Source organism: Oncorhynchus tshawytscha, linkage group LG22 (assembly GCF_018296145.1).
Source record: "Oncorhynchus tshawytscha isolate Ot180627B linkage group LG22, Otsh_v2.0, whole genome shotgun sequence".
Lineage (NCBI taxonomy): Eukaryota > Metazoa > Chordata > Actinopteri > Salmoniformes > Salmonidae > Oncorhynchus > Oncorhynchus tshawytscha.
This window is the reverse complement of record NC_056450.1, coordinates 24,405,096-24,693,453: the sequence shown is the minus strand read 5'-3', so window position 1 is coordinate 24,693,453 and position 288,358 is coordinate 24,405,096. Positions and strand designations below refer to the sequence as shown.

Sequence of the window (288,358 nt, the reverse complement as noted above, 5' to 3'; positions counted from 1 at the left end):
TCATGCTCTCTCTCTCTCTCTTGCTCTCCTTTTCTCTCACTCAATTCAATTCAATTCAATTGAAGGGCTTTTTGGCATGGGAAACATATGTTGACATTGCCAAAGCAAGTGAAGTAGATAAGAAAAAAAAGTGAAATAAACAATACAAATTAACAGTAAACATGACACTCACAGAAGTTCCGAAAGAATACAGACATTTCAAATGTCATATTATGTCTATATACAGTGTTGTAACAACGTGCAAAGAGTTAAAGTACAAAAGGGAAAATAAATAAACATAAATATGGGTTGTATTTACAATGGTGTTTGTTCTTCACTGGTTGGCCTTTTCTTGTGGCAACAGGTCACAAATATTGCTGCTGTGATGGCACACTGTGGTATTTCACCCAGTAGATATGGGAGTTTATCAACATTGAGTTTGTTTTCGAATTCTTTGTGGATCTGTGTAATCTGAGGGAAATATGTGTCTTTAATATGGCCATACATTTGGCAGGATGTTAGGAAGTGCAGCTCAGTTTCCACCTGATTTTGTGGGCATTGTGCACTTGGCCTGTCTTCTCTTGAGAGCCAGGTCTGCCTATGGTGGCCTTTCTCAATAGCAAGGCTAAGGTTTACTGAGTCTGTACATAGTCAAAGCTTTCCTTAAGTTTGGGTCAGTCAAAGTGGTCAGGTATTCTGCCACTGTGTACTCTCTGTTTAGGGCCAAATAGCATTGTAGTATGTTATGTTTTGTTAATTCTTTCCAATGTGTCAAGTAATTATCTTTTGTTTTCTCATGATTTGGTTGGGTCTAATTGTGTTGCTGACCTGGGGCTCTGTGGGATCTGTTTGTGCTTGTGAACAGTGCCACAGGACCAGCTTTCTTCGGGGACTCTTCTGCGGGTTCATCTCTCTGTAGGTGATGGCTTTGTTATGGAAGGTTTGGGAATCACTTCCTTTTAGGTGGTTGTAGAATTTAACGTCTCTTTTCTGGATTTTGATCATTAGCGGGTATCGGCCTAATTCTGCTCTGCATGCATTATTTGGTGTTTTACGTTGTACACAGAGGATATTTTTGCAGAATTCTGCATGCAGAGTCTCAATTTGGTATTTGTCCCATTTTGTGAATTCTTGGTTGGTGAGCGGACCCCAGACCTCACAACCATGAAGGGCAACAGGCTCTATAACTGATTCAAGTATTTTTAGCCAGATCCTAATTGGTATGTCAAATTTTATGTTCCTTTTGATAGCAAAGAAGGCCCTTCTTGCTTTGTCTCTCAGCTCGTTTACAGCTTTGTGGAAGTTACCTGTGGCGCTGATGTTTAGGCCGGGGTATGTATCGTTTTTTGTGTTCTCTAGGGCAACGGTGTCTAGATGGAATTTGTATTTGTGGTCCTGGTGACTGGACCTTTTTTGGAACACCATTATTTTTTGTTTTACTGAAATGTACTGTCAGGGCCCAGGTCTGACAGAATCTGTGCAGAAGATCTAGGTGCTGCTATAGGTCCTCCTTGGTTGGTGACAGAAGCACCAGATCATCAGCAAACAGTAGACATTTGACTTCAGATTCTAGTAGGGTGAGGCCGGGTGCTACAGACTGTTCTAGTCCCCTCGCTAATTTGTTGGTATATATGTTGAAGAGGTTGGGGCTTAAGCTGCATCCCTTTCTCACCCCACGGCCCTGTCTGTGGGAAAAAATGTGTGTGTTTGTGTACATGGATTTCATAATGTCGTATGTTTTTGTCGTAATTTGGTAAAAAGCCAATTTTACATTTGCTCAGTACATTGTTTTCACTGAGGAAATGAACTAGTCTGCTGTTAATGATAATGCAGAGGATTTCCCCAAGGTTGCTGTTAATGCATATCCCATGGTAGTTATTGGGGTCAAATTTGGCTCCACTTTTGTGGATTGGGGTGATCAGTCCTTGGTTCCAAATATTGGGGAAGATGCCAGAGCTAAGGATGATGTTAAAGAGTTTAAGTATAGCCAATTGGTATTTGTGGTCGGTATATTTTATAATTTCATTGAGGATACCATCAACACCACAGCACTTTTAGGGTCTCTCTCTCTCTCTCTCTCTCTCTCTCTCTCGCATAGATGTCCTCTCCCTCTTGCACTCTGTCCCCTCTTCTCCACCCCCTTCTGTATTTATATCATTCCTTCTCATGATCTTTGTCCGCCTCTGTATCTCTGTCTGTGTCATGCTGTCCCTCTCTGTGCCATGATGATACAGTATATTCACACAGGAGCAGTTTTAGATTCCTGAGCTTATCAGAGACAGACAACGTAATCCTAAGTGACACACACACACACACACACACACACACACACACACACACACACACACACACACACACACACACACACACACACACACACACACACACAGTAATAATAAAGGGGGCAGAGACACATCTGTCCAGGCTCAGAGAGCATCTGAGCTGGGGTGGTGTCTGTGCCCGTGGGGTTGTCTGAGACACAGGGAAAGTCAGCAGAAAGAAGCCAAGGTGAGAAACACTTTCCTGTTGACAATCTATGACAGATCTCCTCCCCTGCCATATCCTGGCAATGATCCATGGATCAACTGCAAGTTTTGTATTTTTTACAGTACAAATTATCTACAATGCTAATGGCCAGAGTGGTGAAGACAGGGTGTTTGTGGTGATTCACCAAAGATTTGCTGTCTCTGTCTGTCTGTCTGCAGTACATAGGCTTACCACAAATGCATGCACACTTGCCCACATGCACACAAGGACCTGTCATTTGAAATACATTGGAGAAAGGCCCAGATGTCATTACCATAAATATGCAATTTATTATATTCCCCTTGTGGATGGAAGAGAAGGGCCTGGGGTGGAGTGGGGAAATGAGAGGGTAGCCGAGGTTGGGGAATTAGGAGCAACAGAGAGGGTGATTTAGGGGGAGAGTTCAACCCCAGTGGTCTGAAATCCTCTTGGGACCCGATGGGGGTTCAACTATTAGCCTGGGAAAATGGCCGATCTGCAGTGTTGCTCTTTACCAAATAAGTACATCATCTATCAGACATTGCCTCCCACACACACACACACACACACACACCGCCTCTATCAGACATGGCACAGAGACGGCAGGAGAGTGAGAAAGGGGGCAAGGAAGGGAGTCAGAGCTATGCTGCCTGATTACTGATGAGCTGTCTGCACCCAGTGAGACACACACACACACACACACACACACACACACACACACACACACACACACACACACACACACACACACACACACAAAGCCTCCCCTGAGCGAGCGCTACTGCGGCCGCTGTGACAATGCCATAACTCCTGTCTCCTAAATGGGTCTCTATGACACAGGCTCAGTAGAGCGAGGAGGGGGAACTGACGTTTGTGTCTGTACCCTCTGAGCATCTGTCTCACCATGTTTCCATCCTAATGTGTATGTGTGTGTATGCGTGTGAATGTGTATGTGCATGCGTGCATGCACATAGTATGTTTGTGTATGTGTCATTGGGTGTCTGCCTTTTTCTCCCTGCTTCATCTATGTGTGTGTGTGTGTGTGTGTGTGTTTGTCTGCATGTGTCTGTTTGTTTATTTCTACATCTGTATGTCTGTTGATTTGTATCTACTTGTTTGCAGGTCTGCTTGTCTACACCAATTTAATATCCACAGCTAGTAAGATGGAGCGACACACAGAAGCGTAACAAGAAATAAAGAGGGGCGCTTACCTTCTAGAATCACATAGGACTTCATCTAAGTGAACCTCTGTCATGACATCCCATAGATATCTGTTTGATTTCTCTATCCAGAGCTATTTTGATGTAATGAGATCAGGCAGCCCTGTAGCATCAGTCTGTGCATGGCTGTGTGCTCTGGGCTGCCCAATGAAGCACATAGACATCCCCAGACCGCATACACCAAGGCTTTTCTGTAGGCCCCGCACCCGCAGGACAGAGACATTTAAATATGAACTATATTCAACGATATTAGCATACTTAATATTATCACAATCAAACCAAATTTGAACAGCATTTATGGTAAAATGTCATCCACTGACAGTACATCACTTCTATTATTGCCATGCTCTTATTATTCAACCATTCTTCTCTGTCTGGTTTATCTTGTATTGCTCATCGTTAGCTATATTATGGTGATAGTAATTGGAGCAGTGGGATGAGAGTTAGCAATAGTGGTTATTAGAATGTGTGCTATGGCCTGAACCCTGCATCATCGTCTCGTACCCATGTGTTTGTACGTTCAGTCCTACGGGGTTCCTTTAATCTGTTTGCATGTGTGTGTGCATCTCTGTCCTGTGTATACCACTAAGCAGTTTATGCTGTGTACTCCGCATATCTCCCATTCCCATGTGTAGCCGACATAGGTGAGCAGCAGTGGCCCTGTTGACTCACACATGCCTGCACTCTGTTCACGTCTGCTGGATTGATGTCCTCCTATGTGACCCCCAGGCAAACCCTCTCTCTCTGCCCTACTACAGAGACCCCATAAGTTTACCCATCCTGCCCCCGCATCACCTTTCCATCCTCCCCCTTTCCCAGTTTGGCAAGCCCAGCAAGCATGTTCACAGTGAATGCACTTATTTAGCCGTTTAATTAGACAACCAAGCTTGGCATCGGAGTATAAGGGGTGGGGGTTGGAGCACTGGGTGTGTTGGGGGTGGGGTTTTTTGTATGTGGGAAAGGAATGAGGGCAGGAGGTTGATGTTGATCTTGGAGGTTTGAGGTGTATAGATACAGTGCCTTGCGAAAGTATTCGCCCCCTTGAACTTTGCGACCTTTTGCCACATTTCAGGCTTCAAACATAAAGATATAAAACTGTATTTTTTTGTGAAGAATCAACAACAAGTGGGACACAATCATGAAGTGGAACGACATTTATTGGATATTTCAAACTTTTTTAACAAATCAAAAACTGCAAAATTGGGTGTGCAAAATTATTCAGCCCCTTTACTTTCAGTGCAACAAACTCTCTCCAGAAGTTCAGTGAGGATCTCTGAATGATCCAATGTTGACCTAAATGACTAATGATGATAAATACAATCCACCTGTGTGTAATCAAGTCTCCGTATAAATGCACCTGCACTGTGATAGACTCAGAGGTCCGTTAAAAGCGCAGAGAGCATCATGAAGAACAAGGAACACACCAGGCAGGTCCGAGATACTGTTGTGAAGAAGTTTAAAGCCGGATTTGGATACAAAATGATTTCCCAAGCTTTAAACATCCCAAGGAGCACTGTGCAAGTGATAATATTGAAATGGAAGGAGTATCAGACCACTGCAAATCTACCAAGACCTGGCCGTCCCTCTAAACTTTCAGCTCATACAAGGAGAAGACTGATCAGAGATGCAACCAAGAGGCCCATGATCACTCTGGATGAACTGCAGAGATCTACAGCTGAGGTGGGAGACTCTGTCCATAGGACAACAATCAGTCGTATATTGCACAAATCTGGCCTTTATGGAAGAGTGGCAAGAAGAAAGCCATTTCTTAAAGATATCCATAAAAAGTGTCATTTAAAGTTTGCCACAAGCCACCTGGGAGAGACACCAAACATGTGGAAGAAGGTGCTCTGGTTAGATGAAACCAAAATTGAACTTTTTGGCAACAATGCAAAACGTTATGTTTGGCATAAAAGCAACACAGCTCATCACCCTGAACACATCATCCCCACTGTCAAACATGGTGGTGGCAGCATCATGGTTTGGGCCTGCTTTTCTTCAGCAGGGACAGGGAAGATGGTTAAAATTGATGGGAAGATGGATGGAGCCAAATACAGGACCATTCTGGAAGAAAACCTGATACAGTCTGCAAAAGACCTGAGACTGGGACGGAGATTTGTCTTCGAAACAAGACAATGATCCAAAACATAAAGCAAAATCTACAATGGAATGGTTCAAAAATAAACATATCCAGGTGTTAGAATGGCCAAGTCAAAGTCCAGACCTGAATCCAATCGAGAATCTGTGGAAAGAACTGAAAAATGCTGTTCACAAATGCTCTCCATCCAACCTCACTGAGCTCGAGCTGTTTTGCAAGGAGGAATGGGAAAAAATGTCAGTCTCTCGATGTGCAAAACTGATAGAGACATACCCCAAGCGACTTACAGCTGTAATCGTAGCAAAAGGTGGCGCTACAAAGTATTAACTTAAGGGGGCTGAATAATTTTGCTCGCCCAATTTTTCAGTTTTTGATTTGTTAAAAAAGTTTGAAATATCCAATAAATGTCGTTCCACTTCATGATTGTGTCCCACTTGTTGTTGATTCTTCACAAAAAAATACAGTTTTATATCTTTATGTTTGAAGCCTGAAATGTGGCAAAAGGTCGCAAAGTTCAAGGGGGCCGAATACTTTCGCAAGGCACTGTATATGGAGGTCAGGTCAAGTAACTGTGGCTCATCTTCTGATTGCAGGTTTTGTTTTGTCTAGTTTGCATCTTAGTCCTAATTTCCCTTAAACAATAGCATGGCTTATCTTTCCTGCATTCCCTTGAATCAAGACGAAGGTGTGCATAGGTTCAAATGGATAAATCAGCAATCCACCATTTGTGTGCATTTCAAAGTACCCAAAAAATATGAAACTATTGAATGATTTTGGAAGGGCTTCTTCAAAATGTAACACTAATCAACACGACATCGCCCTATACAACCAATCATTGATGTCCTCTGGTTCAAAAGCCTATAGTATTGACGTGCACCGAACTAATGCACCGAACGATCCTGCAAAATGACCAATGATCCCACAAGGCAGACCATGTACCATAACAGAGGTGAATTAAGCTTTCTGGATAAACAGAAGCTAATTAGGTCAGTTAGAATTCCCAATCGCATTCGAATATTCATGGAGAGTCACCTGTGTGCTATCCAGTTCATGCCAGTTCTTGTGTTGGCTACTCACTACAGCATACAATACATACTGTAGAACAGACAACTGCAGCTACCCTGTAGCTATTGGATGCCAACAGTGTACACTGCACAACAAATTGTCCACTCTGCTGTTTGATGATTATATGCCCTTGAAAAAGACAGAGCCCTCTGCCAAGATGTATGACCTCTGGACATTTCTCTGGGAATGAGGCATTCCTTCCTCACACAGGAGAAGCAGGAAGGAACATCCATCCAGTAAGAACACACGGTATCAGTTTGATGATATAGCTTGTGGGAGACTTTATTTAATTTTCACTCCGTACTTATTATGATTTAGTCAGGAGCAAGCAAAGAACATGACATTTTCTCTCAAATCTCTCTTTGTCAGAGAATGTATTTTGTGGCAAGAACTAGGTAGTCATAGCAACAGTAGGATTGCATAAAATGTGTGTGTGTTTGTGAACCGTCTGCTGAGGTTTTTCATACACCAAAAAATGCACAATCATGTCGTTGACCTTGATGGGTCCATACATTTTTTTGTGAGGAAATCCTTCACCTTGAGATGTCTTTTGTCACTACCTACAGAGCCTATATCCCATTACACTTCACATTTCGATACATAGCGTTTGGTAGATGTACATAGCTTTGTTTTACAACAGTGACACTGAAGCTGTGTATGAATGTGGAGATACAGTATTAACCCCATCTACACTTGTGCCTCATTTTCACCTTTTATTACTTCTCCTCTTTTGTCCACAGATGAGAAAAGACTAAACAAAATTCAAAGAGAGAAAGATTCTCATTAACCGCCTTACCCCATATTCATAGTGAACAACCATTGTATAATTCACCCTTTGTATTTGTCAGTTTCACCCCTGGTTAGCATCAACTTTGATCTGCCTCCATGCTGATATAGTTTCCCCACCATAGCTGCTCCACACCTCTCTCTCAACCTCCCCTGGAGCCAAAGACAGGCCCAGAATAAGAATCAGCTCCTCTCTCATCTCAGTGCCTGGCGAGGCTGTCTCCAAACTCTGTGTTTCCCTTGCACAGACTATAGTACATTTTGAGAGGGCTGATAGGAAGAGTGTTACAGTACAGTGACATTGATACTCTGACAAACCCTGCAAAAGCCATCAATTTACTGTCACCTATACTAATTTTGTAGTAGCACTCTACTATGCCTTGCTGTTCGTGCCTGCTTGTGTGTGTGTCCTATGTGGGAGTGGCTGTGGGATTGTGGATCCAAATGGCAGATACAACAAATCATCCCTCAATCAGTTCATCCAGATAAAATTACACTCAATCACAGAGAGAGCCATTCTCTTTTTAAAATCTGCTGACTACAGTGCAGAGACAGTAGGCAGAGGGTGGGGGTGGGGGGGAATGGGGCATGTGGCTTTTAGTGAGATAGGGAGAGGAGGTCCCATGATTCTAGTGGCGGCTGCAATGGACTGTACAGTGAGGGTAAAGTGGGAACAATAACTCCAAGGACAAATGGGGGAGAGGTGAGTGGCAGCCAAGAATGAATTGGTTCTGAGAGAAACCCCTGCCATTCACTGACTGGAACCAGATCTACAGGCTCTACACTAACAGAGGGCTGATTAAATCTCACTTGGCAAAATAGAGCTGGGCTGTCTCTATTTCCCTCACCCTCCATCTGTCTCTACCACCTACCTGTTTCCTGATATTGCAGATGAATGGGGAGCTAGAAGCCCTTCCAATATTAGGCGATACACAGTTAGGTGGCGATTTCCTTTTCTTTCATTGTTACCAAAGGCAGAGAAATATAGAAGGGGAATGCCACAAATTCATTCCAACCAACGTAGGCCTAATTAATTGATATTCCCTTGATAGAATGTTTCCGTTCTGTTCTCCGGAGCATTGTAATAAGACTACTCAAAGGGAGTGTTCCTCTCTCAAAGGAAGGGAAACACAGATTATCAAACCATTGAACATATATCACACCTATTACCTAAAAATAATGAAATCTTCAAGTTAGTTGTGTGAGTGAGGGGCTGTGTTTACATACCAATTTTCTGAAAATTGCTCAAGACTCAGACTCCATGTACTGTTTGTTCCATTTAGATGGCAGACCAGGGATTAACAAAGCAAACTAGGGGCCAAACAGGCTGCATCTCATAATATAAAGATTATTCTCTTGGGGTTCTTCAATTAATACATGTGTAAAACTCTTTATATCTGGCCTACTGTATCCATAGGCTATGTGAGGTTGTTTACATGGGCCACTACATCGTTTACTTGACTGTATATATCAGAGAGCAACAGACTAGAGCAGTTTCTGATGTCTGGTTGAAAACACATTTAAGCAAGTTTGCCACCTTGTGTTTCAAAAGTGCATAACAGCTCAATGAATTACCACGCAGGTCATGATCAAATCAAATCAACGTTTATTTGTCACGTGCGCCAAATACAACAGGTAGACCTTACAGTGAAATTCTTACTTATCTTGTACCAGTGTTTCTGGGGAGGTGTAATGAAAATGGTTTTAACACAATGCTGAAACCACTGACCTGGCAGTGTAGTGCCGGAGGAAAAACCTCTCCCTCAACGTCAGCAAGACCAAGAAACTGATCATGGACTACAGGAAAGGGCACGCCAACCGTCCACATTAACGGGCGGCAGTGGAGCAGGTAGACAGCTTCAATTTCCTTGGTGTCCAAATCACTAAAGACTTAAAATGGTCCAAACACACAAAGCAGTCGTGAAGAAGGAGTGACAGTACCTCTTTCCTCTCATGAGGTTGAAACAGTTTGGCATGGGCCCTGAAATCATGAAAAGGTTATACAGCTGTACCATTGAGAGCATATTGACTGACTGCATCACTGCTTGGTATGGCAATAGCACCGCCCTCGATATTCAGGCATTGTGGAAGAAAGACCCGGAAAAACTTCAAAGACCTAAACCACCCAAGCCAAAGACTATTTTTTCTGTTGCCACATGGCAAGAGGTACCAGTGCATCAAGTATGACACCAACAGGCTTTTGAGCAGCTTTTATTCCCAAGCAATATGAATGAAAAATATCGAACAAAATAGCTACATGGACAGAGTTGACCTTGTATATTTATTGACCTTTTCTTTAAATACTTGCACTATATTTTTGTCCATTAAAATAACATCAAATTGATCAGAAATACAGTGTGGACATTGTTAATGTTGTAAATTACTATTGTAGCTGGGAACGGCTGATTTTTTTATGGAATATCTACATAGACTTACAAAGGCCCATTTTCAGTAACCATCACACCTGTGTTCCAATGGCCGTTGTGTTAGCTAATCCAAGTTTATCATTATAAAAGGCTAATTGATCATTAGAAAACCCTTTTGAAATTATGTTAGCACAACTGAAAAGTGTTGTTCTGATTAAGGAAGCAATAAAACTGGCCCTCTTTAGACTAGTTGATTATCTGGAGCATCAGCATTTGTGAGTTCGATTACAGGCTCAAAATGGCCAGAAACAAATAACTTTCTTCTGAAACTCGTCAGTCTATTCTTGTTCTGAGAAATGAAGGCTATTCCATGTGATAAATTGCCAAGAAACTGAAGATCTCGTACCACACCTTCACAGAACAGACTGGCCCTAACCAGAATAGAAAGAGGAGTGGGAGGCCCCGGTGCACAACTGAGCCAGAGGACAAATACATTAGAGTGTCTAGTTTGAGAGACAGATGCCTCTTCAACTGGCAGCTTCATTAAATACTACCTGCAAAACATCAGTCTCAGCGTTAACAGTGAAGAGGCGACAAAACAAGCACATTTCTAAGTGACTCCAAACTTTTGAACGGTAGTGTATCTAACTCCATCACTTCAGTATCCTTTCCCATGTAAATATGGCATTGGAACTGATTTTTTAAATATTTCCTGTAAATAGTATGCTTACCTACTTACTTTATTGTGTATTTATTATTCTTATTTCTCATGTTTTTTTCTATTAATATTGTTATTGATTGCATTGTTGCAAGAAAGGCATTTCACTGTACTTGTACTTGTGCATGCGACATTGAAATTTGAAACTACTGTATGAGGTATGGATGAACTCCACTGTTCAACAACCCCGGTTATTTTACACCTGTGCGCTAAACTCAGAAACTACAATTCCCAAACTCTGAATCCGCTGTTAATTTCCTGTGGCGTCGTATAAACTGTAACTCAGTAAAAATGTTGAAATTGTTGCATGTTGCGTTGACATTTTTGTTCAGTATAGTTATGGAGAGCCCAATATTGGACTAAAGGAGTCTCTCTAAAATGACTTTAGTCCAAGGACCTTAGCCACATGTTCTGTTTAAAGGGTCAATTAGCTCTGGAAGCCAAAAAATCCCATCTAAACGTGAACCGATTCTCAATTGTTCTACGGTTCTAGAAACAAATCCATCTACTTTCATATCACAAAAATATTTTCACAAATGCAAAATACACACTTACTGTGTACACTGTTTTAAAACCGTTGCAGCCGACAGTATTTTTCAGTCACAACGTGTTTGTGGCGTCTCTTCAGTTTACACACAGGTGTTCGGAGACGCGTATAGCTAATTAACACAGATAGTCCACACGGTCTTACGTCAGTTTTCCCTAAACAAGCGCTGCAATATGTAAATATGGCCGTGTGTGAACCCTAACCCTATAAAGCTGTGTATCAATTTAACCTTTTGTTTTTTTGGAAATAATTTCTAGCCGATATGAAAGATAAGGTCCCTTATGCTTCCAAAACCATATCACAAGCAATACGTGTTACTGTTCAGACCAAGCCTCACGGCTTTAACATAACTCCCAACAGAAGACTCATTTGTCCAATGACTCGTATGTGTAATGTAATGGAACTGAGAGTCATGATCAAGGGCTAGTGGTGGAGTGTGATTTATTCCATCACTAAACACTTAACTAAAATTATCATTGTATTTGATGATTAGCTAGTTGATAGGATGATGGAAACACCATTAGGTGTCAGACATGAAATCGATTAAAGGAAGACAATAAGAAGTTCATGGGGGTTGGTGACCTAATACACTGAGACAATGGCAACATGGACTTGAGGACCTACAACTCAGAACTCCTTCTTTCCTCACAGATGGCTGGTGAATCGACCGACAAGAACCATGCAGCAGAGACCTCAGGAGTCAAGGATAAGGAGCGGAAATGCAAAGGCTCCCCATCCATGGACTGGAAACCACGCCAACGCTCTCGTGAACGCAACCGATCCAAATCGGCAGAAAGGTTTGAATGATGCATTGCTGGTAGTGAGTGCATGCGAACAAGTAGCCAGAATCATCTCGACCTTTTGGTTGAAGTGAGTAGATATTCACCACGATATGGCTTGAAAAACTGTCAACTATTCTGTCTAGCGAACAATATCTGGTATCTGGTATCTTCCCACTGTATGTGAAAGGTGTCCAGTAGGTTTCTAAAAATGTGTATCACAAGTTGGTAATATTTCTATGTATCTGACCTTTCTTTCCCCTCCAGAGATCGCCGTCTGAAGGACAAGGAGAGCTAGAAGGAGCGTGACCGGGACAAGGACAGAGAGAGGGGTCTCAAGGACATTCACCGCAGAGACAAAGACCACAGTAAGAAATCCAGGTGTGTAGGCTTGAGTCAGACTGCTGTTTAAATCACAGGGTGACTATTGGGTGCAGGCCTGAGCAGATTACAAGATCACCCAGAGACGTTAACTTCTGTAGGCGTTATAAAGATCTGATATTCTCAGCAGAATGTGTGTATCTGGAACATGCACGCTTTGTGTCTTAAAACATCCCTCACATAATATGCAGAGCCATTATCAGAGCTTTTTTCTTTACCTTTTCAACTTGAGTGGTTGCGTCTCCTTACAGAAGCGTCTCCCCCAAGTCCAAGGACAGGATAAAGAGGGAGAAGGATTTGAAAAAAGAGGAAGATGATGAGAAAAAGAAGAAAGGAAAGGTTAGACAAGGGAATAGTCTCTCCAAAGCCAAGGTAGCTACCACTTAGTTATGTATATTGAGTTGTGATGGTGACTCTCTCTTAGGTACAGCCACTCTCTCTAGAAGAGCTTCTAGCCAAGAAGAAAGCGGACGAGGAGGCCGAGGCGAAGGTGAGACCATAAGTGTGCCCATTTAGTAGTCTGTGTTTGGTGCTGCAGTGAGGAGCAAGATGGGAGTGTAACAATCAAGAATCTTAAGGTATGTTTCTCCACACAAAATGTGAATGTTTGTAGTTTAAAACCTCTTCCCCTTTATTTCTCTCCCCCTCTTTCTTTTTTTCTCTCAGCCCAAGTTTCTGTCCACGGCAGAGTGTGAGGCGGAGGCTCTGAAAAGGAGGCAGCAGCAGACTGAGGAGAGGAAGAACACTATCCATGAGGACAGGAAAAAGAGGAGGATTTTCCAGGACATCGGGAGGAAGATGATGGGTGAGTAGGAGGGGCTTGGGGTTAGTCAGGAGGAAGATGATGGGTGAGTAGGAGGGGCTTGGGGTTAGTCAGGAGGAAGATGATGGGTGAGTAGGAGGGGCTTGGGGTTAGTCAGGGGGAAGATGATGGGTGAGTAGGAGGGGCTTGGGGTTAGTCAGGAGGAAGATGATGGGTGAGTAGGAGGGGCTTGGGGTTAGTCAGGAGGAAGGTGATGGGTGAGTAGGAGGGGCTTGGGGTTAGTCAGGAGGAAGGTGATGGGTGAGTAGGAGGGGCTTGGGGTTAGTCAGGAGGAAGGTGATGGGTGAGTAGGAGGGGCTTGGGGTTAGTCAGCAGGAAGGTGATGGGTGAGTAGGAGGGGCTTGGGGTTAGTCAGGAGGAAGGTGATGGGTGAGTAGGAGGGGCTTGGGGTTAGTCAGGAGGAAGGTGATGGGTGAGTAGGAGGGGCTTGGGGTTAGTCAGGAGGAAGGTATGGGTGAGTGGGAGGTGGAAAGTCAGGTTGCAACATTCTGAAAGTTGCTGACAGAAATGTCTTCTAAAGAGCTTAAATGATTTTCTATTCTACATGACAGAGAAGCATGTCTATTCTACATCATGTATTTCTATCTGAACGATCAGTAATGTTGCACCCCACTGAACACAGCATAGGTCTCTGGTATCATACTGTTTGACACTTATTGTGAGCCCAGAGGTTTGTCTGTCCGTTTCCCGGAGGACCCCCAGGAAAGGGACAGACGAGAACGGAGAGAGAGGATGGAGCGTGAGAACAACGGGGATCAAACGTACGACGGAAAACAGAAGATCAGAGAGGAGAAGGATAAGGGCAAGGAGCTCCAGGCCATCAAGGTTAGTCTGGAGATTGAGGTTCTACCTTGGGCTGGCTTCAGGAACACAGGCTAAGCCCATTTCTTGGTTGTATTCATTTGTGCACACTAGCAAAACATTTAGCAACAAAACATTAAAACAAAGTTTCTTATTGAACAATGTAACGTAGTCCCACCCTGTTTGTCTTTTTTCATGTGTTGGGTGCCTAGTGAATATGACCCTGGACTAAAAATCATTCTCAGTGGGGATTCTCTGATTTAGTTCAATCACAAGCTTTGATATGGTTGGTTGAACTAAGTGTTTGAGCAGGTGTACTGTGCCTTCTCACATCTGTCTGTCTCTGTCCAACCAGGAGTGGGACTAAGAAGCGCCAGCGGACACGCCACCTGAATGACAGAAAGTTTGTCTTTGAGTGGGACGCCTCTGAAGACACTTCTACCGACTACAACCCCATGTGATTCTGCATATAAACGCTGGGACGATAAAGTCACAGTTTCACAAACATGGTATTATAGATATCCTTTTTTGGTTACGTCCATGGTGGGGTAACACCTGGTTACAACCTTTAATCACTTTGCTCCTTAAATAGATATTTGGCTTTCAACTGCTCTCTTCTCTCTCCCCAACTTCTCTCCCTCTCTGCCTCTGTCTCAGTTATAAGGAGAAGCACCAGGTCCAGCTGTATGGGCGCGGCTTCATAGCTGGTATTGACCTGAAGCAGCAGAAGAGAGATCAGTCACATTTCTACGTGGACATGATGGAGACGAGACGCACACTGGAGGAGGAGCAGGAGGAGTGAGTCACACACACAATAACACACCTGACAAACTACCATGCTCTCTAACACATCAAATCTATGTCTTTAATTTACAGAAACAGCTAAAACCGATTCATTGTCACCCTCTAATCTCTGCCCTCCCCTCCTGCTTCTCAGGGTGCGGCTGAAGAAGGTGCGTAAGAAGGAGGCCAAGCAGCGGTGGGATGACAGACACTGGTCCCAGAAGAAGCTGGAGGAGATGGCGGACAGGGACTGGCGTATCTTCAGGGAGGATTACAGTATCACCACAAAGGGTGGCAAGATCCCCCACCCCATCAGGAATTGGAAGGAGTACAACCTGCCCCCACACATCGTGGAGGTCATTGACAACTGTGGCTACAAGCTCAGCTGTGAAGACTTCATATGCACACACACAGACACACACGTACCCAGTCCTGAACTAGTTACGGCCACTAGCCGGCTACCACCCGGTTACTCAACCCTGCACCTTAGACTGCTGCCCTATGTACGTAGACATGGAACACTGGTCACTTTAATAATGTTCACATACTGTTTTACTCATTTCATACGTGTATATACTGTTTTCTAGTCAAGTCCATCCTATTCAACTATTGCTGTACAATACTATTATATCCATGTATTCTACAGAAAAGTACATATTCTATCCATGTACTGCAATGTCTCTACATCCCATCATATACATATATGTATTTATATTCTGGACTCTGACATTGCTCGTCCTAATATTTCGATATTAATTCCATTATTTTACTTTTTAGATTTGTGTGAATTGTTAGATATTACTGCACTGTTGGAGCTAGGAACACAACATTTTGCTACACCCGCAATAACATCTGCTAAATATGTGTATGTGACCAATAAAACTTGATTTGATGCGTGCGCACATGCCACCTTTGGGTCTTTCCCTGATCAGCACTGAAGCCAGTACTTTCTGTATTAAAATGTTTCCCTTGTTACCCAGGATCCAACGCCTATCCAGAGACAAGCTATACCCATTGGCTTACAGAATCGTGACATCATCGGCGTGGCTGAGACTGGTAGCGGTAAAACAGCTGCTTTCCTCATCCCCCTATTGGTCTGGATCACTACCCTGCCCAAGGATGAAAGGTGAGGCCACCTCCCCAGCCAGAGTGTTATCCCTCACTACTCTGCCAAGAGTTGCATGTCCTTCTATCGAACCACATCTTCTCAACTCATCTTTCCCCTGTTAATGTAGGATGGAGGACTCGGACCAGGGTCCGTATGCAGTGATCCTGGCCCCCACCCGTGAGCTGCCCCAGCAGTTTGAGGAGGAGACCCTTAAGTTTGGTAAACCTCTGGGGATCTGCACCGTGGCCGTCATCGGAGGTATCTCCAGGGAGGACCAGGGCTTCCGCCTCCGGATGGGCTGCGAGGTCAGACACTAGAAAACACGGGTGCACACACACATGCACAATAATAATGCCAATATGAAGATGCATGCATGTGACGTCTGAGTAAGTATGTTTTTGTTTGTGTGTTCCAGATAGTGATAGCCACCCCGGGTCGTCTGATAGACGTAGTGGAGAACAGATACCTGGTCCTGGGCCGCTGTACCTACGTGGTACTGGACGAGGCTGACCCCATGATAGACATGGGCTTCGAGCCTGACGTCCAGAAGATCCTGGAGTACATCCCTGTGACCAATCAGAAACTAGACACGGACGAGGCAGAGGACCCAGAGAAAATGAAGATGAACTTCGAGATGGGAAAACACAAGTACAGACAGGTAACAGATTGTTCCACACATTCAGCTACAGTAGGTGATGTACAGTGCCTTGCGAAAGTATTCGGCCCCCTTGAACTTTGCGACCTTTTGCCACATTTCAGGCTTCAAACATAAAGATATAAAACTGTATTTTTTTGTGAAGAATCAACAACAAGTGGGACACAATCATGAAGTGGAACAACATTTATTGGATATTTCAAACTTTTTTAACAAATCAAAAACTGAAAAATTGGGCGTGCAAAATCATTCAGCCCCTTTACTTTCAGTGCAGCAAACTCTTTCCAGAAGTTCAGTGAGGATCTCTGAATGATCCAATGTTGACCTAAATGACTAATGATGATAAATACAATCCACCTGTGTGTAATCAAGTCTCCGTATAAATGCACCTGCACTGTGATAGTCTCAGAGGTCCGTTAAAAGCTCAGAGAGCATCATGAAGAACAAGGAACACACCAGGCAGGTCCAAGATACTGTTGTGAAGAAGTTTAAAGCCGGATTTGGATACAAAAAGATTTCCCAAGCTTTAAACATCCCAAGGAGCACTGTGCAAGCGATAATATTGAAATGGAAGGAGTACCAGACCACTGCAAATCTACCAAGACCTGGCCGTCCCTCTAAACTTTCAGCTCATACAAGGAGAAGAATGATCAGAGATGCAGCCAAGAGGCCCATGATCACTCTGGATGAACTGCAGAGATCTACAGCTGAGGTGGGAGACTCTGTCCATAGGACAAAAATCAGTCGTATATTGCACAAATCTGGCCTTTATGAAAGTGTGGCAAGAAGAAAGCCATTTCTTAAAGATATCCATAAAATGTGTCGTTTAAAGTTTGCCACAAGCCACCTGGGAGACACACCAAACATGTGGAAGAAGGTGCTCTGGTCAGATGAAACCAAAATTGAACTTTTTGGCAACAATGCAAAACGTTATGTTTGGCGTAAAAGCAACACAGCTCATCACCCTGAACACACCATCCACACTGTCAAACATGGTGGTGGCAGCATCATGGTTTGGGCCTGCTTTTCTTCAGCAGGGACAGGGAAGATGGTTCAAATTGATGGGAAGATGGATGGAGCCAAAACCTGATGGAGTCTGCAAAAGACCTGAGACTGGGACGGAGATTTGTCTTCCAACAAGACAATGATCCAAAACATAAAGCAAAATCTACAATGGAATGGTTCAAAAATAAACATATCCAGGTGTTAGAATGGCCAAGTCAAAGTCCAGACCTGAATCCAATCGAGAATCTGTGGAAAGAACTGAAAACTGCTGTTCACAAATGCTCTCCATCCAACCTCACTGAGCTCGAGCTGTTTTGCAAGGAGGAATGGGGAAAAAATTCAGTCTCTCGATGTGCAAAACTGATAGAGACATACCCCAAGCGACTTACAGCTGTAATTGCAGCAAAAGGTGGCGCTACAAAGTATTAACTTAAGGGGGCTGAATAATTTTGCACGCCCAATTTTTCAGTTTTTGATTTGTTAAAAACGTTTGAAATATCCAATAAATGTTGTTCCACTTCATGATTGTGTCCCACTTGTTGTTGATTCTTCACAAAAAAATACAGTTTTATATCTTTATGTTTGAAGCCTGAAATGTGGCAAAAGGTCGCAAAGTTCAAGGGGGCCGAATACTTTCGCAAGGCACTGTATGTATGACAGAAGCCTAAACAGCAACTCACACACTGAAGAAAATGTCAGCTTAAGATGATTCTCTTTCCCCTGCCCTTCCTTCTATCTCTCTCTCTCTCTCTCTCTCACTCTCTTCCTTCCTCCATCCCCATCTCTTTTTTCAGACAGTCATGTTCACAGCTACCATGCCTGCAGCGGTAGAGCCCGTAATTGGCCCGTAATTACCTGCATCGTCCGGTTGTGGTGTATATTGGCTCAGCCGGAAAACCCCACGAGAGAGTGGAACAAAAGGTCCTGCTCATGGGAGAGAAGAGAACACACACACACGCTATCCCTGAAGCTGTAGCTAATGCTGAGTCTCCCTTGTTTTCTTGTCTTCCAGGAAGAGGCTGCTGGAAGTTACGAGCCGCCCATCATCATCTTCGTCAACCAGAAGAAGGGTGTTGACGTGCTTGCCAAATCTCTGGAGAAGATGGGGGTGAGACCTCCGGCGCTATTATTCTGGGATATGTTTACCAGTCTGACCTGGGTCAAATACGTCTCTACTTTCCCCCTCTCTCCTGTTCTCTCTCAGTACAATGCTTGCACGTTGCACGGAGGCAAGGGCCAGGAGCAGAGAGAGTTTGCTCTGTCCAACCTGAAGGCTGGGGCCAAGGACATCCTGGCGGCCACCGACGTGGCTGGGAGAGGTATCGACATCCACGATGTCTCCATGGTGCTCAACTGTGACATGGCCAAGAACATCGAGGGTAAGACCACCACCAGAACCTTTGATCCTGGGGTCACTCACCTGTCAGGTTTTTGTTACGTCATAGCAACTTTGCACAGGCTGCCATTGCACCCCCACATCATCACACCTTCTCCATGCTTCACGGTGGGAACCACACATGCGGAGATCATCCGTTCACCTACTCTGCGTCTCACAAAGACACGGCGGTTGGTGCCAAAAATCTCAAATTCTGACTTATCAGACCGAAGGACAGATTTCCACCGGTCTAATGTCCATTGCTTGTGTTTCTTGGCCCAAGCAAGTCTGTTCTTCTTGTTGGTGTCCTTTAGTAGTGGTTTCTTTGCAGCAATTCAACCATGAAGGTCGGATTCACACAGTCTCCTCTGAACAATTGATGTTGAGATGTGTCTGTTACTTGAACTGTGTGAAGCATTTATTTGGCCTGCAATCTGAGGTGCAGATAACTCAGTTAACTTATCTGTGATTTTGCAGAAATACTCATAATAAACATTGATAAAAGATACAACTGTTATTCACAGAATTAAAGAGTTAACTTATCCTCTGCAGCAGAGGTAACTCTGGGTCTTCCTTTCCTGTGGCGGTCCTCATGAAAGCCAGTTTCATCATAGCGCTTGATGATTTTTGCGACTGCACTTGAAGAAACTTTCAATGTTCTTGAATTTTCCAGATGATGACCACATGACTGACCTTCATGTCTTAAAGTAATGATGCACTGTCATTTCTCTTTGCTTATTTGAGCTGTTCTTGCCAAAATATGGAATTGGTCTTTTACCAGGGCTATCTTCTGTTTACCACCCTTACCTTGTCACAACACAACTGATTGGCCCAAATGCATTAAGAAGGAAAGAAATTCCACAAATGTACTTTTAACAAGGCACACCTGTTAATTGAATTGCACTACCTCATGAAGCTGGTTGAGAGAATGCCAAGAGTGTGCAGAGCTGTCATCAAGGCAAAGGGTGACTACTTTGAAGAATCTCAAATATAGAATATATTTTGATTTGCAACTTGCAGACTTGTTTACGTGTTGCTGTGCGTTTTGTTGCCAACCTTACTTTGCTACCTGACAACTTTACGTTTTTTTTCTTTTTAATTACTGTTTATATTTAGTTTTTTCCTCGCTCAACTTTTTTTTTCATTCAACTTTTTCACTCCGGACTCTTTATCTGGACATGGTTCGTCAGGACTTCCAACAGCCGAAGCTAAGTAGTAACATTAACATGATGCCTTCTAATTGCAGTCACTGTACTCATAATATACAGGAGAACGATCGCCTTACGGCGAGGATAGCTGTGCTGCAAGCCCAGCTTCAGACGCAATCGTTAGGCAAGGGTAATTTAAGTGTAGGAAAGGATGAAACAGCATCTGTGCCACCACTAAGTACAGATAGTAACGTTAGTATAAATCCCCTCGCACCGTCCCCGCAGCCGGACAACTTTCTCATGGCTTCTGGAGGGAAATACTGTAGGAATGTTCAACCGGTGTCACTCATTCAGCCGACAAACTTTCAACCGGTTTTCCCCTTTAAGCAGCTGTCACGTCCTGACCTTAGTTCCTTTTTTATGTCTCTATTTTAGTTTGGTCAGGGCGTGAGTTGGGGTGGGCATTCTATGTTTTCTATTTCTATGTGTTTGGCCTGGTATGGTTCCCAATCAGAGGCAGCTGGCTATCGTTGTCTCTGATTGAGAACCATACTTAGGTAGCCTGTTCTCCCACTATGGGTTGTGGGTAGTTATTTTCTGTTTAATGTGTTTGTTGCACCTTACTGAACTGTTCATTTGTTGGTTTGTTGTTTTTGTTCAGTATTCATCTTCATTAAAATGATTATGAATACGTACCACGCTGCACTTTGGTCCTCTTCTCCTTCTCCCGACGACAATCATTACAGCAGCGAGTCGGAGTCTGAGGCCGAACCTTCTGTCTCTACTCCTCCCGTTACGGGGTCTGAAACGCTGAAGCTTCCCACCATTAGCTCTAACAAATTGAAAACCCTAGTCATTGGTGACTCCATTACCCGCAGTATTAGACTTAAAACAAATCATCCAGCGATCATACACTGTTTACCAGTGGGCAGGGCTACCGACGTTAAGGCTAATCTGAAGATGGTGCTGGCTAAAGCAAAATCTGGCGAGTGCAGAGAGTATAGAGATATTGTTATCCACGTCGGCACCAACGATGTTAGGATGAAACAGTCAGAGGTCACCAACATAGCTTCAGCGTGTAAATCAGCTAGAAAGATGTGTTGGCATCGAGTAATTGTCTCTGGCCCCTCCCAGTTAGGGGGAGTGATGAGCTCTACAGCAGAGTCTCACAACTCAATCGCTGGTTGAAAACTGTTTTCTGCCCCTCCTAAAAGATAGAATTTATAGATAATTGGCCCTCTTTCTGGGACTGCTGAGGAGTGACGGACTCCATCCTAGCTGGAGGGGTGCTCTCATCTTATCTACCAACATAGGCAGGGCTCTAACTCCTCTAGCTCCACAATGAAATAGGGTGCAGGCCAGGCAGCAGGCTGTTAGCCAGCCTGCCAGCTTAGTGGAGTCTGCCACTAGCACAGTCAGTGTAGTCAGCTCAGCTATCCCCATTGAGACCGTGCCTGTGCCCTGACCTAGGTTGGGCAAAACTAAACATGGCGGTGTACGCCTTAGCAATCTCACTAGGATAAAGACCTCCTCCATTCCTGCCATTATTGAAAGAGATCATGATACCTCACATGTCAAAATAGGGCTACTTAATGTTAGATCCCTTACTTCAAAGGCAGTTATAGTCAATGAACTAATCACTGATCATAATCTTGATGTGATTGGCCTGACTGAAACATGGCTTAAGCCTGATGAATTTACTGTGTTAAATGAGGCCTCACCTCCTGGTTACACTAGTGACCATATCCCCCGTGCATCCCGCAAAGGCGGAGGTGTTGCTAACATTTACGATAGCAAATTTCAATTGACAAAAAACAAATATGGCGTTTTTGTCTTTTGAGCTTCTAGTCATGAAATCTATGCAGCCTACTCAATAAATTTTTATAGCTACTGTTTACAGGCCTCCTGGGCCATATACAGCGTTCCCCATTGAGTTCTCATGTCTCTGGACCTACTCACTGTCACAGTCATACTCTGGACCTAGTTTTGTCCCATGGAATAAATGTTGTGGATCTTAATGTTTTTCCTCATAATCCTGGACTATCGGACCACCATTTTATTACGTTTGCAATTGCAACAAATAGTCTGCTCAGACCCCAACCAAGGAGCATCAAAAGTCGTGCTACAAATTCCCAGACAACACAAAGATTCCTTGATGCCCTTCCAGACTCCCTCTGCCTACCCAAGGACGTCAGAAGACAAAAATCAGTTAACCACCTAACTGAGGAACTCAATTGAACCTTGCACAATACCCTAGATACAGTTGCACCCCTAAAAACATTTGTCATAAGAAACTAGCTCCCTGGTATACCCGAGCTCTGAAGCAAGCTTCCAGAAAATTGGAACGGAAATGGCGCCACACCAAACTGGAAGTCTTCCGACTAGCTTGGAAAGACAGTACTGTGCAGTATCGAAGAGCCCTCACTGCTGCTCGATCATCCTATTTTTCCAACTTAATTGAGGAAAATAAGAACAATCCAAAACTTATTTTTGATACTGTCGCAAAGCTAACTAAAAAAACAGCATTCCCCAAGTGAGGATGGCTTTCACTTCAGCAGTAATAAATTCATGAACTTATTTGAGGAAAAGATCATGATCATTAGAAAGCAAATTACGGACTCCTCTTTAAATCTGTGTATTCCTTCAAAGCTCAGTTGTCCTGAGTCTGCCAAACCTTGACCCTGAAAATATTTTTAAAAACTATCGGCCTATATCGAATCTTCCATTCCTCTCAAAAATGTTAGAAAAAGCGGTTGGCAGCAACTCACTGCCTTCCTGAAGACAAACAATGTATACGAAATGCTTCAGTCTGGTTTTAGATCCCATCATAGCACTGAGACTGCACTTGTGAAGGTGGCAAATGACCTTTTAATGGCATCAGACCGAGGCTCTTCAGCTGTCCTCGTGCTCTTAGACCTTAGTGCTGCTTTTGATACCATTGATCACCACATTATTTTGGAGAGATTGGAAACCCAAATTGGTCTACACGGACAAGTTCTGGCCTGGTTTAGATCTTATCTGTCAGAAAGATATCAGTTTGTCTCTGTGAATGGTTTGTCCTCTGACAAATCAACTCTACATTTCGGTGTTCCTCAAGGTTCCGTTTTAGGACCACTATTGTTTTCACTATATATTTTACCTCTTGGGAATGTCATTCGAAAACACAACGTTAACTTTCACTGTAATGCGGATGACACACAGCTGTACATTTCAATGAACATGGTGAAGCCCCAAAATTGCCCTCGCTAGAAGCCTGTGTCTCAGACATAAGGAAGTGTATGGCTGCAAACATTCTACTTTTAAACTCGGACAAAACAGAGATGCTTGTTCTAGGTCCCAAGAAACAAAGAGATCTTCTGTTGAATCTGACAATTAATCTTGATGGTTGTACAGTCGTCTCAAATAAATCTGTGAAGGACCTCTGTGTTACTCTGGACCCTGATCTCTCTTTTGACAAACATATCAAGACTGTTTCAAGGACAGCTTTTTTCCATCTACGTAACATTGCAAAATTTAGAAACTTTCTGTCCAAAAACGATGCAGAAAAATTAATCCATGCTTTTGTTACTTCTAGGTTAGACTACTGCAATGCTCTACTTTCCGGCTACCCGGATAAAGCACGAAATAAACTTCAGTTAGTGCTAAATACGGCTGCTAGAATCCTGACTAGAACCAAAAAATTGGATCATATTACTCCAGTGCTAGCCTCCCTACACTGGCTTCCTGTCAAAGCAAGGGCTGATTTCAAGGTTTTACTGCTAACCTACAAAGCATTAAATGGGCTTGCTCCTGCCTATCTTTCTGATTTGGTCCTGCCGTACATACCTACACGTACGCTACGGTCACAAGATGCAGGCCTCTCAATTTTCCCTAGAATTTCTAAGCAAACAGCTGGAGGCAGGGCTTTCTCCTATAGAGCTCCATTTTTATGGAATGGTCTGCCTACCCATGTGAGAGACGCAGACTCAGTCTCAACCTTTAAGTCTTTACTGAAGACTCATCTCTTCAGTGGGTCATATGATTGAGTGCAGTCTGGCCCAGGAGTGTGAAGGTAAACGGAAAGACTCTGGAGCAACGAACCGCCCTTGCTGTCTCTGCCTGGCCGGTTCCCCTCTCTCCACTGGGATTCTCTGCCTCTAACTGTAATACAGGGGCTGAGTCACTGGCTTACTGGTGCTCTTTCATGCCGTCCCTAGGAGGGGTGCGTCACTTGAGTGGGTTGAGTCACTGACACGATCTTCCTGTCTGGTTTGGCGCCCCCTCTTGGGTTGTGCCGTGGCGGAGATCTTTGTGGGCTATACTCGGCCTTGTCTCAGGATGGTAGGTTGGTGGTTGAAGATATCCCTCTAGTGGTGTGGGGGCTGTACTTTGGCAAAGTGGGTGGGGTTATATCCTTCCTGTTTGGCCCTGTCCGGGGGTATCATTGGATGGGGCCACAGTGTCTCCTGACCCCTCCTGTCTCAGCCTCCAGTATTCATGCTGCAGTAGTTTATGTGTCGGGGGGCTAGGGTCAGTTTGTTATATCTGGAGTACTTCTCCTGTCTTATCCGGTGTCCTGTGTGAATTTAAGTATGCTCTCTCTAATTCTCTCTTTCTCTCGGAGGAGGACCTGAGCCCTAGGACCATGCCTCAGGACTACCTGGCATGATGACTCCTTGCTGTCTCCAGTCCACCTGGCCGTGCTGCTGCTCCAGTTTCAACTGTTCTGCCTGCGGCTATGGGATCCTGACCTGTTCACCGGACGTGCTACCTGTCCCATACCTGCTGTTTTTCAACTCTCTAGAGACAGCAGGAGTGGTAGAGCTACTCTTAATGATTGGCTATGAAAATCCAACTGACATATACTCCTGAGGTGCTGACTTGCTGCACCCTCGACAACTACTGTGATTATTATTATTTGACCATGCTGGTCATTTATGAACATTTGAACATCTTGGCCATGTTCTGTTATAATCTCCACCCGGCACAGCCAGAAGAGGACAGGCCACCCTTCATAGCCTGGTTCCTGGGGTTTTAGGCTGGGTTTCTGTACAGCACTTTGAGATATCAGCTGATGTACGAAGGGCTATATAAATACATTTGATTTGATTTGTTTAACACTTTTTTGGTTACTACATTAATCCATGTGTCATTTCACAGTTTTGATGTCTTCACTATTATTCTACAATGTAGAAAATAGCAAAAATGAAGAAAAACCCTTGAATGAGTAGGTGTGTCCAAACTAATGACTGATGCATTATATACTGTATAACCATTGTAGAGGTGAGTAGACCTGTTGACGTATAGCCTTTTATCTGATTAACATGACCCCAGCTAATCAGAATTAGTGAAACCAGAATCCTGTAAGTGTGTGATTGTAGAAGGTGGCAATGTGCATAGCAGTAATTGTTTTCAGTAGTTGGAGTGAGGGGTAGTTGGAGTGAGGGGTGAGTGGTGGGAGACATGGAGCACATGTGGGTGTCTTGCGGCCAAAGTTGTGTATATTATTGTATCTTATATAGCCTTGTAGTTTGGGTAAGGCTAGTGGTATTTTGGGCCAGGGGTACATTAGATATGTCAGTAGTTGTCTCTGGGCCAGGGGTACATTAGAGATGTCAGCAGTTGTCTGGGACCAGGGGTACATTAGAGATGTCAGTAGTTGTCTGGGACCAGGGGTACATTAGCTATGTCAGTAGTTGTCTCTGGGCCAGAGGTACATTAGAGATGTCAGTAGTTGCCTGGGACCAGGGGTACATTAGATATGTCAGTAGTTGTCTCTGGGCCAGGGACGGCTGCGTTGGCGATTGTTGCGCTGGTTGTGCCCCTGCTGGGCATCATGCTGGAGCAGCCTGTCCTGTGACTCATGCCCGTTGGCGCTGTGGAAGTCTCCGGGGTGCCCGCGGTGAGGGGGGTACCTGTCCCTGTAAGTTTGGGCATGGCAGGGAGATTCTCTCATTCTTCTTCTCCTCATCTAGCTCCTCTTCTAATTCCTCCACCAGCTCTTCCTCCTCCTCTTCCTCCTTGCCCTCCCAGAGACGTGGGCCCCCCTTAGGCCGCGGGACAGGGAGTCACTCCCGTCTTCAGACAGCATCAGGCTGTCCTGCTCCAGGGGGGTGTGGGCCTCCTCCCTTATCTCCTCCTCCTTACCCTGCACCCCCACACTGCCATGCTGCAATGGGGGCTGGTTTTTATTCTGGGTCTGGGGTTTGTTGTTGGAGAGAGAGGGGGGCGCGATTAAATAAGAGCTCCATCACAGTATCCGAGACAGCTTCCAAAAGTAGCCTACTCGTCTATTACTATCCTCATCATACCAAAGACAAATGGCTGAAGCTACAACTGGTGGGCACACAGCACACATAAGACTAACAGACAGATGACTCTACAGAAAGGAAATACCACAAATGACAGTGGAACAGTTACAATAATTACATAGTATTACAATGTTCATCTTAAATTAGTGGCATGTTTTGCATTGACATGTTTTTATGTTCTCAACCAATCACGGTGAGCACACCTCTTAACAATATACTTTTAACTGGAGCATTCTCAGCAATTCATTTTTTTAATGAGCTGTTTAGTCATACTTCTATTTTTTTTTACGCAAGCCAAAGGTTTCATTCAGGTAGCATTCCGTGCCAGCGTGAGAGGGTGTGCCATTAAAAAAAGCATGAGTCTGGTCATGGAACAGGTCCATTTGTTTACAGCAGATATCTAATACGTCCACTGTGTGCATTATAACGTATATGCCATTTAACAGACGTTATGACATTCTTATTACTACACTTTGTTTGATATAGCATGTGGCTGCTTAAGGGAATTCATCATAGAATCCTTGAAGCTTTTAGCACAGTGTCAATCAAATATGCAGGGGCTTAGAGGTGGCAGGTGGATAAGAGATGAGACGGAGTCTACATACTGTAGGTATTAGTGACTTTTGTGTGTGGAGGGGAGTTTATTGTGTGAAAGGGAAATCAGACACATTGGTTGATCTTATTCCACCAAGTGTGGTTGGTGTGTGGTGAGGTGGTTAAGGGGGGGCAGGGGTTACTTGGGTGGAGAAGTAATGCACATACAGAAAGCCTCCAACTAACCCGTTTGGTAAGCGCTCATTCAATGAATTCCTGTGTTACAGAAAACTGCAAAAAAGTTAAGCAGGGATGGGTGAGAAGACGGGTGGACAGACAGACGTGAGGGAGGGAGGGGAGAGGGGGAATCTGGCATAGTACTGTAAGAGCTGCAACACAACAACCACATAAAGACCTCCCCTCCCATAATAAAGAAACCCTTCCCATAATCTGTCCTCTTTCCATTCTCCCTTCAACTATCTCTGTTCCTCTCCACCTCCCCTCCTCCATCCATATGGAAGCATCTCACCTGTAGGCTAGAGATGGCTGAAGGCGGGATCATGATGTTCTGCTCCAATAGCCCGTTGATAGCGGTGGTGCCGGGAAGATGAGTGGCACGCCAGTAGACTTCTAAGTATTCAGCCAAGTGCTCACATGCATCCTCCAATTGGTTCTCATCCAGAATTACATCAATAATATCCTATGAGGGAACAGTGGGAGGGTAATCAGACAGCTGGTTGGGTTGTAATTGTGAATAGTACTGTATGATGGGGAAGCAGGTAGCCTAGCGGTTAAGAGTGTTGGGCCAGTAACCAAAAATTAAAAACCTGTCGATGTGCCCCTTGAGCAAGGCACTTAACCCTAATTACTTCTGTAACTTGCTCTGGATATGAGCGTCTGATAATTGACTGAAATGTGAAATGTGTCCGTGTACAGGGGGGCATTGAGACAGCTTGTCCCCAGCCATCATCTGCACGTTCAGATGTTTGCTCTGAGACTTCCCCTGGGACTTGATCAGCCTCTGGAGCACCTGGGAGAGAGTGGGGAGGAGAGACTGAGAGATAGAGGGAGAAGGTATCTTTATAAAGAAGGATTCATAAAGGCTGAATAAAGAAGAGAAATTCGAAAGATGAAAAGATATCATCATATATCCTCAATGAGGCCCACTTACACTACATCTGCAAGACATGTATTAGGTGCCTGATTGTGTCTCACCTTTGGTGAGGAAACTTTGACGTAGACCAAGATGGGGGCCAGGGAAGTCTTGGCTAGCTGGGCCGGATGGTTGATGGTGTCTGCATCCAGGACCACCAACTGGAGGGTTTTGGCCAGCTCAAATATCCTCTCTATCTCACTCCGGACCTCGGCTGTAGGGGAGAGAGATACATTACTGTACCTGACCATGAGATCTATCCATGCACTCTGGCCGCTTAACACATTTCGTAATAGTGTCAACATGAGCAAATGTTTGTGAAAGTGAATGTGTGTGTGTGTGTGTGTGTGTGAGTGAGTACTCACCCAGGCTGGAGCGAGTATTGGATCTCTCCATGATGGGACTCTTGTTGCGTGTTCAGGAGATTCTGCAGGTGTCCAAAACAAAACATGATCGACACAAATAACACAATTACGCTGCAAATACACACTACAGATAGAATACCACAGTGGTGAATGTGATGGTGATTCAGGAAGGGACCAAACAGAGAGAAAGCAAACAAAAGAACTTGTGTCATAGATGTGCATACAATAGAGAAGTAAACAATTAACTACATGAATCTGCAACCGTAGGTTAATTATGATGCCTGTCTATACTAACCTTCCATCAAACCTGTGTTTCAGGAAGTCAAACAGAGCTTTCTGCATCATATCTGTCACATGAGAGAGGGTAGAGAAAGATATTGGATGCACACATATAATTATCAAAGAAACTAGCTAAGCATCAGGGTATAAAACATGCAACTTTACTCCAGTATCTCTAAGTCTAAGCATCCAGCTTCACCATGCACATTTGGCAAAATGTGTAGAGTATGTGAGAAATCCTCTTCCCTAAAGAAGTATACTTTGAAATCCATTGAATTTGAACCCCAGATCAAATAAACATCAACAGTTGAAGTTGGAAGTTTACATTCACTTAGGTTGGAGTCATTCAAACTCATTTTTCAACCACTCCACAAATTTCTTGTTAACAAACTATAGTTTTGGCAAGGTGGTTAGCACATCTACTTTGTGCATGACACAAGTAATTTTTCCAACAATTGTTTACATACAGATTATTTCACTTATAATTCACTGTATCACAATTCTAGTGGGTCAGAAGTTTACATACACTAAGTTGACTGTGCCTTTAAACAGCTTGGAAAATTCCAGAAAATTATGTCATGGCTTTAGAAGCTTCTGATAGGCTAATTGACATCATTTGAGTCAATTGGAGGTGTACCTGTGGATGTACAAGTCTGGTTCATCGTTGGGAGCAATTTCCAAATGCCTGAAGGTACCACGTTCATCTGTACAAACACTAGTACGCAAGTATAAACACCATGGGACCACGCAGACATAATACCGCTCAGGAAGGAGACGCATTCTGTCTCCTAGAGATGAACGTACTTTGGTGTGAAAAGTGTAAATCAATCCCAGAACAACAGCAAAGGACCTTGTGAAGATGCTGGAGGAAACAGGTACAAAATATCTATATCCACAGTAAAACGAGTCCTATATCGACATAACCTGAAAGGCCGCTCAGCAAGGAAGAAGCCACTGATCCAAAACCGCCATAAAAAAGCCAGACTACGGTTTACAACTGCACATGGGGACAAAAATCATACTTTTTGGAGAAATGTCCTCTGATCAGATGAAACAAAAATAGAACTGTTTGGCCATAATGACCATTGTCATGTTTGGAGGAAAAGGGGGATGCTTGCAAGCCAAAGAATACCATCTCAACTGTGAAGCACGGGGGTGTTAGCAATATGTTGTGGGAGTGCTTTGCTGCAGGACTGGTGCACTTCACAAAATAAATGGCATCATGAGGAAGTGAAATTATGTGGATATATTGAAGCAACATCTCAAGACATCAGTCAAGAAGTTAAAGCTTGGTCGCAAATGGGTCTTCCAAATGGACAATGTCCCCAAGCATACAGAGAGAAAGAAATGAGAATGTTAATCCGTATCACTAATTGGAGCAGACTAGAGGTTGCGCTTAACTGGTTCTAGGAAAGTGTTTCTCAACCAACCGTTACCTCAGAAGGTTAGCTTAACTGACACCCAGTTTGTCAAATCTCCGGTGTATTTCGGTCCCCCAAGGAAGAAGACACATAGCTTGCCTGCTCCTGGTAGAGAAACTGTTTTAAGCCTTACCGGAAGGGAGACGGAGAGAGAGACGTTTACCTCATAGCCCTTCAGGGACGGTCCTACTAAGACCACTGGCCTCATAGATGGGACGACGTCATATGGAGGAAGGTGCTCTTGTATGACAGAAGAGCGAGATACAAAGAGAAAGAGAGAGTGTTAATCAAAGCTAGAAGTTCCTATAATTGGTGAAAAATGACACCCTGTAAAATAGGTTCATGCTTGTATCAGAGAAAACTACATGATTAAAAACCTACCTGATTTTGCTTCTGTTTGTCTTTTGAAAACAAAATAAGTACAATCAGTCACATTAGACATTATATCAGTGAGTGAGGAGAAAGATCAAGATTGAGGTGAAATACAGTATTAGATTCCTGAGGAAAAGGTCTGATGTTGTAATTCTTATACTTACCACCTGATGGCGACGCGGTCTTCCAGCTCCCTGAGACCATGTCACCCAGGCTAGACAGAGAGTTATGCACTGTTTTCCTGTACAACAGCAGAGGAAGAGGTGAAGCGAGAGGTGTTATTTACTCTGCTCAAAATCTGTCCACGAATATAAGCCCACGAAGTAAGGCATTTTTGTATGGAGATCAATGAGAGTGTTGAAAAATGGTCAACAAAAAATGTAATTGCTTATTTGATTTAATAGAAGTTTGGTCATGTTTGCGTTGTAACGAATGCACTGATATAAGTAGACACTCGTGTCAAAATTGTCATTGGTTCTCTCTCACAAAATTGGTTCTCTCTGCTACCGCATGGCAAGCGGTAATGATGCACCAAGTCTGGAACCAACAAGACCCTGAACAGCTTCTACCCCCAAGCCATAAGACTGCTAAATAGTTAACCAAATACCTACCCAAGATAAGATAAAGATAAAACAAAGCAGTTCGACACATACAACAACACAGAGTTACACAAAGAACAAACAAACAAACATAAAGTCAATAATACAGTAGAAAAAAAGTCTATATACAGTTTGTGCAAATGAGGTAAGATAAGGGAGGTAAGGCAATAAATAGGCCATGGTGGCGAAGTAATTACAATTTAGCAATTAAACACGGGAGTGATCGATGTGCAGAAGATGAATGTGCAAGTAAAGATACTGGGGTGAGTAAGATAAATAAACAAATACAGTATGGGGATGAAGTAGTTGGATGGGCTATGTACAGGTGCAGTGATCTGTGAGCTGCTCTGACAGCTGGTGCTTAAAGCTAGTGAGGGAGACATGAGTCTCCAGCTTCAGTGATTTTTGCAGTTAGTTCCAGTCATTGGCAGCAGAGAACTGGAAGGAAAGGCGGCCAAAGAGGAATTGGCTTTGGGGGTGACTAGTGAGATATACTGTACCTGCTGGAGCGCGTGCTGCGGGTGGGTGCTGCTATGATGACCAGTGAGCTGAGATAAGGCGGGGCTTTACCTAGCAGAGACTTGTTGATGACCTGGAGCCAGTGGGTTTGACGACGAGTATGAAGCGAGGGCCAGCCAATGAGAGCGTACAGGTCCAAATGGTGAGTAGTATATGGGGCTTTGGTGACCAAACGGATGGCACTGTGAAAGACTGCATCCAATTTGTTGAGTAGAGTGTTGGAGGCTATTTTGTAAATGACATCGCCGAAGTCGAGGATCGGTAGGATGGTCAGTTTTATGAGGAAATGTTTGGCAACATGAGTGAAGGATGCTTTGTTGCGAAATAGGAAGCCGATTCTAGATTTAATTTTGGATTGGAGATGCTTAATGTGAGTCTGGAAGGAGAGTTTACAGTCTAACCAGACACCTAGGTATTTGTCCACATATTCTAAGTCAGAACCGTCCAGAGTAGTGATGCTGGATGGGCGAGCAGGTGCGGGCAGCGATCGGTTGAAGAGCATGCATTTAGTTTTACTTGCATTTAAGAGCAGTTGGAGGCAATGGAAGGAGAGTTGTGTGGCATTGAAGCTCGTCTGGAGGTTAGTTAACACAGTGTCCAAAGAAGGGCCAGAAGTATACAGAATGGTGTCGTCTGCGTAGAGGTGGATCAGAGAATAACCTGCAGCATGAGCGACATCATTGATGTATACAGAGAAGAGAGTCAGCACGAGAATTGAACCCTGTGGCACCCCCATAGAGACTGCCAGAGGTCCAGACAACAGGCCCTCCGATTTGACACATTGAACTCTATCAGAGAAGTAGTTGGTGAACCAGGCGAGGCAGTCATTTGAGAAACCAAGGCTGTTTAGTCTGCCGATAAGAATGTGGTGATTGACAGAGTCAAAAACCTTGGCCAGGTCGATGAATACGGCTGCACAGTAATGTCTCTTATCAATTGCGGTTATGATATCGTTTAGGACCTTGAGTGTGGCTGAGGTGCACCCATGACCAGCAATGAAACCAGATTGCATAGCGGAGAAGGTACGGTGGGATTCGAAATGGTCGGTGATCTGTTTGTTAACCTGGTTTTCGAAGACCTTAGAAAGGCAGGGTAGGATAGATATAGGTCTGTAGCAGTTTGGGTCTAGAGTGTCTCCCCTTTGAAGAGGGGGATGATGCGGCAGCTTTCCAATCTTTGGGAATCTCAGACGATACGAAAGAGAGGTTGAACAGGCTAGTAATAGGGGCTGCAACAATATCGGCAGATAATTTTAGAAAGAAAGGGTCCAGATGATCTAGCCCGGCTGATTTGTAGGGGTCCAGATTTTGCAGCTCTTTCAGAACATCAGCTATCTGGATTTGGGTGAAGGAGAAATGGGGGAGGCTTTGGCGAGTTGCTTAGGGGGGTGCCGGGCAGTTGACCAGGGTAGGGGTAGCCAGGTGGAAAGCATGGCCAGCCGTAGAAAAATGCTTATTGAAATTCTCAATTATATTCATCGGTGGTGACAGTGTTTCCTAGCCTCAGTGCAGTGGGCAGTTGGGAGGAGGTGCTCTTATTCTCCATGGACTTTAGTGTCTCAGAACTTTTTTGAGTTTGTCCTACAGGATGCAAATTTCTGTTAGAAAAAGCTAGCCTTAGCTTTCCTAACTGCCTATGTATATTGGTTCCTAACTTCCCTAAAAAGTTGCATATCATGGGGGCTATTCGATGCTAATGCAGTACACCACAGTATGTTTTAGTGCTGTTCAAGGGCAGTCAGGTCTAGAGTGAACCAAGGGCTATATCTGTTCCTGGTTCTAATTTTTTTGAATGGAGCATGCTTATTTAAGATGGTGAGGAAGGCACTTTTAAAGAATAACCAGGCATCCTCTACTGACGGAATGAGGTCAATATCATTCCAGGATACCCCAGCCAGGTTGATTAGAAAGGCCTGCTCGCTGAAGTGTTTTAGGGAGCGTTTGACAGTGATGAGGGGTGGTCGTTTAACCACACAACCATAATCATATCAAATCAAATGTATTTATATATAGCCCTTCGTACATCAGCTGATATCTCAAAGTGCTATACAGACTTATGGATGCAGGCAATGAGGCAGTGATCACTGAGATCTTGGTTGAAAACAGCAGAGGTGTATTTGGAGGGCAGGTTGGTTAGGATGATATCTATGAGGGTGCCCGTGTTTACGGATTTGGGGTTGTACCTGGTAGGTTCATTGATAATTTGTGTAAGATTGAGGGCATCAAGCTTAGATTGTAGGATGGCCGGGGTGTTAAGCATGTCACAGTTTAGGGACATAGACTCTGTACTGGTACCCTGTGTATATAGCCAAGTTATCATTACTCATTGTGTATTTATTCATGTTATTATCTTTCTATTATTTAAAAAAATATCTCTCTGCACTGTTGGGAGGGGCCTGTAAGCACTTCACTGTTATTCTACACCTGTTGTTTATGAAGCATGTGACAAATACGATTTGATTTGAGTTGACCTGATCTCACCTCCTCCTGCCTGCCTTTCATCTTTGAGGACACGTATTTCCATAATTAGAGCAGTCACTTGACTACCATGTCAATATAATAGACAATTTTTGACAACAGACAAATCAGAACAAAGGTCAGGGGTTACAGCCTGGGTCATAGTTGGGGTTTATGGTTACTGTTATGGTTATGGTGTTAAGGCTTAAGTGTAAAGAAGGCCAGTTCAATGTTAGGACACAATACAATATTAAATTGTGACCCCGATATTCCCTTGATGTCACAAATTCTTACAAACATCAGGACATCGTATGAACACAAAATGTGTGGCAAATATTGTGTAAAATGTAACTTCAGTGTTAGTGTTGGTTCACCTTTGTTTCTGCATGTGTTTGTGTCTTATAGCTTCCAGGCGCAGAGGGCTGGGGATGAAGGTGATGTCTGCCCCCTCCTTCACCAAATGACCAATCCACCAGTCATTATTGTACTTCTGTTTCAATACAATACAATACAATACATAATGCAACATTACACCATGAAACACATCACTGCCTGATCCACGTCATTATTGTAGCTACTGTATGGTTACTACTTCTGGAAATACAACAATATGAATATTTCCCTAACTAATCCAGCACAAGTAGTTATAACCACGACATGGATGCTTTCTACAGCTGTGTGGTTCCCTTGGGGAAGAGGGGAGAGAGGAAGAGGAGTGAGAGGAAGAGGAGTGAGAGGAAGAAGGGAGAGAAGAAGTGGAGTGAGAGGACGAGGGGAGAGACGAAGAGGAGTGAGAGGATGAGGGGAGAATGGAAAAGGAGTGAGAGGAAGAGGGTAGAGAGGAAAAGGAGTGAGATGAAGAGGAGCGAGAGGAAAAGGAGTGAGAGGAAGAGGGTAGAGAGGAAGAGGAGTGAGATGAAGGGGGGAGAAAGGAGGGTTCTTCCATCTTGAGGAGTGTTGTTCCTCACCTCCTTAATGTGCAGGAAGTCTTTGGCTTCGTAGTTGATTGCAGCTCCTTCAACAGGACAGTCGCCATCTAGAGCTCCACAGTAACTCACATTGGTCTTCACTGCAAACGCTACAAGTTTAGACTGCAAGCACAGCAAACAACAATGTTTCAATTTGTGTTGCCAATAATGTATGTGTGTGGTCATGAATTAGTATTACAGTTTTTTTTGTTTTCTTAAGCACGATTTTCAAAACAGGGCCCGTGTTTTCAAAACACTACACACAATTAGCACAACCACACACCCAATTAGCAAAACACTACAGATCTTTTGCAAAATTAAACACTCTTGTAAAAACTATACACTTCTTTTAAAAACCACACTTTGTTACCATATGAAACACACACGTTTCACATTACTATACTCTGTTTGCACGAGTTACACTCTGCTGTGATAAACCTAAAACCCTTTTAGCACTTCTACTTCCCTATGATTAGAGTAGGCTACTATCAACAAAGTACAAATATAATGTCAATTCACCAAACACTACACAAGACCAATGTTGCAGACTGAAGAAACTCATTTATTTCTCAACACGCCCAAAATGTTGACATGGAGATTCATAATACTGTAACCAAATGTCACTTTACGTATTGTAAGTTCAAAATTTAAAATAAATAAATAACTAGACATTGTCTCTTTGCCTAGCTGGATCTGGCCAGAGAATTTCATCAACATCACAGGCAATGTTGTCATTAGCAAGACACCTTGGAAAGAAACGTCTTGAATGACGAATCCATACTTGCATTGCTGCTACCTCCATCTGGTCTCCTCCACAGGCCTCCTCCATGGCTTGGATGAGGGGTACCTCAGCCTGGAGACGGAGATCATATACCTTCCACCTCTATGCCAAGAAAAACTCTTCTATAGGGTTGAGGAATGGAGAGTATGGTGGAAGATATAGGACGGTGAAATGTGGATGTTGCTGAAACCAGTTCTGAACCAGAGCAGAGCGGTGGAAAGACACATTGTCCCAGACAACAATGTATTGCATATGATCGATTTGATTTGCTGCTGTTATGTTGTGCAATTGGTCCAAGAATGTAAGTATGAGTGCTGTGTTGTAAGGGCCCATATGGGCATGGCGGTGGAGGACCCCATTCTGTGTAATGGCTGCACAGAGTGTTATATTACCCCCACGTTGCCCTGGGACATTGACTATAGCCCTGTGGCCAATGATGTTTCTTCCCCTCCTTCGTGTTCTCGTCAGGTTGAACCCAGCCTCATCTACGTAAATGAACTCATGCTGGATCTCCTCTCCATCCATTCGTAAAACTCTCTGACAAACAGTGTCAGGCAAAATTGTGTAGTTCAGTGTAGATCTAGTATACATATTACAGTACAGTAAAAGATTACTTCCGGCGCCGACAGAGATGGCCGCCTCGCTTCGCGTTCCTAGGAAACTATGCAGTTTTTTGTTTTTTTACGTGTTATTTCTTACACTAGTACCCCAGGTCATCTTAGGTTTCTTTACATACAGCCGACAAGAACTACTGAATATAAGATCAGCGTCAACTCACCATCAGTACGACCAAGAATATGTTTTTCGCGATGCGGATCCTGAGTTCTGCCTTACAACCAGTGTAACCGAGTGGATCACATGCAGCGACCAAAAAAAAAAAAAAAACGACTCAGAAAAAGAGGGAAACGAAGCGGTCTTCTGGTCAGACTCCGGAGACGGGCACATCGTGCACCACTCCCCAGCATTCTTCTTGCCAATGTCCAGTCTCTTGACAACAAGGTTGATGAAATCCGAGCAAGGGTAGCATTCCAGAGGGACATCAGAGACTGTAACGTTCTCTGCTTCACGGAAACATGGCTCACTGGAGAGACGCAATCCGAAGCGGTGCAGCCAGCAGGTTTCTCCACGCATCGCGCCGACAGAAACAAACATCTTTCTGGTAAGAAGACGGGCGGGGGCGTATGCCTTATGGCCAACGTGACATGGTGTGATGAAGGAAACATACAGGAACTCAAATCCTTCTGTTCACCTGATTTAGAATTCCTCACAATCAAATGTAGACCGCATTATCTACCAAGAGAATTCTCTTCGATTATAATCACAGCCGTATATATCCCCCCCCAAGCAGACACATCGATGGCTCTGAACGAACTTTATTTAACTCTCTGCAAACTGGAAACGATTTATCCGGAGGCTGCATTCATTGTAGCTGGGGATTTTAACAAGGCTAATCTGAAAACAAGACTCCCTAAATTTTATCAGCATATTGATTGCGCAACCAGGGGTGGAAAGACCCTGGATCATTGTTACTCTAACTTCCGCGACGCATATAAGGCCCTGCCCCGCCCCCTTTCGGAAAAGCTGACCACGACTCCATTTTGTTGATCCCTGCCTACAGACAGAAACTAAAACAAGAAGCTCCCACGCTGAGGTCTGTCCAACGCTGGTCCGACCAAGCTGACTCCACACTCCAAGACTGCTTCCATCACGTGGACTGGGAGATGTTTCGTATTGCGTCAGACAACAACATTGACGAATACGCTGATACGGTGTGCGAGTTCATTAGAACGTGCGTTGAAGATGTCGTTCCCATAGCAACGATTAAAACATTCCCTAACCAGAAACCATGGATTGATGGCAGCATTCGTGTGAAACTGAAGGCACGAACCACTGCTTTTAATCAGGGCAAGGTGTCTGGTAACATGACTGAATACAAACAGTGCAGCTATTCCCTCCGCAAGGCTATCAAACAAGCTAAGCGCCAGTACAGAGACAAAGTAGAATCTCAATTCAACGGCTCAGACACAAGAGGTATGTGGCAGGGTCTACAGTCAATCACGGACTACAGGAAGAAACCCAGCCCAGTCACGGACCAGGATGTCTTGCTCCCAGGCAGACTAAATAACTTTTTTGCCCGCTTTGAGGACAATACAGTGCCACTGACACGGCCTGCAACGGAATCATGCGGTCTCTCCTTCACTGCAGCCGAAGTGAGTAAGACATTTAAACGTGTTAACCCTCGCAAGGCTGCAGGCCCAGACGGCATCCCCAGCCGCGCCCTCAGAGCATGCGCAGACCAGCTGGCCGGTGTGTTTACGGACATATTCAACCAATCCCTATACCAGTCTGCTGTTCCCACATGCTTCAAGAGGGCCACCATTGTTCCTGTTCCCAAGAAAGCTAAGGTAACTGAGCTAAACGACTACCGCCCCGTAGCACTCACATCCGTCATCATGAAGTGCTTTGAGAGACTAGTCAAGGACCATATCACCTCCACCCTACCTGACACCCTTGACCCACTCCAATTTGCTTACCGCCCAAATAGGTCCACAGACGATGCAATCTCAACCACACTGCACACTGCCCTAACCCATCTGGACAAGAGGAATACCTATGTGAGAATGCTGTTCATCGACTACAGCTCGGCATTCAACACCATAGTACCCTCCAAGCTCGTCATCAAGCTCGAGACCCTGGGTCTCGACCCCGCCCTGTGCAACTGGGTACTGGACTTCCTGACGGGCCGCCCCCAGGTGGTGAGGGTAGGCAACAACATCTCCTCCCCGCTGATCCTCAACACTGGGGCCCCACAAGGGTGCGTTCTGAGCCCCCTCCTGTACTCCCTGTTCACCCACGACTGCGTGGCCATGCACGCCTCCAACTCAATCATCAAGTTTGCGGACGACACAACAGTGGTAGGCTTGATCACCAACAACGACGAGACGGCCTACAGGGAGGAGGTGAGGGCCCTCGGAGTGTGGTGTCAGGAAAATAACCTCACACTCAACGTCAACAAAACTAAGGAGATGATTGTGGACTTCAGGAAACAGCAGAGGGAACACCCCCATCCACATCGATGGAACAGTAGTGGAGAGGGTAGCAAGTTTTAAGTTCCTCGGCATACACATCACAGACAAACTGAATTGGTCCACTCACACAGACAGCATCGTGAGGAAGGCGCAGCAGCGCCTCTTCAACCTCAGGAGGCTGAAGAAATTCGGCTTGTCACCAAAAGCACTCACAAACTTCTACAGATGCACAATCGAGAGCATCCTGGCGGGCTGTATCACCGCCTGGTATGGCAACTGCACCGCCCTCAACCGTAAGGCTCTCCAGAGGGTAGTGAGGTCTGCACAACGCATCACCGGGGGCAAACTACCTGCCCTCCAGGACACCTACACCACCCGATGCTACAGGAAGGCCATAAAGATCATCAAGGACATCAACCACCCGAGCCACTGCCTGTTCACCCCGCTGTCATCCAGAAGGCGAGGTCAGTACAGGTGCATCAAAGCTGGGACCGAGAGACTGAAAAACAGCTTCTATCTCAAGGCCATCAGACTGTTAAACAGCCACCACTAACATTGAGTGGCTACTGCCAACACACTGTCAATGACACTGACTCTACTCCAGCCACTTTAATCATGGGAATTGATGGGAAATTATGTAAATATATCACTAGCCACTTTAAACAATGCTACCTTATATAATGTTACTTACCCTACATTGTTCATCTCATATGCATACGTTGATACTGTACTCTATATCATCGACTGCATCCTTATGTAATACATGTATCACTAGCCACTTTAACTATGCCACTTGGTTTACATACTTATCTCATATGTATATACTGTACTCGATATCATCTACTGTATCTTGCCTATGCTGCTCTGTACCATCACTCATTCATATATCCTTATGTACATATTCTTTATCCCCTTACACTGTGTATAAGACAGTAGTTTTTTTTTTTTGGAATTGTTAGTTAGATTACTTGATCGTTATTACTGCATTGTCGGAACTAGAAGCACAAGCATTTCGCTACACTCGCATTAACATCTGCTAACCATGTGTATGTGACAAATAAAATTTGATTTGATTTGACAGTATGCAAGATCACACTGCTAAAGTGAATACATACCTCTGCATAATAATGACGCAGTCGTTTCACCCTTTCGGAATTGCGCTCGAAAGGCACTCGATAAATTTGCTTCATTTGAATATGTTTTTTTTTTAGGATGCGTGCCAGTGTTGATGTTGAGACCTGATGGATGTCGTTGAAAAGGGCGTGGTTATTGACCATGTTAGCTTGGAGCTGCTTGAGTGTTATAGCATTGTTGGCCAAAACCATGTTTACTATCTCCCTCTCTTGCTGTTCTGTGAACATAGGAGGCCTTCCCCCTTGTCGTCCCTGACCCTCAAACCTATGTAGAAAAAAAACAGTATACAATAGTACAGTAATTTCACAGGAAAAGGTAACAGAAGTGCTGATAGTGCATAGAATACAGTACTGTAAGCAGTTACTGAAACCGTGCAGATGTTTTTGTTGTGATGATATTTTTACAATACCTATTTTCCAGTCTAAATGTTCTCATCACACTTGCCACTGTATATCGGCTTAGATTTGGCTGTACTCGCAGTCCAGCCTCCCTCAGCGTCAGGCCGTGGTTGACAACGTGGTCAACCAGTGTTGCGCGGATCTCATTTGTCAGATTCGGTCCTCTTTGAGCACCTTCTTGTCTTCCTCTTCCTCCTCCTTCTTGTCCTCCTCCTCGTCCTCCTCGTTCTCCTCGTCCTCCTCCCCATCCTCCTCGTTCTCCTCGTCCTCCTCATTCTCCTCGTCTTCCTCGTTCTCCTCCTCGTCTTACTCTTTCTCTGACTCTTTCCATTGTGCTTGAAGACCGATGAACTCACCTGCTGCTTTTTATAGTGCTTATACACCTAATTGGTGTGTCTACAATTAAGCAAACGAGTGTTTGCACACCTGATGACTGTGTTGAACCGACTGTGTTGAACCAATTGGTTGGACGGTGTGGTAATTTGACAGTCAGTGCTTTGGTATTGCAAGGACGTGACTTCATGATAGATTTTTGTGTGTAATGTATGTTAAGTGTGTTTAGCGTTTTGCAAATCACTGTGTGTAGAGTTTTGCAACAAGTGTGAGGTTGACAATGTGCTTATAGTTGTGCAAATATGGGCTGATGTTTTGCTTCTTGAGTGTAAGGTTTTGCTAATAGTGTACTACTTTTAATTTTAGTGTGTAAGCAATCCAAAAAAACTGTAACAGTGTGTTTGTGTGTATATGCATTCCTGCAGTATGTATATTTGTGTGTGTGTGTGTGTCATAACAAAACTCACCGTAGCTCTGTCGAGCTGGAGCTGGGCCTGGTGCTCGGCTTCACGCCAATACGCCTCGCGGTCCTCCTCCGCTGACAGGTCGGAATCTGACAGTCTACTGGTGTACAAATCAGCCGACCCCTGGAGAGGGAGAGGAGAGGTAGAGAGGAGAGAGAGGGTAAATTCGTTGTGAGACAAATATAGACATGGTTGTGGTTGACTTCAGGACAGGGGTCAGAGGTGAGGTAAAAGCCTGAAGAATAATTTACAAAGGCAACCTTTCTCTTTCACAGACATACAGTACCAGTCAAAAGTTTGGACACACCTACTCATTCAAAGAGAAACAACAGTCCATCATTAATCGGTGTCCCCCCACAGGACGGTTAAGCTAACGTAGGCTAACGTGATTAGCATGAGGGTGTAAGTAACATGAACATTTCCCAGGACATAGACATATCTGATATGGGCAGAAAGCTTAAATTATTTTAAATCTAACTGCACTGTCCAATTTACAGTAGCTATTACAAAGTGAAATAATACAATGCTATTGTTTGAGGAGAGTGCACAATTATGAACTTGAAAATGTATTAATAAAACATTTAGGCACAACAGATATACAATGGGTCATTGGATAACTCTAAAACTTTGCACATACACTGCTGCCACCTAGTGGCCCAAATCTAAATCGCACCTGGGCTGGAATAATGCATTATGGCCTTTCTGTTGCATTTCAAAAATATGCATGTTTTTTCGTTGTATAATCTTTTACCAGATCTAATGTGTTATATTCTCCTACATTAATTTCACATTTCCACAAACTTCAAAGTGTTTCTTTTCAAATGTTATCAAGAATATGCATTTCCTTGCTTCAGATCCTGAGTTAGAGGCAGTTAGATTTGGGTTGGATCCTTAAGATTAAGACATGATGGTCAGTCAATCCTTCAAGTGCAGTCGCAAAAACTATTAAGCGCTATGATTAAACTGGCTCTCATGAGGACCGCCATAGGAAAGGAAGACCCAGAGTTACCTCTGCTGCAGAGGATAAGTTAACTGAGTTAACTGCACCTCAGATTGCAGCCCAAATAAATGCTTCACACAGTTCAAGTAACAGACACATCTCAACATCAACTGTTCAGAGGAGACTGTGTGAATCAGGCCTTCATCATCAAATCAAATCAAATCAATTTATATAGCCCTTCTTACATCAGCTGATATATCAAAGTGCTGTACAGAAACCCAGCCTAAATCCCCAAACAGCAAGCAATGCAGGTGTAGAAGCACGGTGGCTAGGAAAAACTCCCAAGAAAGGCCAAAACCTAGGAAGAAACCTCGAGAGGAACCAGGCTATGAAGGGTGGCCAGTCCTCTTCTGGCTGTGCCGGGTGGAGATTATAACAGAACATGGCCAAGATGTTCAAATGTTCATAAATGACCAGCATGGTCAAATAATAATAATCGAGGGTGCAACAAGTCAGCACCTCAGGAGTAAATGTCAGTTGGCTTTTCATAGCCGATCCTTGAGAATATCTCTACCCCTCCTGCTGTCTCTAGAGAGTTGAAAACAGCAGGTCTGGGACAGGTAGCACGTCCGGTGAACAGGTCAGGGTTCCATAGCCACAGGCAGAACAGTTGAAACTGGAGCAGCAGCACGGCCAGGTGGACTGGGGACAGCAAGGAGTCATCATGCCAGGTAGTCCTGAGGCATGGTCCTAGGGCTCAGGTCCTCCTCTGAGAGAAAGAGAGAATTAGAGAGAGCATACTTAAATTCACACAGGACACCGGATAAGACAGGAGAAGTACTCCAGATATAACAAACTGAGCCTAGCCCCCGAAACATAAACTACTTCAGCATAAATACTGGAGGCTGAGACAGGAGGGGTCAGGAGACACTGTAGCCCCATCCGATGATACCCCTGGACAGGGCCAAACAGGAAGGATATAACCCCACCCACTTTGCCAAAGCACAGCCCCCACACCACTAGAGGGATATCTTCAACCACCAACTTACCATCCTGAGACAAGGCCGAGTATAGCCCACAAAGATCTCCACCACGGCACAACCCAAGGGGGGGCGCCAACCCAGAGGGGGGGCACCAACCCCTCACTATTGTCATTGGTTGCACTAATTGCACTGTATGACTACATAACCTGGTTCAAGCATTCATGACATTACCCTGACTAAGGCACAGGGAGGCCGAAACGTTGGTGTTTTTTACCCAATAAATTACTGGGAGGTTATACATATGGTGCAACTCATTCTGTTTTTTTTATAGCTTACAGTTTATTAACCGTTAGTCACCACCTCTATACTAAATAATTTTCTCCTGGTGTGCGCCAACTCATGCTTTTTATGAGTTAGAGGTATTAAAATGTACCATAATAACAATTCATCTACCAACAATTGGCAGAATTAAGAGTAGGCTAGGCCTAAACTATTAGTCGGGGTTAGTTGTAACCATGGAATGGGTCAGTTGTAGCACATTTTATATACCAAATGTGAGAGTGAATTTAACAAGTTTGTCATCTTACATAAATATATTCATGAATATGCATTATCAAAAATATAAAGTACCTGTTAAAAGTTTGGACACGCCTACTCGTTCAACGGTTTTTCTTTATTTTTACTATTTTTACTTTGTAGAATAGTTGTGAAGACAAAACTATGAAATAACACATATGGAATCATGTAATAACCAAAAAAGTGGTAAACAAATAAAAATACATTTAATATTTGAGATTCTTCAAAGTAGCCCCCCTTTGTCTTGATGACAGTTTGCACACGCTTGGCATTCTCTCAAGCAGATTCATGAGGTAGTCACCTGGAATGCAATTCAATTAACAGGTGTACCTTGTTAAAAGTTCATTTGTGGAATTTCTTTCCTTCTTAATGTGTTTGAGCCAATCGGTTTTGTTGTGACATGGTAGGGGTGGTATACAGAAGATAGTCCTATTTAGTAAAAGATCAAGTCCATATTATGGCAAGAACAGCTCAAAAAAGCGAATAGAAACGACAGTCCATCGCTACTTTCAGACATAAAGGCCAGTCAATCCGAAAAATGTTAAGAACTTTGAAAGTTGAAGCTGTCACTCATGAGAACCGCCACAGGAAAGGAAGACCCAGAGTTACCTCTGCTGCCGAGGATAAGTTCATTAGAGTTACCAGTCTCAGAAATTGCAGCCCAAATAAATGCTTCACAGAGTTCAAGTAACAGACACACCTCAACATCAACTGTTCAGAGGAGACTGCGTGAATCAGGCCTTCATGGTCAAATTGCTGCAAAGAAACCACTACTAAAGGACACCAATAATAATAAGAGACATGCTTCGGCCAAAAAACACGAGTAATGGACATTAGACTAGTGGAAATCTGTCCTTTGGTCTGATGAGTTCAAATTTGAGATTTTTGGTTCCAACCGCCTCGTCTTTGTGAGACGAAGAGTAGGTGAACAAATGATTTCCGCGTGTGTGGTTCCCTCTATGAAGCATGGAGAGGAGGTGTGATGGTGTGGGGATATTTTGCTGGTTACACTGTCAGTGATTTATTTAGAATTCAAGGCACACTTAACCAGCATGGCTACCACAGCATTCTGCAGCGATACACCATCCCATCTGGTTTGCGCTTAGTGGGACTATCATTTGTTTTTTAACAGGACAATGACCCAACACACCAACAGGCTGTGTAAGGGCTATTTGACCAAGAAGGAAAGTGATGGAGTGCCACATCAGATGACCTGGCCTCCACAATCATCCACAGTCAAAACCTTTGACTGGTACTTTATGTCAAAGACTGCAGGTGTAAAAAAGTCATAGACAACTTAGGACATACTAAAGTAGTCAGCGTGAAAATATTGGACCTTCAACTGCCACACAAACATTCAGCATCATGGACAAAATTTGGCTTATTTCAACCAGCGCAATTTGAATATATTTCAGTGGGATATGGAGACGGCTATGACGCTGAGGTGAAATTATGATGACAATGAGAGATATAATGATCAGTGCAAAGAAAATATAGGACTTCAGCACCACAGGCGTTTGGACAGCAACCCTGGACCTATGTTACTGTGCCACACCTATTTTACTGCGCCCAGCTCACCTCACTGGGCTGGATAGGGTAAGATGCAAAGTTTGGTAACAGAATGATGGTACAACCAGCACAAACCGTCATTCTGTTACCAAACTTTTAATCTTCACAGTTCTTCACGTAAATGTGCTTTTGAAAAATGCATAGAGTTGTATGGTTTGTTTAACTTTGCAATCGTTGGTTTGTGTTTGACATACATTTTAAAGTGAAAAAATCTGTGTCTCGGCATCGTTCTGTTTTAGTGGTATTGTCCCGTACCATTTACAGGAATCCTTGAATGCATCTTTGACCAACAGCGACCTCTAGCAGCATTAAGCAGACAGGGTATCTGTGATTCTTCTCTAGCAACATCTAACATTTATAATAACATTTTTGATGTGACATTTGTTTATTAAATTGCCACGTTTTGTACATTCACGTGAAATGCATTGATCGTTGACCCCAATGTTAACTATGAAGGGTTAATGTTTGAAGCCTCTGATTAGTATAGGTCCTCCTGCTGTGCAACAGCGTGGCAGTACCTTGATTAAAGATCGAGAGATTCCTTCACTCAAAGCAACTTGGCTCTCTTCAACAGAATTGAATTGGGAGAGTGAGAGAGTGAGAGTGAGATGGTCAGCAGTTTAATCTCAGTGACGGGTACTTCAGTGTACGGTGACCTATGGACACCCGGGGCCATTTCCTGAGTTTCACGCCTGTCACGCCTGTCACAACCAAACACCCCAGCTTTCAATCACCTGACGATGAGCACTATTGGTGGCCATTCAACACCCTCTGCCATCCAACAGACATACTGACAGACACACACACACACACACACACGCACACACACACACACACACACACACACTCACACACACACACACACACACTCACACACACACACACACACTCACACTCACACACACACACAGATAGGTAGACAGACATAAACATATTTTTGTTTATTCCAAAAAGCTTTTTTACGTCATTGTGAATTGGATGGTTTGAGTATAATTTCTGTCATAAAGTGTATGTACCCTATCGGTAAGTTTGCAGTGTTTAGAACTAGTCAAATAGTAACACAACAAGTGGCAGGCACTGCTCAGTTCTACCTTCAGGCAACAGTGAACCTGCCAAAGGCACCAGGTTGGCTGCAGAGGCAGAGCCATCAGTCAGCTGAGCACAAGGCAAACACAGCTCTATTGACTTTTAGCCTTTTAACATTTCACTTTCCTCCACCTCAGGCATCGGCACAGTTACAAAGCACAAGCACAAGTCTGTAGTACACTTTTAATAGTAAGATATACAGTATATCTTGATTTGGATTCATAGCATGGAAGTGTGGATACCTAATATAACCATTCTCATTTTATATTGACAGGGTAATTTCAGGGCTACGTTGATTCTGTCCATGTACCTGTTGATCACTTTGATGCACTCACACCGTGATTTACTCTCGTATTAACATAGCCACTGTCTGTTCACCATGCTATCATCCAGAAGGCGAGGTCAGTACAGGTGCATCAACGCTGGGACAGAGAGACTGAAAAACAGCTTCCATCTCAAGGCTATCAGACTGCTAAACAGCCATCTCTAGCACATCAGAGGCTGCTGCCTATAGATATAGATTTGGAATCACTGGCCACTTTAAGGAAATGAAACACTAGCCACTTTAATGATGTCATCTCATATGTATAAACTGTACTCTATACTATTCTACAGTATCTTAGTCACTTTAATTGTGTGTAAATATTGCATCACCCATCTCATATGTATATACTGTATTCCGTACTATGCCACTGTATCTTAGTCCAATGCCGCTCTGATATATATGTATATATTCTTAATCCATTCTTTACTGTATTTTGGGTATATGTTGTGAAACTGTTAGATATGACTTGTTATTTCGCTACACCCGCAATAACATCTGCTAAACACGTGTATATGAACAATACATTTGATTTGATTTGATATAGTGCTCCCACCAACTATATGCACTGGCTCTGAACTGATTGATCAAATTTAGCCCAGATAAAAATAAGGTTTTCTTCTCATTAACATTTTTTCTTTCTCTCAAATAATCAGATACCCACACTACTGTGGTTCTCAGGCCCTTGAGTTCTGCAGTCCTTTTGGTTTTCATTTCTCCCTGTACTTAATTGGTTGTTTGGCTGGGGATAGTAAGAAGTGCATACGCCAGGCTACCCAGATAAAAAACAGGCTATGAAAACCGGGAGACACTGTGGCCCCAGAGGACCGGATCTGTGCACCCTGTTGTAGTTTAACCAGGCACTTTGGCACTGACCTGCCAGTAAAAATGGCAACTAGATGCTATTGAAACATTAGTGTGTGGTATGATAGTGTGTGGTATAAACATAGCAATCAAGAGTTTGTGGTTGGTTGCTATTTGTCACGCCCTGGTCAAAGTATTTTGTGTTTATCTTTATGTATTTGGTCAGGCCAGGGTGTGGCATGGGGTTTTTGTAATTGTGGTGTGTTTGTCTTGGGGTTTTGGTGGTGGTATTGGGATTGTAGCTTAGTGGGTTGTCTAGCAAAGTCTATGGCTGTCTGGAGTGGTTCTCAATCAGAGGCAGGTGCTTATCGTTGTCTCTGATTGGGAACCATATTTAGGCAGCCATATTCTTTGAGTTTGTCGTGGGTGATTGTCCTTAGTGTCCTATGTGTACTCTCGGTTAGTTTGCACTAGATAGGCTGTTTCGGTTTCGTTTATTGTTTTGTGTAGTGTTCGTGTTTCTTTGTTTGATTAAACATGAATCTCAATCGACACGCTGCAGTTTGGTCCGACTCTCCTTCATCACCACTAGAAAACCGTTACACTATTACACTGTAGCTATCTAACTGTTGCATTCTATTATCTCTTCATCACGTTATGCTTACACAGCTCAATATCATGACTTGGTTTAATTTAGTCTCCATCTATAAAGCCCTCTCTATCTGTTCTGTGGTTAAGAGTGTGTTCGTATATTCACTCTGGGTATCTACCAGAAAACCGTTACAGAATCACCCACCACCAACGGACCAAGCGGCGTGTCAACAGGCAGGAGCAGCCGAAAGAGGAGAGGCAACAAAGGCAGCAACAGCGGCGCAATGAGGATTGGACATGGGACGATATATTGGATGGCAAGGGTTGCTACACATGGGAGGAGATCCTGGCGGGAAGGGATCGCCTTCCATGGGAACAGGTGGAGGCACTTAGGAGAGCAGAGGCAGCCGGAGAGAGGAGCCGGCGATACGAGGGAACACGGTTGGCAAGAAAGCCCGGGAGTCAGCCCCAAAATTTCTTGGGGGCTTACAGGGAGTATGGCTATGCCAGGTAGGAGACCTGCGCAAACTCCCTGTGCTTACCGGGGGCTGGAGAGACCGGGCAGGCACCGTGTTATGCTGTGGAGCGCACGGTGTCTCCAGTGCGGGTGCACAGCCCGGTTCGGTATATTCCAGCTCCTCGTATCGGCCGGGCTAGAGTGGGCATCGAGCCAGGTAAGGTTGGGCAGGCTCGGTGCTCAAGAGCTCCAGTGCGCCTGCACGGTCCGGTCTATCCAGTACCACCTCCACACCCCAGCCCTCCGGTAGCAGCTCCCCGCACCAGGCTTCCTGTGCGTGTCCTCGGTCCAGTACCACCAGTACCAGCACCACGCATCAGGCCTACAGTGCGCCTCGCTTCTCCAGCGCTGTCTGAGCCTTTCTCCTCTCCTGCGCTGCCGGAGTCTCCCGCCTATCTAGCGCTGTTAGAGCTTTCCTCATCTCCAGCGCTGCCGGAGTCTCCCGCCTGTTCAGCGCAGCCAGAGCCTTCCTCCGACACAGCGCTGCAGGAGTCTCCCGCCTGTTCAGCGCAGCCAGAGCTGCCAGTCTGCATGAAGCAGCCAGAGCTGTCAGTCTGCATGAAGCAGCCAGTCTACATGGAGCAGCCAGAGCTGTCAGTCTGCATGGAGCAGCCAGAGCTGTCAGTCTACATGGAGCAGCCAGAGCTGTCAGTCTGCATGGAGCAGCCAGAGCTGTCAGTCTACATGGAGCAGCCAGAGCTGTCAGTCTGCATGAAGCAGCCAGAGCTGTCAGTCTGCATAGAGCTGTCAGTCTGCTAGGAGCTGCCAGTCTGCAAGGAGCTGCCAGTCTGCAAGGAGCTGCCAGTCTGCACGGAGCTGTCAGTCTGCACGGAGCTGTCAGTCTGCACGGAGCTGTCAGTCTGCACGGAGCTGTCAGTCTGCAAGGAGCTGTCAGTCTGCACGGAGCTGTCAGTCTGTAAGGAGCTGCCAGTCTGCAAGGAGCTGCCAGTCAGCACGGAGCCGCCAGAGCGGTCAGTCTGTAAGACGCCGCCAGAGCTGTCAGCCTATATGGAGCAGCTAGTGCCGCCAGTCTGCCCAGCGTCGCCAGTCTGCCCAGCGCCGTCAGTCTGCCTAGCGTCATCAGTCTGCCCAGCATCGCCAGTCTGCCCAGCGTCGCCAGTCTGCCCAGCGTCGCCAGTCTGCCCAGCGTCGCCAGTCTGCCCAGCGTCGCCAGTCTGCCCAGCACCGCCAGTCTGCCCAGCGCCGCCAGTCTGCCCAGCGCCGCCAGTCTGCCCAGCGCCGCCAGGCTGCCCAGCGCCGTCAGATCTGCCAGTCAGCCAGACTCTTCCAGATCCGCCAGTCAGCCAGACCCTTCCAGATCTGCTAGTCAACCAGACTCTTCCAGATCTGCCAGTCAACCAGACTCTTCCAGATCTGCCAGTCAACCAGACTCTTCCATATCTGCCAGTCAACCAGACTCTTCCAGATCTGCCAGTCAACCAGACTCTTCCAGATCTGCCAGTCAACCAGGATCTTCCAGATCAGCCAGTCAGCCAGGATCTGCCAGTCAGCCAGGATCTGCCAGTCAGCCAGGATCTGCTGAAACCACCAGCCAGCCAGGAGCTGGTAGATCTATCTACCTGCCTGAGCTTCCTCTCACTCCTGAGCTTCCTCTCACTCCTGAGCTTCCTCTCACTCCTGAGCTTCCTCTCACTCCCGAGCTTCCTCTCACTCCCGAGCTTCCTCTCACTCCCGAGCTTCCTCTCACTCCCGAGCTTTCTCTCACTCCCGAGCTTTCTCTCACTCCCGAGCTTTCTCTCACTCCCAAGCTTTCTCTCACTCCCGAGCTTTCTCTCACTCCCGAGCTTTCTCTCACTCCCGAGCTTCCCCTCAGTCCCGAGCTCCCTCAGTCCCGAGCTGTCTCAGTCCCGAGCTGTCCTTCAGTCCCGATCTGCTCCTCAGTCCAGTGGGGTTCTGGGTGAGGACTACTAGGCCATGGTCGGCGGCGAGGGTGGACTATCCAGGGACGAAGGGAGAGGGGACTAAGACATTAAATGAGTGGGGTCCACGTCCCGCGCCGGAGCCGCCACCATGGACAGACGCCCACCCGGACCCTCCCTATTGTTTTGAGGTGCGTTCGGGAGTCCGCACCTTAGGGGGGGGGTTCTGTCACGCCCTGGTCAAAGTATTTTGTGTTTATCTTTATGTATTTGGTCAGGCCAGGGTGTGGCATGGGGTTTTTGTAATTGTGGTGTGTTTGTCTTGGGGTTTTGGTGGTGGTATTGGGATTGTAGCTTAGTGGGTTGTCTAGCAAAGTCTATGGCTGTCTGGAGTGGTTCTCAATCAGAGGCAGGTGCTTATCGTTGTCTCTGATTGGGAACCATATTTAGGCAGCCATATTCTTTGAGTTTGTCGTGGGTGATTGTCCTTAGTGTCCTATGTGTACTCTCGGTTAGTTTGCACTAGATAGGCTGTTTCGATTACGTTTATTGTTTTGTGTAGTGTTCGTGTTTCTTTGTTTGATTAAACATGAATCTCAATCGGCACGCTGCAGTTTGGTCCGACTCTCCTTCATCACCACTAGAAAACCGTTACACTATTACACTGTAGCTATCTAACTGTTGCATTCTATTATCTCTGCATCACGTTATGCTTACACAGCTCAATATCATGACTTGGTTTAATTTAGTCTCCATCTATAAAGCCCTCTCTATCTGTTCTGTGGTTAAGAGTGTGTTCGTATATTCACTCTGGGTATCTACTCCGATTTCAGAGGGGTCTTATCTGTGTTCAAGAGCACACAAAATAACTGATGAAATTACGAAAGCGCAACACCTGTTGAAAATGACCGGTGTCATTAACCATAGGCAATTGCACACGCTTGGCATGTTAACTTGGGTGCTTGACTGCCGTTGTGAGGTCATAAGAACGCTCGGATCAACGCTACTCCTCAGCCAGAGCGTCTAGTGTGTGCTCTGAACGCTCCGAGAGCGAAGCGCTCTGAATTTACTAACACACAATTTGACAACTCTCAGAATTTACAAATGTCCAGAGCGCACTCGGGCACTCAGGAGTGAATGTATGAACAAAACCTAAGTAACCACACTTTGCAATCTGTTGGTAAGAACTTTTAAGTAACAGGTTTACCAGGATGGAAAGTCTATTGTACCACAGTAGGCTATAGGTGGCTTCTGGGTTCCCTCTATTTACTTTTTGCAATAGATCATTTTTTGCCATATACATACAGTGGGGAGAACAAGTATTTGATACACTGCCGATTTTTGCAGGTTTTCCTACTTACAAAGCATGTAGAGGTCTGTAATTTCTATCATAGGTACACTTCAACTGTGAGAGACGGAATCTAAAACAAAAATCCAGAAAATCACATTGTATGATTTTTAAGTAATTAATTAGCATTTTATTGCATGACATAAGTGTTTGATCACCGACCAACCAGTAAGAATTCCGGCTCTCACAGACCTGTTAGTTTTTCTTTAAGAACCCTCCTGTTCTCCACTCATTACCTGTATTAACTGCACCTGTTTGAACTCGTTACCTGTATAAAAGACACCTGTCCACACACTCAATCAAACAGACTCCAACCTCTCCACAATGGCCAAGACCAGAGAGCTGTGTAAGGACATCAGGGGTAAAATTGTAGACCTGCACAAGGCTGGCATGGGCTACAGGACAATAGGCAAGCAGCTTGGTGAGAAGGCAACAACTGTTGGCGCAATTATTAGAAAATGGAAGAAGTTCAAGATGACGGTCAATCACCCTCGGTCTGGGGCTTCATGCAAGATCTCACCTCGTGGGGCATCAATGATCATAAGGAAGGTGAGGGATCAGCCCAGAACTACACGGCAGGACCTGGTCAATGACCTGAAGAGAGCTGGGACCACAGTCTCAAAGAAAAACCACTACGCCGTCATGGATTAAAATCCTGCAGCGCACGTAAGGTCCCCCTGCTCAAGCCAGCGCATGTCCAGGCCCATCTGAAGTTTGCCAATGACCATCTGGATGATCCAGAGGAGGAATGGGAGAAGGTCATGTGGTCTGATGAGACAAAAATAGAGCTTTTTGGTCTAAACTCCACTCGCCGTGTTTGGGGGAAGAAGAAGGATGAGTACAACCCCAAGAACACAATCCCAACCATGAAGGTGGAAACATCATTCTTTGGGGATGCTTTTCTGCAAAGGGGACAGGACGACTGCACCGTATTGAGGGGAGGATGGATGGGGCCATGTATCGCGAGATCTTGGCCAACAACCTCCTTCCCTCAGTAAGAGCATTGAAGATGGGTCGTGGCTGGGTCTTCCAGCATAACAACGATCCGAAACACACAGCCAGGGCAACTAAGGAGTGGCTCCGTAAGAAGCATCTCAAGGTCCTGGAGTGGCCTAGCCAGTATCCAGACCTGAACCCAATAGAAAATCTTTGGAGGGAGCTGAAAGTCTGTATTGCTCAGCGACAGCCCCGAAACCTGAAGGATCTGGAGAAGGTCTGTATGGGGGAGTGGGCCAAAATCCCTGCTGCAGTGTGTGCAAACCTGGTCAAGAACTACAGGAAACGTATGATCTCTGTAATTGCAAACAAAGTTTTCTGTACCAAATATCAAGTTCTGCTTTTCTGATGTATCAAATACACTTAATTGTAAGTAAAGAATGGATTAAGAATATATACATATATATCAGAGCGGCATTGGACTAAGATACAGTGGCATAGTACGGAATACAGTATATACATATGAGATGGGTGATGCAATATTTACACACAATTAAAGTGACTAAGATACTGTAGAATAGTATAGAGTACAGTTTATACATATTTACCCAAGACGACTCGAGGCTGTAATCGCTGCCAAAGGTGATTCAACAAGGTACTTAGTAAAGGGTCTGAATACTTAAGTAAATGTGATATTTAATTTTTTTTATGTTCTAAAAAACTGTTTTTGCTATGTTATTGTGGGTAATTGTGTGTAGATTGATGAGGGGGAAAAACGATTTAATCAACTTTAGAATAAGGCTGTAACGTATCCAAATGTGGAAAAAATCAAAGGGTCTGAATACTTTCCGAATGCACTGTAGATGTGGGACATCTGGCATCTGGTTTGGAACTAAGTGGGTAACAGGTACATGGGGACGTATCCCCATCACAACGTTTCCCCATAACACAGTAGCAGGTGACAAAAATATTGAGTTCATAGACTGTGTTATGGTTCATACAGAGCATAGACCAGAGGTGTATTCTGCTAAATTGTCTAAATATTCTGATATAACTGCTTTACTTTTTAGAATGATAAGCTTGAAATGGACATGGTTTAATTCAGGGATCATCAACTAGGTTCAGTTGTGGGCCGATTTTTTTCCTGAGTGGATGGTCAGGGGGCCGGAAGACAATGACAAATAATTTGACACTGCAAATTGACACAAGAAACCCTAACATATATAATATTTGACTTAAACATAATAATATCAAACTTTGCTTACATGTGTATACGATCACATATGTTTCTCTATTATGTGTGGGAATACTTTGGAACAGATTTCCTAAATTAAAATCACTTGGAGCTGATATGCTGGTGTTTTTGAAGTGTGTTAGGTCCAACAATAACGTATTTTTTTGCTCCGAAAACTTGGTGGGCCAAATAAAATCGCCGAAATTCGCCAGTTGGGGAAACCTGGTCTAGTTGATTCAACAAACAAAAACACATATCTATGTTTAGCTTTCTTAATTAACGAGAAAATCTGACAAACTCATGGATCATGCTTTGTGGTATACCTCTCAGCAGCGTCTCATACAGAGTTGCACCTCTAGAGGGAGTGCAGAGATGCTGAGAGGGAGACCGAATTGGAGCGTGTGAGCGGTGGCGCGTCGGAGCTGAGGAGAGAGGGGGAGAAGCAAGGGAGTGGAGAGAGAGAGAAAACGACAGGAGGATATTGTGTGTTTATGTCTGTTTGTCACCACTGGTCCCCCTCTCTGACTATTCAAACCGTCAACAGTACCGGGGACTTCAATTCGTCCTATCCTTCCCAGTATAGGCTTGGCTCGTGCGGGCTAGTTTGGAGGGAAAGAAGCGAGAAGGATGATCATGGTGAGTTATTCCTCGTTCCAGTGTGTTCCGTCCTAGTGTGCATGTTTGATGTAGGCTTCTTTAGTCGTATGCTATCTAGGGCAGGCCAAGCCTTATTCTATTTGACACCCATCTAATTTGAGAAAACGACATTATTGCTATTCTATCAGTGCGTAATTAAAAGCAGTTGGCGGAATGTTATTATATTATTATAAGGGTTGTGCGCCTGAGTCCTCTGTGTTTATCATAGCAGTGTCTCAGTAATCGATCCGTGTTTCTTATGGCTCAATTATGTAATTAGCCCTATATAAGCACGGATATAAAAAAAAAACAGGCATTTAACGCTATAGGCTCTAATATCCTTGAGTTTCACATAAATTAGTTTGCAGGTTAGAGAAGGACACTAAAATGACTGCTGCCATCTAGGCATTGCAGTCATAGCTGCTATCTCAAAGGTCGCAGCTGCAGGGATCTTCGTCTAAAATGAATTTCCAACCGCAACGCTTCTGTTTTTTTTTCCATGTTTGAGTTATTTTAAATTAAATATAGGCTAGGTCATCATAACGGGAAGTTTAAAAAAAACTGCTGATGAGCCAGCCCTACAAAAAGTAAATAAGGCGAAGTGATGCGTTGGAATGTGGAATAGTCCACCGCTCGTTTGTAATGTCTGTCGTGTGTTTATTAACTCGTGGCGTTTGTTAGTCAGGGCCTGAGCCATGCTAGAATGTATTCTCCCCTCGCTGGTTTAGGAAGAAGACACATAGGCTACTTAGCGGGCAGGTGTGACATGCAACATTGTAGACTACAAGTTGCCGCACACCGTAACACAGCATCAAAATGGTAATAGCTGTGATCTCCGCTATGGTTGTCACATAGGTTACACTGAACATAGTTATGTAACGAGTGTGTGAACTGTGAATGCGGCTGATGATAGCCCCACGGCCTTCGCATGGAATGTTACGTTAGCCTCTCGTAGACCTTGGATACATTCTTACTATTAGCCTATGTTATTAGGCTACACTCTTGTTAGGCCTACATTACATTAACAAAACCGTATGCCTATGCTGACATTAATTACACCAGACTACAATAATAAATAGCCTATAACAGGCAATATGTCTGATGATGCGATTATCAAATGTGTTTTTACTTTGATGCGCTCCCCACACAACACGGTATACTATAGGGTAATAGAAATAGGAGCTGTCCTCTAAAAACGAAAATAAGGATCTGATTATTAACAATTACGAACGGATGCCAGTCTCTACCCAGCTAGCACATAACGTTCAGAAAACCATATGTTTCTTAGAGCTTGGTGAGAGCGTGGTTGTCCTATGGTTATTTTGCATACTACGTTCCCACAACTTTCTGGTAATGGTGCAGGATAGTTGCTTGGCTTTGGAACATTCTAAGCACATTTATGGAACTTGACAAAAAAATGATAGTTTCTTGGCATTTCATTAATTTCACAGAATGTTTGCTAAAAATTCAAACATGGTTCTAAGAACGTTCTCCAACTGGTTTGAGATTGGGAATGTTCTCAAATAGTTCAGAGAATGTTAAGAAACAACAGTTTTCTCTGGGAATTTCAGCATAACGTTTCCTACAGATTTCCTCATGGTTCTATTTAAAGTCATGATCTCACATTGTTACGAGAATGTTAAGAAACAACGTTCTTCTGGGGGAATTTCAGTACTTCAGCATAATGTTTCCTACAAGTTTCCTCATGGTTCTATTTAAAGTCATGTTCTCACATTGTTCCGAGAATGTTAAGAAAACTTTCCATAAAACCACAAGAAAAATGTTGTAATGGTCTAAGAATTAGGGGTGTGCCGAGTAGTCGGACAAAATTGGTATCGTAACGGATATGGGATATTTTCTGGATACGATTATGATCCGAGTATTTTTTTAAACTATCCGTGATCAGAAAAAAAAGTTATTTTCGGGTGCCAGCAAGCATCATTCTCATGTCAGTCAGTCACATAGTTTCTAAACCATACTGAACTGTCTTTGAGTCAGTCATGTGTGTGGTCGAAATAACTCAACTGGATAGTTTGCCTGTCTGTAAAGAGAAGATCAGGCTGTACGTTGATCCTGCTGCTTTGATTGGATCATGTGAAGCTGTAATTCTCCGGCCATTCGCTTCATAATTTCATCCGATCACTTTCCATTGCATGTTTTCAGTCTGATCATTTAGATTGCTGCTGCCTGCTACTATGATAAATCACATAGTGAGGGCATTCCCTATCAAGCGGGGTGGTAGGGTAGCCTAGTGGTTAGAGCGTTGGACTAGTAACCGGAAGGTTGCAAGTTCAAACCCCCGAGCTGACAAGGTACACATCTGTCATTCTGCCCCTGAACAGGCAGTTAACCCACTGTTCCTAGGCCGTCATTGAAAATAAGAATTTGTTCTTAACTGACTTGCCTGTTTAATAAAGGTAAAATAAAAAAGCTATCAATGTGAATAATATCTAACAAGTGGAGCAATGGTATGGAAAAAAGATGAAATGCTAATGTGCATTCTGACTGAGTGACAGCAAACTTGACTGCCCGCTGCAAGTTGAGTACACAGACACACCCAACCCTCCGAGGCACTGCTCCTAATCTGCATAATGTTTTGTAGTGAGAATGTGCAGAGAGATATTTTGCCAAAATCTATTTAGGCATATTAAAACACTTCCATTTTTTCCGATCACGTGTATCAACTGATCCGATCCGACTCTCAACTGTACATTTATGGATACGATTACAAATACGAGTATGGCCATGTCGGCACACCCCTGCTAAGAATGTTATTTAAAAACATATACATTCCATTCTCAGCATCAACAAAACTCTCTCTATTATCTATCTTGTTAAGTGTGTTCAGGTGTGTTGGCCGTGCCCACTATTTGGCCACACCTGATGTTAATGACTTTTCCCTTTGAAATGTTTGAATAGACTAAAATGAACAGCTTTGCATGAGTTTAAAAAAAACATGGCATGCTAGCTCCATCCAGGTGGTGCAGTACACTCATTTCATGGATATAGAACAGAAGATCATAGGTTTAAATCTCACTGACGTTGTGCCACAATAAAATATAAATGTGTTCGGGGGCCTCCCGAGTGGCACAGCGGTCTAAGGCACTAGCTGTGTCATTACAGATCCTGGTTCGATCCCAGGCTGTGTCGCAGCCAGCCGCGACCGCCAGACCCACGAGGCGGCGCACAATTGTCCCAGCGGAATGCACGCTGACATGGTCGCTAGGTGTACCGTGTTTTCTCCGACACATTGGTCCGGGTTAGTGTTACAAAGGGTTGGAAACTTTACGTGAAATTTCCATACTTTTTCCAGAAATGTTCCATGGCAAGTTAAGCCCTGGAATTTGAGGTATTTTGCTTAAATTCATCAAAAAAAGTTAGCTTATAACAGTGAACCTTTTTTGTGAGATACACATAAGGCAATTCTAGGCCTTGTGGCATATTTTGGTTAAACTATCCCCAATTCAATAGAATTGCAACCCTCTGCATGCACAGTGCATTCTTCCATCACATGTACAGTGCACTCTTCCATCACATGTACAGCTGATTCTCAAGATCTTGCACACTAATGAGATGCTATTGAGTCCACATTACTACACTGTCTGAGCCAATGAGCCAAGGACTACATGCTTTCTGGTAAGTTTTGATTACAAAACTGGGTGGGGTGAATACAGTTGAATTTGGAAATTTACATACACCTTAGCCAAATAGATTTAAACTCAGTTTTTCACAATTCCTGACATTTAATCCTAGTAAAAATTCCTTGTTTTAGGCCAGTTAGGATCACCACTTTATTTTAAGAATGTGAATTCAGCTATTTCAGCTTTTATTTCTTTCATCACATTCCCAGTGGGTCAGAAGTTGACATACACTCAATTAGTATTTGGTAGCATTGCCTTTAAATTGTTTAACTTGGGTCAAACGTTTTGGGTAGCCTTCCACGAGCTTCCAACAATAAGTTGGGTCAATTTCGGCCCATTCCTCCTGACAGAGCTGGTGTAACTGAGTCAGGTTTGTAGGCCTCCTTGCTCGCACACGCTTTTTCAGTTCTGCCCACAAATGTTCTATAGGATTGAGATCAGGGCTTTGTGATGGTATGCTTGGGGTCATTGTCCATTTGGAAGACCCATTTGCGACCAAGCTTTAACTTCCTGACTGATGTCTTGAGATGTTGTTTCAATATATCCACATAACTTTACTTCCTCATGATGCCATCTATTTTGTGAAGTGCACCAGTCCCTCCTGCAGCAAAGCACCCCCACAACATGATGCTGCCACCCCCGTGCTTCACGGTTGGGATGGTGTTCTTCCGCTTGCAAGCCCCCCCCTTTTCCTCCAAACATAATGATGGTCTTTATGGCCAAACAGTTCTATTTTTGTTTCATCAGACCAGAGGATATTTCTCCAAAAAGTACCATCTTTGTCCACATGTGCAGTTGCAAACCGTAATCTGGCTTTTTTTATGGAGGTTTTGGAGCAGTGGTTTCTTCCTTGCTGAGCGGCCTTTCAGGTTATGTCGATATAGAACTCGTTTTACTGTGGATATAGATACTTTTGTACCTGTTTCCTCCAGCATCTTCACAAGGTCCTTTGCTGTTGTTCTGGGATTGATTTGCACTTTTCGCACCAAAGTACGTTCATCTCTAGGAGACAGAACGTGTCTACTTCCTGAGTGGTATGACGGCTGCGTGGTCCCTTGGTGTTTACACTTGCGTACTATTGTTTGCACAGATGAACGTGGTACCCTCAGGCGTTTGGAAATTGCTGCCAAGGATGAACCAGACATGACCTTGTGGAGGTCTACACATTTTTTTCTGAGGTCTTGGCTGATTTCTTTTGATTTCCCCATGATGTCAAGCAAAGAGGCACTGAGTTTGAAGGTAGGCCTTGAAATACATCCACAGGCACACCTCCAATTGACTCAAATGATGTCAATTAGCCTATCAGAAGCTTCTAAAGCGATGACATACTTTTCTGGACTTTTCCAAGCTGTTCCAAGCAGGCAACTTAGTGTATGTAAACTTCTGACCCACTGAAATTGTGATTCAGTGAATTATAAGTGAAATAATCTGTAAACAATTGTTGGAAAAATGAGTTGTGTCATGCACAAAGAAGATGTCCTAACCGACTTGCCAAAACTATAGTTTGTTAACAAGAAATTTGTGGAGTGGTTGAAAAACAAGTTTTAATGACTCCAACCTAAGTGTATGTAAACTTCCGACTTCAACTGTATATGTTATATGACATACATGATTTTTAAAATTAAGTAGTAAATAGTAGCCTACAGCAAAGTGTGCTTAAATCATTTCTAACTGGTTAACAATTTCTGCTAGCTAGTTTTTGTTACTATGTGTGTTTTCACCTGTTTCCATACATGTTTCATTTTATAACATGTATTCTACAAAGGAGTTGTTTAATCTAACTGCTTAACTATTTATCTCTACATGGAATTGTATTTGTTTTTTAAAACTATTTTTTCCCCTAATCTTTACAGGAAAATGCCACGGGCACTATCTGATGTGTGGAGACATTTCACTTCAGCTAATGTAGAAGGAAAAGCTGTGTACATTTGCAACTACTGTGCCAAATCATATGTGAAGAATGCAACAACAATGCAGAATCATCTGGCTAAATGCATGAAGTTCCTTCAGTGCTTACAACAAGCAACCTCTGACACAAGTCACTCTACTTCTATTCGATATGAAAATGATGAATCAGACACCTTATCGATAACAACAGCTCATGGTCCTCCTGGAATCAGAAGTTTTTTTTAACTCAATGGAGGAACGTAGTCAGGGAAATGCTGATAAATGTCTTGCTCGAGCTGTGTATGCAACTGGTTCACCTCTGATGCTCACAGATAATGTGTATTGTAAGAAATTTCTGAATGTTCTTCACCCAGCATATACCCCTCCAACCAGACATGCTTTATCTACTCATTTGCTGGATGCAGAGTTCAACAGAGTTCAAGTGAAGGTCAAGCAAATCATAGAGAAAGCAGACTGTATTGCAATCATCTCTGATGGGTGGTCAAATGTTTGTGGGCAAGGAATAATTAACTACATCATCTCCACCCCTCAAACAGTATTCTACAAGAGCATAGACACAAGGGACAACAGACACACCGGTTTCTATATTGGTGATGAGGTGAAGGCAGTCATCAATGACCTTGGGCCACAGACGGTATTTGCACTGGTGACAGACAATGCTGCGAACATGAAGGCTGCTTCATGGTGTGATGTGAGGAGTCCTACCCTCACATCACACCCTTTGGCTGTGCTGCTCATGCACTGAATCTGCTCCTCAAGGACAGTCTCCTGGAGGGGAAGGAGTCTCTCCAAGAAATGGCCATATCACAGTCTGCCGATATGGACAGCCCCTTCAAGAGGATCCTCCCGGATTATCTATTTTGGGAGAGAGTGGTAAGCAGCCTGAAACCTATAGCAGTAGTCATTGCACGGATTGAGGGAGACACTGCCATCCTGTCTGATGTTCAGACTCCGCTTGCAGATGTAAGAGAAGAAATCATTACTGCCCTGCCCACTCCACTGTTGCTCCAAGCAGAGGAAACTGCAGTTCTGAAATACATCAAAAAGCGTGAAGACTTCTGCCTGAAGCCCATACACGCCACAGCGTACATGATGGACCCCAAGTATGCTGGCAAGAGCATCCTGTCTTGTGCAGAGATCAACAATGCCTATGGTGTCATCACTACTGTGTCTCGTCACCTTGGCCTGTATGAGGGCAAGGTTCTTGGCAGTCTGGCGAAGTACACTTCCAAGCAAGGGTTTTGCGATGGAGATGCAATATGGCAGTTGTGCCAACATATCTCATGAGCCACCTGGTGGAAGGGGCTTTGTGGATCTGAGGCTCTTTCCCCTGTTGCCTCCATCATCCTCCAAATCCAACCAACATCAGCCACCTCAGAGCGCAACTGGTCTTTGTTTGGGAACACACACACACCAAAGCACACAACAGGCTGACCAATACAAGGGTTGAAAAATGGGTGGCAAATGTGAGGCTTGTCACGGTTGTCGTAAGAACGGGACCAAGGCGCAGCGGATGTTGAGTTCCACATATTTATTTCCACGTGAAACTTCAGCAAAACAAAAATATACCAATAAACGAACCACTAAACGTGACTACGTGGTGCACATGCACAAACACAAAACAATATCCCACAAACACAGTTGGGAGAAATATCTACTTAAATATGATCCCCAATTAGAGACAATGATTACCAGCTGCCTCTAATTGGGAATCATACAAAACACGAACATAGAAAATATAAACTAGAACACAACATAGAAATTATAAACTAGAATACCCCCTAGTCACGCTCTGACCTACTACACCATGGAGAAACAAGTGCTCTCTATGGTCAGGGAGTGACAGGCTTTTTGAGCCTGACAACGAACCATCCTAAACAAGGTTGGAAAGTAACAGTGAAGATGAGGCCTCAGAGTCTGATGTTCAAGAGGTGGACATTGAGGAGGTCCAGGGAGAAGACATGGAAGCCCGAGAGGAAGACAACCAAAGCTTTAGTTTCTAGACTATCATTTTATAGATGTATGTTGGAAATGTTTTTGGGAGATGAGATGGATCATTGGGGATCATTCAATATTCCCTTTCTTTTTTTGTTCAGTGAAATTATACCATGTGAAGAATCAATTTATTTAATTAAAGTTCAATCCGTAACTAAATCGTTTTTTAGAATTTCTATTAGAAGGAATTAATCATTTGCAATTATGTCTACTTATGATAAGGTAAAACGTTTATGTTTCTGTCTCCATATGATATGGTAAATATATCAAATGCAAAAAAAGATCTACATTTAAATGGTATTAATATAAATTAGCATATTTACATGAATTCCCATATATTCTCGTTAATTTCCATATATTCCCGTTAATTCCCACCTCTGAATATTCCCCAAAATGCGCAACCCTAGTCCGGGTTAAGCAGGCATTGTGTCAAGAAGAAGTGCGGCTTGGTGAGGTCGTGTTTTGGATGATGCACAGCTCTCGACTTTCGCCTCTCCCGAGTCTATACGGGAGTTGCAGCGATGGGACAAGACTGTAACTACCAATTGGTGAGAAAAAAGGGTAAAAAAATAATAATAATTAAATGTGTTTGCATGATTAATGCCTAAGCAAATACATTTATGTGTGTCCTATCTGTGCTCGGAGTTCAAAACAGTTAACCCAAACTAAACTAGCAGTATTATAAAAAGTTTTCTTGAAAAATGTTCTCAGAACGTTATTTAATTACCTTCAAATAACCTAGAATTTCCATTCTCAGAACGTTAATAAAACATCCCAGAATTTTTTTACAGGAACCATAGTAAAACGTTCTTAGAACCTCACTGCAACCTATAAATTAACATCCCCAGAACAGGCGAAATGTTCAGTTTTACCTGTCAGGAAACGGATGGCTTCGTTCACAGAACCAATGGGGAACTAAAAACGTTCGTTCCCACAACTTCCAAGGAACCACATGTGCTAGCTGGGTATGCACACACTGTTTGCATTATGTAACGCCAGCATGCTGCTGTCCGGTCGAAATGTCGTGCAAACGTCCCGGAGGAATAGTCCCCCGCATTCTATTCTACAAGCGATAGCGAGGTAGGAAGGAAAGGATCCAGGCAGGATGTCTACAGCCACAGCCATACAAATCCAGAGATAATTGTAGCTGTTGAACGCCGTAACGATTGGCAACATCACGACATTTGTAATAGGGGCACCGCACTGGTCGACCTTGTGCACGGGAGAGAAGGGACTGTTCGGAGCCGGAGGGTGTAGCGTCCACTTTGACTGAAGGCTATTCTCCTTTGAACCTCTCTTGATCATCCAGAAGCCACGACCAGCAGCCTGGACGGATACGTGCCAGAGAAGGCATACGATAGCCATAGCGAGGAAAATCTATTTTTGCTTCAACAACACAGCATGCCTACCGACATGAGCGGCCTCTCGTGTTCCCAATGAAAAAAAAAATGGAACGAGAGGCGACAGCACATCTGCGTTGTGTTGATATAAGCCGTTCTGCACATTCAAGAGCTCAGGTCGTTTGGAGGCCTGTCCCTGGTACACTCAGTTGATGAGCCTATAGGTTTAGGGAATACTGGGATTTATGAGGCTGCATCAGCTTTGATACTGTAATGTCGTGACGGTGATCATTATACTTATTCTTTAGATTTTTATGATAAGGCAATGTTTTCCTAGCTATTATAGTTATTACATGGTTATACATTGGGCTCCCGAGTGGCACAGCGGTCTTAGGCACTGCATCTCATTGCTAGAGGTGTCACTACAGACCCTGGTTCGATTCCAGGCTGTATCACAACCAGCCGTGATTGGGAGTCCCATAGGGCGGTGCACAATTGGCCCAGTGTCGTCTGGGTTAGGGTTTGGCAGGGGTAGGCCGTCATTGTAAATAAGAATTTGTTCTTAACTGACTTTCCTAGTTAAATAAAGGTTAAATATAATTATTACTATATGTCTAGTTCTTCCTAAATCAGCAGAACTAGACATATAGTAAAAATAGTATATAACCATATAATAATAAATAATTGTGTCATTCATGAGCATTTAAATATGCCTAAACTACTATAGACTACAGAATATGTTGCACTAGCCTTATTATTATCATGGATGGGTAGCCTATAGCTCTGCACAGATGATAAATCAGTTCCACTAGTCATTGGTAAAATAATGCACAAGACCTTGAATGCATTATAAAAGCTTAGAATGTGGAATTTCTTTCAATGTACAACTTATATACGTGCCAGGATTTGTTGCGCTTGTACCCGAATATAGCCTACCTTAATTTACAGAAATTAGGAGAAATCCCTCCTTTCTCTAATTGATTCAGGAAATGTACGTTTGAAGGGTCATTTGCGTTGATGGAGGTGTTTTAGCTGCTTGGAATCAAAGTTGCCACTAAACCACAGATCTAGGTCCAGCTTATCCTTCCCCAATGCCCAACTCTAACACCATGAGGTAAAGAGTCAAACTGACCCTTAATCTGTATGCAGATGTAGGAGGGTAGTGATACAGGCATCATGCCCATGATGGTTGCCCAATCTGATTTTTTTTCCAGTGGTCTTGTCTTCATCAGTGAGCGATTGAGTCAGTGATAATTTTCATGTCATCCTTGTTTCCTTCCAGTGATGACAGGCTCTGACACCCACCACCTGTTATCACACCTTCCTCTTTACATCTTTAATTAGTTAAGCCATCAAGAAAATAATAGCCTAAAGCTTGACAAATGTTTAATTTCTGATAAGGGGCAGCATACACACAACATTTTTTGAGGGGGCAAAAAGTATGTGAGGATGGCTAGGGGATGACCTGGAGGGGGGCTAGACCCTTTCCTAGAAGTTGAAGAATTTAGCATTTTTCAAATACCTGAAACAGCTTTTTCCTATAATCTATAGCCATAATCATTATTCTTAACTCTATGTCAAAAATATGTTTATTTTTCTTCATATCAAGCCATAAGACTGCTGAACAATTAATCAAATGGCCACCGGACTATTTACATTGACACCCCGACGCTGCTACTATTTGCTGTTTATCATCTATGCATAGTCACTTCACCCGTAGCCCCGCACATTGAATCGGTACCGGTACCCCCTGTATATAGCCTCGTTATTGTTATTTTACTGTGTTACTTTTTATAAATATTTACTTTAGTTTATTTGGTAAAAATGTTCTTAACTCTTCATGAACTGTACTGATGGTTAAGGGCTTGTAAGTAAGCATTTCACGTTAAAGTCTATACTTGTTGTATTCGGCGCATGTGACAAATAAAGATTGATTTGATTTTGCTTTGATTTGACCTCTTGAGCTGTCTGTATCCTCCTGACTAGTGGTTATTGTTTTAAAGAAACTGAATATGTTTCTCTGCATCTCTGCAAAAATCTGGGTAGAAGATTGAAAAGAATGTGAGTCTTTAATCAGTGCATTTAGAAATCGCTTGCTTTATCTAAAGTCTACCTCCCTTGCCAGCAGGTATGCCAGCTAAGATAGTTAAACTAGCTAGCTACTTTCATTTGATTGATAGCCTGAAATGGCTTCTTGGTGGCTAATTATGAGGTTGGGAGATTGGGAACCTATCTTGGTTAGCTAAAGCCAGCCTCATAAAATGCTAGTAGTATTACAGAGAAACAACAACAAAAAATGAAAGACTTTTATTTCTATATATTCTATTTTTTTACAGGACATATCTGAGGGTGCACGTGCCCCTGTGCCCCCTATGGGCATGACGCTTCTGTTTGTGATGATGATGGTATTGTTGTCTGACTATTCTTAGAATGCACGTATTGAGAGTTACTCTTCATCACCGAATGATGATTGTACAACTTTCATGTATGACTTTGTTTTTGGGTGCTGTCACTGACCCATGACATAAATGTATGGTTAAGTGGTTTTCTGAGGTTTTTGCTAACACAATTCTTACTTCTTAATTCCCTTCTAATTTCACCTGTATTTGTCTGTGTTTTGTGTCTCTCCTCCAAGACTCAGAAGCCCTGGAGATAGGCCGGATCATAGAGTGATTCCCTAAACCCTGCCTTTCACATCACCTGCTCAGTCCGAAACGCTGGTTTGACACGCCTCTGGACCTTCCCCGATCACGTTCACCCACCTACCCACACCCCTGCAGAACTGCGTCTGAAACCCCTCACTTCTTCAAACCTCTGCCTGCTGGGATAAATGAGTGGAAGGGCTGGAGAGGATAGGGCTGGGATATGTACCAGAACCCACACAGGTACTATGTCCATAGTCATACAGGTGACCTTAAAATAACAGGTGAACAGTTTTTATTTTGGACATTAGGTTAAGAAAATACATGTGAAGGTTGTTCTTTTATTTCTTAAATAATTTTCAGAAAGGCTATGTTGCATGTCTAATTTAAGTTGGTGGATCTATGAATGTTTCCAAGTTTATTGAAACTCGAACTGCCCCCACCCCCCTATGCTGTGCGTGTCCCCCATTCCTCCTACACAGAATGTCCTGGTTTAGTGGCTTCCTAGTGGCCAGAGTGGATGACCGAAAGACCTCGTGGGGGGAGCGAAATGGAAAGAAGTCCAAGCAGAAGGGAGGCTCATCCCTTTGCAACCCGCGTTACATGAGCTGCTTGCGGGATCCGGACGCCATGGAGCCCCCTTCTGGAGCCCCCCTCCACCCCCACCACCGCGGAGGGCCGGCTGGGGCGGCGGGCGGGGGGGGCAACTTTGGCGTGCGCTGCATCTGGCAAGAGGACCACTACGGCAAACGGGGCGGCGCCGCCGGGGAAGTGGTGGGGCTCAAATCTGTCGACATGGGCTTTGAGGATGGGGACCTGAAAGGGAGGAAGGTGGGGTGTAGAGGGGGTGGTGGGAAGGGAGGGGATGAGGGTCCCAATGGGGAAGGTGAGGTGACGGTGGCGGACTGCTGGCTGCGGGTGATGCAAGTGTTCCAGTCCAAGAAGTTCCAGTCTCATAAACTGGAGCGTCTGTACCAGCGCTACTTCTTCAGGCTCAACCAAAGCTCCCTCACCATGCTGATGGGGGTGCTGGTGATTGTGTGCGGCGTGATGCTTACCTTCCATTGTGTCCACGCAACCCCGGACGTGGCCTACTCCTCGGCCCTCTCTGTGGCCATGGCCCTGTTCATGGCTCTCATGGTTGTGTGTAACCGGAACGGCTTCCACCAGGACTACATGTGGATGGTGAGCTACCTGGTCATCGGTGTGCTGTTGCTGGTGCAGGTGTTCGGGGTGCTGATGGTGGCGCCTCGCAGCGCATCTGAGGGCATCTGGTGGTCTGTCTTCTTCATCTACATCATCTACACGCTTCTGCCTGTCAGGATGAGAGCAGCCGTGCTGAGCGGAGGGGTGCTCTCCACCATTCATCTGGTCACCACCTGGCAGTTCAACCAGGAAGACGTGTTCCTCTGGAAACAGGTAGGAACTCTTCCTGCTCCTGTCCATCATAAAGATATAGTATATGTTCTATTTAATTATGTGGGTGCCATAGTGTACACAACTGAAGGGAACTCTTCTATTGTTGTCAAGCGACGTCTTTGGCATGACAATGAACAAACACAGACACGACTTTCTAAATAATTTGTGACCGGTACTATTCCTTTGGTTGTCCGGCTATGTTAATTAACTGAGTTTTCTGCTTTGGCTTGAGTGTAGACCTACCATTCCACTCACGGTTGACGAGACATTTGGGTGATGACCCATATAGGCAGTAGCTTACTAGCCCACTTTTTGGGGTTAGATGTGCCTCTTGGCCTGCAGTGTGTTGTATTCATTTGTTTAAAGGTTTCTATGGCTGCAGTGAGTGTGTCTTTGCAAGCTGAGACTTTGTGGTATCTGGGCCTTGCTCTTGGACCTACAGCACGGGCTAGAATATTATTTGTTGTATCAGTGCAGCCAACCATGTGGTTCAAGTCTGACAAGACTTTGTTTTCAGGGGCATGTTTGTGGATTTGGCAGCATGTGCAGTCCCTAGGGAAAGTCTACACACCCCTTGCACAGTCTTCACATTTTGATGCCTTAAAATTCAACTTAAAAAAAGTTCCTACCAATCTACACAACCTACTCCACATTTTCAAGGTAAAATACAAATTAGAGAGAATGTTCAGAATTAATAAAAATACATAAAAATGAAGTTGTATTGATTGTGTGTCTGTCTTCACACACCAGAGGTAATACTTGGTGGAAGCACCGTTGGAAATCATTATAGCTGTGAATCATTTTGAATAAGGTTTTACTAACCTTGCACAACTCTTCAGGCAACATAAATCCATTGTTTTTGTCAAAATTGCTCAAGCTCAGAACATTTGGTTGGTAATCATTGCTGTACAACAATATTCAAACCTTGTCCTTGATTTCAAGCAGATTTAAGTCATGACTGAGACTGGACCATTCAGGCACACTCAACACCTCTTGGAAAGTCATTCTGGTGTTCTTTGACATTCAAATTGGTGTTATTGTCCCACTGTAAAATAAGACTCTCTCCCAGGGTTAGGCTTTCAGAAGACTGAGGAGGTTTATCCGATAACTTTTTACATAGTCTTTGCTCCTGCTGTTGACAAGCATACAAATAACAAGATGCTGCTACCACAATACTTGAAAGTGTTACTTGAATTTCCGTTCACTTTGAGTAGGTTATGTAGATCCGAAAGAAGGAAAAAAAGATTTAAAAAAAAGATAGAATTTTAATTCAGAAAAATGTAAAGACGTTTTGGTTACTGGATGGAACAGTGTTTGTCACTGTGTTGTCACTATATTTCTGAATGTTATGTAATAGTGTGTTTGTCATTGTGTTGAGGCAGTGAGTGTGTGTGTGTGTGTGGGTGCAGGTGTGTGTGTGCGAGTGCGAGTGTGTATCTGTGTGTTTGTGTATGTACGTGTGTGTGTATGTGTGTGTGGCCTACTGTAGGTTGTTTGTGCGTCATGCCAAGGACCCAGGGGCTAGCTGAAGGTCAGTGGGCTAAATTAACCGCCTCGACCGGCCGGCTGTGTGTGTATTTGTGTCTGCGTGAGTGTTTGTGTGTGTACGTGCGTGTGTGTGTGTGTATGTGTTTGCACGTGCTTACATGAATACTCGTGTATGTGCACATGCTCATGGCACGTGCAGGTGTGTGTGATTGTTTGCCAGAAAGAGAATATCATGGCCCATGATAATATAAAGCAGTATCACTCAGGTCTCTGTGCTCCCACACAAGAGACACTTTGTACTTTTTCCAAGGGTAGGGGGGTCTGTATGAAGGCTGAGGCTAGGTGCATTCAGTACTACTGTAACCGTTGTGTAACAGTTTATGACCGTTGGGAGGAAATATGGGATAGGAATAATGTGGTGATCATTCCAGGAAAAACAACAAGGGGACACAGAAGAATGTTTGGCTTCATGGTAGAACATTAGTGGTTATATGTTGATTGAAGGGAACAGGATTTGATAACTGCCCACTGAGAGAGTGCTCCGCCTTGGTCCAGGTTCACATTTTCACAAGGCAATTGTGAAATGACTTCATGTCAGGATTACAGGCTTTATACACTGAGTGTACAAAACATTGCTCTTTCCATGACAGACTGACCAGGTGAAATCTATGATCCCTTATTGATGTAACTTGTTAAATCAATTTCAATCAGTGTAGATGAAGGTGTAGATTGTGTATGTGTGCTATTCAGAGGGTCAATGGGCAAGACAAAAGATTTAAAAGCCTTTGAACGGTGTGGTGGTAGGTGCCAGGCACATAGTTTGTGTCAAGAATTGCAACACTGCTGGGTTTTTCACACTCAACAGTTTCCCGTGTGTATCAAGAATGGTCCAACACCCAAAGGACATCCAGCCAACTTCACAACTGTGGGAAGCATTGGAGTCAACATGGGCCAACTTCCCTGTGGAACACTTTAGACACCTTGTAGAGTCCATGCCCTGAAGAATTGAGGGGGGGGGGGGCACTAAATATTAGGAAGGTGTTCTTAATCTTTTGTACACAGTGTAAATATACACTCTATATACTCTATACACATATTTTTGTAAAAAACAGAATTGTTTACCAAAGGATGTTACTTAGGAAGAGGAAAAGAGAACCCATTTGGTTTCTGTGAAAGAGAGATAAGAGATAGTTTACAACGTGTTGTTTTTCATTCATTGAGACAGAACTATACTGGACTGTCACTCATGACTAGACTAGTGTCTATTATTCATCAAGCCACTGTAGGAAAGGTAACTGCTGAAATATGGTAGCCTACCAACATCTGTGTAACAACTCTATGGTGCTATATGGTGAGAACTGGGCTACTGGGCATGTGCATAATGTAAAGGTGTTCTCAATGACCCCCACATCATGCATATCCCTCAATGCACACAGTGTTTTCCTTGCTGTGGTAAAATTAATGAGGGTCCTATTGAATGAGCAGAGCTGAGCGATGGTGAGATCCTTCCTGTGATCGTCCATGTGTGTACAGGGCTGTACAGTAATAAAGTGCCATCCATCACTTCTTTACGATTGTGTGCAAGTATTTCCCCTTTCTCCGATAACTCATTAACCTCGCTGGGTTTCTGTTGGCATCGTTAGCCACAGATAATGATGAACAAACACATACAGTGTAATGACATTGTGGTCTAATTAGGATGCAGGGTATGTTGTCTGCCTGTCACTTGTATGTATCGCTGGCCTCTCTCCACCTGTCACTGATCCAAACCCCCCTGCTGAGAGCATGTGTCCCTGGGCTGGATTACAAATCTAGAACCAGGATGTGTTTGGGCCTTTAATCTGTCATGGTCTGTGTGGAAATAAGACCTCTTCTTCACTCACTAGCGCTGTAGCCTTTTTAATGTGTGTGTGTGTGTATGTGACAGTGTGTGTGTGTGTGTGTGTGCATATGAGTGTGTGTTTCTGTGTGGGTTGAGGGGACTGTACACATATTGTTTCCATTTACAATAATGGAAGGCTGTGTTCTCTGAAAGGCCTTGGTGGGTAGATGCTGTGTGTGCGCGCACATGTGTGTACACTTTATGTGTGTTTGCATGACGCATGTGTGAAATTGCAATCCCAATGCAACTCTTAAAAGTCTTAATAAATAATAATTGCAAAGCTTTAGAAAAATCCTGGAATAGCTTCACTGCTCGCTGGGAGGTCAAGGGCAATTCAAGGAGTCTCCAGGTCAAACCCTTCACAGACTGTAGATCCTGCTCACACTGTAGGGCTCCTCAGATGCACATCATTATTATTTGTTTGTTTGTATTTCCTTTAGCAGAACAAAGGGGATTGCAGATCTAACACCCAGATCAGATGGTTTTTCAGGTAAAGGTGCTCCGTGGAGAGACTATGCTACACCAATACCTTTAGCTGCATCATAGCTGCTAACCTCAAGGCTAATTGTCCAGAATGATCCTGCATTTAGAACCAAATATTTCTTTTGAATAACATTTCAGTACATGCCACTTATTTTGTCACTTGGATAGCCATTATAGTGTATTGTGTGTGTAGTGTAGCCTAAAACTGCAGTTTTTCATGTTTGAGTATTTTTGTGTCATAGCCAGCGAAACAGACCTAAACTTCTTCCTACTCTCTCAGTTTTTTATTGTAAACAACCAAATTAAACATTTTGGAAGAAAGCCTCACTCAATTAGAAAATGCTCTCTCTCTTTCCCCCCCTCCCCTCTGCTCTTTCCCTCACTCTCTCTTTGTAATCATCAATGTCTTCTCTTTTCCCAGCTGGAATCAATTAACCACACAAACACACATACACGCACACACACACACACACACACACACACACACACACACACACACACACACACACACACACACACACACACACACACACACACACACACACACACACACACACACACACACACACACACACACACACACACACACACACACACACAGACACACAACCCCTGGTTTCTGTTGGCTCAGGGCTCTCCATTAAAGGGTTTGTGAGAAATGCTGCACTTTGTTCTTCTTTAGGAACGTGAAGGCCAACACATTGTCCTCTCTGTGTGTGTGACTGTCTGTACATATATGTGTGTGTGTAACAATCTCACAGAAAAATGGTCATAATAGTTGTGTAATTCCGATCTAAACATTGGAAAGGTTGGCATGGTTCTTCTCAGTGTCCGGCCACAACAGACAAATGAAACAATGGAGACAAAGACGACACAGGAAGACACCACAAAGTGGAACTGTAAATGACTAAGGACATTTTTGTTTCCTTATGTGGTACAAGCTCATTTGTTGGTCTGCGTATTTAGCATTTCTGCTAAGCATTGTGTTGCTTCACATGGAACAGTCTTATCAGAGTCTGCATCATAGCAGCCACTCAACCTAATCTGTGTGGGTACCATGTTGCACACACTAACCTGCACTCTCCATCATCCATTATATTACATCTACCAGGTAACATACCAGGTAACATCCATTATATTACATATACCAGGTAACATATATTATATTACATCTACCAGGTAACATACCAGGTAACATACATTATATTACATATACCAGGTAACATATATTATATTACATCAACCAGGTAACAAACCAGGTAACATACATTATATTACATCTACCAGGTAACATACCAGGTAACATACATTATATTACATCTACCAGGTAACATACCAGGTAACATACATTATATTACATCAACCAGGTAACATACCAGGTAACATACATTATATTACATCTACCAGGTAACATACCAGGTAACATACATTATATTACATCTACCAGGTAACATACCAGGTAACATACATTATTTTACATATACCAGGTAACATACCAGGTAACATACATTATATTACATCAACCAGGTAACATACCAGGTAACATACATTATATTACATCTACCAGGTAACATACCAGGTAACATACATTATATTACATCTACCAGGTAACATACCAGGTAACATACATTATATTACATCTACCAGGTAACATACCAGGTAACATACATTAAATTACATATACCAGGTAACATACCAGGTAACATACATTATATTACATCTACCAGGTAACATACCAGGTAACATCCATTATATTACATCTACCAGGTAACATACCAGGTAACATACATTATATTACATCTACCAGGTAACATACCAGGTAACATACCAGGTAACATCCATTATATTACATCTACCAGGTAACATCCATTATATTACATCTACCAGGTAACATACCATGTAACATCCATTATATTACATCTACCAGGTAACATACCAGGTAACATACATTATATTACATATACCAGGTAACATATATTATATTACATCAACCAGGTAACAAACCAGGTAACATACATTATATTACATCTACCAGGTAACATACCAGGTAACATACATTATATTACATCTACCAGGTAACATACCAGGTAACATACATTATATTACATCAACCAGGTAACATACCAGGTAACATACATTATATTACATCTACCAGGTAACATACCAGGTAACATACATTATATTACATCTACCAGGTAACATACCAGGTAACATACATTATTTTACATATACCAGGTAACATACCAGGTAACATACATTATATTACATCAACCAGGTAACATACCAGGTAACATACATTATATTACATCTACCAGGTAACATACCAGGTAACATACATTATATTACATCTACCAGGTAACATACCAGGTAACATACATTAAATTACATATACCAGGTAACATACCAGGTAACATACATTATATTACATCTACCAGGTAACATACCAGGTAACATCCATTATATTACATCTACCAGGTAACATACCAGGTAACATACATTATATTACATCTACCAGGTAACATACCAGGTAACATACCAGGTAACATCCATTATATTACATCTACCAGGTAACATCCATTATATTACATCTACCAGGCAACATACCATGTAACATCCATTATATTACATCTACCAGGTAACATACATTATATTACATCTACTAGGTAACATACATTAAATTACATCTACCAGGTAACATCCATTATATTACATCTACCAGGTAACATACCAGGTAACATCCATTATATTACATCTACCAGGTAACATCCATTATGTTACATCTACCAGGTAACATCCATTATATTACATCTACCAGGTAACATACCAGGTAACATCCATTATATTACATCTACCAGGTAACATCCATTATATTACATCTACCAGGTAACATACCAGGTAACATACATTATATTACATCTACCAGGTAACATACCAGGTAACATACCAGGTAACATCCATTATATTACATCTACCAGGTAACATCCATTATATTACATCTACCAGGTAACATACAAGGTAACATACATTATATTACATCTACCAGGTAACATACATTAAATTACATCTACCAGGTAACATCCATTATATTACATCTACCAGGTAACATCCATTATGTTACATCTACCAGGTAACATCCATTATATTACATCTACCAGGTAACATCCATTATATTACATCTACCAGGTAACATACCAGGTAACATCCATTATATTACATCTACCAGGTAACATCCATTATATTACATCTACCAGGTAACATACCAGGTAACATCCATTATATTACTTCTACCAGGTAACATACATTATATTACATCTACCAGGTAACATCCATTATATTACATCTACCAGGTAACATCCATTATATTACATCTACCAGGTAACATACCAGGTAACATACCAGGTAACACAAGCACACACATGCGCACGCTAGCAGACAGGATGACACGTACCCACACACTGATATGCACACACATACACACACACACACACACACAACGTTGGTCATTTTTTTGGTGACACTTATTAGGGCTGGGAATTTCCAGGGACCTCACGATACAATATTAGCATGATACTTATGTGCCAAAAAGATGTGTATTGCGTGTCTCATGATTCTCACGCTTCTATATGTATTACGATTCAATACTGTGGTTTGTATTGCGATTCAATGCTCTGAACATATTACACACCATATTTCTGCTGTAGAGTGACAAGAGAGAGCATGAGAAAATTTGTTTTGATCAGTCGTGGAAATAAAAGCGCTGGGAAATAATAGGCTTCCAATTTAAAAAGAAGATGGAGAACAAGCTATGAAGGAAAAATACTGGCGTTTTGGTGCAGGTACAGCCAGCTAGCGCAAATATAATACTGCGATATTGTCAATACGATACAATATATCGTCAAAGATTTCTTCCCCCATCACTAGCGCTTATGCACACACACACACATGCGCACATGCACGCACACAACACACACGCACACAACACACACACACACACACACACACACACACACACACACACACACACACACACACACACACACACACACACACACACACACACACACACACACACACAAAGTCAAACACGTTGGTAATTTTTTCCGTGGTACTTCATGACACCCAACCTAATGCATTTGAGGGATAGTTCTTTGATCCCCTTTGATCCCCAACCACCACAGAGTTCCTGAAAGCCCATTAGACGGACAGATGAACGGACAGACAGAACATTGAGCCATGCTGTCGTACTCTGAGTCAGGGGATAGTCAATACGTTTCAATGGCCTGTTTGTCTCCTTCTCATGACATGGTTAAAAAAATCCTTCTTTAATTCCTTCCTACAAGAGATATTACACACTGACCTATACAGTACATTCGGAAAGTGACTTTTTGACTTTTCCCACATTTTTTGAAAAATGCTCATCTTTACAAACTACGAACAGAAATACCTTATTTACATAGTTATTAAGAACCTTTGCTATGAGACTTGAAATTGAGCTCAGGTGCAGATCTGGGGAAGGGTATAAAAAATGTCTGCAGCATTGAAGGTTCCCAAGAACACAGTAGTCTCCATCATTCCTCAATGGAAGAAGTTTGGAACCATCAAGACACTTCCTAGAGCTGGCCGCCAGGCCAAACTGAGCAATTGAGGGAGAAGGGCCTTGGTCAGGGAGGTTATCAAGAACCAGATGGTCACTCTGTGACAGATCTCTAGTGTTCCTCTGTGAAGAGGGGAGAACATTCCAGAAGGACAACCATCTCTGCAGCACTCTACCAATCAGCCCTTTATAGTAGAGTGGCCAGACTGTAGTCACTCCTCAGTAAAAGGCACATGACAGCCCACTTTGAGTTTGCCATAAGGCACCTTCAGGACCTCAGAGTGGGGTGAAGGTTCACCTTCCAACAGGACAACGACCCTACACACACAGCCAAGACAACGCCGGAATGGCTTCGGGACAAGTCTCTGAATGTTCATCATTGGCCCAGCCAGAGCCTGGACTTGAACCCAATCGAACATCTCTGGAGAGACCTTAAAATAGCTGTGCAGCAACGTTCTCCATCCAACCTGACAGAGCTTGAGATGATCTGCAGAGAAGAATGGGAGAAATTGCCCAAATACAGGTGTGCTAAGTTTGTAGCGTCATTCCCAAGAAGACTCGAGGCTGTAATCGTTGCCAAAGGTGGTTCAACAAAGTATTGAGGAAAGGGTTTTAATACTTACAGTTGAAGTCGGAAGTTTACATACACTTAGGTTAGAGTCATTAAAACTGTTTTTTCAACCACTCCACAAATTTCTTGTTAACAAACTATAGTTTTGGCAAGTCGGTTAGAATATCTACTTTGTGCATGACACAAGCCATATTTCCAACAATTGTTTACAAAGATTATTTCACTTATAATTCACTGTATCACAATTCCAGTGGGTCAGAAGTTTACATACACTAAGTTGACTGTGCCTTTAAACAGCTTGGAAAATTCCAGAAAATGATGTCCTGGCTTTAGAAGCTTCTGATAGGCTGATTGACATAATTTGAGTCAATTGGAGGTGTACCTGTGGATGTATTTCAAGGCCTACCTTCAAACTCAGTGCCTCTTTGCTTGACATCATGGGAAAATCAAAAGAAATCAGCCAAGACCTCAGGAAAAAATTGTAGACCTCCACAAGTCTGGTTCATCCTTGGGAGCAATTTCCAAACGCCTGAAGGTACCATGTTCATCTGTACAAACAATAGTACGCAATAATACGCAAGTACAAACACCATGGAACCACGCAGCCATCATACCACTCAGGAAGGAGACGTGTCTCCTAGAGATGAACGTACTTTGGTGCAAAAAGTGCAAATCAATCCCAGAACAACAGCAAAGGACTTTGTGAAGATGCTGGAGGAAACAGGTACAAAAGTATCTAGATCCACAGTAAACGAGTCCAAAAAACAACATAACCTGAAAGGCTGCTCAGCAAGGAAGAATCCACTGCTCCAAACTGTACATGGGGACAAAGATCGTACTTTTTGGAGAACTGTCCTCTAGTCTGATGAAACAAAAATAGAACTGTTTTGCCATAATGACCATCATTATGTTTGGAGGAAAAAGGAGGATGCTTGCAAGCCGAAGAACATCATCCCAACTGTGAAGCCTGGGGTGGCAGCATCATGTTGTGGGGGTGCTTTGCTGCAGGAGGGACTGGTGCACTTCACAAATAGATGGCATCATGAGGAAGTAAAGTTATGTGGATATTGTGAAGCAACATCTCAAGACATCAGTCAGGAAGTTAAAGCTTGGTCGCAAATGGGTCTTCCAAATGGACAATGACCCCAAGCATACTTCCAAAGTTGTGGCAAAATGGCTTAAGGACAACAAAGTCAAGGTATTGGAGTGGCCATCACAAAGCCCTGACCTCAATCCTGTAGAACATTTGTGGGCAGAACTGAAAAGGCGTGTGTGAGCAAGGAAGCCTACAAACCTGACTCAGTTACACCAGCTCTGTCAGGAGGAATGGGCCAGACTTCACCCAACTTATTGTGGGAAGCTTGTGGAAGGCTACCTGCAACGTTTGACCCAAGTTAAACCATTTATAGGCAATGCTACCAAATACTAATTGAGTGTATGTAAACTTCTGACCCACTGGGAATGTGATGAAAGAAATAAAAGCTGAAATAAATAATTCTCTCTACTATTATTCCTACATTTCACATTCCTAAAATAAAGTGGTGATCCTAACAGACCTAAAACAGGGAATTTTTACTGGGATTAAATGTCAGGAATTGTGAAAAACTGAGTTTAAATGTATTTGGCTAAGGTGTATGTAAACTTCTGACTTCAGCTGTATGTAAATGTGATATTTTGTAAAAAAAAAAGTTTTTTTGCTTTGATCTGAATTCTCTTCGAATGCACTGTACGTAAATGCAGACATACAGGGTTTTTGCTGGTGAGAATACGCCTAATGTCTCTGCAGTCTGCATGTTCACACATGATGCAGTTCACAAATTTGATATTCAGTATTTGCTGTTCATGAACATTGTTCTTTTGTCCCTTGTGAAGCAGCAACGTTTTCTAGGATCTTTGCAACAGTCCCCCTAGAGAAGCAAGGACCAATGAGCAACATAGGAAAGGAATCATCATTTTACCATCACTTCTGAGAATGACTAGAACAACAAAAGCAGCACCACTGCTAAGCAATCATGTCTCCCTCAGTGTTTGTGTTCAGTTCAGTCCAGCGGTTGCCACGGAAACAACTACGACTCACGTAGTCAAGACCCAGTAGGCTGTGTTGGTTTATAGAGTTGAGTTGCTTTTGCATTTTAGCACATTTTTAAGCAGATCTATACTTTTTCTCCCCTATCGATTAGATTGTGTAAAAGGATACACGTATTCTGAGCCTGTACCATGATTCTAAACCTGTACCATGACTCTGAGCCTGTACAATGATTCTGAGCCTGTACCATGATTCTGATGAGCCTGTACAATGATTATGAGCCTGTACCATAGTTCTGAGGAGCCTGTACAAGGATTCTGATGAACCTGCACCATGATTTTGAGGAGCCTGTACAATGATTCTGAGCCTGTACCATGATTCTGAGGAGCCTGTACCATGATTCTGAGCCTGTACCATAATTCTGAGGAGCCTGTACCATGATTCTGAAGAGCCTGTACCATGATTCTGAGCCTGTACCATGATTCTGAGCCTGTACCATCATTCTGAGGAGCCTGTACCATGATTCTGAGGAGCCTGTACCATGGTTATGAGCCTGTACCATGATTCTGAGGAGCCTGTACAATGATTCTGAGCCTGTACCATGATTCTGATGAGCCTGTACAATTATTCTGAGCCTGTACCATGATTCTGAGGAGCCTGTACAATGATTATGAGCCTGTACCATGGATATGAGGAGTCTGTACAATGATTTGGAGCCTTTACCATGATTTCGATGAGCCTGTACAATGATTCTGAGCCTGTACTATGATTCTGATGAGCCTGTACCATGATTCTGAGCCTGTACCATGATTCTGAGCCTGTACCATGATTCTAAACATGTACCATGATTCTGAGCCTGTGCCATGATTCTAAACATGTACCATGATTCTGAGCCTGTGCCATGATTCTAAACATGTACCATGAATCTGAGCCTGTACCATTCATGTTGGGGGACCTCTTAGTATTGTGACAATGTTTTTTACATCCGGACAGCAGAATTAGAAGTTGGGGTTAAGGTCAAGGTAATGGTTTATGTTAGTTGTTGGGTTGTTCTAAGGTCCGTGCTATCCAGAGTCCTTATGACATCCCTACTCCATTGAAGTTGCAATTTAAAATGGTTAAGGTAAGGGTTAAGGATAGGGTTAGGCAAGGGTGATGGTTATGGTTAGGGTATAGGGTAGTGTATAGTACTGACCGTCAACCAAAACCAGGGGTTGTGTTCTGTGTGTGTGTGTGTGTGTGTGTGTGTGTGTGTGTGTGTATATAGCCTGACTGTTGTTTTAGGACTCAGCTTTGATCTCTAACACGAATTACAAAATGGCGTCTAGATTTCGCTGCCATCCATGACCATAGGGATAGTACATTGTGCTGTATACAAGCTGTGCTCTGTTGCTGACTTAGCGCTGAGCAGTTGGGCTGCGTACACACCTTTGTTCTCTCCTCTGGTGTGGATACGGCACAGTCCAAATGTAGAATGGACTATGGCTGGGAGAGAAGGCACTTGAGCGGAGATTGGGGGCAATATGTGGGAGGGAGAAGGACATACAGGGTGTTTTTTTTGCCATTGTCTGTCTGGTTCAGAGAAGCTTATCTGTGGTCATCTAGCTGAGGGGTCTGTGACGTCGGAGGGGATGGCTGCCGTTTTACGGGCTCCTCACCAACTGTGCTATTTTGTTTTGTTTTTTCACATTGTTTGTAACTTATTTTGTACATAATGTTGCTGCTACCGTCTCTTATGACCGAAAAGAGCGTCTGGATATCATAACAGCGATTACTCACCTCGAACGGGACGAAGATATTTTCTTTAATGAGTCCGACGCGAAGGATATACTGCTTCTCTGAGACCAGGCCCAAATCCCTGTCCTTCGCGTGAAGAAAAGAAGGAAATACAGGGGCGGAGATCGGGGTGCCATGAATTCGTCAGCGAGTGGGGAACCAGAGGGAAAAAACTCTTAGACCACCTTTACTCCACACACAGAGACGCATACACAGCTCTCCCTTGCCCTCCATTTGGCAAATATGACCATAATTCTATCCTCCTGATACCTGCTTACAAGCTAAAACTAAAGCAGGAAGTACCAGCCACTCGCTGGTACTTCCTGCTTTACGGTCAGATGACTTGGATGCTACGCTACAGGACTGTTTTGCTAGCACAGACTGGAATATGTTCCGGGATTCATCCAATGGCATTGAGGAGTATACCACCTCAGTCACTGGCTTCATCAATAAGTGCATCGACGTCGTCGTCCCCACAGTGACCGTACTTACATATCCCAACCAGAAGCCATGGATTACAGGCAACATCCTCACCATGCTAGAGGCTAGAGCTGATGCTTTCCGCTATGCCCTCAGATGAACCATCAAACAGGCAAAGCGTCAATACAGGACTAAGATTGAATCCTACTACACCGGCTCTGACGCTCGTCAGATGTAGCAGGACTTGCAAACTATTACAAATTACAAAGGGAAACTACCCAGAGCTGCCCAGAAACACGAGCCACCAGACGAGCTAAATCACTTCTATCCTCGCTTCGAGGCAAGCAACACTGAAGCATGTATGAGAGCACCAGCTGTTCCAGACGACTGTGTGATTGCGCTCTCTGTAGCCTATATGAGCAAGATTTTTAAACAGGTCAACATTCACAAGTCCGTGGGGCCAGATGGTTTACCAGGACGTGTACTCAGAGTATGCACGGACCAACTGGCAAGTGTCTTCACTGACATTTTCAACCTCTCCCTGACTGAATCTGTAATACCTACATGTTTCAAACAGACCACCATAGTCCCTGTGGCCAAGAAAGCGAAGGTTATCTGCCTAAATGACTTCCGCCCCATAGCACTCACGTCGGTAGCCATGAAGTGCTTTGAAAGGCTGGTCATGGCTCACATCAACACCATCATCCCAGAAAACCTAGACCCACTCCAATTCAAAAACCGCCCCAACAGATCCACAGATGACGCAATCTCAATCGCACTCCACACTGCCTTTTCCCACCTGGACAAAAGGAACACTTCCTGATTGGCCGCACTTAGGTGGTAAGGGTAGGCAGCAACACATTTGCCACGCTGATCCACAACACGGGGGCCCCTCAGGGGTGTGTATTTAGTTCCCTACTGTACTCCCTGTTCACCCATGACTGCATGGCCAAGCACGACTTCAACACCATCATTAAGTTTGCTGATGACACAACAGCCTGATCACCGATGACACAACAGCCTGATCACCGACAACGATGAGACAGCCTATATGGAGGAGGACCGAGACCTGGCAGTGTGGTGCCAGAACAACAACCTCTCCCTTAACTTGGGCAAGACAAAGGAGCTGATCATGGACTACTGGAAAAATACTTCACTGGGGCCAAGCTCCCTGCCATCCAGGACCTATATACTAGGTGGTGTCAGAGGAAGGCCCAGAAAATTGTCAAAGACTCCAGTCACCCAAGTCATAGACTTTTCTCCCTGTTACCGCACGGTAAGCGGTAACGGAGCACCAAGTCTAGGTCCAAAAGTCTCCTTAACAGCTTCTACTGCTGAACAATTAATGAAATGGCCACCTGGACTATTTACATTGACCTTCCCCCTTCCTTTGTCTTTATACTGCTGCTACTAGCTGTTTAATATCTATGCATAGTCACTTTACCCCTACCTACATGTACAAATTACCTTGACTAACCTGTACCCCCGCACATACAGTGGCAAGAAAAAGTATGTGAACCCTTTGGAATTACCTGGATTTCTGCATGAATTGGTCACAAAATTTGATCTGATCTTCATCTAACACAACAATAGACAAACACAGTCTGCTTAAACTAATAACACACAAACAATTATACATTTTCATGTCTTTATTGAACACACCATGTACATATTCATAGTGTAGAGTGGGAAAAGTATGTGAACCCTTGCATTTAATAACTGGTTGACCCTCCTTTTGGCAGCAATAAACTCAACCAAATGTTTTCTGTAGTTCCGGATCAGAGGTTTTGATCTTGGTGTGCTGTGCCTTTTTTTCTCCCCACATAATGTTGTGTGTTCCTTCCAAACAACTCAACACTAGTTTAATCTTTCCACAGAATATTTTGCCAGAAGAGCTGTGGAACATCCAGGTGCTCTTTTGCAAACTTCAGACGTGCAGCAATGTTTTTTTTGGACAGCAGTGGCTTCTTCCGTGGTGTCCTCCCATGAACGCCATTCTTGTTTACTGTTTAACGTATCGTAGACTCATCAACAGAGATGTTAGCATGTTCCAGAGATTTCTGAAAGTCTTTAGCTGACAATCTAGGATTCTTCTTAAACTGATTGAGCATTCTGCACTGTGCTCTTGTAGTCATCTATGCAGGACGGCCACTCCTAGGGAGAGTAGCAACAGTGCTGAACTTTCTCCATTTATAGACAATTTCTCTTACTGTGGACTGATGAACATCAAGGCTTTTAGAGATACTTTTGTAACCCTTTCAATCTTAATGCAAGTCAACGATTCTTAATCTTAGGTCTTCTGAGATCTCTTTTGTTCGAGGCATGGTTCACATCAGGCAATGCTTCTTGTGAATAGCAAACTCAAATTTTGTGAGTGTTTTTTATAGGGCAAGGCAGCTTTAACGAACATCTCCAATCTTGTCTCATTGACTGGACTCCAGGTTAGCTGACTCCTGACTCCAATTAGCTTTTGGAAAAGTAGCCTAGGGGTTCACACACTTTTTCTAACCTACACTGGGAATGTTTAAATTATGTATTCAATATAGACAAGAAAAAGACAATAATTTGTGTGTTATTAGTTTAAGTACAATGTGTTTGTCTATTGTTGTGACGAAGATGAAGATCAGATCAAATTTTCTGACTAATTTATGCAGAAATCCAGGTAATTCCAAAGGGTTCACATACTTTTTCTTGCCACCTTATTGTTATTTTATATTGTTACTTTTTAGTTTATTTTTTACTTTAGTTTATTTAGTAAATCTTATCTTAACTCAATTTCTTGAACTGCATTGTTGGTTAAGGGCTTGTAAGTAAGCATTTCATGGTAAGGTCTACTACACCTGTTGTATTTGGCGCATGTGACAAATAAAATTTGATTTGATTTGATTTTGATATGATGCTGCATGCTTTGGATTCTTCTGGGGCATTGTAAAAGCTCACTGTGTTTTCAGGCCTAGTGTGGGGGAGGGAAGAGGGGGCTGTTAAAACGCTTGACTCTTTACTCATATTACAGTTTACTCAATTTACTCATGACGCTGCCTACTCCAGCTGTTGTTGTCCTACGAGCAAAAAATATTGCACTTTATTTGGAACACTAAGCCAGACAATATTAAACGTTCCTATTTATATCATTATTATGAGTTTGGGGAACTGAACGTATTAAATAATAAAGCGTTAAATGTCTCATTAAAATCTTCACTAATACATAAGTTATACTAAGATTAATAAGAAAGGCTCATCCATTGTTCATCCTTTGTTGCCTTTATACTGATTACAACTTCTCTTTTATGGTTAGTTGAAAATCCAACCTTTTTCAGGTTTGGCTATTGATTTTATGAATGGGAATGGTGGAGTTATGTCACACATGCAGCTATCGAAAATATATGGGAATGTTTGTTCAATCCAAAGTTATAACTAACTCATTGCAGCATTACCACAAAAATGGAGGCCACAAATGAAAGGGGGAGAAGGTAGGGAACTTATATTAAAAAACAAAATTGGCTGAAAAAATACACTACTTTCATATGAGGACTATTACTTTGACAGCTGCCTCGTGTAGGTTGCAAAATAGCTCTGAAAGATTTTTGATGTACTGATTCCATGGCACATGGTTTATGAACTGATACACAAAACAACGCTTGATTCAGCATTGAGTTTTCCATTTAAATTATTATGTTATATACTGTATATATATACACTGTATGGGGCATACAACAATTTCAGCTCTGCAGATTTTGCGGCAAAGAAACAGAATTATTAGATCATTTATTCTGGTATTGTCCCCATGTAACTTGATTCTGGTCACAGGTTCAGGAATGGATGAAAAATCACAACATTCATTTAAAATTGACCCTACAAATAGCAGTGTTGGGTGATTTGGAAAGCCATAGTCAATCAATAAACTATATAATAATACTATAGGAAAAATATGAATCTTTAACTTACAATCTGGATAATATAAGACTGGTGATCTTATGCATTTTGGAATTTGGTCGTGAGTGTTGCAACGGAGGACAGACAATTTTTATGCACTAGCCGCTTCAGCACTCGGTGGTCCCGTCCTGTGAGCTTGTGTGGCCCATCACTTCGCGGCTGAGCCATTGTTGCTCCTAGACGTTTTTGACTTCACAATAACAGCACTTACAGTTGACCGGTGCTGTTCTAGCATGGCAGAAATTTGACAAACTGACTTGTTGGAAAGGTGGCATCCTATGACGGTGCCACGTTGAAAGTCACTGAGCTCTTCAGTACGGGCCATTCTACTGCACATGTTTGTCTGTGGAGATTGCATGGCGGTGTGCTCGATTTTATACACCTGTCAGCAACGGGTTTGGCTGAAATAGCCAAATCGACTAACTTGAAGAGATGTCCATATACTTTTGGCCATGTAGTGTAGGTGGGATGGGCTGAGAGTAGCAGAGGGGTGGGATTAAAAATCTATGATCGGTAATAGTTATTACTGAAAACACTATAAAGATGTCTGACTACTATGTATCCAAAATGTAATGTGTATAATCAAAAACTATATTTTTATGTAACTACTGTGTATAAAAGTAATATGTATGTAACATGTGTGTAAAATGTATACAGTACCAGTCAGAAGTTTGGACACACCTACTCATTGAAGGGTTTTTTCTTTATTTTTACAATTTGTAGAATAACAGTGAAGACATTAAACTATGAAATAACATATATGGAATCATGTTGTAACCAAAAAGGTGTTATTTTATATCTTATATTCTTCAAAGTAGCCACCCTTTGCCTTGATGACAGCTTTGCACACTCTTGGCATTCTCTCAACCAGCTTCATGAGGAATGCTTTTCCTCATGTGGGAAGGAGTTCCCACATATACTGAGCACTTGTTGGCTGCTTTTCCTTCACTCTGCGGTCCAACTCATCCCAAACCATCTCAATTGGGTTTGAGGTTGGGTGATTGTGGAGGCCAGGTCATCTGATTCAGCACTCCATCGCTCTCCTTGGTCAAATAGCCCTTACACAGCCTGGAGGTGTGTTTGGGTCATTGTCCTGTTGAAAAACAAATGATATTCCCACTAAGCACAAACCAGATGGGATGGCGTATCGCTGCAGAATGCTGTGGTAGCCATGCTGGTTAAGTGTGCCTTGAATTCAAAATAAATCACCGACAGTGTCACCAGCAAAGCAGCACCACATCATCACACCTCCTCCTACATGCTTCACGGCGGGAACCACACTTGTGGAGATCATCCATTTACCATCTCTGCGTCTCACAAAGACACAAAGGTTGGAACCAAAGGACAGATTTCCACTGGTCTAATGTCCATTGCTTGTGTTTCTTGGTCCAAGGAAGTCTCTTCTTATTATTGGTGTTCTTTAGTAGTGGTTTCTTTGCAGCAAATCGACCCTGAAGGCCTGATTCATGCTGTCTCCTCTGAACAGTTGATGTTGAGATGTGTCTGTTACTTGAACTCTGTGAAGCATTTATTTGGCCTGCAATCTGAGGTGCAGTTAACTCTAATGAACTTATCCTCTACAGCAGAGGTAACCCAGGGTCTTCTTTTCCTGTGGCGGTCCTCATGAGAGCCAGCTTCATCATAGCACTTGATGGTTCTTGTGAATGCACTTGAAGAAACTTTCACAGTTTTTGACATTTTCCAGATTGACTGACCTTGTCGTTTCTCTTTTCTTATTTGAGCTGTACTTGCCATAACATGGACTTGGTCTTTTACCAAGTAGGGCTATCTTCTGTATACCACTCTTACCTTGTCACAACACAACTGATTGGCTAAAACGCATTAAGAAGGAAAGAAATTCCACAAATCTACTTTTAACAAGGCACAACTGTTAATTGAAATGCATTCCAGGAGACTACCTCATGAAGCTTGTTGAGGGAATGCCAAGAGTGTGCAAAGCAATCATCAAGGCAAAGGGTAGCTACTTTGAAGAATTTCAAATATAAAATATATTTTGATTTGATTAACATATTTTTGTTACTACATGATTCCATATGTGTTATTTCATAGTTTTGATGTCTTCACTATTATCCTACAATGTAGAAAAAGGTAAAAAATGTTGAATGAGTAGGTGTGTCCAAACTTTTGACTGGTACTGTACGTGGTGGAGGATGGGCCAAAATATATTTTTTTGTTAAATACAATAAAAAGTTGTCTGTCATCCTATAACCCGATGGCCTCTCTCTGATAATGGTTTGGCTGCGGTTTTGTTTTGGTGTTATTATTCTAGAATCCTGTCTGTGTGTATCTAATTTAAACAGACCTGTTCGATGGCTCAAATTCTGAATGATGATGCTGAGAGTTTGTGAGAGAAAGGGGTAGTAAAAACAGTATTTAGTCAGTCAGCACCCATAGACAGTAGTAAACAGAAGGCATGCAGGTTTAAAGAACTGTAATAGGCGGGGCCTCCCTCTCTCTATATATATGTCCATACAGCTCTCATTTCAGATAGGGGCAGAGAGAAAGCTGTGTAGACATGGAGCCCAGGCTGAGTACACAAACCCAGATGCAGATGCACAACAGAGGGAGGGAGGAACGGAAAGGAAGAGACTGGTACTGAGAGAGAGAGAGAGAGAAAAAAGGAGCCAATGAGAAACATAAAAGAAGGGGGAAGTAAAGAAAATGCGACAGAAAAACAGAGATAGCTAAAGAAAAAGAGAAACAATCACAGGCAGACTCACGCACGCACACACACACACACACACACACACACACACACACACACACACACACACACACACACACACACACACACACACACACAGGGAGACACGAGGCACAACTCAGAAAGAATGATGCATCCTCTGTTAGTGATTTGTTACTAGTTCTCTCTTTTTGGGTGCGAGAATGCGTTTTATAGACTGATCTAACGCAGATGTTTGAAAGACTTTCAGATGCTTCACAAAGGCCATAGCGCTCCGACTGCTCTCTCCCTGGCCCCATTTCAACAACACTATCCCATCAGTCACTGCTCCCACTGGGAAAATGGACTTATAAATTCACTGCAGCTCTCCTCCTCTCCACTTCCTGTACTGTTATTTCCCACTAAATGACTTTTCCCAGCTAGTGCTACATGTCTTACTCCATGTCTTGAAATGACCACAATAGTGATATCATTCCTACTGTAGAGCATTAGTTAGTGTAGGTTCTGAGACACCTCAGGTTTCTTCATGTAGGAGGCAGCCTGGTTGTTTCCAAACAGATCTGGCTCTGGTTACAGTGATTGGTTCTTGTTCTGGGTACAGTGAACAAGCAGTGAGTGAACATCAGTGATAGTGGTCCCAAACTGTGATAGCTAGTTGCTAGCCTGAGACCACTCCATCCTCCTCTCTAGGTCCAGGTCTGTAGTACCCTCCACCTTCCCTCTCTAGGTCCAGGTCTGTAGTACCCTCCACCCTCCTCATTAGGTCCAGGTCTGTAGTACCCTCCACCTTCCCTCTCTAGGTCCATGTCTGTAGTACCCTCCCTCTCTAGGTCCAGGTCTGTAGTACCCTCCACCTTCCCTCTCTAGGTCCAGGTCTGTAGTACCCTCCACCCTCTTCATTAGGTCCAGGTCTGTAGTACCCTCCACCTTCCCTCTCTAGATCCAGGTCTGTAGTACCCTCCACCTTCCCTCTCTAGGTCCAGGTCTGTAGTACCCTTCCTCTCTAGGTCCAGGTCTGTAGTACCCTCCATCCTCCTCTCTAGGTCTAGGTCTGTAGTACCCTCCATCCTCCTCTCTAGGTCCAGGTCTGTAGTACCCTCCCTCTCTAGGTCCAGGTCTGTAGTACCCTCCATCCTCCTCTCTAGGTCCAGCTCTGTAGTACCCTCCACCTTCCGTCTCTAGTTCCAGGTCTGTAGTACCCTCCACCCTCCTCTCTAGGTCCAGGTCTATAGTACCCTCCCTCTCTAGGTCCAGGTCTGTAGTACCCTCCACCTTCCCTCTCTAGTTCCAGGTCTGTAGTACCCTCCACCCTCCTCTCTAGGTCCAGGTCTATAGTACCCTCCCTCTCTAGTTCCAGGTCTGTAGTACCCTCCACCCTCCTCTCTAGGTCCAGGTCTATAGTACCCTCCCTCTCTAGTTCCAGGTCTGTAGTACCCTCCACCCTCCTCTCTAGGTCCAGGTCTATAGTACCCCCCTCTCTAGTTCCAGGTCTGTAGTACCCTCCACCCTCCTCTCTAGGTCCAGGTCTGTACCCTCAGTGACCCCTCCTGGGCAGGGGATGGCAGGTCTTTGGAGGGAGCTTGTGGAATGTGGTTGATCCCTGCTAAGTGAACTCCGTGTGGTGCTAGTGTCTCTGACAGGTCACAGTCTTTCAGGGTGTGAGGCACTGGCCTTCGCACCATCAAGGGCTAATGCTAACCACAACGCTTTAGCCCCAGGTTAAAGAGGGGGAGAGGGCAGAGGAATATTTATGAAAAACATCATCATCATTAGTATAATCATCATAATTTCAACTATACAGTATTTCCATGTTTCCTTGGCCTTTGTTTTGAATGTTGTGTATCTGTCTGTGTAAGAGCACAGGAGGAGTTTATGAATGGACTTGTATGGGATTGTAACTGAACAGTAAAGAACAACATCAAACATGGAGACAATTGCAAGTGAAGTGGATGTGAGGGGGAATGCCCAAAGGTGCAAACTCAAGTGTCAAATGATTCCACTGGTTAAAGGTTTCACACAAACACGCATGCGCAGTTGCACGCAGGAACACACACACACTCCCAGCTCCTAGCACCCAGTTGTGATCGGGTCCTCAGTGTTTGGTGTTGGCTGAGTATTGTAAAGGGGGAAGAAGGAGAGCAGGATGGGGGGAAGAGGGGTGGGCGTGAGATAGTCCGCTGTAGTACCACTATACTGTATGTGTCCTTACTGGGAATAGGAAAAGAAAGAAAGGAAAGACCCCTTCCATGTGTTTTCACGTATAAGCACCCCATATAGACTGTGTCCTCCCTCTCAGTTTTAGGTCACACATCTCTGGCGAAAGACGTTAACAATAGTTAGCTAGCTATAGCGTGCGTAACATTTGGTTCAGGGTTCTGAGATTAGGTCACAGCGAGCATTCCCCAAGTGAAACCCATTTGATCAGAGATCGTATAAGATGTGAGATGTTAGGCCTGGGCAGTGCTTTTTTGATTTCTAATGGCAACTGGATAGAGATTCCTGACAGATTCCTGACAGATTATATGTTGGACATGTTTTCTGGATATGACACTCTGCTAAATGACTCAGATGGTGCGATCAGTGACAGATTATGTTAAGTATGAGAGGTCACGTTTGCTGTGTGTCTTACTCTTCTCCCAGCTGTCTCTTCTCTCCAAATACATTCTCACTTTCTCTCTCCTTCTAAGCACAATTCTCTCCCTGGTGGGACTGACATATTGAGAGGATATCTGTTGTTTATAGTGTTTATAGACACTGGGGCCAGAGCACAGACTTCCTGCTAAAGTAAATGACCGGTGAGCTAAATCCATCATAAAGGAGCAGAAATGATAAATAAACTCCCTGGAGGTTCTATTAACTCATCTGGCCCTCCTGGGTGATGATGGCTGGGAACAGCCAAGGGATAGCAGGGGTTCAGGGAGGACAAGGGAGAGGAGTTTAGCAGGAGTCTACCCCCCTGGAGCTCAGCTTGGTGGAACATGGCCTGGACTGGGTGTGAAGGGCTAGTTGGACTGTGATTGTTGCAAGGGCACTTTAGTGATTTGAACTTTGTAATTCCTACCTACCACAGTATGTTCTGAGCATTAGCCTACACCATATTTTTCCAGTCAGATTTTTCCTTTCTTGTGATACTATGGTTATATTCATCATATTTCCAAAGTTAGAAGCAGTTATGTTTCAGTGTTTTATTTTACTAGTCAGTTAAGAACAAATTCTTATTTTCAATGACAGCCTAGGAACAGTGGGTTAACTGCCTGTTCAGGGGCAGAACGACAGATTTGTACCTTGTCAGCTCAGGGATTTGAACTTGCAACCTTCTGGTTACTAGCCCAACACTCTAACCACTAGGCTACACTGCCACCCCAGTGTAGCCTAGTGTCCATATAAGCGGAAATTCTTGTTTATGCCGCGATTAAAAAATCCACAGACAACTACCTATTCCTATAATTTACAGTGTTAAATAATATTACTATGTGATAAAAACATTTTAAGTGAACAAATGATTCATTTTGCCATTATAATAAGGTTGGTAGAAATGTGAAAATTGTTGTGGAAATCAGTTGTCGCTCAAGTCGACTACAAAACCCACAATGCAATGCTCTCTCTATGAGCTGGCTGGCTACACACAGTAGCACAGTAGTGACCCGTCATTCAGGCCAGGTGGAGCAGAGCCCAACCTCCTTTTAGCCCCACCTGTTTAGCTAAAAAAAATATATACAGTGGGGCAAAAAAGTATTTAGTCAGCCACCAATTGTGCAAGTTCTCCCACTTAAAAAGATGAGAGAGGCCTGTAATTTTCATCATAGGTACTCTTCAGGTACACTTCAACAAAAAAATCCAGAAAATTACATTGTAGGATTTTTTATGAATTTATTTGCTAATTATGGTGGAAAATAAGTATTTGGTCAATAACAAAAGTTGTAAGTCTTCACAAGGTTTTCACACACTGTTGCTGGTATTTTGGCCCATTCCTCCATGCAGATCTCCTCTAGAGCAGTGATGTTTTGGGGCTGTTGCTGGGCAACACAGACTTTCAACTCCCTCCAAAGATTTTCTATGGGGTTGAGATCTGGAGACTGGCTAGGCCACTCCAAGACATTGAAATGCTTCTTACGAAGCCACTCCTTCGTTGCCCGGGCGGTGTGTTTGGGATCATTGTCATGCTGAAAGACCCAGCCACGTTTCATCTTCAATGCCCTTGCTGATGGAAGGAGGTTTACACTCAAAATCTCACGATACATGGCCCCATTCATTCTTTCCTTTACATGGATCAGTCGACCTGGTCCCTTTGCAGAAGAACAGCCCCTAAGCATGATGTTTCCACCCCCATGCTTCACAGTAGGTATGGTGTTCTTTGGATGCAACTCAGCATTCTTTGTCCTCCAAACACGACGAGTTGAGTTTTTACCAAAAAGTTATGTTTTGGTTTCATCTGACCATATGACATTCTCCCAATCTTCTTCTGGATCATCCAAATGCTCTCTAGCAAACTTCAGACGGGCCTGGACATGTACTGGCTTAAGTAGGGGGACACGTCTGGCACTGCAGGATTTGAGTCCCTGGCGGCGTAGTGTGTTACTGATGGTAGGCTTTGTTACTTTGGTCCCAGCTCTCTGCAGGTCATTCACTAGGTCCCCCCGTGTGGTTCTGGGATTTTTGCTCACCGTTCTTGTGATCATTTTGACCCCACTGGGTGAGATCTTGCGTGGAGCCCCAGATCGAGGGAGATTATCAGTGGTCTTGTATGTCTTCCATTTCCTAATAATTGCTCCCACAGTTGATTTCTTCAAACCAAGCTGCTTACCTATTGCAGATTCAGTCTTCCCAGCCTGGTGCAGGTCTACAATTTTGTTTCTGGTGTCCTTTGACAGCTCTTTGGTCTTGGCCATAGTGGAGTTTGGAGTGTGACTGTTTGAGATTGTGGACAGGTGTCTTTTATACTGATAACAAGTTCAAACAGGTGCCATTAATACAGGTAACGAGTGGAGGACAGAGGAGCCTCTTAAAGAAGAAATCACAAAAATCTTGCTTGTTTGTAGGTGACCAAATACTTATTTTGCACCATAATTTGCAAATAAATTCGTTAAAAATCCTACAATGTGATTTTCTGGATTTTTTTCCCTCATTTTGTCTGTCATAGTTGAAGTGTACCTATGATGAAAATTACAGGAGTCTCATCTTTTTAAGTGGGAGAACTTGCACAATTGGTGGCTGACTAAATACTTTTTTTGCCCCACTGTACAGTACCAGTTTTTCTTTATTTTTACTATTTTCTACATTGTAGAATAATAGTGAAGACATCAAAACTATGAAATAACATATATGGAATCATGTAGTAACCAAAAATATAATATATTTTATATTTGAGATTCTTCAAATAGCCACCCTTTCCCTTGATGACAGCTTTGCACACTCTTGGCATTGGACTGTCGTTGAATCAAGTCAACAATCTACTGGCAAATCCTTTTCAATCCTTGTCATGAAGAGAAATAATGAAGAGAAATTATAGATAAAACATGTCATTACTCATCGGCCAATGGACATAAACATTACAGAACAAGCTGGAAATCGCAAATTCAACAATGAGTGGTTTGGAAGCAATCAGTAGCTAACTGCAAGCATTGCAAAGCAATCACTAGCCTGCTATTCAGTGGAGTGGGTGTGTGGTCTAAGTCTGGGTTCAAGGGTCTCTTTTCCAAGCTTAAAAGGATAGAGATTCAACATTGGCCATGCTGTCAATCCAGCATGACGTCTGACACGCTCAAAACAACTGGAAACACGGAACTGGGAAATCTCAATTTTCACTGAGTTCAAGACTGGGAACTGAAAAAAACAAGCCCTGACTGGGAAAACATGTTTTGAATGGTCATCCAACTCGGAATTGGCAGACTTTTATGACAAAGTTTGATCACAAAATTTGCCCATGAAGGACCACTGTGTCACCTTCCTGTTCAAGTGAGTACAGCACAACAAGATGAGTCCAAAAATGTATTGTATGCTGCTGCAGAAATGATGTAATATGCCAGGGAGATATGTATACTGTAGCTAAGAAAGTAATACTTAGTGTATGTTATGTAGGAAGCTGTTATTAATAGCCCATGTGCCTCACCCTAATAACTTAGCCTAAGCCTCATTACGCACACCTGGCATTCATCATTACACGCACCTGTGAATCATTATGATGGGGCCGAACACGCTGGGGAGGAGGTACCGTCATTATGATTCACACCTGGACTCCATCGCCTCCTTGAGTACCTGCCCTTTATATGTCACTGCCTTTGGTTTCTTCCCCAGTCGTCATTATTGCTGTTTCATGTCGGGGCGCTGTTTGTGTTTCTTGTTTTGTTAATTTATTAATTACATATATTCACTCCCTGAACTTGCTTCCCGACTTTCAGCCTACATCGTTACAGAATGACGCCTAACCTAAGGGAAGCATCCGGGAGTGTTTTATTTATTTGTTTTGGTGGGAATGACGTCAGGTCCGGGAGCCACTACAGGTTCTCATGCCTCAGACAGATCGCCAGGCTCCCCTGCTACAGCCGGCTCTTCGGGCTTTCATGCCTTCACCGGATCGCCAGACTCCCCTGCTTCCACCGGCTCGTCTGGCTGCCCTTCCTCAGCCGGATCACCAGGCTCCCCTACCTCAGCTGGTCTGTCACATTTGCGCGCCCCAGCCCGCGACAAGTTCCCGTGTATCAGCAGGGGTGACTGGTCCGCTCCTGATCCCTGGTGTTCGTCCCTTTGGTTGGCGTCCTGCGGCTGGAGCCGAACGCGCCGGGGAGGGGGTATCGTCACGTATGCTCTCTGGCGCTCTAGGTCACCATGCTCTCATGTCTCAACCAGACTGACATGTTTCCTGCGCTTCAGTAGAGGTGACCGGTCCGCTCCCGATTCGCGGGATTGTCATTTTGGTTAGCATCCTGAGTCTGGAGCCGCGCGTCGGGGAGGGGGTACTGTCACGTGTGCTCCCTCTCCGGACTCTTGGTCACCAGGTTGCTCATTATGGCGCACATCTGTCACCATCATTACGCGCACCTGCGTGTCATCAGCCTCACCTGGACTCATCACTTCCCTGATTATCTTCTCTATATGTCACTCCCTTTGGTTCCTTCCCCAGGCATCATTGTTTCTGTTTCATGTCTGTGTGTTGTCTGTGTTTCTTGTTTTTTATTATGTTGCGTTTATTTATTAATATACTCACTCCCTGAACTTGCTTCCCGACTCTCAGAGCACATCGTTACAAGTACCCAATACTCATACTTGAGTAAAAGTAAAGATACCTTAATAGAAAATGACTCAAGTGAAAGTCACTAAAGTCACACTACTTGAGTAAAAGTCTAAAAGTATTTGGCTTTAAATATACTTAAGTACCAAAAGTAAATGTAATTGCTAACATATACTTCAGTATAAAAAGTATAAATTTCACATTACTTATAGTAAGCAAACCAGATGGCACAATCTTGTTTTTTAGATTTACGGATAGCCAGGGGCACACTCTAACACTCATAAATAATTAACAAATTAAGCATTTGTGTTTAGTGAGTCCGCCAGGTCAGACGCAGTAGGGATGACCAGGTACAGTATGTTCTCTTTATAAGTGTATGAATTGGACCATTTTTCTGTATAACGAGTACTTTTTGGTATAAGGGAAAATGTATGTGTAACTCCTCTGACAAGGAGTAGTGGGAAGGATCGGAGGACCAATGCGCAGCGTGGTAAGTGTCCATATTTTTAATAAAGAAATTGAACACTGAACAAAAACAACAAAGTGAACGAAACCGAAACAGTTCTGTCTGGTGCAGAATACAAACACTCAACAGAAAATAATCACCCACAACTCAAGGGTGAAAACAGGCTGCACTAAGTATGGTTCTCAATCAGGGACAATGATTGATAGCTGCCTCTGATTGAGAACCATACCAGGCCAAACACAGAAATACCAAATCATAGAAAAAGGAACATAGACAACCCAACCGACTCACACCCTGACCATACTAAATCAAAGACATAACAAAAGAACTATGGTCAGAACATGACAGTATGGAGTAAAAAGTACATTATTTTCTTTAGGAATGTAGAGAAGTAAAAGTTGTCAAATATAAATAGTAAAGTACAAATATCCCCCTAAACTACTCAAGTAGTACTTTAAAGTATTTTTACTTGAGTGTTTTACACCTCTGAACAAAAGTTTGTACAGATTGAAAGCAAAACTTATTAACTGCGAATTCATTGGAACATTCTCTTGCTGTGAGGAACATAGTTGTACCAGATTCTGTATACAAAGTTACAGGTTTTAGATGGAAAGTATGGACTGTAGAGCTAGGGCTGGCACAATTACCGTATAATTGCGTGACTGACGATTATGGATAAAGACCAGCATGAAAATAAAATAACCGCTGTAACTGTAAAAAATAAATAATAATAATAGCGTTTTTTTTTGTGTGTGTGGAACGAACAGCTGACTGAAGACGGGACAGCTGAGCATTCGTGCAGTTGAGTCCGTTTCTGCGGTAACATGGACTCTTTACAACCTGATAAAACTTTGTTGCTCCTTGCTGAAACAAGCAATATGTTGTAGAAAACTAGTCTTTGGTTGCCTAGGCAATGCCACCTCCCTGCAGCAGCAGCACTTGCAGTCAGGAGCGGAGGAGAGGAAAACATTAGATTTTTTGGTGTATTTCTTTTTGCTATTCAAATGATTATAACAGTGATCACGGTCATTTGGCTGACCAATAACCGTCATCCAAAATGATTTTATTCCTCTGTGTATTCATTGAGTAATTTAGTCATTTATTGACTGAGCCTGCCCATACTCTCTATTCCTTTTTGGAGGTTTATTGTGTAATAAATGCATTTATTCTATCCTGTGTTGTTTTGTCATGGCTGCTGATGTTCTTGTCCCTTTCTAGATCAGGGACTACTGGCTTACGTAACTACATTTTGATAACCAAGGATTAGGTTCTCTTCTACAGAGTGGCTGGTTGCCCTCAGTATGTCACTCTGGTGGAAATATGGACTATACCTCCTTAGATACTACAACTATTATTGTTTTAGAGGGTCCACATAATCACTATGCAATAGAGGGGACATAACATTATTAGTGGACAGTAGGAGTATGCCTCCAACCGTACTGTGGCATGGGCAATATAAGGGCCCTACTGTGTGTGTGTGTGTGTGTGTGTGTGTGTGTGTGTGTGTGTGTGTGTGTGTGTGTGTGTGTGTGTGTGTGTGTGTGTGTGTGTGTGTGTGTGTGTGTGTGTGTACACAGTGACTATAGTCTGGGACAGCTGTAGGCCCACTACAGGTAGATAATGCTGAGTGGAGCTCCTGAAGAGTAGTTGTGTTTGCTATTGTGTAAACACAGGAGAAAAGCAAGCAATTAGGCCTGGCCTGGCCTGTGATCCTACACACATACTGTACAGTACAACTATACACACAGACAACACTCCGTCACAGGCAAGAAGACAGGCAAGAAGACAAGAAGGCAATGTCAACTCTCCTTCACAAATATGCACACAGTACTTTCTCTACAGACTACTTAAGTAAACATACAACACACGCACGCACACACACAGCAGGTTTCTCTCTTCTCTCTGGGCTGTTTTTGCTTGAACAGTGAGAGTAATGTAAACAGAGCTGAGCGCTCAGAACCATCTGCCTAATGTCAGTGTGTCCCATATCTGTCTTCTCTTTCTCTCTCTCTCTCTCTCTTTCTCGCTGTCTCTCCTCTCTCTCTCCTTCCGTCTCTCTCTCTTTTTTTTTCTCTCTCTCTCTCTCTCTCTTTATCTATTTCTCTTTCTTTCTCTCTCTCCTACTCCTTCCGTCTCTCTTTCTCTCCCTCACTTCCTTCATCTCTGTCCCTCACTCCCTCCGTTTCTCTCTCTCTCGCTCTCTCTCTCTCTCACACACACACTCTCTCTCTCTCTCTCTCCCTCACTTCCTTCATCTCTGTCCCTCACTCCCTCCGTTTCTCTCTCTCTCTCTCACACACACTCTCTCTCTCTCTCTCTCTCTCTCTCTCTCACTCACTCACTCACTCACTCACTCACTCCACTACCACCACATCCTTCCTCCCCTTAACACCCCCTGTCTCCATGTTATCTGTTGTTGTCCCTTGAATGCTATTCTATTTTCTACACTCACCCCTCCTCCCTCCACAGTTTATTTCCCCTTCCCTTAGCTCACATATCTTCCTCTCTCTTTTTTATTGCTGCTTCTCATTCTATCTCTCGCTCCCCCTTGCCCCATTTTCTCCATGTATCTTGTTTATTTGTCTTTTCTCTTATTCTTCCTGTTTTATTTCTTTCCCTCTTCCTTGGTGTAAAACTCTGCATATTCACCTATGCACTTGTTTCTCGGGAAGGTCAGGGAGAGTTCAAAGTTAATTCATGGGCCAGATGTGGATTAAGAGATAAGGGGCTATTAGCTAAACCAAGCTTTCTTCAGCTAATTTCACTCTTTGAAGAAAGTCACACATATGGGCTAGGTGGAATTTCATCCATTTCTTGTATAATGTTCTTAGGGGGAGGAATATTTGATAGTGTGCAATATAATGGCTGTATGTTTACTGTAAACCTGAAATCATTCCAACCAAGCCTACCCGTGTTACTGTTTCAGCCCAGTAGGAGTCAGGCTTCACCTGCATAATGATGGGGCAATCAACTGTCTATTTCAGGATGATTCAAAGTTTTATAAGGATGATAGAATCACTTTCATATAAAGTAGAGGGAGAGCATAAGAAAGAAAGAGAGAGTGAGGTTTGGCAGGTATCTAATCTTATACCTCCAAGGAAAGATGTGGTTTAGATGTTGTTTAGCGAAGACCATGGTTAACCCTAGCTGGCACATTAGCCCCTTAACTTATTTGCTGTGCTAATTTAGGGTCGCCACATAGGGTGTGACATAACAGTGTTTCCTGTTGGCATGTAGCAAGCCAGTGTTTGTGTCCAAAAACAGCCTCGGGAGGAGTGGAGTGTTTCCACTCTCTCACGCTGCAAACTGTAAACAAGAGGCCATCTTTAAAGTGAACAGCCTCCCAGCGTGTCAGAGGGCAGCGTTTTTTTCCCACGCTACAGCTGGGGACACTCCGGGGACAGTGTGACAGGGGAGGTCCCAGAGGCAGGACACAAAAAAACGTCTGTTTCATTTAAAGTTTAACGAGTTCAGGAAGTAAGATGTTAAACATATGAAGTGGTCAATGGACTGCCATGAGAGGACGGGAGCACGAGGAAAAAATGATCCCACAAACAGGATCATCATGCCTCCACAGGGAAGGTTAATGATTTTCTTGGGGTCTGTGTGCGTGTGTGTGAATGCTTGCACGTGTGTGTAAGTAAAAACATGGATATTGTGTATTTCCATACAAGGTCAGGTGTATGTAATGTATTATAAATGATGTAGTTGTATATCTCAGTCCTTGAGGAGAAGCACAATGTGTCATTGGCCACAGTATGACCTGTGAATCTGTGTGTATGCCATCATGGAATTAAAGAGAGGGAGAGATGGGCAGGGAGAGAGACAGAGAGAGCAGAGAAAGCACCATTTCAGTATCAGATTCCATGTGTGTTTCATCACTGTGTTTGATACTGTACATCCCTATCCAGATACCCACAACATGGCTCTACGCTGCCCCCTAGCACAGAATGTTTTGGAAAAACCGATGTGGGGTCAAGTCTCTAAATGTCCCCTTTCTTTATCCTCCTCTCTTCTAGCTGAGCGCCAACGTGCTGATATTCCTGTGCACTAACATCATTGGGATCTGTACCCACTACCCTGCTGAGGTGTCTCAGAGACAGGCCTTCCAGGAGACCAGAGGATACATTCAGGCCAGACTACACCTGCAGAGAGAGAACCAGCAGCAGGTACACCCACACACACACACACACTGTGTAAACACCTCCGCTGATTGTCAGGAAGCAGTAATGAAGCAGTCATTTTGAAGGACATACAGTTGAAGTCAGAAGTTTACATACACTTAGGTTGGAGTCATTAAAACTCGTTTTTCAACCACTCCACAAATTTCTTGTTAACAAACTATAGTTTTGGCAAGTCGGTTGGGACATCTACTTTGTCCATGACACAAGTCATTTTTCCAACAATTATTTACAGACAGATTATTTCACCTATAATTCACTGTATCACAATTCCAGTGGGTCAGAAGTTTACATACACTAAGTTGACTGTGCCTTTAAACAGCTTGGAAAATTCCAGAAAATGATGTCCTGGCTTTAGAAGCTTCTGATAGGCTGATTGACATAATTTGAGTCAATTGGAGGTGTACCTGTGGATGTATTTCAAGGCCTACCTTCAAACTCAGTGCCTCTTTGCTTGACATCATGGGAAAATCAAAAGCAATCAGCCAAGACCTCAGGAAAAAATTGTAGACCTCCACAAGTCTGGTTCATCCTTGGGAGCAATTTCCAAATGCCTGAAGGTACCACGTTCATCTGTACAAATAATAGTACGCAAGTATAAATACCATGGGACCACGCAGCTGTCATTCCGCTCAGGAAGGAGACGCATTCTGTCTCCTAGAGATGAACGTACTTTGGTGCGACAAGGGCAAATCAATCCCAGAACAACAGCAAAGGACCTTGTGAAGATGCTGGAGGAAACAGGTACAAAAGTATCTATATCCACAGTAAAATGAGTCCTTTATCGACATAACCTGAAAGGCCGCTCAGCAAGGAAGAAGCCACTGCTCCAAAACCGCTATAAAAAAGCCAGACAATAGTTTGCAACTGCACATGGGGACAAAGATCATACTTTTTGGAGAAATGTCATCTGGTCTGATGAAACAAAAATAGATCTGTTTGGCCATAATGACCATCGTTGTGTTTAGGTGTTTAGAGGAAAAAGGGGGAGGCTTGCAAGCCGAAGACCACCATCCCAACCATGCAGCATGGGGGTGGCAGCAGCATGTTGTGGGGGTGATTTGCTGCAGGAGGGACTGGTGCACTTCACAAAATAGATGGCATCATAAGGAAGTAAAATTATGTGGATATATTGAAGCAACATCTCAAGACTTGAGTCAGGAAGTTAAAGCTTGGTCGCAAATGGGTCTTCCAAATAGACAATGACCCCAAGCATACTTCCAAAGTTGTGGCAAAATGGCTTAAGGTCAACAAAGTGAAGGTATTGGAGTGGCCATCACAAAGCTCTGACCTCAATCCTATAGACCATTTGTGGGCAGAACTGAAAAAGTGTGTACAGGCAAGGAGGCCAACAAACCTGACTCAGTTACACCAGCTCTGTCAGGAGGAATGGGCCAACATTCCCACTTATTGTGGGAAGCTTGTGGAAGGCTCCCCGAAATGTTTGACCTAAGTTAAACAATATAAAGGCAATGCTACCCAATACTAATTGAGTGTATGTAAACTTCTGACCCACTGGAAATGTGAAGAAAAAAAAGAATAGCTGAAATAAATCATTCTCTCTACTATTATTATGAAATTTCCCATTCTTAAAATAATGTGGTGATCCTAACTGACCTAAGACCGGGAATTTTTACTCTGATTAAATGTCAGGAATTGTGAAAAACTGAGTTTAAATGTATTTGGCTAAGGTGTATCTAAACTTCCGACTTCAACTGTATGTATTAAATGCAGATACTAACTAAGCCAGATACTTCTCTCAACACTTCAGGAACGCCTCTTGCTGTCTGTGTTGCCAAGGCATGTTGCCATGGAGATGAAGGCTGACATCAACGCTAAGAAAGAAGACATGATGTTCCATAAGATCTACATCCAGAAACATGACAACGTCAGGTCAGCATAGACACAATCATCCTGGTAACCTCAGTAGCCCTGCCCTGACAACAACACATCAATAACCACAGCATTACTTGAACAAACCAAACTGACAAGAGCTATGACCTCTAAAGGCATCAGCATTATTCAGTTTGGCTGGCGGCTATCCAATGTCAGCTAGGAGAACCGAAGAGTGTGCTTCGCTTGAAAAAAGCGCAATAGAACTGTTTGCCAATTTTGAGACGCCGTAGCCAAAATAGTCAGAATTGGTTTAAGGTAATTCAAGAAATCTGTCATTAATTTTGACGTTTTTTGCCAAGGAGATCTTAGTCGCGCAATTTTACATTTAACTAATGTTTGGTGCAATATTTCTCAATGTGCATAAAAACGTGTCGTCCCTCAATGAATGACAACAAATAGGAATCCCTAATGTTGACCAATCACTGAGGAAGGGGCGTAGACTTCAGCCCCGAACTTTGGCTTGCCTCTAGAAAAAAATGTGTGTGCCCGAACACCCAAAAAACCCTCACCGAAGTCCAAAACATACAAAAACGTCACAAAATGTCGTTATAATATGTACACAAACTGTTCCGAACTGTTTCGGCTGGGAAGCATGCAGACGCCTTAACATGTAATACAGTGTTGATGTGTTTTATTTCTTGACCTCATTTAACTGTTATTCAACGGTATCTTTTATCAAATAAAGGCAGGGTACTTGTATATTTATTCAACATTGCACATCAACATTATCATACACACATACTGTATATACACATGCACGCACGCACGCACGCATGCACACACGCAGACACACACACACACACACACACACACACACACACACACACACACACACACACACACACACACACACACACACACACACACACCCTTACTCAGGGCTTGGCAGAGAGCGGGCTAATTAACACTAGTAAGGGAATACTTAATTACCAGCAGCCAAGATAAGATAATCCCCAAAGAATGGGAGCTTCAGCCCAGATTCAATTAGAGCACCGACTATACACACCCACACACACACACACGCACACAGGCAACTAGACAGACATTAAGGCTGTGGACAGACTACCCCAACACATAACAGGAGGAGGAAGGGTCATCCGATTAGTTACTGATCAACCAATCCTGTCTCTTTGTTTCTCTTCAGTATTCTGTTTGCGGACATTGAGGGTTTCACCAGCTTGGCGTCTCAGTGTACGGCTCAGGAGTTGGTCATGACGCTCAACGAGCTCTTCGCCCGCTTCGACAAACTAGCATCTGTAAATAAGAATTTCTCTTCACTCTCTTTTCACCTTCCCCCATTTTCAAATTTTCTCCATTAACTAGTGTATTGCCCTTCCAATTGAATATAATTTGTTCTCTGTCCCTCCCTAACTGCCGTAACTGCTTTGTCTCTCTGTCTGTAGGAGAACCACTGTCTGCGTATCAAGATCCTGGGGGACTGTTACTACTGTGTGTCTGGGCTGCCTGAGCCCCGCGCTGACCACGCCCACTGCTGTGTGGAGATGGGCGTCGACATGATAGAGGCCATCTCGTGAGTATGAGGAACGTCTGTGTGTGGGGAGATGCCATATTTTCTAGACATGACAAATCATAAAATATATCATAAATGTATTGCTTCAGCCTGTTGGAGTATCATGTGTTTTTTGGAAAAACATTTAACATACATGTTCTTTGTGTAAATGTGCAGGCTGGTGCGTGAAGTGACGGGGGTCAACGTCAACATGCGTGTAGGCATCCATAGCGGCCGTGTGCACTGTGGGGTGCTGGGACTCAGGAAGTGGCAGTTTGACGTGTGGTCCAACGATGTCACACTAGCCAACCACATGGAGGCTGGGGGCAAGGCAGGGTGAGGGAGACACACACACACACACACACATGTATGCACACATGCACGTGCGCACGCAGACACACACATAGACTGACCTTGTGTCCTTCTCCCAGGAGGATCCACATCACCAAAGCCACCCTGCAGTATCTAAATAGGGATTATGAGGTGGAGCCGGGTTTCGGAGGGGAGAGGAACGCCTACTTGAAGGAGAACAGCATTGAGACCTTCCTGGTGCTGGGCTGCAGCCAGAAACGGGTCAGGGACAAAACGACTTCCTACACTTGCTAACCACCACACGTACAGTTGTATGACAGTTTTACAGGGCACTCCAAACACTGGAGAATTGAGGTTGTTCCACGAAGAGTGCCTTTTGCATCTCTTTGATGTTTTAAGCAGACATTGTGCACCAATATTGATTTTTAAAAGCACGTTATATTAAATTAAGTGCCCTTTAATATAGACCACAAGGATAATTCAATAAATCTATTTTTTTTTATGAATAAAGAATTCAGCATTTTGACATGTCACTCTTTGCACCCCATGTGACTTCTAAGAAGATGTGTCAAAATGTGAAGTTTGCACCATCCCCTAGTTATTTTGTTGCTTTGACAAAGTCATTTCTAAAGATGATTATTTATTTAATGTTATTAGTGATTCATTTACGTCAGTCCCTCATTTTAAGGTCAACCCTGTTATGTGAACTGAACTCTTGTTGCTGAGGAGTATTCCTGTCTGTAATAAAGCCCCTTTGTAGGGAAAACTCATTCTAATTGGCTGGGCCTGGCTCCCCAGTGGGTGGGCCTAAGCCCTCCCAGGTCCACCCATGGCTGCGCCCTTGCCAGTCATGTGAAATCTACAGATTACGGCCTAATTGATTTTCTTACATGAACTGTAAAATCTTTGAAATTGTTGCATGTTATGTTTATATTTTTGATCAATATATAGTTCTACAAAATGTAGAAATGCGCAGTTTTCACATATGTAGACACTGGTTTGGTGCTGGAGATAATGAATATGATGTTGAAAAGTGGCAGAGTTGCCCTTTAACCTATTGAGATGGAATACTTTCTTTAATGAAGTTCAACATGTGCCCTTTATGACAGAATGTTGAAATTAAATTATTTTTGGACCAAGTTACACTATTCAAAAGGCACTGAATTGGTGGAACAACCCATTGGGTTGTCCATGTTAGCACCCATTTAATCCACTCAAGGGTTTCACCGGTTCAGTTGTCTAACCTTGTCTCTGTCTGTGCTTTCCTCTGTGTAGAAAGACGAGAAGGCCATGATGGCCAAGATGCAGAGGACGCGGTCCAACTCCAACGAGGGCCTGATGCCTCGCTGGGTGCCCGACACAAGGTTCTCCAGGACCAAGGACTCCAAAGTCTTCAGACAGATGGTGAGACGAGACCTCTCTCTCTCTTGGCTCATTTGTGTCTCTTCTGTGTCTCTCCTGCTTCTCCCCTATATCTACTTATTGTATCCCAATAGTCTTACCCATAAATGTTACCTCACTTCAGAGTGCTCTGTGTGTCCCACTAGCAGCGTTTACCAAACAAGGTCCTGGGGACCCCAAGGGGTGCATGTTTTGATTTTTGCCCTAGCACTACACAGCAGATTGAAATATTCAACAAATCATCAAGTATTGATTATTCGAATCAGCTGTGTAGTCATTGGGAAAAAAACAAAACATGCATCCCTTGGGGTCCCCAGAACCGAGGTTGGGAAACCCTGTAGTAGTCTCTCCATTATGTTCCCCAGTGTCTACCGATAGTCTCTTCTGTCTTTCCTCTCCTGTCTCCTGAGGGCCAGCTCTTCCCTACAGGGTTTATCTATTGGCTAATCCCTCTTTTTACATCTCTTGTCTGGGTTTCTGTATGTTGGTTAATCCTCCTTTTCTTTCTCTTTCTCAGGGGATTGATGAGTCGTCCAGCAAAGACAAGTGAGTAGTTATTTTTCTGAGGATGTTTGGGATACACACATACACATATACACATATACACACCCACCTAAATACACACCCAGGGAGACAGGCTCACTTGCCAAAATGCACATTCACACTCTCTCTCTCTCCCTCTCTCTCTCTCTCTACCTCCTCCCCCTTTCCAGCCGTGGTGCCCAGGAGGCAATGAACCCTGAAGATGAGGTGGATGAGTTTCTTGGGCGAGCCATCGATGCTCGCAGCATCGACCAGCTGAGGAAAGACCACGTCAAGAAGTTCCTGCTCACCTTCCAGACCTCTAGCCTAGAGAAAAAGGTCTCTGCGTACATCTCCCAGAGTACTCTGGGCTTTATTTAGTTCATCCCTGGTATGTTATGTAGTTCACATTCACAGTTAATGTCTGCTGATGTTTTTTAACGGGTTCTGATCTCTCTCTGGTAGTATTCGAAGAAGGTAGACGATCGCTTTGGGGGTTACGTGGCTTGTACCCTCCTGGTCTTCTGCTTCATCTCCTTCATCCAGATTGTCATATTTCCACAGTGAGTGACACACGCGTACACGCACACACACACACACACACTTACTTTTCTGAGTCCTCCTGTCTGTGTGTCTCCTCCTGCAGCACCCCAGTAATGCTGGGGATCTACATCAGTATCTTCATCATCCTCGCCAACATCCTCTTCATCTGTGCCATATATTCCTGCATTAAGGTAAGACCTCCACAACACACACATTACCTACTGTACACACCCACATGCATTCTGGACACTAAACGTTATTTCCTTTATTCCTCCTCTCTTGTAGCTGTTTCCAGCTGCGATGCAGATTGTGTCAAAGAAGATTGTCCAGTCTCGTACCAACAGCACTCTGGTGGGGGTGTTTACCATCATCCTCGTCTTCATCTCTGCCTTTGTCAACATGGTGAGACTGAACAGATTGACACACACACACCTACAGCAAACATTTCCCCACAAGTTAACATGTTTGTGCATGTCTCCTCGGTTGTAGTTTGCGTGTGACACGGAGAGTTTGGTGGACTGCATTGCCCGGGAGCTGAACATCTCTGTTTCCATGGTGACACCCTGTCTCATCCGCAACCTGTCTGTGTCGGTAGATGGGGGTCTAGAGATTTGTCCCAGCCAGGGCCCCTCATGTCCCTTCCCAGAGGTGAGTGGGTGTGTCACCGATGTCAGGTTGTATACTGATGTCTTATATGTTCTTTATAAATAACAGGTTAATCTGATCATCAATCAATCCTCTCTGTTCTTCTCTCCCTCAGTATTTCAGCTACAGTGTGCTGCTGACCCTGCTGGCCTGTTCAGTATTCCTCCAGATCAGCAGTATAGGGAAGCTGGCCCTTATGCTGCTCATCCAGCTCACATTCCTGCTGCTGGTGGAGTGGCCACAGGTGGCGCTGTTCGAAAATGCTGACCTCTTTGTCACCTCCAAAGCCCTGTGAGTACTGGGGCTGCGTTCAGGAGGGCACAACGTTGTAGTCATCAATGTTTTCTTTTGACTAAACCATTTTCTTTATTTTTCTCATCCAGTGATTTCAATGAAACTATTCAATGGTCCAGTTTCAATGAAACTACAGTCGAGTGGTAAGTTTGGATTCAAAGCCTTTCTGAAATCATTATTTTAAATCTGTGTAGGTGTGCATATGACCCATTTTCTCTTTCTCTGATCCACTCTCTCTCTGCAAAACTGTGCCTCTCTGACCTTTCTTTCTAACTGTCTCTCTGCAGCCCGTTCAGTGTGACCAAAGTATCTCTGAGAGTCATGACTCCTGTGATTCTCACTGTGTTTGTGCTGGCGCTCTACCTCCATGCCCAGCAGGTGGAGTCCACTTCACGCCTCGACTTCCTCTGGAAACTACAGGTACCATAGGCCTACAGAGGGGCACTCCTCTACCTCGACTACAGCAGAACATAGTGTAGTATAAGATGTCCCCATCTATCTTAACCTTTTTCCCTCATGTCCTCCTTCTAGGCCACAGAGGAGAAGGAGGAGATGGAGGAGCTTCAGGCCTACAACCGCCGTCTCCTCCACAACATCCTGCCCAAGGACGTGGCGGCTCACTTTCTGGCACGTGAGCGCCGTAACGACGAGCTCTACTACCAGTCCTGTGAGTGTGTGGCCGTCATGTTCGCCTCCATTTCCAACTTCTCTGAGTTCTATGTGGAGCTGGAGGCCAACAATGAGGGAGTGGAATGTCTTAGGCTGCTCAACGAGATCATCGCCGACTTTGACGAGGTAAAGAGGGAGGGGGGGGGAGATGGTAGATTATGGAATTGTGGTCGCTTATTGTCATTGTGAATTCCGTGTCTTTTGCCCTTTGGTGCATTTTCAGTACAGTCATCATTGGCCTCATGCATTTAAAATAGGATACATTTTTGGCCAAACTCAAACCTGAGGGTTTGTGTTTTGTCCTACTCTCAGATCATCAGTGAGGAGAAGTTTCGTCAGCTGGAGAAGATCAAGACTATTGGCAGCACCTACATGGCCGCCTCGGGTCTCAATGATTCCACCTACGACCGTGAGGGCCGCTCCCACATCACGGCTCTGGCCGACTATGCCATGAGACTGAGGGAACAGATGAAGTACATCAATGAGCATTCCTTCAACAACTTCCAGATGAAGATAGGTGAGTCTGAAAAAGCTCAACAAAGCTTTAAACAAGCTGAGGTTAAATAATATCACATGAAATTCTGAAACACAGACAGGATTGAGTGGGATAGGAACCAGTGTTGCAGACCAGAGAGAGTGTTGGTTAATAGGAAACAGAGTAGAATATGGTTGGATGCATGAGTTTGGTATGAATAACCGCTATGTTTATGAATCTATGATCTGTCTCTCTTTTTTCAGGTCTGAATATTGGGCCAGTGGTCGCAGGGGTGATTGGAGCACGGAAGCCCCAGTACGATATATGGGGGAACACGGTCAACGTAGCCAGTCGCATGGACAGCACAGGAGTCCCAGACCGCATTCAGGTATGGAGGATGTCAATCAGTTAACACTCAGTGTGTCATACTCCGTTCCTAATAAGCATAGTGTATGCCGGTCAAATATGCAAATTTTTCCACTCTCCTCAGGTTACCACGGACCTCCACCAGGTGCTTTCAGATATAGGATATGTTCTGGAGTGCCGTGGGGTCGTTAAAGTCAAGGGCAAAGGGGAAATGACGACCTACTTCCTGAATGATGGACCGCCCAATAGTTAGCAGCCGTGGCAGCACTAGCCGGGACCATTCCCGCGGCAGCACTACTGAGGGAGGACTCGCACCGCGAGCTAGCGGCTAACAACTAGCGATGCCATCACTTGAAACCCGAGCCAAGAGAAAATACTTTGAGACTCCAGGACTTGAGAAGGAAAATGTTCTTATGTGGCAGCCATGTTTTGGCACCTGCACACATGGAAGGACAAGTGTTTTTCTCATGTCTAGCCTTTCTCTCAGGCTACTTTAAAGATGCAAAGTCTGTTTATTTAAAACAACGCCTTTAGCCTGTGTCAAAAAAAGAAAAAGGCTGTACATAAGGCTACTTTTTATTTGACATCATTTTCTGTGATTGTTTTTGTTTTTCATGATTTCTTTTCAGCAGAATTATGAAACAGGTACTCATGTTTTATTTCTGGGTTACTTATTTATTTTAATCTTGATGTTTTGTGCAAAAATTCCTTTATGAAAAAGTCTGAATACATACGTGCACAAATATCCAGTTTATTACACGTTTAGAAGTGTGTATGTACATGCATATTTGTGTGTATGATTATGTGTATAAATTGAAGGAAAATATTGACCAAAGACCAAAGTATTTACGAAAAACAAGGCAAGACATGTCTGTTATGTTCTCGCAAAAGTCTGCAATGATCACCAACTCAATCTGTTGCACGGTAGTACCCTCAGTCTTTTTAGTACAGTGCTGGCAAATGCTATTAATCAATATGGGCAAAATGTGTAACAACTTTCATTTGGTTTATCAATCAGCCAGCAAAGAGGTCCAGTACAGTTTATCATCAATGACATCTATATGATTACTCTGCCGCCATCTCTAAAATTATTATTATGTTATTTAAGATTAAATAGAGGCTGGTAGCCTTTTTTAAGTCCTGGGGAGAGGGTTCAACCTGTTGGTTCAACAAAATAAGAGGAAATAGGATGCCCCCCCCCCTTTGTCAAATTTGTTACCCCCACCATGGCTCAGTCCAGCTATAACAGTTCGAGCACCCAAGGCACAGTTGTATACGGCAAAGGCATACTGTCAACTGCTCCACCCCTTTCAGATGTGTCCCTTCCCATTTGTTTTGCAAATGGAAATTAAAGGACTCAAAACTAAAAAAGCTGTTCCAGAACCAGAGGGGAAAGTCTGGGCATTAAATACAGTGGTACCGGACAGGCGCCTAAGCTGTTCCAGAACCAGAGGGGAAAGCCTGGGCATTAAATACAGTGTTACCGGACAGGCGCCTAAGCTGTTCCAGAACCAGAGGGGAAAGCCTGGGCATTAAATACAGTGGTACCAGAGGGGAAAGCCTGGGCATTAAATACAGTGGTACCGGACAGGCGCCTAAGCTGTTCCAGAACCAGAGGGGAAAGCCTGGGCATTAAATACAGTGTTACCGGACAGGCGCCTAAGCTGTTCCAGAACCAGAGGGGAAAGCCTGGGCATTAAATACAGTGGTACCGGACAGCCGCCTAAGCTGTTCCAGAACCAGAGGGGAAAGCCTGGGCATTAAATACAGTGGTACCAGAGGGGAAAGCCTGGGCATTAAATACAGTGGTACCAGAGGGGAAAGCCTGGGCATTAAATACAGTGGTACCAGAGGGGAAAGCCTGGGCATTAAATACAGTGTTACCGGACAGCCACCTAAGATGTTCCAGAACCAGAGGAGAAAGCCTGGGCATTAAATACAGTGTTACCGGACAGCCACCTAAGATGTTCCAGAACCAGAGGAGAAAGCCTGGGCATTAAATACAGTGGTACCGGACAGGCGCCTAAGATGTTCCAGAACCAGAGGGGAAAGCCTGGGCATTAAATACAGTGGTACCGGACAGCCGCCTAAGATGTTCCAGAACCAGAGGGGAAAGCCTGGGCATTAAATACAGTGGTACCGGACAGGCGCCTAAGCTGTTCCAGAACCAGAGGGGAAAGCCTGGGCATTAAATACAGTGGTACCGGACAGCCGCCTAAGATGTTCCAGAACCAGAGGGGAAAGCCTGGGCATTAAATACAGTGGTACCGGACAGCCACCTAAGATGTTCCAGAACCAGAGGGGAAAGCCTGGGCATTAAATACAGTGGTACCGGACAGCCGCCTAAGATGTTCCAGAACCAGAGGGGAAAGCCTGGGCATTAAATACAGTGGTACCGGACAGCTGCCTAAGATGTTCCAGAACCAGAGGGGAAAGCCTGGGCATTAAATACAGTGGTACCGGACAGCCGCCTAAGCTGTTCCAGAACCAGAGGGGAAAGCCTGGGCATTAAATACAGTGGTACCAGACAGCCGCCTAAGATGTTCCAGAACCAGAGGGGAAAGCCTGGGCATTAAATACAGTGGTACCAGAGGGGAAAGCCTGGGCATTAAATACAGTGGTACCAGACAGCCGCCTAAGATGTTCCAGAACCAGAGGGGAAAGTCTGGGCATTAAATACAGTGGTACCAGACAGCCGCCTAAGATGTTCCAGAACCAGAGGGGAAAGCCTGGGCATTAAATACAGTGGTACCAGACAGCCGCCTAAGATGTTCCAGAACCAGAGGGGAAAGCCTGGGCATTAAATACAGTGGTACCGGACAGCCACCTACGATGTTCCAGAACCAGAGGGGAAAGCCTGGGCATTAAATACAGAGGTACCGGACAGCCGCCTAAGATGTTCCAGAACCAGAGGAGAAAGCCTGGGCATTAAATACAGTGGTACCAGACAGCCGCCTAAGATGTTCCAGAACCAGAGGGGAAAGCCTGGGCATTAAATACAGTGGTACCGGACAGCCGCCTAAGTTTGAATCGCTAACAAGTATTTTCTAAAGAAAGAAGGAAATATATATATATATATAATATATATATATATATTAGGCTGAATACTGTGCTTTGTAATCTTGAAGGGGCATAACTATTTTCACTGTGAGGTTTTTATACTTTAAACTGCTTTTTTGCCTAACTTAACTGCTTTAAAGCATGTCTGATTGTGGTATCCTGTTTTCGATTCTGTTTGTTTTAACGTTGAGTATTTTTTTATCACCTCTGTATTCATAATTTGTATTAACCTTATGGTTGTTGTTATTATGATGAATTATTACGCTTATTATGATGATTCCATTCCAACGATAAGGATCAAAGGGCAGAACGCTTTCTTGTAAAATGCCAGACGTAAAAGCTCAAGCTCAATGGTACCAACTGATCAACTGCAGCCAACTACAGTATTTCAAACACTGGCCCTAGATTTGATCACACATACTCATTAGATGTCGCTTTTCCACAGATATACAGATTGTACACTGTACCTTTTCATTGAGCAAACACTACTGCAGGACTAAGCTCAGTCAGGTTATGCACTGATCCCATCCCTATCAGATTTCAGGGCCCTCCTCAGAGAGACAGAACACAATCAGCAGTGTGAGCAGTATTAGAACTGTCTTAATTGAACAAGCCACTGGAGAATACAGTGGGAAGAGGAACTGAGTTTCACAGAGGCAGAGAAATCGAGGGAAGGATAGACAGCCTGTGAAAGCTAATGGAAATAATTTACTGACCTTAGCATTGACTCAACACTGACTTTATTTTGATAATTTTGACTTTCCCATAACATCATAACACACTTGACTATGGACACTAAAAGGTGATAATGTTCGTCCCAAAGCAAGCTAATAGCCTCATGTTATTGGCCCCTTCCCGTGTAGTGATGTTTGGCCTTGAGCGTGTGGGACCGCCGTGGAAAAGTAAAGGTCTTGGGGTCAATAAATGACTGAGGTTGTGCCCAATCGAGAGTGATTAACATAGAAATAGAATACATAGAATGGACGTGGTTAGTAAGATGATGCACGTTCTATTCTATTTCTATGGGCTGTCTTGTCTTTGGGTTGGGTGGCTGTTAATTGTTGACTCTTGGGATGTTTTTAGTGCACAGATGAGGGGAGGAGGGTCGTCCCAGAACTACTGAAAGTGTGTTTTGCTCAAGCCTGATGAATCCGGCCCCCTTCTTTTTGTTTTCTACCCGTGTTGAAGGAGTTCAGAAGGCACCGTTTTTCCTGAAGTGAAGGACAAAAAGAGTTTAGGACTATGACAGACAAAATAACATTTCCCCTTGAAGATTTTTTAAAAATAAAAACAATGGCTGTTTTATGTTGTGTTGATTGCTGTTAATGTGTGCGGCTTTCTTTACCTGTTGTAAAAACTAGGATTACCATTGGCTGATTGTCATTGAGCAGATGCTGACCAATGAAATTATTAGGTGAGAGCAAGCAGTCCCAGATACCCGATACATTTCATACATGAGAGGATTCATATCTTTGTCTCTCCCTGCACTATCATGAAGGAGTTACAGTGCTCAATGTACAGACAGACGCCAGGTAGTTACAGCCACATCCTCTGAATTGTTCAAGCCCGCCATTGAGACTGGTGTGTGTGCTCAGTGCTGACTGACTCACTCAATGACCCTGTAATCAGAAACAGCATTGTTTCTCAGGTAGAGTGCCTCTCTCACAGATCATTACATTTACATAGAAACTCCAGGAGTTTACACACGCATATTGGGAAGGGACAAGCAAGTTAAAGAAAACTGCATACAGTACACGAGCACAGGGAAGGAGCCTACAAGATGAGGGAGGAGTTAGGGTGGGGATGGGGTAAATGTGATGGATAACTGGTTATGCTGCCAAAAGTGTACTGACAGAAAGCAAGTGATATCTGGATATTCCTTTGACCTCATATATTATTAATGATACTGTAATGTTAGCTTATTTAGAAAAACGTTAAAGATAAGTAAATGTTTTCCTCGTGTTATCATTTTATTGATTCAGTTAATGTACTGAAAGTATGCAAAATACAAGCTTTACTAAATATACAAACATGCCGTATCAAATATTTGGCTAGACACTTTTCAGTCATAATATCGTAACTGATTGAAGATAGTCAGTTACTATCCCCAAGGTCGAATGAATGACCTTACTGAGTAACAATAACTAATTACTGAAACAATACTCTTATACTCTTATTTCCTCATGGGCATTACAATTGTATTCCTCTAGAGAGAGGTAACAGCTCAATTTTACCAGTGGAAAGGCAGAGGTCAATTGACAACCTGATACAGTAGCTCACAAAAATAAATAACATGCTATGATGAAAATGTCCCAGTTTATTAAACCACAATAGTCCTTACAGTGTAAAGGTCTAAGAGGTCTTTGGATGGGATTTTGTGTGTGTGTGTATGTTACTGCAGGAGTGGAAATCAGAATAAGCTGAACTCTCGGTCCGTCATTGACATCTCTTTCACAAACCTGAGTAAAAACAGGAGGCAGAGGGTGAGCAGGCCACTGACACATCTGACTTCAAGAAACAAATGTTAGAATCCGACATGACACTCACTTGGTCATCTCACTGTTCTTGCGGGCGAATCGTCTGACTTGGGTCCAGGGTTCATGCATCTTTCCTTGGCCTCCATTAGACATCCACCATCCACACTGCTGGCTGTCTGTCAGGGGCACTGAGTACAGCTGATTCGGGGCTAGGGAAGAGTGAGTACATGTCACTCAATGTTGATCCACGGTGTGCCCTTGCCTTCAGTTTAGTAAAATGTATACTGAACAAAAATATAAATGCAACAATTTCATTGATTTTACAGTTCATATGAGGAAATCAGTCAATTGAAATAAATGTATTAGGCCCTAATCTATGGATTTCACATGACTGGGAATATAGATATGCATTAGTTGGTCACAGATACCTTAAAAAAAAATGGGCCTCAAGATATCGTCACTGTATTTTTGTGCATTCAAATTGCCATCGATAAATTGCAATTGTGTTTGTTGTCCATAACTTATGCCTGCCCATAACATAACCCCACTGCCACCATATGGTACTCTGTTCACAACGTTGACATCAGCAAACCGCTCGCCCACACAACGCCATACATGTGGTCTGCGGTTCTGAGGCCAGTTGGATGTACTGCCAAATTTTCTAAAACCACATTGGAGGCGGCTAATGGTAGAGAAATTCACATTAAATTCTCTGACAACAGCTCTGGCAATATCAAGTGCACGCTCCCTCAAAACTTGAGACATCTGTGGCAAAACTGCACATTTTGTAGTGACCTTCTATTGTCCCCAGCACCAGGCGCACCTGTGTAATGAACATGCTGTTTAATCAGCTTCTTGAAATGCCACACCTGTCAGGTGGATGGATTATCTTGGCAAAGGAGAAATGCTCACTAACAGGGATATAAAGAGAGAAATAAGCTTTTTGTGTGTATGGAACATTTCTGGGATCTTTTATTTCAGCTCATGAAACCAACACTTTACATGTTGCGTTTATATTTTTGATCAGTGCATTTAATTCAAACCGAAACGTTGAACAGCTAAGGCCTACCACCTGTACATGAAATGATAAGTGATACCTAAGAGTACTCACATCTAACTTACATCTTGGTATCTGAACCCGTTTGAGCATCTCTCTGTATCGCCCCTGGCTACCTTGGTGTAGGTCTGGGCTGAAGGGGGTATCAGTGCATTTTGGGGGTCCCCTCTGGACTTGGATGGAGGGCAGTCCTGACTGTTTAGCCCAGCTCCTTGAATCCACCTCATCTATAAAAGCAAAGGCAGGTTGTTCCGGCATGACCACTTGTACCTTCGAATGATGATCCATGTCAGGACAGATAAAGGAAAGCTATGACATTTAAAATACATACTTATTCTGCTTGTTTTAATGACTGACCATTTAGCTAAGTTAACGTAGGTAATTAGCAAATAACGTTAAGTCAGTGGAAACAAATTAACACAGATAACGTTACAGTACAGTAACGTTAGCTAAGCACTCACCACCAGGAAAAGCAGACGATCTCGGACTCAATAACATATTGTCTCCGATGGGGTTTTGATAGCCCAAATTCGTTATCCCGAAGAAAGCCATAAAGTAACGTTACCGTCGCCAGCAACAGTCTGAAGCTGTTTAGGATAGCAGGAAAATGTGGGAAAGGCAAGCAATTGCCTCTGTAAATAAATCACAGCTTCTGTTTTACGCAGGACCATGGTAACAAGCGCCACCAATCAGATGGCGTTCCAGACATCAGCCTGTGAAGAAACAGAAACTGTTTAGAAAGGTGCAACGTTACAAAAAGTTCAGATAGAAATGCATTTTGACAGATGATCTTCTGTCTTGTAGAATTAGGCACAATACCAGATTTGTTTATTACATTTGTATCTATAATGTTCTGAATGAGCGGATTCGATTATGCTGTGCCACCGGGCACAAGGCAAAGGCCCTTCACGTCATCGGGCAAAAGCATCAAGATGGGAATGCCTTTCTCAAATCGAACAGTAATCGAAAGCAATCACCTCTGCATGGGAAAACACAGGATCCGACTAATTACTACACGTTCTTAATTACGTGTTTGAGCCGATTTCGCCGTGGGCATTGAACGGGGCACTTGGCTCATGCATGGGAGGCAGCCCGGTTCCAAATCGAATGCAATCAACTTTCAGCCGATGCAAAACACGGGCGCCGGGGCTAGATTAATCGAACAGCCTCAGAGTTTCACTCGTTGAATTCACCCCTGTGCTAGAAATTCCATCATGCTACAGGTGTACTGCTCAAGTCTATGGATATGATATGGCTACATCATGTGTAGGCCTAGTCACCTATATTGTTGAGAATAAAAGCATAAAATAAATTAGCAGTAATAGTTGTCCCTTATGACGACCATTACACACGTAATGTGTTAAGGCTGTGCATATTAATATTCTACTAGCCTGGATTCAACCATTGAAAAAACTATGGTTGATTAAAAACGATTAGGCCAGAGCCACTTGGATTAATCTAATAGTTTAATTAAACTATGTAGAAAAATGTTATTGTTCAATTATCCAGCACACACGCATTCGTAAAACAAACAAACATAGCTAGGTTTTTGTTCTTGTACACTGTTGCTTATAAGCAAACATTGCAGATATTGAATGCAGCCCATGTTACCCGTTGTTGTTATCAGTGTAATGGCACGCACCTGCTGCGCTCAATGCCATGTGGCGTCAGTATAGATAACTACGTCGCAGTTTAGAATAATTTTACAAAGAAGAGATAAAAGACAAGAAAAAGTGGCTAGATTCTTGAAATTTGGGCTTGAAGTAGGGTAGGCTACATCTGGGTGGTCTGGTTTTCAGCTAAAAAGGTAAATGCCATGCTCTCATATGACTCCTAACATGGGATAGTTGACTGACAAGGGTGGGTTTTTAAAGCTCTTATGCATTCATATGTGGAATATGTCATGTGGTCTTATAGATCAGGTTTTCCAGAACTGGGTTCGGCTGCAAAAGGTGAATGGGAAGATGGAACAGCTGTCACATAAAAAAGAGGATTTAATGAGAAGTTCATGAAGTAGAGTGAATTTAACATTATGGTCTATTGGCCAATTCTGTCACATTTCATCAGCCTAAACTAGACAAAATGATGTATGTAAGTAAAGCAGGTAATAGCTGTGACAGTTTCTTCTAGAGGGCTTCAGAAGTCACAATCTAAATAGACCATAAAAAATATCTTGTTTCCAATACAAACTTGGTGTATGAGACATTTTGTTCTCTTTTCCTACAGACTTATTAGACACACTGGCTTCGTCTGTAAGGTATTCCAAGAGGCTTCATACAAGGGTTGTCACCATACCATTGTTTCAATACTATACCAGATTTTCCATGGCAAAACATTCGACTAAACTCGATGGTCCTATTAAAAACCTACTTTATGTAGAATTGTGTGTGCTATAGCTTGCAAAATAAACAAATGTGACTCTAGGTGACAACATAATGCTGTTTGTTTCTAACATTGGGACTGTTAAATCCGTCCGCTTCATGTTTGTTTTTTTCCTTTCCACAATAGTCCTGAGTATTGTGAAACTGGAATTGTAACCACACAATATTATGGCTGGCATGCATGAGTTTCCTTCTGTTTCTCTCATAGTAAACATATGTTCCAGCTGTTTATAATGAATGAGGAACTTGTGTCGTCTAATCCTCTGTCATGGAGAGAGATGCTTGACATGCTCCAGTTCAGCATGAAGTCAGTATTTTTGAAGGCTCTGTTTGGTCGAATTCAAGATTAGCCAGTTTTACATTTCCTTTCAATTTGTATTCTACCCACAACTTTCATTCAACATTATGTGAACAAATAGAAAGCCATAGTTATACGGACAAGTGTGAAGGGAAGTGCTACACGGGAGGATACAGACCGCTTTGTCTGTTCATAGAGAACAAAGCTTTATCAGGCACTCTGTATTTACATATCACACAATGAAGCTTCTCAGAGGTGTCACATGTCTTCTGTTTCCTTTTGCTATTGTAGAATGTAGAACTGATTACTCTGACAGATACCGGTTACTGTTAAAATTTCTCCTCAATTAACAATAGTATGTAATTAGTTGTAGTTTGGATGGTGTGTTAAATTGAGTCATCATCTGACTCATGTCTTTATCACTCCTGTTTCAGCCCTGCGGTCGTTCTCTGGTACGCCGGCACAATGCGTGCGTTCTCCCGCCGTCACACCCTTCCCTTTAAGCTTGCCATTCTAGCAGGCTCCCTCTTCCTGGTCCTACTGCTCGTCATGCAGTACGACGTGGGAGGTGGGACTTCCCCTGAACCCTGGCTCCGAGAGCTGTCGAACAAACAGTCACAGGTGATGGGTGTGGTCAGAGGTGCTGTGTCAAACATGGGCTTCCAGATTGGTGCCCCCCTGCCCCTTCCCTCGGAGCGTGGGACCAACTCCTTTGATCCCCGCTGTCCACCTGGGTTCTACAGCATAGATGAGCTTCAACCTCACCTGGAGAGGCCCCTACAGGACCCAGAAGACCCCGGAGCCTATGGCCGACCGTTTGTGATGGGCAGGATGACCCCTGCAGAGATTAAAGAGAAGCAGGATGGGCTGACCAAAAATTGTTTCAACCAATTTGCCAGCGACCGTATCTCCCTTCACCGCAGCCTGGGAAATGACACACGCCACCCAGAGTGAGTACAGGGGGACTGAAGGGAAGCTAGTTTGGAGTGATCTGTACTGTATGGTTGTGTACAATCGAAGCTTATCTAGCAGATCCCTTGGAGAATAGCCTCTTTGTTGTCAGTTGTGCAGGTCAAAGGTTCCGGCGCTGCCCTCCTCTCCCCACCACCAGTGTGATCATCGTGTTCCACAACGAGGCGTGGTCCACCCTCCTGCGGACCGTTTACAGCGTCCTGCACACTGCTCCTGCCTCCCTGCTCACAGAGATATTACTGGTGGATGACGCTAGCACAGACGGTAAGTGTGGTATGGAAGGTGTTGTATACCTGACTGAAAGTGAGACTTTCCTGGCACAGACAGACCTTTCAGACTTTGCCGTTATCAAACGTTTATGTATTTGCAATCGGGAGCACATGCGTTACTCCCCTACTGCTCTCTTCCTCTCCACAGTGACATTAATAGAACAATGCCAGAGTATATAATAACTCCTAGTAGCAATTTTCTCAGTAGAATAGATATCTACCTCTGGATAGATGTAATCCAGCTGTATTTTACCATCCTCGTGCAATGGTTTTCAGATCACCTGAAGTCTCGTCTGGATGAGTATGTCCTGCAGCTGAAGATTGTGCGTGTGCTACGACAGCGGGAGAGGAAGGGATTAATCACTGCCAGGCTACTGGGGGCACAGACTGCTCAAGGAGAGATCCTCACCTTCCTGGATGCCCACTGTGCGTGTCCCAGCAGACACTGCAAACCATAGAATTAGAATACAATTTTAGTAACTTATTAAGCTATAAACCCGGTTAGGAAGTGCTTTCATTGCCAGAAGCTGCTATCACTTTTGACCATTGACAGCTGATCAACTACTTTATACTACTCTTAAGCATCATCATCAAAGCCCCTTAGATCTGATTTTAAATGAGGAAAACAGTAACGTTTTGAAGTTGTCAGTTAAAAAAACTGAAGATTAGTGAGGGAATATATGAATATGATATTTCTGTTTGTCTCATTTTCATCCCTGGTTAGGTGAGTGCTTCAATGGCTGGCTGGAACCCCTCCTCGCTCGGATAGTGGAGAAGCCCAGTGCTGTGGTCAGCCCTGAGATAGTAATCATTGACCAAAACAACATGAAGTTCGCCAAACCCCTCGCCACAGCTCGTGCCCGTAACCGTGGAAACTTTGACTGGAGCCTTATCTTTGGGTGGGAGCAGATCCCTGAGGAAGACCAAAAGAAACGCAAGAATGAAACTTATCCTGTCAGGTACTTTATACATACCCACACACACTCACTCGTGACGTGATGTCATACTGAACATAAATATACTGTCTACTCCTAGGACTCCTACCTTTGCAGGTGGTCTGTTCTCTATTTCTAAGACTTACTTTGAGCACATTGGGACCTATGACGACAAGATGTTGATCTGGGGAGGTGAGAATGTGGAGATGTCCTTCAGGGTAAGTTATGCAGAATGTGGAAGGGCAGGAAGTACATCAACAATCATGTTGGCCTGACTGATGGTGGTGGTTAATGTAGACTTTAATGCCCTCTGCTGGTCAAAGCAGACACTGCTTTCTGTATTCTGATTCCCTTCATGGTTACTTCCTGTCTTCCCTATAATACTTTTATTCAGTCACTGTTGTGCCAAGCTTGAGCCTCGACCATTCAGCCCATACCCTTTTCTGTGTCTACTCCATTGACCTGGAATGTCCTACTTGTAGGTGTGGCAATGTGGAGGCCAGCTGGAGATCATACCCTGCTCAGTGGTGGGACATGTATTCCGCAGTAAGAGCCCCCACACCTTCCCCAAAGGCAGGTCGGTGATTGCCCGCAACCAGGTGCGTCTAGCCGAGGTCTGGATGGAGGACTACAAGCAGATCTTCTACCGCAGGAACAAGAAGGCTGCCACCATAGCCAAAGAGGTTGGGTATAGTGTCCCCTCAATGTTTTACACATGACACTGCTGGGGGTCTAGGTGCTGTTCTCTCACAGTTACACATGGCTCTTTTGTAAAGAGTGGTACTGTATCCTGCATTATTGTTTACATTATGTAAAAATGACCTTCATTGCTTTAATTTTCTTCTTCCTGTTCACTCAGAACACATATGGTGACATCTCTGAACGCCTCAAACTCAAAGAGAAGCTAAGCTGCAAAAACTTTACATGGTACTTGCAGAACGTTTACCCAGAGGCCTATGTTCCAGACCTCACCCCTGTCATGTTTGGAGCGGTAATGTTATTTAACTTTCATTAGAAATTGGATTGTCAGTCTATAAATGCGCATCCACTTTTTTTAATGTGTATATATTCTGCTAAAATTATATTTTATCAGCTCAAGAACTCTGGCTCAAAGACATGCCTGGATGTGGGAGAAAAGAATAAGGGTGGGAAACCAGTTATCTTATACACATGCCACAACATGGGAGGAAACCAGGTACTTTAATCTAGATATAAACTGAGTGGTTTGAGCACTTAATGCTGATTGGCTTACAGCCGTGGGACATCATGCCATATACCACGGGTATGACAAATCATTTATTTTTACTGCTCTAATTACGTTGGTAACCAGTTTATAATAGCAATAAGGCATCTATGGAGTTTGTGGTAAATGGCCAATATACCACGGCTAAGGGCTGTTCTTTAGTACGACGCAAAACGGAGTGCCTGGATACAGCCCTTAGCCGTAGTATATTGGCCATATACCGCACCCCCCCGGGCCTTATTGCTTAAATATACAATATGCGGAGCCGTGTGTGCATGTTTATAATTGCCACACAGGTTTTTTTTCTAACATAACATTTGTGTGTAGTATTTTGAGTACACATCCCACCAGGAGCTTCGTCACAACATGCGTAAGCAGCTGTGTCTACATGCAACCCCCGGGGCGGCGCCGGTGTCCATAAAGCTCTGCCGCCTGAAGGGGAAAGGAACCACAGTGGCCCCGGAGCAAGTGTGGCATTTTACACCGGTATGTAACATGACATTGTAAACTGTCTATATATATATATATCTATATCTATCGGTTAGTTTGTTTCACATTGTCACTCTAATAATCAATGCACATCTTCTCCACTGCTCTGAAAGTGTTACTGCAGGTCTTGTACATGGGTATGTTTCATATACAGTATGTGGAAACCCTTTTCTCCTTACAATCAAATTACTGATTGAGGCTTGTATGTCATGCAACACAAGGGCATTAACAACTTCACAGTATACACATGCTGTTACACACATTAGCTATGTTCATGCTGCACTTTTCAGAAGGCAAGTGCAGAACAGGGCATTGTGGTCACTTGCAGTGCACAGTAGCCTTTTATTCTGCTCATTATTGTTTGTGTTCACACAGGGTTCTCTCCTTAAGAATCCCTCCTCGGGCAAATGCTTGACTGTAGACGGAGGTGAAGTGGTGATGAGTAGCTGTGACTTGGCCAATCTCAGCCAACACTGGGACCTCAGCTGACCAATGGGATCCAGGGAGGAAGGAGGATCACTGACATCAGCCATTACATTTGGGAGCCCTGCCCTTTTTGATGACAACACATGTATTTCTGAAATATGGGACCCTGTGCAGTTTGACCCAGTACTTTATTTCTTTATTTACTAAAGAAGTTGAAAAGTTTGAGGCTTTAATGTTTTATTCTAGAGGATCCCGATTTAGATGAGTTTGTAGAAGTTTCTGTAAGTTTACACTTGAAAATTTGATTAATTCTTTAATCACTAGGCCAAAGGGCATAGATAGTACCAGTCAAGTTTGCACACCTACTCATTCAAGGGTTTCTTTTTAAAACTATTTTCTATACTGTAGAGTAATAGGTAAGACAAATATGAAATAACACATGGAATTATGTAGTAGCCAAAAAAGTGTTAAACAAATCAAAATATATTTGAGGTTCTTCAAAGTAACCACCCTTTGACAGCTTTGCACACTCTTGGCATTCTCTCAACCAGCTTCATGAGGAATGCTTTTTCAACCGTTTTGATGGATTTTCCATATGCTTTTCCTTCCCTCTCATCCCAAACCATCTCAATTGGGTTGAGGTTGGGTGATTGAAGGGTAGGTCATCTAATGCAGCGCTCCATCACTCTCCTTGTTCAAATGATAGTCCCACTAAGCGCAAACCAGATGTGAAGGTGTATCGCTGCAGAATGCTGTGGTAGCCATGCTGGTTAAGTTTGCCTTAAATTCTAAATAAATCAGACCACGTCACCAGCAAAGGACCGCCCCCCCCCCTCAAGCTCCTCCATGCTTCTAGGTGGGAACCACACATGCGGCGGTCCTCCGTTCACCTACTGTGTCGCTCAAAGACACAGTTAGAAGCCCAAATTTGAGATTTTTGGTTCAGACCAAAGAACAGATTTCAACTGGTCCAATGTCCATTGCTTGTGTTTCTTGGCCCAAGGAAAGTCTATTCTTATTCGTGTCCTTTAGTAGTGGTTCTTTGCAGCAATTTGACCATGAAGACCTGATTCATGTGGTCTCATCTGAACAGTTGATGTGTCTGTTACTTGAACTCTGAAGTGATTCTTTGGGATCAAGTTCTGAGGCTGGTAACTCTAATGAACTTATCCTCTGCAGCAGAGGTAACTCCGGGTCTTCCTTTAGTGTGGTGGTCCTCATGAGAGCCAGTTTCATCATAGCACTTGAAGGTTTTTGCAACTGCACTGGAAGAAGCCTTCAAAGTTCTTGATATTTTCAGGATTGAATGACCATGTCTTAAAGTAATAATGGATGGCTTATTTGAGCTGTTCTTGCCATAATATGGACCTGGTATTTTACCAAATAGGGCTATCTTCTGTATACCACCCCTACTTTGTCACAACACAACTGATTGGCTCAAATACATTTTAAGGAAATAAATTCCACAAATTAACAAAAAGCACACCTGTTAATTGAAATGCATTCCAGGTGACTACCTCAAGAAGCTGGTTGAGAGAATGCCAACAGTGTGCAAAGGGTGGCTATTTGAAGAATCTCAAATTTACAATATATTTGGGTTTAACACTTTTTTTTTTGGTTACAACATGATTACATATGTTATTTCATAGTTTTGATTTCTTCACTATTCTACAATGTAGAAAATAGTTAAAAAAAAAAAATGCTGGAATGTGTGTGTATATATATACACTGCTCAAAAAAATAAAGGGAACACTAAAATAACACATCCTAGATCTGAATTAATGAAATATTCTTATTAAATATTTTCTTTACATAGTTGAATGTGCTGACAAAATCACATTATCAATGGAAATCAAATGTATCAACCCATGGAGGTCTGGATTTGGATTCACACATAATTAAAGTGGAAAACCACATTACAGGCTGATCCAACTTTGATATGTCCTTAAAACAAGTAAAAATTAGGCTCAGTAGTGTGTGTGGCCTCCATGTGCCTGTATGACCTCCCTACAACGCCTGGGCATGCTCCTGATGAGGTGGCGGATGTTCTGAGGGATCTCCTCCCAGACCTGGACTAAAGCATATGCCAACTCCTGGACAGTCTGGTGCAACATGGCATTGGTGGATGGAGCGAGACATGATGTCCCAGATGTGCTCAATTGGATTCAGGTCTGGGGAACGGGTGGGCCAGTCCATAGCATCAATGCCTTCCTCTTGCAGGAACTGCTGACACACTCCAGCCACATGAGGTCTAGCATTGTCTTGCATTAGGAAGAACTCCGGGCCAACCGCACCAGCATATGGTCTCACAAGGGGACTGAGGATCTCATCTCGGTACCTAATGGCAGTCAGGCTACCTCTGGCGAGCACATGGAGGGCTGTGCGGCCCCCCCCAAAGTAATGCCACCCCACACCATTTCTGACCCACCGCCAAACCGGTCATGCTGGAGGATGTTGCAGGCAGCAGAACGTTCTCCACGGCGTCTCCAGACTCTGTCACATGTGCTCAGTGTGAACCTGCTTTCATCTGTGAAGCGCACAGGGCGCCAGTGGTGAATTTGCCAATCTTGGTGTTCTCTGGCAAATGCCAAACGTCCTGTACGGTGTTGGGCTGTAAGCACAACCCCCACCTGTGGACGTCGGGCCTTCATACCACCCCCATGGAGTCTGTTTCTGACCGTTTGAGCAGACGCATGCACATTTGTGGCCTGCTGGAGGTCATTTTGCAGGGCTCTGGCAGTGCTCCTCCTTGCACAAAGGCAGAGGAAGCAGTCCTGCTGCTGGGGTGTTGCCCTCCTACGGCCTCCTCCACGTCTCCTGATGTACTGGCCTGTCTCCTGGTAGCGCCTCCATGCTCTGGACACTACGCTGACAGACACAGCAAACCTTCTTGCCACAGCTCGCATTGATGTACCATCCTGGATGAGCTGCACTACCTGAGCCACTTGTGTGGGTTGTAGACTCCGTCTCATGCTACCACTAGAGTGAACGCACCACCAGCATTCAAAAGTGACCAAAATATCAGCCAGGAAGCATAGGAACTGAGAAGTGGTCTGTGGTCCCCACCTGCAGAACCACTCCCTTATTGGGGGTGTCTTGCTAAATGCCTATAATTTCCACCTGTTGTCTATTCCATTTGCACAAATGTGACATTTATTGTCAATCAGTGTTGCTTCCTAAGTGGACAGTTTGATTTCACAGAAGTGTGATTGACTTGGAGTTACATTGTGTTGTTTAAGTGTTCCCTTTATTTTTTTGAGCAGTGTATATGTATACAGGTGAAGTCTGACGTTTATATATATACTTCGGTTGGAGCCAATAACACTTGTTTTTCAACCACTCCACAAATGTGTTGTTAACAAACTATAGTTTTGGCATGTCGGTTAGGACATCTACTTTGTCCATGACACAAGTCATTTTTCCAACAATTGTTTACAGACAGATTATTTCACTTATAATTCACTGTATCACAATTCCAGTGGGTCAGAAGTTTACATACACAAGTTGACTGTGCCTTTAAACAGCTTGGAAAATTCCAAAAAATGATGTCCTGGCTTTAGAATCTTCTGATAGGCCAATTGACATCATTTGAGTCAATTGGAGGTGTACCTGTGGATGTAGTTCAAGGCCTACCTTCAAACTCAGTGCCCCTTTGCTTGACATCATGGGAAAATCAAAAGCAATCAGCCAATTTTTTTTGTAGACCTCCACAAGTCTGGTTCATCCTTGGGAGCAATTTCCAAATGCCTGAAGGTACCACGTTCATCTGTACAAACAATAGTACACAAGTATAAACACCATGGGACCACACAGCCGTCATACCGCTCAGGAAGGAGACGCGTTCTCTCTCCTAGAACAACAGCAAATGACCTTGTGAAGATGCTGGAGGAAACGGGTACAAAAGTATCTATATCCACTCTAAAACGAGTCCTATATCAATATAACCTGAAAGGCCACTCAGCAAGGAAGAAGCCACTGCTCCAAAACCTTCATTAAAAAGCCAGACTACGGTTTGCAACTGCACATGGGGACAAAGATTGTACTTTTTGGAGAAATGTCAACTGGTCTGATGAAACAAAAAAAAAACAGTTTGGCCATAATGACCATCGTTATGTTTGGTAGAAAAAGGCTGAGGCTTGCAAGCCGAAGAACACCATACAAACAGTGAAGCACAGGGGTGGCAGCATCATGTTGTGGGGGTTCTTTGCTGCAGGAGGGACTGGTGCACTTCACAAAATAGATGGCATCATGAGGGAGGAAAATTATGTGGATATATTGAAGCAACATCTCAAGACATCAGTCAGGAAGTTAAAGCTTGGTCGCAAATGGGTCTTCCAAATGGACAATGACCCCAAGCATACTTCCAAAGTTGCGGCAAAATGGCTTAAGGACAACAAAGTCAAGGTATTGGAGTGGCCATCACAAAGCCCTGACCTCAATCCTATGTTTGGGCAGAACTGAAAAAGTGTGTGCGAGCAAGGAGGCCTACAAACCTGACTCAATTACACCAGCTCTGTCAGGAGGAATGGGCCAAAATTCGCCAAACTTATTGTGGGAAGCTTGTGGAAGGCTACCCGTAATGTTTGAACCAAGTTAAACAATTTAAAGGCAATGCTACCAAATACTAATTGAGTGTATGTAAACTTCTGACCCACTAGGAATGTGGTGAAAGAGATAAAAGCTTAAATAAATAATTCTCTGTACTATTATTCTGACATTTCACATTCTTAAAATAAAGTGGTGATCCTAACTGACCAAAGACAGGGAATTTTTACTGGGATTAAATGTCAGGAATTGTGAAAAACTGAGTTTAAATCTATTTGGCTAAGGTGTATGTAAACTTCTGACATCAACTGTGTATATATACAGTGGGGCAAAAAAGTATTTAGTCAACCACCAATTGTGCAAGTGCTCCCACTTAAGAAGATGAGAGAGGCCTGTAATTTTCATCATAGGTACACTTCAACTATGACAGACAAAATGAGAAAAAAAATCCAGAAAATCACATTGTAGGATTTTTAATGAATTTATTTGCAAGTTATGGTGGAAAATAAGTATTTGGTCAATAACAAAAGTTTATCTCAATACTTTGTCATTGCCAACAAAGGGTATATAACAGAGGTCAAACGTTTTCTGTAAGTCTTCACAAGGTTTTCACACACTGTTGCTGGTGTTTTGGCCCATTCCTCCATGCAGATCTCCTCTAGAGCAGTGATGTTTTGGAGCTGTTGCTGGGCAACACTGACTTTCAACTCCCTCCAAAGATTTTCTATGGGGTTGAGATCTGGAGACTGGCTAGGCTACTCCAGGACCTTGGAATGCTTCCTACGAAGCCACTCCTTCGTTGCCCGGCGTTGTGTTTGGGATCATTGTCATGCTGAAAGACCCAGCCACGTTTCATCTTCAATGCCCTTGCTGATGGAAGGAGGTTTCACTCAAAATCTCACGATACATGGCCCCATTAATTCTTTCCTTTACACGGATCAGTCGTCCTGGTCCCTTTGCAGAAAAACAGCCCCAAAGCATGATGTTTCCACCCCCATGCTTCACAGTAGGTATGGTGTTCTTTGGAGCAGGTTTTCATCAAGGATCTCTCTGTACTTTGCTCCGTTCATCTTCCCCTCAATCCTGACTAGTCGCTCTGTCCCTGCTGCTGAAAATGGTCCCCACTGCATGATGCTGCCACCACCATAATTCACCGTAGGAATGGTGCCAGGTTTCCTCTAGAGATGAGACCTGGCATTCAGGTCAAAGTGTTCAATCGTGGTTTCATCAGACCAGAGAATCTTGTTTCTCATGGTCTGAGAGTCCTTTAGGTGGCAGGGACTGGGTGAGTAGTCAGGATCGGGGGAAACAAGTACAGAGATCCTTGATGAAAACCTGCTCCAGCGAGCTCAGGACCTCAAACTGGGGCGAAGGTTCACCTTCCAACAGGACCACAACCCTAAGCACACAGCCAAGACAATGCAGGAGTTGCTTCGAGACAAGTCTCTGAATGTCCTTGAGTGGCCCAGCCAGAGCCCGGACTTGAACCTGATCTAACATCTCTGGGGAGACCTGAAAATAGCTGTGCAGCAATGCTTCCCCATCCAACCTGACAGAGCTTGATAAACTGCAGAGAAGAATGGGAGAAAATCCTCAAATCAAAATTTTTTTGGTCACATAAACATATTTAGCAGATGTTATTGCGGGTGTAGCGAAAAACAGACGTGCCAAGCTTGTAGTGTCATACCCAAGAAGACTCAAAACTGTAATTGCTGCCAAAAGTGCTTAAACAAATTATTAAGTACTTCAGAAATACAGTGTAGACATCGTTAAATGACTATTGTAGCTGGAAACGGCTGATTTTTAAGGGAATATCAACATAGACGTACAAAGGCCCCTTATCAGCAACCATCACTCCTGTGTTCCAATGGTACGTTGTGTTAGCTAATCCAAGTGTATCATTTTAAAATGCTAATTGATGATTAGAAAACCCTTTTGCAATTATGTTAGCACAGCTGCAAACTGGAGCATCAGCATTTGTGGGTTCGATTACAGGCTCAAAATGGCTAGAAACAAATAACTTCTTCTGAAACCCGTCAGTCTATTCTTGTTCTGAGAAATGACGGCTATTCCATGCGAGAAATTGCCAAGAAACTGAAGATCTCATACAAAGCTGTGTACTACTCCCTTCACATAACAGCACAAACTGGCTCTAACCAGAATAGAAAGAGGAGTGGGAGGCCCCGGTGCACAACAGAGCAAGAGGACAAGTACATTAGAGTGTCTAGTTTGAGAAACAGACACCTCTCAAGTCCTCAACTGGCAGCTTCATTAAATAGTACCCGCAATAGACCAGTCTCAGCGTCAACAGTGAAGAGGCGACTCCGGGATGGCAGAGTTGCAAAGAAAAAAACAAATCTCAGACTGGCCAATAAAAAGAAAACACTATGATGGGCCTAGAAGGCCAGCATCCCGGAGTCTCCTCTTCATTGTTGACGTTGAGACTGGTGTTTTGCGGAAGGCCCTAAAAATTGTCAAAGACCCCAGCCACCCCTGTGGCTGTTCTCTCAACTACCATATGGCAAGCGGTACCGGAGTTCTAAGTCTAGGACAAAAACTATATGGTCATGTACATACTACCTCAATAAGCCGGACTAACAAGTGTCTGTCTGTTTATAGCCTTGTTACTCTTATTGTCAAATGTCTTTTTACTGTTGCTTTATTTCTTTACTTACCTACACAAACACACACACACACGCACACACATACCTTTTTTCGCACTATTAGTTAGAGCCTGTAAGTAAGCATTTCACTGTTGTATTCGGCGCACGTGACAAATAAACTTTGATTTGCGGGTAATTTTTAATGAAGCTGCCAGTTGAGGACTTGCGAGGCGAGGCGTCTGTTTCTGAGCTAGACACTCTAATACCGTGAGTCTCAACTGTTGATCGCGGGAAGGATTTAAGGGGTCGCGAGACATGTGCAAGAACATAATATATACTATATTATTTTGAACGGTAACCGCTGCACCTAAACTTTTATTTTGAAAGGATGCCGCCGCATCGCTTATGGTTGCTGACTTTATTCAACGTTACAGCGACACAGGCGTGCATGCAATGCACTGCTTATTTTTGCTGACTTTACACGCGCAGCATGTCCACAGTGATGAAATGGCTAGTTACAGTGGCTTGCGAAAGTATTCACCCCCTTGGCATTGTTCCTATTTTGTTGCCTTACAACCTGGAATTCAATTTTTTGGAGTGTTTGTATCATTTGATTTACACAACATGCATACCACTTTGAAGATGCAAAAACATTTTTGGGGGCTGAAACAAACAAGAAAGACAAAAAAACAGAACTTGAGCTTGCTTAACTATTCACCCCCCCAAAGTCAATACTTTGTAGAGCCACCTTTTGCAGCAATTACAACTGCAAGTCTCTTGGGGTATGTCTGTATAAGTTTGGCACATCTAGCCACTGGGATTTTTTCCCATTCTTCAAGGCAAAACTGCTCCAGCTCCTTCAAGTTGGATGGGTTCCGCTGGTGTACAGCAATCTTTAAGTCATACTACAGATTCTCAATTGGATTGAGGTCTGTGCTTTGACTAGTCCATTCCAAGAAATTTAAATGTTTCCCCTTAAACCACTCGAGTGTTGCTTTCGCAGTATGCTTAGGGTCATTGTCCTGCTGGAAGGTGAACCTCCATCCCAGTCTCAAATCTCTGGAAGTCTGAAACAGGTTTCCATCAAGAATTTCCCTGTATTTAGCACCATCCATCATTCCTTCAATTCTGACCAGTTTCCCAGTCCCTGCCGATGAAAACCATCCCCACAGCATGATGCTGCCACCACCATGCTTCATTTTAGGGATGGTGATCTCGGGGTTATGGGAGGTATTGGGTTTGCGCCAGACATAGCGTTTTCCTTGATGGCCAAAAAGCTCCATTTTAGCTTCTTCTGACCAGAGTACCTTCTTCCATATCTTTGGGGAGTCTCCCACATGCCTTTTGGTGAACACCAAACGCACCATTGGAACACAGGATTGATGGTTGCTGATAATGAACCTCTGTACGCCTATGTAGATATTCCATAAAAAATCAGACGTGTCCAGCGACAATAGTCATTTACAACATTAACAATGTCTACACTATATTTCTGATCGATTTGATGTTATTTTAATGGACAAAAAAATGGCTTTTCTTTAAATAACAAGGACATTTCTAAGTGACCCCAAACTTTTTAACAGTAGTGTGTGGACACCATTCAAATGAGTGGATTTGGCTATTTCAGCTACACCTGTTGCTGACAAATGTATAAAATCAAGCACACAGCCATGCAATCTCCACAAACAACCATTGGCACTCAAATGACCTTACTGACGAGCTCAGTGACTTTCAACATGGCACCATCATAGAATGCCACCTTTCCAACAAGTCAGTTCGTGAAATTTTGGCCCTGCTAGAGCTGCCCCGGTCAACTGTAAGTGCTGTTATTGTGAAGTGGAAACGTCTAGGAGCATATGTCTGTGTGTGGCATGTATCATGGATAATGAAATCAAGCATAAGCAGAGAAATGATGTTCCCCTGTGAAAGGAAGTATTTTCAGATAATGGACGAGCAAGGATTTTCAATACCAGATGATGATCTGTTGATTTACGTTTATTATTTTGAATTAGCAGTGTTTGGTGTCTCTTCCATGTTCATGCAGTTTATACATGACTTTATTTATAATCCCAGAAATGATTTTGTCCAGGATTTGACCCAGGTTGGTCAAACACAAGACATAGCGTTTTCCTTGATGGACAAAAAGCTCAATTTTAGTCTCATCTGACCAGAGTACCTTCTTCCATATATTTGGGGAGTCTCCCATCCCCTCTGCTACATATCCACTTGCATGTCAGTGATGGCTATTTCTTCTCTTTGATTGGTGTTTTTCTCTGAAGAGTGTACAGATAACCACGCCCCACCCATCTTTTGCTTGGATTTGGAAATGTGACGTCATTGGAGGCAATGGTGATGGGAAGTGGATCGAGCGTTGGTGAGTTTCCCTCTAAACCAATAAAATCACTGAATTCGGTTGCGTCATTTCGACAGGGAAGAAAGAAACTGGAATAAGTTTTGTGGCTTGGAAATTTACAGAAGTTTCGAGCGAAGATAGCTCTGTTTTTGCCACATTCTCATATAATCGTTTGAATTGGAAATGGCTGGAAGTAAGTAACCGTATATAGTTTTGTAAAGGTATTCTTCTGATTACGAACAGCTTGACAGTTAGCCGACGCTAGCAGGTAATTTTGCTGCTACATTCTTGTCATGCTGTAAAAACAGCCAGGAACATGATGGGATGTTAGTGTCAGTATGGTATGCCATTAAATAAATGGCAGTATGGTATGCCATTAAATAAACGTTACTTTGATGGGTGACCTAGATCCAAATATTGTGTACAGAGCATTAACAGTTTGCTTACTAGCTTGTAACTTCACAGGTAAAAATTCGGCTAGTTAGCGTGACTAGGCAAGTGAGCCCAGTCAGTATTATTTCAGTAGTCACTGCTAGCTAGGTTGGGCCCTTTTTAAATACGGGTTTGGGCTGAGGATTTTGCTAATAACATTATAGTTGCTGGTGTGTTGTAGCTGTGCGTCTGCAAAGTGGCGAACGTTTATCCGCGAAGGGTGCGCGGTCTGTAAATTGTATCTAATATTTGTGTATATATATATATATATATATTAAACTGTTTACCCATCTAACGTTACCTTACCCAAGAGCGACCTGCCAGTGTTGCCATTGCACAACAAGGAACAGGTATGCTTACTGTAGCTTACAGAAATATTGATGTAACATGTCTCGTCTTGCATATATAATATTGTAGATGTGCCCACTGTTGTCAAATTGGCTGGATGTCATTTGGGTGGTGGACCGTTCATGATACATGGGAAACTGTTGAGCTTAAAATAAAGTGCTATTTGGTTAGAAGACATTTGGGGCTGAAACTGTTTTCTTCAAATGAAAAGGAGTGCTTCCTGAAAGTAAATCTACATTTTTCAAATATCTGTTCCGCTTTGGACAATCTTACTGCTCGTAGACCACAAGGAAGTAGAAATAAGAATGTAGCAATCTATTCTGTCACTTATTGTAGCCTGCCTCTTCTGTCGATCCCAAGGCATTGCTGTGTCTCTGAGTGTTCTGAGAGTTCATTGTTTGTGTGTGGTGTTATTTAACTTGCTATGTGTTTTGAAAGTGATTGTAGCTGTTTATACTCCCTTGGTATGAATCATTGTGCCAGACCGGGCCCAGAGCAGTACTCTTACTGTCACTCCTTCAGTATGCTATTAATCTAGACTACAGTAGACTACACTGTATTATTCATATTGTGGGTTCCTACATGTATTATCATTCATGTTTGGCCAATCTTGTTATTGATAATAACTTGTTTTTGACATTTATCTTTGCCTAGGAAAATTGAGTGCCATTCCCCTCTCTCGGTCCGAGGTGTTCGGAGAGCTGCGGAAGGAGCTGCATGATGACAAGGAGTTCCATCATTCCGACGCTCACATCTTCATCATCATGGGAGCATCGGTGAGATGGGGAAATTAGAGGCTACTTTGATTACTGATGAATGACCCTGCAAGTTTTGACCCTCCACAGCACAGGCAACTTTATTTTTATAATTACAAAAGTTGTGAATGGGCTGATGGAGTGAGTGTGTGTTGGATGCATATTGGAGTGAGTGACTGACAAAAATAAGTGAATCAGTTGAGGTTGTGAACATCATCTATCCTCTTTTGGACTTTTATGAAATTCCCTGAAAATGTGTGCCATTTAAGGCACTTTTGTCCAAACCAACTTAGTCATGTGTGAGTACATTTTACGTCTGGTGGCCCCAGCAGGAATCGAACCCACAACCATTGGCATTGCAAGCGCCATGCATTACCGACTGAGCCTCGCAGGACCATAATGATGAAATTAAACCTGTAATCAATTCTGAGGTAGTTCAAGATCGATCAGTTGCACTGGATTAACAATTTACTAAATGTAGGCTACCAAAATTAGGATACATTTGTCCGAGACGCACAGAATTAGTCTTCTAGAATAATTTCAATGTTTTTTTCAGTTATACCTATTTTATAGATTTTAGGTGGACAGATAAGGGAACACATTTAGTGAGAACAGTGTGTTGAAACGGACAAGAGGGGTTGCACATTTGAGGAAATGTAGAAATTTCATTGAGACACATTACACAGAGCTTGTGTAACTAAGCAACCCCAGAATCACTTGCGCTCGCTGTAGTCTGGCCTTGATACAAAGAGAACTAACAATCATGAACCTTAATATTATGACACTGTTTGTTAGCCACTCATGTTCAGCTTGAACTGTTTGTTAGTTAATCATGTTGCGCACAGACAGTACGTTGGCCAATCATAGTGTACGAACTGATCTTTTGTTTATCAACTCAGCTGAATGACTGTATGTTCCCCAGTCACAGAGATGGCCTAATGAGCCAGAATTATAGGTTGTGGGAAATGACTTTCTATCTCTTCTCCTATCAGTACCTACAAGGATTATCAATTCACTGACTCAGTCGAGTCACTTTGAAGTTGCATTTTCTTACAGTATTTCCTTCTCTAGAAAAGTCCTCTCTTGGCCTTCAATGTTTTTTCATGTTTTCGCCTGTAACACCTGCCCAGTTAACTGATAAAATGTACTTTCGGAGAGGAGCTCAATATATAATTATTCCGCCCACTTCTCCATTTAGGCCGGTTCTCCCACTATTTTCTCTTGGTTGAAAGGAGTGGTGCAAGAGCTGAATAGTGCAGTGTCACCGTTACGAAAGGAAACCGCTGACAAAGGTAGTAGAGAGGCGTGTTGGGAATCAGAATGGGGGAATGGTAATGGTGGTAAGGCATAGCCTTGTGGTGTCTATGGTGGTTTTTGGGAACAGTGATGTACATAGGCTACTGTAAAATATGGTTTGTGTGCAATGCTGCAATCGGTCCTTGACACTCAGCAAGCACACACCAATCACAAGCTGGTGTTACATGTACACAAAAATACACCGCAGGCGCACACACACACACACACACACACACACACACACACACACACACACACACACACACCACCTCACTCAACATGGCCTCATTACAGTCGCTGTGCCAATGAAACATTAGTAAATATTAATGAACTGAAGAATGATGAGGGAAATGTGATTCGATGGTGTTTGTCAAGACACCCTCGGTTTGCATTTTCCTCTCAGCTGAGGCGGGACAGAAGGCCAGTAGTCATGGACAGACTGAGGCTGGGCATAGGCTAATGCATATCAGTTTAAGGGTGTAACCCATTTAGTCATTAGACACAAATCGCTGGAATAAGACACATACTAGTCCATAAGGCCATTCGGATGAATTATTATGTTTAAGTTTTTCCCCAAGTGGCATACCAAGCCCGCTTGGTGTTCAACCTTCCTAAGTTCTCCCATGTCAACCCTCTCCTCCGCGCACTGCTCGCATCATCTTCAAGACCCTGGTGCTTGCCTATGGAGCAGCAAGGGGAACTGCACCTCCTTACCTTCAAGCTTTGCTCCAACCCTACATCCCAATCCGAGCACTCTGTACCGTCACCTCTGGTCTCTTGGCCCTCCCACCCCTACAGGAGGGCAGCTCCCGCTCAGAAGAGCTTGGACTGGGCTGTCTCTTCTGCAGTCCTCATGCCTCCTTGCAGCATGCCTAAGGCATGTTCATGCAGATGAGCAGGGACCCTGGGAATCTTTCTTTTGGTGTTTTTCAGAGTCAGTAGAAAGGCCTCTTTAGTGTCCTAAGTTTTCATAACTGTAACCTTAATTGCCTATCATCTGTGAGCTGTTGTCTTAACGACCGTTCCACAGGTGCATGTTCATTAATTGTTTATGGTTCATTGAACAAGCATGGGAACAGTGTTTAAACCCTTTACAATGAAGATCTGTGAAGTTATTTTGATTTTTACAAATTATCTTTGAAAGACAGGGTCCTGAAAAAGGAACGTTTATTATTTTTTTTGCTGAGTTTATGTTAACATAAAGAGGACGAAGGTTTTTGGTATACATCACCTTTAAGGTGTCTAGTATTGCTATTAGAGGTCGATCGATTAGGAATTTTCAACGCCGATACCGATTTATTGGGGGACCAAAAAAGCCGATACCGATTAATCAGCTTATTTATTTTTTTATTTTTTATGTATTTGTAATATTGACAATTACAACAATACTGAATGAACACTTCTTTTAACATAATATAATACACCAATAAAATCAATTTAGCCTCAAGTAAATAATGAAACGTGTTCAATTTGGTTTAAATAATGCAAAAACAAAGTTTTGGAGAAGAAAGTAAAAGTGCAATATGTGCCATGTAAGAAAGCTAAAGTTTTAGTTCCTTGCTCAGAACATGAGAACATATGAAAGCTGGTGGTTCCTTTCAACATGAGTCTTCAATATTCCCAGGTAAGAAGTTTTGGGTTGTAGTTATTATAGGACTATTTCCCTCTATACCATTTGTATTTCATTAACCTTTGACTATTGGATGTTCTTATAGGCACTTTAGTATTGCCAGTGTAACAGTATAGCTTCCGTCCCTCTCCTCGCTCCTCCCTGGGCTCGAACCAGCAACACAACGACAACAGCCACCATCGAAGCAGCGTTACCCATGCAGAGTAAGGGGAACAACTACTAAAACGCTCAGAGCGAGTGTCGTTTGAAAGTGCTGTTTGAATGAATGTTTACGCGCCTGCTTCTGCGTACAACCGCTCAGTCAGATACTTAGATGCTTGTATGCTCAGTCAGATTATATGCAACGCAGGACACGCTAGATAATGTGTAGTAATATCATCAACCATGTGTAGTTAACAAGTGATTATGTTTGTTTTTTTAAAGATAAGTTTAATGCTAGCTTTCAACTTACCTTGGCTTACTGCATTCGCGTAACAGGCAGTCTCCTTGTGGAGTGCAACGAGAGAGAGGCAGGTCGTTATTGCGTTGGACTAGTTAACTGTAAGGTTGCAAGATTGAATCCCCGAGCTGACAAGGTAAAAATCTGTCGTTCTGCCCCTGAACGAGGCAGTTAACCTACCGTTCCTAGACCGTCATTGAAAATAAGAATGTGTTCTTAACTGACTTGCCTAGTTAAATAAAGGTATAAAAAAAAATCGGCAACTCGGTGCCCAAAAATACCGATTTCCGATTATTATGAAAACTTGAAATCGGCCCTAATTAATCGTCCATTCCGATCAATCGGTCGCCCTCTAATTGATATTTGCAATTACTCAACTTTGTTCAGTGTGGTCATAGAATGAGTCAACATGTTGACGGCGAAAATAGTGACCGGCGGGATAACGCAGTGCATCAGATCATGACAGGAACAACGTTATCAGTGATGATGACCTACCCACCCCCCTCCACTGTTGCTAATGAAGAGCCAAGAGGGTCCAGTCAGAAGAGCTAAGGGAAAAGCTGCAGGTGGTCAAAAATAAAGATGGATTGTTCAAATGATCGAAGAGACCTTCCACCGCTGTGATTTAACACATAGTATTCAGCCCAAATGCTACAGAATGTGTCAAACAAAGCTGTGTCAAACAAAGCTGCCCCAACCCAATGGCTGTTTTCCTACTAATGTATCCACCCACCCTAAGATCACCATTGACATGTCCAACATCTACTCCACCCAGACCAAGGACAAGCAACTGTATCTGAGTATGGATGAGCTCCTTACGTTCTATGGGATCGTTATCACATTTGGGTACAGCTCTATTCCAAGAAGACACATGTACTGGTCACTTGACAGTGATGTACACAATGAAAGCATTTAATGTAATGTGGCGAAATCGCTCTGATGAAATAATGGCCTCCGTTCATGTGGTTGACAACACAAAGATCACTGATGACCCATTTTAAGGTTAGGCCCATCTTCTCCCAGCTCAATCAGTCATACAAAGTCATGCCATTTCAGGAGTGGCTGTCATTGGATGAGAACATGATCTAATACTATGGCTGACATGGATGTAAGCAATTCATAAGAGGTAAACCAATCCATTTTTGTTACAAGCTATGGGGCCTTGTCTCATCCAGTGGTTACATGTGGAACCATATGGTGGATCCCACACTATCCTCCCTGAGACAAAGTATTGAGAAACTTTTGTTATTGACCAAATACTTATTTTCCACCATAATTTGCAAATAAATTCATAAAAAATCCTATAATGTGATTTTCTGGATTTTTTTCTTCTCATTTTGTCTGTCATAGATGAAGTGTACCTATGATGAAAATTACAGGCCTCTCTCATTTTTTAAGTGTGAGAACTTGCACAATTGGTGGCTGACTAAATGTTTTTTTTGTTTGTGTGTGTGTATAGCTAGCCTCTGTTTCAATCAACATTTTAGAGGTGACTAATCTGGTTTTGTGTTAACATGTTAATTATGTTCATATGTTTCTCTTTAGGGGGATCTAGCCAAAAAGAAAATCTACCCAACTCTGTGGTGAGTGTACAGCCTCTTTAGTCTTAAAATGAGAAGTGGCTATCACAGGGCAGCTGTGGATTTTCTCTGGTGTCAAGTGATGAGTAAAAACTCCTAATGATCCTCCTTTCTGTTCTTATACCCCCGTCTCACTCAGGTGGTTGTTTAGAGATGGTCTACTCCCTGAACAGACTCACTTTGTGGGCTTTGCCCGCTCTGACCTGACAGTGGATTCCATCAAAACTGCCTCCATGCCCTATATGAAGGTGAGACTTTCCAAATGAACGCATTACATATTGACCCAAATTTTTACACTGTGTGGGTTAATGTATGTGTGTTGGTGCATGTTAAAACCATAGGAATGTTGTCATACGTCTATCTCTCTGTGGTCCCAGGTGGCAGACTCTGAGGCGGAGCGGTTGTCTGTGTTCTTCAGCCGTAACTCTTATGTCAGTGGGAAGTACACTGAGGAGAGTGCCTTCTCCAACCTCCACACCCACCTGTTGTCCCTGCCCGGGGGGGGCAAGGCCAACCGCCTCTTCTACCTCGCCCTGCCGCCCAGCGTCTACCACGATGTCACCAAGAACATCAAGCACCACTGCATGAGTACCAAGTCAGTAAGCCTGTCATGTCTTGCTGTTCAGTCTCTTGACTCTCTCTCCTCTCAATCCTCCTCTGTGGTGTTGCTAAGGCCTTGAACAGGCCTGTTCATATTTAATCCACTTGCTTCATGTAATCGGTCTTGTCTGGGGAGAGCTGCTCATTAGATTAGCTTCTCCCTCTTCCGCTGTTTAATATCCAAAACATGCTTACCTCCCCTCCTATCTGTGTGTGTTTATTAGGGGCTGGAGCAGAGTGATTGTGGAGAAGCCATTTGGTCGTGACCTGCAGAGCTCAGAGGAGCTGTCCACCCACCTCTCTTCCCTGTTCACTGAGGACCAGATCTACCGCATAGACCACTACCTGGGCAAGGAGATGGTGCAGAACCTCATGGTCCTCAGGTACAGGACAAATGGTCTCCACTCTTTTTCTATTCTCTATTGCAGTCTCTGTCCCTCACACTCTTTGCTTTGGGTGAGAAAGAACAACATTAATCAACAGACAGCTGTGTGTGTTTCAGCTATTTCCATGTCAATAAGGCTGAGGTTAAACGGTGGTAAATATTCCAGGTTTGGGAACCGGATCTTTGGGCCCATCTGGAACAGGGACAGCATAGCTTGTGTGGTCCTCACCTTCAAAGAACCCTTCGGCACCCAGGGCCGGGGTGGCTACTTTGACGACTTTGGAATCATCCGGTGAGGAGAACTGCGTTAGTGCTCAATGACATCAAACCTCAATGAAGGCATTTATTCTTGCCATGTTCTACTAGTCGGTCTGTAACTTCTCACCTTCCATTTTGTATTACATTTTTTTTCAGGGATGTCATGCAGAACCACTTGCTCCAGATGCTCTCGCTGGTTGCCATGGAGAAGCCTGCCTCCACCAGCTCTGATGATGTCAGGGATGAAAAGGTACAGCAACATGGACACAAACTAAAGCCCAAAATGCACATCTTCACTTGACTCCATTGGCCCCTCCAGAAAACTGACACCGATCTTTATTAGTTAGTAAAACCAAACAGAATAAACAAGTAGACTTCAAACCAATCACTTCGTACTCTCTCTCCCTGACCACTGTCTCCCCTGCAGGTGAAGGTGCTGAAGTGCATTGCCCCTATTACCATGTCAGATGTGGTGTTGGGGCAGTATGTGGGTGACCCAGAGGGAGAGGGGGATGCCAAGCTGGGTTACCTTGATGACCCCACTGTCCCCAAAGGCTCCACCCAGGCCACCTTCACCACAGCTGTGCTCTACGTGCACAACGAGCGCTGGGATGGTGAGAACCTCAGCTTTCTCTCTCCATCAGTCTTGCTTGTTGTGCTTTCACTGTCTGGTAAAACCAGCTCACTCCTCAGTGATAACTGTAATTACTCTGTTCTTCCAAAGGTGTTCCCTTCATCCTGCGTTGCGGCAAAGCCCTGAACGAGAGGAAAGCGGAGGTGCGGTTGCAGTTCACGGATGTTCCGGGGGACATCTTTGGAGCGCAGTGTCGTAGGAATGAGCTGGTGGTGCGTGTGCAGCCCAACGAGGCCGTCTACGCCAAGATGATGAGCAAGAAACCAGGAGTGTATTTCCACCCGGAGGAGACGGAGCTGGACCTCACCTATAAAAGCCGATATAAGGTGAGATACTGAATGAACCCCCCCATCACTCATAGAAAACAGACACTCGCACAGTACCTCACCACGCTCACATTATAGCAACCGATATATAGGCACGATGTTCAACCTTATTTGCTCAATTTTCACTAGTCTTTTCTCTCCTCAGGATGTGAATTTGCCAGACGCCTACGAGCGTCTCATCCTGGACGTCTTCTGTGGCAGCCAGATGCACTTTGTCAGGAGGTCAGTCAGGCTGTCTGTCTTGCTCAGAAGTCCCTTCTGTTGCCATGGTGTTTGTTATGCAAATAAGACTGAACATGCATTATAACTATGTCCACAAGATGGTGCAATGCAGCCCATTGGCTGCATTACTATGTGCTACTCTCCTTACATTGTCTTCTCTTTTCACTCAGTGATGAGCTGAGGGAAGCCTGGAGGATCTTTACGCCTCTCCTTCATCAGATCGAGAGCGAGAAGCCTCCCCCCATCCCCTACATATATGGAAGGTAAGATTTACCATTAACAGTTAAACAAGTATTGCAAGTCAATAGTCCCATTAATTTGTCAGTGATATTTTTGGTATTTTGTGATTGATTTGTTCTTTCCCTTCTTCCTAGCCGGGGTCCAACAGAAGCAGATGAGCTTTCAAAGAGGGTTGGTTTCCACTATGAAGGAACATACAAATGGGTCAACCCCCACAAACTGTGAAACAGGATGGCAGGAGAGGGGGAGGGGCTAGAGCGGGGTAAATGAGCAGCAATACTTTGGTCTGATGGAGTTATTGCTCTTTCCTTTCCAGACCTGTCAGGTCAACAGAGATAATAAGATATATATGCATGTATGGAAAGGAAGCTATGTAAAAGTATAGGAACAGACTAGGTCTCAGCTACTACATGAATGCTCATCAGGTCTTAACTAGTCGGGGGGGGGGGGCACTTAACCACTGGGGATGAAGGGAGCGAGAGAAACACTAGCCAAATTTCTGTTTCTCCCTCTTCTTCCTGAAGTGTGCACTCTTTTGGCTCTCTTCATGGATTCAAAAGCTGTGGTTGTGATCTGATTCTCTACCCTGCCACTGCTTGTTTCCTACATACTCCTCACACCAGTCCGTTCCATAAGATGGAGTGTGTTCAAGTGCAAATGTAAGATTGGTAGAAGTGTAGATAATAGGACTGTAGCCATTGAATGGGTGCAGGCATGGGCTGGACAGATTTTCCACTGTCTGAGGTAGTGTACGAATACACACTTCAGGGAAAAGGGGGTGAAACAGAATTAGGCCAGAGTTGTGACATTAGTAACCATAGCTATCAAAAGTTGGACCTGGAGATGGAGAACAAAATGTAGATAACCCACTAATGGTGGGAATTACAATGAATGTCTACCACCCTCCGCTATGACCACATGTATAAACGGATATAATTGTAATACTTTATAATGCTCTGCAGTTGTTTTTTTCTTTTACTATTAAGGTTATCCTTTTGTTTTTCTCATGCTATTTTGGACCAAGGAAAACCATGTTGCATAGTAATAATCCTTATTGTTACTATGAAGTGGGTTCAGAACATGGTGGTTTAATGCAGAGGTCAATATTTTCTGCAGGCAGTTTCTCATCTTGAATTTCTAAAGAGAAACATTGTATTTAGAACAAAGCTTTGTGCTGAATTCCAAGAACTGAGTTCTCTCATTTTTACTCTTACTTTGCTTTTTGACATTTTCTTACATTTCCAGGCATGGCCTATTTACGTTAATGATGTTCATTTTGGGTAAGAGTTTAGAAATGACAAGGTCTGTCACAGGGTCAACATAATGCTGTCTATTTAATGATATATACTGTGTTAGACTGAACATTCACGTGTTATTTCCAGAACTTATTTTTGTGTTCAGTCTCCATTGATACAGGTATTTTGTGTTTAAGGGGTTGGTCTCTAGAAGTATCTTGCATTCTTGTCACTTGACCATAATAAAACAATGTTGCTGCTTTTTGTTTTTAATTTATATGCTCAATAAATAGATTTGCATTACAATTTTGGCAGTTTGTCTCATGTAAAGAACAAAAATGTCAAATGTAGGATACAATATAGGGGGGATTGACTTGTTGATACAGCCTTTTCATGTGAAACTGGTCTGAATTATAGTAAAGGGGTGTGTCTACATCAGAACTTTATTTCCCAAGACTGCTGCTCAAGTCTCATTTTAAAGCAAGTAACTTATTCCTTGAGTTAGCCTGGTACTGCAGGGTTGGAGCAAAAAGCCTGCACAGCCAGTAGCTCGTCAAGACTGAAGCGGTTTTATTCACAGTGCCTCTCCCTTTACTGTCAAACTCTCTTTCTAGGTTTCATGTTACTTCTATCCTCTCTTCCCTGGCTCTGACATGTGCTTGTCCATGCAAATCGCAACAATTGATTCTGACCACGTGAGCTACAGCTCTGAGATTCCAGTTGACAACTTGCCATGACCAGAATAAAACTCCCCATGAAGCTTATGTGAACAAGAAGCCAAATGAAAAGGGTAGCCACGATACAAATCAATGATTTATTTCAAAGGCAAATCTTTATTTTTTTTTTGTAATCTACACTCTTTTCAAACATACTGTAAGCCACACGTCAGTGAAATTCAACGGCAGCGTCATGGTTACTAATGGATGTACCATAAAGGAAAAACAATTTGGTTTCACAAAGCACATAGAAAACACCAATATTTTTTGCAATGTGGTGTTGAAAGGCACTTTCATTTGTTTTTAACAGGTGCTAAGCAAATCTAGCCTAATGATCCATAAAGTAAGTATAAGTCATCGCAGAGAGATTCAGAATTAGAAAAGCGACGACACAAATGGCCTAGCATCTGCTACAACTCCCTACCCCAATTAACATGAATAAGCCCAACAATAACGAAGTGAGGTCACAATGGACGGACCAAGATAACATCTGAGGATGGACAGTGGTGTCTGATTGGGTGACACTCTTGTAGAAAACCAGGAAGAGGAAAGCACTTGTTTTATAGAGGTACATACAAAAACCCCTTAGGCAGTACAGAGTAGACTACTTCACGTTGTCTGATGGAGTCTGCTTGCTGCATCGGAGCTGTGGAGTGTGCAAGTGTACATATTTTCCTAACCGGTACAAAGCGGAAGTGGTGTTGATCCTTCTGGCACTTGGTCAGTCTGTTAGCCTACATGTGCTCCGGGTGGTTCTGCAAACACTTGATGAACTCTGTGACTGGATGGCCCTGGTAGCAGATCTGGTACACAGCGTTGAATAGTGGGAACCTGGGACAGGCGAGAGGGAGGGATTGTTGAGTTGTCACAGTCTTTGTCCTTTTGAGAATAACTGCATTGTTTGGACTATTTCTTCATATTTATCTTTTTATCTGCATTTAACTGAGGTGATAGAGCTAGAGGTTATTGGTAATTAAAATGTGTGGTTCAAGCCCTGAATGCTGATTGGCTGACAGCTGTGGTTTCTCAGACCATATACCACAGGTATGACAGAACATTTATTTTTACTGCTCTAATTACATTGGTAACCAGTTTATAATAGCAATAAGGCACCTCAGGGTTTGTGGTATATGGCCAATATACCACGGTTAAGGTCTGTATCCAGGAAATCCGCGTTGCGTTGTGCTTAAGAACAGCCCTTAGCCGTGGTATATTGGTCATATACCACAACTCCTCAGGCCTTATTGCTTAAGTGAAACATCACATGAAATGTATCATCAGTTGCTTCAATGGGTGAAAGAGTGGTTTGATTTCTGTGCCTACTTGTCAAGCAGATTTTTGTTCTTTAGGATGACATGGACTTCAGATGCTGTTGCTGGTCCCTGGAGCTTCTGTCCATTCAGCATCTCTTTCTCCAGCTCTTCAATTGACTGAGCAGAATACAGACACAGTAGTTAAGTCAAGACTACTATTGTGGTGTTATATCTCCAAAACAACAATATTGAACTGAAACTCACTCTTTACTAACGTTATCTCTGTCTCCCTTTATTTTCAAACCAAAAAATGACCGCGTTCATCTGCAGTATTTTCCTGCCTTCAAATCCTAAATGCTATAATTCAAACCTTTTTAATTTTTACATCACCCCTAAAAGCCAATTAGTGAAGTCCCCTCTCTCACCTTCCCCCCTTTAGCGAAGGCTTCTGCCACTTTGCGGTTGCGGCCTCCGTAGCAGGTTGTGATGAGGTCGGCAACGCCGCAGCTCTCTAGGAAGGTGGCAGAGGAGACGGGCCCGGCAGTGCAGAAGATTCGTGCGAAGGCAATCATCTCCATCAGGCCCAGCCGGATCACCGCCGCCTTGGTGTTGTCACCGAAGCCCAGGCCGTCACAGAAGCCCGCCCCCACCGCCACAATGTTCTTAAAGCCACAGAGAAGAGAGCTGTGGTTAATGGCTTCAACACATTAGGACAGTCATTTCTTACCAGCACACTTTCTCTCATCTAGCCCTCTTCTCACTACTCTTTTATGTTTTCAGTAAGAAGTAGATGAAGGGCAAGGAGAGAGTATACAAGGAAATTGTGAATTGAGATTCAGACATCGAGACAACATGACGAGACATTAGGATGAGGCCAAGCAGAAGCTCTTAATGGTTGAGTGGGCACCTTCAGTGCTCCACAGATTTCAACCACATCGGACTCCTCCACTACCGTGACCCGGAAGTTACTGGTCTGCATGAGTTCCTTCAGCAAAGCCCCATGTTCTGTATTCTTACATCCTGGGGAGAGAGGGAGAATGAGAAAGACAAATTACCCTTCTCAATCCTAACATCCGTATCTTTCACAACCAGCCCATTCCAATACTTCACCACTCTTGTATCGTCATGCTTAATGTTGGTTTAAGACCACATGGCTTAAATCAGAAAAACTTAAGGTCCATACCAGGGCCCAGACTTATAGGCTGGTCACACGGTAAGGAACAACTTGGCCCGAGACATGCTCATTGTCATGTTTAAAACACACTGAAGAGAAATTACATGCCAGAGTTCACTAGTGCTGCATACAATAACAAGTGTACAGAACTACCGTAAAACAAGCCAGCTCACTCTCTGTAATGTAAACAGCCAGACTTTTACCTCCATGCTGACGTGGCAGTCTTGAGCAGAGACATTGTTTTATTGCAGGTTGATTAAATCTGGCACAGGTTGTCCTTACAAAAACAAGTTTAACCTATTTACTTTTACTACTCCAGTTCAGTTTCTAACAATTAAACTTCTAACATCTATGTTGAATACCTTTACTAATGTCTACACACACACACACAATGACAAAATGGACCAACTCTCAAAACTGTTTATATTAATGCCTTACTTTTCAGGTTGCACTGTGCTGTACAATCTACCCAAACTATTAAGAGATATTTTCAGAAAGGGAAAAAGACAAGGGACAGCACGCCATTCAAAAGTATGTAAGATGCAATGATAACCCAGCCCACAAAATTAATTTTCACAAAGCTCATTTTCACAATGTTCATCTCTCCAAATGTTCCCCTTCACCCAATGAGTCTAACCGATAGTGGTCTCACAGAACTTCTCATCGGCGACCTCGTTGGCGATGTTGGCCCCCATCAGCACACTCATGGTGATGCTCAGCTTCTCCTGGATCACATCAGAGATGAGCTTCAGCCCATCAGGACCTTCATCCACACCCTGGATTAGAACACACAGTACATGAGTACTCAGTACACAGAACGCACAATAAAGCAATTCAAGAGAGGTACTGTACATTACTACAGTGGAGCAGTTAACTTCACATTAACACAATCAGAATCGGTCAACATGACTTATTTACTATCGCTAATACTGCACAATTTAAACACTTGCCCCCCAATCCGCCCCTTCCATAATACATTGTGCTATAAATTGTGCCTTCCTGTATTATACTTACGCTATTATACTTATGTCTATTCTGTTCTACTGAGCCATTTAATCATATTCTTATATTTAACTTTTTGTTATTGTTGTTGCATTGTCGAGAAGAATCCTTCAAGTAAGCATTTCGTTGGACAGTGCATACCATGTGTATACTGTACATACGACTAATAAAACTTAACTACTGCTTTAAAATTTTTAGGGGGGGTTTCTCGGACACAGATTAACCCTGCGTTCATAACCAAGTGGGAAGGTGGTATTTACCATATATACGACTGGGAAAAATCCACTTGAACGCCCCTCCAACTGGTAATTACAAGTGGGAAAGTCATCTATCATCCCTGTACTCTGACTTCTTCTACATGCTGACCTCTGACATCACCTACTATTGGAATTCTCTCGATAACAGCATTTTTGTTAATTAAATCCAACAACAAGACATGATTTATACAAAGCAATATATTAATATTTTATGGTTGACGCAGCTTGTTGGCCATTTGCCAATGAGCGTTTCTAAACGAGTTCAAAGCACGTGAATGCATCTAACTGGTATTTACGACTTCACAACTGCTCATTTCTACCTTCCCACTTGGTTATGAATGCAGCATAAAGCCTAACCCTGGACAAAGAAGTGTTTTCAATGGAGATTCTCCATTTAGGTTGCTTTTTAGTCCAGGGTTAGTTTTACTGCAATCTGTGTACTGTAAATCACCCCTTAATTTGTCATGCAAGAGGCTGAAGGAGTCAATGATTGACAGAGCATGATAATGGGGGTCAGATAGTTTCTTCCAAGTATCAAGCTAAGGACAGAGTAGGACAATGTTTCTCAAGGATTGAGAAAATTAACAAGCACCGATTTCATAAGTTCTCAAGTGCTAGTTTAAATTACAATGGTCCCCAAAGGAGCACCAAACCCAGCCAATCCGGTCCCTTATGTAACAAAAGGTTGAGAAATACACACAGCCCATTCACAGTGAGGAGAGCATGGGTATTAGGATAGATTTACATTAGTAAAGTATATGTAGTGAGCTCTATATATAGTATATATATATAGTATATAGACAAATATAGTACATAGACAAACAAAATAAGGATAGCAATTCAAATTCTACAGGAGCTTCTCATCTAAACCATATTGCACATAGTATTGCACAATTGATTAATGAAATGATTCACAAATGTGCAGATATTTTAAGAGGGGTTGGGTTAAATGCGGAAGACACATTTGGTGTGGGAGAGCCTATGTCTTTACACTGTACCACTCAGAGGGTGGTATGTGGTACAGTGTAAAGAGAGATTTGAATCTAGATCTGTCTCTTTAGACTACACAAGTATCTCTTCTGGACCTAGTTTGTGTTGTCAAAGTTTAGTAGTGTAGTGTAGAGAGGCCCTTAGCCAAACCTTGATGAGTGACATTCCTAGTGCATCGCTCTTTATCTTCCCCTTCATGGTGTCACACACTCTGCCGATGAACTGGTGGGGGATCACAAACACTAGGATGTCTGCTTCCTTGGCAGCGTCCACCAACTCAGCAACAGCCAACTGGGAGAGAGACAGAAGAGGGGACAGTCAGGGCCCTGCCTTAGCCTGTGTGTCCCATGTAGTCCTTGCACATTGTAAACTTAATCCGTTCTCACTTCTAAAGAGCGTGTGCAGCAAAGCACAAAGCCAAATCAAAGGTATAAAAATGTGGCTTCCTGCCAAAAACAATTTAATGAGAAAGTTAAATTTTACAATTGTGTTATATAATGCAGTGACTGGTTGGTCTGTGCTAAATCAGTCAAGTCAGAATGACCCATCCTACAAAAGCCAGGTGGCAGGGATTCACAAAACTATCATGGTGGGGATTGTAGTGAGAGGTACAGAGAGCTGCAAGGACAGCTGCAGTTGCAACACATAATAACTGAGCCAGGGCTGACCCTTTACACACATGGACCAGCAGCAGGCCTCTGGCCCTATTCCCCACAGTAGTTTATTACTCATCACATTAGGACCTCCTAGTTGTGGCAGAACAAACAGCCACAAACAGGCACAAAAGAAAAGTTGGATTACAACACATAGTGGCGTTTAATGTGTTTCTCACCACATTGGGGGGTAGCTTGTGTCCAGGCAGGTACTTGACATTCTCATGGTCGGTGTTAATGATGTCTGTCAGCTTGCGACCATCCACCATCTCTTCAAACACCCACATGGTCACGGTGTTGTCAAACTTGGAGTTCTGCGCAGCATTGGAACCCACTATTTTGGCAATAGCAGAGCCCCTGTATAGTAGAGAAATTGCAATATAATCATGCCTTTAAGTTTGTCGTCCATGATTTCATTCTATACCTAGACAAGGGTAATCTCATTATTCTATTTTGTCTGCGATTTTCAGAAAGAACAACTGAACTGTGCACATGCACCCTAGATTGAACAATGCAAATGCCTGAAATACTTTTTGGAAAGGAGCCCAGAGTACAAACAACTTAATCGTATTGCAAATTTGCAACTTGCAAGATTTACATTTGGATGAGTTATCAACTAACGTTTTTACTTTTACTACACGGACCCCTGCTGAACCATCTCGACTGGTCTGCCGACGTAACTGCACGAGGGGGCTACAATAGACTTCTTCCGTCGCAAAGTCCCTCTAAGGCCCTTCTTCTAGCCTGCTAGCCCCGGCCCGCTAGCTGTATGAATTGCTATGTCTCCAGCCCGTCCAGCTACTCATTGGACCCTATGATCACTCGGCTACGCATGCCTCTCCCTAATGTCAATATGCCTTCTCCATTGCTGTTTTGGTAAGTGATTATTGTTTTGTTTCACTGTAGAGCCTCCAGCCCTGCTCACTATGCCTCAGATAACCCTCTGGTCCCACCTCCCACACATGCAGTGACCTCTCCTGGTTTAATTGGTGTCTCTAGAGACAATACCTCTCTCATTGTCACTCAATGCCTAGGTTTACCTCCACTGTATTCACATCCTACCATGCTTTTGTCTGTACATTATGCATTGAATCTATTCTACCGCGCCCAGAAACCTGCTCCTTTTACTTTGTTCCGTACGTACTAGATGACCAGTTCTTATAGCCTTTAGCCGTACCCTTATCCTACTCCTCCTCTGTTCCTCTGGTGATGTAGAGGTTAATCCAGGCCCTGCAGTGCCTAGTTCTACTCCCACTCCCCAGTCGTTCTCATTTGTTGACTTCTGTAACCATAAAAGCCTTGGTTTCATGCATATTAAAACCTCTTAAGCCTACCCCCTACTTTTTCGAACATTCTGTTAAAAATCGCGCAACATTTTGGCATCCTGGAATATAGTATATGCATATGATTAGTATGTGTGTATAGAAAACACTCTAACGTTTCTAAAACTGGTTAAATCACGGCTGTGACTATAACAGAACGTCTGTTTCATCGAAAAGCGCAGGAAAATCTGATCACTGGAAATGGAAAAAAATATCCATGCGCCACTTCAACCCATTGTTAAAGGTGAACCGTATTAAATGAGGCCGAGGTTGCAGTACCTACAGCTTCCACAGGATGTATAGAGTCTTCTCATTTGATTCTGATTTGATTCTTGGTAGAACCGACCAAAGGGAACCGATTCCCTCCGACCACCAACTTGATGCATTGGCCCGGTGTTTTTCCGGACATTTTTTCCAGACGACCAGCTATCGAATTTACATCGCCTCCTGATGATTTTTATCGCTTATTAACGTGTACTAATACCTAAAGTTGCATTAGAAAAGTATTTCAAGTGTTTTGTGAAAGTTTATCGTCGACTTTTTAACTTTTAAAAAATGACATTACGTTATGAAACGCTATTTTTTTCCGTTTATCACACAGTCTTCATAGATCGATATCTAGGCTATATATGGACCGATTTAATCGAAAAAAAGACCCAGTATTGATTATGGGACATCAAGGAGTGCCAACAAAGAAGATGGTCAAAGGTAATGAATGTTTTATATTTTATTGTGCGGTTTGTGTAGCGCCAACTATGCTAATTCTTTTGAATCCTGGTTTAGGAAGGCCACCAAAAACCCTGAAATGTCCATCCCTAACTACAGTGAGGGAAAAAAGTATTTGATCCCTTGCTGATTTTGTACATTTGCCCACTGACAAAGAAATGATCAGTCTATAATTGTAATGGTAGGTTTATTTGAACAGTGAGAGACAGAATAACAACAAAATAATCCAGAAAAACACATGTCAAAAATGTTATAAATGTATTTGCATTTTAATGAGGGAAATAAGTATTTGACCCATCTGCAAAACATGACTTAGTACTTGGTGGCAAAACCCTTGTTGGCAATCACAGTTTCTTTTAGTTGGCCACCAGGTTTGCACACATGGGATTTTGTCCCACTCCTCTTTGCAGATCTTCTCCAAGTCATTAAGGTTTCGAGGCTGACGTTTGGCTACTCGAACCTTCAGCTCCCTCCACAGATTTTCTATGGGATTAAGGTCTGGAGACTGGCTAGGCCACTCCAGGACCTTAATGTGCTTCTCCTTGAACCACTCCTTTGTTGCCTTGGCCGTGTGTTTTGGGTCATTGTCATACTGGAATACCCATCCAGGACCCATTTTCAATGCCCTGGCTGAGGGAAGGAGGTTCTCACCCAAGATTTGACAGTACATGGCCCTGTCCATCGTCCCTTTGATGTGGTGAAGTTGTCCTGTACCCTTAGCAGAAAAACACCCCCAAAGCATAATGTTTCCACCTCCATGTTTGACGGTGGGGATGGTGTTCTTGGGGTCATGGGCAGCATTCCTCCTCCTTCAAACACGGAGAGTTGAGTTGATGCCAAAGAGCTCCATTTTGGTCTCATCTGACCACAACACTTTCACCCAGTTGTCCTCTGAATCATTCAGATGTTCATTGGCAAACTTCAGACAGGCATGCATATGTGCTTTCTTGAGCAGGGGGACCTTGCGGGCGCTGCAGGATTTCAGTCCTTCACGGCGTAGTGTGTTACCAATTGTTTTCTTGGTGACTATGGTCCCAGCTGCCTTGAGATCATTGACAAGATCCTCCTGTGTAGTTCTGGGCTGATTCCTCACCGTTCTCATGATCATTGCAACTCCATGAGGTGAGATCTTGCATGGAGCCCCAGGCTGAGGGAGATTGACAGTTATTTTGTGTTTCTTCCATTTACAAATAATCGCACCAACTGTTGTCACCTTCTCACCAAGCTGCTTGGCGATGGTCTTGTAGCCCATTCCAGCCTTGTGTAGGTCTACAATCTTGTCCCAGACATCCTTCGAGAGCTCTTTGGTCTTGGCCATGGAGGAGAATTTGGAATCTGATTGATTGCTTCTGTGGACAGGTGTCTTTTATACAGGTAACAAACTGAGATTAGGAGCACTCCCTTTATGAGTGTGCTCCTAATCTCAGCTCGTTACCTGTATAAAAGGCACCTGGGAGCCAGAAATCTTTCTGATTGAGAGGGGGTCAAATACTTATTTCCCTCATTAAAATGCAAATCAATTTATAACATTTTTGACATGCGTTTTTCTGGATTGTTGTTGTTACTCTGTCTCTCACTGTTCAAATAAACCTACCATTAGAATGATAGACTGATCATTTCTTTGTCAGTGGGCAAACGTACAAAATCAGCAGGGGATCAAATAGTTTTTTCCCTCACTGTATAATATTTTCTGACAAGATAGAACTGCCAAAGGGGGCAGATTTGCAAACTATTGCCGAGATAGCCTGCAGAGTTCTGTCTTACTATCCAGGTCTGTGCCCAAACAATTTGAGCTTCTACTTTTAAAAATCCACCTTTCCAGAAACAAGTCTCTCACAGTTGCCGCTTGCTACAGACCACCTTCTGCCCCCAGCTGTGCCCTGGACACCATATGTGAATTGATTGCCCCCCATCTATCTTTAGAGCTCGTGCTGTTAGGTGACCTAAACTGGGACATGTTTAACACCCTGGCCATCCTACAATCTAAGCTTGATGCCCTAAATCTCACACAAATTATCAATGAACCTACCAGGTACAACTCCAAATCCATAAACACAGGCACCCTCATAGATATAATCCTAACCAACCTGCCCTCCAAATACACCTCTGCTGTTTTCAAATAGGATCTCAGCGATCACTGCCTCATTGCTTGTGTCCGTAATGTGTCTGCGGTCAAACGATCACCCCACATCACTGTCAAACGCTCCCTTTAACACTTCAGAAAACAGACCTTTCTAATCAACCTAGCCCGGGTATCCTGGAAGGATATTGACCTCATTCCATCAGTAGAAGATGCCTGGTTATTCTTTAGAAGTGCTTTCCTCACAATCTTAAATAAGCATGCCCCATTCAAAAAATGTTGAACCAGGAACAGATATAGCCTGTGGTTCACTCCAGACCTGACTGCCCTTGACCAGCGCAAAAAAACATCCTGTGGCGTACTGCATTAGCATCGAACAGCCCCCGCGATATGCAACTTTTCAGGGAAGTTAGGAACCAATTGCCAGTTAGGAAAGGTAAGGCTAGCTTTTTCAAACAGAAATTTGCATCCTGTAGCACAAACTCAAAAACGTTCTGGGACACTGTAAAGTCCATGAGGAATAAGAGCACCTCCTCCTGCCCACTGCACTGAGGCTAGGAAACACTGTCACCACCGATAAATCCACAATAATTGAGAATTTCAAAAAGCATTTTTCTACGGCTGGCCATGCTTTCCACTTGGCCACCCCTACCCTGGTCAACAGCCCTGCACCCCCCAAAGCAACTTGCCCAAGCCTCCCCCATTTCTCCTTCACCCAAATCCAGATAGCTGATGTTCTGAAAGAGCTGCAAAATCTGGACCCCTACAAATCAGCAGGGCTAGACAATCTGAACCCTCTCTTTCCAAAATGATCAGCCGAAATTGTTGCAACCCCTATTACTAGACTGTTCAACCTGTCTTTCGTATCATCTGAGATCGCCAAAGATTGAAAAGCTGCCGCGGTCATCCCCCTCTTCAAAGGGGGAGACACTCAACAGCCTTGGTTTCTCAAATGACCCCCTCGCCTGGTTCACCAACTACTTCTCACATAGAGTTCAGTGTGTCAAATCGGAGGGCCTGTTGTCCGGACCTCTGGCAGTCTCTGGGGCTGCCACAATTCTAGGGGCCGACTCTTTTCTCTGTGTACATCAATGATGTCGCTCTTGCTGCTGGTGATTCTCATATCCACCTCTACGCAGACGACACCATTCTGTATACTTCTGGCCCTTCTTTGGACACCGTGTTAACTAACCTCCAGACGAGCTTCAATGCCATACAACTCTCCTTCCGGTGCCTCCAACTGCTCTTAAATGCAAGTAAAACTAAATGCATGCTCTTCAACCGATCGCTGCCCGCACCTGCCCGCCCATCCAGCATCACTACTCTGGACGGTTCTGACATAGAATATGTGGACAACTACAAATAACTAGGTGTCTGGTTAGACTGTAAAATCTCCTTCTAGACTCACATTAAACACCTTCAATCCAAAATTAAATCTAGAATCGGCTTCCTATTTCGCAACAAATCATCCTTCACTCATGCTGCCAAACATACCCTCTTGAAACTGACTATCCTGCCAATCCTTGACTTCGGCGATGTCCTTTACAAAATAGCCTCCAACACTTTACTCAGCAAATTGGATACAGTCTATCACAGTGCCATCTGTTTTGTCACCAAAGCCCCATATACTACCCACCACTGCGACCTGTATGCTCTCATTGGCTGACCCTCGCTTCATATTCATCGCCAAACCAACTTGCTCCAGGTCATCTATAATTCTTTGCTAGGTAAAGCCCCGCCTTATCTCAGCTCACTGGTCACCATAGCAGCACCCACCCATAGCACACGCTCCAGCAGGTATATTTCACTGGTCACCCCCAAAGCCAATTTCTCCATTGGCCACCTTTCCTTCCAGTTCCCTGCTGCCAATGACTGGAACAAACTGCAAAAATCACTGAAGCTGGAGACTCATATCTCCCTCACTAACTTTAAGCACCAGCTGTCAGAGCAGCTCACAGATCATTGCACCTGTACATAGCCCATCTGTAAATAGCCCATCCAACTACCTCATCCACATACTGTATTTATTTATTTATTTTGCTCCTTTGCGCCCCAGTATCTCTACTTGCACATTTATCTTCTGCACATCTATCACTCCAGTGTTTAATTGATAACTACCTTGCCACTATGGCCTATTTTATTGCCTTTACCTCCCTTATCTTACCTAATTTGCACACACTGTATATATAATTTTTTTCTACTGTATTATTGACTGTATGTTTGTTTAGTCCATGTGTAACTCTGTGTTGTTGTATATGTCGAACTGCTTTGTTTTATCATGACCAGATCGCAGTTGTAAATGAGAACTTGTTCTCAACTAGCCTACCTGGTTAAATAAAGGTAAAATAAATATTACAACTGAGCAGTCTTTTGTGTTCCATCGGATGTAATTCATTTCCACGCATGGGGACCGTGGACAACAATGCCGTATCACAGTTGCTCCCTGCGGGTTAATTTTTTCCCAAACTTTGCATTGTCTTTAGTGCAGCCAGATTCCGTTAATAGAACAGGAAGTAACCAAACCACAGAAAAAGATGAAAATATGTGGTTTTCGGTGATGGTATAGCTAGTAAGTTGTAAACACTTACCATTCCTAAAAGTGAGTACTATTTTAATCGTAATATTAAATAATACACATTGGCTGTTAAATGGAAGGCGATATGACTGTCGCCTTCCATTTTTGTTTATTGTGATGATAATTATGTTTGTTTTTGAGGACAAGTATTAGGTGGTCGGTAGCTACAGTATCTTCAACCTAGACTAGCTTTTAGCTTGCTAACTAGCTAGCTGCTCTGTAAGCTAGCTTGACTTGCTAGAAAGTTTGAGAAAAAAGTTGAGAAAAAAATCAACTAAACAAAACAAGTTTTATTATCACCTGAAACAATATTGCGAATGAAAAGGTCATATTTTGCAATCTCCCAAAATAAATGCGATCTCTGACAAAAGACTATGGCTCTCCTCCATCTTGTCTTGCGTTGTGAAACCCTATGAAGGTCTGTCAGTGTATGACAAAACAAGAGGAAAAATGCCCATGCACTACCAAATTAATTGAACCTTGTGCAGCCATTCTACCATAACAACTCTCAACAGAAGTTGAAAGCGGTCCGTATTGACCCTGTTCTGGGTCCGGATCTGGATCACAGTCTACCAGTTGAGTATGGCTGCCCTATGCTCTCCGTCCAGTAGCGGAACGAGATTACATGAAGATGACGTACGGTGTAATAAAATATATGTCACTGGACAGGCATACTGCCTCGATCAGACCGACAGCATCATTGCATTTTGGTACACTGGAAGCACATACATTTCTAATAGAACGCTGTGTTTGCCTTGCAGCATTGCGTTGTAGAGGCAGTTGCAGTGCATAACTGTGGTCTGTGTGGTGCATACGTTGGATATATCAAACATATGCATCAAACTGTATGTATAGACTTGGCAGAAATAGCAGCATAAGGTGAATGATGAACTTTGTTTGCACACATATCCAGTAAAAATGTTGGGTTACATAATGGAAAAAGTTTGACGGTAGAATTTATGATGCTGTCGGTCTGATCCAGGTACAAGCACGGCAGACACCGTCATTTTTTGGAGGTCTTTTTTTGGTCCTCTCCAGACCGGCCTTGATTTTAACCTCGAAGGACGTAGATTTTTGATCCAGATCGGACCAAATCTGAAACAATCATAGACGTCTATGTTTGGTTCAGATTTGGTCCGGTCTGGACCGGCCCTGATTTGGCCCAAACATAGACTTCTATACCCAAATGTGTACTTGTTTGGCGGTTGAGCTCATTAGAATAATACCCAGCATGCTTTGCAAGCTTGTTTTTACATGTACATTTTGGTAATTCGGAAGACCTTATCTTATAAGGTAGATAAGCAACAACATACCACAGTCATAGCAAGAAAACAATATTTATGTAACCAAATATTTTTCTAGTTGAAGTGGTCTATTGGATTATTCTGTAGATTGGACACTTTGAACATTATTACTACAGGCTTTTTGGGAGCTTTTTGTTGCACCCTCGACAACTACTGTGATTATTATTATTTGACCATGATGGTCATCTATGAACGTTTGAACATCTTGGCCATGTTCTGTTATAATCTCCACCCGACACAGCCAGAAGAGGACTGGCCACCCTCATAGCCTGGTTCCTCTCTAGGTTTCTTCCTAGGTTTTGGCCTTTCTAGGGAGTTTTTCCTAGCCACCGTGCTTCTACACCTGCATTGCTTGCTGGTTGGGGTTTTAGACTGGGTTTCTGTACAGCACTTTGAGATATCAGCTGATGTAAGAAGAGCTATATAAATAAATTTGATTTGATATTCTATGTTGCAATGTTTAGTTGGCTCCTCTTTCCTATAATAAATACTAAATCATTATAAATATGAAATAATTATTTTGATACATCTTAATGCTTACTTAATTGAGAATGTATGTGCGGTTGAAATTTGGCCATAGAATCAATCACCCAAAACATTGTATTTTCAATGTCTGTAAATAACGTCTTTTCAACTTTCATTCAGAACCGAAAATGAACCTGAAATCAACGTCAGTAAAATACGTATTTTCAACGTGCGGAAAATACATATTTTCAATATCCCGGAAAAAAACGTATTTTCAACGATCATTCAGAACCAAAAATGAACCAGATTTCAAACGTCTGAAAAAAAACATTCCGAAAATACATATATTAAACGTCCGGAAAATACGTCTTTTCACCTTTCATTCAGACCCTAAAATGGACCTAACTTCAACGCCTGTAAAATACTTTGACGTCTTTTCAACGTAATTTTTGCTTATCGGAATCATTTCGTTCCATATTGTCCATTTTATTCTGACCTGTTCTGTTTTAAGGATATGGTGTTTGTTGTTAACATATTCACATCCAAGCCCATATTTATTTGATAGCCATACATGTGGGCTATTTGATCGGAGATACAGTACGTGATGTACCGGGTGCATGATGTAGTCCTATAACAAAGGTTATGTCTCATAACATTGGCATAAATACAGTATGGTCTCCAGTCTGTAGTCTAAAGCAAAATCACATGGGCTACTACGCTTTCTGCTATGATTGACTATATGCTGCGTCTCTCTAGCAACAGCACCCGGTACACCCACACACAACACAAAGTATTCGATATAAATACGTTTTCTTACCAATTGCCAGAGCCAATAATGCAGACTTTCTTGGGAGTTGACATTGAAAAGACCCTTGCCGACTGACAAAAATGGCACACTGTTACAAACCGGGCTGCAGTGTGTACTGGATATTCACAGGGGTACTTTGTATGTAAAGGCAGTGCACAGCGGGGTTGGTAAATCTTGTTCTTATTTCATTGGTTAGTCTGAGGGGAGACAGTCCCACCCACTGCTTTCAGCCAAGTCCTATGAAACTTTTGGCCGCTGAATAACTCGGCCAAAAGTTCCATGTGGGCAAATTTTTATTGAGGTCATTCTGAAAATTAAAAATCATTCTTTATGTTTTCAAAAAGAAAAACAGGTGCAAACATCGCAATCTCTTCATTATTCTCAATGAGAAACGATCAAATCCAAGCTGAGACTTGCAACCTTGGATGACTGGATATATGTACCTTGGATAAAACACAGCCTTTGTTAACATATTAGTTTAGCAGGGCTTGCACACACAACATTCCAAGGATCTAAATTCAAATTCATCTATTTTGGTGTCCTCAGATGGCTATGGGTGTTGTTCATTGTCTCAATGTGAATTTCAGAGACCATTATCTCATATCCAACACTAACTGGCAGAAGGAGACTCTTGTGTGAGACTATTGAATTATTGAAACAATAGGGGACCTTGTTTGGGTTGGTGACTGGTCACAAGGGAACACAGACATTCCAATGAAAGAATAGATTCAGCAGTTTAGACTCAGACTCAGACTCTTAACTCCCTTTACCCCATGTTGTAAACAAATATTTTGGTATTGTATGTATGTGTTTCTTCGGTTTCTCTGTAGTACAGGAAAGGTATAGCTGGCATGGATATGAAAGAGTAAGAAGTTTGGGCCATCTTGAAAAAAATAAAATAAAGTCTGTCTTCAGATCTTGTCAAAAATGAAGCCAGATTCCACTGAATTGAAATTTCATTAGACTTTATTGTTGCTTTTTAGATAAATAAAACATCTGAAAACATGTAAACTGGTAGGCATAGTATTTATAGAAAAACAAAAGTAAGATCACATACACATGGCTACATTAATTACATCAAGAACATTAGGCAAGACTATGCAACCACCATCAGAACATTATCCATAGTCCTCCCTTGCAGTATTTTATTTACATGTTCGTGGTACTGTTGTGCTTGAGAATAACACTACACAGTTACACACTGTCACACAACTCCCCCTTTCCTATGATAAATACATCTAGCATGGCTAAATGAGGCATGAGTGATAAGAGATCGTTTCAGTAAGTGCTCCTAACTACCTCCAATGGTTCCTACCCAAATATATTGTAGTAACAGTGGTCCAATTGTTTAACTTTTGGGAGTCAGGCCATATTTCCATTGTCAAAAAAGTGGATCGACATCTCTCGTCATCTAGTTCTATCTCATCTACTCATTTGGCTGTAAAACTTTCACACTTCTTACGTAAGAAAATACAAATGTTGACTTCTCTGTTTTATTACTTAGAAAATGGTGAACAATCTTTTCAATTGAATAATTACTTTTTTTCACTCTATAATACAAGATGAAAAATCAACTTCATTGAATTATGTCAAATTGGCCAATTGGACAGAAGCAGTAAATTACAAAAGGGGCCAATTTCGGGACTGCAATTCATTAACTTGAGAAAGTGTACTCTTGAAGTATTACACACACACACATACACTCAAAACAGGCACACACTCAAAAAGGGCATGCACATAAACACAACCATACAAACAAACAGACCAAAATTGTAGCACAGACAAACATGCCAATATACTGCGAGGACATTTCCCACCATCACACACCCAAAGCCAAAATCTCTTAGTCCTGCTTGCTATATCTAAATGTAGCCCAAGTAAAATTACATTCTTATAAGACAATAGAATAACTATTTTACTTTGTACATGGATTAACATTGCCACTTTCATGACATTGCAGTCATTATGATCCAGCAGGCTATACATGGCTTGCACTACTCTTGCACCCGTGTGACTTCAGTGCTATTGAATTGTTACATATTACCCATTATCAAGCTTTATACTCTGACATCTGTCCACTTTTGAATCAAATTGAAATACTCAATTTTCTTACTTCCTTGTGTTCTGATTGGCTCAGCAGGTGACGTCCTCTGGGTTGCTCCTCCCTGTGTGATGAGGTAGAATATTTGCAGAGTATGGAGGTGGTGCATGAGTATTGTCATGGAGAGACTGGGGTGAATAATGTGAAATGGATAGTTAGTGACAAAAAAAAAGTGGGAGTATAACACAAGAAAAAGACAAGTTAAACCCAAACTCCTGAAAGACAACCAGTGAGAAAGCAGAGATTGAACAGACAACATACAGTCAGGCATATAAAAGTGTATCCTTCTGCAGATCTGCTTCATATATTAAATGCACAACATATTATAAAGCCCCCTTTTGAATCCAAGTGCCACATTACCCACTGGGAGCGGTGTAAAGTACGAAAGCAAAAATACTTTAAAGTACTACTTAAGTAGTTTTCTGAGGTATCGGTACTTTAAGTTACTATTATAATATTTGACAATTTTTCTTTTACTTCACAACATTCCTAAAAAAATGAATGTACTTTTTACTCCACATACATTTTCCCTGATACCCAAATGGGACAGGAAAATGGTCCAATTCACACACTTATCTAGAGAACAGCACTGGTTATCATAATGCCTCTTATCTGGACTCGCTAAACACAAATGCATCGTTTGTAAATCATGTCTGAGTGTAGGAGTGTGCCCGTGGCTATCCATGAATAAAAAAATACACGGAAATTGTGCCGTGTGGTTTGGAATTTTAATGACTTTTACTTTTGAAACTTAAGTATATTTTAGCAATTACATTTACTTTTGATACTTAAGTATATTTAAAACCAAATACCTTTAAACTTTTACTCAAGTATGACAATTTGGTACTTTTTCAACAACCGCCTACTGTGCAAACCACGAAATTTCAACATGGATTATGGGGTAATATTTGGTTGAGATGTTGATTCATGAGATTACATACTATATTCATCCACTCAAAAAGACAGACAGAAGTTTATTGAATTTCCCATGTGTCACTATGCTCTCAACCATCTAAAAGTCAAACCAAATTCCAATGGAAAAAACAATGTCTGAATGTTGTTTTAGTTGTCATCCAAATGTCTATCACTGCGCTTTCAACCATGTAAAAAAAAAATTCAAATGGGAATACAATGTCAGATATTTTGTTTATTTATACAATGGATTAATGTGTTATCACTTTGCTTCATCGAATAGCAGAACCAAATGAGGTTCTGGTTGAGGTTGAAATTACATTAAACGTACAATACCAGTCAAAAGTTTGGACACACCTACTTATTGAGGGTTTTTCTTAATTTTTACTATTTTCTACATTTTAGAATAATAGTGAAGACATCAAATCTATGAAATAACACATATGGAATCATGTAGTAACCAAAAAAGTGTTAAACAAATCAAAATATATTTATATTTGAGATTCTTCAAAGTAGCCACCCTTTGCCTTGATGACAGCTTTGCACACTCTTGCCATTCTCTCAACCATCTTCATGAGATATTCACCTGGAATGCTTTTCAATTAACTTCTTTGGGACTGGGGGGCAGTATTGAGTAACTTGGATGGATAAGGTGCCCAGAGTAAACTGCCTGCTCCTCAAGCCCAGTTGCTAATATATGCATATTATTAGTAGATTTGGATAGAAGACACTCTGAAGTTTCTAAAACTGTTTGAATGATGTCTGTGAGTATAGCAGAACTCATATGGCAGGCAAAAACCTGATAAAAAATCCAACCAGGAAGTGGGAAATCTGAGGTTTGTAGTTTTTCAAGTCATTGCCTATCAAATATTTCAGTGTCTATGTGGTCATATTGCACTTCCTAAGGCTTCCACTAGATGTCACCAGTCTTTAGAACCTTGTTTGATGCTTCTACTGTGAAGGAGGGGGGAATGGGAGCTGAATGAGTCAGAGGTCTGCCAGAGTGGCATGAGCTGATCACGCGCGCTCACGGGAGAGGTAGCTGCGTTCCATCGCATTTCTACAGACAAAGGAATTCTCTGGTTGGAACATTATTGAAGATTTATGTTGAAAACATCATAAAGACACTTCGTTTGACATGTTTCTACGAACTGTAATATGACTTTTCGTCTGGACTTGCCCACGCGTCGTGAGTTTGGATTGCGTACTAAACGCACAAACAAAAAGGAGGTATTTGGACATAAATTATGGACTTTATCAAACAAATCAAACATTTATTGTGGAACTGGGATTCCTGGGAGTGCATTCTGATGAAGATCATCAAAGGTAAGTGAATATTTATAATGCTATTTCTGACTTTGTTGACTCCACAACATGGCGGATATCTGTATGGCTTGTTTTGTTGTCTGAGCGCTGTACTCAGATTATTGCATGGTGTGCTTTTTCGGTAAAGCTTTTTTAAAAGCTGACACAGCGGTTGCATTAAGGAGAAGTGGATCTAAAATTCCATGCATAACACTTGTATCTTTTAGCAATGTTTATTATGAGTATTTCTGTAAATTGATGTGGATCTTTGCAAAATCACCAGATGTTTTGGAACTACTGAACGTAACGCGCCAATGTAAACTGAGATTTTTGGATATAAATATGAACTTTTTCAAACAAATGTGTAACATGAAGTCCTATGAGTGTCATCTGATGAAGATCATCAAAGGTTAGTGATTCATTTAATCTCTATTTCTGCTTTTTGTGACTCCTCTCTTTGGCTGGAAAAATGGCTGTGTTTTTCTGTGACTAGGTACTGACCTAACACAATCGTTTGTTGTACTTTCGTCGTAAAGCCTTTTTGAAATCAGACACTGTGGCTGGATTTACAACAAGTTAATTTTTAAAATGGTGTGAAATACTTGTATGTTTGAGGAATTTTAATTATGGGATTTCTGTTGTTTTGAATTTGGCGCCCTGCACTTTCACTGGCTGTTGTTGAGGTGGGACGCTACCGTCCCCAATATCCCAGAGGTTAACAGTTGTGCCTGGTTAAAAACATATTTGTGTAATTTCTTTCCTTCTAAATGCTTTTGAGTTGTGTTGTGACATGGTAGGTGTGGTATACAGAAGATAGCCCTATTTGGTAAAAGACCAAGTCCATATTATGACAAGAAAAGCTCAAATAAGCAAAGAGGAATGACAGTCCATCATTACTTTAAGACATGGTCAGTCAATCCGGAAAATGTCAAAAACTTTGAGAGTTTCTTCAAGTGCAGTCGCAAAAACCATCAAGTGCTATGATGAAACTGGCACTCATGAGGACTGCCACAGGAAAGGAAGATCCAGAGTTACCTCTGTTGCAGAGGATAATTTCATTAGAGTTAACTGCACCTCAGATTGCAGTCCAAATAAATGCGTCACAGAGTTCAAGTAACAGACACATCTCAACATCAACTGTTCAGAGGAGACAGCATGAATCAGGCCTTCATGGTTGAATTGCTGCAAAGAAACCACTACTAAAGGACACCAATAATAATAAGATTATGGCTTGTGCTAAGAAACCCAAGCAATGGACATTAGACCGGTGGAAATCTGTCCTGTGGTCTGATGAGTCCAAATTTGAGATTTTTGGGTCCAACCACTGTGTCTTTGTGAGACGCTGAGTAGGTGAACAGATGGTCTCTGCATGAGTGGTTCTCACTGTGAAGTATGGAAGTGTGATGGTGTGGGGGTGCTTTGCTGGTGACACTGTCTGTGATTTATTTAGAATTCAAGGCACACTTAACCAGCATGGCTACCACAGCATTCTGCAGTGATACGCCATTCCAACAGGTTTGCGCTTAGTGGGACTATCATTTGTTTTTCAACAGGACAATGACCCAAAAACACACATTCAGGCTGTGCGAGGACTATTTGACCAAGAAGGAGAGTGATGAGTGCTACATCCGATGACTTGGTCTCCACAATCACCTGACCTTAACCCAATTGAGATGGTTTGGAATGAGTTGGACCGCAGAGTGAAGGAAAAGCAGCCAATGTGGGAACTCCTTCAAGACTGTTGGAAAAGCATTCCAGGTGACTACCTCATGAAGCTGGTTGAGAGAATGCCAAGCTATCATCAAGGCAAAGGGTGGCTACTTTGAAGAATCTCAAATATAAAATATATTTAGATTTGTTTAACACTTTTTTGGTTACTAAATTATTCCATATGTGTTATTTCATCGTTTTGATGTCTTCACTATTATTCTACAATGTGGAAAATAGTGAAAGTAAAGACAAATCCTTGAATGAGTAGTTGTGTCCAAACTTTTGACTGGTACTGTACATGGTGCAAGTGATCAATGAGCCCAAATTTGAGCACAAAATTTGAGAGAAATAAGCTTTTTGTACGTATGGAACATTTCTGGGATCTTTTATTTCTGCACATAAAACATGGGACCAACACTTTACATGTTAGTTTATATTTTTGTTCAGTGTAAATGCACTTTAAATAAAGTTAGATTTGATTTAGTCCTATTCTTTAACTTAGATTTTAGGTTGAGATTGAGATTTGAATCCAACACATCAATCAGTAATTTGTAGACAAAATAGAATTAAAGACAGACTAAGTCAGTGGCACAGATGGAACTATCTAAGCAGAAGATAGAGAACATCTTCAAATGTTGATATTTGATTGCATTGTCAACCAAACACAATTCACATCACTAAATATCCTTCAATTTGAGATCAACCAGAGCTTGAAACTCTAGGCCTATTGTATTATCTATTTTTAGTTGCATTCTGGGTTGAATTGAAACAATAGATGTTGATAACTGAAATGTTTTAAAGGCCTAAATAGCATCATTGATGAAATATGAGTGATGAATTATGGTCACATTTCATTTGCTCTGTTAAACCTACCCTTTGGAATTACTTTGATATGAACAGTGAATCTACTTCATTTTTAAGTGGGGATATCTCAACGATCATTCTAACAATAGCACATTGGTAATATTGAGTGACAAATATCATAGCTAAGCAGGGCTGGGCTTGGTTAAAAACCTGGATGGGATACCAAAAGGTAGCTGTAGATGGATCAATTCTCCTAGTAGGAGGTGCTGTCCAGCCTGTAGTTTTATTTTCTGATAGTGGAAATAACGTTGAAGATCTGATATTGTTTTAAAGGTACAAACTCAACATATTTTAAACAAGGTTTGTCTATGTTGAAATTTGGTTACCATGACAAATTACGTTGAAACAACATTGGTTCTAACAAGTTTGTGCCCAGTGGGTAAACACTTGCTACTTTTAAGATTCAGATATTTCCAAAGATATAGATAGAGAGAACTTGATGGAAATTGATGGGGTGAAGACATGTTTCTCAAGCTGATACACAACATCACAATCTCAATTGTTATCCATTGTAACTATCGTTGTTGCTCAGAAAAAATATCAACAGATGTTTTGGATATTGTTTTTGCTATTTAATCTTCAATGTGGTGTTCCATTCTTCTGCTGCAAAGCCATTTACATTAGCCAACCAAATCAAAGGGATGCATGTGAACGATCATTGAATTGATTGTCTTTTATTCTGGTGTGTGTGAGGCAAAACTAGACATATCCCCCACACACACATCCATGAAACTCACCAGGTACAGATGTAGGATCTTAATAATGCAGGCTATTTAAAACTTGTAGTAGATTTGAGGTTTTCAATTTACACTTTGAAATATCAGACTTGACTTTCCTCTACAAAAAGGTCCATTAATTATAATCGCCATAATAATTCACATTTCCTGTGCTGCAGGATTATTTTTCTGCTGTAGCAAACGGGCTCAAATTAAGATCCTACATCTGCACGTTCATTTAGAACACATTTTATTTCACACAAAAAAACTGGCTTCATGCACATGAAATCCTTCATTGAGATGTTTAGACATGACGCAATATGGCTGCCTCTTTCTGAGAGCTGCAAATGTTTAGTGAAAGTTACTGACGTGACATTTCACATCGTCCAGGCTCAGAACAGCTCCCTGGTCGTTGTTGCTGTGCTTGTGTTTCTTCTCTGAGCATCGACAGAGCTTGTACTTTATCACCTGTGATGAAACACAGATCCACAAGACAAAGGTCAGTGAAGCTGTCGATTTGAGACAAAGGCTGGTAAGAGAAAAGGTGGACATTTCGGAGTGTGTCTGCCTATTCGACAGTTATTTGTAAAACGCATAAATGTTTCATTCTGCTTTTCCAAGAGATTACAATAATGAGTGAGACAGAAAGCATAATGGAAAAGTGTGGTTGTTTTCTGTCACTGTAGAATACTAGAGAGAATGAAAAGATGACCTCATAGATGTAGTCAAACAGCTCCAGAATAGTTAGGAGACTGGCTCCAATGAAAAGACCCATCTGACCACCAATATCACCTGGGAAGAATGGACAAGGACAAGATTATCCAAGATAATACATTTTCCCAAAAGATACACATTTCCAACAAAGTATCCTTAAAAAGAAAATTAATAGTTTTTTAAAAATCAGTGAAATACCTAAAAGTCCTGCTACTTCATAGGCTTTCTTCTGTTCGATCGTCTCATAGTTTAGAGCCTCAAAGAAGATGTCCAGAACCAGGATATTATCACTGTTACAGAAAAATACCATATTCAACATCTAAACAGCAAACAGTTTACGTAATCTTCTGATAGAGAACATCTTTACTTAGTTGCACTAAATATGTGTATTGGAAATGGAACTGGAGGGTGAAAGGCCAAAGCCCCAATCAAATTTCTTTGCCATTACATTTCTTACTATGTACTTCATACTCGCTGTAAAGTTTTTATCTGGTGTTTGAAACATTAGACTCACGCTATGTACTGCTCTGACTTGTTGTATTTCTTGGCCAGATACTTGGCAGAGGCCTTGCTGGGGATCTTGACGAAGGACAGCTCCTTGCTGTATCTGGTCATGTTGCACGGCGTCTCACACACACAAAAATCATTGTCTTTCTCCACCAGGAAGTCTGGGAGCAAAAGAGTAATACTGCAGCATTAACACTTCTTCTCTTTTTAGTCCATGTAAGTGATGTAGAAAGGAAAATATAGTTGCTATGGTCTAAGAAACAGCAGTCTGGATCTATTGCTTACCAAGAGCTGGATCAGCACACTCTTTGTACAGCTCAGGGGTGCAGTATGGGGCATCTCCTGTATATAAAGAGTTGTTAATCAATGAATCTAAGTTGAACTTGAAAACTTAAATAGTCCAGACTAGGTAAACGGCTGGGTGGTAGAGTTCACTTACCAGGCATGTGCACCATGCGGCAGTTACAGTTCTCCACCAGGTAGCGCGTCTCACAGTCGATACGACAGGCGGTGATGCTGTACGTTTCAAAGAATTCTGAGTCCATCCATGTCACCTTACAGTCCCCCCATGGTGGGGGCAAATATATCAGCTGGAATAGACACACATGACAACTGTTACACATACAGTATGATCTACAGTACAACTACAAATGAATAGGTGTACTACAACAGTTACACAGGTTGTGCTTACAGTAGCATTTGTACATGTATTACTATTTTGTTAAAATAAAGTTGTGCAAATAAATATAATGTCCCGACCCGTTGTTCCTGGCAGGAGACAAAGGTCTGGAACCCAGGTGCCACTCCGAAGCCCAGCTGGTCGATGAAGGGTGGCTCCTCCTGATTGTGGATCTGAACTTTGATCCCAGCTTCAAATGAGGTCTCATCTGTGGAGAGGGGAACAGTGGCAGGGATCACTGCACCATCCATGCATATGGCTTATTTAACTAATGAACCCACTGGCTCCAGCAGACAGATAGAGTGGTCTGTTGGATAGAGCAACACACATGTGAGCTGTATTTAGTATTTTAGTATTTTATTAGGATCCATATTAGATGTTGCGAAGGCAGCCACTACTCTTCCTGGGGTCCAAATAGGAACAAAACAACACATCACAACAAAACAATAGTCTACATCAGGGATCATCAACTAGATTAAACTGTGGGCCAATTGATTCTGGAGCGGATGGTCGGGGGCCCGGAACATAATTGCAAATAATTTGTAGACTGCAAATTGATCACAAGAAGCCCAAACAGATATAATGCTTGACTAAAACATAATAATTTCAAACCTTGCTTACATTTGTATATGATCACGTGTCTCACTATTATGCGTGGGAATAATTGGGAACAGATTTCTTAAATTAAAATCCCTTGGAGCTGATTTCCTGTCTTTTATGTCCAACACTGAAATTTCCACACAATAAAAAAAAGTTTTTTTTCTTTTGCTCAGATAACTTGGGGGGCCAAATAAAACCACTCCGTGTCAAATTAAAATCCAGTTGGGGAACCCTGGTCTAAATCATTACAAATTTACATATATATATATATATATATTTTTTTTTTACAATACTACAATATTCCAATGAGTGGGTGTGTGTAGTATGAGTGTCAGAGTGTGTGTGTTTGTGTGAGTGTGTGTGTGTGAATGTGCATGCGTGAGTGTGTGTCTCTTCACAGTTGTGAGGTGTTGTTTTATCTGTGTTTTAAATCTGATTTTACTGCTAGCTTGGGTTACCTGATGTGGAAAAGAGTTCCATGTAGTCTTTGCTCTATGTAGTACTGTGCGTCACAGGCCTTAGGGACTGTGAAGAGACCCCTGGCGGCATGTCTTGTGGGATATGTATGGGTTTCTGAGCTGTGAGTTAGGTGTTTGAACAGACATTTCAGTGCTTTCAACACGTCAATACCTCTCACAAAGACACGTAGTGATGAAGTCAATCTCTCTACTGTGAGCCAGGAGAGATTGATGCGCATGTTCTTGATATTAGCCCTCCGTGTACATTTAAGGGCCAGTCTTTCAGTGTCAACTGTCATTTTCCTAAGTCCTTCTTTGCAGCACTTGACCATATAACTTGGCAGTAATCTAGGTGTGATTAAAACTAGGGCCTGTAGGACTTGTTTGTTTGACTGTGATGTCAAGAAAGCAGAGCAGCACTTTATCATGGACAGACCTCTCCCCATCTTAGCAACCGTTGGATCAATATGTTTTGACCATGTCAGTGTACAATCCAGGGTTACACCAAGCAGTTTATTCTCCACAACTTGCTAATTTTCCACATTATTCATTACAAGATTTAGATTAGGTTCAGGGTTTAGTGATTGATTTGTCTCAAATACAATGTTTTAAGGTTTTTAAATATTTTGGACTAGCTTATTGCTAGCCACCCATTCTAAAACTGAATGCATATCTTTGTTAAGGTTTGCAGTGATCTCACTTGCTGTGGTAGCTGACGTGTATAATGTTGAGTCATCAGTGTACATAGACACACAGGCTTTACTTAATGCTAGTGGTAGGTCATTAGTAAAAATAGAAATGGCCAAGGCAGCTGCTTTGAGGTATACCACACTCTACCTGGTTTACGTTAGAGAGGCTTCGATTAAAGAAAACCCTATGTGTTGTGTTTGATAGGTAGCTCTCAATCCACGATATTGCAGATGATGTAAAGCCATAACACATATGTTTTTTCAGCAGCAGATTATGATCGCTGTGTAATGAACAAGACTTAAACACACACACACAAGCACCCACACTTACACACACACACACTTTTGTCCTCACCTGTCTCTCCCCACACAGGGAGGTACTCATCTTGCTGAATGTCCAGCATGAGCTCCAGACCGTTCCCCATCCCTCCCTTGGTAGTTATGAGAGGGGTGCGGCCCTCGCCTCCTGCGTTGAAAGTGTAACACTTCCCATAGCGAGTGAACACCTGAGGAGAAAGATTAGAAATATGAAAGGGATGAGATAGCAAGATGAGATGTCCTGGAACCGTCCCTCACAATAGCAGAGCCATATTCATCCAGATGTATGGCTCTGCTCAATAGTTTCTATAAATCCAGTTTTGTTCCTTACTGTAACTTGCCACTGGGGGTCAGTGTTAGTCTACATTAGACACCACAGTACCAGGAGTGATGAGGGTATTCCCCTGGGTTTGGGGTTACCTAATCATCTGATCTATGGATTTCACATAACTGGGCAGGGGTGCATCCATGGGTGGGCCTGGGAAGACATAGACCCACCAACTGGGGAGCCAGGCCCAGCCAATCAAAATTAGTTTTCCCCGACAAAACGGCTTTATTACAGACAGAAATACTCCTCAGCACCCCCCTCCCCCCACCCACCCCTCAGTCGATCCCGCAGGTGAAGAAGCTGGATGTGGAGGTCCTGGGCTAGCATGGTTACATGTGGTCTGTGGTTTTGAGGCCGGTTGGACGCACTGCCAAATTCTCTAAAACAACTTTGGAGGCAGCTTATGGTAGAGAAATGAACACCAAATTCTCTGGCAACAGTACTGGCGAACATTCCTGCAGTCAGCATGCCAATTCCACGCTCCCTCAAAATTTGAGACATCTGTGACATTGTGTTGTGTGACAAAACTGCACATTTTAAAGTGGCCTCTTATTGTCCCCAGCACAAGGTGCACCTGTGTAATGATCATGCTGTTTAATCAGCTTCTTCATATACCACACCTGTCAGGTGGATGGATTATCTTGGCAAAGGAGAAATGCTCACTAACAGGGATGCAAACACATTTTGAGAGAAATACGTTTGGTGCATAATGGGACATTTCTGTGATTTTCTATTTCAGCTCATGAAACACGGGACCAACACTTTACATGTTGCGTTTACATTTTTGTTCAGTGTATAAACAACAGCATGGAACTATGCTCATGTCTACTGTAAGTCATAAGTAATTTGTATTTATGACACTGTCTGTATTAACTATAAAGTAACTTGTGCTGTGCTGAAGCTGAGAGCGGGCCATTGCTCAGCGTATGCAGCAACATGACACATCTGTGAATAGAGAGAGGGCTGACAAACACAATGATTGTTGACTGAGTTTGGACAGTGCTGTTAGACAGCTCAGCCTTGCCATCTATCATCACACACACACACGTTTGTTCTACTATCCTTGTGGGGACCAAACAATTGATTCCCATTCAAAATTCTATTTTCCCTAACCCCTAATTGCAACTCTAATCCTCCCCACTTGTCAGAACTTCCCTTGTTTTACTATCCTTGTGAGGAATTATGGTCCACATGATAGTAAAACCAAACACGCACACACACGCACGCACGCACGCACGCGCACACACACACACACACACACACATACACACTGGCTGACAATTACAAGATCAATGTTCAGCTTTCTCTGTTGTGAGGGACTGCTACACAGCTATAGGCTTGTAGGGTGACTGGAAATCACTGTGGGGTAAATTCATTACTGATGTTTTCAGACACACTGAATGGAGTATGTGAGTGTTCTGGAGGATTTTTCTGTCATCAGTGCCTAGTAGACAAGAAAATAGGTTTCTAATCTCAACCAATGTTAGAGTAAAAAGACTGTCCTACCTCACACTCTACTTCCATATTTTCTATGCCTTCTGTAACATGCTTCTACTCTGCTTCAACCCTGCATCAACTCTGCTTCTACCCATCCACCCATCTCTTACTCACACATTTCCTTACTTCCTTTACACTCTCTTTATACATCATCAACACTACCCCACTCCTTCCTCCTTCATGCTACCCCCCTCCCTCCCTCCCTTCATCCATTCCGCTGAACTTTGACTGGCATCGTTATAGACTTGTCTACTCTGCAGAGTCTAATGGCATATGGGGAAGTTACTTAACCATATGTTAGTTCTATGTTAGCCTTTACATCTAACCTCAATGAGTGTATGTTCTTTCTGAACACATGAATGAATGACTGTGTAAGGTCAGCGTGCCAGATGCTCTTTATGAATAAATTAATCAATGAATGAGTGTGTGTGATGTCAGCTAGTGCCTGTTCCTTATGAATACATTAATGAATGAACATGTCATTTCTGAAGTTTGGAATTTGATTTTTATGTATTACAATGTAATGCATGTTCCCGAAGGAATGATTGAATTTGTGTGTGGCGTGCAGTTTGTGTCTTTGTGCACGTTGCTATCTAAGCCACATTACAGTTACATGATCTGACAGTGGCCCATAATACACTGTTGACTCTATAAGATGACAGGCTACACTGACAGTTGAACACCAAAAGAAGAAAAGTGAAGGAAAGTTCCAGTTCCTTTGTGAATATGTAAATGTTTTAGGCCAATAGTTTTCCTCTAGCGTTGTTGGGTCCATCTTTCCTTTTACATTCTGCTGCCTTTGTTGGCAATTCATTAAAATGACTACTTTACAGAGAAATCAATCCTCTTTACCCGCCCTAAAGATCTTAACGAGTTTGCAGTCTATAATCTTTGGAGTGCCCTGTAGTCAATCAGTGTCTATCATTCAAAGTGCGTTTCCCGCCATAGAAAAGCACTTAGCACTCTCCTGTAGTTAATGATATACATCAATGTGCATTTCCTTCGTTACAGGCGATGCAGACTGTAGAACAAGTCCTAAATAACTAATCCACATACTCTCCTGGCTGTGGGAGGAGACCTGATACACCCCAGCTGTTAAAGGATGCCTCTGCAGGGGGAAATGAATCCATTAGCACTCTATTGTTTTATGAGGGAACGTTTCAGAGACTTAGAACAGTCTCTGTAAAGTGCAAACACTTGCTCAGCTATTATGCTGCTCTATTAAACAGCCGAAGCGCCGGCAAAGAGATTGCGATTTAAATGGTAGTAGCAGCCATGTGTCAGGCAGCAGTGACCGGTCGGCGGTTGGCAAGCATAATCTTTTTTCCAGAGCGTGCTAATGTTGTCATTTGCTTGTTGATGCAGCAGGCGTTCTAAGTAATCTGGAAAATCTGGAACAACTCCCAAGACAGCCAACTTTATAGATAAACAGACTTTGTTGAACTTTAGTTGAGATATAATGAAAACTTAAAAACACAGGCAACAGGCAGGAGAGTTAACAGATTTATGCATTGTTAATTGTGCTCATTGAAGGAGTATGCCAATTCAAATGCATTAATGCCGTAGTTCAGATCAGTCTTGCCAACCTGAGACCTGTCTCTCCTGTTCTAGGTTCCATCTGTCTTTCCTGCCCAAACAGAAGGGCAACCCAAGAACAGTAAAACAGGGAGGCTCTCGACTGTTGAGTGCTGACTGACTTCTGTGAGGGAAAGAGATTGCAGCTCAAAGGCTCTTGTTGATGCAAATGTCAGAATACAGGCAGTACACTGTCCTGTTATCGACTGTGTGTGTTTGGACAACAGCTGCTGACTCACCAAACTAATGACAAGCTTTGGGTAATACTGAAGGTCTTCCCATGCAGGACATCAAATACCAAGGCTAGGGGATTTAATGAGTGTGTGTATGTGTGTGTGTGTGTGTGTGTGTGTGTGTGTGTGTGTGTGTGTGTGTGTGTGTGTGTGGTGTTGTGTGCGTGTGTGTGTGTCTCAAGTGTGTGTGTGTCAAGCTGAGTGTGTTAATGATGGCTGAAAAGCATAGAGGCTCAATAGTTACTTGTCAAATGTTGTCACAAAAACAACAACTGTCGGGAACAAGTGAACTGAAGTGAACCACAGGCCTCCACAGGGAAGATGGCAATATAAAAGCCTGCCACACAGTAAGTGTTCCCCTTAATTTGTGTTCCGGCAGTAAAAAGAGAGATCCATAAACTGTCACCAGCAAGTCACACATCATCTTGATTCTACAGAAAAATATGTAGACATGGCGTACAGCTAAAATGTTTTCCTCCAAATGAATACCTTTTTACAGTACAGCCTGCTTTTTAAAGTGGTGTATAAAGATGTCAACAACCTACTGTGTTTTTCATGTCAACATCATGAAACACCATACAGTACATTCAACTGTCTATAATTGTACAAAACCCTGTACAGAAATCATAGTAAAATAATTTGTTTAGTTTAACACACGTCTGCTGTCACAGGTCACAGTAATATATCTGGTCATGAATGGATCATCCCATACCAGCCACTTCTAATGGCTTTCCTGTCAGATAGTACCTTGAGCCAGACAGGCCTGCAAGAGTTGTCTAATGACCAGTTCATGGATAAAGGGACAGCAGGACCTCAGACATAATTGACAACAAAGGAGAAAGAGAATAAATAGAGCAGGAGCTGTTGACTTGTATTTTTCCACTTTAGATGATTTGCAGGGGAGATCCCGCACTACATGCCTTGATGTTCTGCAATTCAGTTAAATCCTCAAATTAATTTAGGCTGTCAGAATAACTTGACTCATTGCTACAATCATTAGCTTTGTGGTAGGCAGCGCCATTGTTTGCATTATATCCTTGTGATGGATCCTCTTTTCAGCTTTCCATCACAAACCCACATTCTTTCATTCGCAAGCCTGCCCACTAGGCAGATGTCTATTTCATTGAAGTGATGAGGAAACAACATTGATTCAACCAGTGTGTGCCCAGTGGATGGGTTTTGAAAATTCTAATTAATCTCCCACACAATGAGTGTTTCTTTCCTTTAATTGCTCCTTTATTTCCGTCCTCCATCCCTCCCCTCTCCTCACCGTCTCCTCTGAGCTGTGATGTGATATTCCCAGTGGACTCCTTTCCATCTTCTCCCTCCTCCTGCTAAGTTTGATTAATATTTGAAAGGCAGACAGAGACGCTCTACTCCTCTCCACCACTCCCAGACACTTCCACGACTCTCAGTATCTATCACCTTCAGAGGCGATAGCATCATAGCATGGGACGAGAGACATAGAGGCAGAGAGAGAGAGAGAGAGACAGGGAGAAGGGGGTGGGGAGAGGTGAGAGAGAGTTAAGGAAGCATATTATATGAAGGAGGGGGAGTATTCTTCCACTTAAGACGTATGAAGCCTGTTTACTAGGAGGGAAAAAGACACCACTTTTGGTTGAGTTAACCTCAGAGGGCATTGCAGATATTGCAGAGAGTGAATTTGTGTCAAAGGTTCAGCCTACTATACGGATTAGGATATGACCAAAATATATGCATGATGTTAGCTGGGGTCAGGATACTTTTTGCATCGACATACAGTTAACATCCAAAATAAAAGAAACACCAACATAAAGTGTGTTAATAGGGAGTTGGGCCACCACGACCAGAACAACTTCAATGCACCTTGGCATAGATTCTACAACTGTCTGGAAGTCTATTGGAGGGATGTGACACCATTCTTCCATGAGAAATTCTATATTGTGGTGTTTTGTTGATGGTGGTGGAAAACGCTGTCGCAAGCACCATGCCAGAATCTCCCATAAATGTTCAATTGGGTTCTGATGCCTGAGATGGCCATTGTATATGGTTTACATGCTCATCAAACCATTAAGTGACCACTCGTGCCCTGTGGATGGGCACATAGGCATGGTAACCAAAATAATGGCCTGCACAGCATTTGTATACATGACCCTAAGCATGATGGGATGTTAATTGCTTAATTAACTCAGGAACCACACCTGCTTTCAATATACTTTATTTCCCTCATTTACTTGAGTGTTTCTATTATTTTAGCGGTTACATGTATATTGGTAGATGCATTATGTTTGTGATACATATTTGAAGAGTAATTGCAAGAATTGTTTAAAAAACAATGAACAATAGAGCAGTTAGATTGGCTATTCGTTGATGAATCAACTATAGTGTATTCACCCTCTAGTACTCAGGCAATAAAACAACACAGCATAAAGAGAAACGTAAAACTGCATGGGGGTCTCAACAACACAAGTCCAATAAAATGGTGAGTAACACTGTTGGGTAGAATCTTCTGTATGGTATGTCTCTGGGAGAGACTATAACTGGCAATTTGAAGCCTACCTTGTCTTCTATGGTTGGAGGAAAACTGGCCAAAGTGCCATGACATGCTAAGTAAAAATACATCTTTCAACACTGGGAAAAAGCAGGTGAGAAAAAAATAGTAAATTGATCCCTGTTACCCCCACCCCCTGCTGGTTTATTCTTAGATGGAGTAGAAAATATCTCCATATTTAAACACGAGCATACTAAAACCCTGTTAAAACGGGCTATTTTTCAGCCAATTGTATTAGTCCTCCCCTGGTGAATGTCGGGCATGTGGATTTCAACACTAGATAAAGAATGTGTTTGGATTGCAAGAAAACTCTCTGTCAGATACATACAATTTTCTCTAAAATCTCCAAGGCAACAGTAAAGCCATGATTCCCCCCAGAGTGAGCCCAAATGAGGCTTGAGTAAGGTGGAAAACAGTAAGGGGACTGGGCTATTCCCTGTCTGTCTGCCTTAGTTTATAAACTACAATTTTCCACCAATCTGTTGTATTTACAGTGAATAATGGTATTAACTTTAGATAGCAAGATACAAAATAGATTTGAACTGATAAAGATACATAGCATTCCATTTCTGTCTTATACGCTTTATTAGTGGATAAAATCGTATACGATATCACCAACTGTGAAGCAAAGCAGATACAGTTGAAGTCGGAAGTTTAAATACACTTAGGTTGAAGTCATTAAAACTCGTTTTTCAACCACTCCACAAATTTCTTGTTAACCAACTATAGTTTTAGCAAGTCGGTTAGGACATCTACTTTGTGCATGACACAAGTAATTTTTCCAACAATTGTTCACAGACCGATTATTTCACTGTATCACAATTCCAGTGGGTCAGAAGTTAACATACACTAAATTGACTGTGCCTTTAAACAGCTTGGAAAATTCCAGAAAATTATGTCATTGCCTATCAGAAGCTTCTAAAGCCAATTGAGTCAATTGGAGGTGTACTTGTGGATGTATTTCAAGGCCTACCTTCAAACGCAGTGCCTCTTTGCTTGACATCATGGGAAAATCCAAAGAAATCAACCAAGAACTCAGAAAAAAACTGTTGACCTCCACAAGTCTGGTTCATCATTGGGAGCAATTTCCAAATGCCTGAAGGTACCACGTTCATCTGTACAAGCAATAGTACGCAAGTATAAATACACCTCCATTTGACTCAAATGATGTCAATAAACGTACAGATGAATGTAAAACAGGTACAAAAACACCCTGGGACCACGCAGCCGCCATACAGCTCAGGAAGGAGACGCGTTCTGTCTCCTAGAGATGAACATACTTTGGTGAGAAAAGTGCAAATCAATCCCAGAACAAGAGCAAAGGACCTTGTGAAGATGCTGGAGGAAACAGGTATAAAAGTATGTATATCAACAGTAAAACAAGGCCTATATCGACATACCCTGAAAGGCTGCACAGCAAGGAAGATGCCACTGCTCCAAAACCACCATAAAAAAGCCTACGGTATGATTTTTGGAGAAATGTCCTCTGGTCTGATGAAACACAAATAGAACTGTTTGGCCATGTCGTGTCTTTGGCTATGCCGGATTAAGTGATATGACATGCTATTCTATAAAATCCTTTCTCTGTAATTAATATTACCTGATTTAGCTAATCATGTAAATGTAATTAACTAGAAAGTCGGGGCACCACAAAATAATATTTATAGAGCAGTTATCTTCCGAATAAACTCTTAAAGACCTAGCAATATTTTACATCAATAGCAGTCAACATTAATCATCACCTTATTTCAGTGTCATCTGAATGTTGTAAATTCTTGGTTATCTTCACGAACCCTGGCTAACAAGTTGAATCAGCAATTCAAAATTGGGTTTAATTATTTATTTACTAAATACCTAAATAATCACACAGAATTGCATATACACAGAATGAACCATACATTGATTACAAATTATGTCATAAAGGAAAACATCCCTAGCGGATGGAACAGATATGACAGCTGGTTACCCAAAGAAAAGGGGGTTGGGTTTGAGTGAAAGAGCGGGAAGACTGAAGAACAAAGGTAGAAGCCATGTCTCTATCGGCCTGTCCTTGGAAGAATGTCTCTGGTGGTAAGTTGGATACGTTGCAGTAACGTCATTGTGTGGTAGAATGGATACTCTGTCTGTTCTTTCCTAGCCCACATTTGCAGCTGCTGTTGCTAACCCAACAGCTAGGAGGTATCACTTCTGTAGCGAATAAGAGTTCAAAGTTCATACCATTCACAACCAAAGCTCACGCTGAGGTTGGCTTCGTTCTGTAGTTATTATCTGAACCCTTCTGACATCGGATCGTCATCCTAATGTACCCGGAACAGGAAGTTATATTGTCGTCAATGTTTTATATAGGAAAGGAGAGGAGGGTGTGTTTCCTAGTTGATAACCAAAGTCTCTTCACGTGGGCGGGCAACTGAGTCGGGCCTAATTCACTCGTGAAAACCCAATTCTCACATTTTAGAAGCTAAAATCACATTTCATCCCCTCACAAATAATTTCATATTCAAACATTTAAATTGCACAACAATTCCATGTGAATCTGATAACTATAATGTGTAGACTTTCCACTGTACCGTTTATGTCATCCTATCATTGATGAGAATGTCTCAGATGACAACCGAACTGACATCATATTCATTAAGTACCAACGCATATGTTCAACTGATTGGATTACCAAAACATGATTCATTTCCCCCCACCTTCTGATGTTCCCAGAATCTCTATGTTAACCAAGGGATTTTCAATAGTCACATCAGTAGGGTAGAGAGAGGAAAAAAGGGGGGGGAGCATTTATGACTGTCATAAACATACCCCCAGGCCAGCATCATGACAGCCATAATGACCATTGTTATGTTTGGAGGAAAAAGGGGGAGGCTTGCAAGCCAAAGAACACCATCCCAACCAGGAAGCACAGGGGTGGCAGCATCATGTTGTGGGGGTGCTTTTCTGCAGGAGGGACTGGTGCACTTCATAAAATAGATGGCGTCATGAGGGAGGAAAAGTACGTGGATATATTGAAGCAACATCTCAAGACATCAGTCAGGAAGTTAAAGCGTGGTTGCAAATGGGTCTTCCAAATGGACAATGACCCCAAACATACATCCAAAGTTGTGGCAAAATGGCTTAAGGACAACAAAGTCAAGGTACTGGAGTGGCCATCACAAAGCCCTGATCGCAATCCTATAGAATGTTCGTGGGCAGAACTGAAAAAGTGTGTGCGAGCAAGGAAGCCTACAAAACTGACTCAGTTACACCAGCTCTGTCAGGAGGAATGGGCCAAAAATTCACCCAACTTATTGGAGGAAGCTTGTGGAAGGCTACCCGTAACGTTTGACCCAAGTTAAGTTGAGTTAAACAATTTAAAGGCAATGCTACCAAATACTAATTGAGTGTATGTAAACTTCTGACCCACTGGGAATGTGATGAAATAAATAAAAGCTGAAATAAATCATTCTCTCTACTATTATTCTGACATTTCACAGCCTTAAAATAATGTGGTGATCCTAACTGACCAAAGACAGGGAATGTTTCCTAGGATTAAATGTCAGGAATTGTGAAAAACTGAGTTTAAATGTATTTGGCTAAGGTGTATGTAAACTTCCGACTTCAACTGTACAGTATATCTGGTAATTTCATCCAATTAAAGTGAATAGTCTACCTATGTACAGACAGTCACAGCTATTCCTCAATGGCAGCTTTTATGTTTCCTGCTGTGCTGCCCCAGCTTTCCTCCAGTGACACCCTTCACCTTGTTGATATAGTCAACCATAAATACATGCACAGCACAAGCTGACTTCCAACCCCAACCTGTCAGTTTCATTCATATTTTTTCATCGCCTACGAATCAGCTGACTGGTTCTGCCGTGCACCTACAATAGCGACGCTCACCATGCTGGGAGAGCTCTGCCGGGCACAGAGGCCATCTCAGCAGATAGCTGTTAACTCCAGAGTGCTATGTCCCCTCCTCATACACAGCTGAGTAAACATCAATGGATAAACAGCCTGAGGAGAAGTAAGTAGGCCTCTACAGTATACAGGGTTTCTAGGAGAGAATTGCTATGAGTCTCTATCTGCAGGGTTAATCTGTGAGCTTGACTGAATCAAGTGGATGTATGGGATCCTGTTTTACGCCCTGCCTCTAAGAACCGCTGCCATGAGAAGATTCTTTCAAAGGTTTATTGAGTCCGCTTTTATAAGGATCTATTTTTTTTGTGAGGTGGAGTCGAGCCACGGCAGTGTTAAAAGTTTATTTAGTTGTCTCTCTAGAGGAGTTGTCAATCATAATCGTGTGTGTTTTTGCCATAGTATTACGGCTCAGTCAGTAGCTAGTGTTCTAGAACATTCTGTCCTCCAAACACACATCCATCAGTGCTTTGGAGCACTTTATTGTGAGTAGGTACTCCGGTGTTTTTAAATAATCAGAACGAGACACACACACAGACCAAAATTGTGTGGAGAGCAGTTTGTTGTGTTTCAGAGCTGGCTGATTGGCTGTCTAGCTGGTACCCTGCTGAGAAGGAGTCAAGGGGTTAATTGGTTAATGCACACTGCACAGTTCCTAGAATGTATTTTAGGATAATGATCGGTGGTGTGTGTGTGTGTGTGTGTGTGTGTGTGTGTGTGTGTGTGTGTTTGCGCATATGTGTGAGTTGGGAGGGTTCCGTAAAGAAGAGAAGACCATTAATTAAAGAAAAGCAATTTACTTACAGTACCACTCAAGTTCGGACACACCTACTAATTCCAGAGTTTTTCTTTATATTTTACTATTTTCTACATTGCAGAATAACAGTGCAGACAGCAAAACTATGAAATAGCACATATGGAATCATGTTGTAACCAAAATAGATATAATAATATTTTATATTTGAGATTCTTCAAAGTAGCCACCTTGCCTTGATGACAGCTTTGCACACGCTTTGCATTCTCTCAACCAGCTTCATGAGGTAGTCACCTGGAATGCATTTCAATTAACAGGTGTGCCTTGTTAAAAGTTCATTTGTGGAATTTCTTTCTTTGTTAATGCATTTGAGCCAACCAGTTGTGTTGTGACAAAGTAGGGGTGGTATACAAAATATAGCCCTATTTGGTAAAAGACCAAGTCCATATTATTGCAAGAACAGCTCAAATAAGCAAAGAAAAATGACAGTCCATTATTACTTTAAGACATGAAGGTCGGTACTTTGCTCAGTTCATCGTTCACTTGATCCTGACTAGTCTCTCAGTCCCTGCAGCTGATTAAAAAAAATCCCACAGCATAATGCTGCCACTAACATGCTTCACCGTAAGGATAGTGCCAGGTTTCCTCCAGATGTAATGCTTGGCATTCAGGCCAAAGAGTTCAATATGGGTTTCATCAGACCAGAGAATCTTGTTTCTCATGGTCTGAGTGTCCTTTAGGTGCCTTTCGGCAAACTCCAAGTGGGCTGTCATATGCCTTTTAATGAGGAGTGGCTTCCATCTGGCCATTCTACCATAAAAGTCTGATTGGTGGAATGCTGCAGAGATGGTGGACCTTCTGGAAGGTTCTCCCATCTCCACAGAGGAACTCTGGAGCTCTGTCAGAGTGACCATCTGGTTCTTGGTCACCTCCCTGACCAAGGCCGTTCTCCCCCGATTGCTCAGTTTGGCCGGGTAGCCAGCTCTGGGAAGAGTCTTGGTGGATCCAAACTTCTTACATTTAAGAATGATGGTGGCCACTGTGTTCTTGAGGACCTTCAATGCTGCAGACATTTTTTGATACACTTCCCCAGATCTGTGCCTCGACACAATCCTGTCTCAGAGCTCTACGGACAATTCCTTTGACCTCATGGCTCTGAGATGCACTGTCACCTGTGGGACCTCATTTAGACAGATGTGTGCCTTTCCAAATCATGTCCAATCAATTGAATTTACCACAGGTGGACTCCAATCAAGTTGTGGAAACATCTCAAGGATGATCAATGCAAACAGGATGCACCTGAGCTCAATTTCGAGTCTCATAGCAAAGGATCTGAATACTTATGTACATAAGGTATTTCTGTTGTTTAAAAAAAATACATTTGCAAACACTTTCACTTTGTCATTATGGGGTATTGTGTGAAGATTGATGAGAAAAAAATATTTGATACATTATAGAATAAGGCTGTAACGTAACAAAATGTGGAAAAGGTCAAGGGGTCTGAATACTTTCCGAACGCACTGTATATCCACAGAAACATGCTCACAGCTGCTGCTGACACAGTTGCATACAGTATGGATCTTTAGATTGTCACACGTTTCCACACTTGGCACACACAAACACTAATACACAGATGACAGATGACGTGGACCCCAAGAAGAGTTGCTGAGCCTTCTGCAAAAGCTAATGGGGATCCAAATAAACAAAACATACACTTACGTACAAAGAAAATATTGTACAGAGGCTCACCAACGTATAATGTATATGAATGTAATACTGTGCACATGCATGCACGTGCACCTACACACACACACCCGCACACACACCCGGTGGGGTCTGCTATACAACAGTGTAAACAATGCGGGTAGATGTACACAGACCTGCCCTCTGACACTCCCTCCAATGAAGCTTCATGGCAGTCTGGCCAAAAGCACTGTGTAGTGGGCTGTTTTGTTGCTGAGACAAGAGGAAAAGCAAGTGGAAGACGCTTCCATTCCCTCTGTCACAAGGGGATTGATGGATGATTTAAGATGAAATCATCAACCCTGTTATGGGCAACCCTGTATTGCTCAACCCTGTTACGGTCAACCCTGTTACGGTCAACCCTATTACGGTCAACCCTATTACGGTCAATCCTGTTACTTTATTTGGCACTTAATTGGCGCTTACTATATTATTTTTTTTATTTAACCTCTTGAGATGGGAAAACATGCTTTGTATTAAGTTGAACATGTGCACTTTATGACAGAATGAAATAATTTGGTGAAATCAAAAGTTTGTTCTGATCAAGTTAAACTTCTCAAAAGGCACTGAATAGGTAGAATGACCCAGTTAAGGAAACTTCAAAGACAGGTACAGAGCCACTGCAGGAGTGGATAAATCCTGTTTGAGATGAGCTTCCCTATTGCCCCACTCTCCACTCCTCATCTTCAATTCCCATCTGTGGGCCTAGGTATATATTTTTAATTGAACCTTTATTTAACTAGGCAAGTCAGATAGGAACAGATTCTTATTTACAATGACGGCCGACACCGGCCAAACCCGGACGACGCCGGGCCAATTGTGCGCCGCCCAATCATGACTTGTTGTGATACAGTCTGGATTTGAACCAGGGTGTCTGTGGTGACACCTCTAGCACTGAGATGCAGTGCCTTAGACCACAGTGCCACTCATAGAGCCCTGTACCATCAAGACAAAGGGCAATAACCAGACAAAGTTTGGCTGAGGGATAAGAAGAGTATTTTCTTTATTCAAATCAAATCAAATCAAATCAAATCAAATCAAATCAAATCAAATTTTATTTGTCACATACACATGGTTAGCAGATGTTAATGCGAGTGTAGCGAAATGCTTGTGCTTCTAGTTCCGACAATGCAGTAATAACGAGCAAGTAATCTAACTAACAATTCCAAAAAAAACTACTGTCATACACAGTGTAAGGGGATAAAGAATATGTACATAAGGATATATGAATGAGTGATGGTACAGAGCAGCATAGGCAAGATACAGTAGATGATATCGAGTACAGTATATACATATGAGATAAGTATGTAAACCAAGTGGCATAGTTAAAGTGGCTAGTGATACATGTATTACATAAGGATGCAGTCGATGATATAGAGTACAGTATCAACGTATGCATATGAGATGAACAATGTAGGGTAAGTAACATTATATAAGGTAGCATTGTTTAAAGTGGCTAGTGATATATTTACATCATTTCCCATCGATTCCCATGATTAAAGTGGCTGGAGTAGAGTCAGTGTCATTGACAGTGTGTTGGCAGTAGCCACTCAATGTTAGTGGTGGCTGTTTAACAGTCTGATGGCCTTGAGATAGAAGCTGTTTTTCAGTCTCTCGGTCCCAGCTTTGATGCACCTGTACTGACCTCGCCTTCTGGATGGCAGCGGGGTGAACAGGCAGTGGCTCGGGTGGTTGATGTCCTTGATGATCTTTATGGCCTTCCTGTAGCATCGGGTGGTGTAGGTGTCTTGGAGGGCAGGTAGTTTGCCCCCGGTGATGCGTTGTGCAGACCTCACTACCCTCTGGAGAGCCTTACGGTTGAGGGCGGTGCAGTTGCCATACCAGGCGGTGATACAGCCCGCCAGGATGCTCTCGATTGTGCATCTGTAGAAGTTTGTGAGTGCTTTTGGTGACAAGCCGAATTTCTTCAGCCTCCTGAGGTTGAAGAGGCGCTGCTGCGCCTTCCTCACGATGCTGTCTGTGTGAGTGGACCAATTCAGTTTGTCTGTGATGTGTATGCCGAGGAACTTAAAACTTGCTACCCTCTCCACTACTGTTCCATCGATGTGGATGGGGGTGTTCCCTCTGCTGTTTCCTGAAGTCCACAATCATCTCCTTAGTTTTGTTGACGTTGAGTGTGAGGTTATTTTCCTGACACCACACTCCGAGGGCCCTCACCTCCTCCCTGTAGGCCGTCTCGTCGTTGTTGGTAATCAAGCCTACCACTGTTGTGTCGTCCGCAAACTTGATGATTGAGTTGGAGGCGTGCATGGCCACGCAGTCGTGGGTGAACAGGGAGTACAGGAGAGGGCTCAGAACGCACCCTTGTGGGGCCCCAGTGTTGAGGATCAGCGGGGAGGAGATGTTGTTGCCTACCCTCACCACCTGGGGGCGGCCCGTCAGGAAGTCCAGTACCCAGTTGCACAGGGCGGGGTCGAGACCCAGGGTCTCGAGTTTGATGACGAGCTTGGAGGGTACTATGGTGTTGAATGCCGAGCTGTAGTCGATGAACAGCATTCTCACATAGGTATTCCTCTTGTCCAGATGGGTTAGGGCAGTGTGCAGTGTGGTTGAGATTGCATCGTCTGTGGACCTATTTGGGCGGTAAGCAAATTGGAGTGGGTCAAGGGTGTCAGGTAGGGTGGGGGTGATATGGTCCTTGACTAGTCTCTCAAAGCACTTCATGATGACGGATGTGAGTGCTACGGGGCGGAAGTCGTTTAGATCAGTTACCTTAGCTTTCTTGGGAACAGGAACAATGGTGGCCCTCTTGAAGCATGTGGGAACAGCAGACTGGTATAGGGATTGATTGAATATGTCCGTAAACACACCGGCCAGCTGGTCTGCGCATGCTCTGAGGGCGCGGCTGGGGATGCCGTCTGGGCCTGCAGCCTTGCGAGGGTTAACACGTTTAAATGTCTTACTCACTTCGGCTGCAGTGAAGGAGAGACCGCATGTTTCCGTTGCAGGCCGTGTCAGTGGCACTGTATTGACCTCAAAGCGGGCCAAAAAAGTTATTTAGTCTGCCTGGGAGCAAGACATCCTGGTCCGTGACTGGGCTGGGTTTCTTCCTGTAGTCCGTGATTGACTGTAGACCCTGCCACATACCTCTTGTGTCTGAGCCGTTGAATTGAGATTCTACTTTGTCTCTGTACTGGCGCTTAGCTTGTTTGATAGCCTTGCGGAGGGAATAGCTGCACTGTTTGTATTCAGCCATGTTACCAGACACCTTGCCCTGATTAAAAGCAGTGGTTCGTGCCTTCAGTTTCACACGAATGCTGCCATCAATCCACGGTTTCTGGTTAGGGAATGTTTTAATCGTTGCTATGGGAACGACATCTTCAACGCACGTTCTAATGAACTCGCACACCGAATCAGCGTATTCGTCAATGTTGTTGTCTGACGCAATACGAAACATCTCCCAGTCCACGTGATGGAAGCAGTCTTGGAGTGTGGAGTCAGCTTGGTCGGACCAGCGTTGGACAGACCTCAGCGTGGGAGCTTCTTGTTTTAGTTTCTGTCTGTAGGCAGGGATCAACAAAATGGAGTCGTGGTCAGCTTTTCCGAAAGGGGGCGGGGCAGGGCCTTATATGCGTCGCGGAAGTTAGAGTAACAATGATCCAAGGTCTTTCCACCCCTGGTTGCGCAATCGATATGCTGATAAAATTTAGGGAGTCTTGTTTTCAGATTAGCCTTGTTAAAATCCCCAGCTACAATGAATGCAGCCTCCGGATAAATCGTTTCCAGTTTGCGGAGAGTTAAATAAAGTTCGTTCAGAGCCATCGATGTGTCTGCTTGGGGGGATATATACGGCTGTGATTATAATCGAAGAGAATTCTCTTGGTAGATAATGCGGTCTACATTTGATTGTGAGGAATTCTAAATCAGGTGAACAGAAGGATTTGAGTTCCTGTATGTTTCTTTCATCACACCATGTCACGTTGGCCATAAGACATACGCCCCCGCCCCTCTTCTTACCAGAAAGATGTTTGTTTCTGTCGGCGCGATGCGTGGAGAAACCCGCTGGCTGCACCGCTTCGGATTGCGTCTCTCCAGTGAGCCATGTTTCCGTGAAGCAGAGAACATTACAGTCTCTGATGTCCCTCTGGAATGCTACCCTTGCTCGGATTTCATCAACCTTGTTGTCAAGAGACTGGACATTGGCAAGAAGAATGCTAGGGAGTGGTGCACGATGTGCCCGTCTCCGGAGTCTGACCAGAAGACCGCTTCGTTTCCCTCTTTTTCTGAGTCGTTTTTTTTTTGGGTCGCTGCATGTGATCCACTCGGTTACACTGGTTGTAAGGCAGAACACTGGATCCGCATCGCGAAAAACATATTCTTGGTCGTACTGATGGTGAGTTGACGCTGATCTTATATTCAGTAGTTCTTGTCGGCTGTATGTAAAGAAACCTAAGATGACCTGGGGTACTAGTGTAAGAAATAACACGTAAAAAAACAAAAAACTGCATAGTTTCCTAGGAACGCGAAGCGAGGCGGCCATCTCTGTCGGCGCCGGAAGTACTGTTCAACTGCATGCTCTGTTTTGTATAAAATGTTAATCCGGAAAGTATCTGTTTCATCAGATTTTCATCAGTCAACATGGAAACTAAGATTAAATCAGTGAGTTCCTCTTAATGTAACACCTATCATTTTGGTACTCTAAAATGTATTCATTTATCATCGGTGGAACTTGTGTTGCATTTGGTACACAGGCAGCTCCCCCTCGAGCAAACCTCCTCCCTGAGTGTAACAAATGTCACACTCTGCTGAGAAAAATCTGCTGAGGCTCCAGATTTCCCAGGCTGTCACGTGGTGTTCCTGAGCACATAAGAGATTAATATGTTTCCCAGATAGCGCACATAAGCAACTTTGACTCCCCAACAAGCGGCGTTCACGCCATCACTTTCTGCTGAATCGCAGAGCGACAGGAAGCTCGGAGTTCAAGCTGGGAGGCGAGATAACCCTTAACGCCTGGCCGGTCACAGGGAACCAACAGGAGGTGTGAGTGAGAACATCACAAAGGATTCAACACACTTGAGGTGCTCAACTCACCAGACAGGAGTAGCTGCATCATACAGAAATTTCAAACAGTATCTAGCCACTGGCCAACTATGATACAAATGTATATACATTTATGAGGCCATTTAGCCTACCAGACGAGCTAAATGCCTTCTAAGCTCGCTTCGAGGCACGCAACACTGAACCATGAATGAGAGCATCCAGACTGTGTGATCTCGCTCTCCGTAGCCGATGTGAGTAAGACCTTTAAACAGGTTAACATTCACAAAGCTGCGGGGTCAGATGGATTACCGGGACGCGTACTCAGAGCATGCGCTGATCAACCTCTCCCTGACCCAGTCTATAGTACCTATATGTTTCAAGCAGACCTCCATAGTCCCTGTGCCCAAGAATGTGACCTGTCTAAATGACCATCTGGTCATGGCTCACATCAACACCATCATCCCAGACACCCTGGACTCATTCCAATTCTTATACCGCACCAACAGATCCACAAATGACGCAGTCGCTATTGCACTCCACACTGCCCTTTCCCACCTGGATAAGAGGAAAATGTATGTGAGCATGTTGTTAATTGACTACAGCTCAGCGCTCAACACCATAGTGCCCTCCAAGCTCATCACTAAGCTCAGGACCCTGTGACTGAACACCTTCCTCTGCAACTGGATCCTGGACTTCCTGACGGGCCACTCCCAGTTGGTGAGGTAGGCAACAACACATCCGCCTCACTGACACTCAACACGGGGGCCCCTCAGGGGTGCGTGCTTAGTGCCCCCTGTACTCCCTGTTCACAAACGACTGTGTGGCCGCGCATGACTCCAATACCATCATTTAGTTTACTGACGACACAACGGTGATAGGCCTGATCACTGATAATGATGAGACATGTTGTGGCAGAATCAGAATTCTTTAGGTAACATTGATTAATAATATGTTTTATCAATTTTCATAAGTATGCTTATGTGGGAAAGTCACTTGGGGCCCAGAGAGGGGAGAGGTCAGGTTTGTCTTATCTGTGAATGTGTCTGTAGCTATTCCTAAACCATGTGAAGGGATGTTGTGATTAATGGGGAACCAGTTTGTAGGCTCCACAATGTCTGTGTGCCAGTCACTCCTCTCCTTAAGCTTGTCTAGGAGGGGTTGTATTTTTGATGGGAGTATCTAGAATTGACAACTGATATATGCCATTGGATGAGGTAATGTTTTGGTACTATGTTGTACCAAGAACGAGAAGTAGAACCTCGTCTAAGAGGGCAAACTGAACAATAATTTATAGCTAATGCTGTCTGGCTATAGGATACTCCCTTTTCAAGTAAATCTTCCTTTGTGTAATGTTCCTAAGATCTGTTATTCGTCATGTGAGTTTTGATGGGTGTGTCTTGGCTATAAATGATACTAAGAACTGTTTTGTAAGCACTCTCAGAGAATTCATTTATAGACACTGAATTGATCTGAAAGTCACAGGGCTATGGTGAAGCTCATATATAATTAAAGATGGGACTTTATAATATACTCTGACCTGTGTGTGGTTTGCTCTCTCATTATTTGGTAATACAGGAAATTTCCACGACAGACAGCCTATAGGGAGGAGGTCAGTGACCTGGCAAGTGTGGTGCCAGGACAATAACCTTTTCCCTCAATGTCAGCAAGACAAAGAAGCTGATTGTAGACTACAGGAAACGGAGGGCCGAGCACGCTCCCATCCACATCGACGGGGCTGTAGTGGGACGGGTTGAGAGCTTCAAGTTCCTCGGTGTCCACATCACTAAGGAATTAGCATAGTCCACACACACCAACATGGTCGTGAAGAAGGCACGACAACGACTCTTCCCCCTCAGGATTCTGAAAAGATTTGTCATGGGCCGTCAGATCCTAACAATTGAGAGCATTTTGACTGGCTGCATCAACGCTTGGTATGGCAACTGCTTGGCATCTGACTGCAAAGCGCCACAGAGGGTAATGTGTACGGCCCAGTACATCACTGGGAGCGAGCTTCCTGCCAACCAGGACCTCTATACCAGCCGGTGTCAGAAGAAGGCCCTAAAAATTGTCAAAGATTCCAGTCACCCAAGTCATACTGTTCTCTCTGCTACCGCACAGCAAGCAATACCGATGTACCAAGTCTGGAACCAACAGTACCCTTAACAGATTCTACCAACCAAACCATAAGACTGCTAAATAGTTAACCAAATACGTAGCTACTCGGTCTGCATTAACCCCCCTTTGCACTAACTCTTCTGACTCATGTCATATGCTGCTGCTACTGCTTATTATCTATCCTACTGTCTTGTCACTTCACCTCTACCTATATGTACATATCTACCTCAATTACCTCGTAACCTTGTACAGCTCATTAAAAACATGGGATGAACCCTTTAAATGTTGTGTTAATATTTTTGTTCAGTATCCATACTGTATCTACCTCAATTACCTCATACCCCTGCACACCGACTCTGTACTGGAACTCCGTGTATATAGGCAAGTTATTGTTACTCATTGTGTAATTATTTTTCTATTATTTCTATTTGTTTCCCTGCATTGTTGGGAAGAGCCAGTAAGTAAGCATTTCACTGTTAGTCTACACCTGTTGTTTACGAAGCATGTGACAAATACAATGTGATTTGATTCCCATTAAAAATATATATTTGAAAGCTTGACAATCAGTTTGAGCAGACTTGAGCTCTTAAGAATAAGATGTGAATGTATGGAAATGGCATAACAAGAAATTATTGTTGAGAGGTTTTTAGACACAAGCACACAGTGACCTTACATAAAATACATTGATTGTGAATCTCTTTAGTTTTGGTTTATTAATATAAAGCGAATTCTCCCAACTCAAACTGTCTTTCTATTACCTTTACCAAGGACTAAGCTGTAGTAACCTTGATCTAGCTTGATCATGAGCCATACTCTACTAGAAGTGTTGCACTAGCTGCCTCAGCTGCAAGTCTGGCTGGAAAGACTAGCTTTGATGAAAAGCTTTCTCACACAACGTCCACTTATAAAATGTACTTTGTTACTTATAAAACATATAAACAACTCCCTTATAAAACATATAAACAACTCCCTTATAAAACATATAAACAACTCACTTATTAAAAAAAATTGTGCATGTGTGTTTGATTTGATTGAAACGGTTAGCAGAGAATCTTTCACACTGTGATGTTTAAAGTTAAGGGAAAGTGCCTCGCTTTGTGCACAAGGCTTCAGTTTAAACAGAGACACAGCTTAAATAGATTAATGTATTGTTTTCTTTGTGTCTCTGTGTGTGTGTGTTTGGTTAGGGGGGATGGTGTTTGCCTCTGAGTGGTCCAGGCAGTCCAGTGAAATGAATGCTCAGAGCTGAAGCCCCAGGCTCCTTGCTGCGATCTGCCAGAGAGAAACAGACAGCAGGGGATGACGATCCCCACAGGGGTCTTAACACACACAGACCCACATGCATGGATGCGTGCAAACACACACAAAGACACAAAAGACACACACAAAGACACAAAAAGACACACACACAAATATGCACTCAAAAACATACTCACTCACCCTCCCAACTGCTGTGATAGTTGGTAGACGGCCAAGGGTTCAGGGTAAAAAATAAATTAGGACAGTTTATGCGACACAACTTTGACAAAAAGGTTATGATGGGTTGTGGCTCTGAGCTTCAAAACTGCCACCATGTGAAAGTCACACTAATAGGGTGGGCAGTGTGGACAGTCTCTCTTTGTTGGAATATGCACTAAGAGTACAAAACATTAGGAACACCTTCCTAATATGAGTTTGCATCCCCTTTTGCACTCAGAACATACTCAATTTGGACTCTACAAGGTGTCGAAAGCATTCCACAGGGATGCTGGCCCATGTTGACTCCAATGCTTTCCACAGTTGTGGCAAGTTGGCTGGCTGTCCTTTGGGTGGTGATGATTCTTGATACGCACAGGAAACTGTTGAGCGTGAAAAACCCAGCAGCGTTGCAGTTCTTGACACACTCAAACCGGTGCTACACCATACGATGGATAAAGGCACTTAAATCTTTTGTCTTGTCCTATCACCCTCAAGCATTTCGCTACACCTGCAATAACATCTGCTAAATATGTGTATGTGACCGATACATTTTTTTTTTTTTTTTGATCCATGTCTCAATTGTCTCAAGGCTTAAAAAATCCTTCTTTAACCTGTGTCCGTTCTCCCCTTCATCTACACTGATTGAAGGGGATTTAACAAGTGACATCAATAGGGGATCATAGCTTTCACCTGGATTCACCCGGTCAGTCCTTATCATGGAAAGAGGATGTTTTGTCCACTCAGTGAATAATATGACCATGGTTTGGATTTAGATAATTCATTTTGGATTTAGATAATTGGTTCCATTTGCAAAACATTTTGTATGATTGAGAAATGTAACCATTAAAATAGTGTGTATGAGTTAACAATGATGAACACTGGAGCACTCCATTACCAAATGTTTTGATTTGGCAGCACTGCCTTCATAATGGGTTGGCTCTTAGAGAATGTTATCTCCTCTTTCCTAATTCAATCCAAAGGTCACAGACCCATAGAAATAGAATTCAACTCCTTTAATGAACACTGACATTTTTTGTCCATTTTCCTATTCATCCTCTATTTCCTAGAAATGCCTCTTAGTGAATTCCCACTTGGTTTTGACATTGTGGATCACAGACTGGTGTGGGAGTTGAGGGCCCGGTTGCGTAACACATCTCACGTTTTTTTAAGGGTTTACCTTAAGGAATAAAGTTCCCTTACCTAAGGGAATTGTTTAAGGGTGTTGCATAGAGCCCATCAGTTTTACGGTAGTTTTGGAGGCATGTACAGCAGAAAGAGACTCTGGTTACCATGGAGATGGCCTGATTCACTGACTGAAAGTCTAAAAGATGGCATTTATAGACCCACATTCAAGACAGGAGAAAGAAATTGATTTAGAAGATTCTTCTCAATTTGTTTCTATTACTTTTTAGCACGTACATTTAACTTACAGAGTAGGTGTAGGCTCGGCCCTAATTTATGTGCTCTCTGCCACCTCCAACCACATGACAAATGGCCCAAGACCAGTGGCTGTCGGTGCCGTTTAAGATGACGATAAAAAAATTGTATGAGCATGGCCTTATTTCTATTACAGCATATTGGATGACTGTCATTCATATTCCATTCACCCAGCTCAATGTAACATCGATAGGTTTAGGTTACTACATGATACTCAAATTTTCCCTATACCCATCATGAAGTTGCTATAACCTAGCGCATGAATGAAAGTTTACAAAGTAGGAGCAAGTTTGAGCTAAAAAAAAAATCAAGGTAATCAAGGTGACAGACAGTGACACAGTCAATACCGCCTTGCACATTCTTGCCTGCATCTAGCTGATCTAGGGTGTAATCCAACGTTTCCCAAACTCGATCCTCAGGACCCCAAGGGGTGCATGTTTTGGTTTTTGAGGATTAGTTGATTATTTGAATCAGCTTTGTAGTGCAAGGGCAAAACCCAAAATTTGCACCCCTTGGGGCCCCGAGGACCGAGTTTGGGAGCCCCCGGTGTAATCATTAGTTCAACAATTGCAAACAAGAGTTTCTATTGGACAAATTCAGGTATCTTTATCCCCGTGTTGTTCCGTTTGCTTCCGTTTAAGAAATCGGCAGAATGAATACACCCCTGATCACATGCAAACACAGTTCACTTTATTAGCAGCCACATCCAAACAGCATGATCACTTTACTCGTTGTATTTCCTTCTCAGATCTACAGTACCAGTCAAAAGTTTGGACACCTACTCATTCAAGGGTTTTTATTTATTTTTGTTACTATTTTCTACATTGTAGAATAATAGTGAAGACATCAAAACTATGATAAAACACATATGGAATCATTAAGTGACCAAAATATATTTTATATTTGAGATTCTTCAAAGTAGCCACACTTTGCCTTGATGACAGCTTTTCACTATTGCCTGTCTCTCTCTTTGAGTCAACTACCCACCACATTGTATGCACTGCTTGCTAGCTAGCTGTAGCTTATGCTTTTAGTACTAGATTAATTCTCTGATCCTTTGATTGGGTGGACAAAATGTCAGTTCATGCTGCAAGAGCTCTGATAGGTTGGAGAACGTCCTCCGAAAGTTGGCATACTTACTGTGTAAGTCTATGGAAGGGGGATGAGAACCATGAGTTCCCTAGGTTTTGTATTGAAGTCAATGTACCCAGTGTCACGTCCTGATCTGTTTCACCTGTCCCTGTGATTGACGCCACCCCCTCTAGGTGTCGCTTATTTTCTCCAGTGTATTTATCCCCGTGTTTCCTGTCTCTGTGTGCCAGTTCATCTTGTATGTCTAGTCAAGTCAACTAGCGTGTTTTTCCCCGTACTCCTTTTCTATTCTCTATTGCTAGTCCTCCCAGTTTTAACCACTGCCTGACGCTGCCTGATTATCCTTCCTGCCCTGACCTTGAATGAATCTGCCTGCCCTTTGGTACCTATTGGACTCTGAACTTGTTTTGACCTTTTCCCTGTACACAACCATTCTCTTGCCTACCCCTTTTTGGATTAATAAACATTGTAAGACTCCAACCATCTGCTTCCTGTATCTGCATCTGGTTCTCGCCTTGTGTCATGATAGTACGAACTGGCCATGACATACCCAGCAAACATGGACCAGCTCCGCCAAGCTGTCTCCCTGCAGGGAGCCACCATTGGGAGACATAAGGAGTTGCTACAGGGCCTTTTGGAAGGACTCAGTTCCTTGACGGAACGCCACAACCATGGGTTAAAGGTTATTATGGAGCAAATCAGGGAGTTAGCTCAGAGGCTGCCTGCCACCTCTGAAAAACACCAATCACCCAGTAATTTTTTCCCTATCTGTGGTGAGTTTGTACAGCCAACCCCGGCTCCCAGAGAACCCCGCTTACCTCTTCCGGAGCGATATTCGGGGAATCCTGGTACCTGCCGGAGTTTTCTTTCTCAGTGCTCGCTTATTTTTGAGCTACAGCCATCTTCGTTTCCTTCAGACCGATCAAAGATAGCGTATATTATTACGCTAATGTCAGGAAGGGCGCTCTCCTGGGCTACGGCAGTTTGGCACTAACAATCTGACATTTGTGGTCATCTGGAGGAATTTATGGCAGAGATAAGAAAGGTACTTGAGTCTCCGGTATCCGGGAGAAAGGCGGTGAGTCAGACTGGGAGTTGCCTAATTCCCATCACCCGCACACCCTTTTTTTGTGCTTGTGCTGTGGGGAGACCAATCTAAGGCTCTCCGAGTGCTCATTGACTCTGGGGCTGATGAAAGGTTTATGGACGCCACTATCGCTCCGGAGCTTGGTATTCCCACTCAGCCTCTCTCTGGTCCCATTGATGCTAGGGCACATGATGGCCACTCTATAGGGGAAGTCACCCATAATACTGTGCCCGTTCAATTACAGGTTTCTGATAACCACAGTGACACCATACAGTTCCTCCTCATTGCATCTCCCCATGTTCCGGTTGTTTTGGGATTTTCCTAGCTAAACAAACACAATCCTGTGATTGGCTGGACCACAAGCTCCATCCTGGGTTGGAGTCCTTTTTGCCATTCCCACTGCCTTCGAGCAGCATAGCCTTCCCCAAGTCGTCTTCCTCGGGATGTTAGCAAGACTGTGGATGTCTCTGCTATTCCCACTGAATACCATGACCTCCTGGAAGTGTTCAATAAGGCACGTGCTACTTCCCTTCCCCCGCACCGTCCTCATGATTGTGCCATTGATCTTCTCCCAGGCACTACACGACCTCAGGTCGGTTGTATTCTCTGCCTGGACCAGAGACAAAGCCATGGAGGAGTACATAGAGGAGTCTCTGGCCAATGGGGCCGTCCGTCCTTCTGCATCTCCTGCCGGCGCAGGGTTTTTCTTTGTGGAAAATAAGGACAAGACCTTGCGTCCATGCAGTGACTACCGGGGACTTAACGACATTACTGTTAAAAATCGTTACCCCCTACCTCTCCTCTCCTTGGCGTTTGAACCTCTCCAGGAGGCCACCATCTTTTCCAAGTTGGGCCGTTCGGATTGCCTACCACCTGGTCCGGATATGCGAGGGGGATGTGTGGAAGACAGCCTTCAGCACAGCCAGTGGACATTATGAGTACCAGGTCATGCCATTTGGACTCACCAATGCCCCCGCTGTTTTTCAGGCTTTGGTAAACGATGTGCTCCGGGAAAATGCTAAACCGTTTTGTGTTCGTTTACCTTTCTTGGGCAGACCGGGTTTTTTACCGATCTGCCCAAGAAAATGTACTTCATGTCAAACAGGTCCTTCAGCGCCTCCTGGAAAAGCAATTGTTCATGAAAGCCGAGAAGTGTGAGGTCCACCGCTCTCCTATCGCCTTTCTGGGATATGTCATTGCTGAGGGAAATGTTCAAAATGGATACCGGAAAGGTGAAAACAGTGGTGGATTGGCCTCAACCGACATCCAGGGTGCAGTTGCAACGGTTTCTTGGTTTTGCTAACTTCTACCGCTGTTTCATTCAGGATTACAGCACCCTGGCAGCCCCCCTCTCAGCACTCACCTCTCCCAAGGTACCATTCAAATGGTCTCCAGTTGTCGACAAAGCCCTTGTGGATCTGAAGCTTCGGTTCACAACAGCACCCATCCTCATCCATCCGGACCCCTCGCGTCAATATGTGGTGGAAGTTGATGCTTCGGATGATGGAGTGGGGGCCATCCTGTCCCAGCAATCTGCCCAGGACCAAAATCGTCATCCCTGTGCCTTCCTGTCCCATTCTCTCAATCTTGCAGAGAGGAACTACGATGTAGGCAACCGAGAACTCCTGGCGGTTAAGATGGCATTGGAAGAGTGGAGGCACTGGCTGGAAGGAGAAGAACAGCCATTCTTGGTCTGGACCGACCATAAAAACTTGGAATATCTCCGTACAGCCAAGTGTCTCAACTCCAGGCAGGCCTGTTGGACCCTCTTGTTTACCAGATTTAACTTCACCATCTCCTATTGCCCAAGGTAAAAAAAAAATATGAAGCCTGACGGACTCTCCAGCCTATACAGTTCCTCTGCCACACCCTCAACCTCCAAAAGCATTCTCCCTACCTCATGACTTGCTGCCACTGTGGATTGGGTTATTGAGAACCTGGTTCGCGAGGCACAATGCTCCCAGCCTGGGCCTGAAGGGGGCCCGGCTAACTGGCTATTTGTCCCTAACCCAGTCTGGTCCCGGGTCCTGGAATGGGCTCATTCTTCCAGGCTGACCTGTCATCCAGGGTCCCGTCATACACTAGCCTTCCTCCGACAATATTTCTGGTGGCCCACAATGGTTCCTGATGTCTCTGCCTTCATTGCCGCATGCAGAGTGTGTGCTCAGAACAAGACTCCACGGCAAGCTCCTTCTGGCCTCCTGCAGCCACTACCGGTCCCTCATCGTCCCTGGTCTCATATATCTCTGGAGTTTGTCACTGACTCCCTTCGTCTGATGGCAACACTGTCATTCTGACAGTAGTCTATCGGTACTCCAAGGACGCCCATTTCATCCCTCTCCCAAAACAACCTTCTGCCAAGGAGACGGCCCAGCTTATGGTGCAGCATGTCTTCCGGATCCATGGACTCCTGGTAGACATGGTCTCCGATCAGGGTCCTCAGTTCTCATCTCATTTCTGGAAGGAATTCTGCACCCTTATTGGGTTGTCGGCCAGCCTGTAAACCGGATTCCATCCCCAAACCAATGGTCAGTCAGAGCGAGCCAACCAAGACCTGGAAACCACCCTGAAATGCCTGGTCTCAACCAATCCCACTACCTGGAGCCGACAACTGGTCTGGGTGGAGTATGCCTGGAACACCCTTCCTTGTTCGGTCACGGGACTCTCTCCATTTGAGTGTTCTTTGGGGCATCAACCTCCACTCTTCCTGGAACAAGAGCAAGAGGTCAGCGCACCCTCTGCCCAGATGTTGGTCCGCCACTGTCAACGTACCTGAAGAAGAGCTAGGGCGGTACTCCTCAAGACCAATTCCAGGTATCGTCGACAAGCGGACCATTACTGGACTCCAGCTCCCCGCTACCACATTGGGCAGAGGGTATGGCTTTCCACTCGGGACCTGCCACTGCGGGTAGAGTCCCGCAAACTGTCTCCCCGTTTCATTGGTATTTTCCCTATCTCTAGAGTCCTTAGTTCCACTGCTGTCCGCCTTGTGTTACCCTGTACCATCCGTATCCACACTACTTTCCATGTGTCCAGAATTAAGCTTGTGTCTCACTGTCCTTTGTCTTCTGTTTCCAGCCCCAGTGGTAGGCCTGATCACCGACAACAATGAGACAGGGAGGTCATCAGAGACAACGTCTACCTCAACATGTTCAAGACAAAGGAGATGGTCATGGACTACAGGAAAAGGAGGGCCGAGCATGCCCCCATTCTCATCGATGGGGCTGTAGTGGAGCAGGTTCCCATTCTCATCGATGGGGCTGTAGTGGATCAGGTTGAGAGCGTCAAAGTTCCTTGGTGTTCACATCACCAACAAACTATCATGGTCCAAACACACCAAGACAGTTGTGAAGAGGGCACGACAACACCTATTCCCCCTGAGGAGACTGAAAAGATTTGGCATGGGTCCTCAGATCCTCAAAAAGCTTTACAGCTGCACTATCGAGAGCATCCTGACTCGCTGCATCTATGCCAGCAACAGCTCGCAAGGACCTACAGTAGATCACTGGGGCCAAGCTTCCTGCCATCCAGGACCTCTATACCAGGAGGGCTCAGAGGAAGGCCTTAAAAATTGCCAAAGAATCCTGCCACCCTAGTCATAAACTGTTCTCTCTGCTACCGCATGGAAAGCGGTACCGGAGCACCAAGTCTAGGTCCAAAAGACTTCTTAACAGCTTCTGTCCCCAAGCCACAAGGCTTCTGAACAACTAATCAAATGGCTACCCGGACCATTTGCATTGATCCCCCTCCCATTTTTATGCTGCAGCTACTCTCTGTTTATTATCTATGCGTAGTCACTTTACCTCTACCTACAATATAGTGTATAAGAGGTCATACAATAAGTTTTGTAGTGATTCCTATGTTGTTGATGTAAAGAATAGTTGTTGATCCGTTGTGTGTAATGAGGAGCAAACAGACGTTGCACTTGACAAATTCATGAAAATGCTTATTCCAGTTACGAATAAGCATGCACCCATTAAGAAAATGACTGTTAAAAACGGTTAAATCCTTGTGGTTGATGTGGAATTGAAAAATTGTAAGGTTGAGAGGGATAATGCAAATAAGTGGCTGCACAACCGATTGGCAAACATACTGTAAATTGAGAAATCTTGTGACTAAACTGAATAAAAAGAAGAAGAAATTACACAATGAAACAAAGATAAATAACAAACAATGTGAGTAAAAAGCTTTAGAGCACCATCAATACATTTTTGGGCAAAAAGATTAACTCAACTCCATCATTCATTGAATCAGATGGCTCATTCATCACAAAACTGACTGATATTGCCAACTACTTTAATGATTGCTAACCTTGCCAATGAAAGAAAACTTAGTCCTGACATGCCAGCAACAAATGCTGACACTACACATCCAAGCATATCTGACCAAGTTATGAAAGACAATAATTGTAATTTTCAATTCCATAAAGTCAGTGTGGAAGAGGTGAAGAAAGTATTGTTGTCTATCAACAATGACAAGCCACCAGGGTCTGACAACTTGGATGGAAAATTACTGAGGATAATAGTGGACTATATTGCCACTCCTATTTGCCATATCTTCAATACGCCTACTGGAAAGTGTGTGCCCTCAGGCCTGAAGGGAAGAAAAAGTCATTCCGCTTCCCAAGAATAGTAAAACCCTCTTTACTGGCTCAAATAACCGACAAATTAGTCTGTTACCAACCCGTAGTAAACATTTGGTAAAAATTGTGTTTGACCGGATACAATGCTATTTTACAGAAAACAAATTGACAACAGACATTCAGCAAGCACAGCACTTATACAAATAACTGATGATTGGCTGAAAGAAATATATAATTAAAAGATTGTAGGGGCTGTTTTGTTAGACTTCAGTGCAGCTTTTGACATTATCAATCATAGTCTGCTAATGGAAAAACGTATGTGTTATGGCTTTACACCCCCTGCTATATTGTGGATAGAGTTACCTGTCTAACAGAACACAGAGGGTGTTATTTAATGGAAGCCTCTTCGACATAAGGTAGAATAGAATTTCAGGTAGAATCAGGAATTTCCCCAGGGCAGCTGTCTAGGCCCCTTACTTTTTCAATATTTAATACACATTTATGAAACGACCTATTCCAGTTACTAATAAGCACGGACCAATTGAGAAAATGACTGTAAAACTGTTAAATCCCTTTGGATTGATGAGGAATTGAAAAATTGTATGGTTGAGAGGGATGAGGCAAAATGTATGGCTATTAAGTCTGGGAGCCCAACTGGTTGGCAAATGTACTGCAAATTAAGAAATCATGTGACTAAACTAAACATAAATAAAAATAAACTACACTATGAAACAAAGATAAATAATATAAAGAATGATAGTAAAAAGCTTTGGGGCACCTTAAATGAACATTTTGGGGAAAAAGCCAACTTGGCTCCATCATTCATTGAATCAGGTGGCTCATTCATCACAAAACCCTCTGATATTGCAAACTACTTTAATTACTTTTTCATTGGCAGATAAGCAAACTTAGGGATGACATGCCAGCAACAAACGCTAACACTACACATAGAAGTATATCGGACCAAATTATGAAAGACAAGAATTGTACTTTTGAATTCCGTGAAGTCAGTGTGGAAGAGGTGAAAAAATTATTGTTGTCTATCAACAATGACAAGCCACCGGGGTCTGACAATCGGGATGGAAAATTACTGAGGATAATAGCAGACGATATTGCTATTTGCCACATCTTAAATTTAAGCCTACTAGAAAGCGTGTCCCCTCAGGCCTGGAGGGAAGCTAAAGTCATTCCACTACCCAAGAATAGTAAAAACCCCTTTACTGGCTCAAATAGCCTACCAATCAGCCTGTTACCAACCCTTAGTAAACTTCTTGGAAAAAACTGTGTTTGGCCAGATACAATGCTATGTCACAGTAAACAAATTGACAACAGAATTGCAGCATGCTTATAGGGAAGGACACTCAACAAGCACAGCACTTACATAAATGACTTATGATTGGCTGAGAGAAATTGATGATACAATTATTGTGGGGGCTGTCTTGTTAGACTTCAGTGCAGCTTTCGACATTATTGATCTTAGTCTGCTGCTGGAAAAACGTATGTGTTATGGCTTTACACCCCCTGCTATAATGTGGATATGGAGTTACTTGTCTAACAGAGCACAGAGGGTGTTCTTTAATGGAAGTCTCTCAAATATAATCCAGTTAGAATCAGCAATTCCACAGGGTAGCTGTTTAGGTCCCTTGCTTTTTTAAATGTTTACTAACGACATGACACTAACTTTGAGTAAAGCCAGTGTGTTTATGTATGCGGATGACTATACACTATACACGTCAGCTACTACAGCGACTGAAATGACTGCAACACCTAACAAAGAGCTGCAGATAGTTTCAGAGTGGGTGGCAAGGAATAAGTCAGTCCTAAGTATTCCAAAAACTAAAAGGATTGTATTTGGGGCTTAATCATTCACTAAACCCTAAACCTCAAACAAATCTTCTAATAAATAATGTGAAAATTGAGCAAGTTGAGATGACAAAACTGCATGGAGTAACCCTGGATTGTAAACTGTCATGGTCAAAACATGTTGATACAACTGTAGCTAAAATGGGGAGAAGTATGTCCATAATAAAGCACTGCTCTACCTTCTTAAGAGCACTATCAACAGCACTATCAACAAGGCAGGTCCTACAGACTCTAGTTTTGTCGCACCTGGACTACTGTTCAGTCGTGTGGTCAGGTGCCACAAAGAGGGACTTCGGACAGTACGGCTGGCCCTTGGATATATAGAGAGAGCAAACATTAATACAATTCATGTCAATCTCTCCTGGCTCAAAGTGGAGGAGAGATTGACTTCATCACTACTTGTATTTGTGAGCGGTATTGACATGTTGAAGGCACCGAGCTGTCTGTTTAAACGACTAGCACACAGCTCAGACATGCATGCATACCCCGCAAGACATGCCACCAGAGGTCTCTTCAATGTCCCCATGTCCAAAACAGACTATGGGATGTGCACAGTACTACATAGAGGCATGACTACATGGAACTCTATTCCACAACAGGTAACTCATGCCAGCAGTAAAATTAGATTTAAAAAATACACATTATGGAACTGTGGGGACTGTTATCTAAAACTTGTCCTTTGAGTAGAACTTTGATGCCATCTACAATGCATTATGTATATATTCAAAGCCATATCCTGTAATGCTTAGAGAAGATCTTATGTCAAGTGTTATTGAAGTGTTGTGGGTGCAGGTTTACTTGGCACATCTAAAGCCTTTACTTTTGGGGTGTTTCTATAGGCCACCGAGTGCTAACAGTCAGTATCTAAATCATATGTGTGAACTGGTTGATAGTGTATGTGTCACGTTCTGACCTTTATTTCCTTTGTTTTGTCATTATTTAGTATGGTCAGGGCGTGAGTTGGGGTGGGCAGTCTGTTTGTTTTTCTATGATTTGGGGATTTCTATGTTTCGGCCTAGTATGGTTCTCAATCAGAGGCAGGTGTCATTAGTTGTCTCTGATTGAGAATCATACTTAGGTAGCCTGGGTTTCACTGTGTGTTTGTGGGTGTTTGTTTCCGTGTCTGTGTTTTTCACCACACGGTACTGTTTTGGGTTTCGTTCATTCCACGTTTATTGTTTTTGTATTCAGTTGTTCATGTGTACTATTTCTTATTAAAAGAACCATGGACACTTACCACGCCGCAGATTGGTCCTCCGATCCTTTTCGCCTCTCCTCTTCGGAAGAAGAGGAGGAAATCCCTTACAGTACGTGATATAAACAAAGAGGTCTACTTTCTTGGGGACCTGAACATTGACTGGTTTTCATCAAGCTGTCTGCTCAAGAGGAAGCTTCTTACTGTAACCTGTGTCTGTAATCTGGTTCAGGTTATTAATCAACCTACCAGGGTGTTTACAAACACTAGAGGAACAATATCATCCACATGTATCAATCACATTTTTACTAATGCTGTACAACTTTGTTCTAAAGCTGTATCCGTACCCATTTAATGCAGTGATCACAATATAGTGGCTATATCCAGAAAAGCCAAAGTTCTAACAGGTGGGCCTAAAATAGTGTATAAGAGATCAAACAAAAGATTATGCTGTGACTCTTATGTGGATGATGGTAAAAATATGTGTTGGTCTGATGTGATTAATGAGGAGCATCCAGATGCTGTACTTAATGAATTTATGAAATTGCTTCTTCCAATTATTGATAAACATGCACCTGTTAAGAAACTGACTGTTAGAACTGTTAAGGCTCCATGGATTGATGATAAATTGATAAACTGTATGGTTGAAAAAGATGGGGAAAAAGGAGTGGGTAATAAGTCTGGCTGCACATGTGACTGGCTTACTTACTGCAAATTGAGAAATTATGTGACTAAACTCAACAAAAAGAAGAAGAAACTTTATTATGAAGCCAAAATCAATGATATAAAGAATGATGTAAACAACTTTGGAGTACTTTAAATGAAATTATTGGACAAATTCAACTCCATCTTTCATCGAATCAGATGGCTTATTCATCACAAAACCATTTGATGTTGCCAATTATTTTAATGATTATGTCATTGGCAAAGTGGGCAAACATAGGCAGGAAATGCCAACAACGAACAGTGAGCAATTGCATTCATGAATTAAAAAAACAAATAATGAAAGAAAAGCATTGCAAGTTTGAATTTTGTATTTGTTAGTGTGGGAGAGGTGGAAAAAGTGTAGTTATCGATCAATAATAATGACAAATCTGGCATTGACAACTTAGATGGAAAGCTACTGAGGATGGTAGCTGACTCTCTGGCGACTCCTATCTGTCATATGTTTAATCTGAGCCTAGAGGAAAGTCTTTGTCCTCAGGCCTGGAGGGAGTCCAAAGTAATTCCGCTACCCAAGACTGGTAAAGCGGCCTTTACTGGTTCTAACAGCAGACCTATAAGCTTGCTGCCAGCTCTTAGCAAACTGTTGAGAAAAAATGTGTTTGACCAAATACAATGCTATTTCTCTGTAAATAAATTAACAGACTTTCAGCATGCTTATAGAGAAGGGCACTCAACATGTACTGTACTGACACAAATTACTGATGATTGGTTGAAAGAAATCGCTAATAAGAAGATTGTGGGAGCTGTACTGTTAGATTTCAGTTCAGCCTTCGATAGTATTGACCATAACATGTTGTTGAAAAAACATGTGCTATAGCTTTTCAACCTCTGCCATAATGTGGATTCAGAGCTATCTATCTAATATAACTCAAAGGGTTTTCTTTAATGGAAGCTTCTCTTATGTCAAACATGTAAAGTGTGGTGTACCGCAGGCCAGCTCTCTAGGCCCTCTACTCTTTTCCATTTTTACCAATGACCTGCCACTGGCATTAAACAAAGCATGTGTGTCCATGTATGCTGATGAGTAAACCATATACGCATCAATAACCACAGCTAATGAAGTCACTGAAACCCTTAACTAAAAGTTGCAGTCAGTTTTGGAATGGGTGGCCAGTAATAAACTGGTTCTGAACATCTCTAAAACTAAGAGCATTGTATTTGGTACAAATCATTCCTTAAGTGATAGATCTCAGCTGAATCTGGTAATGAATGGTGTGGCTGTTGAACAAGTTGAGGAGACTAAATTACTTGGCATTACCTTAGATTGTAAACTGTTATGGTCAAAACATATAGATTCAATGGTTGTAAAGATGGGGAGAGGTCTAGGTATAATAAAGAGATGCCCTGCTTTTTGACACCACACTCCAAAAAGCAAGTTCTGCAGGCTCTAGATTTGTCTAATCTTGATTATTGTCCAGTCATGTGGTCCAGTGCTGCAAGGAAAGACCTAGTTAAGCTGCAGCTGACCCAGAACAGAGCGGCACATTTTGCTCTTAATTGTAATCAGAGGGCTGATATATTGATATATCCAATGTTTTGTGCGACTGACTTAAGGTTAAAGTTTAAGGGAGAAGTTAAGGGGAAACCAGGCCCAAGGTCAAACATGCTGAGGTTACCATGGTAACACACAGAGGAAAAGGAGGAGGCTGACCTAAGCAGGAGCTTTTGGACAGATGCCTGAGGGAGTATCTAGAATTCAAACAGCACATGGCCCACTGCAAATCACAGGTGTCAAGCGTGTGTGTGTTCATGTGTGTGGAAATACCCCCACTTACTTTTTGAAGTGATTTGTTTGAGAAACATTATGAATGGTTGTTTTCATTGCACATTAAAATGTGATACATTTGTGCAGTTAAATTACATATCTTTACTATAAAACCCATGAAAGAAAGACATGTCATTTAACTGTTCAAATGTATAACCTTTTATTGTGCAATGAACACAACCAGTCATAATGTTCCTCAAACAAATCACTTCAAAAAGCAAAATAATTCCAGCACCCGAACAGTGTACTGTGCACCGCCAACTTTTCTTCAATTCGCATGTGGCTAAAACTGTATCTCACCGGAGAAAGCATACGAGCAGGCGAAACAGTGCCCCTCTATCTTACTGTATGTAGCCCATGTATCTGATGCTGTTTTGTCAGAAGAGCATGGCATGTCATACTCTTTGAGGGCCAGACAGCATCAGATACATGTGGCTACACCACGAGCGGAGCATGGTGGGGCCTCAAGCGGAGAAAAAAAAAGATTACTAGTATTTTATTTTATTATGCCCAGCTCACGAGGCTCCTTGATGATGTGAGGCCTGAGGCAAATGCCTCTTCTGCCTAATGGTAAGTCCACCAAAGTGAGTGTGCGCACGCCTGATTGTTTGTGTGTGTGAGTGTGTGTGTGCGTGTGGAACCTGAACCTAGCCAATCCAGCCCAGTGATGATAGTAATTGAGAGAAATGAGTAGCTGGATTTGAAAAAAAGTGGGGACATTTGAACTGGACATCTGGTTTAAAGATATTAGCATCAAACAGGACAAGCATTAATACTACAGGAGCCTGAGTTAGAAGATCCACTTAGGATGAACGGCAGTACGGGGGAAGAGGACGGCTTTAATACAAGTTTCCTGGAACAGGGAGAGAGACAAGCAGTGAATAATTGAGAGGGAGAGGGTGATTTGTCTGAAACTGCATGCATTTCCCTCAGGTGACCAAAAACAAATCTGTTGTTTTCAACCAAATAAAATAAAATAAAATGTTATTTGTCACGCGCCAATACCTTACCGTGAGATGCTTACTTACAAGCCCTTAACCAACAATGCAGTTTTAAGAAAATAAGAGTTAAGAAAATATTTACTAAATAAAAAGGTAAGTAACACAATAAAATAACTAGGCTATATACTGAGGGTACCGGTGCTGAGTCAATGTGCAGGGGTACAGGTTAGTCGAGGTAATTGAGGTAATATGTAAATGTAGGTAGGGGTAAAGTGACTATGCATAGATAATAAACAGCGAGTAGCAACACTATAAAAAAGAAAAAAGGGGGGATCAATGCAAATAGTCCGGGCAGCCATTTGATTAATTGTCCAGCAGTCTTATGGCTTGAGTGTTGAAGCTGTTATGGAGCCTTTTGGACCTAGACTTGGCGCTCCGGTACCCCTTGCCGTGCGATAGCAGAGAGAACAGTCTATGACTTGGATGGCTGGAGTCCTTGACAATTTTTGGGGCCTTCTTTTGATACCGCCTAGTATGGAAGTCTTGGATGGCAGGAAGCTTGGCCCCAGTGATGTACTGGGTCGTATACAGTACCCTCTGTAGCGCCTTACAGGATGCTCTTGACGGTGCAGCAGTAGAACTTTTTGAGGATCTGGGGACCCATGCCAAATCTTTTCAGTCTACAGAGGAGTTGTAATGCCCACTGTCTTGGTGTGTTTAGAGCATGATAGTTTGTTCGCCCTCCATTTGGTAAATCCGACCACAATTCTATCTTCCTGATTCCTGCTTACAAGCTAAAATTCAAGCAGGAAGCCCCAGTGACTCGGTCTATAAAAAAGTGGTCAGGTGAAGCAGATGCTAAACTACAGGACTGTTCTGCTATCACAGACTGGAACATGTCCCGGGATTCCTCCGATGGCATTGAGGAGTACACGACATCAGTCACTGGCTTTATCAATAAGTGCATCGAGGACGTCATCCCCACAGTGACTGTACGTACATACCACAACCAGAAGCCATGGATTACAGGCAACATTCGCACTGAGCTAAAGGGTAGAGCTGCCGCTTTCAAGGTGCAGGACTCTAACCTGGAAGCATATAAGAAATCCTGCTATGCTCACTGACGAACCATCAAACAGGCAAAGCATCAATACAGGGCTAAGATTGAATTGTACTACACTGGCTCCAACACTCGTCTTATGTGGCAGGGCTTGCAAACTATTACAGACTACAAAGGGAAGCACAGCCGCGAGACCAGACAAGCTAAATCACTTCTATGCTCGCTTCGAGGCAAGCAACATTAAGGCATGCATGAGACCATCAGCTGTTCCCTACAACTGTGTGATCACGCTCTCCGTAGCCGACGTGAGTAAGACACTTAAACAGGTCAACATTCGCAAAGCCGCAGGGCCAGACAGATTACCAGGACGTGTGCTTCGGGCATGTGCTGACCAACTGGCAGGTGTCTTCACTGACATTTTCAACATGTCCCTGATTGAGTCTGTAATACCAACATGTTTTGAGCAGACCACCATAGTCCCTGTGCCCAAGAACATGAGGGCAACATGCCTAAATGACTACAGACCCGTACTACTCACGTCCGTAGCCATGAAGTGCTTTGAAATGCTGGTAATGGCTCACATCAACACCATTATCCTAGAAACCCTAGACCCACTCCAATTTGCATACCACCCAAACAGATCCACAGATGATGCAATCTCTATTGCACTCCACACGGCCCTTTCCCACCTGGACAAAATGAACACCTACATGAGAATGCTATTCATTGACTACAGCTCAGTGTTCAACACCATAGTACCCTCAAAGCTCATCATGAAGTTAAGGATCCTGGGTTCCTGATGGGCTGCCACCAGGTGGTGAGGGTAGGTAGCAACACATCTGCCACGCTGATCCGCAACACTGGAGCCCCTCAGGGGTCCACTCCTGTACTCCCTGTTCACCCACGACTGCATGGCCAGGCACGACTCCAACACCATCATTACGTTTGCAGACGACACAACAGTGGTAGGCCATATCACCGACAACGACGAGACAGCCTGTAGGGAGGGGGTTAGAGACCTGGCCAGGTGGTGCCAGAATAACAACCTATCCCTCAACGTAACCAAGACAAATGAGAGGATTGTGGACTACAGGAAAAGGAGGACCGAGCATACCCACATTCTCATCAACGGGGCTGTAGTGGAGCAGGTCGAGAGCTTCAACTTCCTTGGTGTCCACATCACCAACAAACTAGAATGGTCCAAACACACCAAGACAATTGTGAAGAGGCCTATTCCCTCTCAGGAAACTAAAAAGATATGGCATGGGTCCTCAGATCCTCAAAAGGTTCTACAGCTGCAACATCGAGAGCATTGGTTGCATCACTGCCTGGTACGGCAATTGCTCGGCCTCCGACCGTAAGGCACTACAGAGGGTAGTGCGTACGGCCCAGTACATCATGGGGCTAAGCTGCCTGCCATCCAGGACCTCTACACCAGGCGGTGTCAGAGGAAGGCCCTAAAAATTGTCAAAGATCCCAGCCACCCCAGTCATAGACACTTTACTCTCTACTACCGCATGGAAAGCGGTACCGGACTGCCAAGTCTAGGACAAAAACGCTTTTCAACAGTTTTTACCCAAAAGCCATAAGACTCCTGAACAGGTAATCAAATGGCTAACCGGACATTGCGTGCCCCCCCCTCAACCCCTCTGTTACGCTCCTGTTACTCTCTGTTTATCATATATGCATAGACTCATAAACTATACATTAATTTACACACTACCTCAAACGGCCCGGCCAACCAGTGCTCCCGTACATTGGCTAACCAGGCTATCTACATTGTGTTCCACAACCCACCAGCCGCCAACCCCTCTTTTACGCTACTGATACTCTCTGTTTATCATATATGCATAGTCACTTTAACCATATCTACATGTACAGTTGAAGTCAGAAGTTTACACACAGTTAGGTTGGAGTCATTAAATCTTGTTTTTCAACCACTCCAAGTCGGTTAGGATATCTACTTTGTGCATGACACAAGTAATTTTTCCAAACAATTGTTTACAGACAGACTTTTTCACTTATAATTCACTGTATCACAATTCCAGTGGGTCAGAAGTTTACATACACTAAGTTGACTGTGCCTTTAAACAGCTTGGAAAATTCTAGAAAATGATGTCCTGGCTTTAGAAGCTTCTGGTAGGCTAATTGACATAATTTGAGTCAATTGGAGGTGTACCTGTGGATGTATTTCAAGGCCTACCTTCAAACTCAGTGCCTCATTGCTTGACATCATGGAAAAATCAAAAGACCTCAGAAAATAAATTGTAGAACTCCACAAGTCTGGTTCATCCTTGGGAGCAATTTCCAAACGCCTGAAGGTACCACGTTCATCTGTACAAACAATAGTACACAAGTATAAACACCATGGGACCACGCAGCCTTCATACCGCTCAGGAAGGAGACGCGTTCTGCCTCCTAGAGATGAATGTACTTCGGATAGAAAAGTGCAAATCATTCCCAGAACAACAGCAAAGGACCTTTCTAGATGCTGGAGGAAACAGTTACAAAAAGTATCTATATCCACAGTAAAACAAGTCCTATATCGACATAACCTGAAATGACGCTCAGCAAGGAAGAAGCCACTGCTCCAAAACCGCCATAAAAAAGCCAGACTATGGTTTGCAATTGTACATGGGGACGAAGATCGTACTTTTTGGAGAAATGTCCTCTGGTCTGATCAAACAGAAATAGAACTGTTTGGCCATAATGACCATCGTTATGTTTGGAGGAAAAAGGGGGATGCTTGCAAGCCGAAGAACACCATCCCAACTGTGAAACACGGGGGTGGCAGCATCATGTTGTGAGGGTGCTTTGCTGCAGGAGGGACTGGTGCACTTCACAAAATAGATGGCATCATGAGGGGGGAAAATTATGTGGATATATTGAAGCAACATCTCAAGACATCAGTCAGGAAGTTAAAGCGTGGTTGCAAATGGGTCTTCCAAATGGACAATGACCCCAAACATACATCCAAAGTTGTGGCAAAATGGCTTAAGGACAACAAAGTCAAGGTACTGGAGTGGCCATCACAAAGCCCTGATCGCAATCCTATAGAATGTTCGTGGGCAGAACTGAAAAAGTGTGTGCGAGCAAGGAAGCCTACAAAACTGACTCAGTTACACCAGCTCTGTCAGGAGGAATGGGCCAAAAATTCACCCAACTTATTGTGGGAAGCTTGTGGAAGGCTACCCGAAGCGTTTGACCCAGGTTAAACAATTTAAAGGCAATGCTACCAAATACTAATTGAGTGTATGTAAACTTCTGACCCACTTTGAATGTAATGAAAGAAAGAATAATTCATTCTCTCTACTATTATTCTGACATTTCACAGCCTTAAAATAAAGTGGTGATCCTAACTGACCTAAGACAGGGAATTTTTACTGTGACTAAATGTCAGGAATTGTGAAAAACTGAGTTTAAATGTATTTGGCTAAGGTGTATGTAAACTTCCGACTTCAACTGTACATACTACCTCAATCATCCCGACTAACTGGTGCTTGTATGTAGCCTCGCTACTGTATATAGCCTCTCTTCTGTATATAGCCTCGCTACTGTATATAGCCTCGCTACTGTATATAGCCTCTATATAACCTCTCTACTGTATATAGCCTCTCTACTGTATATAACATCTCTACTGTATATAGCCTCTCTGCTGTATATAGCCTCTCTATATAACCTCTCTACTGTATATAGCCTCTCTAATGTATATAACCTCTCTACTGTATATAGCCTCTCTATATAACCTCTCTACTGTATATAGCCTCTCTACTGTATATAGCCTCTCTACTGTATATAGCCTCGCTACTGTATATAGCCTCTCTACTGTATATAGCCTCTCTACTGTATATAGCCTCTCTACTGTATATAACATCTCTACTGTATATAGCCTCTCTACTGTATATAGACTCTCTATATAACCTCTTTACTGTATATAGCCTCTCTAATGTATATAACCTCTCTACTGTATATAGCCTCTCTATATAACCTCTCTACTTTATATAGCCTCTCTACTGTATATAGCCTCTCTACTGTATATAGCCTCGCTACTATATATAGCCTCTCTACTGTATATAGCCTCTCTACTGTATATAGCCTCTCTACTGTATATAGCCTCGCTACTGTATATAGCCTCTCTACTGTATATAGCCTCTCTACTGTATATAGCCTCTACTGTATATAGCCTCGCTACTGTATATAGCCTCTACTGTATATAGCCTCCCTACTGTATATAGCCTCTCTACTGTATATAGCCTCTCTACTGTATATAGCCTCGCTACTGTATATAGCCTCTACTGTATATAGCCTCCCTACTGTATATAGCCTCTCTACTGTATATAGCCTCGCTACTGTATATAGCCTCTCTACTGTATAAAGCCTCTCTACTGTATATAGCCTCTCTACTGTATATAGCCTCTCTACTGTATATAGCCTCTCTACTGTATATAGCCTCTCTACTGTATATAGCCTCTACTGTATATAGCCTCGCTACTGTATATAGCCTCTCTACTGTATATAGCCTCGCTACTGTATATAGCCTCTCTACTGTATAAAGCCTCTCTACTGTATATAGCCTCTCTACTGTATATAGCCTCTCTACTGTATATAGCCTCTCTACTGTATATAGCCTCTCTACTGTATATAGCCTCGCTACTGTATATAGCCTCTCTACTGTATAAAGCCTCTCTACTGTATATAGCCTCTCTACTGTATATAGCCTCGCTACTGTATATAGCCTCTCTACTGTATATAGCCTCTCTACTGTATATAGCCTCTCTACTGTATATAGCCTCGCTACTGTATATAGCCTCTACTGTATATAGCCTCTCTACTGTATATAGCCTCGCTACTGTTATTTTTCACTGCCATTTTTACTGTTGTTTTTATTTATTTACTTACCTATTGTTCACCTAATACCTTTTTTGCACTGTTGGTTAGAGCCTGTATGTAAGCATTTCACTGTTATATTCGGCGCACGTGACAAATAAACTTTGATTTGATTTGTTGGTGATGTGGACACCAAGGAACTTGAAGCTCTCGACCTGCTCCACTAGAGCCTTGAATGGGGGCGTGTTCGGCCCTCTTTTTCCTGTAGTCCACAATCAGCTCCTGTGTCTTGCTCACGGTGAGGGAGTAGTTGTTGTCCTGCCACCAGACTGCCAGCTTTCCGACCTCCTCCCTAGAGGTTGTCTCATCATTGTCGGTGATCAGGCCTACCACCGTTGTGTTGTTGTTAGCAAACTTAATGAAGTTGTTGGAGTCGTGCTTGGCCATGCAGTCGTGGGTGAACAAGGAGTACAGGAGGGAACTAAGCACACACTATTGAGGGGCCCCCGATTTGAAGATCAGCGTGGCAGATGTGATGTTGCCTACCGTTACCACCTGGGTGCGTCCTGTCAGGAAGTCCAGGATCCAGTTGCAGAGGGAAGTGTTTAATCCCAGGGTCCTTAGCGTAGTGATGAGCTTCATGGGCACTATGGTGTTGAACACTGAGATGTAGTCAATGAACAGCATTCTCACATAGGTGTTCCTTTTGTCCAGGTGGGAAAGGGCAGTGTGGAGTGCAATAGAGACTGCGTCATCTGTGGATCTGTTGGAGCGGTATACAAATTGGAGTGGGTCTAGTGTTTCCAGGAGGATTGTGTTGATGCGAGCCATGACCAGCCTTTCCCAGCACTTCATGGCTACAGACGTGAGCACTATGGCGCGGTAGTCATTTAGGCAGGTTACTTTGGCGTTCTTGGGCACAGGGACTATGGTGGTCTGCTTGAAACATGTAGGTATTACAGACTTGGTCAGGGAGAGGTTGAAAATGTCAGTGAAGACACTTTCCAGTGCTCAGAGTACACATCCTAGTAATCCGTCTGGCCCCACAGCCTTGTGAATGTTGACCTGTTTAAAGGTCTTACTCACATCGGCTATGGAGAGCGTTATCACATAGTCGTCCGGAACAGCTGGTGCTCTCATGCATGCTTCAGTGATGCTTGCCTCGAAGCAAGAATAAAAAGCATTTAGCCCATCTGGTAGGCTTGCGTCACTGAGTAGCGGCTGGGTTGCGGCTGGGTTTCCCTTTGTAGTCTGTAATAGTTTGCAAGCCCTGCCACATCCGACGAGTGTCAGGGCTGGTGTAGTAGGATTCAATCTTAGTCTTGTACTGAAGCCTTGCCTGTTCGATGGTACTTCTGAGCGCATAGCGGGATTTCTTGTAAGGTTCCGGATTAGTGTCCTACTCCTTGAAAGCGGCAGCTCCAGTCTTTAGCTCGGTGCGGATGTTGCCTGTAATCCATGGCTTCAGGTTGGGATACGTACTGTGGGGTTGATGTTATCGACATACTTATTTATGAATCCGGTGACTGAGGTGGTATACTCCTCAATGCCATCGGATCAATCCCGGTACATATTCCAGTCTATGCTAGCAAAACAGTCCTGTAGCTTAGCATCTGCATCATCTGACCACTTCCTTATTGAGTGAGTCACTGGTACTTCCGTCTTTAGTTTTTGCTTGTAAACAGGAATCAGGAGAATATACTTATGCTCAGATTTGCCAAATTGAGGGCAAGGGAGAGCTTTGTACGCATCTCTCTGTGTGGAGTAAAGGTGGTCTAGTTTGCATATTTGACATGCTGGTAGAAATGAAGTAAAACTGATTTAAATGTGCCTGGATTAAAGTCCCCGGCCTCTAGGAGTGCCGATTCTGGGTGAGCATTTTCTTGTTTGCTTATGGGCTTATACAGCTCATTGAGTGTGGTTTTAGTGCCAGCATTAGTTTCTGGTGGTAAATAGACAGCGACGAAAAATATAGATTAAAACTCTTTCTGTAGATATGGTGGACTTCACAGTGGCGACTCGTCATTCAGGGCAGGTGGGGAAGATTTTTTTTTTAATTATATTTTTGTATTTTGGCATTAATACATGTCACATATCAGTTTGCTAACATTGTAAAAAGAAAAATAATAATTGAGTTAAAGCCGCATACAAACATCTCATACATACAAGTCTCTTGACTTCAGGAAAAAATGAGCTCCGACTGCGAAATATGTTTTGAACGGTCATCCAACTCGGAATTGTAAGTCAGGAACTCTGGCCTCTGGCCTAGAGCTGTGACCTGAAGATCAATGACGTCATCATGATTCGACCTTGTTTTTTTCCCTTCTACCATCCGTCCTTTCGGCCAACGTGATCTGATATCCAGAAGCTCTTTTCGATCATAAGAGATGGTAGCAGAAACATTACGTACAAAATAAGTTGCAAAGGGGGCGGCGCACCAGAGATTCTGGGTTCAAGCCCAGGCTCTGCCGCAGCCGGCCGCAACCGGGAGGCCCATGGGGCGGTGCACAATTGTCCCAGTGTCGTCCGGGTTAGGGAGGGTTTGGCCGGCAGGGATATCCTTGTCTCATCGCGCGCTAGCGACTCCTGTGGCGGGCTGGGCACAGTGCACGCTGACCAGGTTGCTAGGTGTACGGTGTTTCCTCCAACACATTGGTGCAGCTGGCTTCCGGGTTGGATGTGCATTGTGTCAAGAAGCAGTGCGGCTTGGTTGGGTTGTGTTTCGGAGGACACATGGCTCTTGACCTTCGCATCTCCCGAGTCCGTACGGGAGTTGCAGCGATGAGACAAGACAGTAACTACTACCAATTGGATACCACGAAATTGGGGAGAAAAAGGGGTAAAATAATAATATAAAAATAAGTTGCAAACAATGCGAGAAAATACACAAAATACCATAATTGGTAAGGAGACCGTAAAACGGCAGCCATCCCCTCTGGTGCCATTGTGTCCAACAGAATGACTTCTCAGGGATTGTAATATACGGTTATCCTCTTTCAGATCAATATTCCCCATCACTGCACAGCCTCCACTGGCAGCCATATAACTCTTTGAGACTTACCCCCTACTCGCCTCTCTCCATGCTATCTTCCTTCCACTACTCTATGCGCAAGTTAATGGATGCCAGATTTCCCCCGTCTTTCCACAATCTGAACCCAATCAGCCCACGGCCTAAGAATGAAGTAATTTGTGAATGTCAGTCTCAGAAGACACAGAGAATAACTGCCACTCAAAGTTATCTCTGCCTGCTGCTATCTGGCTGCAATTAAAAAACAGCACAGGCCCCTTAATACGCAGTCCGTGCTGATAACTCTTTAACAAAAACAGACCTCCTTGTTTCCTGGCAACAATAAAGTCATAATGAGAGAACAATCAATGGGATACAGGAAACAATTAAAGAGTTACATTCCAAAATGCTATACCGTATATCCATTTTCAGAGATGTTGGTAAATTATATTTTATTGTTTAAAGAAATTATGTTGTTGTTTTTTTACAATCTAATCATGGCATGGGGTTGTTCAATGGCAATCATGTATTTGTTAAAAAATCTATCACTTAATGGCTTCATTTCAGAGAGACAAATAATCATGTTTTTTGCTAAATGCTATTTATCCTCTTCACTCTTGGTGAAATAAATAGTACTGCTAGGTTTTACACAGTCAAATGTAACAAAATAAGTATGTTTAATAAAGAACTGTACAAATGATACATCTGTGACACCAATATAAAAACAAATAATAATTCAATACAGTAATATGGATATTTTAGTAATTTCGTAGATGCTCTTATCCAGAGCGACTTACAGTAAGTGCATTAACCTTAAGATAGCAAACACAGATCACAGTCAAGGATATGAACATTCCATACCAGCTATTTTACACACACATGAAGGTACCCATAACGAATCATTTCTGATGAAAAAACACAAATGTGAAGAATTGGTGGATATAGCATTTCGGAAATAAACTTCAATTTCAGAGTGTAACGGGACAATGTTGTAATTCCTCTGTGTTATTTCTGGATGTTGTTTTATTTGCATACAGTATATTTCATATTGTGTGTTCCATTATAGATACAGTATAATTAATGTTCTCTAAGGTATGATTGACATTCAATAAATGGGAGAAGAAGAATCTCTACATGATGGTTCTAACTGTAGGAATGTATGCAGAGGGTGCTACAAAAACCCAAGGACAGTTGTGATCAGGGGATCAGCTGGTCATGCTTGTGGTCTTTTCGGCACATCAAAACCCAGCCTTCCACACACCATCAGTCACTAGACACCATCCTCTCCTATTATTGCTCAGCTCAAGGCTGCATGACGAGAGGGCTAAAGGGGGGGAAACTAGACTCCCGGGAGACAGACAGAATAATTAAGACCTAAGGCAGGGTGTGTGATCTGAGCTTCTCCTCACTCTGGTCAGCCTCACTCGTCTCTCCCACCCAGAGCTCCACGCTGATGTTGGGTATACCCTTCTGGATGTGAACATATTGTATCCTTCCTAATTGAGCACAAGTGTTTTTAGAGAAGGGGAAAGTAGGGAAGTGGCTGAGCTTTATGGCGCCCAGCGACTCATGCAGGGCCATGAGCACTGAGAGGAAGCTGTGGCTGGAGGAGCATAATAAGATAACACAGCCAGACACATTAAACAGGTGTGTCCCTGTCATCTGAAGGGCAGAGAAAGCGAGAGAGAGAGAGAGAGAGAAAGAGAGAGAGAGTGCATGCTCTGAAGCTCGACTCATCATCATATCATAAATAAATACACCAATGATGAAAAATCCTATCTGCAGTTTCAGATTCTGAAACATGAGCTAAGGCTGTAGATTGGGGAGGTGAATTATTTTCCCTTTTTGTGGGGCCGTCTGGTCATCAATCAACGAGTGTAATGATTTGGTCTACGTGAGCGATTAGGTTAATTTCATCTCATTGTATGAAGAGAAAAGATGGATCACATTTACCCTTGGAGTGTGTGGGTGGTTAACCCTAAACAGTTAACACATTTGTGTTGGGGTGAACAGTTACAGTTGGTGGGGAACACTGTCTTCTTCTTCTGCATTACGCCATAGGCATTTATGTGATCAATTTACAGGCTTGATTGGAGGAAAAGTCCACTCATCAGGTGTAAATCAGATGCTGATTAAAAGGCAGGGTGGAATGGCCTCTCCAGAGGCGCATTGACTTATGAGTACCGCTGCCGTGCAGCTCTGTGGGTTAAAAACCTCTAATAGTCTAACATATGGAATTGTTTAAAGATGGTCATACCATGGATCATTTGCTATTTGATTATACCTTTAGGTATAAAAAAAGGGAGGGAAATGATTTGATAAAATATTGAATTTGGCCTTTACTGCTATAGCCCGTAGAACCGCACATTCATAAATGGCACAAAAAAATATATATCCTAAGGAATAAGGTTTTGAAGTGTCTGTCATACATTGAAGAGATATAAGAAGGCTCAGGAAATAAAATAAAAAATTGTACACATATTTAACACCTTATTTTTGTCGGCATAAAACCATATTTCAATTCGTTTGTATGGGTTACCTAGAGTGGTTATAATAGTTTCTAGGCCAAACCGGTTGGACGCTACATATGTTTTTGTGAGAAGATTATCGGGATGTCTCATGGTCTGACAAACATTGCTGTACCTCGGTCACTTTCCACCGTAGATGCGGAAGGCCGACATGGGCGGATGCGATTGAGACGCAGCCCCTGATATCTCTAACTTAAATTGACGGATTTTGATAGGTATTTTTTATTATGTTGCTTAGATTGACATACAGGTGCATCAATACACTCTTATGGAATTTTGAATGGATGCATTAGGAGACACAGTTTGGTAGTTTTTTGGAATTCAACAGGAGAAACATCCTCAAAATGAGTGGTATTGGCACATAGAGGTATTATCACGTCACACACCCACACTCACTCACCTCACATCTGGATAAGAACGCCTGCCAAATGACTAAATATACAATTTGTTTATCCTTCCTTACACACTAATCTGCATGCATTCATACACTTGAGCACACGTTCACATAAAGTGCATTCGGAAAGTATTCAGACCACTTGACTTTTTTCTACATTCTGTTACGTTATAGCCTTGTTCTTATTATTATTCTAATTTTAGAAAATACAAATTTTAAATAATTAAATATCACATTTACATAAGTAATGAGACCCTTTACTCAGTACTTTACTATAATACCTTTGGCAGCGATTACAGCCTTGTGTCTTCCTGGGTAAGACGCTACAAGCTTGGCACTAGAGGTCGACCGATTATAATTTTTCAACGCCAATACCGATTATTGGAGCCCAAAAAAAGAAGATACCGATTAATCGGTCGATTTTTAAAATGTATTTGTAATAATGACAATTACAACAATACTGAATGAACACTTATTTTAACTTAATATAATACATAAATCAAATCAATTTAGCCTCAAGTAAATAATGAAATATGTTCAATTTGGTTTAAATAATGCAAAAACAAAGTGTTGGAAAAGAAAGTAAAAGTGCAATATGTGCTATGTAAGAAAGCTAACGTTTCAGTTCCTTGCTCAGAACATGAGAACATATGAAAGCTGGTGGTTCCTTTTAACATGAGTCTTCAATATTCCCAGGTAAGAAGTTTTAGGTTGTAGTTATTATAGGAATTATAGGACTATTTCTCTCTATACGATTTGTATTTCATATAGCTTTGATTATTGGATGTTCTTATAGGCACTATAGTATTGCCAGTGTAACAGTATAGCTTCCGTCCCTCTCCTCGCTCCTACCTGGGCTCAAACCAGGAACACATCGACAACAGCCACCCTCAAAGCATCGTTACCCATCTGCAAGGGGAACAACTACTCCAAGTCTCAGAGCGAGTGACATTTGAAACGCTATTAGCGCACACACCCCGCTAACTAACTAGCCATTTCACATCGGTTACACCAGCCTAATCACGGGACTTGATAGGCTTGAAGTCATAAACAGCACAATGCTTGAAGCATTGCGAAGAGCTGCTGGCAAAACACACGAAAGTGCTGTTTGAATGAATGCTTACGAGCCTGCTGGTGCCTACCATCGCTCAGTCAGACTGCTCTATCAAATCATAGACTTAATTATAACATAATAACACACAGAAATACAAGCATTAGGTCATTAATATGGTTGAATCCGGAAACTATCATCTCGAAAACAAAACTTTTATTCTTTCAGTGAAATACGGAACCGTTCCTTACTGGTGGCATCCATAAGTCTAAATATTCCTGTTACAATGCACAACCTTCAATGTTATGTCATAATTATGTACAATTTTGGCAAATTAGTTCGCAACGAGCCAGGCGGCCCAAACGGTTGCATATACCCTGACTCTGCATGCAATGAATGCAAGAGAAGTGACACAATTTCACCTGGTTAATATTGCCTGCTAACCTGGATTTCTTTTAGCTAAATATGCAGGTTTAAAAATATATACTTCTGTGTATTGATTTTAAGAAAGGCATTGATGTTTATGGTTAGGTACAGTCGTGCAGATGTACAGATGTTAAATCATCCCCCGTTTGGCAAAGTTGGCTGTCTTTGTTAGGAAGAAATAGTCTTCACACAGTTCGCATGAGCCAGGCGGCCCAAACTGTTGCAAGAGAAGTGACACATTTTCCCTAGTTAAAAGAAATTCATGTTAGCAGGCAATATTAACTAAATATGCAGGTTTAAAAATATATACATGTGTATTGATTTTAAGAAAGGCATTGATGTTTATGGTTAGGTAAACATTGGAGCAACAACAGTCCTTTTTCGCGAATGCGCACCGCATCGATTATATGCAACGCAGGACACGCTAGATAAACTAGTAATATCATCAACCATGTGTAGTTAACGAGTGATTATGATTGATTGATTGTTTTTTATAAGATAAGTTTAATGCTAGCTAGCAACTTACCTTGGCTTCTTACTGCATTCACGTAACACTCAGGCTCCTCGTGGAGTGCAATGTAAAGCAGGTGGTTAGAGTGTTGGACTAGTTATCAGTAAGGTTGCAAGATTGAATCCCCGAGCTGACAAGGTAAAACTCTGTCGTTCTGCCCCTGAACAAGGCAGTTAACCCATCATTTCTAGGTCGTCATTGAAAATAAGAATGTGTTCTTAAATGACTTGCCTAGTTAAATAAAGATGTAGCAAAAAATAAAATAATAATAAAATAAAATCGGCCAAATCGGTGCCCAAAAATACCGATTTCCGATTGTTATGAAAACTTGAAATCGGCCCTAATTAATCGGCCATTCCGATTAATCGGCCGACCTTTACTTGGCACACCTGTACTTGGGGAGTATCTCCCATTCTTCTCTGCTGATCCTCTCAAGCGCTGTCAGGTTGGATGGGAAGCATCGCTGCACAGCTATTTTCAGGTCTCTCCAGAGATGTTTGACCGGGTTCAAGTTCGGGCTCTGGCTGGGCCACTCAAGGGCATTCAGAGACTTGTCCCGAAGTCACTCCTGCGTTGTCTTGGCTGTGTGCTTAGGGTCGTTGTCCTGTTGGAAGGTGAACCTTCGCCCCAGTCTGAGGTCCTGAGCAGGTTTTCATAAAGGATCTCTCTGTACTTTGCTCATTCATCTTGCCCTCGATCCTGACTAGTCTCCCAGTTCCTGCCGCTGAAAAACAGACAATTCCTTTGATCTCACTATCAACTGTGGGACCTCATATAGACAGTTGTGTGCCTTTCCAAATCATGCCCAATCAATTGAATTTACCACAGGAAGACTCTAATTAAGTTGTAAAAACATCTCAAAGATGATCAATGGAAACAGGATGCACCTGAGCTCAATTTCGAGTCTCATAGCAAAGGGTCTGAATACTTATGCAAATAAGGTATTTCTGTTTTCTAAAAACCTGCTTTCGCTTTGTCATTATGGGGTAATTTGTGTAGATTGATGAGGAATATGTTTTATTTAATACATGTCAGAATAAGGCTATAACGTAACAAAATGGGACGGGGTCTGAATACTTTCCGAATGCACTGTACGTGCACAAAAGTAGATGCTTACACACACACACACACACACACTTAATTCCACTTGGTTCCTAATCAATACCTGGAGGATGAAGGCGCATAAATCTCGATAACAACTGCTTCCTTTCCGCCCCATCCTAAGAGCCGCTCAACTGTTTCCCTTGCACACAAACTGTTATTCATCACACACCACAGAAACTTTAAAAAAAAGTAAAACATAATAAATGATCCTGAAACCCAGCCCTCCAGGCCAAGAGGGAACCGTAGGTGGTTAATTAATAGTTCAGCGACGGGGGAGGAAATGCCAGTCTGAGGCTCACATAAACTGCAAAGGAGCATTGAGGAAATACTAATCAGCCTCCAGGGCCTCAGCGCTCCATTCCCCAGACAATAGTGACAGAATGTCACTGCATCCTGCTACATAGGACTGTGGATCTTGGGTCTGAGTACTGTGTAATGTGTGTATGGAATATGGATGACTTGGTCAACAAGGGCCTACAGTACTAGCTAAGTCCCCTGGTCCAATCCTATAGTCTACATTCCTCTACTCTGTCCCCTGGTCCAATCCTCTAGTCTACATCCCTCTACTCTGTCCCCTGGTCCAATCCTCTAGTCTACATCCCTTTACTCTGTCCCCTGGTCCAATCCTCTAGTCTACATCCCTCTACTCTGTCCCCTGGTCCAATCCTCTAGTCTACATTCCTCTACTCTGTCCCCTGATCCAATCCTCTAGTCTACATCCATCTACTCTGTCCCCTGGTCCAATCCTCTAGTCTACATCCCTCTACTCTGTCCCCTGGTCCAATCCTATAGTCTACATCCCTCTACTCTGTCCCTGCATGTGCCTTCTGCCTCTCTCCAACTAGCCTCCTCCTTTCTCTCAACACTTACTGTGTATTACATATTTCCTTTTAGTTTCTCTTCAACCTTCTCAACAGCTACAGTAATGATTGTTTCTTTCCCCTCATCCCTGTGTCCTTGTGTTTTTAGATCAGCATCATGTCCAAACACTTCCACTGCCTACAGCCTCTCTCTCTACTCTCACTTTGACAATCTGTTCACCTTCTCCCCTTCCCTTGTCCCCCCCCGTCCCCCCGTCCCTCGACACAGAGGGTCTTCATAGGAGTTTATGTTAAGATATGATGCCAAACATTTAAATACACAGTTTAAGCAGTCTTTGACAATGACAAATGTTACAGACGATTTTATTTGAGATTTACATACCTGGCCACTCAAATACACACAAACACACAGTGCATGAGGTTAATACTGAGTTGTCCGTATGTCCGACCTTGCCAAAGGACGTTCTGAAGATGGAATGAATACTCATGGACTTCAAAGCCTCCTGCTGTGGTTACAGTACATTACTTCTACTGTATATTAAATAAACCAGAACCTGCAGCACCCGCCCCATTATCCTTCCTCAACCCAATGATCTACAACCCTCTGTCCCTCCCTCTCTCCCGCAATTACTGTTTTACAGGTCGGTCCCTTGTCTGACATTTGGGGACAGGAAGGTCCAGTCCAGTTTATATTCCACCACCAGAGCTCCCCTCTCCTGTCTCTGCCTGTCCCTCAGAGGAGCATCAAAGGGGTCTGATTCAGAGAGGCCCATGCCAACCTACATCAAACACACACAGCACAGAAAGCCAGCCATCCAGTCACCTGCACTAATCCTCAGGATAAATAAACCATGCGCAGAGCAGATTCGTGCAGCCAGCACAGAGCTATTTTCAGACACACTGTTTTTCTACCACGTCTGAAATGTATTCATAAAGAGCACTTTTCCCTCTCTCTCTCCCTCGCTCTCTCTCTCCCCTCGCTCTCTCTCTCTCTCCCTCGCTCTCTCTCAGGTCTGGGCAAATAGAGCATGTTTGAGCAACACCACTGATCTATCATCTGGAGGCCAGTTTCAATGAGGGGTTTGGATAGGGTTATCAGACTGTGCTAAGACATGAAAGGGTAAGCTTAGAATCAATGTTAGAGAAATGCCTTCATACAGTTTAAACTTCTGCACTTCCTTGGATGTGTTTTCTATGCCGCCTATAATCTGTTTTGCTGTATTTTATGAAGAATTAGAAAAGCAAATCAAATCAAAAATATTGGGTCAGTTCCTCTTGTCCCTCTTGGTCGGTTTGAGTCATGAAGGTGTGTGAGTGTGCGAGTGTGTGCGTGAGTGTGTATGTGTGCAAGTGTGTTTGTGCCTGTGTCTGTGTGTGCTTGCATGCGCATGCATATGCCTGTGTGTGTGCGTGTGTGTGTGTGTGTGTGTGTGTGTGTGTGTGTGTGTGTGTGTGTGTGTGTGCGAGTGTGAGCGTGAGTGTGTATGTGTGCAAGTGTGTGTTTGTGCCTGTGTCTGTGTCTGTGTCTGCTTGCATGCGCATGCAAATGCCTGTGTGTGTGTGTGTGTGTGTGTGTGTGTGTGTGTGTGTGTGTGTGTGCCTGTCAGCATATGTAAACATACAATTACATGCACTCTCCCATCACCTCCACTTTCCTGGTCTATTTGGCTGGCTCAGTGCTGACATCTGGACTTTGGCTAGCCTATAGCATTACTTCATTACTTTCCTTCATAAGCTTTATGAGTATTCATCCACTGTTTTAGACAAATCTTCACCATCGATCAAACTTCTGAGATGGTCAGCACTAAATACACTGTATTCAGCAGAGGGAATGAAATTCATTTGGTAAAGCATGCATGCCTCATCACAAAGGCATAAGGGATCACCTTCAGCGCTGCCCCTTAAGTGATTTCACATGCTCCTAAAATGTCCACCTCACCTCTGTTGGGCAAGACATCTTTTTTAGAAAACCTGGTGCACGGAAACAAGGGATAAAGAGGGATGCCAGGGGAAGGCGAGAAGGAGGGAAAAGGGCGGAGGATATAGAGAGCGCAGCATGAAAAGATAATGAGAATTGTCATGCCCATGGGGGTGATGTGAAGGGGATGCACAATGCAGTGGTCGAAATGGAGGGATGAGGAAACATTGTTTAGAGAAAAAAAGAAGAGAAAAATAGAGAGGGAGAATGGAGGGATAAACATCGCTCGAGGGCCTGAGTGTGAGGAGTTGTGACAGGGTCCTGATGCCCAGGAGGTCTCTGACCCTGCCTGGTGATGATGTGTCACTGGGTGTGAACACAACAGAACAGAGCAGCTCGTGGGGAATGCAGTGCCTGGGGCTTCTTGTTCGACTTGCCAGTGGGAGGAGGGGCTCATTCTCTAGTCTGGTTCCTCTAGTCTCTATCTTAAAAATGTTTCTCTGTTGTCAACCTAAGGGTAATCTAGGCACCCAGAACAAAATTAGCTAAGGCTGTCACGAGAGACAAACCTAAAAGAGATCCCTATTCACCTACATTCATCCCAGGTTATTATTTTAGGGAGGTTCAGGCTAGGGCTGAAGGGTTTCCTCGAACAGATGGCTGTAAAAAGAAACACCACTTTAGCCAAGCTACATTGGATTGAATAGAGAGGATCTGATGTGTGTCGGGGGTGCATGATGCCCTCAGTCTGATGTGTGTCGGGGTGCATGATGCCCTCTGATGTGTGTCGAGGTGCATGATGCCCTCAGTCTGATGTGTGTTGGGGGTGCATGATGCCCTCAGTCTGATGTGTGTCGGTGTGCATGATGCCCTCAGTCTGATGTGTGTCGGGGTGCATGATGCCCTCAGTCTGATGTGTGTCGGGGTGCATGATGCCCTCAGTCTGATGTGTGTCAGGGGTGCATGATGCCCTCAGTCTGATGTGTGTCGGGGTGCATGATGCCCTCAGTCTGATGTGTGTCGGGGGTGCATGATGCCCTCAGTCTGATGTGTGTCGGGGTGCATGATGCCCTCAGTCTGATGTGTGTCGGGGGTGCATGATGCCCTCAGTCTGATGTGTGTCAGGGGTGCATGATGCCCTCAGTCTGATGTGTGTCGGGGTGCATGATGCCCTCAGTCTGATGTGTGTCGGGGTGCATGATGCCCTCAGTCTAATGTGTGTCGGGGTGCATGATGCCCTCAGTCTGATGTGTGTCGGGGTGCATGATGCCCTCAGTCTGATGTGTGTCGGGGGTGCATGATGCCCTCAGTCTGATGTGTGTCGGGGGTGCATGATGCCCTCAGTCTGATGTGTGTCGGGGTGCATGATGCCCTCAGTCTGATGTGTGTCGGGGGTGCATGATGCCCTCAGTCTGATGTGTGTCGGGGGTGCATGATGCCCTCAGTCTGATGTGTGTCAGGGGTGCATGATGCCCTCAGTCTGATGTGTGTCGGGGTGCATGATGCCCTCAGTCTGATGTGTGTCGGGGTGCATGATGCCCTCAGTCTAATGTGTGTCGGGGTGCATGATGCCCTCAGTCTGATGTGTGTCGGGGTGCATGATGCCCTCAGTCTGATGTGTGTCGGGGTGCATGATGCCCTCAGTCTGATGTGTGTCGGGGTGCATGATGCCCTCAGTCTGATGTGTGTCGGGGTGCATGATGCCCTCAGTCTGATGTGTGTCGGGGGTGCATGATGCCCTCAGTCTGATGTGTGTCGGGGTGCATGATGCCCTGAGTCTGATGTGTGTCGGGGTGCATGATGCCCTCAGTCTGATGTGTGTCGGGGGTGCATGATGCCCTCACAGTCTCACAGCTTCTCTTCAACACGTCACAAAGCATGAGTTAAGTCTGACTTAGTTTTGTTAATTATTAATAGATTTCACACAGTGCTTTTGTTTCCCCCCAATTAAGATGGGATTTGATGATGTAACAGGCAACAGCACATTTTAGTTTGTATTTGTATTTATTATAGATCCCCATTAGCTGCTGCCAAAGCCTCTTCCTGGGTTCCAGCAAAATTAAGGCAGTTTATACAATTTTAAAAACATTACAATACATTCACAGATTTCACAACACACTGTGTGCCCTCTGTACCCTACTCCACCACTACCACATATCTACAGTACTAAATCCATGTGTATGTATAGTGCATATGTTATTGTGTGCGTTTACATGTGTCTGTGCCAATGTTTGTGTTGCTTCACAATCCCCGCTGTTCCATAAGGTGTTTTTTTATCTGTTTTTTAAAAATCTAATTTGACTGCTGGCATGAGTAACTTGATGTGGAATAGAGTTCCATGTAGTCATGGCTCTATTTAGTATTGTGTGCCTCCCATAGTCTGTTCTGGACTTGGGGGACTGTGAAGAGACCTCTTGTGGCATGTCTTGACATGTATATTATTCATATTAGCTATCTTGATGAAAAAATGTGTCATAACCCTTGTTTTGTCACTGTAAAGTGTGCCGGTATAGTCAGTCTTCTGATTCAGAGGTAAACAAAACACAGATATTAGCTATATTAGCTATCATAAGTCATTTATGTAAGTGCTGTGCTTGTTGAGTGTCCTTCCCTATAAGCATGCTGCAATTCTGTTGTCAATTTGTTTACTGTGACATAGCATTGTATCTGGCCAAACACAGTTTTTTCCAAGAAGTTTACTAAGGGTTGGTAACAGGCTGATTGGTAGGCTATTTGAGCCAGTAAAGGGGTTTTTACTATTCTTGGGTAGTGGAATGACTTTAGCTTCCCTCCAGGCCTGAGGGCACACGCTTTCTAGTAGGCTTAAATTTAAGATGTGGCAAATAGCAATATCGTCTGCTATTATCCTCAGTAATTTTCCATCCCGATTGTCAGACCCCGGTGGCTTGTCATTGTTGATAGACAACAATAATTTTTTCACCTCTTCCACACTGACTTCACGGAATTCAAAAGTACAATTCTTGTCTTTCATAATTTGGTCCGATATACTTCTATGTGTAGTGTTAGCGTTTGTTGCTGGCATGTCATCCCTAAGTTTGCTTATCTGCCAATGAAAAAGTAATTAAAGTAGTTTGCAATATCAGAGGGTTTTGTGATGAATGAGCCATCTGATTCAATGAATGATGGAGCCGAGTTGGCTTTTTCCCCAAAATGTTCATTTAAGGTGCCCCAAAGCTTTTTACTATCATTCTTTATATTATTTATCTTTGTTTCATAGTGTAGTTTATTTTTATTTATATTTAGCTTAGTCACATGATTTCTTAATTTGCAGTACATTTGCCAATCAGTTGGGCTCCCAGACTTAATAGCCATACATTTTGCCTCATCCCTCTCAACCATACAATTTTTCAATTCCTCATCAATCCAAAGGGATTTAACAGTTTTACAGTCATTTTCTCAATGGGTCTGTGCTTATTAGTAACTGGAATAGGTTGTTTCATAAATGTGTCAAGTGCAGCGTCTGGTTGCTCCTCATTACAAAACACACACCAGCAAATATTCTTTACATCATCAACATATGAATCATTACAAAACCTAGTGTATGACATTCTTATACACTATATTAGGCCAGGCGTTGGGACTTTGGTTTTCCTAGATATGGCTATTATATTGTGATCAAAATATCCTATGGATTTGGATACTGCTTTAAAGCAAATATCTGCAGCATTAGTAAAGATGTGATCAATGCATGTTGATGATTTAATTCCTGTGCTGTTTGTAACTACCCTGGTAGGTTGACTGACAACCTGATCCAGGTTGCAGGCACTGGTTACAGTTTGAAGTTTTTTCCTGAGTGGGCAGCTTGATGATAGCCAGTCAATATTTAAATCATCCAGAAAATATACTTGTCTGTTGATATCATATACATTATCAAGCATTTCACACGTTATCCAGATACTGACTGTTAGCACTTGGTGGTCTATATCAGCTTCCCACCAGAATGGGCTTTAGGTGAGGCAGATGAACCTGTAGCCATATTACTTCAACAGTATTTAACATTAGATCGTCTCTCATCTTTACAGGAATGTGGTTCTGAATATAGACCGCAACACTGCCTCTGTTGGTATTTCTGTCTTTTCGGTAGATGTTATAATCATGTATTGGTACCACTGTATCATCAAAGCTATTATCTAAGTGAGTTTTAGAGAATATGAATGTCATCTGTTACAAGCAAGTTATTGGCTCCAAACAGATGTATTCGGTGCAATTAGGGGTACATAAATTAAATGACTTACATTGTGTTTGACAATGCCCCTAAGATCATGTACATTTGATGCAGCATTATGACGACTCATTGTCACAATGGTAGGGATTAATAACTGAGCTGGTCTTGGATCATTTACCAGTCATTGTTTCAAAGCAGCCTTGAAATGTGTGGACAGAGTCCAGGAGCCAAGATGATTTAGATGGACTCCATCATTTCCACAGCAAAGATCAACTTTTGTTTTTGTGAGAAAGCTAACGATTTGTTGCTTTGCATTTGTCTATCACCGAAAAACTTCTCAAGGAAAAGGTTGTTGCCAGCATCGACATGACAGACAGACAGTGTGGTCAGACGAAGTAATAGGACAGCTGTCATGGCACAGAGTTTAGCAGAGAGCTCAGAAGAAGCACACAGTAACCTAACAGAGCTGCTGTGCCTGGTTCCAGCAAATAAGGATGCTGCAAGTGAGCATTTCGTTGGATGGTGTATACCTTGTGTATCCTGTACATACGACTAATACAAATTTAAACTTTAATCTTGGTTCCCTGGGTAGACTTGTCAAAGCCTGCTTTTGACAAACAAGAGAGAGGGGCCGACCAGCAGAGCATGAGGCAGAGCTCCCCAGAGTAGGATGCTTTCTCACCCTTTCTCTTACTGTATCTCTCTCTATGTCTCTCTCTCTCAGTTTCTCTCTCTCTCTGATCCTGCTCTCACTCTACATTCTATCAGTCGCTCTGTCTCGCTCTCTCTCCACCTCTCTCTCTCTCGCTCTCTCTGATCCTGCTCTCACTCTACATTCTCTCTCATTTGCTCTATCTCTCTGTCTCTCTCCACATCTCTCTCTCGCTCTCTCTGATCCTGCTCTCACTACATTCTCTCTCAGTCTCTCTGTCTCTCTCCACCTCTTTCTCGCTCTCTCTGATCCTGCTCTCACTCTACATTCTCTCTGTCTCTCTGTCTCTCTCCACCTCGCTCCCTCACTCTCTCTGATCCTGCTCTCACTCTACATTCTATCAGTCGCTCTGTCTCTCTCCACCTCGCTCTCTCACTCCTTTCAATTCTCTCCTTCAGTTCAATTGAGAGGCTTTTTGAACCAGCTCCATCTCTTTGTCCCACGGCCATGTTTAAGAGGCCAATTATCCATGATCATTCCCTTCAACCCTCAGTCATTGACAGCCAGGAAGGGTGGAGGATTCACTCAATGACTGTAATTGCTGCCTCTTTATCATTTATGCTTATTCATTTGGAAATCACTCCGCAATTTACACTCTTTCTCAAAACACTTTGATTGTGGATATGAATATCTCAGGCAAATATGTTTCCAAGTTGCTTCTCGCAGTAGTGCACTATCATTATGTCTTAATAACCTCACTTACACCCAGGGGGTATGTTTGGGTACCGACATGAATAATGCAAATCAGCCAAAAGTGAATGATTCAAAAAGTACTCCGTGCATATCGAGAGGAAAGTAATTTATCTCCTTAAATTGACATGTACATAGGGCTATTGCTTTGAAGATAACCCTTCAAATAAATCAATAGTCTAAGAATGAGTTCGTTATCATAATAACTATCTAGGAAGGATGATTTTCTAATCTTTTAATTAAATGAGTGGTACTTTTTCCTGGTCAACACCAGTCAGTTTTTAATCAGATACAATTGGGCCTGCCACTATTCCACGTCATTGGATTGGTTGTTAAAATGTAGGCTACAAGCATCCATCTCCCCAGGCACTTTCTGCAATATATCATCTCCATCCCAGTGATTGGCATATCATAATGGAATAAATAATTCACAATTATTGTCCAAGGCAAAATCTCATCAAACTCATCCTCGATAGCATCTTACACAACTAGCGTAATAATTGTATAATGAGATGATAAAATATCACCTGACCTCAACCCCCTGTGCAGAATCTGGTTGAATCAACGTTGGTTCAATGTATTTTGTCAACGTATTGTGACGTGGAATCTACGTGGAAAATACATTAACGTAAACTGTTGTTTTGAGGGTGAAATTTCAACCACAGGATTATGTCATCATGGTAAACAAATTTCAACAAGACAAACCTTGTATAGAATCTGTTGGATTTGTACCTTTAAAACAACGTCAGATCTTCCACTATCAGAACAAAACACTAGGCTGGGCAGCACCTACTGGAGAATTGATCTATCTACAGCAGTGGTCGCCAACCGGTCGATCGCAAGGCATTCCTAGTCGATCACCAAATATTTCTGTAGAAAAGCCAACGAACGATAAAGGATTGCGCTCCTTTTTAAAAATCATGTTGAGCTGTTGCCGGTAGGTGCACTTGATTTAAAAGTCCTGCGCACCGGGTAAGCAAAGTGTTCCCATGAGATAAACTCCGCCTACCCGGCAGACTGGCAAATCTGTGACTAAATAGAGTGCACCTACTGCGCTGCCCAATCGAATAGCTCAAATCACCGTGGCTACAGAGCTTCCATGACCCTGGCCACAGCCAAGTTTAAATGGCTACTAGCCTATGTAAGATTTAATAACTTTTAAATGACCACAGAGAGACCATCAATGAATACAGCAAAGACCTGCTGTATTTGTGAGTGAGTTCATGTTTAAGTTTATATTCAGCACTGTCACTGTTTTTATTCAACACTATTACAAAACGCGCTTCTCCGTACTTCCGCTCGGGCTGCAGCTGCAATGAATGAGTAGCCAAGTATCGATAGCCCTGCGTTTTATTATTATTAGCAGCTCGTTGTGTCGATTTTAATATTATGAAATATTTAACTTCCTCTGGTCATAGGAACAACATGAATTTGTGCATGAGGCAGATGCGGTGCGACTCGAGGTTCACCATCCGGTGGAAGACGGTGTCCCCTCTCTCTGGTCAGTCACACCGGAGAAAAGGAAGGAGAGAGCAGGTGGAAGACGGTGTCCCCTCTCTCTGGTCAGTCTCACCGGAGGAAAGGACGGAGAGAGCAGGGACCGTGAGAGGCGGTTGGGAAAAATAGTTTTGTACGTCATACAACTTGGAATTCCAAGTCGGAAACTAAGACATCTTTCTAGAGCTCCGACTTCTCAACCTGAAGATCACTGACGTCATGATTTGACCTCGTTGCAGGCCCAGGCGGCATCCCCAGCCGAGTCCTCAGAGCATGCGCAGACCAGCTGGCTGGTGTGTTTACGGACATATTCAATCAATCCTTATCCTGCTGTTCCCACATGCTTCAAGAGGGCCACCATTGTCCCTGTTCCCAAGAAAGCTAAGGTAACTGAACTAAACGACTACCGCCCCGTAGCACTCACTTCCGTCATCATGAAGTGCTTTGAGAGACTAGTCAAGGACCATATCACCTCCACCCTACCTGACACCCTAGACCCACTCCAATTTGCTTACCGCCCAAATAGGCCCACAGACGATGCAATCTCAACCACACTGCACACTGCCCTAACCCATCTGGACAAGAGGAATACCTATGTGAGAATGCTGTTCATCGACTACAGCTCAGCATTTAACACCATAGTACCCTCTAAACGCGTCATCAAGCTCGAGACCCTGGGTACTGGACTTCCTGACGGGCCGCCCCCAGGTGGTGAGGGTAGGTAACAACATCTCCACCCCGCTGATCCTCAACACTGGGGCCCCACAAGGGTGCGTTCTGAGCCCTCTCCTGTACTCCCTGTTCACCCACGACTGCGTGGCCATGCACGTCTCCAACTCAATCATCAAGTTTGCGGACGACACTACAGTGGTTGGCTTGATTACCAACAACGATGAGACGGCCTACAGGGAGGAGGTGAGGGCCCTCGGAGTGTGGTGTCAGGAAAATAACCTCACACTCAACGTCGACAAAACAAAGGAGATGATTGTGGACTTCAGGAAACAGCAGAGGGAGCACCCCCCTATCCACATCGAAGGGACAGTAGTGGAGAGGGTAGTAAGTTTTAAGTTCCTCGGTGTACACATCACGGACAAACTCAATTGGTCCACCCACACAGACAGCGTTGTGAAGAACGCGCAGCAGCGCCTCTTCAACCTCAGGAGGCTGAAGAAATTCGGCTTGTCACCAAAAGCACTCACAAACTTCTACAGATGCACAATCGAGAGCATCTTGTCGGGCTGTATCACCGCCTGGTACGGCAACTGCTCCGCCCACAACCGTAAGGCTCTCCAGAGGGTAGTGAGGTCTGCACAATGCATCACCGGGGGCAAACTATCTGCCCTCCAGGACACCTACACCACCCGATGTCACAGGAAGGCCATAAAGATCATCAAGGACAACAACCACCCGAGCCACTGCCTGTTCACCCCGCTATCATCCAGAAGGCGAGGTCAGTACAGGTGCATCAAAGCATGGACCGAGAGACTGAAAAACAGCTTCTATCTCAAGGCCATCAGACTGTTAAACAGCCACCACTAACATTGAGTGGCTGCTGCCAACACACTGACTCAACTCCAGACACTTTAATAATGGGAATTGATGGAAATTGATGTAAAATATATCACTGGCCACTTTAAACAATGCTACTTAATATAATGTTTACATACCCTACATTACTCATCTCATATGTATATGTATGTACTGTACTCTATATAATCTACTGCATATTTATGTAATACATGTATCACTAGCCACATTAAACTATGCCACTTTGTTTACATACCCTACATTACTCATCTCATATGTATATACTGTACTAGATACCATCTACTGCATCTTGCCTATGCCGTTCTGTACCATCACGCATTCATATATCTTTATGTACATATTCTTTATCACTTTACACTTAAGGTAGTAGTCTTGGAATTGTTAGGTTAGATTACTCGTTGGTTATTACTGCATTGTCAGAACTAGAAGCACCAGCATTTCGCTACACTCGCATTAACATATGCTAACCATCTGTATGTGACAAATACATTTGATTTGATTTGATTTTGTTGACCACCAGATGCAGGTACCATCAGTCCAGTTAACTAAAAAGCTAATTATTTCAATTCATGCTCCACAGTGCCTCACAAGTGCTAAACCAACTGATCTATGTTGTTATCAAAGCTCGAGTTTTTCAATATAATATGGTCTGATTAACAATATTGGCAGCCCAATCAAATAGCCAATATGCTGTGATAATGTATTAGGCCTACTGCCCAAACCTCATTCCTACAAAAATGTTTGTGTGAGGTTAATGTAAAAAAAAAAAAGAACATCTGAGCAGTAGATCAAAGCTTGCTTTTTGACTGCGAAAGTGTTCTTGACTCAGAAAAGGTTAGTGACCACTGGCTATTACCAAAGTGCTATCATGAGAATGATTGTTGAGAGATCTCCACTTAAAGATGCAAGATGTAACTTTTTGGGCAAACTGACCGAATTCAGATAGAAATGTGAGTTATAGATCTGTCATGCTTATTGAAAGCAAGTCTAAGAAGCAGTAGATCTGTTCTATGTGTGCTATTTCTATGCTTCCCGTTCTTAAGTTTTGTTTTGTCACATAAACTGAAATTAGGCAAACTATAAGAATTTTAGCAACCAGGAAATGGTCGGAGAATGGTCGGAGGAAATGTGTGCAATAATAGTGCTTAACATTATTTTTGAATGACTACCCCATCTCTGTGCCCCACACATACAATTATATGTAAGGTCCCTCAGTTGAAAAGGGAATTTCAAGCACAGATTCACCCACGAAGACCAGGGAGGTTTTCCAAAGCCTCGCAAAGAAGGGCACCTATTGGTAGATGGGTGAAAATAAACAAAAACAGACACTGAATTTCCCTTAGAGCATGGAGAAGTTATCAATTGCGCTTCGGATGGTGTATCAATACACCCAGTCATGACAACGATACAGGCGTCCTTCCTAACTCAGTTGCTGGAGAGGAAGGAAAACGCTCAGGGATTTCACAATGAGGCCAATGGGGATTTTAAAACAGTTACAGAGTTGAATTGCTGTGATAGGAGAAAACTGAGGAAACTGGATCAACAACATTGTAGTTACTCTACAATACTAACCTAAATGTCAGAGTGGAAAGAAGGAAGCCTGTACAGAATACAAATATTCCAAAACATAAATCCTGTTTGCAATAAGACACTAAAGTAAAACTGTAAAAAATGTGACAAAGAAATGAACTTTTTATCCTGAATACAAAGTGAAATGTTTGTGGAAACACATCACTTAGTACGACTTTTCATATTTTCAAGCATGGTGGAGATTTGGGCGAAGTTGATCTGCGAGATTCTTAATAAATGCTTGTTTGATTTAATGGCGCTCACGATACAAGAAGTGACAGAACAATTGAGCACGACTAGAGATCAAGTCACACAGTTAATATAAGGGCCACTAGATGTCTTGTGATAGATTACATAAAATCCTTGAAAGATACCTAAATTCTGGTAGTTTACAGATCTGATGTTCAAAGTTTTTTTTAGATCATAAGAAATTATAGTGGATGCATGGCAAAGTTGGGTCGGAGCTTTGTCATTATATTTGATTTGATTTTAGATCATCTTATTTCATTATTTCTTATATTGTACATGTGATAAGGCCACACAGAGGGCCAGAGATTATTACAGACACCTGTGATCATCTAAAGTACCCAAAAGGGCCACTAGATGTCTTGTGATAGGTTACATAAAATCCTTGAAAGAAACCTAAATTATGGTAGTTTAGTGGTAGTATACCCTCCCTTTGCAACCCTAATTGTCCAGATGCAATTTCCTGAGAGCCACGCCAGTCTTTAAAGGGGAGAGAAATGTCTCTCTCGCACGCTCTCCTTCTCTCTTCCTCTCACTCGCTCACACTCTCTCTCTCTCTCTCGCTCTCTCTCTCTCCCACTCTCTCTGAGGAGTGCTGCGAAGACAGGAGGGGAGTGGAACAGGACAGTGTCGGCCTGCCAGGGCTTTTAATTTTAAAGATGTATTAAAGAGAAAAGACTTTAAAAAAACACGCTGTTCTTAAAATTGTCTCTTAAATCAAAAATCAAAAGGTTACTTTGAGCCTTGGGTACTTGTGATGCAAACTTATCTAACTTTTGAAATACAATGTGCGTACAAACATTAGGAACACCTTCCTAATTTTGAGTTGCACCCCCTTTTGCCTTCAGAACAGCCTCAATTCGTAGGGGTGTGAAAAACCCAGCAGCGTTGCTGTTCTTGGCACACTCAAATGGTGAGCCTGGCCCCTACTACCATACCCTGTTCAAAGGCACATAAATATTTTGTCTTGCCCATTAACCCTCTGAATGGCACACATACACAATCCATGTCTCAATTGTCTCAAGGTTTAAAAAAATAATTATTTAACCTGTCTCCTCCCGTTCATCTACACTGATTGAAGTGGATTTAACAAGTGACATCAATAAGGGATCATAGCTTTCACCTGGATTCACCAGGTCAGTCTATGTCATGGAAAGAGCAGGTGTTCCTAATGTTTTGTACACTCAGTGTACATACACCCAACAAGACAGTTGTGAAACTGTGCATGCCAGTGTATGAGCAAAGATTATATATGATAAATTAATATCGCATAATATATATCACAACCTCTCTAGACCACTTACGTGTTGTAAGCCATGATTAGGAAAGTACACAGTTCATTTCATATTAGTGAAAATGTCAAATATGAATTAATAGTGTGCAGTATAATGACAAAATATTCCTTGCCACAGCTGCTATAAGGCACTTGATATGCTCTGTCAATCATCATTATAGCAAAACTACTGTAGCTCTCTTTTTCTCTCTCTCCTCTATAACTGTCTTCTGGTGGGATATCACACTGTGTCCAAGACAATAACAATTTTATAGAAACTAAACAATGGGGCAGTGGGCAGAGCATAAAGGCAGTGTACTCTCCAAGACTGAAAATGAATGGAAGATGCCTGAGAGACTTTTGGCAACTGGTAGAGGATCTATCATCAGCCAACGCAGCAGGTTTATGGCGAGGAGACTGTAACCCAGTGGGAGATTTCAAATCAAAGTAAAACCTTATGTTGAAGTAGCAGTAGCGAGCTGCAGTAAATACAGAACAAATGTTTATGGTGCCACCCACATATACCATCCATTACATACAGTATCCCACAACTCTATGTAATGTCTCCCTTCAACATGCATCTTTCATCCCCTCTCTACCACATATTCCACATCCACTTCCCACATGCATCTTTGAACACCATGTCTCTGAGGATAGCGCCACACAGTATGCCGTGCCAGCCACACTCTACAGTACAAACGCTGCTTGAAGGAATTAACAATCACATTACAAAAAAGGGATTCTGTTTGTTGCCAGACCTCTCAAACAGCATCTGTGGGCATGGTGAGAGAGCAAAAGAGGGCATTCATGCTTGGTTGAGTCACAAAGCACAGTAGGGCCACCACGCTCATTAAAGCAATACATTTAATTAATTAATTGTGAAATAGGTCAATTTTGACTTTGAGGTGCAGTCAAACACACGAGGAACAGACTCGGGAGGCAGAATGGAGATTCACATACTGTATTATACCATTTTTGGGAGATACAGTAATAGCAGATTCTGTTTTTCCTCTCTTTGGTGCATAAAACTATTTTCTTGAAAGATGATCTGAGGTCTTCATGTAACTTACCACTTGGAAGTCCTCGGCTCTGCACTCGGCCCCCCGGAAGTGACACGCCAGCAGTATTTCCTTGATGTCATGTCCTGTGCGGTCGTAGAACTCACGCATGTTGAAGGGACGGGGCTTGAAGTTGTGGAAGTCAGCTTTGACCTTCAGGGTCTCCAGAACACTTTCCTCCACCAAATGGGTGTCCCTGATCTCATACCTAGAGACCGAGAGAGAGAGTGAAGGAGAGAGAGAGAAAAAAAGGAGAGAGAAAGACATAAAGAAAGCGAGAAGGAAGGAGTCCAAAAGAGGGAGTTTTATTAGTCTAGTCACAAATGTTCAATTTCAGCATATTCAAACAGAGGTAGATTCATTCCCTTTTTCCTGCTATTCCTCTCCCTACTCTTTAATACCTTCAAGCAGACTACCATAGTCCCTGTGCCCAAGAATGCCAAGGTAATCTGTCTGTAGCCATGAAATGCTTTGAAAAGCTGGTCATGGCTCACATCAACACCATCATCCCAGACACCCTGGACCCACTCCAATTCGCATACCGCCCCAACAGATACACAGATGATGCAATCTCTATTGCACTCCACACTGCCCTCTCCCATCTGTACAAGAGGAGAACGCTGTTGATTGACCATAGCTCAGTGTTCAACATCCTAGTGCCCATAAAGCTGATCAACAAGCTCAGGACTCTGGAACTAAACACCTCCCTCTGTAACTGGATCCTGGACTTCTTAGTGGTCTGCCAAAGATGCTGAGGGTAGGCAACAACACATCCGCCACGCTGACCCTCAACACGGGGCCCCTCAGGGCTGCGTGATTAGTCTCCCACTGTACCCCCTGTTCACCCACGACTGTGTGGCCTCGCATGACGACAACACCATGATTAAGTTTGCTGATGACACGAAGGTGGTAGGCCTGATCACGATGACGATGAGACAGCCTATAGGGAGGAGGTCAATAACCTGCCAGTGTGGTGCTAGGACAACAACCTCTCCCTTAACATCAACAAGACAAACAAGCTGATTGTGGATTACAGAAAACGGAGGGCAGAGTACGCCTCCATCCACATCGACAGGGCTGTAGTGGAGCGAGTCAAGAGCTTCAAGTTCCTAGGTGTCCACATCACTAAGGAATTATCATGGTCCACACACACCAACACAGATGTAAAGAAGGCGCGACAACGACTCTTCCACCTCAGGAAGCTGAAAAGTTTACGCATGGACCCTCAGATCCTCAAAAAGTTCTACACCTGCACCATTGAGAGCATCTTGACTGGCTTAATTATCCCTTTTTATGGCAACTGCTTGGTATCTGACTGCAAGGCGATACAGAGGTTAGTGCGGAAGGCCCAGTACATCACTGGGGCCGAGCTCCCTGCCATCCAAGATCACTATACCAGGCGGTGTCAAAGGAAGACCCTAAAATCCATCCGCCCAAGTCATAAACGGTTCTCTCTGCTACCGCACAGCAAGCGGTGCCAATGCAGCAAGAGTGGAACCAACAGGACCGTGAACCGCTTCTACCTCGAAGCCACAAGACTGCTAAATAGCTAGTCCGGGTAGCTATTGGTTAACTATTTAACTATCTGCATTGACCGAGTCTCATAGGAAAGGGTCTGAATACTTATGTAAATAAGGTATTTCTGTTTTTTTTTGTGGGTTTTTTACATTTGCAAAAAAATGGTAAAAACCTGACTTTGATTTGTCTTTATAGGGTATTGTGTGTAGATTGATGAGGAGGAAAACTATTTAATCAATTTTAGAATAAGGCTGTAATGTAAAATGTGGAAAAAGTCAAGAGATCTGAATACTTTCTGAACACGCTGTATATGTACAGTATACTGAACAAAGATATTAAAGCAACAATTTCAATGATTTTACAGAGTTACAGTAACATTTAACGAAATCAGTCAATTGAAATAAAGAAATTAGGCCCTCATCTATGGATTTCACATGACTGGGCAGGGGCGTAGCCATAGGTGGGCCTGGGGAGGCATGGGCCCACCCACTAGGGAGCCAGGCCAATCAGAATGAGTTTTTCTCCACAAAAGAGCTTTATTACCAACATAAATACTCCTCAGTTTCATCAGCTGTCAGGGTGGCTGGTCTCAGACAATCCCGCAGGTGAAGAAGCCGGATGTGGAGGTCCTGGGCTGGCGTGGTTACACGTCTGTAGTTGTGAGGCCGGTTGGACGTACTGACAAATTCTCTAAAACAACGTTGGAGGTGGCTTATGGTAGTGAAATTAACGTAAAATTCTCTAGCAACTGTTCTGGTGGTCATTCCTGCAGCCAGCATGCCAACTGGATGCTCCCTCAAACCTTGAGACATCTGTGGCATTGTGTTGTGTGACAATACTGCACAATTTAGAGTGGCCTTTTATTGTCTCCAGCCCAAGGGGCATCTGTGTAAAGATTACAGTGGCTTGTGAAAGTATTCACCCCCCTTGGCATTTTTCCTAATTTGTTGCCTTACAACCTGGAATTAAAATAGATTTTGGGGGGTTTGTATCATTTGATTTACACAATATGCCTACCACTTTGAAGATGCAAAATATTTTTTCTTGTGAAACAAACAAGAAATATCACAAAAAAACATAAAACTTGAGCATGCATAACAATTCACCCCCCCTCCCCCAAGGGAATACTTTGTAGAGCCACCTTTCACTGCAATTACAGCTGCAAGTCTCTTGGGGTATGTTTCTATGATCTTGGCACATCTAGCCACTGGGATTTTTGCCCATTCTTCAAGGCAAAACTGCTCCAGCTCCTTCAAGATGGATGGGTTCCACTGGTGTACAGCAATCTTTAAGGCATACCACAGATTCTCAATTGGATTGAGGTCTGGGATTTGACTAGGCTATTCCAAGACATTTAAATGTTTCCCATTAAACCGCTCAAATGTTGCTTTAGCAGTATGCTTAGGGTCATTGTCCTGCTGGAAGGTGAACCTCCGTCCCAGTCTCAAATCTCTGGAAGTCTGAAACAGGTTTCCCTCAAGAATTTCTCTGTATTTAGCGCCATCCATCATTCCTTCAATTCTGACCAGTTTCTCAGTCCCTGCTGATGAAAAACATCCCCACTGCATGATGCTGCCACCACCATGCTTCACTGTGGGGATGAGGTTCTCGGGGTGATGAGAGGTGTTGGGTTTGCGCCAGACATAGCGTTTTCCTTGATGGCAAAAAAATCTAAATTTTAGTCTCATCTAACCAGAGTACCTTCATCCATTTGTTTGGGAAGTCTCCCACATGCCTTTTGGCGAACACCAAACGTGTTTGCTTATTATTTTCTTTAAGCAATGGCTTTTTTCAGGCCACTCTTCCATAAAGCCCAGCTCTGTGAAGTGTACGGCTTAAAGTGGTCCTATGGACAGATACTACAATCCCCGCTCTGGAGCTTTGCAGCTCATTCAGGGTTATTTTTGGTCTCTTTGTTGCCTCTCTGATTAATGCCCTCCTTGCCTGGTCCGTGAGTTTTGGTGGGCGGCCCTATCTTAGCAGGTTTGTTGTGGTGCCATATTCTTTCCATTTTTTAATGATGGATTTAATGGTGCTTCGTTTCAGATATTTTTTTATAACCCAACCCTGATCTGTACTTCTCCACAACTTTGTCCCTGACCTGTTTGGAGAGCTCCTTGGTCTTCATGGTGCCACTTGCTTAGTGGTGTTTCAGACTTTGGGGCCTTTCAGAACAGGTGTATATATTCTGAGATCATGTTACACTTAGATTGCACACAGGTGGGCTTTATTTAACTAATTATGTGGCTTCTGATGGTAATTGGTTGCACCAGATCTTATTTAGGGGCTTCATAGCAATGGGGGTGAATACATATGCATGCACCACTTTTCTGTTTAAAAAAAAAAACATTTTTAGAAACAAGTTGTTTTTTAATTTCACTTCACCAATTTGGACTATTTTGTGTATGTCCATTTCATGAAACCCAAATAAAAATCTATTTAAATTACAGGTTGTAATGCAACAAATGAGAAAAAACACCAAGGGGGATGAATAATTTTGCAAGACATTGTATGCTGTTTAATCAGCTTCTTGATATACCACACCCTTCTGGCGAATGGATTATCTTGGCAAAGGAGAAATGCTCACTAACAGGGATGCAAACACATTTTGAACTAAATTTGAGAGAAATACGTTTTTTGTGCATATGGATAATTTTTAGATTTTTTTATTGCAGCTCATTAAAAACATGGGATGAACCCTTTAAATGTTGTGTTAATATTTTTGTTCAGTATCCATACTGTATCTACCTCAATTACCTCATACCCCTGCACACCGACTCTGTACTGGAACCCTGTGTATATAGCCAAGTTATTGTTTCTCATTGTGTAATTATTTTTCTATTATTTCTATTTGTTTCTCTACATTGTTGGGAAGAGCCAGTAAGTAAGCATTTCACTGTTAGTCTACACCTGTTGTTTACGAAGCATGTGACAAATACAATGTGATTTGATTCCCATTAAAAATATATATTTGAAAGCTTGACAATCAGTTTGAGCAGACTTGAGCTCTTAAGAATAAGATGTGAATGTATGGAAATGGCATAACAAGAAATTATTGTTGAGAGGTTTTTAGACACAAGCACACAGTGACCTTACATAAAATACATTGATTGTGAATCTCTTTAGTTTTGGTTTATTAATATAAAGCGAATTCTCCCAACTCAAACTGTCTTTCTATTACCTTTACCAAGGACTAAGCTGTAGTAACCTTGATCTAGCTTGATCATGAGCCATACTCTACTAGAAGTGTTGCACTAGCTGCCTCAGCTGCAAGTCTGGCTGGAAAGACTAGCTTTGATGAAAAGCTTTCTCACACAACGTCCACTTATAAAATGTACTTTGTTACTTATAAAACATATAAACAACTCACATAGAAAACATGTTTGTGTGCATGTTTGTCCACAAGTCTATAAATCATGTGTACCTAGTGCCCTCACACATGTTTATTTTGTGTTGTGTAGCCTACTGAACTCTGGGTGTAGAATGTACTGTACATGTATATACCCATGTTTGTATTTGTGTGTGTGTGTGTGCTTGCGTTTGTGTGTGCATGAGTGTGTGAGAGAGCGGCAACACGTGTGTGTGCTTGTCCTCATTCCATCTACTCACAGAATAATTGCGCGTGAGTCACAGTGGGAAGGGAGAGTCATCCCACTCACACAACATTATCCATGGGAGTTCATCTTTTAATAGAGCAGCTGAGAGGCCAGCTAAATCTGACCATAATGTTTGCCTGCTGCCCAACAAGACTACATAGCAGCATAATGTCAACTGGCACACTCCATATTGACTTGGCAATGCCGTGCTGTGGTATCATTAAACATGTCAAAACGTTATAGGGCTGTAAAAGAATGAGCAGGATTTAGACTTTTTCAAATAGGTTTGGCTCATAAGAAGGGGATTATAGTCAGATTTGTGCTCAGGAACAATTGGTGTTGGCAGTGTGAATGGACACACAACAAATCTCAAAAGTAGAGTGTTGCATTAAACTGTATGGCCAATCTATGTAAAAAGACTAGGGGTTACAGGGCCATCAAATCCCTTGAGAAATCTAAGTTTAGTAGAAAGCCAGAATCATCAAACTGAAAGCCATTAAACATTGAATTGCCTACCTACTATTCCACCTCTCAAATTTGGTTCAAAACTTCATTATGCCGATGAGGTGAGAGCATGGCCCAGTACCTCGGAAGGTACTGATCTGATCCAATTTAGATGTTCTCTCTGGCTGTTGCTAAGTGCCATCTCAGGCAAAGCCTTCCGTTGATTAAAGGAGGACTTAATAGAGTTGAGACCTTTGCTCCCCAATATTGTTGCAGTGGACAAAGCTGCCAAGTGTGCACTTACAGTATGAAATAAAATCCCACAAGCCTGTCAGAATCAGCCCCGGCTGACACTTTTTCCCTAGTATGGGTGGATTTTTAATATCACGCCACAAAACATTTCCCCAGACCAGCCATTGCAAACACTGAAAGTGTCAGGGAGAGAGAGAAAGAAACAGAGGGTAGAAAGAGAGAGACAGAGTGATGCTCAATTGGATTTCACACCAAAAGTGCTTTCATTTCTGGATGAGGGCTTAACAAATGAGGGAATAACTACATCGCCTCTCTACCTTGGGAGACGGGATAAGTAAATAATCACCAACTCTAATTTGCCAAACAATTCAAATGTTTTTAAAGTTGTGGGATTGAGGAAGAAAGCCTGATATTTTCCTCTCTGCTAAGCAACCATTCTTAGTGACTCCCTGAATGTTAAATTCTCCCTCTTGGGAAATGAAAAGCTTGCCCTTTTATCTCATCTACCGAGTTCTTTCTTTTCTGAAGAATATGGGTTCAACATAACATTATAAATGTTTCCTCAGACGAAGTGCCCACGAGATTATGGAACGTTGGGCTACCATTTCAAACAGATACTGGGTCTGCTGTCATATGATATTACATCGGAACTGATCGCTGTTGATAATGTGACACAAGTTTCTTCCCGAGAGGTAGGACAAGGATATTTACTCATTCATAAAGCTTAATTCACAAATATGTACAATTTCTATCTCTCAAGAAACAGAAACCTACACCAGATGTTACATTGTACAAAGCTTATCAGCCATACCACCGTGAATGAAGTGCTAATTTTAGTGACAGTGTGGAATTGTCATAAATGATTGAAATGGGGACCTTTCCCCCTGAATGACAACCAAACCACCAAACACACTGGTGCCTGTTGGGCCTTATATCCTAATTCTATCAGTTCTAGTTTTTCTTTCCATCTTTTTCAGCCATCTCTCGTCTGCTCCCTCCTATCTATCTCTTGTCTCTTCACTCCCTCTCTCTTTCTCGCTCTCTCTGCTGTCTCTCTGTCCAGTGACAGTCCTTCCTCTACACTTGTGTGTGTGTGTCCTTCCTGTAACTCCACGTCAGATGCTGTGTGCGTTGAGGAACTGCAGCAGCTGTTGCTGCAAAGTCCAGCAGGCGTCAACAATCAAACAGGGAGAGATGCAGAGTCAGACAGGACTGCTGTGATTGTCTCATCAACCATCAGCACTGACATTTCTGAGACGAAACTGACACCATGGGGATAGCAGTGTGTTTATCACAGTGTCTCAGGCTGGTATAAAACATAAACTGTCTGTATGGAAATATGATGCACCCGCCGCCCCCCTCTTCACCACTCCCTCCTCTTCTTGCCCATGTCTAGTTCACAGACCTAGACCAAATGGTCTGTTACTGTTTACAATATCATTTAAATTTTTTATTTTTAACTTTAGATAACTATACATTTTCTGTCATTCCTAGTGGAAACATCAAGCAACTGTAGGTTTGGAGTAGGGTAACAATGAGGTCGATGGAATGCTGGGACTACAATGACAATATACAGAAAAGACTGTGGAGAGCGGTCTTTGAGAGTCAACAAAATGCATTCTTTCAAATATGGTTTAACTTTGGCTCACGTTAATCAGAGCCATCAGAGCCCTGTTCCAGTGTTTTAAGTCCCACATATCTTATTCCAAGTTGTAGACTACATGGAGCTGTGGACCAATGAGCGAGGCGTTAATACCATTCTCTCACTGAGCTGCTCTTGTTCTTCTCTGGGGTTTTGTGACGGAGAAGTCCTCTCGGCTCATCCATCCAAGGCAGACAAATCGGGGCTTTCTCTCTAAGCGTGGCTGGCATGACTCACCAACAGTAAGGAAATGGAAGTATCAGAGTGACAAAGTGCTTCCTGAGGATGTAACTACCTTGAGGTAACTACTGACTATGACTAATTAACTCTCTTTGATTCCCCCCTCCCCCACAGGGGTTAAATGCCCCCAGCCTTCACAGAAACCATTTCATGTCACCAACACTTTCCCTGGCTCCCACTACTCTCGCTCAACTAAAAATGTAATCGCTCATCTCAATTCCTTATCTCACTCCAACAAAGGATTGAGGTAAATGTATGTAATATTTGTCATTTAGAAAAAGTTATATACAGTGAGCTCCAAAAATATTGGGAGAGTGACAATTTTTTTGTTTGTTTTGGGAGTGTACTCAAGCACTATGGATTTGAAATGATAGAGTGCAGACTGTCAGACTGAGCATAACCGTTTAGAAATGACAGCCCTTTCTGTACATGGTCTCACCATTTTAGGGGACCAAAACTATTGGGACAAATTCAGTTATGTATTAAAAAGTATTCATAGCACGCAATGACTACATCAAACTTCTGACTCTTCAAATTTCTTGGATGAATTTGCTGTTTGTTTTGGTTGTGTTTCAGATTATTTTGTGGCCAATAGAAATGAAGGGTAAATAATGTATTGTGTCATTTTGGAGTCACTTTTATTGTAAATAAGAATAGAATGTGTTTCTAAACACTTCTATATTAATGTGGATGTTACCACGGATAATCCTGAATGAATCGTGAATAAATTAGTGAAATGTCGTTTTTATAAATACAATTTTTTTTTTTATGTACTTTTATTATTAGTATTTTTATGTAAAACTGCATTGTTGATTAAGGGCTTGTAAGTAAGCATTTCACTGATGTATTTGGCACATGTGACAAATAACATTTGATTTGATTTATCATGGTAGCATCCACATTAATGTACTGTTTAGAAACATATTCTATTCTTATTTACAATAAAAGTGACTCCAAAATGACACAATACATTATTTACCTTTCCTTTCCATTGGGCACAAAATAATCTGAAACACAACCAAAACAAACAGCAAATGCATCCAACAAGTTTGTAGAGTCACAAGCTTGATGTGGTCATTGTGTGCTGTGAATATAGGACCAATACTTTACTTTTTACTACATTAACATACATAAGTGAATTTGTCCCAATACTTTTGGTCCACTAAAATGGTGAGACCATGTACAGAAAGGGCTGTCATTTCTAAACGGTTCACCCGATATGGATGAAAATACCCTCAAATTAAAGCTGACAGACTGCATTTTAATCCCATAGTCATTGTATCATTTCAAACCCAAAGTGCTGGAGTACAGAGCCTAAACAACAAAAAATGTGTCACTGTCCCAGAACCTTTGGAGCTCACTGTATGCAAACTGATGAAGTTAGATTTATGAACTTATATAATATATATATATATATATATATATATATATATATATATATATATATATATATATATATATATATATATATAAAGAGAGAGATATGATTATAGAATATTTTGAGGTAAATGTATGTAATATTTTGTCATTTAGAAAAAGTTATATATGTAATCTAATTAACTTAAATCTATGAAGTTAGATATGTATATATACACAGTATATACCAATAGGGGAGGTTAAAGATAAATAATCCACTTGTTTATATAGAAAAATTGTGTAATCAGTTATGGTGAGTATGTTTGGGGAAAAACACACCCTTTCAAAGTTTCTATCTTTATAAAAATAAAACAATTAATTGTACCAACTTATTTCCTGTAAAAATGTGTTTGCCTAAGGATGCACAGCGAATTTGCAATTGTTAAAATCTCGGTGTTAAGGTAAAAAGTGTTGTGAGTGTTGCTTTTAGTAGGGTTAATACACAACCCACTGGACACAGACATCAGTTCAACGTCTAGTTTTGATTTGCATTTGGTTGAGTTGGCAACTAACATAAATTCAACGAGAAATCAACAAAACATTTCACCATCAGTGGATGAAGGTTCAAACGTGGGTGAAAAAAGACTAAATGGCCTTAGATTGATGACTTTTTACAAATCCTATTAGTTTCCCACCTTGATTCAACGTCCTCACATGTATTTATTTTTTGATGACATGGAAACAATGTTGAGTCAACCGGTTTTTGCCCAGTGGCAACATACCCTGCTATTCAAATTTTTGCTGGATCTGAAATGGCATCATTTCAGGGCTCTGGACAAAAGTAACCTAGTGCACTCTATAGAGAATCGCTTGCCACTGCGTGTGACTTGTTTACATCACCTCTGGTTGAGCAGCGCTAGCAGCTCCCCTGCGTGGTACAGGTCATTGCGCGTCACGCGACTGAAGCGGAACGAGTTGAGGTTGCAGAACGTGACAGCGGGGAACACCATCACCGGGGTCGAGATCTCGTCCAGTTTGGTGACGTGTGGGTACTCCAGGTAGAAGTGTATTCGGTCCACGCACACAAACAGTAAGAAAGTCAAGGAGCCCAGGAAGAACACGACCCATAGACAGCGCTTGATGCAGACCCTCTCATAGGTGAAAATGTGCGAAATTCCGTGCAGCGTTGAGTTTTGCGCAAAAGCCTCAACTGGGGGTGGCTGGTTGCAGTCCATTTCTTCGGATTCTACTTTGAGTTCCATTGTGCTCACAGTCTCGCTTAATGGCTATAAAGAATGCTGAGTGACATTGAAATCGTTTGCAGTTCAGAAGGCAGGTAAATTATTACACCTCACAATAGCCTACATATTCAACTATCTCTCCAAGCTAATAAAAACACATGCAATCGTCAATATTGGTGCACTTAATAATATATGCGATCTATGGGAATGTGTTTCATATAAAATTCATACCATGCACATGTGGCATCTCCAATGCAATGCACCTGTCAATAAAAGTAATAGCTATTTAACGACTAGTCGCCCGAACGTGCGGAAAACCAGCGCGAGATTTGCTGTCGATTTGCATCATTCAAAAGGCGGGTTGCAAAAACAGATCAAGGATTCCCTCCTCGAAGTCAGACGCTCAAGAATTCACAGTAAGAGTTTAAAAAAATAAACCAAATAATTGAAGAGTATGATTCACCAAAATGCTCCTATTTTCCGTATAAAAGTCCCCATCCTCAGTGGACGGCGTTGGGAGACGCTGTTTTATCAAGTCCAGGTAGCCGATCTCAAAGTGCAAGGCATTAGCCTACAGCGGTGAAAAATATAGACAACGTTCCGTCATTCCAGCGTCGGTTGCAGATGAGTGAGTGAACTAGGTCTCTTCCGTGTTGACTGTCCAGCTTCAGCTCATTGTTTAAGAGTAGGCTAGCTAGTTCATATCCGTCGTTCTGTTGCGACTGTCTGTTGGCAGTACCGTGGTCCTATATCCGCAGGGGAGAGGTCCGAGACAGGAGAAGTTCCTAGGGACTGGGAGCTTAGTTGTTGGATTGGTCAGTTGTGACTTGTGAGCGTTTTTTTCATAATGAGTAGTGTCTAGCACTGGCAGCTGGCAGTGAGAGCACAGTGCAAGGGAGTGGACCTGTCCTGCACACAGAGATATTAACCGTGGCATGCAGTTGTGATATGAGTAAACTCCCCTATCATGCAAAAAGATGATGGAGAATGCAACAGAATGCGCAGCCCTATTTTCTCTCTCTCTCCTGTGTGCATTTGGGTAGATATAGGCCTATATGAGTAATATGGACCCAATAAGATTGTACATAACACCAAATAAATAAATACAATTCTCACTGTTGCATTAAAGGCATCTGTAGACCAACCCTGGTCTTGTAGACTAGAGACAAGTGTGCTATCTTGCTTCAGCCCACCACTGAAACACCAGAAGCCGCTGCACACTCTAGGGTTAGTATAACGACTGCACTAGGCCTACTCCAGATGGTAAACCTAGCTACTACCTCATTAAACCGAACTACAGTATAGGTGCGCTAGCTTTCAATGATATGCGCTAAAGGAATCAACTGTCCTTGCTGTCCCCAGTCCACCTGGTCGTATTGCTGCTCCAGTTTCAACTGTTCAGCCTGTGGCTACAGAACCCTGACCTGTTCATCAGACGTGCTACCTTATCCCGGACCTGCTGTTTTTGACTCTCTCTTTATTGCACCTGCTGTCTCAAAAAGCCAACTGACATTTACTCCTGAGGTGCTGACCTGTTGCACCCTCTTACAACTACTGTGATTATTATTATTTGACCCTGCTAGTCATCTATGAACGTTTGAACATCTTGTCCATGTACTGTTATAGTCTCCACCCGGCACAGTCAGAAGAGACTGGCCACCCTTCAGAGCCTGGTTCTTCTCTAGGTTTCTTCCTAGGATCCTGCCTTTCTAAGGAGTTTTTCCTAGCCACCATGCTTCTACATCTGTATAGAACTTTTTGACATCAGCTGATGTAAAAATGGCTTTATAAATACATTTAATTGATTGAAATTTATTGATACGTATATGCGTGTTCATCAATAAACCAAGACACATTTAGCCCTCAATGGGATACTGGCATGAAAAATTAATCTAGTTCTGTAACATGGGAGTAATCCAGGCCTTGCTAATATAACAAAATATTTATTATGTGTCATTAAATATGCATTACGCATCTCTCCAATGCACCAGGGATATGAACTACCACTTATAAAAGCCTCACTAAATGGGAGTGTTTCACTTGACACTGGTACAGAGTATTGAGGGACACTCCTGGCAACCTCTACAATATCATCGACTTGAGTCGGTGCTTGAGTTTAAAAATGAATAGCTATTTCTGTATTAAAAGTAAGGTAGACATTGCCCTATATTCGAATGTCTAGGAGGCTGCTCCTTTAACACCTTTAAGTAATTGACTGGCTGCACATTCTTCAAAATAAAGAATTTCCCTGTAAGCAAATATTTTTTTTCTTGTCCTTGACTGATAACCTATCCCTCCACCTGCAACCTGGACTTAGGGGTAGACATAGTAAACACTCAAATTAGTCAAATGTTGTGTTTGGCATGGTATGTATTAATTTGTTGATGTCTATCATCCATTTGGTATGATCTGTTACAAATTCCAATTTTTTGTAGCTAACGTTAGCTAGGTAGTGTCCCGGATTTTAATTTACTATGTTACGTCTAGTCTATGAGACCAGCCTGATTTAATTTACTATGTTACGTCTAGTCTATGAGACCAGCCTGATTCCTCTCCTGACATAGGTCTAATGGAAACAAAAGAAAACTAAAAAGTCTAATATTTTATGAAGATGTGTAGGCTACAGGCCTACTGAAACATTTGAAACAATTCAGTCATTGGTCTTAGAAGTCATAATCGAAATAAACCTTATGCCTACCGTGGGACAGAGCCCTCCAGTCAAATCAGCACTATGGACAGTGTCAAACCAGGTTTCAATGCTATGTGTAAATGTAATACAGTGTGTTCAATGCAGTCTCCGCTCCCGTAGATTGCGCCATTTAGAAATAATCCTAGCGAGATGAAGATTTACCAAGAAGGAAATAGCTCTGCTAGAGACAGAAGAGGAAGCGAGACACCCCACTCGCTGTTTTTATCTGGTTTAATGAAAGTTAATGAACTAAGTAGACCAGACCCAGCAGCTGCTATTGCATTGGTGTCTGTCTATGGGAGACACACCCAGTTAAGTAGACCTGAACTAACCATTGCTTTCAATGGGTTGCTCCTTCAGCCAGTGATAGATGTAGGGTTGCTTGAAAGGGTAAGAGGAAGGAGTAAATTCAGTTGTAAGTGAACATTTAAGAACACAGTACTATGCTTTCTTGAACATATTCACAGATGGATCTACGGACCCTAAAACAGGGATGACAGGAGCAACTTTTATTGTTCCTGAGTTTAAGGTGGCAGTGACGAAAAGAGCAATGGATGATTTATCTGTTTACACATTGGAGTTGATGGCCATTCTATTGGCTGCAGAGTGGGTGGAGGTGGTGAGGCCAGACAGGGTAGTCATCTGCTCTGACTCCTGTGCAGCACTGATGAGCTTAAATGAGTTTGTGTCTCAGAGCAGACAGGATGTATTGTATGAGATTTTGCAGTGTTTGTATAGGGTGAGACGGATTGGGGTATTTGATGTTCCTCGGGTTACCAGCTCATGTGGGAGTAGAGCGGAATGACGAGGTGGAGGTTCTCGCCAAGCAGGCTTTTAAACATCCTAATGTTGAGATGAAATCGTCAAATCAGTAAGCAGAAGCCAAGGGATTAATAAAAAGTGGTTAAAAACAAATGTCAAGAGTTGTGGAACAGGGAGAGAAAGGGAAGACACCTGTATAAGATGCAGGAAAAGGTGTGGTCAGGGAGGTCCTCGGGTCGAGAGAGAAGGGAGGAAAGTCTAATTACAAGGCTGAGGCTGGGACACACAAGGCTCAATAGTACATTGAAATTGGTGGGAAACCATCCGACTGGGAGGTGTGATCATTGTCAGGAGGAGATGGAGACAGTGGAACATGTTCTATTTCAGCACAATAACTGTTCATCGGGAGCTTCATGAAATGGCTTTTAATGGCCAAGCAGCCGCACACAAGCCTAAGATCACCATGCGCAATGCCAAACGTCAGCTGGAGTGGTGTAAAGCACGCCATTGGACTCTGGAGTAGTGGAAATGCGTTCTCTGGTATGATGAATCACTCTTCACCATGTGGCAGTCCGATGGACAAACCTGGGTTTGGCGGATGCCAGGAGAACGCTACCTGCCTGAATGCATAGTGCCAACTGTAAAGTTTGGTGAAGGAGGAATAATGGTCTGGGGCTGTTTTTAATGGTTTCCAGTGAAGGGAAATTCAAGACGATTATGTGCTTCCAACTTTGTGGCAACAGTTTGGGGATGGCCCTTTCCTGTTTCAGCATGACAACGCCCCCTTGCAGAGAGGGAGGTCCATACAGAAATGGTTTGTCGAGATTGATGTGGAAGAACTTGACTGGCCTGCACAGAGCCCTGGTTGCAGACAGTCTGAATAGCTATTTTACAACTATATCTAATACATCAGCAAGTTACCTTTTCAATCAGGTTGCTATGGGGAGAGTCAAGTCCAGTAGTTTTACTCACAGCAGGGGATTCAAGTAGATGCTTTTTCATTTGAAAAAGTGCCAGTCAACAGTGCTAAAGAAGCTGAAAGAACCTGACCATTCCAAAGCAATTGGCCTTGACAACATTCCTGATAGATTTCTAGATTTCTAAGGGATGCTGTGGTAAGTATCACCCTTCTGTGTAACTCACATTGTAAATCTGTCTATTGAACACGGCTTTTTTCCCAGTGAACTAAAACTTGCAAGGGTCATTCCTCTATATAAAAAAGTTGTGCGTGGCAGTGCAGAGGAACATCGGCGGATGAATTCAGATGGAGCCCTTGGAAAGATGATACCCAAAATTATTATTTTCGGATATAAAGACGACGCTGTATCAACAAAAAACGGATTGCAACTTACAAAACACAAAGAACGGTAAGTTGTGGCAAATTTAGCCGACAGCTATATATTTCATTACTTTACTGGTGTATAATGTAGGCTAACGTAACCTTAAATCAATGAGCCTCTACACAGTCAGTACGAGAACGTGATCATTGCAACCAAGATTGAGCTACAACTGGCTAGGCAGTTGGTAACCTAAATCCTGCCTGATGTTACTGCTGTTCCTAAAACCATTGACATACGTTAGCCTCCTGTAACCACACAGAGAGAGAGAGAGAGTTAAGGTTGGGCGATTGTGTACCTGCTTACATCGCCGATTGCGATCCTCGATAGTTGATCACTATTAGGGGGTTGTGTCTTTGTCATGGCTACCCATGTATTTCCATGGAAATATAACGTTTATTTGGAAAGTAATGTATAGATATTTTTAAAAGCATTCATGATTTGTGTAAATGTAATATACTATTACTCTTGTTAAAAATATTAAATGGTATTACATTTGGTGAAGAGCACATTATGACCTGTTTAGGACTTGATACTTGATGGTCTTGACTTGAGATTTGACTTGGACTTGCCTGTCTTGACTTGGGTGCTAAGACTTGAGGTTTACTTGTGACTTATAAAACAATGACTTGGTTACACCTCTGGTAATCGCTGCCAAAGGTGCTTCAACAAATGACTGAGTAAAAGTTCTGAATAGTTATGTAAATGTGACAGTTCTGTTTTTTCATATTATTATTTTTTTGCAAAAATGTCTAAAAAGCTATTTTTGCTTTGTTATTAAGGGGTATTGTGTGTAGATTGATAAGGAGGAAAAATGTTACATATATATATAAAACAATGATATATAAATGATATATAAAACAATGCAATATTCAAGACGTGCTAAAATTATTATATAGACTTCTTGCCACCAACAAAATGTTCAATATTTGGGGCATAAAATCATCGAAGCTCTGCAGGTTTGGTTGTGAGGATACAGAATCAATAGACCATTTATTTTGGTATTGCCCTCAGGTAGACAGTTTCTGGTCTCAGGTTCAGGAATGACTGAAAAGCATTGACCTAAAATTGAAAATTTCAAAATCAAAAGTAACAGTCCGTATCTGGTGTGGCCACTAGCTGCATTAAGTACTGCAGTGCATCGCCTCCTCATGGACTGCACCAGATTAGCAAATTCTTGCTGTGTGATGTTAACCCGGGATTGAGATCCGGGCTCTTCGCTGGCCATGGCAGAACACTGACATTCCTGTCTTGCAGGAAATTACGCACAGAACGAGCAGTATGGCTGGTGGCATTGTCATGCTGGAGGGTCGTATCAGGATGAGCCTGCAGGAAGGGTACCACTTTAGGGAGGAGGATGTCTTCCCTGTAACGCATAGCGTTGAGATTGCCTGCAATGACAACAAGCCTAGTCCGATGATGCTGTGACACACCGCCTCAGACCATGACGGACACTCCACCTCCAAATCGATCCCGCTCCAGTGTACAAGCCTCGGTGTAACGCTCATTCCTTCAACGATAAATGCAAATCCAACCATCACCCCGGGTGAGACAAAACCGCGACTCGTCAGTGAAGAGCACTTTTTGCCAGTCCTGTCTGGTCCAGTGACAGTGGGTTTGTGCCCATAGGCGACATTGTTGCCAGTGATTTCTGGTGAGGACATGCCTTACAACAGGCCTACAAGCCCTCAGTCCAGCCTCTCTCAGCCTATTGCAGACAGTCTGAGCACTGATGGAGGGATTGTGTGTTCCTGGTATAACTCGGGCAATTGTTGTTGCCATCCTGTACCTGTCCCGCAGGTGTGATGTTCGAATGTACCGATCCTGTGCAGGTGTTGTTACACGTGGTCTGCCACTGCGAGGATGATCAGCTGTCTGTCCTGTCTCCCTGTAGCGCTGTCTTAGGCTTCTCACAGTACGGACAATGCAATTCATTGCCCTGGCCACATCTGCAGTTCTCATGCCTCCTTGCAGCATGCCTAAGGCACGTTCACGCAGATGAGCAGGGACCCTGGGCATCTTTCTTTTGGTGTGTTTCAGGGTCAGTAGAAAGGCCTCTTTAGTGTCCTAAGTTTTCATAACTGTGACCTTAATTGCCTATCGTCTGTAAGCTGTTAGTGTCTTAACGACCATTCCACAGGTGCATGTTCATTAATTGTTTATGGTTCATTGAACAAGCATGGGAAACCGTGTTTAAACCCTTTACAATGAAGATCTGTGAAGTTATTTTGATTTTTACAAATTATCAGGGTCCTGAAAAAGGACGTTTCTTTTTTTGCTGAGTTTACTAATACTCTTAGTAAAAGTATTTATCTTTGACTCGCAATCTCTGGATTCTATTCGATTAGATAGATTGAAATTGTACGTTAAACATCGCAGCATAGTTGAAATATATGTCTTGCAGAGAAACCCGAAGTGGGTGGCCAGCAGAGATAGATGGGATAGGCTGAGGGTTGGGATGTGGATGGAATTGGTGACAAGTGGGAGGGGAGTTGCTTTATGGGAGATAAAAAATAAATTAATTAAAAAGTAAAAATAAAACAATCAAAAGTACGTTTGAATGATTTTCAACAAACTTAACATCTGTAAATATTTGTATGAACATAACAAGATTCAACAGTGTTTTTACAGCTAATGCCTGTTTGCCTGATGCTGATGCCGTGCAGGTGTTTGTACACATGCATATACACACACTCTCATTCAAATGCACACATACCTGTAATAATGCCAGACATGCACACAAACATATACAGTTGGCATTGCTGTTAAGATTTTAGTTGTCCTTGTTTTAAATTTGGTTTAAATTATTATTTTAATTTTTTTGCATTGTTGTTTGCTGTTTTCTTCAGTCTTTTTCTTTTTTTTCTTTAGTTCATTCTCTTGGTTGTTGGTGCATTGGGGGTTCTTGGGGGTGGGGAATGGAATGAATTGTATTTTTAATTTTTCTTGGGGGGTACTGTGGGAGGGGTCTTGAATGGTTGAGGGACAGCTATTGGGGAACTGTGGGTGGGGATCTTGGAGGGTTCAGGTTCACGCTTTTTGGCCTGGTGGGAGATCTGTCAACGTGCCCTTGCAGGGCATTGATCCTGGATGCTTCTGTGTGTTGCTCTGAATGGGAGTATGTTGGATGACTGGTATGATGTAGTTGTTGAACGGCTTCACTGCAAGTATATTGTATTCCGATATTCAATAAAAAAATAATACATTTAAAAAATAAATACATGTGGAAGTAGTAAAGGGGTCTAAATACTTTCCGAATGCACTGCATCTTAGATGTGTACTAGATAACCATCTGTCAGGGCACAGCATGGCACAAAAAGTGGCAAAATTAACCATTAAGTTTCTGGCAAGAACCTCCAAATATCTGGATAAGAATGCAATGGTGGCATTGTTCAGTGCCACTTTGACTATGCATCCTGGTACAAACCCCCAAGATAATTCAAAATAAATTGAAGACATCTCAGAAGAAATTAGTCAGGATTATTCTTAAACTTCCAGCACGTACTCATCTTGACCATTCCCACTTTGAAAGCCTTAGATGGCTCAAAGTGGAGGAGAGAGTCTCTCAGATTAAATTCTGTCTTGTACATAAGATTGTCCACAGTCTGGTCCCCAGGTACCTATGTAACTACTTTAACTTGTTCCGGGATAACCAGAACTATTCCACTAGAAGAAGTGAAACTGTCATAGTTTATTTTAGATTTAATAGGGGTATGGGGAATTAAACTTTGTACTCAGCTGCCATTCTTTGTAACGACCGTTGGTGGAAGAAAGTGAGGACCAAGATGCAGCGTGGTAACTGTTCATCATTATTTTAATAAACTGAACACTAACTACAACAAGGAACAAAAGAAACAGCTCCGTCAGGTGCAAAACTCACTAAACAGAAAATAACTACCCACAACCCATAGTGGGAAAACAGGCTGCCTAAGTATGGTTCTCAATCAGAGACAACAATAGCCAGCTGCCTCTGATTGGGAACCATACAAGGCCAAACACATAGAAATAAAAAAACAGAACACAAAACATAGAATGTCCACCCCAACTCACGCCCTGACCAAACTAAAATAGAGACATAAAAAAGGAACTAAGGTCAGGACGTGACAGTCTTTGGAATAATATTCCAAAGACTTTTGAAATGTATAACCTCCATTACGTAGTTTCAAGGTATACTGAATTTTTTTTCAATTTAAAATTGTACCACTTCTCAAAAATGTGTTGGAAGATTATAGTATGCCTTTTGGTGCCTGTTGTGTATCATGTTTTGATTGTCTTGTATATATTATGGATTGATTGTTTATATATTAAGGGTATGCGAGACAAGGGCGATGTACCTGTCCATAGTTGTTTATTAGGAAATGGAACTGTGGTAATTATCTCACATTATGAAACAAACAACTATTTTGTCTGTCATTGTCTGTTGCCACTACCATTGCTGCCTAACCTGCTGCATCCCCCCCTTCCCCCTCCAAAAGGAGCACAATGGTAATACGCTTTTAAGCCTTATTGTGTTATCCTTGATTATTCTCATAAATTGTATGTGGAGGCGTCACGGGCTGGAGAGCTCTTATGTATGTATTTTTAAAATGGTCTAATAAATTCAATCAATCAATCGGAACGCCGACTGAGAGCCAGGTCTAATCGCCCAATACCAATGCCTGACATCACTAATGCTCTTGTGGCTGAATGGAAGCAAGTCCCCACAGCAATGTTCCAACATCCAGTGGAGGCTGTTATAGCAGCAAAGGGGGGAATCAACTCCATATTAAACGCCCATGATTTTGGAGTGAAATGTTCGACGAGCAGGGTTCCACACACTTCGGTCAAACTTTTTATAGTCCTGTACCCCTTCAAACATTCAACCTCCAGCTGCGTGCCCCCTCTAGCACCAGGGTCAGCGCACTCTCAAATGTTGTTTTTTGCCATCATTGTAAGCCTGCCACACACTATACGATACATTTATTAAACATAAGAATGGGTGTGAATTTTTGTCACAACCCGGCTTGTGGGAAGTGACAAAGAGCTCTTATAGGACCAGGGCACAGATAATAATCAAATATTTTGCTCTTTATTTAACTATCTTACATATAAAACCTTATTTGTTCTTCGAAAAATGTGAATAACTCACCACAGGTTAATGAGAAGGGTGTGCTTGAAAGGATGCACATAACCCTCAATGTTGGGTTGTATTGGAGAGAGTCTCAGTCTTAAATCATTTTCCACACACAGTCTGTGCCTGTATTTCGTTTTCATACTAGTGAGGGCCGAGAATCCAGTCTCACATAGGTACGTGGTTGCAAAGAGCATCAGTGTCTTAACAGTGCGATTTGCCAAGGCAGGATATTCTGAGCACAGCCCAATCCAGAAATCTGGCAGTGGGATCTGATTAAATTAAATTTTCAGAACCGCTTGTTGCAATTTCGACGAGGCTCTCTTGTTCAGATATCAGTAAGTGGACTGGAGGCAGGGCATGAAAGGGATAACGAATCCAGTTGTTTGTGTCATCCTTTTCGGGAAAGTACCTGCGTAATTGTGCACCCAACTCACTCAGGTGCTTCTCTATATCACATTTGACATTGTCTGTAATTTTGAGTTCATTTGCACACAAATTATACAATGCTGGAAAGACCTGTGTGTTGTCCTTGTTAATGCAGACTCCAATTTCTTAATCATAGTCTCAATAGCCTCGGACATTAAATATAGTTGGGGAGAGTCCCTGTAATCCCAGATTCAGATCATTCAGGTAAGAAAAAACATCACCCAGATGAGAAACTCGTCATCATGCAAGCGGTCAGACAAATGAACATTATAGTCAGTAAAGAACACTTTAAGTTTGTCTCTCAATTTTTAAAAAAATGTGTCAATACCTTGCCCCTTGATAACCAGTGCACTTCTGTATGTTGTAAAAGCGTTACATGGTTGCTGCCCATATCATTGTATAGTGCAGAAATTACTGCCGAAATCATTGTATAGTGCAGAAAATACACGAGAGTTCAGGGGCCTTGCTTTAACAAAGTAAACCATTTTCACTGGAGTGTCCAAAATCTCTTTCAAGCTGTCAGGCATTCTCTTGGCAGCAAGAGCCTCTCGGTGGATGCTGCAGTGTACCCAAGTGGCGTCAGGAGCAACTGCTTGCACGCACGTTACCACTCCACTATGTCTCCCTGCCATGGCTTTTGCGCCATCAGTACAGATACCAACACATCTTGACCACCAAAGTTCACTTGATGTCACAAAGCTGTCCAGTACTTTAAAAATATCCTCTTCTGTTGTCCTAGTTTCCAGTGGTTTGCAGAAAAAGATGTCTTCCTTAATTGACCCCCTATAAACGTAGCGGACATGTGCCAGGCCCGCCTGTTGACTCATCCAGGTGTAACGCATAGTATTCACTGGCTTGTATGAGAAGCAGTAATTGTTTCAAAACATCTCCTGGAGGAATTAATCTCCACAATAGTATGGGGCTTGCCTGTCCAAATCAAATCAAATGTATTTGTCTCATACACATGGTTAGCAGATGTTAATGCGAGTGTAGCGAAATGCTTGTGCTTCTAGTTCCCGACAATGCAGTAATAACCAACGAGTCATCTAACTTAACAATTCCTAAACTACTACCTTATACACACAAGTGTAAAGGGATAAAGAATATGTACATAAAGATATATGAATGAGTGATGGTACAGAACGGCATAGGCAAGATGCAGTATATGGTATCGAGTACAGTATATACATATGAGATGAGTAATGTAGGGTATGTAAAAGTGGCATAGTTTAAAGTGGCTAGTGATACATGTATTACATAAAGATGCAGTAGATGATATAGAGTACAGTATATACATATGAGATGAGTAATGTAGGGTATGTAAACATTATATTAAGTAGCATTGTTTAAAGTGGCTAGTGATATATTTTACATCAATTCCCATTATTAAAGTGGCTGGAGTTGAGTCAGTGTGTTGGCAGCAGCCACTCAATGTTAGTGGTGGCTGTTTAACAGTCTGATGGCCTTGAGATATACAGTGCCTTGCGAAAGTATTCGGCCCCCTTGAACTTTGCGACCTTTTGCCACATTTCAGGCTTCAAACATAAAGATATAAAACTGTATTTTTTTGTGAAGAATCAACAACAAGTGGGACACAATCATGAAGTGGAACGACATTTATTGGATATTTCAAACTTTTTTAACAAATCAAAGACTGAAAAATTGGGCGTGCAAAATTATTCAGCCCCCTTAAGTTAATACTTTGTAGCGCCACCTTTTGCTGCGATTACAGCTGTAAGTCGCTTGGGGTATGTCTCTATCAGTTTTGCACATCGAGAGACTGAAATTTTTTCCCATTCCTCCTTGCAAAACAGCTCGAGCTCAGTGAGGTTGGATGGAGAGCATTTGTGAACAGCAGTTTTCAGTTCTTTCCACAGATTCTCGATTGGATTCAGGTCTGGACTTTGACTTGGCCATTCTAACACCTGGATATGTTTATTTTTGAACCATTCCATTGTAGATTTTGCTTTATGTTTTGGATCATTGTCTTGATGGAAGACAAATCTCCATCCCAGTCTCAGGTCTTTTGCAGACTCCATCAGGTTTTCTTCCAGAATGGTCCTGTATTTGGCTCCATCCATCTTCCCATCAATTTGAACCATCTTCCCTGTCCCTGCTGAAGAAAAGCAGGCCCAAATCATGATGCTGCCACCACCATGTTTGACAGTGGGGATGGTGTGTTCAGGGTGATGAGCTGTGTTGCTTTTACGCCAAACATAACGTTTTGCATTGTTGCCAAAAAGTTCAATTTTGGTTTCATCTGACCAGAGCACCTTCTTCCACATGTTTGGTGTGTCTCCCAGGTGGCTTGTGGCAAACTTTAAACAACACTTTTTACGGATATCTTTAAGAAATGGCTTTCTTCTTGCCACTCTTCCATAAAGGCCAGATTTGTGCAATATACGACTGATTGTTGTCCTATGGACAGAGTCTCCCACCTCAGCTGTAGATCTCTGCAGTTCATCCAGAGTGATCATGGACCTCTTGGCTGCATCTCTGATCAGTCTTCTCCTTGTATGAGCGGAAAGTTTAGAGGGATGGCCAGGTCTTGGTAGATTTGCAGTGGTCTGATACTCTTTCCATTTCAATATTTTCGCTTGCACAGTGCTCCTTGGGATGTTTAAAGCTTGGGAAATCTTTTTGTATCCAAATCCGGCTTTAAACTTCTTCACAACAGTATCTCGGACCTGCCTGGTGTGTTCCTTGTTCTTCATGATGCTCTCTGCGTTTTAACGGACCTCTGAGACTATCACAGTGCAGGTGCATTTATACGGAGACTTGATTACACACAGGTGGATTGTAAGGTCGCAAAGTTCAAGGGGGCCAAATACTTTCGCAAGGCACTGTAAGCTGTTTTTCAGTCTCTCGGTCCCTGCTTTAATGCACCTGTACTTACCTCGCCTTCTGGATGATAGCGGGGTGAACAGCCAGTGGCTCGGTGGTTGTTGTCCTTGATGATCTTTATGGCCTTCCTGTGACATCGGGTGGTGTAGGTGTCCTGGAGGGCAGGTAATTTGCCCCCGGTGATGCATTGTGCAGACCTTACTACCCTCTGGAGAGCCTTACGGTTGTGGCTGGAGCAGTTGCCGTATCAGTCGGTGATACAGCCCGACAGGATGTTCTCGATTGTGCATATGTAGAAGTTTGTGAGTGCTTTTGGTGACAAGCCAAATTTCTTCAGCCTCCTGAGGTTGAAGAGGCTCTGCTGCGCCTTCTTCACGGGGCTGTCTGTGTGGGTGGACCAATTCAGTTTGTCCGTGATGTGTACGCCGAGGAACTTAACTTACTCTCCACTACTGTCCCATCGATGTGGATAGGGGGGTGCTCCCTCTGCTGTTTCCAGAAGTCCACAATCATCTCCTCAGCCACGCAGTAGCTAGCCATATAAGACACTTCTAGCCCCTTCTTATTAATGGTATCTGTTGCTTTTATACATGTCTTACTACGCGAAAGTTGTCTTAATTCTCGCTCAAAAAACTCTGGCTTATTTTTCAAATTGGCATGTTTTGTTTCTAAATGTCTGCGCAAGAGTGAAGGTTTCATCGAGTTGTGAGATAGTACTTTTGCACATATAACACACTGTGACTGAGGAAAGGCACTACTCCCAATATAGGTGAACCCCAAATCAATGTAGTTCTCATCATATTTGCGCCTCTTCGATGGTCCAACGTCCCTGTCTGTTATTCAGTGCTTTCCCGGGTAAGGGGGCAGTAGCTCTTCGGCTGCATCAGATTCACAAATGTCAGGGTCAATGCTAGCTGGGCTAACAGCAAATGTATAATTACTGATGCTAGCATTGAATGTGCTGGTGGAAGCAGAACAACTTGTGTCATGACAGGTACAGGTGTAGTACTGCTGGTAGTAGCAGTACTACCAGTAGAGCTGGTATGTGTCTCTATGGACGCGGGCCTTACTTTTTGTAACCATTTATCAATTTTCGAAAAAACGGAATGAGCAGCAGCTACGTTTGGCTACATACGGACCATTAGTGGAATTCCCACGAGAGAACAACAGTTAATGTGATTGGATGTTAATTATTTGACTAGAATACCTGTTTTTTTATATTTTTTTGTTATTTCGCTGAACACTAGATGGTTTAATTTAATTGTTGGCAGTGAAACGAGGCTACTCAGGCGGGGGGGGGACTCACCCAAATGTATAGCCCCGTTGGAAATTATAAATGGACTGTTTGAAAATGTTAATCACATTTTTATTTGGCGTACCCCTGACAGCATTGCAGCAGCATACCACCCTGCATACCACTGCTGGCTTGCTTCAGAAGCTAAGCAGGGCTGGTCCTGGTCAGTCCCTGGATGGGCAACCAGATGCTGCTGGAGGGCCAGTAGGAGGCATTCTTTCCTCTGGTCTAAAAAATATCCCAATTCCCCAGGGCAGTGACGGTGTCCTGGCTAAATTCCCAATCTGGCTCTCAAACCATCACGGGCACCTAATAATCCCCAGTTTACAATTGGCTCATTCATCCCCCCTCCTCTCCCCTGTAACTATTCCCCAGGTCGTTGCTGTAAATGAGAAAGTGTTCTCAGTCAACTTACCTGGTAAAATAATGGATAAATAAAATTTAAATAAAATTGCGCATATCCCTGGGGTAGGGGGTTTTGAGTGTTAGTGTTCTGTCCTCCCCTCCCAGGCCGTTGGTCGGGAGTAGGATTAGATATAGTGGAATTGGGTGGTATTAATTTTTTTAGAGAGAGGGCTAATAGTTGGCAGAGTAATTTTTCCTTTTACCCAATTTTATAGTACCGTATCAAAAATAATTGAATGTAGGTAGGCCGTGAATTGCCTCACACTTCCTCCAGTACAATAGGTGGCGGTGTAGGCACCTTAAATTCGATGCGATCCGGACAACACAATCCCGAAGAAGAAGAAGAATTGTTTAAAGACAACATGAGTGAACTACCTTCATTTTGTCAACTATCTTTGGCTCTGCATTGTAAGTGAATATGGCAATGCTCTTTGGCATGGGACATTATTGTCGCCTGGCAGGACGAGTTGTGAGCGCACTGTCCCGCAGACAAACGCGTGGTACGCTTCTTCCAGCGACAAGATGGTATAGCACCCAAACGTCTGGCGATAGTGAGTATAAACTTGTGCACTGCGACTGCAAGGGCCCACTGAGCGACGCGCCCTTTGCTATGCATTCGTTTTAGCGCATAGCACATTTGAGGTCCGAGCAGGGGAGATTGAATAATAACAACACTGACCACGCTCTCACGACCACCTACTTGTAATTGCCTTGACATCCACACGTGTGTAGACGATTTTTTTTGCGCGCGTTTTTGTGCGTCAATTAACTTTAGTTTTGAAAACTGACATTTACCAAGTTTACAGAATTTACAACATAACATAGTTTTGAATAGTTTGGTTACATTGTGTTTGGAAAGGCAAGTAAACTGCATTTCAGCTTTCTATAGTATAGTTGAATACTGTAACTCAAATCGGTTTGATAGTACATCACTGGTTACTTGTAGGCCACATTCCCGATCCTCTGACGGTGGCCAACTTCAAACAATTGTTTTGATAGGTGGCTGCCAGTATGAGATGTGTCATGCCGATCATAAATCCCCGACGTCCTGCCAGCTACGGTGACCCTGTGTTGATTAACAATGTTATTTCAAAGGTTTACAACGTAGATTGCAATTATCGACAGGATGTCACTCTGTTTTGGCTTGTTATGTTGTATAACGCTTTGGGTGAGTTAAATAAGTTTAATGAACAATTTATTTGCCTGTTATGCAAGATAAAGGGAATATTTATTTAATGTTTTTAAGATATCGCATGGCATTTGTCTCCACTTTCACCAAGCAATAGCCTATGTATTTGCTCTCTAGGGCAGGGTTTCCCAATCTCCTTGCATGTTATGTTTTTTCCACTAGCACTACACAGCTATTTTCCAATAATCAAAGATTGATGATTAGTTGGTTATTTGAATCAGCTGTGTAGTGATAGGGCAAAAAACCAAATGTGCACATCTGGCAGTGGGGGCCCAGGACAGAGTTTGGGAAACTTTGCTCTTCAGAACATTCAGCAGTTGTCAGTATCTATTAATCATTTCTGATGTTCTCTCTGTAGAGCTGCAGTTTAAGCTGGATGACAGGACAGCCCACAGCAGTCTGGACCTCTTTAAGAAGGACACAGGCGTCATCTACCGCATCTTGGGCCTAGACCCCAGCCATGTCCAACAAAACCCTGAGCGCTTCCGGGATTGGGCCGTGGTGTTCGGAGACGGGCAAATCACAGGTGGCCGCCACTACTGGGAGGTGACGGTGGAGAAGTCCTCAGAGTTCCGTTTGGGCGTGGCCTTGGTGGCAATGTCAAGGGATGACTGTGTGGGCACCAACAGCTCCTCCTGGGTGTTTGGCTACGTCCAGCGTAAGTGGTTTGCAATGACAACCAACCAGAGGGTGCCGGTGACTCTGGTGGGGAAGCCTGACCGCGTGGGCATCCTGTTGGACTACGAGGCCGGCCTGATAAGCTTGGTGGACATCCCAAAGGCCAAGGTGATCCACAGCATGAGGGCCATGTTCAGGGGGCCTCTCTGCCCAGCGTTTGGCTTGTGGGATGGAGAGCTGCTTACACACTCAGGTCTGGGGGAGCCCGAAGGCTTGAAGTGAAGCATCACTACTGATGACAATATGGTAGGGAGGTGGATAGTGAGATAGGAATGGCAATGTACATTCTGACAACTTGGTTTTTGTAAACTGAACACTTACAGCAGGCAGCACTTGAAAATGTTTTTCAAATCTCCTATGAAAAGCAATATTCTCCATAGGGATTTGGAGAGCAGGGAGTTTGTCCAGTGTATCATTTCACTGCTGTACAGACTCAGGCAAACTCCTCACAATAAGCTATTTTTTTATTACCTCTTGTGTAATATTTTTTAAGTCTGAAATAAATGGCAACAATATGAAGCTGTCTTGTGTGTAACGAGATCATTAGGTACTGGGAATGTTACTGTTGCTTAAAGTCCTGACATTCTCCATTCTCTTGTCAAACTTGAATTAAACCATGCCTTTTGATATGCTGAAATTGTATGCCAAAACAAAAAGTTGCACATTTTCACTCATTTATTTACAGCAGAGCATAACATATGGAAATCATGCTCACATTGACAGTTTAACCTGAGGAAGCAGTCTGTAAAACAGCAGCACTTAATCACAGTAAGAAAATCCTGGATGTGTATCTTAGTTTTGATGTTATAGAACCAGTCTGTTCTGTAGTACATGGACAACATTCATGTGCATATAACAGGAAATGCTGATGAGATACTATCATACATGAATATTCATTAGTCTCAATCACTCATTACATTTAGACATGTTTCTATATTAACATAAGTATTCACAAGGAGAAAAGACCAGAATTAAAATGGTTATATCCCATCCTCACAATACATGGCTTATTCACGCATATCTTAAAACCTGCTTATGAAACTGTTCTACTTCCTATTGAGGTAGATTAATATATACATTTCCACTTAATATATTTATAGCCTGGTAATATGCAGTGTAAAAATCCCTTAAAATATTAATGCTTCATACATGATTGAAAACATTGTATAAATTATACTGGTAATTTTGAGTAAGGACAAAGTGTGTGTACATATAAATAGCTGCCAAGTTCATCTGAGTGGTATACTACAAAGTGCAATGCCTTAGCCAGCTAACTTGCCAAAATATTCTGAAATAACTTTTTTTTTTTTAAAGATGAGCATGAAACGCGCATGGTCTGACTGACTCGACAATCAAAAACATACCTATGTTTAGGTTTCTTAATGAACCAGAAAACCAACAGTTATTTCTGGTTGTTAATCAAAGTTAGCTGGCTGATGCATTGATCCTGCTTTTTAGTATACCCCTCTGACTAGCAACTGATCACTTGTTGGTGTCATATCAGCTTTATACAGTGCTACAGTGATTCTGTCCACTCCTGAAGACTCCTAAAGCTTTTATGTGCAGCAACCTGGACAAAGAAAGTGTGCACTGACCATATCAACTATACTCACTCAATTAGCTACAACTCTTCATGACTCTTGGCACAAAATGGCTACATTTATTACGAAACGTCACCTATCTACCTGAGAAGAGGTAAGTTCACCTGCTTTCTGCCATATTGCTTTAACCAACCCAGTCTTATCAGATCTGTTATGGGGAGTGCTAGTGAACAAGGATATTGGGGAAGGGCACAACTACCTGGAATGAAACTGCCAGTGCCTCTTGTATTAAATACAATATGGTTAGACATCTCTCCTGTCTAGCTCAAACCACAACCTTCACTGTCTAATTTTCTCTGGTCTTCGGTTTTTGACTGGGACCCATTACTGCATAGGTACATCTGCTGGTACTCCGTCAAGACCGACACCACCCCGTCCCGACCAAACTGCCTGGCGTCATCCAGGGGTGTGTTTCCCCACCTGATAGAGAGTGCGATATAAGCAGTAATGAAAAAATGTTGAAATACTGCTGCAGAGTCAAAGGAAACCAGGGATGGTGTGCTAAGTAATGCTCTGACTGAGTCTCAGAACAAATCAGGTCATAATAGCCCTCGACTGGTCTGGTGTAGTTGGGTGATTTTAAAGGCCTGGACACTTTTCAAACCACCAGTCTCCATTATGCATGCCAAAAGGACATTTACAATGGAACATCTCTCAAAGATGTGTGAATTATTAAAAGTGACATGCAGATGAGGTGGTGTCCCTACCTGTCCTTTATATGGGGGTTCACTTTACACATCTCTGTTAGGAAGATCACCGCTTCCACATGACCTGAACAAACAGGAAGGAAGAATTCAATCTCAATATACGGCAACCAACTATGCATTCACATATCTATAGTTATCCCAGCGAAGCCATCCACTCCAATTAAACCAAAGCAGACACACTTGAATTACAACCCTGAACAATAAGGTGAAGTACATGCTATGTGAGAGAACAGTTTTATCCCTGAAAAATATGTAGTTGCACCTTCGGCTGATGCCACGTGGAGACCTGTACGAGAATCATAGTCTTTCTCTTCCATGTCCACAGCCAAGAGAGCAAACCTAAAGGAGAGGACATGAGCGAGAGAAGGAAGAAAAAAAAGAGTATAGCAAAAGGTTAATTGGAATGACAGATGGTGTAATTATGAAGTTAACTGAAATTGATTTGATACCAGGGGTGGTCTGTTCCATGCTGCACATAAATTAATTATTGAAGCCATATTCTTCTTGCCTATCTGGCGCCAGCGCTTGCTTATGAAAAGGCAAACTACATTTCTGGTAAACCAGAAAGACCAACTATAATATAACTATCCCAAGATTCTGTCTTTACCTCCTCAGGGCAGAGACATCACCACTGTAAGCTGCAAACATCAGGTTAACCACTGACTTGTTCTGAAGGGTCAGAAGAAAACATCACAATTATGGGTTATCAACATAGAAGGATATTAAAGCACAGCGATGTTTCAGATATTGTGGCGGAAGCATAAACACTAAACATGAATGTTCCCAAGAGGTATATTTGAGAAACATTTAGTATACTTAGGGCCCGATTCTGACTGAAGGAAATGATGCCTTTATTATGCACTTGTCAGTAGTTGGTATTCAGACTTACCGTGTGAAGGTGTGTAATGGGCATTGCAGGCGTGGCTCCCTTGCGCGCTCTGAATAAATGTAATTCAACCGCTGAAAACCCTTTCACTTGCTGGCCAACAGATTTTCTATTAAATAGGGTTTTCAGTACATTTATATTAAGCCGTCCATTTCAATACGATGTACCCACAATTAGAATTTGTCGAGAGACTAGAATACATCAAGAGAACGGGTTCAGAAAATAAGGATCAATGACATAATACCATCTATGCATCTTGGTCTTAGTTTCAGCACCAACTGGTAGATAAAAAAATACTCAGACCTTGTAGATTATTTAGGCAAATTTCAGGGTTAGGAAAGTATGTATGAAACTTGAAATAAAAACTGGTTTGGAGAGCCTTTATGCACACAATGTATAGTTGAATAAAAAATACAGTGGTTTGATTCATCCTGAAAGCTGTTATACTCAAATTCAATCCATGAAATCTTGTAAAATAAAATAAGTTAACAATGGGAGCTGAACAAGTCCTATAAATAAATCTACTCTAATTCTCACTAAACATGGAACTGTATGACAACGGTCCAGTTGTCAAGAACCGTGCGCCAGTCTCCAGGTTTAAACTGCTATATGTCCCAAATTATTGCCCAATGTTAGCCTAATATGATCTACTAATGCTAGCGACCCTCAGGAATAACTTACCTAGACGTGACAGAGGAAAGAAAGGTAAATGGAATGATGCGAAATTTAAGCTACAAATTTGAGAAAACTAACACTAAAGTGACAGTTATAAATGTATGTGGCTCCCAAAAGTGGCTAATAAATTAACATGATAGAAATTGTAAAATAAAACAGAGAAAAGCTTGGGCATAGGTTATAATTCAAACATTCTAAAGAGCATACATCAACTCGGCAGGTTCAGCCCTACAGAAGCCAAGGTTCAGCCCTACAGAAGCCAAGGTTCAGCCCTACAGAAGCCAAGGTTCAGGCCTACAGAAGCCAAGGTTCAGGCCTACAGAAGCCAAGGTTCAGCCCTACAGAAGCCAAGGTTCAGGCCTACAGAAGCCAAGGTTCAGGCCTACAGAAGCCAAGGTTCAGGCCTACAGAAGCCAAGGTTCAGGCCTACAGAAGCCAAGGTTCAGGCCTACAGAAGCCAAGGTTCAGGCCTACAGAAGCCCATCGTTTGAGTGTCCAAATGATTTAATAGAAATCACGGTTGCAACATTGATAATCAATTAAAAAGGGATTTAATATTCCCTGCTATTTTGTTTTAATTATCATTTTGGAGGGTGAGGGTTACATGCTTGGTTTTTTTTACGCTTGGGGAGGGCCAAGTAAAAATATATTTTCCTCAGGGGGAGGTATAACTTTCACTCCCCTAGCTCTTATCCGTGTATAAATGACAGTGCATGGACAATGCTGTTATTTCTATCAGGAAAAAAAGAAAGAAGATGCTTTTTCCACTTGGAACCAGCAGGTTCACTCAACCTTATTCATGGTTTCCTCGCACGTAAAGGTGGTGGAATTACGAGGGAATTAAGTCAAGGTCAGAATATGGCTTATCTGTAGGACACACCTTAGCCACACCTTCATTTCTTAGCTCTCCAACCCGAACAAATAGTGGTTGACTTCAAGGTCAGAATACGCATAGAGAGAAAGGTGCATAAAAAGGGAATTAACGTTCAATTTTCGCACTCTTAACCCGGGTCGGATTCAGGACATTAGTGCCTGTTCTATCCCTTACCCTATCATCAAATGAGAGTCTGCGAGGGTCCAGCTTCCTTGCAAAGTGTCTCAGGTTGTCATAATTGTGGAAGTTGAAGAGAGAAACCAGTTCCTGATCAATCAGCAGACAGAATGGGAAAATGAAACAGATTGATCTATTATTCAATGTTCTATTCTTTTCTAATCTTCCAAATCTACAATGTCTAATACAGAAAGAAATATATACACTCAGGTATGACATTGACATTACTTTTGATATATCAAAAAACAAGGTAATCAACGAGAATAAATGTCTACTGCTGGGTATGGTAAAAACTTGTGTCATAGGGGATTGAAATTCTTCTTGTCTGCATACCTGACAGAAGTGAATGCCTCGGACACTATTTCCGACACGGTCTAAGGGAGGAGACCAACACATTATTCCCATGATATTAGGGACCACCAGCAGCACTGCACCCGACACGCCAGACTTAGCAGGCAAGCCCACCTGGAAACAAAGGGACAAAAAGCAAGAATGAAGTTAAGTATGACACTTACCTTGTCTCATCTCTTTTAACTGCATGGATCTGACAACACAGGATAGGTGAGAGCAACATGGCACCTCTGAGATAAAGGGGAACGTTCTATTTTACCACATACAGTATGATAAATGATGATGAGATGGGGATGTCTCACTTTCTCTTCCGTCGCTGTGATAAGGCCACCTCAGGTCATTGACCTCTGTCTGTTTCTCAGTGACTCACATGGAAGGCGAACTGGCCAGAGAAGTCGTACATTCCGCAGGAGTGCATGAGGCTTAGGGTGTTCCGTACAGCCTCCGCACTTAGCACCCGCTCGCCTGTGATTGGACAGATGCCCCCATTGGCCAGTGTGGCGGCCATGACACAGCCTGATTCACAGGTCACCTCAATGGAGCACAGCTGAGAGGAAAACAGAACAGTTGAGACCTCTGGTTTATTGTACAGTCAGGTTTGAGAAGTAACTGATTACATGTAATCTGTTACATATAATATGATTACAACATAAAAAAAACAGTAAATGTAATCTGTTACCAGCAAAGTGATTGTAATCAGATTACAGATACTTTTGAAAAACTAGATGATTACTTACATCAGAAAGAATGTTTGTAAAAAAAATACATTATTACACCTTTTTGTTTTCTCAATGACATTCAATTCAGCATTGAATGTCATGGGAAAGGGTTACGTTTATTCCACCTGAGCGAGTCTGTCTATAAGTCAGAGACCACTATAATGATGCACCAAATGCATTTGATGGATCCTTTAAGTATTTTTCTAATGCCTCTTAAGGGGAAAGTAATCCAATAGTAACTGAAAGTAATCAGAATATGTTACAGAGTTTGGACAATCCATAAATGATGTTACGGATTCCAATTTTGGACAGGTAGCTAGTAACTGTAATGGAATACATTTAGAAAGTAACCTTCCCAACCCTGTGTACAGGGTAGTACTTTACTCACATACAGAGTGTTTCCACCAGAGACAGCAACTATGAATACAACAGCAAATCTCTTTAAACATGAGTCTCACCTGGAAGTAGAAATCAAGGGCTGCAATCATATCTGCATTCTCAGGAAAGCACTACCAGACAAAATGAGAGAGAGGCCACAGTTTCAGGACAGGTAGTATACTTATAGTTTTAGAGTTTAGAAATTGGTTTAACTATTGGGAAGACTCTGTAAAGATCAAACACTCACTTTTTTCTCCTTCAGGTAGTAACCAATAGCAAAATTCCTATCCCCGGTCTCCTTCTCTGATTGAAAACTTTGAAGGCAAATACATACAGTGGGCTTCAAAATTACTGGCACCCCTGACTGGCAATGCACAAACAATACTTAAAAAAATATAAACAATATAATTATAGAGATCAACTCAAAATAACATGTGAGAAATACTGTACTTTATTAATGTTTCAATGGAACCCACCAAAATCCTTTATTGATGTAAAAAAATGTTTTTAAATCCATGTCCTCCAAATCAAGGTTTCACAATTAATGGCACCCTTAAAGAATATTGTAAATAACATCTACCAAAAGAAAATCAGGAATTAAATTCCACTTATTTAAGTTTATCTAAGCCTTAAGGAACTATACTGAGTCATTACATCACTTCCTGTTTCACAAGGGTATAAAAATGAGGTAACACGCATGCAATATCCCTTTGTCATCCAACATCATGAAGAAAACAAAAGAACTGATATGAACAGTTAAGAAGCTCACGGGTAGAGGACGCAATACATTTTCCCCTCCAGGATAGGGAGGAGGATGGTGAGAGAAGCAACAAAATCGCCAACAATCACTGTGAAAGAATTGCAGGCCTTGGTGGCATCTCAGGGTCACCAGGTTTCAAAAAGCACCGTCAGACACCACATCCACAGGCTCTTTGGAAGGGTTGCCTGAAGAAAGCCCTTTCTTACCCCAAGACACAGATGCAAGCGCTTGACTAGAAGACGGTGCTCTGGTCAGATGAGACCAAAATTAAATGTTTTGGTCAGATACAGCATCGGCATGTTTGGCGTTGAAACAGAGATGCATATAAGGAGAGGCACCTCATACCCATGGTGAAATATGGTGGTGGGTCAGTGATGTTTTGGGGCTGTTTTAATTCCAGAGGTCCAGGGGCACAGGTTAAGATTGATGGCATAATGAAATCTACCAAGTATCAGGCAATTTTGGCTGACAATCTGGTTGCCTCTGCCAGAAGGCTAGGACTTGGCCGTATGTGGACCTTCCAACAAGACAATGACCCAAAACATACCTCAAGATCCACACAGAAATGGTTCTGACAACATCAATGTTCTGCCATTGCCATCTCAGTCGCCGGACCTCAATCCAATCGTACACCTGTCGGCTGAGTTGAAGAGGGCAGTTGATAAGCTCAATCCCAAGAATGTGAAGGACCTTAAAAAGCTCTGGATCTGCATAGAGGAATGGTCCAAAATCCTTCCAAATGTGTTCCTTAACCTTGTCAAACATTACAGGAAAAGACTCCATGCTGTTATCCTTGCCAGAGGTGGTTGCACTAAGTACTAAATGAGGAGTGCCAATAATTATGAAACCTTGATTTTGGTGAAATGTATTTTGCATTAAATTATTGTATGATTTTGGTTGGTTCCATTGATGTTGGTAATTTGAGTTTCTCTCTATAATTATATTGTTTATATTTTTAAAAGTATTGTTTGTGCATTGCTAGTCAGGAATGCCAGTAATTTTGGAGCCCACTGAATTAAAAGCTGTTTATCACACCACAAATTACACTTACTGTATGGTCTGAAATCTTTAATAATTTTATTTTCATACTATATGGTTCAATTTGACACTCACGTAGCGTTGCTGAAGCCCACATACTCTGTGCCAGCCATCTTCTTCAAGTATTCCATTACCTACGATAAAATATGTCATTTTTACCATTACATTTTACTAATAAGAAGCAATTGTAGACACGTCAGAAGTCTGAAACTTAAAGGATACTCACATAATCAAACCTCTCTGCCTTATTCGAGTTAGGCTGTAAAGAAGAAGAAGAAGGAAATCCCTTTAGTACAGTGTTCTTGTGCTGAAGTAATTTTGTATTGACACTATGCAGAGAGCTGTTCTGTCCCTAGGTGGCAGTGTTTGTGTATTTTGGCACCAACGGTACAGTGTACTGGTGAGTCAGACAGATTCTGGGTGGGTGTGCAGGGTAGGATTAGTTGCGGTGTCTGTCTGTCTGTCTGTCTGTCTGTCTGTCTGTCTGTCTGTCTGTCTGTCTGTGTGATGTGTATAACAGCTCGGGGGCAGATTATTGCCCTGCTTAAGTTTCAGGGTCCAGTGAAAGATCACCAGCAAGTCGTTAAGTCACCAAAACGGGCAGGGACTGGTACTTCCCTGTTGAGTGGTCCTCAAGGAATAGGTTTCTTCAAATGTGGTGCGACCCTGGGCTTATTGGTCAGTGATACTCTGATGAAGTGCTCCTGAGTGATGACATATCTTTCCACTCATAACTTCAGAGAGTTCTGCGCTCTCTGAAAGATCAAGTGAACTTTGCGCAATATTTATGAATGAATTGCATAAACTCCAAATAAAACGTGCTAGGAGTGCTACACTTAATTGGAAGAGTACAAGTCCTTCCCTCAACTTGCCCAGTGCAGTATGGGCTATAGACTATTAGCCAATGAAATGACTCATCCATCTCGATCTGTTCTCTCTTCCTGTTCTTAAAGTTGTCAAAGACATACAGTATAATACTTATGATTGTCAGACATAAACACACACCCACCCACACAATCACACATACAGTCTCTCACCCACAGACAAACACGCCTTTTCTTCCCAGCTGTCTCATTGGCCTGTCTAACACATACACACATCCTGTCAGTCCCACCCTCACCCACTAATGTATGTGACCTGAATGGCCTAAGAGGCAGCTGGTGAAGACAGGCAGCTAGGCAGGGAGAGGAAAACAGCAGAATAGAGGTCCATGTCTATATAGAGGACTGCATTCTTTCCCCACTGCTGTATCTGTTAGAATGAGGGCAATGCTGACTGATAGGGAGGGTTGGCGAGTCAGCTGGAGATAGTTTACTGACCTCTGTCCACACTGTATTGGGCCATAGGGTGAATTGGTCAATGATTGAGGGTGGTCTGACTGTGACACTTGGCTGTACTAGTTACGACAGATTTCCTGATTTCCTGTATATTTGATGTTGGAGTGGATTTGGTGTACAACAGATTGCACTCATTGGCAAAGCTTAATCTGTGTGCATGTAATGTACTCCTGATATTATTTAAGTTAGCTAGCAAAGATTTGATCTATCCTCTCATTCTAAAACCTCATGAAAGGTTATGGGAGATTATAACATCACCCAGGAATCCCCTTACCTTGAGCAGAGAACTGATGACGATAGCCCCCGCGTTCACCATAGGGTTGTGTGGTTTATCTGTCCAAAGAGAGAGAGGACAATGTTATCACTGTAGTGCACTCCACCACCATATAACCTAAAGATATGGCCGCTTTATAAAGTGAACACGTATGTGCGTGCCAGAGGTGAACATGTTTAAAGACACCTAGTCAGCCGTAGCCAGCTTAGAGGGAACCTGCGGATAAGCTGTCTTGACTGGTTAATGATCAGATGTCCGGTTCTTGCTTGTTCCTGCTCTATCGACTGTATCTCACCAGTCAAGACCTACAGCATATTGTAATCATTGATCAAGTCGATTGGTAATTTCCCTGTTTCTCAATCACCTCCCACTGGGCAAAGACTAGTTGAATCAATGTGGTATCCACGTCATTGCAGCCAAAAATAATCATTGTGATGATGCTGAATCAATGTGGGAAAAGTTTTTTTTGTTGATTTCATGTTGAATTCACATTAGTTGACAAAAAACGCATTTCAATCAAAACTAGACGTTGAACTGACATCTGTGCCCAGTGGGCTGTAGTTCCAGAGAGGTTGGTTGTCTTCTCTTTACACAATTGTTCACTGAAATGTGTAATTGTTTGCTTCCAGTGTAATGAACTATTCACTACCCTACGATTGAGTTAGCTTAGATCAGGAGATAGGGTCAGAGATATCATTGAGTGTTCAATTTAAGACAGTTTTTTCCTCAGTACTCCTCAGATGCATTCAAGTGTGGGGCATCTATACAGAAGTCAACACAGAGACATGTAGTAGGTATGTGAGCCCAGCCATAGGCAGACAGGGATAGGGTTAGGGTTAATCTCTCTCACCCTCATCATTCAGTGACAGCTGGTTGAACTTGAGTCCGCTAGGCTCTTTGCCCACGTAACGGTGCACATGCTCAGTGCCGATCTCATGCACAGCGATGGCGTACTCCAGTGGCTTCACACATGATTGAAGACAGAATGGAACCTTGGTGTCACCTGCAGAATGTCTGCATCACACCAGCAGGGGAGAGATCATGGGACAGTGAGGGCTGAGGTGACAACAGACACAGTGGAGGATTCTGCATCAACAAGGTGGGCAGAGACTGACAGGGCAAGATGAGGGGATGACATGTGGACTGCCTGTTCAAAGCTCTTAATTTCAGTAACATGGGTTATGTGTCATGATGGAGGGCAGTGGTGATATACTGTGAAAAGAGACTATGTACATAGATCAGATGATGCTGTAATCTTACCTCTGCCCATCCACTGTGCATAGAGACACTCCCCACAGATTAGGGCTGAATTTAGCCAGTTGAGGAATGTAATCTGCTACCTAAGGAAAGACACACAAAGGAATGGATTGGATGAGTGTAATGTGTATCAAAGGCAGGTACAGTGCATTCGAAAAGTATTCAGACCCCTTCACTTTTCCACATTGTGTTACGTTACAGCCTTATTCTTGAATGAATTAAATTAATAGTTTTACTCATCAATCTACACACAATACCCCATAATGACAAAGCAAAAACAGGTTTTTAGATATTTTTGCAAATGTATTGAAAATAAAAAACAGAAATACCTTATTCACATAAGTATTCAGACTTCCACCAATCAGGACTTTATGGTAGAGTGGGCAGGCGGAAGCCACTCCTCATGCAAAGGCACATGACAGCCCGCTTGGAGTTTGCCAAAAGGCCCCTCAAGGACTCTCAGACCATGAGAAACAAGATTCTCTGGTCTGTTGAATCCAAGATTGAACTATTTGGCCTGAATGCCAAGTGGCACATCTGGAGGAAACCAGGCACTGCTCATCACTTGGCCAATACCACCGCTACGGTGAAGCATGGGTGGCAGCATCATGCTGTGGGGGTGTTTTTCAGTGGCAGGGACTGGGAGACTAATCAGGATCGAGGGAAAGATGAACGGAGCAAAGTACAGAGAGATCCTTGATGAGAACCAGCTCCAGAGCGCTCAGGACCTCAGACTGATGCGAAGGTTCACCTTCCAATAGGACAGCGACCCTAAGCACACAGCCAAGACAATGCAGGAGTGGCTCTGGACAAGTCATTGAATGTCCTTGAGTGGCCCAGCCACTCATACCCAAGAAGACTCAATGCTGTAATCACTGCCAACGGTGCTTCAACAGGGTCTGAATATTTATGTAAATGTAATATTTCCATTTTCCAATAAAACAAAACTGCTTTGTCATTATGGGGTATTGTGTGTAAATTGATGATGATTTTAATGTTTTTTTCGGTTTTTTTTAGAATTAAGCTGTCATGTAACAAAATGTGGAAAAAGTGAAGGGTCTGAATACTTTCCGAATGCACTGTATGTATAGTACATGTGTATGTACATGTATGTACAAATGTAGTGTGTGCATGGCTTCATTCAGTACGCGCGTGTGAGTGAGATTATTTTAGCATATCCTCATGTGGATGTGTAGGTGTGTAAGTGTACAGTATGTGAGAATGCTTTTAGCGTGTGAATTCCAATGTACATAGTGCAGGCATCCTAACAGAACTCACGTGTCCCCCCTCCTGCCTTTGCGTACTGTAGTACAGCTGGTCCATGTTGGATGCAAACACCTCGAAGTCTGGGATGATGAACTTCCTCCTGAATGCCTGTGTCAGCAACAGGATGTTAGCACCCACACACCTGAAACACATCACAAATACAGAAATATCACATGTATACTTTGTTTATTACATAGGTAATGGCTCAGTTGGTAGAGTGTGGCACTTGGAACAATAGTGTTGTTGGTTCCATTCCTGTTGAGGCCAACCGTGGGAAGATGTTTTGCATTGGGGGTGCTGGACGAAGAGGGGATGGGGGGTTGCTGAGGATAATTTTTGTCCGCTCATACAGGAGTAATAAAGGCCTAGTTCACACAGGATTAATATAATTGTGTATAATTGTATTTTTATTATAATTTAATTTCTTTATTATATATATATATATTATATATTATTTCCATTTATCATGGGGTGCACCCCTACTTCCCGTTGCTGTGTCTAGCGATAACCACTGCTGAGTCTGCAACAACCAGCTGTTCTGGTTTTTAGGGGAAACGGAAAGAGAGCCTGTGATGCGACTTCCACTTTTGGGCGTTAACAAGGTGACTCTCCATCTTAACTCCTCCTCCACATTTACTGGGTTGTTTGAACAGCGCAGAAGAAAACCTCCCCCAACAGTTTATTTTCTTCTTGTCAAAACCAGTATGTGGGGGATCTAGTTTCAGGTGTTTCTTTTACGCCTGCTACGTTAGATTAGCCTAGCGGTTTGAGTGTTGAGCCAGTGACTGAAAGGTCTCTAGTTCGTAATCCCCGAGCCGACAAGTTGAAATATCTGTCTAAGTGCCATTGAGAAAGTCACTTAACTCTAACAACCCTACTCTCCGAAGGTGTCTCAGGGAGTGTTATGGATATGTAAAAAACAGGGTTTTCCAATTCACACGTGTTTTAATATACACTTGTACAAATATAAGCACCCACCAAATTATTATAAATTACCATACAAAAAATATCAGTTAGTTTAGATTATTTACAGTATATAGTATTACTACTGTATTAATACACACAGTGACCATTAGCCCTGATACACAGCTGCTGACTCCTATGCGGCATCTAGGAGTCAGCCATGTATCAGGGCTAAGTGACCTATGACAATGGAACAGACACACTACTGATCCTATGATGAAATCCTTAATGACATCAACAACATAAAACTGGACCTCAACTGGGACAGTATGAAAGGCTGACAATAGACAGCCTTTCATACTGTAGATACGCACCTGTACCATTATATATTAACAAAGCACTAAGTTTAGTAGGCACTGAGGTGATCTTAGCTGGGTTGAGCTGAAAGATCCACCCCCCGTTGCTTGTTAATACACAACTTGTTTAGAGTTTGGGGCACTGGGGAGGCTAATATAGGGATTGCAGAATTTATACATTCACCAGAAACGGGAGATTTTTATTTCTAGTGGTCTTTTTCCAGTGACCACCTCAGAATGTTCCTCATAATGGGAAGACAATATCTAATCACAACACAATATTGTTATTCTTTTCTCCATGACTTTATTTGTGTATTTGGGCCTAGTTTCTAAATAATACCAAGTACAACACCAAGTCTCAATTTCTCTAAGTTGAGCAAAACGACAGTAGATATGCAGTGTTCAATCACTGAAACATAGTTATTAAATGTAAGAAGTCCACCACACAGGACTCAGTGACCCACTACAGTAGCATGCCAGAGTCCGAATCATCACTGCATTCATTGAGTTAGGTTTGCCAGTTAGGAATGAATACTGTTTGGACAGCAGTCTAGACTCCCTCGGAGCTTGCTGATAAACTGAGCTCCTAATACAACTGGCACCGTCTGCAGTTCACCCACTATGATGGACTTTCATTAGCTCCCGTCCAGACTTAAGCCCTGCACAGATGTCATACTCCAGAGCTCTCTCTCTCTCTCTGCATGTCACAGAGTGTGTGTGTGTGTGTGTGTGTGAGTAAGGTTCAGAGGCAGCTGTCGGCCATAAAACGACAGATGCTGTCACTCTGTCTTTCTCTTACATTAACCCCAACCCAAACACTACAATACAACCACAATCAAACATCCTTGATGCTTAATCTTTCCTAACAAATATCCACCTGTCCACTGTAGAGGCATGCAGAGCGGACACAAATACACTCAGAGATAGTGAAAAACAAAGTCTTGGAAGTTTCTAGTAAACACTGGGGGCAAAGATAGTTCCTTCGCACAGTGAAATACCATAGAAATGTCACTTTCATAACATTGCCATGTAAAAATGGGATAGTGTGTGTGGTGTTTTGCCAATCAGCCAGAAGAATGAGAATATGGTATGTGTGATAGAGAAAGTCATAATACATTATGTTAACTGTCTGAATGAAAGAATCATAGTGTTTGTCAATATTCTCTCTATACCATCCTACTAACGTTAGAGGATGTATATGGTAAGATGAAAGTGAAAATCGAGCATAGCTCACTTCCTGAAGAGTTTCTGGTCCACCATGACTGTTCCGCCAGATTCCCGCATGGCCAGGCGCAGATGACGCATACAGTCCCTCAGCCTGGGATCAGATGTCCACAAACCAGTGCTCTTCAACGCCTGGTGGAAGGAGAGAGGAACATTTAGAAAACAAGAGTGAGAGATTTCTTTTAGAGAAAATTAAAAAGAAGGGAGAGGGAGAGAAGAGGAAAAATGGGCATGGAGTCATGGAGAGCTGATCCAGAACTGGGATAGCATCTCTAGGGAAGGGTGATAGATATTTGAGCTCTAAGAAAGCTGGTCCCGATGCTGGTCCTAATAGAGTACTAGGGCTGTCAAATGATTAAAGCATTTAAAATCGAGTTAATCGCAGGATTGAGCTGTAATTTAAGATTTTTTTTAATAAGCAGAACAAGAACGTCTTGATTTTGTCCAAAGTAATGGTTAGCAAAAAAAACAAGTAATTTGATCAAATACACTTTCTTTAACCTCAATGTGAACTTGTTTTGAAATTGCATTGTTGTTTTTAGCACTATAGATTATGTACAGTATTTTGGATGTTTTCAGTGTATTTTGAATTGTATTTTATTGAATTGTATCGAATTTTTGTATTTTGAAAAAAAAAATGATGCGCTAAAATTACAAAAACTTAACTCAGGTTAACAGATTGACTGAAAGAGTCAATCTGTCAATTTTATTCATGTTTTGGTACATAACGATAAGGACATGTATAGGTTATTAATAATAATTTAATTGATCACTTTGGGTGACTTTTCTTTAGCTATAGAAGAACTGAAAATATACAGGACTACAATAATTGTTTAAGTGTGTCACATTCAATATCTGAATTGGAACAAATTATGATTTTATCTGACTACAGGCACAAACCCTGTTTTGCTATTATGTGAGCAGCAACAAGGGTTCTAGCAGTCCTGTAAGCAGCCCTGAAGGAGGAAGGTACATATCTAGTGTTTGAAATCCCTCCCCTAAGCCAACTTCAAGTCATGCCGACAGCTATATGCAACGTGTGTCTATTTCTGGGGTATCATGTACATTGACAGCAGACTTTTCTCATAGGAGGGTTCAGACAGTTATTTTCAAGCCTGTGTGTCTGAGCAATGCTTTAATGAGCAACACACATTGCTTGACTGGACTGTTGTGTTCAGTTATTTTATGTCCTTGGTCACATAGGATAGTGGCTTTCATGAGAGCCTGAAGTGATATTCAGACATACTGTATTGGACAGCAGCATTCAAAGCTATGTTTACTGGGGGCAGTACTGGGTGTTTTTCCATTCCTGACAGAAGCAAAGATGACAGAATTTTAGAGCTTTTGAGAAATTGAGTCATCAGATGAGAGAAGTACTTCAATAACACTAAGTTAAGTAACATAATTGCTCTATGAGAACTAAATATAACCTCACCACACAAAGAAAGGATCCTGTTTCCTGGTAGGTCTGGGAAAGGTGTAAACCCTAATTAGCCTAATCTCTAATCTATTGTGACAGTATTCTGTAGCCACAGCTACTGTTCAGTCAGTCCTTCCAATGTGTTTTAGTCAAACTCCTTTGTGTCACTGTTCCCTGTCATGCCAAACACATACAGCATAGCATGACAATAAATGACAGATCTCCCTCCTCAAAACTGAGATCAGTCAAAGGTCAAAGCAGATGGCAACCGTGTAGTCACTAGCCACTTTAAACAATGCCACTTAATATAATGTTTACATACCCTACATTACTCATCTCATATGTACAGTGCCTTGCGAAAGTATTCGGCCCCCTTGAACTTTGCGACCTTTTGCCACATTTCAGGCTTCAAACATAAAGATATAAAACTGTATTTTTTTGTGAAGAATCAACAACAAGTGGGACACAATCATGAAGTGGAACGACATTTATTGGATATTTCAAACTTTTTTACCAAATCAAAAACTGAAAAATTGGGCGTGCAAAATTATTCAGCCCCTTTACTTTCAGTGCAGCAAACTCTCTCCAGAAGTTCAGTGAGGATCTCTGAATGATCCAATGTTGACCTAAATGACTAATGATGATAAATACAATCCACCTGTGTGTAATCAAGTGTGGGCCTATGGACAAATGTGCTTGTATGATATTTTCACCAACTGAGCTGAGACTTCTGTACGTGTTCTAAATGATGGTGTAAAAGCACGGAGAGGGAACACAAAGTCTCTTCACGCATCGTAAAATGACTGGAGGTCATGTGCGTCTATGACATTCTCACCAACTGAGCTACAACTTCTGTGATGTTCTTCTCGACTCATGTACCCAACATTCCAGAGGCGACTGTTGCTTGGGAATGGCTGGTGGTCATTGGTGAGGTAAATACGTTTGTTAACACCTAGCTTGAACTTGGTTTCATTGGTGAGGTGATGTCAGAGCAGTTCAACCACCGCCTTTCTAACCAGGTTATAATGAGTTATCATTGATTAAGACGCCAATCTTTTGGGGTTTAAGAGGATTCACGTCTAGCCTCAACGACGAGGCCACACCTGTCTATTAGTCATAAAGTTACACGAGGCTTTTCCTCAACACTTTTAAACCTGAGCCTGAACTGGGCTGGTGACATGGTGTGATGGTGTGATGGATTCCTGCCTGGCTCGTCTTACACTCTCTGGGATTCGATCGGTATGCATTTAGCTCAAGTGAAAACAGCAAGCCCAAAGGTCGCTTCAGGAACTAGAATGTGTTGTTGTACAGGCAGTACTGTGTCAACTTTAAAAGGATGTCGAGGAATGTCAAGGCAACTGTCAATACAATCAGAAAAAAAGGGCATTCCAGATTTATTTTAAATAGGTTAAATAACCTGTACTGTATATGCAGTTGAAGTAAGAAGTTTACATACACCTTAGCCAAATACCTTTAAACTCAGTTTTTCACAATTACTGACATTTAATCAGAGTATAGAAATCCCTGTTTTAGGTCAGTTAGGATCACCACTTTATTTTTAGTATGTGAAATGTCAGAATAATAGTAGAGAGAATTATTTATTTCAGCTTTTATTTCTTTCATCACATTCCCAGTGGGTCAGAAGTTTACATACATCAATTAGTATTTGGTAAGTAAGTTGGGTGAATTTTGGCCCATTCCTCCTGACAGAGCTGGTGTAACCGAGTCAGGTTTGCAGGCCTCCTTGCTCGCACACGATTTTTCAGTTCTGCCCACACATTTTCTATGGGATTGAGGTCAGGGCTTTGTGATGGCCGCTCCAATACCTTCACTTTGTTGTCCTTAATACATTTTGCCACAACTTTGGAAGTATGCTTGGGGTCTTTGTCCATTTGGAAGACCCATTTGCAACCAAGCTTTAACTTCCTGACTGATGACTTGAGATGTTGCTTCAATATATCCACATAATTTTCCTTCCTCGTGATGCCAACTATTTTGTGAAGTGCACCAGTCCCTTCTGCAGCAAAGAACCCCCACAACATGATGCTGCCAGCCCTGTGCTTCACGGTTGGGATGGTGTTCTTCGGCTTGCAAGCCTCCCCCTTTTTCCTCCAAACATAACGATGATCATTATGGACAAACAGTTCTCTTTTTGTTTCATGAGACCAGAGGACATTTCTCCAAAAAGAATGATCTTTGGCCCCATGTGCAGTTGCAAACCGTAGACTGGCTTTTTATGGAGGTTTTGGAGCAGTTGCTTCTTCCTTGATGAGCGGTCATTCAGGTTATGTCGATATGGGATTCATTTTACTGTGGATATAAATACTTTTGTACCCGTTTCCTCCAGCATCTTCACATGGTCCTTTGCTGTTGTTCTGGGATGGATTTGCACTTTTCGCACCAAAGCATGTTCATCTCTAGGAGACCAAACGTGTCTCCTTCCTGAGCGGTATGACAGCTGCGTGGTCCCATGACGTTTATACTTGCGTACTATTATTTGTACAGATGAACGTGGTATCTTCAGGCATTTGGAAATTGCTCCCAAGGATGAACCAGACTTGTGGAGTTCTACAATTTTTTTCTGGGGTCTTGGCTGATGTCTTTTGATTTTCATATGATGTCAAGCAAGGAGGCACTGAGTTTGAAGGTAGGCCTTGAAATACATCCACAGGTACACCTCCAATTGACTCAAATGATGTCAATTAGCCTATCAGAAGATTCTAAAGCCAGGACATCATTTTCTGGAATATTCCAAGCTGTTTAAAGGCAGTCAACTTAGTGTATGTAAACTTCTGACCCACTGGAATTATGATACAGTGAATTATAAGTGAAATAATCTCTCTGTAAACAATTGTTGGAAAAATTACCTGTGTCGTGCACAAAGTAGATGTCCTAACCGACTTGCCAAAACTATAGTTTGTTAACGAGAAATTTGTGGAGTGGTTGAAAAACGAGTTAATGACTCCAAGTGTATGTAAACTTCCGACTTCAACTGTAGGTTAGGTTCTACATGGTCTTACACAGTGAGAGAGGATGTGATGAAATGGAGACTCACAGAGACAAACTGAGAGACTGAGATCATCTCTTTACCCTCTGTGATGGTGTAGAAAAGAAGGTCCATCCCAGAGATCAAGCTGTTCCTGTGAAGCCCAGACAACACAGTGCACCATGTCACAACACTAGTGTAGGTCTTACAGGGGGGGACATTGTTGAAGATCACCACTGCATACACGTTTTACACTGTGTTTTGATTGTGTTGACTCATCCGTAGAACTTTCCTTAAGACATACTGTACATGTGCAAAGGATCACTTAATCATTGACAGCTGTGTATAAACAAATGTTCTGTTTTTCTTTTCACCCCAGCACCAAAAGGAGAGTGTAGTAGGGTATGTAGGGTAGTGTAGTGTAGGCCTAGTGTAGTGTAGCGTGCTGTAGTGTAGGCCTAGTATAGTGTCGGTCTAGTGTAGTGTAGCGTGCTGTAGTGTAGTGTCGGCCTAGTGTAGTGTAGTGTCGGCCTAGTGTGGTGTAGCAGGCTGTAGTGTAGTGTAGTGTCGGCCTAGTGTGGTGTAGCAGGCTGTAGTGTAGTGTAGTGTCGGCCTAGTGTAGTGTAGCGTGCTGTAGTGTAGTGTAGTGTCGGCCTAGTGTGGTGTAGCAGGCTGTAGTGTAGTGTAGTGTCGGCCTAGTGTGGTGTAGCAGGCTGTAGTGTAGTGTAGTGTCGGCCTAGTGTGGTGTAGCAGGCTGTAGTGTAGTGTAGTGTCGGTCTAGTGTGGTGTAGCAGGCTGTAGTGTAGTGTAGTGTCGGCCTAGTGTGGTGTAGCAGGCTGTAGTGTAGTGTAGTGTCGGCCTAGTGTGGTGTAGCAGGCTGTAGTGTAGTGTAGTGTCGGCCTAGTGTGGTGTAGCAGGCTGTAGTGTAGTGTAGTGTCGGTCTAGTGTGGTGTAGCAGGCTGTAGTGTAGTGTAGTGTCGGCCTAGTGTGGTGTAGCGTGCTGTAGTGTAGTGTAGTGTCGGCCTAGTGTAGTGTAGCAGGCTGTAGTGTAGTGTAGTGTCGGCCTAGTGTGGTGTAGCAGGCTGTAGTGTAGTGTAGTGTCGGCCTAGTGTAGTGTAGCAGGCTGTAGTGTAGTGTAGTGTAGCCTATAGTCATGCAGTTCATGTTAATATCAGCTTTCAAACCAATTCCACTGACTACTCAGCTCCAAGTTCTTAAATGGAGTCTACGACACCATTCTTCCACGACAAATTCCATAATTCTGTTTTTTGTTGAGGGTGGTGGAAAATGCTGTCTCAGGCGCCACTCCAGAATCTCCCATAAGTGTTCATTTGGGTTGAGATCTGGTGACTCAGATGGCCATGGCATATGGTTTAAATCATTTTCATGCTCCTCAAACCATTTAGTGACCACTCTGCCCTGTGGATAGGGGAATTGTCATTATATGTGGGCATAGCCATGGTAGCCAAAATAATGGCCTGCCCAGCCTTTTTATACATGACCCTAAGGACTATGGGATGTTAATTGCTTATTTAACTCAGGAACAACATCTTTGTGTAAGCACTAGCTTTCAATACTTTGTATCCCTCATTTACTCAAGTATTTCCATTATTTTGGCAGTTACCTGTATATACTGTTCATATTCCCTTATTGGTAGATAATGTGACTGAGTAAGTATGTACCTGCACTCTGTTTGGTCCAAATCATTGACAGCTTGATGATGTTGCTGCCTGTTGTGGTGCAGTGCTGCGCTCCTGCAGAACAGCTGAAAGGGTTGCTGGCTCCTGGAAAATACATTGCTGTCACTCCCAACTAGTGCGGAGTTGACGGCATGTTTGAGCAGTTGTAAAACTCCCGCATTAGTAATCCGCAGACGTTTTAGACTATGCATTATTAAAGGGTGGATCGCAACCAAAAGGAATATAGCGCTGGGTTAGGTTAACAAAGTTCAAATAGAATAAAAACTGTAGAGACATCAGATCTGTGTCCAGTGCGTCGTTCCTCGGAGGCTTTATATCATTTGTTATGCATGCTAGCACAAGGACATGATACTGTCGCGTGGGGGGTGGCGTTGTGACTGGCAGAAGTTGGTTGACAGATGAGAGGCCAGTGACCAATGACAGCTGAGGCCAGACCCGGAAGAGAGTGAGAAATTTACCATCCATGGCACAGGTATGATTTCAATGACGTGATTGAGTGGTACATTACAAATCTAATTTTAGGCTACTTTTCTGAGATGCATCTATGGAAACAAAACCTTTAAAAGTCTTGCCGTGTAGGATGTAAGATTATGTAATCTTGTTTGTTGTTCACAACTGTTGAACAAGGTAATATCTGTGAACCTGTAAATAAATGTGAATATATAAATAATACTATTATCCAAAATTATTTGAATTTAACTGCTTACAATTTGATAGCCACATTGGCTTTAGGGAAATGAAGGCTACCAATAAGGCGCAGAGATGGCATTGGGAATTTTCTAGTAACTTGTATCTTGTGTAGCGACACCATATGGTAATGTATCACACCACATGTGGGTCTACTATTAGCTTGTAGCCTACTATGCCATAGTATAGGCCCTATGGATCTATAATCTGTGTAGTGATGACATTAGTGGACATTTTTACTCTCTATGTTTGCATATCGTATTATTACATTCATATGAACATGATTATACTCCCCATTACACAAAGCACAAATAGGTTTGCTACTACAGTTGTAAGTAACAATGTGTACTTCACTGTAATAGCGGTCTGAGCAGGACTGATTTTTGGTATGGTGCTGCTCCCACAAAATGTCATACAGTAACCTGCAGCATTCCTGATTTTTTGCCGGTATCCCACATGCTCCTGCCAGATCTCATCCAGCTCCTTTCCCAGTCCCGCAACGTTAAAATTACACATTTTCAAAACCACCATTTTATGCATTATAATATGCAATGAATGCATGGTTTCGTAAGATATTTGCTGGTTGGAATAAAGTAATTGTATTAAAATAAACTGTAAAACAACTCATTTGAAGCAGACAAAAAGCCCCTGCAAGACATAATATATATATTTTTAATTGGAACGAGTTCACATTGTAAACTTTCCGATTCCAAAATCAACTGTCAGTAAGATAAAGGAAAAGCAACAAGTATGCTATTGATAGGCTGACTAGTGACCAATCATAATAGCCATTATTTCATTACATTTAGTGAATGATTAACAACATACTTTCCAATGAGAACTGCAAGCTGACAATTGCTTTTATAATTGCTTTTATAATTCATCACAAGTGACCACATGAACTCAATCACATCAGATAATTGTTTTTGCCACCAGTAGTGTTTGAAGCAGGCCCACGAGCCGGCTCTGTAACGTGAGCCCCATTAGAGGAGGGGAGAGACACTAGCAGACATGACAGAGAGTGCTTCATGTGATATACAGTACCAGTCAAAAGTTTGGACACACCTACTCATTCAAGGGTTTTTCTTTATTTTGTACTATTTTCTACATTGTATTATAATAGTGAAGACATCAAAACAATGAAATAACACATATGGAATCATATAGTAACCAAAAAAGTGTTAAACAAATCAAAACATATTTGAGATTCTACATTAGCTTGTAGCCTACTATGCCATAGTATATGCCCTATGAACCTATCATCTGTGTAGTGATGAAGGCCTGATTCACACAGTTTCCTCTGAACAGTTGATGTTGAAATGTGTCTGTTGCTTGAACTCTGTGAAGCATTTATTTGGGCTGCGACTTGAGGCTGGTAACTAATGAACTTATCCTCTGCATCAGAGGTAACTCTGGGTCTTCCTTTCCTGTGGCGGTCCTCATGAGAGCCAGTTTCATCATAACACGTGATGGTTTTTTGCGATTGCACTTGAAGGAACTTTTAAAGTTCTTGAAATTTTCCAGATTGACTGACCTTAATTTCTTAAAGTAATGATGGACTGTCGTTTGTCTTTGCTTATTGGAGCTGATCTTGCCATAATTTGGACTTGGTATTTTACCAAATAGGGCTATCTTCTGTATACCACTTCTATCTTGTCACAACACAACTGATTGGGTCAAATGAATTAAGGAAATTAAGAAGGAAATTAAGAAGGAAATTCCACAAATTAACAAGGCACACCTATTAATTGAAATGCATTCCAGTTGACTACCTCATGAAGCTGGTTGAGAGAATGCCAAGAGTGTGCAAAGCTATCATCAAGGTAAAGGGTGGCTACTTCGAAGAATCTCAAATATAGAATATATTTTGATTTGTTTAACAATTTTTTGGTTACTACATGATTCCATGTCTTCACTATTACTACAATGTAGAAAATAGTCCAAATAAAGGAATGAGTAGGCGTGTCCAAAGTTGTGACTGGTACTGTATAAGTGATTTTCTAACAACACATGGCAATACGACCAGTATGAAATCATTTGCGAGACTAAAATACTATTTGAATACCGAATTTGTGGTTCTGGTCGCCCGCTGCCCGCTGCAGCATGAACCATTCCGTCCGCACACTTCTCTGTTGGGGTCCTGCGGTAATTCAGGGCTCTTCACTGAAACTACCGCTGTAGCTACCATGTAAATATGGGTTTCGGTGCACGTGATGAAGTGGGACCAAATTATCAAATGATTCCCTTATATTTCCTGTTCAATTAAATCTAGGCCTCCCCAGTTTGTCAAATTTGTGTTTGTTTACTATTCTTGTGGACACACAACAGGACACACAACAGGATGTGGACACACAACAGGACTGAGTAGTCAGTCAGTTCTACCAGACTTCCACTAGAGGGAGTTTCTTGACCAAGACATCTTCACACCAGAGCTGTGCACTGACATCCAAGTATTCCAGAGTTTCTCCTCAGCAGAAGTTAGAGTTCCTCCAGTTGAATGCAGTGCAATTGACTGGGTAAGACATTACAGGCTACTACAGCAAACATAAGATAATAGGAACCTACACAGGTGCATTTATACACTTTTTCTCTAAACATTTAGTGTTCACCTTATTGGATATCTATGTCTATTGCAATATGAAAACCCTAGTTAAGGAGAGGATCATCATAAATTGGTGGATTACATTTACCAAGATTCTAACAAGAGGAGCTCACTTCCAGGCAATTTGCATCATTTTAGGAGACATGATTGTTGTCATGCCGTCCCACAATGGTCCATAGACTCTCCAACAACTGTCCTCGTAGTTGAAAGGTTTCTGCATACATCCATATTTTATTACATGGGTTTTAAACTGTATAGGCTGTACTGCCATTAACCATTCAGACTCTGCCACTCTCCTCCTAGTGGTTAGAATGCTATGGTATCCACTTCCAGTCCAGATTGACTCTAAGAGTCTTTAACCTTTATTGAAGACTCATCTCTTCAGTAGGTCCTATGATTGAGTGTAGTCTGGCCCAGGAGTGTGAAGGTGAACGGAAAGGCACTGGAGCAACGAACCGCCCTTGCTGTCTCTGCCTGGCCGGTTCCCCTCTCTCCACTGCGATTCTCTGCCTCAAACCCTATTACAGGGGCTGAGTCACTGGCTTACTGGTGCTCTTCCATGCCGTCCCTAGGTTTTTGAATTAGCCGTTGCTGACCACATGCTTACATCTTTATCACAAATAAGACACCTTGCTTTCCCTGGTGTCAATTCCATGTAATAGTCCCACACTGGTGCTCTGCCATCTGTAAAACACACACACACAGCTCTGAAGTGACAATGATACTGAAGAGTCTGCTTAGGAGACAAATAATCTCAACTGTTTGAATAAAAATAGAGTTTAAGTTACCTGTGATGAATGTTGAAAACAAAAACTGTAATTTCTATATGCAGAAAATCTATTTTAATAATGGACATGGTAAGAATTGACTACCAAAGTGCGAGTCATAATTCCCATGACACCTTCTAGCAAAATCTGAAAAGTGGTTCCTTCATTCATTTATTCCATAGGATATTTTTAGATTCACTTAAAATAAGGTCTGTGTTTCGTGTAGGCTTACACCACATTGCCAATTTTATAACTGTGTAGATATCCATAGAACAAGGTAACTCTGATCAATATTGGCTAAATATAAGCGAAGATAAAACATTTTGTAGAGTGGATTTATGACAATATGTTGACAAGCGTTACCTTATCCTAGTGAGATTTACACGGGTATCAAAATGCCGAGGCGGTTTAAGCCTGAACGAAACACAGACCTTATTTGAAGTAGATCAAGAGATTCTGTATGGAAGACATGAACAGAGGTGGTTTAAGCCTGCACGAAACACAGACCTTATCTGAAGTAGATCAAGACATTCTGTATGGAAGACATGAACAGAGGCGGTTTAAGCCTGCACGAAACACAGACATTACCTGAAGTAGATCAAGACATTCTGTATGGAAGACATGAGTGGTAAAATAACGAAAGAACCCCTTTCAAGTTCAGCCGCAAGTTATTACAGGAATTATAACGCGTCGACTATTTCTCTCTAAACCATATACCTTTGACTATTACGAGCCTGCTGCTGCCTACCATCCCTCAGTCAGACTGCTCTATCAAATATCAAATCATAGACTTAACTATAATAAACACACAGAAATACGAGCCTTAGGTCAAATCCGGAAACTATCACCTCGAAAACAAAACGTTTATTCCGTTCCGTATTTTATCTAACGGGTGGCATCCATGAGTCTAAATATTCCTGTTACATTGCACAACCTTCAATGTTATGTCATAATTACGAAAAATTCTGGCAAATTAGTTCGCAAAGAGCCAGGCGGCTCAAACTGTTGCATATACCCTAACTCTGCGTGCAATGAACGCAAGAGAAGTGACACAAATACACCTGGTTAATATTGCCTGCTAACCTGGATTTCTTTTAGCTAAATATGTAGGTTTAAAAATATATACTTGTGTATTGATTTTAAGAAAGGATTTGATGTTTATGGTTAAGTACACATTGGAGCAACGACAGTCATTGATTGATTGTTTTTTATAAGATAAGTTTAATGCTAGCTAGCAACTTACCTTGGCTTACTGCATTCGAGTAACAGGCAGGCTCCTCGTGAGGCAGGTGGTTATAGAGCGTTGGACGAGTCAACTGTAAGGTTGCAAGATTGGATCCCCCGAGCTGACAAGGTAAAAATCTCGTAATTGAAAATAAGAATGTGTTCTTAACTGACTTGCCTAGTTAAATAAAGGTGTAATTATTATTTTTTTAAATAATCAAATTCGGCAAAAATCGGTGCCCAAAAATACCGATTTCCGATTGTTATGAAAACTTGAAATCGGCCATTCCGATTAATCTGTCGACCTCTAGTTGAGTCACTGACGTGATCTTCCTGTCCGGGTTGGCGCCGCCCCCTTGGGTTGTGCCGTGGCGGAGATCTTCGCAGGCTATACTCGACCTTGTCTCAGGATGGTAAGTTGGTGGTTGAAGATATCACTCTAGTGGTGTGGGGGCTGTGCTTTGGCAAAGCGGGTGGGGTTATATCCTGCCTGTTTGGCCCTGTCCGGGGTTATCGTCGGAAGGGGCCACAGTGTCTCCCGAC

At 42.7% G+C, this 288,358-nt stretch overlaps 8 protein-coding genes, 1 non-coding gene and 1 pseudogene across 17 annotated transcripts; 5 read left to right on the top strand and 5 right to left on the bottom strand.

Moving 5' to 3' along the window:
* The first annotated feature begins 11,890 nt into the window (after window positions 1-11,890).
* LOC112221559 (probable ATP-dependent RNA helicase DDX23) lies at window positions 11,891-25,981 on the top strand. Its single transcript, XM_042304373.1, has 15 exons — window positions 11,891-12,081; window positions 12,696-12,783; window positions 12,869-12,934; window positions 13,111-13,253; window positions 13,936-14,092; window positions 14,314-14,354; window positions 14,424-14,525; window positions 14,726-14,866; window positions 15,006-15,273; window positions 15,832-15,977; window positions 16,087-16,264; window positions 16,375-16,617; window positions 18,632-18,727; window positions 18,824-18,998; window positions 25,908-25,981. The coding sequence occupies exons 1-15, from the start codon at window positions 11,891-11,893 to the stop codon at window positions 25,979-25,981; spliced, it is 2,109 nt and encodes a 702-aa protein (XP_042160307.1).
* On the bottom strand, window positions 25,327-45,386 carry LOC112221557 (annotated as a pseudogene).
* Window positions 45,387-54,437: 9,051 nt separating this feature from the next.
* On the top strand, window positions 54,438-112,363 carry LOC112222161 (adenylate cyclase type 6). 4 transcript variants are annotated; one of them, XR_006079642.1, is made up of 24 exons: window positions 54,439-54,659; window positions 66,179-66,428; window positions 66,668-67,604; window positions 99,195-99,344; window positions 101,128-101,249; window positions 102,397-102,508; window positions 102,656-102,783; window positions 102,940-103,098; window positions 103,194-103,335; window positions 104,350-104,478; window positions 104,993-105,021; window positions 105,189-105,336; window positions 105,463-105,560; window positions 105,644-105,731; window positions 105,826-105,942; window positions 106,030-106,188; window positions 106,301-106,476; window positions 106,569-106,622; window positions 106,767-106,899; window positions 107,011-107,274; window positions 107,461-107,665; window positions 107,887-108,011; window positions 108,114-110,509; window positions 110,866-112,363. XR_006079642.1 is itself a non-coding variant. In XM_024384813.2 (23 exons), exons 3-23 carry the CDS (start codon window positions 66,669-66,671, stop codon window positions 108,240-108,242), a joined length of 3,603 nt encoding a protein of 1,200 aa, XP_024240581.1. In that variant the 5' UTR covers window positions 54,438-54,659; window positions 66,179-66,469; window position 66,668; the 3' UTR covers window positions 108,243-112,363. The 4 variants fall into 4 exon arrangements, 2 of the variants coding, with proteins under 2 accessions (XP_024240581.1, XP_024240580.1); XR_006079641.1 differs by having other exon boundaries at window positions 108,114-110,573; XM_024384813.2 differs by having other exon boundaries at window positions 54,438-54,659; window positions 66,179-66,469; window positions 108,114-112,363.
* A 208-nt stretch (window positions 112,364-112,571) lies between these two features.
* LOC112222160 lies at window positions 112,572-116,096 on the bottom strand. 2 transcript variants are annotated; one of them, XR_002949114.2, is made up of 5 exons: window positions 115,419-116,096; window positions 115,045-115,296; window positions 114,638-114,810; window positions 113,597-113,735; window positions 112,572-113,508 (listed from the first exon to the last, which is right to left on the bottom strand). It is a non-coding gene; the product is annotated as an uncharacterized LOC112222160 (transcript). The 2 variants fall into 2 exon arrangements; XR_006079643.1 differs by having other exon boundaries at window positions 114,649-114,810; window positions 115,419-116,094.
* Window positions 116,097-116,208: 112 nt separating this feature from the next.
* Window positions 116,209-121,818, top strand: LOC112222158 (polypeptide N-acetylgalactosaminyltransferase 6). 3 transcript variants are annotated; one of them, XM_024384806.1, is made up of 12 exons: window positions 116,472-116,535; window positions 116,810-116,840; window positions 117,697-118,212; window positions 118,326-118,498; window positions 118,780-118,929; window positions 119,228-119,462; window positions 119,539-119,656; window positions 119,921-120,121; window positions 120,298-120,429; window positions 120,532-120,633; window positions 121,009-121,167; window positions 121,546-121,818. In XM_024384806.1, the coding sequence occupies exons 1-12, from the start codon at window positions 116,487-116,489 to the stop codon at window positions 121,657-121,659; spliced, it is 1,980 nt and encodes a 659-aa protein (XP_024240574.1). In that variant the 5' UTR covers window positions 116,472-116,486; the 3' UTR covers window positions 121,660-121,818. The 3 variants fall into 3 exon arrangements, with proteins under 3 accessions (XP_024240576.1, XP_024240574.1, XP_024240575.1); XM_024384808.2 differs by lacking the exons at window positions 116,472-116,535; window positions 116,810-116,840 and adding an exon at window positions 116,209-116,390; XM_024384807.2 differs by lacking the exons at window positions 116,472-116,535; window positions 116,810-116,840 and adding an exon at window positions 117,177-117,271.
* A 9,189-nt stretch (window positions 121,819-131,007) lies between these two features.
* On the top strand, window positions 131,008-141,783 carry g6pd (glucose-6-phosphate dehydrogenase). 2 transcript variants are annotated; one of them, XM_024384803.2, is made up of 13 exons: window positions 131,008-131,118; window positions 132,532-132,653; window positions 137,543-137,580; window positions 137,717-137,825; window positions 137,955-138,172; window positions 138,402-138,560; window positions 138,729-138,854; window positions 138,977-139,070; window positions 139,248-139,434; window positions 139,545-139,780; window positions 139,926-140,002; window positions 140,173-140,265; window positions 140,377-141,783. In XM_024384803.2, the coding sequence occupies exons 1-13, from the start codon at window positions 131,091-131,093 to the stop codon at window positions 140,465-140,467; spliced, it is 1,578 nt and encodes a 525-aa protein (XP_024240571.1). In that variant the 5' UTR covers window positions 131,008-131,090; the 3' UTR covers window positions 140,468-141,783. The 2 variants fall into 2 exon arrangements, with proteins under 2 accessions (XP_024240571.1, XP_024240572.1); XM_024384804.2 differs by lacking the exon at window positions 131,008-131,118 and adding an exon at window positions 131,144-131,290.
* A 494-nt stretch (window positions 141,784-142,277) lies between these two features.
* Window positions 142,278-156,968, bottom strand: LOC112222157 (glycerol-3-phosphate dehydrogenase [NAD(+)], cytoplasmic). Its single transcript, XM_024384805.2, has 8 exons — window positions 156,812-156,968; window positions 147,702-147,879; window positions 147,020-147,160; window positions 145,258-145,396; window positions 144,354-144,466; window positions 143,872-144,108; window positions 143,517-143,623; window positions 142,278-143,024 (listed from the first exon to the last, which is right to left on the bottom strand). Exons 1-8 carry the CDS (start codon window positions 156,853-156,855, stop codon window positions 142,928-142,930), a joined length of 1,056 nt encoding a protein of 351 aa, XP_024240573.1. The 5' UTR covers window positions 156,856-156,968; the 3' UTR covers window positions 142,278-142,927.
* A 782-nt stretch (window positions 156,969-157,750) lies between these two features.
* Window positions 157,751-245,813, bottom strand: LOC112222155 (acid-sensing ion channel 1). The gene is made up of 11 exons (XM_024384801.2): window positions 244,569-245,813; window positions 234,633-234,828; window positions 168,413-168,563; window positions 166,391-166,518; window positions 166,071-166,221; window positions 165,917-165,973; window positions 165,639-165,792; window positions 165,323-165,414; window positions 165,123-165,202; window positions 164,780-164,878; window positions 157,751-159,031 (listed from the first exon to the last, which is right to left on the bottom strand). Exons 1-11 carry the CDS (start codon window positions 244,928-244,930, stop codon window positions 158,936-158,938), a joined length of 1,566 nt encoding a protein of 521 aa, XP_024240569.1. The 5' UTR covers window positions 244,931-245,813; the 3' UTR covers window positions 157,751-158,935.
* Window positions 245,814-260,099: 14,286 nt separating this feature from the next.
* Window positions 260,100-262,165, top strand: LOC112222154 (SPRY domain-containing protein 4). 2 transcript variants are annotated; one of them, XM_024384799.2, is made up of 2 exons: window positions 260,100-260,330; window positions 261,327-262,165. In XM_024384799.2, the coding sequence occupies exons 1-2, from the start codon at window positions 260,198-260,200 to the stop codon at window positions 261,866-261,868; spliced, it is 675 nt and encodes a 224-aa protein (XP_024240567.1). In that variant the 5' UTR covers window positions 260,100-260,197; the 3' UTR covers window positions 261,869-262,165. The 2 variants fall into 2 exon arrangements, with proteins under 2 accessions (XP_024240567.1, XP_024240566.1); XM_024384798.2 differs by lacking the exon at window positions 260,100-260,330 and adding an exon at window positions 260,624-260,947.
* A 141-nt stretch (window positions 262,166-262,306) lies between these two features.
* On the bottom strand, window positions 262,307-282,913 carry LOC112222153 (glutaminase kidney isoform, mitochondrial). Its single transcript, XM_024384797.2, has 18 exons — window positions 282,518-282,913; window positions 280,905-280,989; window positions 276,440-276,561; window positions 273,959-274,088; window positions 272,684-272,763; window positions 272,274-272,437; window positions 271,424-271,482; window positions 270,039-270,071; window positions 269,888-269,946; window positions 268,262-268,328; window positions 268,095-268,145; window positions 267,288-267,464; window positions 266,900-267,031; window positions 266,564-266,656; window positions 264,562-264,623; window positions 264,217-264,293; window positions 263,955-264,018; window positions 262,307-263,667 (listed from the first exon to the last, which is right to left on the bottom strand). The coding sequence occupies exons 1-18, from the start codon at window positions 282,724-282,726 to the stop codon at window positions 263,508-263,510; spliced, it is 1,824 nt and encodes a 607-aa protein (XP_024240565.1). The 5' UTR covers window positions 282,727-282,913; the 3' UTR covers window positions 262,307-263,507.
* Window positions 282,914-288,358: the final 5,445 nt, after the last annotated feature.

Bases quoted from the DNA above. Each gene is read 5' to 3' on its own strand.
- LOC112222158 (XM_024384807.2), top strand. From the start codon at position 117,180: ATGTTCCAGCTGTTTATAATGAATGAGGAACTTGTGTCGTCTAATCCT. The intron at 117,272-117,696 runs GTCAGTATTTTT...CTCCTGTTTCAG, and splicing joins ATGCTCCAGTTCAGCATGAA to CCCTGCGGTCGTTCTCTGGT. The intron at 118,930-119,227 runs GTGCGTGTCCCA...ATCCCTGGTTAG, and splicing joins CACCTTCCTGGATGCCCACT to GTGAGTGCTTCAATGGCTGG.
- LOC112222155 (XM_024384801.2), bottom strand. From the start codon at position 244,930: ATGGAACTCAAAGTAGAATCCGAAGAAATGGACTGCAACCAGCCACCC. The intron at 166,519-168,412 runs GTGAGGACAAAA...CCCTCTCCACAG, and splicing joins CCCTGTGTGGGGAGAGACAG to ATGAGACCTCATTTGAAGCT. The intron at 165,203-165,322 runs GTATTTCACTGA...CATTCTTCCCAG, and splicing joins TGAAGTAGCAGGACTTTTAG to GTGATATTGGTGGTCAGATG.
- g6pd (XM_024384803.2), top strand. From the start codon at position 131,091: ATGGTGATGGGAAGTGGATCGAGCGTTG. The intron at 139,435-139,544 runs GTGAGAACCTCA...GTTCTTCCAAAG, and splicing joins GCACAACGAGCGCTGGGATG to GTGTTCCCTTCATCCTGCGT. The intron at 139,781-139,925 runs GTGAGATACTGA...TTCTCTCCTCAG, and splicing joins CCTATAAAAGCCGATATAAG to GATGTGAATTTGCCAGACGC.
- LOC112222157 (XM_024384805.2), bottom strand. From the start codon at position 156,855: ATGTCAACTCCCAAGAAAGTCTGCATTATTGGCTCTGGCAATTG. The intron at 147,161-147,701 runs GTGAGAAACACA...TCTCTCTCCCAG, and splicing joins ACAAGCTACCCCCCAATGTG to TTGGCTGTTGCTGAGTTGGT. The intron at 143,624-143,871 runs GTGAGAGAGGGG...TATTCTGCTCAG, and splicing joins CCTTCGCTAAAGGGGGGAAG to TCAATTGAAGAGCTGGAGAA.
- LOC112222153 (XM_024384797.2), bottom strand. From the start codon at position 282,726: ATGCATAGTCTAAAACGTCTGCGGATTACTAATGCGGGAGTTTTACAA. The intron at 274,089-276,439 runs GTGAGCTATGCT...GATGTGTTTCAG, and splicing joins GACCAGAAACTCTTCAGGAA to GTGTGTGGGTGCTAACATCC. The intron at 271,483-272,273 runs GTGAGAGAGATT...CTCTTTGGACAG, and splicing joins GCTGTCACTGAATGATGAGG to ATAAACCACACAACCCTATG.
- LOC112222161 (XM_024384812.2), top strand. From the start codon at position 66,409: ATGTACCAGAACCCACACAG. The intron at 102,784-102,939 runs GTGAGTATGAGG...GTAAATGTGCAG, and splicing joins GACATGATAGAGGCCATCTC to GCTGGTGCGTGAAGTGACGG. The intron at 106,477-106,568 runs GTGAGTACTGGG...TTTCTCATCCAG, and splicing joins TTTGTCACCTCCAAAGCCCT to TGATTTCAATGAAACTATTC.
- LOC112221559 (XM_042304373.1), top strand. From the start codon at position 11,891: ATGGACTTGAGGACCTACAACTCAGAACTCCTTCTTTCCTCACAGATG. The intron at 12,784-12,868 runs GTTAGACAAGGG...ACTCTCTCTTAG, and splicing joins AGAAAAAGAAGAAAGGAAAG to GTACAGCCACTCTCTCTAGA. The intron at 18,999-25,907 runs GTAAGACCACCA...TCTCTGGGCCAG, and splicing joins CATGGCCAAGAACATCGAGG to GGACGGCTGCGTTGGCGATT.
- LOC112222154 (XM_024384798.2), top strand. From the start codon at position 260,791: ATGAGATGTGTCATGCCGATCATAAATCCCCGACGTCCTGCCAGCTAC. The intron at 260,948-261,326 runs GTGAGTTAAATA...TTCTCTCTGTAG, and splicing joins TATGTTGTATAACGCTTTGG to AGCTGCAGTTTAAGCTGGAT.